The sequence below is a fragment of the Alosa sapidissima genome, chromosome 10 (assembly GCF_018492685.1).
Source record: "Alosa sapidissima isolate fAloSap1 chromosome 10, fAloSap1.pri, whole genome shotgun sequence".
In the NCBI taxonomy this organism is placed as follows: Eukaryota; Metazoa; Chordata; class Actinopteri; order Clupeiformes; family Clupeidae; genus Alosa; species Alosa sapidissima.
In genome coordinates, this window is record NC_055966.1 from 15,464,159 (window position 1) to 15,750,269 (window position 286,111).

The window sequence follows — 286,111 nt, forward strand, 5'->3', positions numbered from 1 at the left end:
ACAGCCCTATACAGGCTAAAGTTACCTTTAGTTTTGTTCTAGCGTTACGTGTTACGTGACGTCTAACTTTAGTGCAGTCTAACGTTCTGACAAGCACACCAATTGCCGACCTTGTTCTTGTCCATCTGGAATAACTCCTAGCTTTGCTGCCTCCATCCTTTCTGTTTTCGTTGTTTAAAACTTGTGATATCCATGATGAGTATTGAGTTAGTGAATTAGCTCAACATTGTGTGCTGATAACCATATATAGATAGCCGAGTAAAAGAAAACAACAAGTAGCCTATTGCGTGCCGTGCGTATTCTCTCTCCTGCTCAAACAAAATGTGTGCACGTTAATTTTGATAACGTGTTCACTAACTTTACGTAATAGAAAATGGTAAATAGCCTGATGGCATGCAGCTAATGGGATACTGTGCATAGTTGGGAAGGTATGGTAGGCCAATTTGGTGTGAATACACACACACAAGGGACATTTTCTCTCGCTGTTGAGTAGCCTGATGGTACGCACAGTGCGTACGGACGTACACCTGCAGGCGCGCCTGCCCAAGATTAATAACCTACCTAAGCCGGCACTCCTGAATTGCTATAACCCCCCCACCCCACACACACACACACACTGATGCAGGCCTGAACCGTAGCTTGGGGGCGTTGAGGCCTTAAAACTGTAGTGGCCACTTCATCTTCCGTGATCTTCCGGTATCTCGTCTACAGCCAAAAAGAGAACGTGAATTCTCCTTACCCCGCATTTTCCTCCTCCCGTGACCTCTCACCTTCCCCCACTGAATGGCTAACATCTTAACCAAGAAACAAATTATTTTATATCTTTCAGTCATGTTCTATACATTTTAGTATGACAAAGTAGCAATCTTTTCCACGTGAATTTGTACAATTATTAACATGAAAATAAAGAATTCCAAAAATACAGTGTCTGTGTATTTAAATGCTTACAAAACAAAAGGAAACTTAACCATGTATTCCCTACAGGGTTACATATACATATATATTTGGGAAATAATCTAAGGAACAATTTAAAACGGTATTTGGAATTGAAGAGCATCATGGCCCAGGACTATGGGGCGCCAAATGTAACATGCCTTATTTCGCGGACAGAATGACTTTCGTGTGACGAAATACATATATTTATTACGAAACCATGTTACATCGTAACGCCTTTTGTCCACGGAATGCACAAATTGGTTTGCATTGTGTCCACGAAACACTGAAGAGAGCACATCATTTCGTGGACGAAATTGACTGGTGGCCTTTTCCTTTCGTGGACATAATGCTGAATGCAGTATTCACTGTCGTAAACGAAATGTTTGGTCAAAAGTAATTCTGTCTACGTAAATACGGAATGCACCTACACGCATCATTCTGTGCATCCTATTTCAATTTCGTCCACATAATTATTGTGTTGTGTTACAGAAGGCATTCCGTCAACGCAATAGTAACTTAACAACTTATGAAATGCATTCAGTGACATACGCTTTCATTCTGTGGACGAAATGCATAAAAGAATCACGAAATCAGTTTTGTGACCTGCTACAATACATTTCGTGAGTCAGCAGTTTACGTAATGAATTATGTGTCACGATAATTTCATTACGTGGACGAAATGCTTTACTGAATCACGACAACAGTTTCATGACCTGCTGCAATACATTTCGTGAGTCAGCAATTTAGGGAATTAATTATGTGTCACGTAATAGTAATTTGGTAACTTACGAAATGCATTCAGTGACATTGTTTGCATTTCGTGGACGAAAGGCTTTTTATAGAATCACAAAATCAGTTTCGTTACTTTGTGACCCAAGAAATTCAACTTCGCATATTTTCAATGACCAGTAGGTGTCACTGTAACACACAGGACGGTGCGTGTAACGCTTTGCAGTGCTTTGTTTTATTTGCTCCATCCATCCGATCCAAATAAAAAATGTGTTCAATAATCCAATTTTCAATTTTTTTAACTGGTCAGCAAATAGATCATTGCTGCTATTTTGTAAATGTGTCATTAGTCACTCAAGATAAAGAAAAAAAACAGAAACTGGATTGGAAACAAAAGTACAATTCAGTTAATATTGGATTTTTGCCTTTTTTTACAGTTTTTGTTGGGCTGAACCACAATCGTAGGGGGGGTGACCTGATACACATTGGCGCGCATGTTGGTGATCACATGTTATCAGCGGATGTAGAGATTGAGGGCTATCAAACACAGTTCACCTTGCATCAAGGTGCCAAGCGATTGATTATGTCAGCTCGAGATCAGAGATCGAGAAGCATCCTAAAACTTATGAGTACGAGTTCTAGGCTTATGTTCTGGGAGGCTTTGGAGACCTACATGAGCATTACCAATGGACTGAAGCCGTAGTAACCCACAGCGGGGTCATCCCTATGTTCCCCGGTCCCATACAAATAGCGGGGAACATAGGACCCGGGGAACATAGATACGCTCCCCCTATAGCAATGTAGGCTATTTGCTGTTGAAATTAATAAATGGATAAACTGATAAATTAGGACTACTGTTGTGTGTTTGTTTAGCCGAAAACTAGTCTTGCGTAAAGTGTTAAATAAGCAGACATGTACCATGTCAAACAGTGCTTGGGGTAGCCTGTATAGCCTAGACCGACGTCGGTGGCAAAGCATTCTGCTTTGGGGAGGTATTTGCTATGATATGGCATGGCCATGGTATTCAAATATAGGCCTACTGTAGATATGTTCAACATAGGCTGAAAGTTATGTTTAACCCAAAAATCGGCGAAGTTTTAGTTATTAATCTCTAAGTAATGAGTCAAAATCACAAACAACTTCAGGCGGCGCTCCATCAAGTTACTATTACGTGACACATAATTAATTCCGTAAACTGCTGACTCACAAAATGTATTGTAGCAGGTCACAAAACTGATTTCGTGATTCTTTTATGCATTTCGTCCACAGAATGAGAGCATATGTCACTGAATGCATTTCGTAAGTTGTTAAGTTACTATTGCGTGGACGGAATGCCTTCTGTAACACAACACAATAATTATGTGGACGAAATTGAAATAGGATGCACAGAATGATGCGTGTAGGTGCATTCCGTATTTACGTAGACAGAATTACTTTTGACCAAACATTTCGTTTACGACAGTGAATACTGCATTCAGCATTATGTCCACGAAAGGAAAAGGCCACCAGTCAATTTCGTCCACGAAATGATGTGCTCTCTTCAGTGTTTCGTGGACACAATGCAAACCAATTTGTGCATTCCGTGGACAAAAGGCGTTACGATGTAACATGGTTTCGTAATGAATATATGTATTTCGTCACACGAAAGTCATTCTGTCCACGAAATAAGGCATGTTACATTTGGCGCCCCATATAGGACTGACTTCTGTTTTGAGAAATGTGTGAGAGGCATTCTATTTCCTCAACCCTATGAGCTATGTTAGCCATCCACTGAAAACACACAGACCTGCCATGAATATGGTTATGGAACATAGGAAGTACAAAAATATAGTCTGAGTTCGGAAGAAGGTGCTACACTTTGGCATTTGAATGCTGTAAAGGCATAAAACTGAAATACATTTTTTTGCCCACACATACTGTGTGAGGGTGGGAGAGAGAGAGAGAGAGAGAGAGAGAGAGAGAGAGCGGGCGAGTGAGTGTGTGCACGTTGGCATTATTGGGTGCATTCATGTATGTTCTGTGTACTTTTGTGTGTAGGTAAGTGTGCATGCTTCCGATTGCAAATTCACACGAGTGACTGAGTTGCTATTTCTCTCTCTCTCTCTCCCTCCCCTCTTTTTTTTCCTCTGTCTGTCCCAGCGCACAGCTCTGATGGCAGATTCTCAGCAGTGCTGATATGATTCGGGCGGTAATGGATTAGCCCTCCCTCCCCACCCCTTCCAAACCTCCCCAACCCTCCCCAACCCCCGTGTGGCGCTTCAGATAAGGCCCTGGGATTCTCCCCCTCGCTCTCCCACTCCTGTCCGCTCCTCTCCTCCGTGGGTCTGGGGTTATCTGCGGCAGGGCCTCACTGAGCCGCAACCTCCGTCAGGCGAGAGCCGGCACTATTTCCAGCCCGTGTCAGGGTGTCAATGACAGCTTCTTTAATGCAGATAAGCCTCTCCTCGCTGTAGCTGTGTTCAAAAGAACGGATGGCCAAAGTCTCTTAGACTCTCACTCTCTGCTTCTCTCTCTCTCTCCTTCTCCACTATTCTCACTCTCTCTTTCTCTCTCTCTCTTGACCACTCAATCTCTCTCTCTATTTCCTACTTCTCTACTTTGTCACTACATGCACTCTTCCATTCTCTTTCTCTCTGCTATTCTCTGCTTCACTATTTCTGCTTCACTTTTCTCTCTCTCTCACCCTCTCTTTCTCTCCTTTCCTGGTCCTGCCTCCTATGCCCATCTTTTACTGTCTGCGCAGGTCCCACTCTCTCTCTCTCTCATCTCTCCTTTTTTTGGGAGGGGGTGTCATGAAAACTATATGGAGAGACAACGTACGTAATGTAATGTATGAGGTTTGTTTGAAGTATCGGCAGGCGAGCGATCATGACATAGGATATAAATCATGCCTGTTTACAAACAAGCATGCATCACGACACATGTTCCGGGCTTTGAAGTGTGTGTAGCCTGTGCTCTGGCGGGGGAGGTACGCGCTGGGTTGTGGATGCTGAAGTGTGTGTCGCAGACGTTGGATTGCAGGTTGTTTTACTGATGATTCAGCTCCAGCCCCAAAGCAACGTCTCTGCGTTTCGGCTCAAGTTGCCTTGCTTTTGTGCGTGGTAATCCCTGAGCTACAGTAGAAGCAGAGTCTACCCAGCCAGGGTGTCCTTCCCAGCAATCAGTTTATTTTACTGCCGCACTCCGAGGCTCGCATGGGATAGTTATGCATGAGAGTGATAGTGCAAATCATTTGCTCCATGACATTCTCTCTCCTTTGACACGCACACACACAGACAGACAACACACCTACACACAGAGAGACACACACAGACACCTAAACACAGACATACACACCTACACACCTACACACACACACACACACAAACACAGACAGACACACACACACACACACAAACACACACATACACATGCTCACATACACACACACACACACAAGCAAACACACACACACACATACACACCCCCTTTTGTATCTCTGTCTCTCTCTCTTTATCTTTCTCTCTTTCTCTCTCTCTCCATCTCTCTGATTTTTTGTTTCTCTACTCTAATTTACTTTTTTTCTCTGACTCCATCACTCATGTGATATATTTAACAACTCCAACTCTATGGAAGAATATTAGACTCAAATGTGTTGTACGTGTGTATCACGTTTTGAAACTGTAGAAATGATCCGTACAAGTCCAAATTACAAATATGCTCTACACTTTTTTAGGGGCAGCCGTGGCCTACTGGTTAGTGCTTCAAACTTGTAACCGGAGGGTTGCCGGTTCGAACCCCGACCAATAGGCACGGCACCTAACCCCTCACTGTTCCCCGAGCGCTGCTGTTGTTGCAGGCAGTTCACTGCGCCGGGATTAGTTTGTGCTTCACCTCACTGTGTGCTTAGTGTGTTTCACTAATTCACAGATTGGGATAAATGCAGAGACCAAATTTCCCTCACGGGATCAAAAGAGTATATATACTTATATACTTACACATCTATTCTACTGGTATGGATCGGTTTTACAGCTACAAATCATCCTACAGTTAAAAATATTTTACCATTACAAAAATATTCTACAATTACAAATCATTATTCTACGCACAAAAAGTTGTCCTACAGTTACAAATCTTTTCTGCAAGTGCACAGACTTTTGCACCATCTTAGGGATGAGAAGTGTCTCATATGTATTGTGTGTGTGTATCAGGATTTGTAACTGTAAAAATGATTTGTGATTTAACAAAAAAATAACATTAACAATTTTAAGTATTACTCATATGTCCTTCACTTACAAATATATTCTACACTAAACCTTCCACAGTTGCTGTCTTTCAATTACGAAGCGATTCTGCCATTACGAATTTTCTGAAAGTATACGAGTACTTTTGAGACGATTCTGGCACTTCCTGTTGAATAGCCAATGGCGATGCTCAGGTTTGGCTAGCCAATCAGGAATCTAAGTTCACTGGCACAGAGCCAGGAGTGTACCAACGTGGGTGGGTTGTGTTGGTGGTGTGTTGTGCTTGCGCTGTGCACGTAAACTCTATGATGGTCTAAACTCTAAAGAGAATCTGTGATGCTGTCATGATGACTGAAACTTCTCTCTTTAGTCCATTGATCTGTAAACTTAGCCTGCTCTCACATCTCAAGCATACAATGACCATCCACATCATATTGTGTTGTTTTCCAGGCGAAATTATGTCCTTTTTTCACCTCCCAATAACTGGCGTACATGCAATGTGGACCTTGGTATAGACTCAAAATAACCTATCTATCAAAAAGTAAACCTAAGCTTAACATACTAACTTCTCTGTCATGACAATCCACAGCACAATGTTTTCCGGAGCAAACGTAGGCCTATGGTCTTAATTTTCTCTCGCAACAGCTGGCCACTCGCAGCACTTGCTAGTTTTCGACACACACGACATGGACGGAAGAAAGCCAGTGACAAGTATAGCCAATTATACTCCGTGATTATCTTCTTTCTTAGCCTACATTCACTGTGTGGCTCATGAATCTGCTTAGAATATGGGACAGTTCACAGAAGGAAGTAGACTCATTTTAATTAACGTCATTTTCAGATAGATCACAAGACTTAAAGCAAATTCCATGTATCGGTGTTGAATTAATCCCATGTAAGCTATATCGTTTTAGATAGATAGATAGATAGATAGATAGATACTTTATTGATCCCTTTATTGATTGAGAAATGCTGGCAAATGAAGTTTTGCCAGCGTTTCTCCCGTGTGCACCATTGTGAGCATAACATCCTCGTTCTTCTGACAGTCGATCCTCTTCAACCCATGTGGGATGGGGTGCGCTACTTCCTGACTCTATGACTGGTTAGTGAACTTAGATTCCTGATTGGCTAGCCAAACCTGAGCATTGCCATTGGCTATTCGACAGGAAGAGCCAGAATCGTCTCAAAAGTACTCGTATACTTTCAGAAAATACTTGTGCGAGAGGCAGAGATTCGTAATGGCAGAATAGCTTCGTAATTAAAAGACAACAACTGTGGAAGGTTTAGTACCTGTGGAATATATTTGTAAGTGAAGGACATATGAGTAATACTTAAAATTGTTCGTGTTATTTTTTTGTTAAATCACAAATCATTTTTACAGTTACAAATCCTGATACACACACACAATACATACGAGACACTTCTCATCCCTAAGATGGTGCAAAAGTCTGTGCACTTGCAGAAAAGATTTGTAACTGTAGGACAACTTTTTGTGCGTAGAATAATGATTTGTAATTGTAGAATATTTTTGTAATGGTAAAATATTTTTAACTGTAGGATGATTTGTAGCTGTAAAACCGATCCGTACCCGTAGAATAAATTTGTAAGTGTAGGGCATATTTGTAATTTTGACAATTGTACAGATAATTTTTACAGTTACAAATAATTTCTCCAGTTTCAAAACGTGATACACACGTACAAAACATTTGAGTCTAATATTCTTCCATACAACTCTAAATAAATAACAGAAATCCTTAAATTCCACATGCAAACATTCTGCATTCTGAAAGGGAGAAATGCAAACTTAAAGCAGAGGAAAATATGCATAGAATTTGTGAGTGTGTGTGTGTACTGTATGTTTGCGCGTGTGTGTATACGTGTGTGTGTGTGCGTGTATGTGTATGTGTACATTTGCATGTGTGTGTGTGTGTGTGTGTGTGTACATGTACATTTGCATGTGTGTGTGTGTGTGTGTATGTGTTTGACACACTGCTGTTTTAGATGACACAAACTGAAACCTGACATGCATTCTGTGACACCTCGCTCATTTCCGCAGTGCTCGTGTCCATTGGACCTTATTGCAGTGTGTAGAATGATCCCCCTGAAAGACATTGTCTTAATCGTTATGTTGTACAACAGATGGATGAACGAATCAGTTTGCCCCTCAAAACTCTCTCCACAGATGGGAAAAGAGGCACACACATACACAAACACATACACAAACACCCACACACATTCAGACATAAACACAGACACATTTACACAGACACACACACACAAAGTCAAACAAACATACAAACAAACACATGCACACAGATCTATTCCTTGTTTCATTTCTACCCACAGACTATCTCCTCATCTTAGTTGCATCAGCGGGCCTCCTCCCGCACCTCTCCTCCTTCTCTGGCCCCACTCATAACACCACAGCAGGCCCGCCACTGGCCCTCCTAGACTGTGTTCAATAGTTTTTCACGGGGAGTGAAAATAGCCAGCGGGCTCCCAAAGCATATTGCAGTAAGAAAAAAACCCTAACCTTTTCAGTTGCCGTGGCAACCGGTGGTGGTGGTGGTGGGGGGGGGGGGGGTGCTGCCCAATTATCTCAAATATTTGGAAGTGAGATGCGGGAGACCTGCTGACTCTGACCTATCAAGAGGGGGAATCATGCAGACAGCCTCTAAAGCCTGTCGCCTGGAGTGGACGGGGTATTTTTAAGCACACAGACCACTCCAGCTGACCACGTGAGTAGAGAGAGAGAGAAAGAGAGACTCTCTAACACTTTTCACTAACAAGTCCTTAGATCAAAGATGTGAAGAGAGAAAATGTGGGGGGGTGAAAGGAGAAGAGAAGTGTGAGCTGCAGAATCTCTTCTCCTCCAACCCTCCCAAGGTTCCTACCCTATACCCAGCCCTCTCTAATGACCCTCCCTGTCTCTCGTGCCTGGGTGTTGGTGCAGGTGTCAGAGCCTGGGCAGCTGGGGCAGTCAGGAGTGTCAGGGGGGCAGCAGGGGGCAGCAAGGTGGTGGGTGGCACGATTACACATACCCTCAGTCCGCAGAGAGTGCAACAGAGAGAACTGAAACTACACATCCCTCACTCATATGGAAACCTGATGCATTATGGGGGGGAAGTCTGAATTAATGGGTTTATTATCTCATTAATTCAGACAAAAAACAAGCCAAAAATGTCCACCTTGGACTGAACATGCAGTTCTGACTCCTCGGAAGCATTGGACCGGAAGTTAGTAACTCTATACTACGTTATCCTAGATGTGTAGCGCAGGTATGTTATCCTAGATGTGCAGCGCAGGTACATTCTGAAAATGTGGGTGCTATGAGAGTTTACTCTCTGCTATTTAGGGGAAATAGCTTGAAAATAATAAGGGAGAAAAAAATCTTTATCTCTAAAAATCCTTAAACACTCTTTATCTCTGTTATGATAGTGAGTGATCGGTCATTAACTATGCTAAACTATGTAAAAGAATCATGTGTGTTTGTTTTGGCTTTGAGTTGGTGAGAAAATACCCTACAAATATTGTCATGTTTGCTGAGATGTTGTGTTTGATTGGTGTTGCAGTATGATTGGTTCTCCATAGAATGCCTTACTTAACTTGTAATCAGCTTAGTGTTAGAGCAGAGCAGATTTTCATCCTGATTGTTATGCTACGCTGTGATGTTTTTTCTGTGTGTGTGTGTGTGTATATGTGTGTATGTGTGTGTACGTGTGTGTGTGTGTGTGTGTGTGTGTGTGTGTATGTGCTTGTGGGTGGATATGTGCACATAGCGGAATGGCACTGATCAGGGTGCACCAAATAGCAGGGAGACGACAAGAACAGAGAGGCTTTTTAATTTCCACATCCACCTTTTTCACTCTCTGTCACACACACACACACACACACAGACACACACACACAAATAAGCATTTGACACGCTTTGAGGAGGCCCCATCCCACCATGGAAGATATAATTAAATGAGGTTGAATGTGAGGGTTCTGCGGCTTCGTTTCGTCTAAATATATCCCATAATGCCGCTTGCGGGGAGCCGGCGGGCCCCGGAGGAGCCAGAGTGACAGACTCACAGGTAAAATAAGCTGCCAGCTCAGCTCACGACCAGGAGCAGATGCGAAAGAACAGGCTTGTTCCTCTTTATTAATGTCCCCCAGCAATTTAGCGCTGAGGACTTCAAATGGCAGCTTGATGTGCATAATAGGGGGAAGAGTGGTCCCTGGAATAGGAGCCGGAGCTGGAGGATTAAGCTTGGCTCCGGGTGATGCCTCGTTGCTCCATTGCTGAAGAGAATCTGTTGCGGATAAGAAAACAGACTAATCTCTGAGTGATTGTAGTGAAGACAATGCACATTTAAAACTTGACAATTATTTATATAGTGAAATTGATGCTGGTTTTTGAGCTGATGTGTATAATTTTTGTATCACACAACATTAGATTATGTTCTTGATTGACACAATGGCTCTGAAACCTAGCATAGACACATTGCTTATTTATAGATCACCTAGCTTGTAAGTCTATTTGGTAAAAATTGCTAGGAAAATTTATCAAAGTCCTTTCTCATTGTTCATTGTGACTATGTGATCACGTACAATAAAATGTAGACCGCATTCGTTATTTCATATATAGAAACTGCCTTTGTGGTTAAAAGTTGGGAGACTGAGCAAGAGAACGACCGATAGGGAAAGAGCAGGAGCAAGGTGATGGATATTGTTGTACCTCTGTTACAGCTAGGCCATTAACTTTTATGTGATCTGCTTTATTTGCCAAATCTAGTGTGCGAAATCAATGAAGCGGCACTAAATTATGTAGGTTTAATATGATACTTCTCTGAAACAGTACATGAATTTCTATTCACCCATGTCCCCTGTGGGGTTCTCCTCCCCCAGCCTCTGCATCAGCTGACTGGGTTTGTCTTTTTCAGCTGGAGAGTACATCAGACAGCCTCAGGTAGCTTGATATAATGAAAAATATTTCAAAGTAAATTCATAATGTGATCTGTGAAGACCTATGCTTGCATGCTGCATCAATAAATATGTTAGCGTTAAAATACTTTATACGTGCTGATGGGTTTTGTTATTTTAACAACTAATGTGCTCTGCATGCAGATGCACTGTGTGTGTGTGTGTGTGCGCGCGCTCTGCATGTAGATATACACTGTGTGTGTGCACTGCAGTCTAAGTAAATAGTACTCTATGTAGATGCAGTGTGTGTGTGTGTGTGCGTGCGTGTGTGTGTACTGCAGTGTACGTAAATAGTAATCTGTAGATGCTCTGTGTGGGTGTGTGTGTGTATGTGTGCGTGTGTATGTGTGCACTGCAGTGTAAGTAAATAGTAGGCCTACTCTATGTCTGTCCCTGTGCTTTGCAAGAATCTTTGTCTAACTGTATAAGAGCATTAGTGCATTTGTGTGTGTAAGTGTGTGTGTGTGTGTGTGTGTGTGTGTGTGTGTCAGCTCAGCTTCATCTCCAGCACTAAAATTACACAAGGCTCTATGATGAAACGCTTTCATGCATGGCGATTGGTTTCCATCACAGGAATAAAAATATCCTGGATGTCTGACGTACGTGAATATGAACTTATCTGCTTCCCTTTTCTTTGTTTCACTGCATTATGCAACAAAGCTCACCTCTCGTCTCTGAAGCGTCGCCTTCCTCTGATGTTGCAATCCTCTGCTGTCGTTCTGCGTGAGGTACAGGCCCAGCTGTCTTGGCCAGTGCATGGCCTGCAGGGGGTTTCAGGGGTACGTGGAGTACGGGGGTCAGGGAGTAAGGGAATGTGTTATCTGTTGTCCAGATGATTTCTTCTCCGGCTCAAAAGCCCTGTAAATCTCTCATTTGTTTTATTCAACGGCTCCGTCTCGGCGCGCACCGCCGCAGCTAACTCTCGCAAGCAGGGGGTGTCAGGGTGTCCGCTGAGGCGCCTCATTACTGGAGCGCGACGGCGCAGAAGGAGGCCGGGCGGTCAGGACGAGCAACAGGGGTTAAGCTGACCCCCTCACAGCAGGGCTGTAACAATCCCTTGTTAGCCTGGGCCCCAGCTCACAGTGCACCCCCCCCCCCCCCCACACACACACACACAAACAGACACACACACACACCAACCCCCTAAGCCATGTTGATGCCCAAACTCTCCCAAAGGCCTCCTTACAAAATCACACCCCTTTGTGTGTCTCATATGCAAACACATTTTATTCTCTATTACTCTCTCCTCCCCTATTATGTGATCTGCTGTCTGTCGTGCCCATGCATCTCAGGTCTTCATCCCCAAAGAAAGAGAGAGAGAGAGAGAAATGAAAGGATAAAAGAAGAAAAGAAAACCTTTTCATGTGTGGGCAACAGCCTGTCGGGTCAGGCAGAGTGGCCATTACATATGTACCATTTCATCAGGCTCCACAGGCCACAGATTGATTGCAGTGCCTCTGCCACTGACACTGTGAGAGGGGAGGAAGAGGAGGAGAAGGAGGAGGAGGTACAGTGGGAGAAGGACGAAGAGGAGGAGGAGGAGGATGTGGAGGGAGGGCAGTTCAGACTCACCTTCTTTACACCTCTACCGCCCCAACACACACACTTTCTGCTCATATAAACACACTTACACACATGCTCACACTTCCTCACACACATGAACACATACACGCCTCCCCCACACACACACACATACACACAAACACATACACACACTCACTCTCTCTCACACACACACACACATTTTCTTCTGCCCACGCTCCCACCTCCCCTCTGGAATAGAGATCAAGATCAAGCAGCACCAGGGGTCCGATGGTGTCTTGGGAGAGGGAACAGTTCATTCATCAAACTGATGTAACTCTAATGAAGTGATAATGCATTAACGCATTCACGGCAACTCCAGTCCGTTATACTGCCAGGGCACGCGGCTCACTCAACATCTCATTACTCTCATCGTGTGTGTGTGTGTGTGTGTGTGTGTGTGTGTGTCGATTCAAATGATCGAGGCAATTGGGTCAGGAGCCATTGTAACACCCTCTGAAACATGGCTTAAAGCAAACATATAACAAACTTGCCCTGAAGTCTAACTGTCAGTTTTTATATTTTAACCTCGACCTTGGCGATAAAGGGAATTTGTTTCCTCTCACTATCATTCACATGTAATTATTTTTTAGCTTGCCTGATGCTAAACGCCAAGTTCACATGAAAGTGTGAAACTCCCTCCCGGGGGAGTCATTCTGTCATGGTCAGCATGAGGGACAAAGTTTTCTTTATGTGTGAGTGATTAGAACTGGGCCTTTCAGCAAAACCTTCAGGGTTCGTACGGGTGCTTGAAATCCTTGAAAATGCTTGAATTTTAATGTTGCGTTTTCAAGGTTTGAAAAGTGCTTGCATTTCGGATAAAGTGCTTGAAAATGCTTAAAATTGTAACTGTATTTCTTTTGACACAAATGGCTATCTGACGGAATAGTTAGCATAGCCTATTAGATGCAGAAAGTCGGAGAGTTTAAAATTAAAACTTCTCTGCCATGGTCCTCGCTTGTGCCTGCACCTCAATCACTGAAATCATTTGAAGTCCTTGAAGTCCTTATTTCTAAATATGAATTACGTCTACTCAGTTGACATACAGTCAATTCTTACTGTAAAAGTAAAAGTTCTTTAAAACTCTAGAGATGAATTCACACAGCAGCAGATCATCAAAACCTTCCCCTAGATCTCTTAACAGGTCAACTTCTACTGTTCAGAATGGCAAACTCATTGCTACTGCATTTTGAATGCAGGAGTCATAATCAGCCAGAAAAGCTGGCTAAGGAAATGTTGTTTTTTACTGTACTTTCCTCTGTTGACAATGATTCCACACCTCCAAAGCCCCCAACTCTCTGCAGATCTATTTGCCTTCTGTTTCTGTTCTGTTTTACTGGGTCCCACTGGCTCTCGCTGTGCGCTCCAATTGGTTTTAAAAAAAATGTGTGAAAAGGCAGCGCATGTGAGTTCTGCAGTGTGAGTTTGTTTGATAGCATTCTCAAACGGGACACCCTTGGTTCAGTCAATAACACAGACCACCGACTGGTCCGAGAATGACTGTCATTTCGGCGTAATGATGCTTTTACGTCGCATCCAATTTCCGACCTGACAATATGGTGCCACATAGGCACTATCAGTGACCTTCAGGAACAGAGCTAATATTATCTTTCATTATATCACTTCAATTTAGAGGAAACATGCCTTACCCAAAGCTGAGATAGCTTAAAATGATTGTGTACTTTGTATAAAGTGGAATCCTGTTGACATCTGATTGTGCTGTTATCATTGATAAATGCTCATACTTCCTTGGCTAATGAAGTAGTTGATGGTTTGATGGAAACTGACTTCTTGAGAAAACGTCTACTACTTAGTGAAATTACATTACTTTGCTATCCTAAGCAACAGGAAGGCATGAAAGCAAAAAAAAGTAGATTTATAAAAAATTAAAATAAGGTAATTCTTTGATGAACATCTATCTGCATCTATGACATTAACATGCTGTCAAAATGCTCTCCTAATGTTTTTTTTATATAATAGAATCATATCATTTGACTGGGCAGCCAGGATATTTCCATTAAATGCTGATATTCACCACAACAATGGTCCACTGTTGGCCCCAGCTGTGGCACAACTGGCTGGGGCACCTGCACCGTACGCTGGCGACCCGGGTTCGATTCCCGCCTCCTGGTCCTTTCCGGATCCCATCCCTGCTCTCTCTCCCATTTGCTTCCCGTCATTCTCCACTGTCACTATCATTAAAGGCCAAAAAATATACTTAATTTTTTTTTTTTTTTTAAACTGGTCCACCGACTACATCAAACATCTGAAGGACATACTGTCTGTTCAAGTGCTGCTGTGCTTTTTCTGACATCCTTTTGCCGACATTACTGACCAATCAAAGGTAGTAGCAGTGGCTAGAGATTGGTTGCGTAAGAGATGTATATAAACCAAAAATGTCAAGCTGGCAGCCTGGATTGTCAATATTCAGTATGAAATCCTCCTCCCTTATATGACTTGTTTTAAACAGTGTCTCTATGTGAATTTCTATTGAGATTCAATTTAAGAATATCTTTGTTCTGGTTGGATACTTAAGGTAAGTGACAAAGACTTGGCTATTTGAGTTGATTTGCTCATCAAAGCTTTCTGAGATTACTGGTTGATAACTAATTGCCACCAGTATATTTGTTGCTAAACTTTGTAGTAAAATTGGAGTCAGATTGGTCAAGAGATTAATTTAATTTAAAACAATCTCATCAGGGCACTGGATAAGAAAGTACACATTAAAGGAACGTGCCGACTCTTTGGGTCTAGCTTATTCACCGTATTCCCTAGAGCTAGATAAGTTGATACATACCCTTCTCATCTCTGTACGTGTAGTTACTTGATTTGACACTCCCACTGCTAGCCTAGCTTAGCACAGAAAACTATGTTTTAATTCAGGGAAATCACTACTCCTTGGGGTTTGAAGAAGTAACACCGGAGCTTTTCATGTGCTGCCTGCAAATCACTCCGCCCAAGTAGCAGTGCTTCTCCGGAATGTGAACATAGTACCAAGAATGTAGAAGCTTACAAAATGGCTGTATCTGATTTGAAATTGCTATTTCTACATGTTATTTATACAAATCACAGCATGTAAATAGGAACATGTTGGAATTCTTTTGTCACTATTGGGAGGTGTAGGCTATTGAAACCGGACACCACTTGTGTTAAGTTAGGCTAGCAGTAGGTGTGTCAGACCAAGTAACTATATGCACGGAGATAAGAAAGGTATGTATCGACTTATCTAACTCTTCTAACTATCTAACTAACGGTGAATAAGCTAAAGTCCCAAAAAGTTGACGTGTAATAAGGACACAGGTCCAGACAGTGTTTTTCCCCTACAGTTCCTTCTAGGGGCTGCTGCTCATAGCGGCTGGCCTGCGAGTTATACAATGGCCCAGCCTTCATCCTCATATAATACAGAGTGGCCAGACGAAGGCCAAGCCCCGCTGAATGGGAACATGATTGGTTCAGTGGGCAGAGAGCAAGGTGTTCTCTGCTGAATGCTGTTTCTGACACACTGTCACCTTCTCACGGATGGGAAGCACAGAGTGCTGCCTCTCAATCATTTGGGAAGCCAAATTTGATGTTCTCTCTCAGCAATCATGCCTGTGTGTGTAAGAGTGTGTGGTGTGTGTGTCTGTGTGTGCGGTGTGTGTGCATGTGGTATGTGTGTGTGTGTCTGTGTGTGCATGTGGTATGTGTGTGTGTGTGTGTGTGTGTGTGGGTATGTGGATGTTGACGTGGCTGTGTGTGAATATGTCACAAGGGTGGCAGAAGGCTTCTCCTCCAGGGCAGATAACCTCTTTGGAACCCCTATTATCCTGCAGCAGGGAAAAGTGTGGGTGTTATCAACCACACCGACTGACAGGTCTCTCTCGCTTTCTACTTTCCTCTCTCTCTCTTTCTGTCCCTCCCTCTCTCTCTCTCTCCTCTCCTGATCAAAGAAGAACAGGAGCTGAACCCCACCTTTGAATATTAATAAATATGTTCTGTACCGCTGTCTCCCCAGTCCAACCGTGATCATTACGATATGCCAGCACCGGGCTCATTAGCACTCAGCACATAATGCTGCAAAACATTGTGTGAGAATACTCTTTGAAGAAGACATTGCTGTCAAAACACCTTTGTGTGGATTGCACACCAGAGGCAAGCTATTTTCTCAGCACAACACTTCTGTTCTCAACATTACTGCATAGATAGTCTCTGTGGTAAAAACTGATCATTTGCAATTGCATGGCTAATTACCATTGTGGGATAAAAAAAATCTGTAACTAACTGAAGCTTCATAAATTAAATGTGTTTAATTTTCTTTTTTTTAGTCTAATGCATATTTTAATTTGTGTTTTCTTTTATTTGTTTGGAGAGTTTAGGGAGAAATGGTGTGCTCTCTGTATTTGAGTGCAACATACATTCTTGTGCATCCAACTTGCTCTCTTCATGAACTGCTATTTAATTAAGATCATGTGTCATCCACACCTCAGATGACTTGTTACACATCTGATTCAGTAGTCTACTCTTGACCTCACACATCACTCCCCCCTCCAGAGATGCATGTGACACTGATGACAGCTATCACCAGGGAGAGTTCTTATAATGGTGTTCTTACTATCAAGCTGATGATGATAATTTCTTAGAAGAAACTTGTAAAGTAAAACTTGAGCTGGAAACTGGGATGAATACTATTATATATACTATCAAAACGATATACTGAACAGTGATATTACATTAGATGAGGTACTTAAAGTGCTAGACAAAGCCAAGGAAAATAAAGCTGTGGGCATTGAAGATCTCCCTAACGAGGTACTGAAGAACCTTAACTTGTGTAATGTCCTACATTGTCTGTGTCACATATGTTTTCAAAATGGTATTATCCCATCTGAGTGGAATAGATCAATTATCAAACCCATCCCGAAATCTATAAAAGATGACCCTAGAGTCCCGTTGAATTATAGAGGGATTAGTTTGATCAGCACAGTTTATAAAATTTACTCAGGAGTCCTTAACAACAGACTTAATACTTTGTTGGAGGTTTATGGAGGGTTGATAGATGAACAGAATGGTTTTAGAAAAAACAGGGCCTGTATTGATCATATTTATGTGTTGTCCTCTGTGGTGAGAGCTCGTTTGGACAAGGGTAAAAGTACTTTTGCCTGCTTTGTTGACTTCAAAAAGGCGTTTGATTGTGTTAACCGAGACCTTTTGCTGTTTAAATTACTTTCATCTGGTATCATGGAAAATTCTATAATGCTATAAAAGCCCTTTGCTTTTAAAGCATTATAGAATTGCTTAATTATATAACCCCATTGCTTGTGTACAAATAAATAATTTAAGAACGGATTGGTTCCCAACGCCTTTTGGGGTGAAGCAGGGGGACTTAACTCTCCCCTTCCTTATTTGCTTTTTATATAAATTATTTAGCTCAAGAAATTAAGCAGACAAAGATTGTTAAGTAAATATGAGGATCAATGGAAACAGGATATATGGAAGAAGCCAAAACTATGTTCAGTTTAAGAATGATTATGTTACAGAACCTTATATTTTCCTTAATAGGAAGGCAGAGGTCCCAATGTGCTCAATTGAGAACTAGTACCTTACCTCTGGGAGTGGAAGTGAGTCGATTTAAAGGTACACCTGAACACTTACGTTTGTGTGAATTCTGTGATCTTCAGGTTGTGGAAGATGAATTTCATTTTGTTTTTTATTGTCCTTTATACTGCGACTTAAGGAACTCTCTTTTTGAATCAATTCAGTTAAAAAAAAACCTGATATAATTTGGAAATATAAAGGGGAGATTTTGTGCTGGCTGTTTGAAAATGATGTTTTTGCTTAGGCAAAATTTATAGAAAAGGCCTGGTATCTGCGGCAAAGTATTTTGTATCCCATATGACAAGTCATCTCTATTTGTATATGTACTTATTTTTAGTGGTTTAGTTATGTTATGTTGGGTTCTGTGTTACGTCACATGGTTATCTGGAGATAACTGTGAAATTATTACTGCAGTGTCTAATAAGCCCATGAGGGCTGGGCACCATGGTGTTTGACACTTAAATAAACAAATCAATCAATCAATCAATCAAAAAAATCAAGCAGAATAGAACCTGACAAATATAGTAAAGCATCAACATCCTCTCACATCACATTGATGCCATTTCAAGAGTTGTTATGGCATGTGTTAATGGAATTGCTAGTGGCATATCAGAATATAATTATTATAGCCCTTAAAGTTTATGGTAACATGGCCTTTGACTTTTTTACACATACATACTCACATACTTGAGCTATTATCTTATGGTTACTGTTAGAAAGCATGCAGCAGCACTAAAGGCTTCCTGGTCTGATGTATATTTGCAATGGCTGACAAACCTTCCTCTTATCATTTTATGGCATGACAATGAGGGAACTAATGAATGCTTTATGCAGTTTCTCGATCGGAGTGCTTTAAGAGTTACAGCTGCAGTGCGGTGGCCCCCATAAGGCAGCGCGTACAGAGCCGGAATGGCAGCATCAGCGAGCGCAACGCAGCGAGGCATAGCTCAGAGCTGTCTACGCGCGGGAGTTGGGGTCGGCCCTCTGTGAAAACCCACCGCTGATGGGGCCGCCACAATGAGTGACATTTGGAAAAATGATCAATACTTAGAGAAGCAGTTGTATTACCATAGAGTTTACAGCCGTGAGATTTATTTTAGCCCAAGGCAAAACTAAGATTAAGGGAGCGCGAGGCTGCCGAGACACCCGCGCTCGTAAAACACCAAGCCATTATCGTCATGCCTTAATGCAGAGCTTAGCATTCCAGACATCAATTTCATTCTGCTGCCGCTCCGCAGCCATTTGGAATTCAGTTACTGTTTCATATTAGGTAGACAGGGGGCAGGGGTAGGGGGGGGGGCCTCCACGGAACGTAAGAGAGGCGCCCCAGCTGTGCGGCAATCGCCATAATAGCTGTAATTTTTGCCCCCGCGAGGGGCACCGGCGCTGCCGTGGGAGGGCATTACGATGAAGAATCGCCGTTTCTTTAACATTTGCTGGCAGTCTGAGGCGCGAGTGAGCTGCTCAGAGAGGGAGTTCAGTAGCAGGGCCGAGCTGAAGACAAACTGGAGAGCCTGAGATGGGACACAGTGTGTGTGTCCATGTGTGTGTGTGTGTGTAGGGGGTTGGATGGGGGAGAAAGATGCCAGGGGAATTCATTTCAGATCTGATTTACTGATTTCAAGCATTTCTTTGATTTAATGGATCAGGGTGGCACTTGCCATCAATTTGTCCTCCTTGATGAGCACGATCAAACGATGAAACTTGAGACATAATTAATTTTCTGCTGCCAGTGTTGCTAACGTGTGTGCTATAAGTGCATAAACATGTGAGTTGTCATGTTAAACACATCTCAAATGAGTAGTGGAGACGAGACGTACAGTATATGTCGAGACTGAGTCATTAAGGGGTCAAGAGATAGATAGATAGATAGATAGATAGATACTTTATTGATCCCCAGGGGAAATTCAAGGTCTCAGCAGCATACAGACAACAAACCCATTCTTAAACAGCAGAAAGAGTAATTAAAGTATATAATATAAAAACACAACTAAGCAATAAGTAGAAGATAAAGAATATGCTAAATATACTAAAATACAAATAATACTAACTAACACTTAATCTAAATCAATTCTAAAAACAGTATCCACATAGTGGTGATTAATCAATCAGAGGCGCTTGCAATGACTGAGGCAAGGACTGAGCCTGTGATTCTCTGTGCATAGTAAGGTAAGGTAAGGTGCTCTGTGTGAATGAGTATCATGGTGATAGTGCAATGGTGATATTGGTCATGGTGATAGTGCAAATTAATAAGTCCAACAGTGCAACAATGCAGAAATAAAGTAAAGTAAAGTCTATATATCTATATATTTAACTATTTTAAGAAAAGGTATAAGTGTGGCCACAGTTCGGCTGTGGCATGGAGGGAGGGGTTATGCATACGTGCTAATGTGCTAATATAGCACAAACATTGAGGCAGAAAGACAGTAGTAAAAGTGGCTAGTGGACAGACAGTATCCAAACATGGAGGGGGGGTGAAGAGGCAGACAGACTATGCAGAGAAGTCTATCTCTCCTCTTCCCTTAAGTGAAGCATTGAACAGTTCAATGGCCCTGGGGACGAAGGACTTTCTCAGTCTGTCTGTTGTGCAAGGCAGTGAGCGAAGTCTCCAGCTGATCAGGCTCTTCTGCTTAACAATAGTGCTGTGGAGTGGGTGACACTCATTGTCCAAGATGTTGATCAGTTTGTTCAGGGTCCTTTTGTCAGATAGTGAAGTGATGCACTCCAGTTCAGCTCCCACTACAGAGCCAGCTTTCCTTACCAGCCTGTCAATTCGCCCCGCATCCTTCTTCCTTGTGCTTCCTCCCTAACATACTACTGCATAGAAGAGGACGCTGGCAACAACAGACTGGTAGAACATCCTGAGGAGCTTGCTGCACACATTGAAGGACCGCAGCCTCCTCAGGAAGTACAGCCTGCTCTGCCCTTTCTTGTAGAGTGCATCAGTGTTGGCTGACCAGTCCAGTTTATTGTCCAGGTGGAGACCCAGATACTTGTAGGTGCTAACCACCTCCACATTGACCCCATCAATGTGGACTGGTAGCAGAGTGGGCTTAGACCGTTGGAAATCCACCACCATCTCCTTGGTCTTTGAAGTGTTGAGTTGACGATGATTGAGTTTGCACCATTGCACAAAGTCCTCCACCAGGCTCCTGTACTCCTCCTCCTGCCCATTCCTGATACACCCCACAATTGCAGTATCATCAGAAAACTTCTGCATGTGGCATGACTCGGTGTTGTAGCAGAAGTCAGATGTGTACAGGGTGAACAGGACTGGAGAGAGCACAGTTCCCTGTGGCGCTCCGGTGCTGCTGAAGAGCGAGTTGAGTTTAAGACCACTGTTTTTTTTTTACTTTTTTTAGAAGTAATGGGTACTCACGGTTATGGATAGAAATGTAGTGGAGTAAAGAGTACAATATTTGCCTCTCAAATGTACTTGAGTAAAGTCATGAGTACTCCCCAAAAATTATACTCGAGTAAAGTACAGATCACTCAAAATTGTACTCAAGTACTGTACTCAAGTAAATGTACTCTGTTACTGTCCGGCTCTGGTCATGTAGTTCTGCTACAGTAAGTGTGCACAGTAGGTGGCTGCATTTTGCATCAGCTGGAGTCTCTTCAGTTACTGTAGTAGTTACTGCATCGGGAGAAGGGAGCTTTCAACATCTGTTTCATGTGAAGCCTAAAAGAGACGTCCTGATGGATGATTAAGATGCTCAACACTTGGGTTGTGCCCCTAAAATGTTTAGGGCTTACAACCATAACTTCTCTTCGCTAGTGGTGTTATTTCATCTGGCTTCCACTGGTTTCATCATCAACATAAGAATGTAAATGCACTCTTTTTTTCTGTCACTCTCATCCACATTTCTCCTTCTCCGACTCCTTTTTGTATCCGATTCCCCCTCTTTCCTCGTCTTTCACACATACTGCCATATTGTTATAAGTTGTTAAAAATACCTTTGAGGGGTATGTCAATATTTACTCTGGATGCCTTCGCATCAAAAATTCTCACATCCTGAGGGTGTTCTTCTGTGGCTATGTAATGCAATTACACGACTGAGTGAATTCATTTGTATCTCCCTCTCACTGTGCAGCTTTCGATTCCAGCAATATTTGTCATTTACTCCAAGTCAGGTATTTCATATTAGCCAAAAGTCAGTTGTAAATTAAATGAATTTCAGAATGAACCAACCACTTGCAAGTACAATAACTGATCCTGCCAGTGTAGCTCTGGCCTAACTCTAATTCATGGGGATAAGCAAACAGAGGGCCCACACTCCAAAACTCTTATTATTTCTCTTCATAGCAGTAGGGTCACAAGCATTTGGGCTAACTGGTCTTCCTCAGTGTAAGTGGTGGATACTAAACCTACGAGCCAAGTAAGCTAAAGCTAATGGTTTCTTCTTGGGTTTATGGATGCTCAAGGAACCCTCACGACCTTCACAAGGTCACAACCTCTAATGTAATCCAGGCTATCAGCACGTACCCCATAGTTCGTACCCCATTTCAGGATTCCTAGAAACCCTAAGATGTTTTCAGCCGCCTCCTCAGGCAAGGAAAGGTTTGAGGGGGAAAAAAGACATGAAATGTAAACATAGTTGAACTACGGCACACATGCATGTCTACATTCCCCAAGATAGATTATTATTAGCAAGGATGATCATTTTCTCCATTTTTCCCCTGGGCAGGGAAATGCGGTGGCAGATTGAGATTTTTATTTGGGGGCTCTTAGCGAAAAGGTCAGCGCGTGCCTCTTAATCAAGCGACCTTTTTGAGGATTTACTGAGCTCAATCAGAGCAGACTCGACCAAACGCTTCCAGATAGCACTCTGGAGTGACTCAGTGACTGAAGACTGGACAGACATGAAAACAGGTTTTATGTTCTTCAGTTTCTGAGAATCAAAAGCCAATTACCTGCATATTCTGTTGGGCAGGCTGTTTACCTAACTTAATACCAAAATCCTCCTTAATTACTGGTAGATACAGGTTTTAGGCCAAGGTCAGGATAGAATGACTTCTTAAGATCTACAGTTGGGGCCTCTTATTAAAGAATCTAGCATGGATTAAGTGTGCAGACAAGTTTCTAGCACCTTTTATTGTGAGTGTGAGGTACTTTGTTTGGAGGTCTACAGTTAAAAATGGAAAATAGGAGAAAAACATTTTGTGTGTAATAATTAAGAAAATGTGCTGTTATACTGCTCACAAACGCGCACAACTACTGCTAGTGTTTTTCCATTAACATGAGGAAAATAGATTTTTTTTAACCCTCTGAACCACTGTGGTCTTGAGAGAAAAAATAAAATTCCATTTCTTAGAGAGGTGCTTCTGGTTTCATTGCTTATTTCATTCAGAGAGTCAAGTGTGACTGAGTTCCTCAGTCTTTATTTACGGTTTGTAGAGAATCGCACTCTGCGAATTCAAACAGCCAATTAATTAGTAAAGAAGCCGAAACCACTGGGCTAAACAGAAATGAATAATTCAGAGACGAGTCCAACAGTGACCCCCATTACCAAGAGTGAAAACTCACACTCACACAGACACACAATAACACTATAAAGAATTTTCATCCCATTACGACAGATCAATATTTTGATAGAGTGTCGGAGAGCAGGGATATGAAAGGAGTGGCTCTTTTGATGTGGTTGTATTCATTAGAGACACTTGTTACATCAGCTCCACACATCAGAAGAGTCCATCCTGCCATCCCTAATGACTGCAATATCCTGCGGCTTGTGGCCTGGTCCATCCTCAAATGGTGGTAGAGGTGGTGGTGGTGAGTGGGCGGGTGTGTGTGTGTGTGTGGGGGGGGGGGGGGGGGTGGTCAAAAAATGTTAAGAGATCTTGCAAATTGCTTTTGTGTGCAAGAGACAATGGAGTCTTGTAGCTATCTATATGATACCTACATGATTGATCCCCTGGAGTTCCTTGTGACCAGCGAAAGCTTTTGTTTTCCCACAGCCTAGACGCATCTGCATCTGAGATACTATATTTGTGGTTTACACTGAAAATTGCCTCGCATTACTTGCTGTGTGATTTTAATGTAGGGGCTTAATGTAAGAAGCAGACATAATGTTGGACCCCATTATGTAGCACTCAAAACAAAGATTTGGACATAGATTACAACTAAAAACTAAACGCAAAATACTGATGAGGTTTCAGACGTATGACCGTAGGGTGCTTCAAATGATCTGGACCACCCTGGTGTGAGTGGGCCAATCAGGCAAGAGACAGGTGCTCTGTATGCAGCTGGCTCAGTACGCTGTCTGCATGGATCACCGTTTCTCTTCTAATATCCCCACTCTTCTCTCTCTTTTAATTTTATACTTACTGAAGCAGATAATAGCCATAATACATTGAAATCATCCATATTCACAAATGGCTCTCAACTCAGCCCCCATAGGCACCTGAACAGCTTAGCAAGGCCACAAGGGGAAGGAAATTGTGCAGATTTTAACCATGTGTGTGTGTGCGTGGAGAATTAATAAAACAGAATTAAACACACACACACACAAACACACAGAGAGAGAGAGAGAATAAGAAATAAAGCAGCAGTGGGAGAGATGAGCACGAGTCCCTTTGAAGATAATAGCCAAACTATCATTTAGACTCTCATTCAGTGGTTGGATGAGGATTCAGACACAGATGTTTTTCCATATCTCTCTTTTTGTTTTGTTTTAAATTTACCAACTCATTTGTAATGCAATGTGAATGCAGTGTAATGCAGTGCAACATTTATGCATTTGACTTCAATTACATTATTACCAAGAGGTACATGTGTCTGTAAACAAAACTATCTTTATAAAATCAGATGTCTCAGTGTTTGTTGCAGCATATTTCTGGTCCAAAGAAATCACATCTGTAACAAAAGGTATACATGAATTTGGCTATTGACTACATTCATGGGACTGTGACATTGTGTCAGTAAACATGTTTTGATTGTTTAGCATCACTCCTTTCCTCTATCTCCTCCTCCTTTCCCTCCATATCTGCATCTGTCTTACTCCAGCTTGGCAGTTGCTGCAAACAGAACGCAGACAGCCGAGATCCAATCTGTCAGCAGATGTGATTTCGAGCCGCAGCGTCTTAATGAAAACTTCAGATGGTAATTAAGAGCCATTGTTTACCTTGCAAGGGCCCGTCCTCTCATGGCTGCCACAGCTCTCTTTATCAACCCAGGGCCCTTCCACTGCCTCTTGCACTCGTTTATTTGTCTTTGTGTCCTTCTTGTTGTCACTTTGTCTTCACTCGTTGCAGGCAGAGGGTCTGAAGTGGCAAGTCCAGCTCGTCAGAATAGCCCAGGATTCACAGCAATGATATCAAGACCTCTCCGCATGTTTGTTGTCCACACCAGATGGAGCACGAGGTAGGTCCAAGACAGAGAGAGAGAGGGCATTTTAACATAGTTTATTTTTAATAGAACTCAGTCCACTAAAAGGGGACCAGGGAATGACCCGCATAGTCCCTTTTAAAAGAACCAAACTCAGTCCACCAAAAGGGGGCCAGAAAGAGGACCAAAACAAAAGGGACTTCGTTCATTTTGTTTTCACATTGTGAGTTCATTTGAAAAAGGACTCAGATCTCTTTCTGGTGCACTTTAGCTCTTTTTTCATGTTCACACTATACCTTCTCTGGGGTTTCAGACATGCTTTGGATTATGGGCTATGTTGTTGCTCTGGGTTAGTTATGTATTTTCATCATCATTCATTATCAGGTTGAAGTAATCATCATAACCCATAATGGTGTTTCATTTTTTTTTCTGAAATATAAATATTAGAATATATTTTCAGAATCAATAGCCTCTTGAACTGTCAGTCAACACGCCAGCCAATCACACTTCTAATTCAGTGGTAAGCCCACCCCACCTAATAACTGTCGCTATGTCCAACTTTAGCTAACGTCCAAAATGACAAGTGAACAGCAGCCCGTTAACCGTCTCTTAGTTTGCAATGAGAGTTAAGAGAAAATAGCCTAGCAGGTCATGAAAAATGGTGAGCAATACAATCCAAAGTTCGCTGATTTGTACATTGTTAGTTACAAATAGCTTGGATGAAAAGATATTCAGCCTAACGATAGCGCTAGAACACACTTGTGTCACACATGCTGGCTCAAGCATATGAAACATAAGGGAGGTCCACGCAAGAGTAACAATAAAGTATATTTATTAAATAATTATAGAAAAGTCAGTATGTGGAAGCTAAAAAGTAAAGTGTCGTGCATAGTGTCTAGGGGTATGAGTACAAGTGTTCGACAGCATAACAAAACATAACATAAGCACTATAACGACGGCCAAGAGGAGTGGGAGTCCCCCTGCATCCTGAGAGCGGGCCCTTTTAACGTCTGGCTCATTAGGACCAATCACAGCACACCTGCACGGCTACAGCCCCCTGCTGGAAGATGGAAATATTTACAGAACAGGGGCGGGGCTGGTGCAGGTCTTACAGGGTCCTGACACCCACCTTGGTGGGACGTCTGCACCAAGAGCAAACATAATCAAACAACACCAATCATTTTAAGCTATGAAATATTTAAAAACATAAGGGCATAGACAACAATAGAAACCAACTACAATCAACACCCATAACACAACCAGACTTAAGCAACCCATCCATCACTAGTCTGTAACATCCCACTACCCTCTCACCGTCGCAGCAATCCGGAAACCGCAAATCAATTAACCAAGGTAATTAAGCGAACACTACCAAATAGCAACCAAATCCGAATTGATTCCGGACGAGATCCCCCACATGCTGGCTCAAGCATATGAAACATTAGGGAGGTCCACGCAAGAGTAACAATAAAGTATATTTATTAAATAATTATAGAAAAGTCAGTATGTGGAAGCTAAAAAGTAAGTGTCGTGCATAGTGTCTAGGGGTATGAGTACAAGTGTTCGACAGCATAACAAAACATAACATAAGCACTATAATGACGGCCAAGAGGAGAGGGAGTCCATCTGCATCCTGAGAGCGGGCCCTTTTAATGTCTGGCTCATCAGGACCAATCACAGCACACCTGTGCACACCTGTACGGCTACAGCCCCCTGCTGGAAGACGGAAATATTTACAGAACAGGGGCGGGGTTGGTGCAGGTCTTACAGGGTCCTGACACTTGTTTGTTTGGTTGTAGCCAATTTAACATTACAAATGTCTGTAGACCTATCCTGATAATAGTTTATTTTAGGCTATAATAAACAACATGCCTTCTGTTTTGGCAATGGCAAGTCAAGTAGTACAAAATAGGCTAGCCTACAATGCAAAATGTAAAGGAGAAGGTGGTGGATTTCTATGACTTAAAGGATGTATAGTTTTTATAAACTTTGATATTACTGCAACTATTATGAGACTTTAAGGCCTGTACCCATCTTAAACAGACCAGACCAGCAGTCAAGGAGTGGGGTGAAGGAGGTCACAGTGACACCTGGCCTCTCATTAGATGGTCGAGAGCGAGAGGATGATGTAATTAGATGATGTAATGGTGGTAACAGCAAGGCCAAGTAACAGGTGGCAAGATAAAAAGCCCTGTTACACCCAACTGGAAAAAAACAGAATCTGGGAAAAACCCAGAAGACAGTTTTGCATATAATTTTATGCATGATGAGACAATGGGTTCCACCAATATTCGTAACCCTGGTGGATGCTGATTGGCCAACAGGTGTCTTTCGAGAGTGGCGAGAGGAGAGGGCCCAAGGTTAAGGAGTATAAAAGATAGGCCGCAGCCACCTGTTAGTCAGATCTCATCGGGGGCGCCAGCTGATGACATCTCACCTCACCCTATTGCTTGACACCTGGTCTGGACATCGTTTAGGCTGGACTATCACTGCAATACAGTGAATAAAGATTCAACAGTCTTCAGAGATCTCCTGTCTGCATTGTCTCTTTCGGACACCTTGTCCCAGAGAGCTAATTAGTAAAGTTAAGTGATAAATTGTTAATTGGATTCGGAAGTGGACCAGTTTTTCCACGACAGAGAACCCAGGGCGATTTGTGTTCACAATGCACAGATAAAGCGAACCGCACCAATCTCCCGAGGTGGTCTCAGTTCGGTTCGCGTTAGAGAAGTCTGAGTTAGTTTGGCGGGTTCACATATGCACAAAAATGCTGAGTCATCGATCTGAGAGAGAACAGTAGGAAAGGAGTAAAGGTTAGAGCTGGTGTGTGTGTGTATCTAGGCTACAGCAGTTTTGGCTTCGATAGGGTGGACAAGATCCATTTCAAGTACTGCACAAAATCCCATTTCCTCTCTGACTTGGTAACCTTTAAAAGACCCACACAAAACCACCTCTAAGGTCGCGCAGTATTAGTACAAACACAACCCCCTGACATCTCTTTTTTCAAAAACATACACATGGGCAGTGGGTAGCCGTGGTCATTTTCCCTCTTTCACAGGGCTACGTTCTATTTTGGAAAAGCGTTTGCATGTCCTGAATTGTGGTGGCCTTTTCCGAGCACGGCAAACAGCGGTGCGACCAGCGAGGGCCGCTGTACATATTTGGAAATGAGAGCCATTCTCCCTGATGAGCTGTAGAGGGTAATGCTCACAGCGCCCGCACTTAAACTGATTTACACACTCTCACACACACGCACCCGCTGCCCCCATGCCCCACACCTGCCCACCTTCAGCCTGATCTCATCCTCATGGTTGTTGGGTTTGCAGATCGAGGGCGCTACTCTCTCTGTCCAAACTACACCTTAGTTTAAAATTAAAGATCTCCTACCTCTCACTCTCTCTCCTTCTCGTGTTCCCGGGGAAGGTTTGTTTTGCTAACGTTTTCCCGTTCTTTTCCTCCCGGGCTTGTTTGTGAGTCTCACAACTGTGTCGGCCTACCCAGTCATCACTTTGGCAGCAATCCCTAACACCTGTTTTATGGGCAGGCTGTGGCGGCAAAAGGTATTAGTCCCCCCCCCCCCCCACCCCATAATGGAAAGAAACGTGAAACAAATCTCGGCAACATGTCTTCAGGCGAGGCATTAATCCGGCCATTTGTGCGGTGCGCGTGCTCTCCTGCTCAATGGGAGGCAGTAACAAGGCTGAGAGGGCCTACGAGGGACCAATTTCCCTGTCTGTTCTGTGGCCAGCGCCATGTCTCACTCTATGTCTTGGAATAAAAAGTGAGTTTAAGTTAATTGACGCTTGTCTTAAAAAGCTAACTCAAACGGATTTTTGGTTAGGTTGGGTGGTGAAAGCCAGACCAATATTTAGTTTGATGTCGCTGTGCACACACAGCATTATAGACCCTTTCAACAATAAAAACAAAAACAATGCTTGAACGTTCTATTTGGGCCCCAATGGTCTTGTGGGGCCAACTATGATGCTGATAATGGAACTCTCTTGAAAGGGTCCATAAAGATAAACAGAGACAAACAAAATGTTGCTAAATAATTAAATTCAGGAAAACATGGTTGTTTCAGAACTGTTTTAAATATCGTATAACATCCGACCAGGCAGTTATTTTGTTAAATGGACACTTCACCCATTTGTACTAAGCACAGTCATGTTTTTGAATGGTCGTGCATCATTCCCTCATTTTCCCCTGAGATGGGAGAAATACGGATTTCAATGTTGCAGTTCCTGCTTTCAATGATGTAAAAATCGTCATTTTGCGTCATTGAAAGCAGGAAGTCCCATATCTTTGTTGAGGGGGTGAGACTAACACTCTTTCTTAATTTTTCCATGGGGTGGGACCCACTCACGCTACAGACCTATTACAGATCAGTGGGTGGGACTTCACTTTCAGAAACTAAAAGATATAACCGCCATTTTTTTAAGCTAAGCTAACAGGCTAGGCTCCTGGTCTGCAGAGAAAGCTGATTACGTAGTAGTAACTACGATGACGGATGATAGTTTTGAAACTGTCATGGCAAAAGGGGATTTTGAAGATATGGTGCACAAATCCGATATCCATCGCTGCTTGTACGAGCCGCAATATTGCAGGGACAGGAGGCCTGCAGCAAGACCTGCCTGTCAGTTAGTAGAGAGTCCGGACTGGCTCGAGCTGGGGCGGACTGGTGGTCCTCTCACAAAATCGGGTTGTCATTTGGCTATGGTGATCATGGAGCTCTGAATGCATCCATGATCGCCATAGCCAAATGAAAATGTAAACATACTGTAGGTCGCACTTTTGGAGCAGGTGCAAGTTCTATCGCATACTGTGGCGTTGGCTGCCTATGTGGTGATTATTAGTTTAGCGTGTACTATATGAAATGAGTGTACGTTATATGACCTGTTTAGTGTACATTATATGACCTGTTTAAAAGGGACGAACTGTTTAGATTTTGAATTACTATGTAACACCTTGTTTGAACTGTTGAACTGGGATTACTTTTGCTATAGTTTCTTTGGTAACCACTAGAGGGCGCTACCTGTTGGGAGAATGTGCTGCTAAGTAAGAGAGGAAGTAGCTGCTTGTTAACATTAATACAGCAGCCGATCTGATTAACAGCAGCACAGTGTTCAGTGTATCATTTCATACACCTATATGTCCCCACTCTTCAGGAGTGCAACACCTAAAACTCAGTTTTTCTCAGTTTACATGCAAACGTGCAACCAACGTTTTCCAAAATCTCCACACTGGCCAGAGTTTTTAGAATAATTTGTTTTCAGAGGCAAATTCTCTGTGTGTAAACGAAGGGCACAAACGAAGGGAAATGTCTCAATTTTTCAAAATAACCATGTGTGAAACAGGGTTAAAGAGACTAAACAAAACAGCATTAGGACACATCAAAATATGGCTAGTGGGCCGTCACATCCTCCCCCTGAAAACCCGGAAACCCCCAGGTTGAGTCAGGTTTGGTTATGGCCAGTGTTGGGAACGTTACTTTAAAAAAGTAATTAGTTATATTTTCTCACTACTTGTTCCAAAAAGTGAAACTGAGATAGTAACTGAATTACTCTATGATAAGAGTAACTCGTTACCAGGGAAAGTAACTACTACTAAAAAAAAAAAGTTGCTATGTCAAAGAATTTTGATTTTTTGAGCAGCCAGTTGAAATGAGTAGAACAGACAGGTGTTTGTAGGCTACATAACCTTCGATATTTATCAGATAGATAGATAGATAGATAGATAGATAGATAGATAGATACTTTATTGATCCCCAAGGGGAAATTCAAGATATTGCACATCGACAGACCTACGGTTGACTTCAGCCTGTGTCATAGGTTTTTGGTGTGAGGCAGAAAGATCTAGCTTTTGCTGCTTGGAGGACTTTGCTCCGAGTCCTTCTTTGCTAGTGGATGGCGAGCTATCATCTGTGGTGGAGGTATCAGTGTTTTTGGCCACTAGCTTTAGATGCGTGTGTGAGATGCTTGATTAAATTAGAGTTGCTTACAACAGATGTCGACAAAGTCTTCGCTCCTGGACATAATGTACAAATTACATGTACGTTCTTGCCTTTGACCACAATGAATTTGAAGTAAGGCTTATATCTCCACCTTGAAAATGCCAACTTTTCATCGAATTGCTCCTGACCTCTGCTGTTTCGTTGAATCTCTATTTTAGCCGTTGTGTGTGTGTGTGTCGCGTGTGCTGGCAACTGTGTAAAGACACTGGCTCTGATTGGCTATCATGAAACATGACTCTGCCTTAGCCAATCATAATCACTTACGTCGTTATTAACCCACCTCCTCACTAGCTGTGAGCCAGGGGTGCGTTCGGATTACACAGTTTATTCAATCAATGCATAGTAACGCACAGCATTTAACGTCCAGTAACGCTAACGGCGTTGTAACAACGGGAAAAGTAATTAATTAGATAACGTTGTTACCTAACGCGGTTCTTTTAAACACCGTTATTCCAAACACTGGTTGTGGCGGATGGGTTCAGCATCCCCAACATTGATATCGCGCTCCAACTCATCAGTCTGCGTAGGCACGTCCAAAAACAACACTTTAAACTCGCCAAGCAAATCAGTAAGCTCTTGACTCTGAGTTGGATTTAGATTTCTATGAACTGATGACATGTTTTGCAGTGTCTCCAATTTGTTTTTTAATGGCCACCACGGGATCCATCATCTGCAAAGCACGCTGCTCGTCACGGTTATAGAATTTTTGGGTTCTCTTCCTCCTGTTGGGGGTCGAGATCACATAATTATCATTTGGACCACAATGCAGGAACTTATAGAGCCCCGCATACTTGGCCTGGAGCGGTGAGCCAATGACCGGAAGAAGCGCGAGTGCTCGATCACGTCACACAAGGTATATATAACAACGTAAGTCTACAGCCATCTAAGACACATTGTTTCTGTTATATAGATCACTAAAAATAGTAATATCAGGAGAATCCTCAATCAGGGGGGTGAAAGTTCATGCTGGCTGGTTCAGAGCACCTCATTATTCTCCTGGACCTCTTGGCCAAGCCCTCTCCCCTCTCATCTTGACCCAGACCTGGCTCTGTACAGCCGTTTCTGAAAGAGCAAAATGCTCCACCAGAACCTCATTAGGCTCCAGACCTGCCTCTGGGCTGAGAGAACACAATGTTGCACCAGAACCTATTTAAGCTCCAGACCCAACTGAGTGTGTGGCCCGTTTCTCAGAGGGCATGGTGGTGCAGCCGGCCTCAGCATGAGAGGAACTCACAGTCGGCAGAGAGGACAGTGTCAGACTGAGGGGAGAGAGGACAGATAGAGCCTTGACCACGCTAAGATCTAAATAAAAGGGAAAAGACCCAAGTGGAGCTTCACACCAGCTATCTTTTAATGTCTTGATACTCTGCATGAGCTTAAAAGCCTCTTACGGTATAGTAAGTTAGTGCGTGTGTTAGAGGACGTACCGAACATAACCATTCAACATTTTACATTTACTAAAACATCCAAACAAAGGTACTGTCATACTGGATACATGTTATTCAAATGTCCTGGAAATGCAACCAAATCATGAGGCAGCTGTTTGGTTGAAACTCCAGCGATCTTCCCACGGGCAGTGGGCATCATAATGCATGTAACGAGAGCAGGTCCTTCATGGAGGCTATCCTCACTAGTGGTGAATGGTATTAATTATGACTGATCTGTCCTGATTCCATCACCCGTATGAATTCATCATGAGAGCGGGCATTTATTATGCAGTCGGTCAGTCAATATCTTTACGGCTATGGCTGCCTAAAAGCTTCTCAGTCATCAGAGGGGCTTGGGCCACAGATCATGAATATATGCACCAGGCCTGTGATGGGCTCCATAAACGAGACAGGGGTAGAGCAGTCTGTAGAGCAGCGACGGCAAAAATGCCGAACAAGAGATCCAATCCATATCTGGGCCTCTCAGCTGACTGGCCCTGGCCCACGAAGTGAAGTCTGAACTGGGGTTTTTAACATACCAAGATAGCAAAATCAGATTGGCAGATAGCGGACCGCTAGTGGTATGCCGCCGGTGGCGTGACACTTGTGGTCCGCTGTTGGACCACCATCTTTTTAAAGAATGCACAGTGAGGTAAAGCACACATTAATCCCGACGCAGTGAGCTGCCTGCTACAGCAGCGCTCGGGGAGCAGTGAGGGGTTAGGTGCCTTGCTCAAGGGCACTTCAGCCGTTCCTACTGGTCGGGGTTCGAACAGACAACCCTCCGGTTACAAGTCCGAAGCCCTAGGCCATGGCTGCCCCGAAGGGTTACTGCTGAACAATGAAATGTTTACACAAAACCATTCCAATTATACAGTTTGAAGATACTTGCCATTGTGTTAAAAAAAATTCTTCATGGGTAGTATGGAGGAGTTCTTCATATTTTTACAGCACTTCACCTCACCTTCAGTGCTGTAAAAACATTAAGAACTCCTCCCTTAGCCAGAGCAGTGTCCCTAACCAGTACCCTCAAACTGCCACCCAAATTGATATCAGACAGTCTCACAACTCTTTAAATCAAATCAATGAGCACTGCTTCTACAGCTCTATATTTACACTCAGTTCAACATCTGAGTGCATCCAAGTGCTCCTTCATTCCCAGAACAGAAACCACATTTTGGTAAAAAAAAAAAATTGATAGTTTTACAGAGACTTTACAAATGGTCCAAATACAAATGACAACTGTGTGTCTCATCTGTGGTACAAGCGCACCTTAGTCTGTAAAATATGTAACATCAAGTGCCACTTCACCTGTCCACAGCAACTTTTCATGGTACTTTCTGAGTAGCAATCTACAAACATAAAAGTTCAAGAAGCTGAAAACAATGCTTTCAGTCTTTCCCAGTTGCTTCGGCGCATTTCTTAGATCAAATAGAAATTCTCAGAACTGTTTTTTGAAACTCCATATCATCGTATCACTTGTGCACATCATTAAGTTTCTGCCCATCTTGATCAAATAGCAATGCTTTAGTACATCCATGTAGTTAGGCTTTTTTGCCAATCTGCAAAAGTTGGTAAATTCTTACCAACTTCGTGTTCCTGTAGGTGTCTAGTAACACCTCCCAATTTATCCATGGCCAAATCATCAGGGAAACGTCTGGAGAGCCAATGAAGTTTGGGGTACCCAGAGGGTCTGGGCGAAAATAATGATTTTTTTTTTTTTTACCAATATTAGCTTTTGGGATGTCTAACTAGGTGTTTTTAGGGGTGCTGAATCTATCCCATCCATTAGTTTTGAGTAGAAATGACTCCAAGTCCATAAAACACCCATAAAAAGTGGTTTTATTAAACAATTATAAAGATTCCTTAATCAGTTTAAAATTTAACAAACCTCATCCAACTCCCCTGCATCTCCCTCAGTCCCCCATTGGTCATGCTGTCTACTGAGGGGTACTGCTTCATGTCAAGTGGAACTCTTGTCAAGTCTCCACAGATTAGATGAATGGCAGTGGAAATTGCGAGCTCTTTTAAGTGCAGCATCATCAATGGTTTGTAAGGGGTTGTTGACCTGTTGACAGTAGTCTCAGAGGATTGCATTTGTAGTGTCCCCTCTTCTCTCATCTGATGTGAAGTAGAGAGATTCCTCATAATGTTCCTGAAGCTTTTTTTTCAGATACAGCCGTCCATATGTGAGACTTTTGTCCTCCGTGGGATCAAGCTCTACCATCTTCATGTGGATCATCATCTCTGAGACTTGTTACACCATGCTCCTGTAACGGAGGCAGACTGAGCTAGCGTGCTAGTTGCCCGTGTAAATCCTCACAGCCCTAACCTTAAGAACGTTTCTAACCGCTGAGTTGGAAGCCTGGGCTTTTAGCTCAGTGGTTAGAGCGTTCGTCTCCCATGCCGGTGTGTGTGTCAGGGTGGCGGGTTCGAGGCCCGTGAGCGGCGAACGAACCGACCTTGTGACACTCCACTACTTCATCCATTTGCACAGTTTCTCAAACAACAACTGTCTCCATCTATAGGCCGTCAGACCTGAGGGGGGAAAATACAACTTTTAATTTAAATGATTAGCTTCTAGTCTTGAAAAAAATATATTACCTCAGAGTTTGTAACTGGGCTCTAGAACTGGGACCTGCACCGAAGATGATACAGTGCCTCTTCAGCTACCAAATCTATTATTCAGGATAGGCGACCAGCAATTTCAACTCCCCAGGCATCTCCTTGTCTCACAGCTGTCTCCATCAAATTCCTTTTCCGTCTGTCCTGGAAGCGATTGTCAGGTGCACCATACAACTTCCAGGCTCTGTCTGGGTTATAGCCACATATATTAGGGATGCACGATATATCGGCGGCCGATATATTATTAGCCGATAATTGAAAAAATGAAAATATTATTATCAGTCCGATAACAGAATTCTGGCCGATAATTTGCGCCAATATTTTTTAAAGTCCTAATTTAGGCCTACGTAAGGTCCGTCTGGCTACACTGAGCTAGCCTACTTGAGCTTGGTTGGCTATACTTTTTCCTCAATATAATGTCAGCGGTGTGAATGTATTTCACCACTCTAACAAAATCTGTGGATATGCGTTCATTTGGGAATCTGTGCATCTCAAAATCCTCTCGTGAATGATCCGCCATTTAACCTTAACAGAGCGGAGCTCAGCCCTATCTAGAGCCGTCTTGTGCTGGTGTGTTTGCACTTTACCGCGCTGGTCGGGGAAACAAATAAACAAACTCGTTAGTGGGACGAGTACATAAGTAGGCCTAGTTCTAAGTTGTGTTTTAGTATTATATTTGCATTACTTTAGCTTGGGTTTTGTATTAATACCTAGAAATATGCTAACCATTCGTGCTTCAGTTCCAGACAGGTCATCATAATAAGTTATTAAAACCTTCGGGGCTAACGCCTTTCATTTCTGCTGCAGCAGGTTGTGCGCAACAGAGTAGACAGATATAAGATACAGTCTGAGGAGTTGCAGCTTTATTCAGTTACCCTAAACCTAAGTTTCCCTCACAAACTCTGATTTGGTCGCTATACTGTAGCTTATTCCAAGCTGAGCCGTTTATGAGCGTTTAGTCCTAAATGAAAACGATTCAAACTCTCTAGCCACTCACTCGCAATTCACTGACGTCAGGTTCACTTAAAGGAGCCACACATACTGTAGGGCTAGGCTACTGTTATTTTGTTGACTGCCGTACTATTGAGGACTATTATGAGTTCTGTCCATCATTTGGTGGTAGGTAAAATTACTGCAATAAAATTATGCTTATTAAATGCTTTCCCCAAATCACTTTTCACAATTTTTTTATCGGTTATATTAGTAATATTATCGGTTATCGTTATCGGCCCTAAAATTCCATATCGGTGCATCTCTAACATATATGATTTACCTTGAAGAGTTTTACTTTGAAAAAAAGAAAGACCTTACCAGGGTATTTTTCCAGCATTCCAACATTGATGCCCTTATTGCAGAGGACACAAACATCACAGTAGACCAGGTGTGCTGGTGGGGTTTGGGATGTGGAGCTGCCAGCACTTGAAGTACTTGGCCCAGACAGTAGGCTACCCTGCGTCTTTTCATCCTGTCTGATCGTTGGTCCTGCGCATCTTGTCCTATGGATGGATGAAAGAGAATTTTGTGAAGTTTTTATTCATGCCATAAAATGTATTGGATTGAAATGATTAATTGAAAGGATTGATTGACAGAAAGTGGCAACAACATTCACTGAATAAATCAAAAAAATTCCCAATGGATACACATACACTTTTCGAATGTTGGTACAGCTCAGTTCTGCAATCCAAATGGTACTTCAGCTTGAGGTCATCTCCATCTTTCCAGTCCTCATGTAGTCTGTTGATCAGCATTGCATCATCTACAATCTCAAAATAAGATAATAGCTGCTGATAACCTTTGTGAGTGACTTTTTAGAGTTTTTGCATCTCAGTCCAATGAAAAATGACCATTTGTAGTTCAATGAAATTTGTCTTGTCTATGTGCTTATTGTAGGCTAGGTCTTAGGATCTTGGGAGGAATGAATACAATTAATTTTTATTCAATAAATTTAGTCTTTTCACAGTTTTTCTGATGATGAAAGAAATGACAGACATAGCAAAAAAGAAGGCTACGTTTGAGAACTAGATTTTGCATTTTGTTGTCCAATCTGCAATGATTGATTGAAATCACACAGTGATTTGACTACAGATGTGTTTGAAGGCTATATTTGCTTTTGCTGTATGTTTTAAATGTCTTGAGAGTAAAAGCCTTTTATAAGCAAAATGTGTCATTTTGGCCAGAGTGCTTTTGTTCACGGGATGTCAGAGTAGACACAAGCATTAAAGCGATCAAGAAAAACTGTAATATTAGCTAACTTAAACTGCATGCTAGCTAGCAACATTCATTTTAGGCAGTAACAAAGAGATAAAATGATGTAGGGGCCTATACATACTGTAGCGATCTCACCCTCAGACAAGATTCACCTTTGACCAGGACGTCCATTTTTAGGAACAGGAAAACTCAAACACAATCAGACATACTAGGATAACTACATAGGGCAACACAGGGGTTGTCTCAGCCGCACATGTAACACTGTCACGGTTCAGACAGACGACCAGAGGACCACAATTGCGTCACACCAGAAAGTTTATTAAACTTCAGGGAAAAGGGAAGTAGGGAGTGAGTGAAGGCTCCAGGGGTTATTCCAGGGGAATAACAGGGATACAGGGGTTCCGTCCAATGTGCTGTGACTGTCCCCCCCAGTGGCACCGATGCGTCCTATGACGCCGGTGGTGGGTGGTCCGGAAGTCCTGGGGGGGGAACACAGACACAACAGGGCGGATGAAACGAGGCAGAAGTACAGTTCAAGGGAGATCCAAATTCGTAGTAGCAAGGCAGAAGGCTGGTCAGAGTTACCGGGATCGAAGAGTAGTCAGGAGTCGTTACGGCAGAAAGCAGGTCTGGTTTTCTGGGGCAGAAGAGAATCCAAGATTCAGGCAGGTCCGGGGTCACAAAACAAGCGTGAGCCAGAAGCGCGAGCAAACAGGTTCCGGGTGTGAGCTTTGCAGACGATCTGACAAAGGAGAGCTGAAAGACAGGGCTTTAAATACTGGGAGAGGTTAGTGGGTAATGCAGCGCAGCTGGCAGAGTAATTAGAGCAGAGCAGAGCAGGGACAGGTGGAGCTAGTTAGGCTGAGTAGAGAGAGAGTGGTGAGCAGAGTGGAAGATAATGGAAACCACTTAAGGTGGTAACCCGGTGGAGTGAGAGGGCTCATGACAAACACACAATAAGGGTTTACCACACACATCAACACGAGGATAAACACATGAGGTACAACCAAAAAGACTAACACGCTAACAAATACACAACATGGTAAACGTAACTACAACTATTATAACCGACATTACACATTATAGCATTCACTCGCACTGCATTCTGGGAGACACTCATTCAACGTTAAACTTCTACATCCACCGACGCTACAATACATTTATAGTCATCTAAACTTGAGACAGCAAAAGGATGTACAGTACTTACCATGCCAGAAAGTAACTTGAAACAAAGAATTTTGAGCAAGATGCACACTTTTGCAGGTAATCCATTATGCGGTGCTGTTTGCACTATTTTTTTGAGATACACTAACCTGTTGTGCAAATGTTAAAGGGATATTACACCATTTGGGGAATTACACTCATTTTCCACCTCCCCTTCAGATAAACTATTTATTTTTACCTTTCTCCAGTTCATCCAGCCATTCTCTGAGTCTGGCAATACCATTTTTAGCTCCAGCCTAGCATAGATCATTGAATCGGATTAGTCCATTAGCCTCTCGCCTGCTAGCATCACGTTTAAAAGTGACTAAGACTTCCAGTAATTTTCCTATTTAAAACTTGTCTCCTCTCAAGTTAGAAAGTGTAATAACACCAACGGAAAATTAAACGTGGCGATTTTCTAGGCTGATTTGACATGGAACTACAGTATACTCTCATTCCAGCGTAATAATCAAGGAACACCATGGGTGCAGCAGCACAATGACATCATGCAGCACCTGAAAATAGTCCCTGTAGGCTAACTTCCAGCAACAAGGTTGAGCTTCAGCAGACGAATTGGTTAGTGACTGAATTATTATTCCTGAATGAGAGTATAGTTCCATGTTAAATCAGCCTAGAAAATTGCCATGTTTCATTTTCCATCAGTCTTATTACATTTTCTAACTTGAGAAGAGACAAGTTTGTCTGTTCTGTGTTGCTATTTGCAAGTTTGGATCTAATGCACATTTGGACAAAGTACTGTATTGCCTATTTGGTAAAGAAAACAATACAAAAGGTGTTTACTATAGGTCTATTTCGATGAAAAATGACAAGTTGTAGTTCAATGAAATTTGTCTAGGTGTTTACTGTTAGCCTGACATTGTCATACGCAAATTCTGTCAGAATATGAGTCTGAAACTGCTCCATTGGGACGCAATTATGGGGCATGTTTCAACCAATACAAGGGGGAATGCCTCTGCACTCAATTGGATAGACCTAACCAATCAGAGCAATGAAATAGCTTACCGTGAGATGTAGGAAGAACACACAAACCATCCTTCTTCTCCACAAATGCCTTAACATTTTTCTGGTCTTTTGTAAAAGTTTTTGTGCCATCAATATCTCCTACAACACTCATTAGCGAAATCTAAGAGATACGTAGTGGGGTAGTCTATTAGGAAAAAACTGACAGCCTAGCCCAGGGGTCGGCAACCTGTGGCTCTTTGATCCCTCTGATGCGGCTCAGCTTTTGAAAATAATTAATGAGTATTTAATTAAAATGTATTTTATTTTAGTTCGTTCATTTTCAAAATGTAATATTCTATCTGAGTAATTTATATAACTTTCCACCTCACTTGACTCCGTAACCGTAGCCTGCATAATATTGTTACATTCGTGGTTCGTTACCATGTTAATATCAAACAAAATCACAGATTTTCCTCCATTTCAGTCAACGAGAACACTTTAAATGTTATCGTTGATGTGTGCGCTTGCTGTAGGCTAGATAAGGAAAATGTCAAAAAGGAAACGTCAGCGACCACAGCTTGCGACCGCGTACACAAGCGGGCTGAAATGGGAAAGTTTCCATCCGAAGACTGATTCTGAAAACGCAAAATGAACTGCCTGTTATATATCGCACACTGCAACGAGTTAGTATTGCTGTGTTAACCCTATTCCACTTGCATGTGGAAAATCTTTCTCACATATGAAAAATAGAAAGACAAACCTGCACTCACGTTTAAGGGCAATTCCGCGCAAAACTGTCACATCCATAACGCCAGCACAATGCCATGGTATTTGGTTGGCGTTATGGATATATGACAGTTTTGCGTGGAGTTGCCCTTAAATGATGACAGCCTCAATTCTTGCATGAAACTTCACCTCACTGAATATGAGCCAGCCAGACTCCAAGGCCATCACCAAATCTAATCTCTGGTAGGCCTAATGTTCAACTTCGCCAATGACATGTCAACGAAAATTGAGTGTTGTGTTGTTAACTATGATGTTACTTTCCATACCAAAGGACACTGGGGAAATAGGGGGTGGTGTTTAGCATACATGGGAAGCCTAAAGGTCTATACTTCTGTCATTCTACTTTACAGTTTAAGTTACTTGCACATTACTTTTAAAACTAGTAGAAAATGTATTTAAAAACGGAGTGTCTATTTACACCCCTGGTACGAAGAGCCTTGGCCACACAGCTGAGCTATTCACACCCTGTGACAACAACAAAAAAACGTTGCTCACTTACACAAAAAAATTTTTCAATATTCAATATTTTGTCATGTTCACAATGACAAAATATTGTGAATATGACAGGCCTATAAACTATAAGTTTACCTGCAAACGCAATATACTTGTGGAAGAAGATAGTGCAGTGGTCACAGACAAGGGTTAGCATGTGGGAGACCCGGCTTTGATTCAAGTGTGATGCTTTTTGGCAGAGTGAGTGTGCATGTGTACCAACGTCTCTGGAGAGAAGGCGCGCAATTTGAACAAGAAATCGGTTCTCAAACGGAAGTTGTGATTGCAACAATTAGCTAGTTCATGCACCAGGGTGTAAATAGCATACAGTACTATATACACCAGGGTACGAATAGCATCCACTTCTAACTATACATTGATGCAAACAGCATACCTTATTCAGAGTGTCTATTACACAGCTGAGCTATTCACACCCTGTTACGTACGTTTTTACTATTATTACATTGATCAATATGCCAGAATAAATGCACAGGGGTACAAATAGCATACACTGATATATGCACCAGACGGGGTATTAATAGAACACATTGCTGTGTGCACCGGGGTACGAATAGAGTTCACTTCTAATTGCACCAGGGTACAAATAGCCTTACCTTACCCATTAAAAAATCCTCTGTTGAATGAAAGTAACTGTATGTTAAATATCCAAACTTTTTCTTGTAACCGTCTTTATGTGGCTCTTCTGAGATAAAAAAAAATACATTTGGTAAAAGTAGCTCTACAGGCAAAAAAGGTTGCCGACCCCTGGCCTAGTTTATATCCCCTCCATTTTTAAAAATAATTCCGTTGCACACTGATATGCTACAAACATGTTAATAAACAGTGGGGAAAGGCTGTTGCAAATCCCTCGAACAGGTGGTCAATCAGAGATTTCAAACGAACGAGGGAACAACATGTCACAATGCAACACGCTGTTTTCCCTTGATGAAAGTGAAACCATGAGTTTTCCCACATCTCAGCTCTGGCCAAAGTTTTCAGAAATTATTTTCAGTGATAAAACCTTATTGAAATAATATGCATTTTCCATGTGGGGTCTTAGAAGCCATCTGTCTCCTCCGTTTTTGTTAAACATAATCAACCTAAGCGTGCTCAGATGACATGATAGACGAGGTGCTGTTGCTCACCTGTCCATCATCGTTAAGCCCGATTTAGATAGATACAATAGATACTTTATTGATCCCCAGGGGAAATTCAAGGAATTTTGATTCGATTTGATTGGTCCGCACAGCTCTGGTGCGAGCATAGTTGCTCCACAATGGAGCCATGCCAGACTGAACTTCCCGACCTCAAACAAAGCATGACTAAGTTCGGCTGGCACCCAGGCTAGTTTACTGTAGGTCTTACATGTCAATGACAGTTACATCTTAGGAGGAATGAATAAATAATTTTTATTCAGTACATTTTGTCATTTCACAGTTTTTTCTGATACCAGAAAAATGAGAAAGAAGTGGAGCAGATGTAACAGAGGTCGTAATTCGTCCGCCGCTCACGGCCCTCGAACCCGCCACCTCAACCCACATCGGCATGGGAGTCGAACGCTCTAACCACTGAGCTAAAAGCCCAGGCTTCCAACTCAGCGGTTAGAAGCGTTCTTAAGGTTAGGGGTGTGAGGATTTACACAGGCAACTAGCTAGTTCTATGCTAGCTCAGTTCGCCTCCATTACACTCACCTCCCTATATCCTCACTCCCATGATCCGGGTCACGGCACCACTGTAACAGAGGTTGTAATTTGTCCACCGCTCACGGCCTTCGAACCCGCACACCTCAACATACACCGGCATGGGAGTCGAACGCTCTAACCACTGAGCTAAAAGCCCAGGGTTCCAACTCAGCGGTTAGAAGCGTTCTAAGCGGGTAGAAGGGTGTGAGGATTTATACGGGCAACTAGCATGCTAGCTCAGTTTGCCTTCGTTACACAGACATAGCAAATTTTGCATTTTGTTTGTTCAGTGCATAATGATTGATTGAATTCATACAGTGATTTGACGACAGGATGTGTTGTTTGAAGGCAAGATTTGCTTTTGCTGCATGTTTTAAGTGTTTTGAGAGAGTGAACAGCCTTTTGTAAGCAAAATGTGTCATTTTGGCCAGAGTGCTTTTGTTCAGACACGGGTGTTAACGTGATGTCAGAGTTGACACAAGCATCAAAACGATCGAGAAAAACTGTAAAGTAGTAAGCACCAGAGACACTGCATGTAGTTGTCCATCACTCGCTCCAATAGGGAAATAGATCCATAAATGTATGTAGAAATGGGACAGTCTGACATCACTGCAAGATGATCTACAGATGCCTCTGGTGCTCCTGCGTCCTGAGTCCATTGCTCTGCCCTGATCAATGCTTTCACATTGACCGCAAAAACTCAACACCTCTGACATGGCCATCAAGAAGTGCCATGGGCAACTTGTTCATTTTGTGTGGTCAATAACGTAAAAGGTTGTTTTATGGAGCTACGGTAGTATTGATTGGGCACACTTACAGGTGTTTTTGCCTCAAGGCTATGCAACGAGGGAGGATTTGCTGTTTGCAAATGATGATGGAGAAGAGTTTAAACAGAAGTTAATTTTGCTAACACGAAATGGCACATAAAGATGCCAAAGAGTTCCACTGTGACAAATGGCACTGAGAGAATTTAGTGTGTTTTGTAAAGGGGGTTGTGTGTTGTAAACGCTGTTTTGAGTGTTTCTCGTGGGTCTTGCAGATTGTATGCACATGTGCTGAAGATGAAGTCTGCTATATTTATGCTTGGCACAAGCAGAAAATGAAGTGCATGTCACACACACATGTGCACACACATGCACACACATACCAAAACCACACACACGTACACACACAACCCCCTGAGCCTTCTGCCTCCAGCAGCAGTGCAGCAGGCCAGCGGGGTGGAAAATTGCATCTTGTCATTTAATTTCCAAAAAAAAAATCTTTGTTTTCTCAGGATTAATCTCTCTGCTTTGCTCCACTTAAGATAAAAGCTCAGCAAAATGAACCAGGCTGTGTCTGTATCCGCAATCTGTTGGGACAACTTTGAGAACTCACACAAAGATGAATAAAGATCAGATGCTTTTTTTTTTTCTCTCTCTCTCAGTCTATCTCTCTTTCTCTCTCTCTCTCCTCTGTGTTAGCAGTTTACTCTGCATAAGCCATAAATTACCACTGCTAAAGCATCTGTGAGCATCTGAAAGATGCATCATTATTAGGAGCCAAATAGCCTCGTTTGACTTCGAAAGTGGCCATTTTCGCCGGCGTACTATGCAAAGTTTTCATCAACCTGTCAGCATGCTTTGTTAAGTCAATTATGCACAGATTTCCGTTAATTGAGAATCTAACAATATAACATTTATCCTGAGCTAAAGTCTGGAGGATAAATAATGTGGATACAAGTGTTTGTCATTAGAGGACTGTTGCTCCACACAAGCCAACCTCCTGTACTTAATAAGTCCCGCTGTACACTGACACCCACTTATTACTGGCTTTCAATCAGGCCAAAAAGCATTAAATGTTCTGCATGGCACCTGTGGTATACAGTATGCACACTATACTCATCATACATTTACCGGTATGCATACGCATGGCACATTAAGTGGAGCATTGATTGTCCCTGGTAGGTTATCATCTTTAAAAGGTTTCAAGCTGTCCCCCCATGATATCTACAGTATAGAAAAATATCCTATTCACTTTCAATTAATGTACACACAACCGCATACAAGAAAATACCCATGATCCTCTCTTACCAGCTCTGGGGGCAGACTGGTCCTGTTTCCAGTGTCCAGAGGAACCCAGGGGTCAAGGCCCTACTCAACTGAGGGAAGAGGGCGAGGATGCCACTGTCTGCTCGATGGTTGTCTGCTCCAATACCAGGCCCTCCCTAATTAAAGGAATGGATTTTATCAAACCTGATCCCTTCAGATAGCTAAAGGGGAGAGGAGAGGGGAGGGTGGGTTGAACCTGCCCCAGAGATCGATGCCTTTACAAGAGCATTGGACAGGCTTACAAAGACATGTCCTTAATGAAAACACAAATAAATTGGGGAGCGGGGAGAAATCGCTAGGATGGGAAACATGGCGGCCCGGAGCTCATAGCTTAAGCCAGCGCTGGTGCGGAGATTAGGGGTTACACTTATTAACCTTTCCAGAATGGTCCGGCTAGCTGTGGCGTTATTGATGACCCGGGTTATGAAGTCACAATGATTTCTGGGGAAAGTTAAAATGAAAGGTTAAACTATTCACATTAATTGCTCTCCTCGAGGTCGTTTATCGACAGCTCCGTAAGCTTCTCAAGCTGAAGGGGGCTTAGAGAGAGAGAGAGAGAGTGTATGTGTGTGTGGGGGGGGTGAAAGGCATGGGGGGGGGGGAATAGCGCAGGGGAGGGGCATTTGATGTTCCTGGAGAGTTATGAACAAACGGTTGTTTGATATCACTCAGGAGGCTGAGAGGAGCCCATGAATAGCACAGGAAACGAAGCCCAGTCGCAGCCATCAGTCCCCTCAGAGGAACCGGCGTTCCCATGAATAAAAAGCAGGCGGAGGGGAGGGGGGTCTTCAGAGTACCGTGCTATACACATTTGCACATAAAATACCCTGGGAGCTTAGGAGTACAGCCCCGCGGGCTCACAGACTGGAGCCCTGGCCACCGGCTACCTGCTTGTCTTTCTAAGAAATGGAGCCCGACCATAGACCTCATGCGTAAGGATGTCATAGTGGTGTGGAGAACACTGAGTGAGACAGCGATATGGGGTGGATGAGGGGTGAAGAGAGGAACTGTGAGTTAAAGGATTATATGGTAAATGGCAGAAACTGGAGTGAACAGGAGATAGATAGATAGATAGATAGATAGATACTGCCTGAGAGGAAAACATTTTGGAAGCACCAACAATAGCATAGTTGGCACTTAAAGCAAAAAGCTTGCCACCATAGATAGATAGATATATAGCACAGGAAGTGTATGGACAGAATGTTTTAAAACATCATAGAAGGTGAGACATTGCGGAAGTCACCTATTGGGTTAAATGCAGAGACCAAATTTCCCTCATGGGATCAAAAAAGTATATATACTTATACTTAGGTGTGTGTGTGTGTGTGTGTTCATGTGTGTGTGTGTGTTTGTGTGTGAGTGTGTGTGCGTGCATGTGTGTGCAAGAGAGAGGAAGCAATATTCGGTGTCCCAGTGTGCTGAACGTGACCTCTAGTGGTGTTCCCTCATAAAGATAATGGTGATTGAGGCGGAGGGTGGCAGGGGAAGAGGGAGAGGAGCATCGCCAGAGGCAGCCGAGGGGTTGAGGGGTGGAGGCTGATTTGTCACTGGATCGTTTATGCGCCTGGCTGCACACAGTGTTCAGGAGCACACAGAGTTCATGTCGGCTAACCAAACAGCAGGGCTCCTCAAACAACCCCATCACTAACAAAAGGGGAAAATGTACTTATGGATGGCAGTTATTAAGATGGCTACAGAAACATCAGGTAATACAAGACGCAGAGGTACACATAGAAGTAGTCGATAGCCTAATACACCACTTATATTTGCCACCTTTATGTCTGTATTCCAATGTAACCTTATAATACCTTCTTGTACCTTCTCAAGGTGGCCTTTACGGTGGGTCATCTGTTCAGGACGTCTTGTTGTTTGGGGAGAATTTCTTCTATAGATGCAGTGCTGCACCCATTCAGCTATTCCTGTTTTTCTTTATAGTCCATGAGATTGGCTTGTTTGTGTCTGCAGATTCATACGTAGCACCTCACCGCTTTATCTTGGTGCCTCTATCTGTTCCCTCACTCAGCATTCTGTGTTCGCACACACGGGGGTTTCTTATTCAAAGCCCCAGTCTGTTTACCCACAGAAATATGACATTGTTTGATTCACAAGCAATTTCCTTTCTGTTCTCGGCAAGGGCGTGTACTCTAACGCCACCCACCCCCCACCCCCGGTTCAATCCTCTCCCTCTGTGTCTCTCCCGCTTCATGTTGGACTTAATCCGCAGCTTGATTACCAACAAGTGCGTGTTTATCCTGTAGCCTATACCTTTGCTCAAGCCATCAAAACATGTCTACATGGCTCCAGCACTTCTCATCTTGTTATCCTTTCACTGTAAACGCCTAAAGGTGTACAGTACTTGCAACATTAAAACAAGAAACCAACCAGGAAGACTCAAGTCATGCATACTTGGGGGTTAAAGTCTGAACATTATGATCACTGAGTGTGAAAGTATTAGTTGAAGTATAGCTGGTGTGTGTGTTCACCAGAGAAGGTACCCCAGAATAAATTTTAAAGCTTTGACTTAAACAGTTTAAGTGCCAACAGATAGTTGGCACTTAAAGCAAAAAGCTTGCCACCATAATAACTGGTGTGTGTTTTTTTTGTTGTTGTTTTTTTCATAATTTGTGATGTCTTGCTGTGAAAGCGTTTCAGTGGCAGTTCTAGCTTGTAAGACCTTCCCGACCTGTAGGCTGCCAAGTTCACAAACAAGAATGCCTTCTCCAACCAGATAAAATGACTCACTTAGTCACGTCATTGATGTGATGTGCAAATCTGATCGAGCAGATCACCATCAACATCTCCATAAGTCTTTATTTGGGGAAATTGGGGCTTTGAAATGTATATTATTGAAATTATTAATTTCATATTTCAGCAGTACATTAACAGTGCAATTAACAGTATCGTTTTGAGTTCATGAACATGGCCTTAGGCTAATTATCATTCAAAGGAAAGAAAGAAAATTAAATCATAGGATGGACTCAAAACATGAGGCAAAAAGTACATCTCTGTTTAAAAACTATTTTGGCTGCATGGCTCTCCGCAAAATTATGTCTCCTATACTAACCAAGATTTTCAACATAATTCAACTCAGTGAAAACACAGTCTACATTGCTGTGACTAAAGTTCTTTCGTCTACTTGCCAAAGGCATATTCAATGTTGACCCCACACCACCCCATACCAACCCCACCCCACCACACCTCCCCTCTCCCTCCTTCCCTCCCTTCGGCCCCAACAATAGAAAGCCATTAGTGCTGATTTATATTAGTAATAAAAGCGGCGTTGGAGGGGCTAATGTCAGGGTACCCCAGCGGGACACAGGGCTGAGGACTAAGGCATGGGGAGAAGGCCACTCATTAGGTCTGTCAAATCAAATCAAGCCTGGCCAGTGTGGGCGGGTTGCACCAGCCTAATGGAGATTAAAAGCTCTGTCCATCAGCACATGCTAGACACCATCATCCACCACCACTACCACCGCACCATCACAGCTGCTGTTGTCACCGCGGTGTACCAAAGCTTACCTGACTCTCGCGCTCAGCAGAAAGCGCTAACAGTGCCAATACGCTGTTCCACATCAAAGCACTGGCCTGACGAGGCCAGCGTTTGAGTTTAATTATGGGGTGTGGCGTTCCAAACGCTTGCATGTAAACCTACATGTACAGTAGGCACAGTGTGGCAGGTTCCCATGTGCAGTTCACTTCTTGGAAGCCTTTATGGAATATTATCAAAAGACACAACAGGGTGTGTATAATGGATGAAATTCAATAAGGAAAAGAAAAACTGGAATAAAAGAAAATGAAACAGAAGTGCTGAACTTAATCAAGAGCTAAAATGAAAAGTGCTGTGCAAAGCTTGATCAAAGCGACATGAAAACAATTTAAACACACACTCACACACGCTCACGCACAAACACACACACACTCACACTCTCACTCACACACGCACACACACACATATAGAAAAAAGAATTCACTAAATCAAAGAGTTATTTCACAAACACACACACACATGCACATGATGGGGAGCATTAAAAAAGCTAGAAAACCTCATCAGAGATATACTGCTATACCTGCTGTGTTATGCTGATACCTCATGTTGGCCAATTTGCTCCAAACATTCTTACATATATTTTTGCTCTTTGATTTTTACAAGATAACAAAAATTCGATTTTTTTCTGACCCCCTCTTGACCGATTTGCACTAATCAAGAAAAGTTCTCAAGCGTAAATAAATCTTTAGCCTGATCATTTTGACAAGTTGCCGAATAATGACTCCCCAAAAAAACACATAATGAAGTAATTGCTGTTTAAACGGCATGGTGAAGATGTCAGTGCGAAGAGAGCATGTATGAGCATGCAATCATTAGGATGCTCTCTCACAGCAGGGTCCTATTGGAGAATAATCAGGCTCATTGCCCTAATGATACTCTTGATTTCCGGGGCACCCTAGCAGCGTGTAATCACCCTGTTTGCGTCTGTCTGCTTTTGACTGTTTCTCTGACTCCAATCAGCTCAGGGCTCTGAGGGTTGCGATGGCTGGATCGGGCCCACACCCGGCCCACTTTAGGCCCAGAGTTCACTTCTCTCAGGAGGATGAGTGAGAGGACAGAGTCTCGTTGCTGACAGCTTTACAAAGCAACTTTTACGAAGGAAATAACAAAGCAAAGGAAGGAGTCCTCTTTGATTTACTCATTTATTGGTCTGTATTCTACTATCCACCTCATGTTGACTAAACTGAAGTCGTCATCCCTCACTTGGCATTTATCTGACGGTAGCGTAGAGGACAACGATGGCACTTTAATTACCCAGGTGTGGCACACATCAATCACACGTCCTGGAGACCTTGCAAGGAGCTTGCGGCGGGGCGGGGGGTGGGGTGGGGGGTGCAGATGAGGAAAAATCCGTTTGACCTGTCCGAGACAGAATTAATTATCCAATTACTCGAGTGCTACTGACTGCGCTGGCTAGATAACTTCAGAGCTATTTACAACTGACTGCCTTGCCGAGATAACAAAAGGCCCATTTGCCTCATAATCACCTCGCCACCGCCACAAACGATCGTCCAGCAAAATCTCATCAGCGTTTTTTTAAGCTCACACGCAAGAAGGAGAGAGAGAGAGACACAGTTGAGTCAGTTAGTGATTTCGTTTTTCTGGGAGCTTCAAAAAAGTTTCCCTCAGCAGAAAAAGAAAGAATGAGGTGAGCAGACAAGCTAGTGCAAGTTCAGCACCACACTCCACATATCAGACACAATGAATAAAACATGCCACCAGCACACTCACAAAACTGTGTCCATGAAGGTGACACCTTGGGGGGGGGGGGTAGTTTCATTCAGCAGGAGAGTTGTATTGAGAGTGTGCAAGAAATGCTTACATGTCATCTTAGAATAACTTGCCCTGCTTGACCACAAAGAAACAACAGTAACCGAAGTACTTTAAAATACCAGTAGCATCAGGCCAATCCATGGTCACCCTGATGTCCAGCCATCCCGTCACTGAAACACTAGTAGTCTGCTGGCTCCGGAGACAGCCTGGAGGTACCTCGGGCCTCTTTGAGCCCAAACACACAGAACAGTGGTGATGTTTTAATCCCTCAGCACAGACAGAGACAGACACAGCACCGGAACCCCAAGGACAAGGCAGCAATGGGAGTTATCTATCATCGCTGGGTAATAATCTCCATGTATCAAAAACGCTTCAAACGACACGGTCACACTGCTCAGGACAATATGTCTCTCCCTCTGTTTGCCGAAGCTAAGCACATTTCTTCGTGAGGAGAAGAAAGAGTGTGTGTGTGTGTGTGTGTGTGTACAGCACATATCTCTTCCTTATCACAGCAGAGGCAGCTATGCGGGACTGCTGCAGTCGGTTATCCATAACACAAGAGGGCTCAATTCCTTTCTTTGATATGTTGATGCCTCCCTGTTTTCACGCTTCTCTCCTTCCCTCTCTCCCCTTTCCTCTCGTCTTTGTGTTGACATCTTGGATTCCTTGAGCCCTGTGAAGCTATGGCAAGGCATAGTCTCCAACAACTAATGACTAAGAGGCACTTTAAAAGCAATATTATTCTGACTTTCTCACATAACCAAAGTCATTTCCAGCGCTCTCGAGACAAACTAATTTCTTCAGAAAAAGAAGCCACTTCGTGTCCTAAATCTACCTTAATTGTGTGGCGTGTAAACGTGTGTAACAGAACGAGCAGAACTCTCCTGTTCTCCGAGCTATGGTTATCTGTTCATCCTCATCTTTTCTCCTTGATGCTGCTCCAGCGGTGCAGATGGACACATGACCCACCCCGCTTAGATTCTCTGCACTGTGCGAAATGACCGCCGAGACGGAGATGGAATTGGAATGCTGCTATGGATTCTATTAGGAGTGGAATCATCGCTCACCAGGGAGTGCATTTCATAGCACACCAGGGGCCCTCGTGCAGCACTCCGGGCTGAACACTCTGCCGTGCTGAGGACCAGTGGCTTGGCAAAGAGATGGCACTTTTTTTTTAAAGCTGTGTCGCGAAGGAAGAGGGCACTGTTTTGCATAATAGCATAAGCTTTTATCTGCCAAAAACTCATGTGATTCTCTGCCAGGGAATAAGAAGCCTTTTAAAGTCCTTTAATAGCACTTTCCTAAAAAATGGATGTACAAAGTCTATCATTTCTGAATAATATTAGCATTTAGGAATCTATTGCGATCTTTGTGGATGTGGCTGTGAGCTTCATTTTCATTCTCCGTGCTAAAAGGAAGATGTTGAGGGAGCATTCATACCAGACCAATAAAGCACATCAAAAACCCATCTCCATCTACAAACGTGGGCTTTCAAAACCAAAGGCCAAAAGGGCAGAAGTTGCCAGAGATATGGAGACACTCTTTGAGTCAGAGAGATGGCCTGGCCCCGATCGATAAGTCAGCCGGGCTGAATAAAGCCGCCACTAAAGAAGGCTAAACCACGCGGCCACGTACGGTCAGCCTGTTCAGGGCAGCCCGTGACCTAGCGCACATCAGGCCTTCAGAACCCACCAACATCAGAGCCAAGGTCAACCAGGGGGGAGCAGCGTCGGAGATGTGAACACGTCGAGTGTGAGGGCTGCGATCTCCCATGCCCTACTGAGCCAGGAGAGCCATGATGTGTATTCATGAGAAGACGGAGGGAGAGGGAGAAGGAGGAAGGGAGATAAAAATGCAAAAGAATTACACACACAGACACACAATCACTACTCGTAGATATGTTCAAATCCTGTCTAAATAAGGGCATAAAAATGCATTGTACACCATACATACATACCAATACACACACCCACCTACACACACACACACACACACACACACACACATACAATAAAGGGACTCACCTAAAATGCAGATTTAACTGAATATGTGCAAGAGATCCAAGAGGTCTCTATGAGCCACACACATACACACAAAGACCAGTCTCTCTCTTTCAAGTCAAGTCAAGTCAAGTCAGTTTTATTTGTATAGCCCACACACACACACGCACACGCACACACACACACACACGCACATGCACACACACACACTCACCTCAGATATCTGTCCCACCGGCCCCTTCACAGCTCTGACCCTGCCCTCTGGTCACAGGGCTGGACTCCATCCCTTTCCACTGGAAGCCTAAGAACCACAAAGCCAAAGGTGCTGTGATACCACCAAGCAGAGCACACTGCATGCGCTCCAGCATAGCCCACTCAAATCCTACAGAAAGTACAGCCTGTTCCAATTTATGATTCAGTTTTATCAGTAGTGTTTTTCTTTTACTATTTTACATTCAAAAACAGCATTATTAGTCAAATGAATGCTGAGGAGATCATCTTTTTAGGTAAAAACTAAAAGCTGGACTGAGAAAAGTGACTAAATTTACAAAATTAGTGTGTATTTTTGTTTCTTTTTCCATTAGTCTGTAAAGACACTCTAATTTTGAGGAAAGTGGGCTTGGCAATATCAAAGAGCCCCAGCAATGTAGAGAAACTAACAGACTTTGAAAATTAGGTGGTTCATCCAGAGTTTAATGGTAAATTTGGTAATTGCAGACAGAAATACTCAAGACACTAAATAGGCAGCCATTGCTGTTTTTTGGTTTTGTTTTGAAAGCGGCAGTCTCCATTGAGCAAGGTCATCGAGTGTGATCGAGCGGAGATGCAAAATGATGACGTTAACAGCTGATGAAGATGATGAGAGCCTCGGAGGAGGAAGACAGAGGAGAGGGGAGGTCAGCCAGGTGTGGTCACCTGCCCTGGGCGCTAGCGAAGCTCAATCCGTAATCCTCTTCCTTAGAAGGACACCACAGTCCCACCACACATGAGCCTGCTGGCATGGACAATTGCAAAAGGTATACGCTTATAGAAAACACTTGCAATTGCAATTTTTTCCGTAGTTTTTGCTGTTAGTCACTACCTGTAGGGGTTGGTGTGGTTCTTACCATAGCTTCAGAGCTGTGTGAGGTCACCTGTGTTTAAAGTGACCGTAACCACAGCAATTTCAGGACATGGGCAGAAGATAATGCGGCCAAACACTCGCGCAAGCGTGTCAGAAGCAATTCATGCAAGGGGGACGTCCCCTGCATATTCAACAGCTGGTGGAAACCACACAATAGGGCTCGGCTCTGCGCACCCACTCACACACACACACATAAACACACACACACACACAAATCCACTCATTCACTCGCTCACACACACAAACACACACACACACACACCATACAATGACATAGTCAGACACATACCCACTTAAACACACACACACACACTATAACCATCTCCATCCATCGGATCTCTGAAAGCACCCCCTCCTTCCTTCACGAGCCCCCCACCGCCCCCTCCACCCACAGACACACTCACACACACTTACACACACACACACACACACACCCTCTCTCTGAAAGGCTCCTGCTGGCTGCGTGGCGAGTGAGCTAACGAGCAGGAGCAGCCCCTGTAACGAGGGTGCCAGAGCGTATTAGGCCTGTCGGCCAATCACAGTAAGCATCTGTGAAAGCAGCCGTCTGCCACCGATGGAACGCGGCACCGAGGTGGGAAGCCAGCCGGATCGCCAGGGTGGTGGTTGGGTTACAGTCGGGGGAAGGGGGGGGGGGTGTAGAGAGAAAGAGAATGAGGAGAGAGAGAGAGAGATGTGAGGCAGTTGCATGGAGGCATCAGGACATAGCAGTGTTGTCAACGGAGGGGGGTGGGGGACAGAGTCTCCTGCACACCACAGGTATCTGCAACCCACTCTTTTGAAGTCGTGAACTGCAGTCCGAGACCACTCACTCATGTCAGATTAAGAGTCAGGATTACTGCTTCTGCTTGCTCCATCATCACGGCTGATACCAGATCACTTTGTTATTTTATTTTAAAAGCCCGAAGCTACTAATGTTAGATTGCCTGATCCTGAATCAGTAATGACAAGAAGAATAAGCATGAGGAGTAATGTTCTCCCGTAGTGAATTCTGCACCTGTCCAAAAGCTCCTCTTTCGTCACATACACACACCTCCGTTTGACTTTCAGCGCTAATTGAATCAAGCTGGCGACCGGAACAAGGTGATGTATGCAGCAGCAATTCATTCCTGCAAGTGACAATTGTGCTGGCAACAGCAATAATTGCAAAGCTTGGCAGTGGATCTGGCCATGCTGATTGGTGATGTCATGACAAAATTCTCTCGTTGCTAAGAATACACTTTGTTTCACCTTGTTTACACCCTGCAGCACCCAATGGCAAAATCTCTATCGCTGTTGTCTGAACAGTAGATGGACTGTTTGAATGAGCACATTGTCATGTTTTAGTGTGGACAGTCACATGTGCTGCTGAAGTCTACCTTAACTTACTGAAGTGTACCATGCTATGGCATGTTGTTGAACTGAATGTTTGGAGAAAGCGAGGGTGGGAGGGGGGTGACTCAGAGAGAGTGAGGGAAAGAGAGAGAGAGAGAGAGAGATGAAGCTGAATCATTATGCTACAGGTGCAAGGTTAAATGTGGCTGTGTGCATGTTGTCTGTTTGTGTGTTCATGTGTATTTTGTGTGTGTGTGTGTGTGTGTGTGTGCTTCACTACTGCACGGCCATCGATTTAGTAGATTGTGGGAACAGTCTGTTCTTTTATTTTGCTCAGTGCCCTTCTCTCCATTCCTCTCTCCTTTCTTCTCCTCTCCTCTCTGAGAACCTGCGTCATCTCTCAGCCCTTGATCAGCCGTTCACTTAGAGGATCAAGGATTTTTGCAAACAAAACTTTTCCCAACCTGAAAAAAACATTTTTTAGCAGCAAGCTCAAACATCAAAGCCACTCAAATACATACTCAACCTTCCTATGTGAAAGGAAATGTGTCAATTATGGCGATTTTGGCATGCTTCGATATGTTAATATTATGAACATTCTACACACACACACACACAGGAGATACAATTAGTCAGTGTTCCAGTGATCATTCAATCAAACAGTGTTGGTTTGACAACTTCATGGCCATTGACACAAGAGTGTATACTGTAGCTCTGGAAGAAATGGGCATATTTGTGATATGAACACACACACTTACACACACACCTTTAAAAGGTCCATATAAATCATGGTTCACAGGTCAAAAATCGCAATCTCCAGCAGTGGTAGCACATGTGTAATTGCTTCTCTAACTTGTGTATGTGTGTGTCACAGATGGTGTGAGTCCAAGCGAGCATGTCCATAAAAAAAAAAAAGAGATTGACCATGAACGAGCAAATGGGTGTGTGAATGTAAATCAGAGTCTGATCTGTACAGCGGGCCTCCTGGGACGGCTTGGGGACCCTGGAGCCATCACTCGTCAGGGTAATGACACATTCTCGACACAGATGAAGCCAGTAGCGTGGAGGGGGCGGGGGGGGGGCACCGCCACAAGGCTGGAATGGATTTTCGAGCGGGAGTGGAAATATGTGTGACTCGCTGGGTCACGTGTGTATGAAAGCGCTTCTGAAGCGCAGACAGTAGCTGTAATTATGCCCAAGGGTTTGCATAGACACAAAAAACATTGAGGAGCCTGATTTGGGTCTGGTTTCATCTTTCTCTTTAGTTTCTTCTCCTCCAGGCGTTTCTGTCTCTCAATTGAAGACACACATACACACATTGTCTGTCTCTCTCTCTCACTCTCTCTTACACTTACACACACACACAGCACACATTCCTGCCTCTGCTGCTCTTTGTCTTGGCGGTGGCTGTCATGGCGACATCTGCTAACTTCACATGAGCTCCCTTCTGTGCCCAGGGCCGGATTCACGCCGGGCGCATTTTGTTCTGGATGCTGCGTTGCCATGGGAGAACAGGCTGTAATTTGGCTCGCCGACGTTGCCATAGCAATCAGGTGATGCTACGTGTGAGAGAGTGTTGCCATGGAGAGAGATGGAGGCCGTGGCTGGCTGGCTGACGGGCGGGTGGATGGAAGATGTTGGTGTAAGCGCTAAGTGGGATCTTGGCCCAGGTTGGGGGCACATGGTTAGCGGAGGGCGATGAGCACTTGAGGTGAGAGGTCATGTGGGGTCAAATGTTGTCGGGGGAGAGTAAGCCAGATGCAAGCCCCCATGAACAAGCAAACCACCTGCAGGAAACGCATATGGTCAGCTGGGAATCATATGCTCCTCACACTGAGCATAATGCTGTGTGTGTGTGTGTGTGTGTGTGTGTGTGTAAAAACATAAATACATACAAAATGTCTCAAAAAAACATGCACACAATTGCTAAAATACATCTTTAATGTTTCAGTAATCCTCTTGACAAAAAAAATCTATAAAGGTTCATATACAATAAACATGGGCATTGGTTTACAAAGGCAAATCAGCAGTACTATCTGAAACAATACTGATAAATTATACAAAATACAAACAGATGTATAATTATATATATACATTTCAAATATCATAACAAGGTCAAAATGGATATGGATCCTTACATTCAAAGCATATACGTATAATTCCCTTTAAAAAAAATACATCAGCATAGGATATTGCAAGAGGAGTGGCATTAAAGATTTGTTTTGGCACTGCCGATCAACTTCTGACCATCAAGCCATAAATACAAGTATGCATTTTTCTTTTTACATCCATACCATAATAAAAGACAAAGACAGAATTAAATAATAAGATTACATGATGAACCTCTGGGGAGTGAGGTATCCTATGACGGCTAAAAAATATATAATTGTCTGAGAAACTGAAGCAGATTGATGAGTCGACACAGCCAGAGACTCTGAACCATTAATCAAGATCAGGCCCTCCGCGGAGACTGGCGGCTCACCCTGCAGAGCACACAGCAACCACGACACCACCCAGCCCTCGGATGATTATGTCACATTGCGCACACACACACACACACACACACACACACACACACACACACACACACAGCCGATGCTGCCCCGTGTGGGAGCTCAGCTTGGAATCAAATCTGGCCCTGATATTCTCCTCCATCAGACACTATTTTCTGAGATCTCTACTAACAGTTTTAGGAAACTTAAAACTAATGTCACTTGAATTTAGCAGCTTGACAAGGTGGCTAAGAGAGGGCTAAATACTGACTTATTCCCTACACAGACACACACACACACACACATCTCCGCACACACACACACACACACCTTTCACATCCTTCCCTCACACTCTTTTCACATACAAACACACAGCATACAAATTTATTGAAAACAAATTGTGTCCTGTGATCATAATATATCCGTGCGGCAGTGCTGATCGATTGGCCAATAGGCTCTTATGTCTGCATTATTACTCTTAGGCAGCCTATGATACTGTTTCCCACACACACACACAACCTGAGACAATGCCATAGAAGGGGCTCTGGGGATATCAGAGAAGGAGAGCAGAGAAAATATCCCTGTGATGGAGTGTATATACTCGCTCTCTCTCTCTCTCACACACACACACTCACTCTAAGGACTGATCTCCACTTTCTCTCGCAGAAACTTGCACTTCACTCTCTTGAATACAAGCGGACATACATTCACAAACAATATATTGTCTGTGTGTCACACACACATACACACACACACACACACACACACACACACACACACTCCCCCAGATGCGGCAGCAGTTGTAAGGTCCATCCTTATGCCATGGTGTAGCCGTAGCTGCCGCAGTGCAGGGCCACCAGCAGCCGGTCGCGCAGCACTTCCTTGCTGGGGTATTCTGGAAGTTTCAGCATGTTGATGCTGTGGACATCACAGGAGGAGCAGCGGTCAGAGAAAGACAAGTGCACTGCATACACACATGGGTCGTGTGTGTGTACGTGTCATTAGAGGATGCATTTGCGGAACATTCTCAAACTCTCAACGCATGTAACTCATCCGAGCCACTTTCACTCGCTCCTCCTCATTGTAGAACGTTGACAGAATATTCCACTGACGGGTGGACTTGGAAACATTCTGAGAGCGGTTCTGCGGTTCTGCGGTTCTGCGTTCTGCGTGCCTATATGTTCCCTCTGAGTGGAGCCATACTGCCCTCTAGTGTTTGTCCTTTATTCAGCATTGTGTGTGTATACATGTTTGTGTGTGCATGAAAGAGCGGATGTGTGTGGTGCCTGTGTTTCTATTGTGTCTGTCTAGGACAACCATTATCTATATGTGTGTTGGAATACAAGTGGATTTGAGTATTAATAATTTATCCAGGTGAGTATCTCTGCATTCGTTTGTGTGTGTGTGTGTGTGTGTGTGTCTGTGTGTGTGTCTGTGTCTGTGTGTGTGTGTGTGTGTGTGCACGCACGCAGGCATCAACAGAGCTCACCAGGTGCTAGAGGTAGGCAGGAGATTCTGGGTGTAGGGCACAGCAGCGATGGTGAACTTCTGTAAACCGCTCCCTCCCATGAGATATGCAAAGCCTCCATGGGGAACCCTGGAGCTGAGAGGCAGCACAGAAAAGAGGGAGAGGGGGAGAGAGAGAGAGAAAATAGGAAAATAAATGATTGATGTCTAACATGGTGGTGGTGAATACAAATAGTGTGGTGATTCAGAGTGAGATTCTCTGAGAAGAGCTATTACGTCTATAAGCATATGACACAGACAGACAGAAGACGGAGAAAAGACTGTTTACCTGCCAGTCACAAACTGCAGCAGGAGCACTCTCTCTTCCTGGGTGAAGTTTTCCACCGCCTCCCAAAACCACTGCAAGGACAGACACCACGTCAAACCACGCAAGACCACCAAAAAGCCGCATAAACACATCCCACAGAGTTCCCCATGTCAACAGTGTCAAATAAACAATGCATGATTACTGTGAGTATCTAACTAAGAGATGACTACACGGATAAACATAAGCAGATCGAGGGACCAAAGTTCATGTCCATGATGAATTTCCACTCAGTTAAAAGATTGCCATTCATTTCCATTGGGCGACAGCTACTAAAACAAACACTGAGTAAGGACAACACCAGGAGTAGGATCCCAGAGTGCCTGAGCTGATGGTTTGATATAGTAACAAAATGGAGTAGCTTTTCATTAAAAAAAGTTAGGTATCACCATACATGTGCTGGCATGTGTCTAAGATTCAGTGGTGGAATGTAACGAAGTACAAATACTTCGTTACTGTACTTAAGTAAATTTTCCACGTATTTGTACTTTACTTAAGTAAAATTTATAGTGCATACTTTTGACTTTTACTTCGTTACATTTTACAGCAATTATCTGTACTTTTACTCCGCTACATTTCTACAACACCATCGTTCCTTTTTACGATACATTTAATGATCAGTTTTTTTTTTTCTCTCTGACAAACACGTTTGTTTTACCGGGGGGTTGCTACCAAAGATTCTGGAGCGCTACGTGCATTCTTAGAAACATAAGCTTCTAGTCTAGACCAGGCAAAGCGTGAGCTTGTAGCCATCTGCATTCGGTAGGCTATATTCACCAGACCCATGGCTACACTGTACATGCAACTGTGTTCTGTGCCTTTCTCTGTCTGTTATCTGCAGCGTTAGGGCCTCCTCTCCGATGAGATTGCTATCCGCGGATCAGCGAAGTTACAGGCTATGCCCATGCTTCTGTCACACGTCTTATCATTTGCGGCACAAATGAATGGTAGACTATTAATGAACCGGTGGCCGGAAAAAACGTAACATTTTCCAGATTAGGAAATATTCCTTAATTGTGTGTGATTAAATAAAGATGCATAGCCTACAATTGGGGGGTAGTAACGTGAGCGCTCATTCAATGTCTATGCGTCTGCGCAAGTGAAACTGAACTTAATCATAAAGACACCTTTCTCAGCAACTTTTCTGTTCAATCAGCATAATTGGCATTACGATCCACCCGACGTTTCCCTTGTCTACCCCGTTAAACTTCAGGCTCTCGTGTTTTGCTGAATGATATTACTCAGCAGATCACCCTAGTAGATAACCAGAATTACAGTCTCTAGAATTGTAGGTCAGAATGTAAACTGGGCCACAGATGGTAAGCACAATTGCATTAACTTAAAACTATCTAGTCGAGTATAACCTAAAACTAGCTTAATTAAAATGCCACAGCCCATACTGATTTTTCCTTTTAGAATATAGATATTAAGAGAATAAATCATTATGCAAATACTTTTACTTTTAATACTTAAAGTACATTTAAAAGCAGGTACTTTTTACTTTTACTTAAGTAGGGTTGTCATTGTGGTACTTTTACTTTTACTAAAGTAAATATTTCTCTGTGTATTTGTACTTTTACTTAAGTACTGAGGTTCAGTACTTCCTCCACCACTGCTAAGATTAGACTAAAGCCCACACACAAGAATGCTGGGTCCTGTTAGGCATCATTACATAACATTATGTTACATTTGGCTTACACTTTTTAGCCAAAGCGACTTACAACACGATAAACAGTTTAAAACTTTATAAAGCAATTCTCCCAACAATTCTAAAAGCAATTTAAAACATTTTAAAGGTGCTCTAAGCGATGCCACACGTTTTTAGGCTAAAACATTTTATGTCACTTACTGCAAACATCACCTAACCAACAGCCCAGGCTCCAAAAACGGCAACAACCAGGGCAAATCTAGCCCATAAAAACATAACATAAAAACTGTTCCAGCAAATCACAGAAGAGATGCGCGTTTAGGAGAGTTTCAATTGCACGGGAGCAGCACAGGAGGAAGGGGGAGGAAGTAGCGAGCTAGCTCTCTGTTTTGTTTGAAAGTCAACAGAAGTGACGTTGCCCAGCATTGCTTAGAGCACCTTTAAAAGGTAGAGTACAATAAGAAAAGTGCATCGGTGAGTGCTGTTTTTAACAGTTAAGTGTCAGTTCTTGTCAGGTGATAAGAGCTAGAATTAAGAGGGCTAGTTGTATGTGGTGCTACGAGAGGAGATATTCTCTGAAAAGCAGGGTCTTCAGGAGTTTTTTGAAGATGGATGTCCCTTGTCTAGTAGGAACTGGTAGCGCATTCCACCAGATGTGTCTAAGATTAGACTAAACCCCACACACAGAAATGCTGGGTCCAGTTAGGGATCACCAGACATATGCTTGGCACGTTTCTAAGAACGCTCTCTGGTGCAGGCGGAGCAGGTGGAGCGGACATGGGAGGCGGCCGCTGACTGGGCTCTGGGGTGAGCGGAGGCAGAGACGGCTGCTGACGCAGGTCGGTCAGACAGCCAGGAGGCAGTTCCACTGACTCACTCACTCACCTGGATAACAGGCTCTTGCAGGTCATAGCCACTGGTGTACTCCGTGTTCCTGGTCCAGTCCATTACATCGATCTCTGGCATCCCGGAGAGAAGCAGCTCCTACACACGCGCACACGCGCACACACACACACACACACACACACACACACACACACACACACACACACACACACACACACACACACACACACACACACACACACACACACACACACACACACACACACACACACACACACACACACACACACACACATCCATCGAGAAGTTACAGAGGAAACACAGGCTTGCTGTAAACACTCAAGATCTCCATACATGAGGAGTCACACAGTCTCTGTTTAGTACATGTAGTCCGTATGGAAATCAAGGGGAAAAGGATCAGGGATCAGGAGCAAAAATGGAATGAGTACAAAGGCCTCAAAAGGGCATCTGAATGGTGTCAGGACTAATGGCTCTATCCATTTGTATCGTACTGCCCGAGTTGTACGCGCGAACGTGACGTAATTGCCTGGCTTGTACCACTTTAGCGTTCCAGTTTGTCTTTGTAAGAAAGAACATGGACGCCACCAGGGCAGCAGCTGTCTCGGTAGTGCATTTGGTGACCGGATTAAAGCAGTAATGTAATCAAGTGTGTACGAGCATTAAATCGACCAACATAGTACAAATACAAAGAAAATACATCTCAACTTCAGCAATTACGGGCGCAGCCATCTTTGTTTGTCAACTTGTACGTTAAGCTTGGTGCACTCTCAGGAGCCCGAGGTGGACTGTTGAAATAACGACCAAAAGGGGGGGTGTTTTAGTGAAATTTCGTGAGATAGCTGGGAGATTTACACTTTCCAACTCGGGCGGGGGATTTCCGATACAAATGGATAGAGCCATAAGAACTAGAGAGAGAGATAGAAAGAGAGAGCAGAGAAAAAGAGACATAGAGTGTGTGAGAGGGATGGACTGCAGAGAAAGAGGCAAGGCAAAGCTAGTTTATTTATATAGCGTATTTCATACAGAGAGACAATTCAATGTGCTTTACATAAACAAAAACAAACAAAAGCATAAAGTACATAATTAAATGTCATGAGAGTGTGTGAGAGGAAGGGATCAAGGAGAGAGGGAGAGAGACAGGGAGAGAGAGAGAGAGATGGACAGGCAGAAATAGAGAGAGAGCAGCACTGACCAGTTCATACTCATCGAACAGCTGAACGAGGGAGGGGGGGATGAAGGTGTGGAAGCCCTGTAGGAAGGCGTTGATCTGGGGCTGGATGGCTCGGGTCATCCTCAGCTCTGTCACCAGCTGGACATACTCCGCCTTGCCCAGGGAAAGCATGCACACACACACGCACACACACACACGTGCACACGCACGCACACACATACACGTGCAACAGTAAAAAAAAAGCCATTTCTCTCTCACTCTCACACACACACACACACACACACACTGCAGGCACTGACAAGCGAGAAAGTGAGCAGAGAGCTAAATCCCAGCCTAAACAGAGGCCACCAGCTTGTGCCTTAGGAAACACTGCCCTCTACTGCTTAAGTGTAATAACACAACACAGCTCCTCACTTCTGGCTATTTCCAAGAGGGCTGCACAGAAGGCCAGATTTCAGAATCAGCTGGGTAGTGCTTAATAAAACTCCCACAAATCTGTAACACAGCTTTTACTGCCTGCCAAGATGCTAACCAAAACATGGTCCAAGGCTGTATTTATCAAATACCCATAAATATGTGAAACATAATTTGACCAGCCAGTTCCATGGAATCTAATAGGGAGGGGCCTTAAAAAGACTATAAAAAAATAATTGTTCCATCCACAAACACTGTGGCTACACATTTTGGAAAAACAACTTTGATCCAACAAGTCAACAACTCGACAACAACAACAGAAAGTCGAAAACCTCCCTCCGCCAGGAAATAAAACAAACAGCATAACCGATTAATCAGTTCTCTGGTTTAGATGGCACTCTCCTGAGCTTAGGAGTTCTGACTGGGCCACCAACCTTGTTGTCCTGGGTGACCTGGATGGTGGTGCCGCCTGGTTTGAGCGGCACCTCCTCCATGGCCCCGAACACATCCGTCTCTACAGAGAAGGTCAGCTCCAGGCCCAGGTCACTGATGTCGTTGTCCAGGATCCACTGGAGGTTCTTGCCGTACTCCGGGTCGATGGAGGACACGTCCTGGTAGTTCACTGGGATGCCTGTGGAAGATGAGTGATTTAAGTTAAGTTGAAGTGTGCATGTCTGTGCTGTGTTTATGTATGTGTATGTGTGTGTGTGTGTGTGTGTGTGTGTGTGTGTGTGTGTGTGTGTGTGTGTAGGGTACATTGGTGGGCAACATATTGCATGTGCATATGTCTCTAAGTGTGTGTGTGTGTACCTAGTATGTGCTTGTAGAAGGAACGTGTAAAGTAGATGTTGACTAGTTGACGGTGGTAGAGAGCCAGACCCAAAATCTGACCAGCGAAACGGAAGTAGTTAAGATGGTCTGGATTCACAGAGGAGTTACTGTTGGGCTGAAATGTTGTCCCTGAAATATACAAGTATAAGCATAAGTGCACACACACACACACACACACAGAGAGAGAGGTAGGGGAAGAGGGGGGGGGGAGAGAGAGGGTGAAAGAGAGAGAGAGAGAGAGAGAGAGATAGAGAGAGAGACGGAGAGCACAAGAGAATACACATTGTCACATTGTCATGTTGTGTCACATTGGGGTAATTCCTTTGTTCCTAGGATTCTATGTCCCGCAGGTGTAAAGGGTCCAAAGTACAGTTCTATTTTCCACAGTTCTATTTAAGAGCTCTCTCAGGGTTTTAAAAATGACCACACATCATGGACGCCCATGCTTACTTACTTCCTGACTGAAATGGAATTGAATGAAATCTTCAGTGATCTTAAGAGCCGCCAAGAAGTCAATTGTCAAGTCAAGTTCAAGAATCGCACATTCAAGTCAATGGAAAGATTTAGAATCAAGGGTACACCACTTGAACACCCAACAAAACTCAATAACACACACACACACACACGCACACACACACGCACGCACACACACACACACGCGCACAAACACGCGCACACACACACACACTTCAGACAAACTCACAATGCGACTTTTTCAACCAAATATGAAAACATTTTCAACAGCTACTTCTGTTTGTTATGTTGTTTCTCACCATCTGCAGACTGGGTGAAGAGGGCATAGTCTGGATTGATGATCTCATTGGACAGAATATCAAACCACTCCCGCACCACGCCCTGGCCCTGAACAACAAACAGAAAACACACAGACATTTAACACACGTCTACATACACACACACACACACACACACACACACACACACACACACACACACACATTTAACACACGTCTACACACACACACACACGTCTACACACACACACATTTAACACACGTCTACACACACACACACACACAGACACGCACACACACACACACACACATTTAACACACGTCTACACACACACACACACACACACATTTAACACACATCTACACACACATTTAACACACATCTACACACACACACAGGTCTATGCAAACACACATGTGCACACATGCGCGCGCACACACGCGCACACACACACGCATGCACATATATTTGTGAAACACACTAAACCCAAATGGCAATATACTGAATACGTAAGAGAATAGCAATCACAAAAGAGAGCTAAAGGCTATTAAAACCTGAGGCTGTGCAGACTGAAGGCCACACCACTAGTGCACACAAGTGCCGATTGAACACAAAGGTTTCAAAGAGAAACATACACACGGACACACACACACACGCACATGTAGACACACACACACACACACACACACCCCTAAAGTGCTGTCCTGAAACACTACTGGCGCAGACATAAAAAGCTTTTAGGCAGTGAGAGTGGCGAACAGCGGGCGGGCGACGAGCTGAGTGCCACCATGAGCGCTAATGCCCCATAAACACACCCACCATTCCCTCCTCGCCATGGAAACGCACGGCGATGCCCTGCTTCAGTTTCTCGTTGTTGGACTTGAACACCACCTCACAGCTGCTGCGGAAGATGGATTCTGGGAGGAGAGAGTAATGGGAGAAAGAAATGGATGGGAGGAAGAGAGGGATGGGAGGAGAGAGGGATGAGAGGAGAAGAGGGGTGGGAGGAGAGAGGGATGAGAGGAGAAGAGGGGTGGGAGGAAGAGGGGTGGGAGGAGAGAGGGGTGGGAGGAGGAGAGAGAGGCAGTTTTGCTTTTCTTATCTGTATGATCATTTGGATTGTGGCACGATTCTGCGAAAACAGAAATACAAACAATGGGGCCAACAGGTGCAATTATGACAAACATCATTACCAAATGCGATGATAAGACGATAAACATTCAAAGAGGAGACCATGCAAATTAGAACAGGTGCATAACTTCAAGCGTAGGAATAAAACATCTCAAAGCATTTAAAAGCTTGACGAGAGTGTGTCTTAGAGGAGTACGTCTTAGATGGCACACCTGCTCTGAAAAAGACAGCAGTGTGAAGTGCCTGCAGTTCAGTAACCAGAGGGTATTTCTGCAGGGCTTAGCCTCCTATAGGACACAACCAGAGGGATACCTCTATGCACTGCATCACATGCATGCACTGCATGCACGGCATTGGGGCAGTCGTGGCCTACTGGTTAGGGCTTCGGGCTTGTAACTGGAGGGTTGCCGGTTCGATCCCCGACCAGTAGGAAAGGCTGAAGTGCCCTTGAGCAAGGTACCTAACCCCTCACTGCTCCCCGAGCGCTGCTGTAGCAAGGCAGCTCACTGCTCTGGGTTAGTGTGTGCTTCACCTCACTGTGTGTTTTGTGTATTCACTAATTCACGGATGGGATAAATGCAGAGACCAAATTCCTTGTATAAGCAAGTATACTTGGCCAAGAAACCTGATTTACATTTACATTTTTTTACACATACCAATGAAAGATTGAAAAAATGAAATGGTGACTGTGGGACTATCTGCAGTACTGTTAAGAACTCTTAACAGTCTTAAGAACCCATGACTGTGTGTTGGTGTGTGTGTGTGTGTGTGTGTATTTCTGTGTGTGTGTCTGTGTGTTAGTGTGTGTGTGTGTACTAGCTTCAGATGAGTCTCCCAAAACACAGTTGAGTAATGACATTACTGAATAATGAGTAACTTGAAATTATGCATGCATTCCCATAAGCACGAGTTGCGTAGTATTTTAAAGCAACACCAAAGAGTTTTTTCTACCTTAAAATAATGTTTCCAAAATCGTTTCAGTGGTTCATCAACTCGTAACAGGGTGCACGGCACTTCTGCATTCGCTTCGCGGCCCTCTATCAGCTATAACTGCACTATGTAAGTTTACCAGATCGGGTAGCGGATCTGTAGTTCAATGGAATGAGACATAAGAAACTACAAATGTGACTTGCATCTGATGTCGCAATACATCATACTTTCATAAAATCATGCAACATATTCTACCTTGTCTGTGGACATTGTTATTTCCAAAGCCAGTGCTGGATAAACAAATAGTGCGTGCGACAGAGGAAAAGTTCTTTGGTGTTGCTTTAAACATTTAAAGTAAAGTATATTTATGCATGTAAACTTCAAATATTACATCACAATGTATTTTCTTGCAACCAGGCAACAGATGAACATCTACTTCTTGCCATTTTGACGGGCAGACGGTTCAGGCTAAAGCCTTGCGCTCCTGGCTCAGGGGTCCTACCTCTGTGAATCAGCAGGATGTCGTTCTCGTTGACTGGCCGGTGCACCATGTCCGAGTCCGGCTGTCCAGCCAGCAGGTGCTCATAGAACCACTCGCAGCGGTCCTTAAAGGGCTGCCAGGGAGAAGCCCAGAGAGAGAGCATCAGTCACATGTGATTCAGTACAGCCAGGCCTGTGGTACCTGGTTCTGCATCTCTGCTTGAGCTGGAGGTGGAGATCTACTAACTGTCTGACTTCTTAGGGCGTACTCACACTGGGCATGGTTCACTTGTACCGTGCCGGAGTACGGTTCTCTCCCATTCTTGGTCCACACTCTGCACACTATCAAACTGTACCCAGGCACGGTTGAGCTGCTGTGCTCTAGAATCTTTGCATAAGCGCGATCAGAAACCCAACCGTACCGTGCCCGAGTCCACCTCCTCAAGCAAACCCAGGCATGGATAAACGTACCGTGCCCGGGTGCCGGGTACAGTACGGAGCGATCACACTGGTCAAACGAATCGGACTTTGGGGTGCAAACGTACTCGGGTACGGCACAGATGCCATAGTGTGCAAGTACGCACTTAAACTCCTCAGTACAAAAGGTGAATTACCGGCTGATAGCTGAGCTGAAAACAAAGAGAGTGAGAGAGAGAGAGAGAGAGAGAGGAGAGCTGGAGACAGAAAGAGTGATACAGAGATAAAGAGAGAAGATAGAAAGAGACAATGCAAGTGAGAGAGGGAGGGGGGTAGACAGAAAAATAGAGAGAAGAAGGGAAAGAGAGCGAGAAGGGGTAGGGAAGGGGAGGAGGAGTGGGGGAGACAGCGGGAGAGATAGAAGTGATATGGCAGCCGGCAGCCATTTGCATAATACTTGAATGGCTTTGTTCTTGAAGGAAGGAGGGAGAAGAACACGTGGGGAAGAATTTAATCTGCGCAAGAGGAACCCTTTTTCCCCAGGGGTGGAATGGAGTGTTGGGGGGGGGGGGGGGGGGTAGCTGGGCGACGCACACAGAAAGGCAGATCAGAAGATGGAATCGGCAGCAGGTTAAAAAAACGATCTGTAATTAAAACTGCGCCGCATTCCCAGGCGGACCGTAATCCGAAGCTAACGAGGCTCGGAGTGCAGGCAGCGCGAGGATGAATGGGAGGGAGAGAGAGAGAGGGAGAGGGAGAGGGAGAGAGAGAGAGAGAGAGAGAGAGAGGGACTCGGGCCATAGTGCCGAGGCAGCGCTGAGCACTGGAAGCGGGGACTCGTCAAATTTATGCGGCCATATAAACGGGACTTAAGACAAGTGTTGTCAGCGGCGTAACGGGCCCCTGTTAAGAGCTGGCGGCTGCCGGGCACGGGCATTTCAAAGTCACTTCAGCACGAGACCTCAGTGACGATGCTCATACATACACACACGCACACACACACACACACACACACACACACACACAGACACAGACACACACACCAGTGTGACAAAGAGCTGCTTCAGGATAGTGAGCGTTATTTATAGAGGGTTGGAGGAGAGAGAGAGAGATACAGACAGAGAGAGGGTATGAGAGAAAAAGACAGGAGAGTCTGACAGAGACCTGATGTAAACCTGGCTCAGGGTGGTGAAGAGGCAAAGAGTGTGTGCGTGCGAGAGCGCGTGTGTGTGTGTGCACGTGTATGCAACAGTAAGTGTGTTGATGTAGAGGTGTGTGGGTGTGTGTATTTGTGAGAGAGAGAGAGTTAGAAAGAGAGAGATAATGAGTGTGAGAGAAAGAGAAAGAGAGAGAACAGGAGTGTTTGTGTGTGTGTGTGTATGTGTGTGTGCGCGCACATGTGTCTAACACCTTACCTGGCCTTTGATGATGTGCATGAAGCGGGACATGAGCTCTGGACATTCTAACAGGAAGTGGAAATGGTTAAAAATGATCTTGGGATTCCTACAAAAGGAAACAGTTTTGAAAAATGGGCTGCCAAAATGAAGTGAGACTGTTTCTGAGCAAATCACACATTAAAGCAGCTTTTCATCTCACATCACTTAGACACTGTGAGCTTACCTGGTTACAAAACACTTCAAAACCTCATCATGTCGACACACAAACTCTATGAAGCGTGGCGAGGTCATCCTGAGACAAACACACACACACACACACACACACACACAATACAAAACAACAAGGAGAGGAGAGGACAGATTATTATTTCACTGAAAAGGTAGGAGGAAAACAACCAGGAAAGAAAGGCTGTACAGAGACACCTCAGCCAACGGCCACTGTGTCATTCTCCTTCTAATCCTAAGCACTTTTCAAATGGGAGAGCAACTATGTTTTTGAGGTCCTCATGAAAAACAAGCCTGAGAAATAGAAAAGAGAGAGTGAGAGAGAGAGACAGAGAGAGACAGAGAGAGGGATGGAGGCCAAGAGAAAGACATCCAACTTCAACTTGCCAATATGAGCCATTCTACTCCTTGTTAATTAAGTATTGGTTTAATGATCTAATTACACATAATTGGAAGGTTTCGAGGGTGTCTTACGAAGAAGAAAACGAGCAGGCATTACGAGCTTGTTTGTCTGCCCTGGTCCTGTTGTGGGGTTGGGGGGGGTATTTTGGCGTGGATGCCCAGATCAGGACCGCGAGCTCAGTCGGACCTGGGCCACATGCGTTCCTATACCAGACCCCATCGCAATTCAATCTGATTTAGTTCATATAGTGCCTATAGACCCTTTCAACAAGAAAAACAAAAACAATGCTTGAACGTTCTATTTTGTTCCCAATCTACTTCCGCTTCATTAAGATAACATATGGAATGTTAAAACGGAAGCCTTGTGGGAACAACTATGATGCTGATAATGGAACTCTCTAGAAACTGCCTATAACAACTGAAATGGTCTCTAGAGATCCCAGAGCCACAGCCTGCTGTTGTGCATACACTGAAAACCAGACTGGAGGCAGCTCCCCACAGCATGGCAAGAGGCAAGTTCTTATTTGCCTGACGAAGATCGAAACGTTGCCTTTTAAGAATAAATAAAGTATTTCTTGGAGCCCATATACAGTGTGCAGACCATCTCCTCTCTCTAAGAGGCAATGTTAGCCTCTCTTTCCCTGTGGCGAAACCCACACAAAGGCAACGTGGGGGGGGGGGGGGCATGGGGGGTGTTCTAATAATCCTTTCTGGGCAGATTTGTAGTTTTCCTTGATAAAGTAAAAAACAGCATCAAGCTGTTCTCGGAGTAGTTCTAATCCTCTGCAACAATAGAATGCAACACAGTGCTTTTGTGGAGAAAGCAACACTATGCATGATGCCAAGTCTACCTCGGCAACACAGAACAACACCAGGCATGATGCCAGGAGGACCTCAGCTACACCACATATAATACCAGGACTACCTTGGCAACACCACGCATGATGCCAGGAATACCTCGGCTACACAGGGCAACACCACACATGATGCCAGGACTAACAGGGCAATACCACTCATGATGCCAGAACTAGGTCAGCTACACCAAGCATGACGCCAGGACTACCTTGGCTACACAAGGCTACACCACGCATGATGCCAGGACTACCTCGGCTACACAGGGCAACACCACGCATGATGTCAGGACTACCTATTATGAAAGGGATTAGCATTATTGTCTTGATACCAGTTGTGACTGTGTGGCTGTGAAACGAACAGATATGATGATATCACAGTGTGTGAGTGACAGGGAACATGACGATTTAATCTGACTAGCCTTTGACCCGACCTTGAACTTGGTTTACTGTGATCATGCTCTGTCAGCCTGTCTGTTCCGGAGTGTTCTGTATGTATTATTCAGGGGAATCAGGTGTGTGATTGAGGAGGGTCAGGAGGGTCAGAGTGAGGTCAGAGGTCGCGATGCTCACCCTTGGGGCATCTGACAGGAGCAGCACATGTAGAAGGCCTGGATGACGGCGCTGAGGCGGTTGGCCGTCATGGCGATGACATCCTGGCCGTCTGCGCACATGTCCGCCGCCTTCACTCCCACCGACTCGGCGTCCAGCGACGGGGGGAGGGACGTCAGCGCAGGTGATTCAGCCGTTTCCACGGCGACGGAGGGTGGTGGGGAGAAAGCTGGGGAGGAGGACATGAGGGAAGGGGAGGCAGAGGGGTAGGAGGAGGAGGAGGAGGGGAGGAAAGGGGGGGGGGAGGGGCGAGGCTCGACCTCGTGCTGCTTCCTCAGGAGGGAGGCGATGTCGCTACCAGACGTGCCGGACGAGGAAGAAGGGTCACGCTGCGTCCGCTCCAGCTCGGTGGAGATGAGCACTAGCCACTCGTCCAGAGAGTGCCACAGCAACTCCAGGGGCTGTAAGAGAGAGAGGGGGAGAGAGAGAGAGAGAGAGAGAGAGACAGAGGGAGGAAGAGAGAGAGGGAGGAAGAGGGATAGAGAGATGAAGAGGGAAAGAGAGACAGAGGAAGAGAGGGAGGTTGAGAAAAGAGGAACAGAGGTGACAGGTGGGATGAAAAGAGGAGGAGAGAGAGAGAGAAGGGATAATACAATAGACACATGTAAAATAGAACATTTATAAGTCATATAGAAAATATATAAAGATGCATGATGCAAAATAGAGATGAAGCCAGAGGAGGTATGTAGGTGGGATGTGTGATGAGAAAGAAAGAAAGAAAGAAAGAAAGAAAGAACAAAAGAAAGAAAGAAAGAAAGAAAGAACAAGAGTTGGTAGAAGGGAGTGAGACTTTAAAAAATCCCTCTTTTGACCTTGTGGCTAACTCCATGCCCCAGATGGCCGGTGAGGGCTGTGGAGCGTTGTGGACCATTGTGGAGACCGGGACATGCTCAGCTGGCGCTTCCCTCCCCAGGGCTTAGGGCTCCACGCCAGCCCCAAATCCCACCTTTCACCAGCAGCCCCGCCACTCCACCTCAAATGATTAGCCGTTCTAGCTCACAGCACCGGCACACGGGGGGCATTCTTCACCGGTATTACTGTGTGTGTGTGTGTGTGTGTGTGTGTGTGTGTGTCAGACTACGCATGTCTCTGTGACACATATAGATATTTAAAGAGATTACTTCTGAAAGGCAAAACGCCACATTCTTCCTATTTTCTGGGATGTTATCCTCAATAGTATGTCACTGTGCAAATCTACACCACGCAGGTCAGAGCTTCTCTTTCATTTCTCCACTTTTTCATCTTTTCGTGAGTGGTCTCAGATCAGCTGAGCCGCACCTAAATGTGCATGTTTCATATCCACTCCTCATATCCATTACTCGAAGACTGTATGTGTCCACACAGATGTGTATTAAGGTCTGCGGTCCCCCACTGCTAAAGAGAAGGGGAGGGAGGGAAAGTGCATACATAGTATCTATGTATCTCTCAGGCTCATAAATAGGAGATGGCCGGCTATCCTCTAACACCCCCTGGTGGACACGCTAAGCAAAGGACAAGCACAGCCCCCTTTACTGACCCAGAGCCAGGAGAGGAATGAGGACTGCTGTGTGCTACTGAAGGCCTAGTGCATGGGTTTCTTTGCAGGTTTCAATGTCAAAGCGATTAAGCATTTATATATAAATCCACAGGGGCATGGATAAGTAGAGAACAGATGATTGACCTCCACTGAGTGGAACCGAGTAGAGATTCTGAAGCGGTTCTAGTCAGATTCTTTGTCTGTGGTAGGCTACCATATATTAGAGCCTTGAGTTTTTACAGTTTTTACGATTGTTTACACACTAAAATAAAAACTTCCACGCAATTTGCAAAATTCTACTCCAAGGAGCAAAACACCTCATCACCTTTGCACAGCATTACTCACAATGTCTGCTTCACCCTTTTTGCAAAACATTACACAGAGTGAACTCTACACACATTTTCACACCTTAGACACAGATTTGGTCTGTGAGGTTACTTCCTTGTCATTACAAAGCCCCGGATTGCCAATGAGCACACTAATGAACAAACTGGAAAACCACATCCACCAGGTGTGGAAGCACACATGTGCTAATTTGAAAACGCAGCACTCAGGTGTACTATAAAAGCAGCTTTTACAGTAGTTTTTCTTCAGAGTCAAAGTGTATGTACTTCATGTAGTTCATGTAGTAATTTGTATTTGTCTACAGATTTTATTTGTTTCTTTGATTTCATTGTTGGTTGATTACTGAAATACTGTAAGTATTGAAATAAATACTTGAAATATTCAGTCTGTAGCATCAGTGTTGTGCAGTGCTTGGTAAGGGCCTGTCCACACGGAGACGCTTTTTAGGTTAAACGCAGAGGTTTTGCTTCGTCTTGGCCGAGCGTTATAGTAGGCCTATATGTGGACATTCCCCCTATATCTCAAACTAATCATGAAGAATGTTGTGGGTTTGTCACTATTTTTTGTCATCTAAATGATCCCTTACATAACAATGTCTGGCCAAAAATCTAGCACATGCTATTTCCTAACATTAGTTTTTTTACAAATGTGTTTTTTATTTATCACAGCAGTGTGAAACTGGCTGCAATAGTGTCTGATCATTGAGGACTGTGTTAGTTAAATGAAAACTAATAGCATTTTCACAAATATGTGTATATGTTTTGACTGAAGTGTGTATGTTTTGACTAAAGTGTGTCATTTTGCAAACAATCTAGGAATTATGCAAATTAAGTGTGGTGTTTGAATAATTGTGATTATATTTTTTTAAAAAAAGAACCCGTTTTTCAAAATTGCATGTAAACAATTGAAAAAAACTGTAAAGCTCTGAGATAATGGGTGTATGTGTGTGCAGGTGTGTCTGTGTGTTTTCTTTTGAATTTGTGTCTGTGTGTGTGTGTGTGTGTGGGGGGGGGGTCATTGACAAATAAGGCTTTTGAAAACATGTTTTCAAAATAACCTTTAAAAATTGACAGAATGCATTGTTTTGAAGTCGGAAGACTGTGTTTAAACAAGTCTTAACGGTTGTGCAACATTTACAGGTATTTTAGTACATTTTTAGACTGTATTTGCAATTTCAACACCCAAAAAATGTCAGGCAGCGCAACCAAAAAGTTTCTAAAAAAAAGCCCACACTTTTTACCTAAAAGTAACTTGAATACTTGAGGACCAGATAACTTGAAAACTTGAATGAATACTTAATGCTTGTTATGTGTGTGTGTGTGTGTGTGTGTGTGTGTGTGTGTGTGTGTGTGTGTGTGTGTGTGTGTGTGTGAGTGTGTTTGCATGTATGTGGTGTGTGTATGTGTGCACGTGTGTGCATGTGTGTGTGGTGCGTGTGTGTGTGTGTCTGCATGTGTGTGTGCCTGCATGTGTGTGTGCCTGCATGTGTGTGTGCCTGCATGTGTGTGTGCCTGCATGTGTGTGTGTCTGCATGTGTGTGTGTCTGCATGTGTGTGTGTCTGCATGTGTGTGTGCATGTGTGTAGAACAGCGCAGCAGTAAAGAGCGGAAGGGGTAAAGCGTCGGGCGATGTGTGTTTGTTTACTCTGATGGCGTCCGCCCTCCACATTTGAACGCTCTGGTGCCTGCTGACCTTGAAGACCTGGCTGCGGGGTGTCTTGTTGCCGTTGTAGCCCATGTCGTTGCCGTTGCTGGGCGAGGATGGGCCAAGGCGGAACACGTGACAGAAGATGCGGACGATGCGTAGAAGGCTCTTCATCTGAGCTTCGTAGCTACTGGACAAACTTTTAAGGGGATATTAAGGGAAGATGTTGAAGAGAGAGAAGGATATTGTCAGAACTAGACATGTTATATGCGTGTTATGTGCATATTTGTGTGTGTGAGGGTGCATTATTATTGCCTGTTTGTTTGGCTACCACTGCAAACTCTGAAATTGTTTGTGTGTGTATTAAGGGAGGTGAGTTTGTGTGTGAGGAAGCAGTGTGAGGTATGTGTGTGTGTGTGAAAGAGAGAGGGAGAGAGAGAGGGAGAGAGAGAGAGAGAGAGAGAGAGAGAGAGAGAGAGAGAGTGAGAGTGAGAGTGAGTGTGTGTGTGTGTGTGTACCTGAGAAGCTTGTGTCCATTGGTGGTGGCAACCTCAGCCAGACTGGTAAGAATGCGCTGGTAATGAGAGTCACTCTGCTGCGAGACGTGTTCCAGAACCTGCCTGAGCTGCACACACAAACAACAAACAACAAAAACACATAAACACACAATTAATATTCATGATAATACACAGTCCTCCTGCCCTGAAACACATGTACAGTGCAACTGGAAAGTTTTCAGGTTTTCCACATTTTGTTATGTTTCAGATTCATCTTAAAATTGATTCAATTCATTTTTTTTCTCATCAATCTACACACAATACTCCAACACTCCACACAAAAACAGGTGTTTGGAGTGTTTTGTAAAAAAAAAAAAAGACTGAAATATTCCATTAACAAGATACTTGTAATTGAGCTATTGTGCATCCTACTTCTATCAATGGTCCTTGAGATGCTTCTACAACTTGATTGGAGTCCACCTGTGCCTAAATTAAAGGGTCTGAATACTTATGTAAATTAAATATTTCAGTCTTTTTTTTTTTATACATTTACAAAAGACTCCAAACACCTGCTTTTGTTGGGCATTGTGTGCAGATTGATGAGGGAAAAAAATAATTGAATCCAGTTTAAGATGAGTCTGAAACAAAGCAAAATGTGGAAAACTTAAAATGGTCGGAAAACTTTCCAGTTGCACTATATGCATGCACAAATACACTAAAAAAAGCAACCCTGTAATTTTGGTGTTTAATTTTAGCAGAATGTTTAGCAGAAGAAGAGGGGCGTACCATGCTCTCTTTGAGCTCGTCGTTCTGAGTCATCTGGATAAGGGTCTGGAAGAGCCTGCCGTGGTGCTGAATGAGAATCTCACAGGTCTCTCCATAGCCACCCTACAGGAGGGAACGCGAAGGACAACACAAATGGAACTGTGGGACTGCAGATTTGAGTATTCAGAGTATTTATGTGCAGTGTGTGTGTGTGTGTGTGTGTGTGTGTGTGTGTGTGTGTGGTGTATTAGGAGGATATGACAAGGTTTTATAAAATAAACAAACAGCAATGAAAGCGCAATAATTTGTCATCATTCTTCCACAACGCAATGTAGTTCTTTGCTGACAAGGGTTGCCAAGCAACAAATAGAAGCAGCAGCACAGTTTTGGTATGCTGCAGTTAGATGTAATGGCCATCACAGGTGTATGACAGCAAAGTATATTACAACCGCTTCCAATGCAGCTTATCATGGGCTGGAACCACTTGTTTAATATTAGAGCTTTTACTTTAATACATTAATCATTTAGACTCCAGGGGATCAGGTGTAAAGAAATATCCTGCCATGTGTGTGTGTGTGTGTGTGTGTGTGTGTCCATACGCATCTAACCTGCACACACAGGTCCAGTGGCGTGACCCCATTCTTGTCTGCTAGATACTTGGCCCCTCTGGAGAGCAGAATCTGGGCAGTGTCCCTCTGGCCGTGACTGCTCAAGAGAAGAGAGGAAACGCATGGCAGACAAAGACTCAGTTACGGTTACGATTAACACCTCAGCCACACAACACCGCAACTATGGCATCAATATGTGCAGCATAGGAATCCATATTTGCAAGGCTCTGAAACATAAACTGCCTTCATCTCCTTTAGACAGCTGGCTGAAATGACCCTCACACACTGATCTTCTCTAGACTACTACTAGACTACACCTGAGCTGGACCTGAGCTGGACCTCATCTGGCCCTCATCTGGTCCTGAACTGGTTCTCATCTGAGCTGGTCATCATATGGCCCTGAGCTGGTCCTCATATAGCCCTGATCTGGTTCTCATAATGGCCCTGATCTGGTTCTCATATGGCCCTAAGCTGTTCCTCATCTGGTCCTCATATGGTCCTGATCTGTCTCATTCCTTATGAAAAGGCCGCATCCTCTGCATGAAGGTTGATGATGGTAGCTGCAGGTAGCTGGTGGGGGCATGATGGTGACCAATTACCTGCAAGCAAAGTAGAGCGGCGTCGCTCCAGAGACATTGGGCCTGTTGATGTCTGCACCACTGTCCAGCAAGCAAAGCACGGTCTACAAAAGAGACAGGCAAAAGAGGGTCATCATCAGCATCATCAAAAACTTCAGCTTACACTCAAATCCATCTTTCCATTAACAGCAGACTGTGAAAATTAGCCTCTAATGTTTTCACTTCAATTTGGCTCACTTTAGTACCCATCCATTACGGTGACATAACTTAATTTACACACAGCAAACTGATTAACCTCAGCTACCAAAACAATGGCGTTATTCCTTTTTTTATCATTTTTCAAGAACCAAAACATTCCTGGCCATTGCCTACTGCATATAGCTTTGTATGTAGCTACATTGGTTTGGTGAGATCTACAGTCCTGTGTCCGGTTCCTGTGATGAGGAAGCGTGTCTGTTGAAAGAGGATGGTGTGATTACTTACCGTCTTGTGTCCGTTCTGGCAGGCCACGTGCAGAGCGGTCTGGCCCATGGCGTCCTCCACGTCCACGTTGGTAACGTGCTGCACCAGGTCGTGCAGTAACTCAGTGCGGCCATTCACAGCCAGCCAATGGATCTGGTGCAGGATGGTGAGAAGTGCAACACAGAGGGAAACATTATGCCCATAGGTTTGGGGGAAACTGCCATGTATTTGCGGTCATTATTATGGTTTTGTCATCACTGGTTATATGCAATTTAAAGCAACAAACAACTGCCGTAATCCATGAAAGCTATAGTAGGCATTAGTCACAGCTCTATGAGTTCGCCTCCGTTACACAAGGATAAAACTCACAGCTGTCAGTCCCTCATTGTTGCAAATGTTGACATCTGCATTGTATTCCAGCAGCCTTCCCATACATTTCTTCTGTCTGAGGGGGAAAACAGATGACATGACTGACAAAATGGGGAATCTCTACAGGACAGGAACGGCAGCGGCCGTATACAGGACAGGGCCGAAATCACATTCTATATCAAAACTGTTTGAATGAGTCAAAATGTAGCTTAAGCCCCGTTCACATGCAGCGATTTGCTCCTTGCTCATCACTTAAAAAGTTGAAATTATTTTAACTTAGACGTGCAACATTTCAAGTCGCCAGTGGTTATTTTGCCTGAAATCACTGAATTACACTTACGTTACACGGTGTCTTGTCACTAGTTGCCGTATATGTCAATGGGACTTAATGGAACTAATCATTGTACCATTTTGTCCTTCAAATTTGCCAAACGTTGGACCTTTGCTGTGGCTTTATGTCTCGTGAAATTGCAAATTCCACCAAACCTAGACCTGGTTCTTACACCAGAACTAATCTGGTTAAGAGCAACCTTTTGGTTACATGACTTGGCTTGATTTCAACATCACTTGGAATGCACTTTAGGTAACAGTCTCTGCCAGATCAATACATGTGAATACACTGTAATGGATAAAGAGGTCTGTAGGTGGCAGTGCTTGGCCATGTCTAGTGGAATAATAAAAGGCAAAGGGCCCCATCATGACAGTCAAAAGCGCATAGTCACTCGTCAAAAGCTTATTCAAATTTAGTAGGATGTCCATTCCACATTGCGAGGGGTTTTGTTATCAAACGTCGAGCGCATGGCGCAACAAGGAGTTCCTAGGTTTCCCCTCACTGCTCCCCGAGCACCGCTGTTGTTGCAGGCAGCTCATTGCGCCGGGATTAGTGTGTGCTTCACCTCACTGTGTGTTCACTGTGTGCTGAGTGTGTTTCACTCATTCACAGATTGGGATAAATGCAGAGACCAAATTTCCCTCACAGGATCAAAAGAGTATATATACTTACTTATACTTATACTTATAAGCATGGCTGTTAGGATATGTTGTAGATGCAAGACCTAACAACTTTTTTCACATGCCTGCTCTAGTTACAAAAAAAAACGTCTTCTACTGACCAATCTGAGGACTCCCACAACTTTGACAGCACCCTTTCCTTCTTCGAGCAACACAATACTATCACCTTCAGTGTTTCCCACAGAATTAAATTCTATTTGTGGTGGTAGGTTTGCAGAATTAACTTGAATGCAACAGTTTTTAACAAATTAGCGCAGCGTGGTTATAATGCTAACCAGATTTAAGCACAATTTAGCACAACCTGGAAAATCATTGTGTGGTGGTCAATGTTGATACTGGGCCGCCACAAATAAGTCAATGTATGGGAAACACTGACCTTTCCCAGTGTTTGAATGTCATTACTTCGCTTTCTTTTGTGGTCAGCTCATGGACACTGTATGTATAGAAATATGTATGAGAATGACCACCCCCCCCTGGCCTATAATAATGTGTGTAAAATTCATCATAATCAGTAACCATATGTTGATGTGCCTTGGCGCTTTCGTTTTACTTTTGGTGTGTCTTAGCACCCAAAAAGGTTGAGAATGTCTGGCTTAAAAGCAAAACTGTCTGACTAAATTACTGAATGTGAGTATCCCTGAGAGCTTACCCATTCCTGGCAGCCAGATGGAGGGGGGTGCAGCCAGATATGTCCTGATAGTTTGGATTGGCACCTCTCTTCAGCAGCAGAACCAGACACTCCACTGATCCACAACTGCCAAAGAAAAACACACAGGATAATACAACCCTAAGCACAACCCCAATCCCCCACAAGCACTCCTGCTCATAAGCAACACCAAAATAATTTACGGGGACACTGTGGGGGCTATTAATTAATTAAAATTGTTACTTTTACATTGTCATACCTGCCCAGGGACTACAGGTGGAAATTAGCAATTGTTGCTATAACCTGGCCAAGCACATATTATCCTGTATCACAAGATTAATGTTTATTTGTGCATTGTCCCCGTTTTAAATAAATACATTTCCAATTCCAATTAATATCACTTCTAGTGGTTTTGGGTACTGTTGTGTAAATTTCATCTGCTAAATAAAGGAATGATAATGAAGGGATCACTTCAGGAATAAAGAAAGAAAGAGAACATAATCCACATGACCATTTCCCACCCAAGTCTGATGATGTCACCATTAAGAAATGAGCAGAGACAAACCAACAACAACAGAGTACGTTGTGGAATATTTTTCTTGACAATCCTCTGTTTACTAAGCCAGACCATTAGAAGACATGAAAGCCTTGGTGGATTGTGAACAATCAAAAAGCTTACTTGGCAGCAATATGAAGGAGACTTCTCTTCACCCGACCAAAGGCATAGTTGACATCAAACTTAGAATTCAAGAGTAGTTCAGCTACTGATCTTAGTAATGAAATTAGAAAGAATTCAGAGTGAACTTTTGAGAACCAGGTTTTCACAGATGGTTATTATTAAACATAGAGGCAAACATAAATAAATGAAGTATGTCACCAGCCCTATGCTTTGTCAAACAATACTTTTGTTTGACAAAGACAAAAGTATTGTTTGTTTTTTGTTTTTCACACTGACAGATCTGGGAGATATTCCATGATTTAGCGACTAACCGCATCTGGTAACTCAGAGTAAGCAACAGAACTAATCATGGGAAAGCTCTACTATGGCCTCATTATCCAATGAAAACAAAGCATTCGGACTCTTCTCTAGGGATGTTCACTAGGCTACTCTGAGTCAACGTACCTGGCTTAGTCACTTAAACCACACGCTTGGAATACACCCCGTTTCCTTTTTCAGCTAGTGGTATTATAACACCCAACATGACATCAAAAACATTACTGACTGAGAATGAGGAGGTAGACTGTTATGATCTTATCACAGCTGGACAGCACACTTCTTTTCTTTTCAACATACCTGTGTTGGTCAGCCATCACCATGGGCATGAGTGTGTATACTGCTGTCTCATTGTCTGTTATTATGACACAAGACGACCAAGAGGTTAGGGCTGTACCTCACTGTTACGCACGGCTGTAAACAACTTCGACTTCAAAGATATACAGATAACTTGTCATTCCCCTACATTTCCTTGGCTTTCTCAAGTGAAACAGCTTGAACATTATTTTAAGCCACTTTAAGCTTGAAAATGAACAATACAATCTGGATGTGATCCTAAATAAAAAATGCATCTTAAACACATTTCAGAGGTATTCATTCCTCTTCGCGCATAATATGTGGTCATTGACAACTAGGCCTGATTGGTTACTGTAAGTAAACATTTATGTTAGGACAATCGCTAAGCTATATTTAGATAGTCATCTTGTAATCAGGAAAATATTTTCAGGGTGTCTCAACGACACAACATTTGCTCGTATGCCCGCCTATCATTTAACATCACATTATGGAATAATTCAATTACGCAGCCATTTGAGAAAAAAAGAGATTTGAGCTCGCTTGGTCTCTTTTACCTTCCGGGAGTTCCACAGTCCTGGCGCGGCGTAGAGAACGCGTCAGCCGATTCAGCTGTACATTTAACTGCTCCATCGCCCGTTCCATCATATGTGTACAAAATACTCGGATGAAAAGAGGAAATTGAGCATCGAGCACCCCTGCTCTCACTGAACCGAGTTGTCTTGGGTCCCCGTGTCATCCATCTAGCTGGCGGCTAGGGAATGTATTCGGAGTCCAGTGTTCAACCGCAGGACGCCAGCCTGCCCTATGATTCATTCAGCATTATTTCCTCGTTCTCCTTCCTGTTTTTACGAAATCCCTTGCGCGTAGACACAGAGGAAGTCTGGGAATAGTAGTTTTCGGTGCCTCGACAGGATATTTGTAGGAGATGTACAACATAAACCTATTTATCATATCAGCCTACTGGCACAAACTTATGCTATATAAAATTAATATGTAGCAAAACCTTAAATTGATAATCATCCGAAAATTCCCTAAATTGTGAATAACCTACAGTATTTCATGTTCGTTTCCAAAAAGATATATTACATTTTTACATATATATTCACATATTTACATTTCTTTTGATATTTGGTATGGGCAACAGCAGCCAGCTCCAGTTTTATCTGCAGTAGGAATGTTCCTCCACTACCTCTAATGCCCACCAGCCTTGTCCAACAAATACCCTATTGTTCATTAGCCTACTTTTACTGTGTTGAGCCTCTTATATTTGTTATTTTGAAATACCCCCTGGCCCACAAACAATAGGTCTATGTCCAACAACCGTATGTGCATTTAGAAGAAAAAATACGATGCTGTGTCGTTTTATATGTATTTAAATAGTGACAGATAGATTAAACACATTAAAGCAGAGTAGTGTCTGCAATCTTGGCCCTCCTGCTCCTGTGTCTGGGTGGCACTCAACTCTGCAAACATCAAACAAGGGTAGAATAACACATGGACATGTAGGGATGACGAAAACGTTTAAAACATAGACATTTGTCTATGTACAGTATATTAAAAAGACATGTCTATACTCCTATTGACATGTCCCCTTTTTAACAGATAACAAATAGGATTATACATATGTATGTCACAGAGTAAATCATGATACAGTACTATCACAATACATGCCCATGATAATGTTAGTATTATGTGCAGTGATTATGTGATACTTAAATTCATTGCAAGATGTATGTAGTTATTCACTTGTAGTGCAAAATGCAGACATCTTTGGACATGGAGGTGAAGAGTGGAAATTCTATTGAAAACCAGAATGCTTAAGTGTCTTGAGTTTTAAAAACAAAACATCAGTATTTGGTTTTGTCACAATTAACATGTACTGCCAGCATAGGACTAGGCCTAAGATATCTACTTAAGATACATCACTGTGTCAACTTTCTGTCCCACTCCTAAAAATAGATATTATTATATTGTATCAGAAATTGTATCAACTTCCTCACTTCCTCACAAATTGTATCAACTTCCTCACTTCGTCCAAATTTATTGCTGGTCCCTGCACTGCTGCACTGTTGGTCTTTGCACTATGGCGCACACCTCATAAAGCACCTTACACTGCATACTGAAACACAGGGTCTGTCACTGCAAGTGCCTCATGCTTATACATCCTTAGTACATTCATGTGGATTCTTGATTTAGTATCTTTTACTGTCCTTATTAGTAGCCTAATGTGGATTTGTTATTTGTTTGTCATCCTGTCTATGTTGTAGTGTATGTTGTGTGTGATGTCTTGAGCTACTGGGACCATGAATTTTCCCCTGGGGATCAATTAAGTATCTATCTATCTATCTATCTATCTATCTATCTATCTATCTATCTATCTATCTGTCTATCTACTTGTCCACTGCATAACAGTACTATAGCACTATAGTTGTGTTCCTGTCTTGTGTCATTGTCCATGATATTATAATTGTGCTTATGTCCTGAACATGGCTTATCTGGAGGTATCATCAGAGGTTGTATGTGAATGTCATGCACATTTTACCTGAATTATCCAAATAAAATCAGTTCATGCAGTGATAACAGTTGACAACAGCATTGATTGACAATCATGTTTTGTCAAATACATGAGACATTTTAATATAATATGATTATATCTCATCTTCTGATAACTTACTGTATCACTATAACGCTGCCCTTACAATATCACATAAAAGGCACCAAAGTAGCCTCCTTCTGAGAACCAACAGAAATGACCTTGGCAGAGCTAGTGATCTCACCTTAAGGGAAATGGCTATAACAGTATTATGACCTAACAGTGTAAATAGAAGTAGATGTGCATCTAGATTTAACTCCAATCTAACAGCTAACATCGCAGAAAAACTGTAAATAGTAGATAGTGGTCTGGTCTCGAACAGAGTTCTTCTCTCTCTCTCTCTCTCTCTCTCTCTCAATTCAATTCAAATATGCTTTATTGGCACGACAAATCAAATGATGCATTGCCAAAGCGTTCAAAGGAATAATAATAATTACAAAAAAGTAAACAAACAAACAAACAAACTCTCTCTCTCTCTCGACTGCCTCTTTCATCTTGGGCTTGGTCTTGACTTGGACTTAAACGTCTTATATAGCATTATACAGCATCGCCTCTAGATGGCAGAGTGGTCTTACAAGTTGGAAAAATCATCAAGTAGACTTCGTTTACGAAAGGATCACACCTGTATAGCTTTATCTGTTGATTGTGATTATATATCTGTTATATATATATGTGGCTTTAAGTTTGAATGTAATCGTTTTCATGATTGGTATGGTTATTCCATGGGGGGGGGGGGGGGACGTTTTAGGTTAATGCAAAATCGAATGAGGATAGTTCTCCAGAAAAGAGCCGCCAGCCACCTTCCCCTCGATAGCCTACAACTATTAAGTTGCAAATCTCTCACATCCACTGTGCGCCAAGCACAAACAGAATCGACACATTTCATATGCATAGAGTATGAGTAACATAGAGTATGAAACAGAAAGACAGTGGTGTTGGAACAAAATGAGAGGGAAAACCCTTCAACATTGTTCCAATTTGGCGCTGTTTAACGGAGCGACCAATCGTTCGCATTGTGTTGCAAAGAGCAGGTGAGGCTGCGTGGATGCGAGAGGACCGCGCCGTTATGGCTATAGCCTCGCGCAAGGCAAGCAGCAGCATTCTTCAACAGAAGAACGCAACCATCGACTGTCCTTCTTCGTCAAAATTGTGATTCATAACTGTAACACAACAGTGTGATGAGATTGTTTTCCTGTTGGCAATGGGGACTGTTTGGTAAGCAACAATCGTGTCGTCTATGTGTCCCCTATAACCGCGAGCATTTATCCCTCCTCTGGTGAGCATGTTCCAGCTTGCTGTACACTGAGCTTTGTGGAAAAAAGGATGTCTTCGGGCTGTTGTGAAATCCTCATCATTTAACATTTACTCTACAGATGTGCAATATGGTGGTTCTTCCATGCTCTTCCGGGTTCATACGTAGGTTGCAGCATGGTTTCTTTGGCTGGAATCCAACAGGGTGTTCATTCATGAGCTCTCTAGCAGGTTCATGTGCAATTTTGCGATTTATAGGCTATAACACTATATGTAGCACTACAACTATATGTAGACGAGTGAAAAGTAAAGAGTAAGTGGTTTTCACTCGATTGAAAGATAGTCCTTTCTGACAGCATATGACAGAATATTCATAGCCATCTCTGATCAGTGGTTGCCAAATATGAACGCGAGGGGGCGTACAATGGTGTAAAAATTGATATCCCACACAAGTTGTTCTCCGCTGGGTACAATTCATAGTTTCCTTCATGCAGACTAAAGCCATGTCAAGCTGAATTATTTGTGTTAAGTTTTGTGTAGCGTTCTCTAGTAAGACAGTTTTTTTTTTTTAAACGCGTAAGCTTTGCGTGTTTACCTTTTTAAATGTAATTATTAGGTTCACATTTGGCAATGGTTAGACCACAAACTTTGTAGCAAAAGAGAAAAATACTCTATTCTCTTTCTATAAAGGACATACATGTCGTACAGCCTGGTACAAGAAGCATGTCTATTTTTATACGTCCTGTGGGCAATGTGACTACCAGGGTTTTAGTGTCAATGTGTGTAAGAGAGGTCACCAGGTCGTGTTGCATTGATATTAAATCAGATAGGGTAGGCTATTAAATATTAATCAAGCCGGGGGCGTTGGAGTTGCAGTGCTAAAGACCCATGTGTCTCCGTATGCTCCCCCTCTCTATTGTTTTGCAGGTTACTGATGGGAGCATGACAACACAGAAGCTCACCTCGGCAGTCCCAGGTCAGTGCGTGCTGGACTGACATTTAGGCTAGCAACCTATTTGCTTTGCTCATATAGCTTGAGTTTATTTGCAAGTTTTTTGTTTGGTGATATTCATGTCAGTCATGTGCTGTGGTGTATGTAACAGTGCCACACCAACGAGAAGTTAGATCAGGCTGCAATTTTTGAGGAAGCTATTTATGGTTTCAACGTGCGATTGTCATGAATGATTTGTCCTTTTTTCGCCTGTGTGCAAATTAGTGTTTATAGGATGCGTGAGAATGTGCTGTCTTTCAGCGACTGGCACAGACATTCGGGAGTTTTTCATAGAAAGATCAGTGCACTTCAGTATACTGGTCAGGCTGCGCCCCAAGAGCGACTTCTCTGACGTAGGTATAGCAGTTGGTGATGTCAACAGCGTAGCTCACAACCAAAGACCAGCGCATAATTCTTTGCTAAGAACTATGTCCTGGTGTCCTATTTAGAAATTGTCTGAGTTTCAGTTTTTTCCGCGCCTGCCAGTTTGCTTTTTATGTTAAATAACATTATGAAATTTAAAAATGTAGCATATCCACATTTGGATTCTTTCGACAAGTCTCTGAATCTGTTTTGTCCTATGCATTCTATTATATGAGCAAATTCAAACGCCTATCCCGTTGGCAAGGTTATTTCCTTAAACCTAGGAGCCTAGGTCAATGTTTGCAAAATAATAGTTTGTTTAGACCTACTTTTATGAGTAATTTTAGTAAGTGTTGTTTTTAGCCTTGATAAATAGTATCATTTTTGAATGTTTTTAGATTTTTCTGCCAAAAAATCTATCCCGACACAATGGTTATACGAATTAAAAATATAAAAACAGTATTTCGCTGTAAAAAAATGTTCTTGCAAATCCATGGACTATCAGATGTAGCTAATTCAATTAAAGTCAATTCAAAGCTTATGAGGGGGTTTATATATTTTTATCACTTAAATGGTATATTCCCAAACCTTTAATGAATGCACTCTGTTGCAAAAAAATCGTGAGAATGTTGTCTATTGCGAATGAAAGTTAAAATAGGCTACTCAAGATAACCAATGTGTAATTTAAGATATATAGAATCTTGAAACAAGCACATTTGAGACAGTAGCCCGAGAAGATGATGTGGAACAAATTTGAATTAAATAACTTTATTTACCTTTAAGACTGGTTTTGAAATAAATCAAACAGATTGGAGTGCAAGAACATGCCTTGCCCTGATGAAAGTTCTCTTTGAATGAGCAGTCGCCAGCTAACGAAAGCCAGAACAATGCTCTAAACTTTCCTCCCTGCCCCCACTCACAGATATTTGAGTTGAAGAAAAGCTAAATGTTCCTCCTCCTAGGATGTCTCTTCTGTTACACGTATGTTATATGTCACACAAAATTGTGAAGATTGTAGATTGTATTGTAGCAGACTATGTTACCCTTGAGGTCTTCTTGAACCACTTTCCAACACAAACAGGACACGTACTTCAGGGAATGTTGTCCAGACAGAATGTAACTAAATGTGTATTTCAATGCTAGAAGCAAAAGAAGTCCTGAAAACGAGGTAATTTTGACCTCTTCCTTGAACCCGATGAACTAAAGAGAATGTTCTAATCTTGGGTGGCCTTGGATAACCCAAGTCATCACCAAGCTCCGCCTGCGTGGCAGGACGTGATTTTTCACAAGTCACGCATTCTTCAATTAATGGATGACCATGGCAGACTCATGAATTATGTCTTTCGGAAGTAATAATATGACACGCAGATACAAACATTGTATTACCATAAAAGATTGTTTACACGAAGCAGACTGTGCTTCAAGTTGTGACAAACACTCCTAACATTCTAATTAAAGTTATGTCGAGTTATTTTACTGTCTGTTTAACAACCATGGGTCTCTGTCATGCCTGCAAGATTATGTTAGTTTGCTTTCCTGGATTTTAGAAGCCTGTTAACATTGAACATGTTATGTAAATGAAATGGAATAAATTGGTGGGATGAATGGCATGGTATGGATGATGGTGAAACTATGCGACCCTTGAACCAGATTGAAAAAAAAAAAACATCATGGTAAAAGGTTGGGGGCAGGGCCACACAGAGGAACTCAACAGGGTGGGTTTGTGTGAATAGGACAGTGGATTCTGCTGGTTAAAATGAGTTATCTTGAAAATAGTTGTTTGTTATTTTTCAGTTTCTCTTAGATACATAGCCTACGACTGACTTGAAAAGCCCCCTTGTTGGGGAGCTTTATTGGCTTTTTAAATACGTTCAGTATAAATAAAGTTTGAATAGTTGAAATTGTTGAAGTTAAAATTTTTCCAGCGTTTTGAGCATGTATGATGATGCCGCTCCGAATTTTGACCTTAGAGGTTGTATTTGCTGACGTGACCTGTTCTCTGGCTTTGTTGAAATAACCTATTGGACATTTACGGTTGAAGACGGCAAAGGAATGTCAGGACTCAGAACTTCTGCTCCAGTTGCTGGCATGTTTTTGGTTTCTTTTTACCGGTTTCATTCTTGTCTCAGGGGTCCTTCCTATTACACGCCCTTTCAAGATCAAATGGAAGGACCATCACGAATGCGACGGCTGGTTGTTTAACATTATTGTCAAAAATGGTCAAACCAAGCACCTTTAGGTTAGCCTATATCTTCAGGCGCCAAAGACAACATGAATAGCTTAAATGATCGAGAGACTGTTAATCACAATTAACAATTTGTCTTGAAAGGGCAAGGCACAGCTGTGAATTCATAACACTAATTTAAATTGTGGTTTAGGGATGGCACATAATAGGCTATTTAGTTTGAATGTGAAATGTATAAAGTAAGACCACCAAATATTATCAATTACTTTGTAATGTATTTGAAATTCTATCTCAGCATTTGAATTTTTTTTAATACATTCACCTAAAATATCACTGTATTTGTGAATAAAGCAATCCATGTTTTAAGCATGCTGATACGGTCTGCTGTTGGAAATATTTACGCCAGAGGTTTAGGCTACCTGTTGACATAGGCCACAATATTGCGTAATTTCTGAAAAATACCTCAATATCAGTAATGTAGCCTAATGAAACAACTTACTGTAGACGAATTAAAAATGTTTTCAGGCTTGTTATATAAATACATTTTCCTTGTCAGTGTCATACTTGTGCCTGATGTAAAGAATTATTGAAAGTTGATTAACCTAGCCTTTTAGTTTAATACTCTGTCGTTGTCAGCATTGAGTTGTCTTGATGAATTTAGTAAATTTTCTGAATCGACTCTGAGGTGGGTTCGTTCAACGACGATTGGTTGACTCTGTTCCCACTTTCTTGACTGTCCCCTCCCTCTTTCGGCCACGATTCGAACAGAAATTAGTCGCGAGAAAGCATGTAATTGACAATGTCACGTGTGAACCGCCGCTATAGCGCTAACAGAAGACAAGGAGGTGGGAGACCAAGAACAGGGGAGGAAGGAACGCAAGACCATGCAAGCTAAATTATGGTTGTTCAAAATCGGAATGTTGGATTAATGCAGAGGAGCAGACGATTTTCAAGACAAAGTTTCCATCTCCGAAGTTTGGCACGGAGGTTCGGCGGAGAAACATGGCCGAAGGTTATCCAATATTCTGTATCTGTTCAGACCGTCTCTGAAGGCTTCCCTCCGAACCTGGTTTTTGAAAGGGGAGGAGGTCTGTGGCAAAAGAAAGTAGTTGCCACTGTTTGAAATTTCGTGTATTCAAGGCACTTGTTTTAATGCATATACAATGCGATTGTGTAACTTGTAGCGGGCTGCACGGGCTAAATGTACACACCTGCCTTTTTTTTAGTTAAACAGAGGGGACATCATTTTTCAGATTTTCTGGGCTGCAGCATGCGTTTAGCATGAGTATCTGGGATGGTGCTGTGCATAGGGGATAACTAACCGGCTGTATATTTCATATACATTAAAATGTTCTCAAATGTACAGTCAGTGTAGGCTGCACTAAAGCTTTTCGTGTAATGATGGCAACTCGTGAATGTTGTAGCCTATAGCCACAGAGCTAATGGTCGATAGGCGAGTCACTTTAGTATATAGCCTACTGAGCTTCGGGAAACGTGTAATTTACATTTTCTTCCTTAATTCTTCGAAGGTGGTGAGGGCAAAGGCGACGGAGAACCTGGGACTCTGTCCGAGCCGGAAGACGGTAGACAAGCCCACTGTATGCGCGGAGCAGGCCACTGCAAGTGGTTCAACGTGCGGATGGGCTTCGGATTTATATCGATGACCAGTCGTGGAGGATATCCTGTTGATCCTCCCCTGGATGTATTTGTACACCAAGTAAGTTGTTTTGTATCAACATAAGCACAGTGCCAGTTCCATCATACGAACACATCCGCTGTAGCGCACTGGATGCAAAGCTTTTGGTGAGAGGCTACAGCGTTGCTCAAGTGGTCGGGGTGTAGCAACATTTGTAACAATAGTTTGGGTTGGCAATCCGGTTAATGCGTCTTTTGCACATATTTGTTTCACTTAGTGAGATTTGCACATGTTTGTTTCACTTAGGCTAGTGAGATGGCGTGAATTTGACTGAATCGTGCCTTATGATCACGAAAAGATACACTTAGCTCTATACTTTAGTGTTGTTTTGTTGCGTTTGTTTATTGTTTTACTTCAGACTATTTGAGCCCAGTGTAGGTAAGAATGTATGCATTATACATTTACAAATGTCAAGTTTCAAATGTGTCGCTGTAATTAGTGTTGCATAGCCCACAGGCCTACTTCAAGTGTGAAGTTGTTTTGTATTTAGCTTCTTACGAAGGAACATGTGCGCCTCACATTGGTACCGATATGACTCAAAAGTGCAGTCCTAGCGTGTTTTAACCGCTTGAAAATGTTTAGGCCTATAGCCTACGTTTTGTCGTCAGCCATGTGTGGACATCCCAGATAGGTCATTGTAGCAGTGCAAGGCTCTTGTTCGGGACTTGTTGCTTGTTCTAGCAACTCAAGACGAGTCCTGATACATTTATATCCGTTTCTGTTTGCGAACGTGTTGTCCACAAACAGGCCCACATAGGTTATAAAGGCCTGCTAAAGTAGGCCTAATGTGTACACTAGTAGGGCAATTCCACGCAAAACTGTCACATCCATAACATGTGATAGACATGCCATAGACAATTGTCATATTGTCTTTTCTTTGCATTATCACTATATGCTCCCACCAATAGCCAGGTGATTGATAATTGTTTAATTCCAGTCATTAGCCTATGTTAGTAGTTGCCAGAATATAGGTCTACTGCCAGATTTTAATCATGATTAAAGACAGCTGAGATTAGTTGTATTGGGTTTGTTTTTTTTATCAGGGCTGCAGTTTTTTTAGATTACATTATGTGCTTACATAATTGCAAAAGGGTTCTCCAATGTTTTCTCAGTTAGCCTTTTAAAATTATATCAGATTAGTAAACAGAATGTGCCTTTGGAACATTGGATGAATGGTTGATGTTGGGCAATGTAGATATTGCATTAAAATCAGCCATTTCTTTTTCAACAGTCAAGAACCCTTTTGCAATTACCTTCCCCTTGGGTGACCCTTCCAGTTGCATTGCACAGGTTTATTTCAGCATCTGTGGAAAGGGCCACCATATGTGGATCGAGGGTGTTGACCCCTCTGATCAAGCGTTTGGACACCTCACTTGGGAGACCTTGGGGTGTGTGTGTTAGCGCACAAGTCTGTGAATTGTAAGTGGAGATGAGCGTGAGCCGATGGTAATCTTTACATGGGAGACTCGGTCCCTATTTTGCCTCCTTGACGCACGCTCTGTTGAATCCAAGGCCAGTTGGCTAATGCTGCATTCCTGATGGTCTGCCTCCATCTAGCCTGGTGCCCATGCCCATGTCGAGTGTGCAGCCAGAGTACCATCCATCCGTGCTTACATGTTGTCCAGCATGGAAGCATGAAGCTCTGCTTTTAGTGTTTTTAGAATCACACTGGCTGATCAGGAAAGATTTTTTTTGTGGGGTGGCCATGTTGTGGTCGTATGTCCAGAGGGAGTGGGGGAAGGGGCCACTTGGGGGGCTATTCTTTAGGTGATACTCCAGAGACAAAAGCAAAGAGGCACTGGCCTCACTCACTGAAAGTTGTTGGCTGTCTGTTGATCACTGTCTATTGGCTTCACTGGGAATTCACCGTTTTTAGTAGGGATCGACCGATATGGTTTTTTCAGGGCTGATACCGATATCAATTATTACCAAAACAGGAGGCCGATAACCGATATGTAAAACCGATATTTCAGTTGTCAAAAAGGGGGGTAGATAGTAGCCTAGGCTATGGCGATATGCTGAAAAGCTAACTTTTCTTTCTTCTTTTGATTCACAATTGTATCAACTTGCATCACAAGTGTAAATCCTGTGTATCATGTTAATCCAAGATTAACAAAGAGGATGCTTTGCCATTGTGTGTGTGAGTGCACGAGAGAGGGAAAGGGAGAGGAAGAGGTGCATGTGTGATGGCAAGTGTTACGGTTGAATAGTTTAACAAACCAGTTTTAAAATAGTTCTTAGGCTATTTAAGCATGCAATTTGTGTCCATATGTAGGCTATAAGCTACACTTCTGTGAGCCTAAAAGGCACGTAATAGCCAGCTCAGGACGCGATTTAATTCAGGTCGGATTAAATTACGGCAACTACACTTTTAGACGTTCGCTATCGCATAATTTAGGACTTGTCTACTATGTAGGCCTAAGGGATAACGTCCGCCGAGGTGTCCCGTTATTAACAATCAATGGACGAGGCGGATGCAAAGAACTCCCGACGCGCAGCACCCGAGTTTGTAGGCCAACTAGTAAACGGTAGGCTATATCACTAACGTGCATCAATCGGGAATTCGCTAAATGAAGGAGGTGGGTGCTTTAGGCTACTTATTGATCCGGATAGCTTACAAAGACAATAGCTTACAAAGTGGTGTTTTTGTAACTTCACTGTAGATGATTGTGATTCACATTGCAACTTCAGCAATGTAAGGTAGGCCTACCTTCCTTACCTTCGAAAAATAGCTCCGTACAGCTGAAGCCCAGTCTACAATATGCCTCAGTGAGAATTCTAAACTTTCTCTGTGTTCAGTCTTTGATCCTGATTGGCTGCATTCGTGCTAACTAACAAATCAGACGGTGTAGTGGGCGGGACAATGCTCTCGACCACAGAGTAGCAAATGCAGGGAGTGAGAGACGCTTTACAAACAAAGTAGCGCGTTTCATTCTTTATCCATTTCAGTATTGGCTTATCGGTGGAAAAAATGACGATACCAATTATTATAAAAATGCTAAATATCGGCCCTAATAATCGGCCCGGCCGATAATTGGTCGATCCCTAGTTTTTAGATTTAAACTGTGTGTGTGTTGGTTTTCCCCCATAAGGCCAGGCCAAGGCCAAGTTTAGGGCTTTTGTTGGTGCATGGCGACGTTAAAGTGGGCCTCTAGTAAGATTAACCATCAGGCCATTTCACCGTTTGGCATGCTGGCTCCACCCTTCCCAGCTAATGCCGGGCTTTGTTTCTCTTGCTCCTGGGCTTTTTTCCCTTTCCTTCAGAAAAAGGAGGAGAGAAAGGGGAAAATACCTAGTGCTCACATCACATGACTTCCTCCTGTGAGTCATCCATAGATGCTTGGAATGGGTTCTATAGTAAGCTGCAGACATGCATATGACCTGAAGGACTACTAGTGAATGCTACTGGGTTGTGTAGCATATTGCAGTGAGTATTACTACAGACATCTAAAGGACTGTTTTTTACTGATCTGGTTTGTTTACTGACATCATCTTTGTTTTTAAAAGTACTTCCACGTCTTAAGTATTAATCTCATCAAAATCCTCAAAAATCCTCATGGGTTTTCATCTGAGTCTTTTCATTCCTTCTTGCATCTTCAGTTTTTGTTTGTTGTTGTTTGCACTGCCATTATATTATTTTATTTGAAGTCACACATGTTCTAATTTGCAAGTTCGTTCAGCATTCATTTTAATAAAAGACATCTGAGACTAACATCTATAGACACATTTTCCCTGAGCACACCAAGCACATTCCTTTTAGAGGCTTGACACATTTGTTTTTTTTATAAGCAGCCATTTTTCAAAATGCTGTAATGTTTGCTGCTGGAGATCTACAAAAATAGAAGCCTTTCTTAACATGGATGTGTTGCGATGAGATCTGTGATGTATGGTAATTTATGTGTTTTTGTATTTGCATGTCATAAACTTGCAAAGAAAGACAAGGGATAGCAAGGGGACACAGACATTTTTTCTACAGTATGTGCACAATATACTCCTAATAATAATGTCTAAGTAATGTACTATACAAATTGTTAAACAGTTGAGTGTAAAAAAATCTGGCGGAAGGCTTAACATTTTCCTTAACAACCTTGATTTTTTTTATCAAGCGTTTGGTTATGTGCTTGTTGCATGAAAGAACAGGAGTCTTTCATTTATTCATGTGCGGTCATTCTACAGACTGAAAATGAAGTACTACGACAGTAATAATATTCAGAATAAATGTAGAGTTTATTCAGATTGTTAAAGCCTTTATTTTCTCTGTTTTTAAGAGCCTCCTTGTCTTTCTCTGGAATGAATAACAAATGTCTTGTCATAGAGGAAATGAATATGCTCCAAAATATTCCATTAGTTGTTTGCTTTAAAGATTAGTACATTTCTCCTATTTCAACAAAGGCTCTGGGCTTCCCCTGTTTCTCCCCTCTTTTCCATTGAAACCTCTGTCTCCTCCCCTCGCACCCCCACCCAACCCAAATCGGGCAAAATGGCCGCTTATATCACACAACCACTAGCCCATGGCTTGAAGGTTCAGCAGCAGAGCTCACCAGAGGCTAGCCAGGACTGAGAAGAGCAGTCTGGCCATCTCAGAGACCCCAACTTCCTCATTCTGGGCGCTGAACAACTGCTTTAGATTATTCGTTATGAACCACAAGGAAGTAGGATTTTGAATAAAAGCTGTAAAATAACATTTTTTCACAGTGAAGTGGCATGTGTTTTGATGTACAAATAATTATAGAAATAATTTCAGGTTTAACATTAAGCATGAAAACTGTCTCACACAATAGATTTTTGGATGTTTTATTTATTTAGATCGAAATACTAGCCTTCTATCAATAGTAAACCTTTACCTCATTAACAAATTTGCTAGAGATAAACTAATATTGAATGTATCAATGTTGTGTATTTTTAATGCATCAGATAATTAGTCTATGCACTTAAATGCTCTTGACATGGCAGCTGCTGTATTGCTGTATTCACTTTTTCATCTTCCTCTGAGTCCTCAGCACGCAGTTATATTCCTTGAGCTAATTTAATCCCATCACCCAGAGCACACTGAAAACAGCTATGCCCACCACTCCCTCCAAATCAAACACGCACAGCTGCAATTGTAGTCACACAAGGTTGTTGCATGTGGCCCCCTCTCAGTGTAGCTCCAGGATCCAGGCATTTAGCCTGTGGGTTTGGCACGCAGGCTGAATTAAGTCTAGGGCTTTTATGAAAGAATATGTCTCTGATGTGGATGAGAGTGAAGCTGGAGCTGAACTAAGGCTGCGTCCATACTATCCACGGGTTTTAAAACCAAAACAGTGTAGTGTGGAAGTAGCCTTAGAGACAGGGTTTTATAGAAAGAATACCGTTTTGGTGTGAGCAAGAGAGAAGTTGAATAGCTGCCTCTTTAGGAAATTTATTTATATATATATATATATATATATATATATAATATATAAACGTCACCAAAACGCATTTATACTTGCGCTTGCCGACGCGCCACCGACTCTTCTCACCGACCACTGAAGAAGCAAAAAACGTAAACAAGAGGACCAGCTAACAGTGTCAAGAAAGGTCTGATCAGTAGAGCTACTTTGGTTAAAAATAAACCTCTTCATTACCTTTTGCTCGAACCTACCATGTCCCTGGTTCTAGTTCATAATTCCCCTGTGCTGCTACTCTGGCTGGTAACTTCGTTCACTTGTCCAGCTGACGATTAAAACTCCACGACTGTTTAGGCTGCACAGCAGCCATTCACCTGTGCACTGGGGACTTTGTTTACTGGAGTACAGTGACATTGGGGGCATTTGCGATATCCAAGGGGGTTGGCGGCACAAACATTTCATCTCGCAGGTAATGAATTGATGCATAATGTTATCCGCAAGTAGTTGACACAGCTAACAACCAAAAACCCAGCTGTTCTAACATTAGCTTACCAGCTAAGGCTCTAGGCTACATACATGCTGCTAACTGCTGATAACTTTGCCTGTTTAAAGAGTTTTGTCTCCGCGATTGGCTTTGTTGTGATATGAACGAACTAGTTAATTTGCATGCATGCATATTGCGCTGCGGTGTTGATGATGCAAACCTATAGTTAACACCGAGCCGAACGGTCATTCGGCCGCATTTATTTGCGCTACAACAATCTACAGTAGTTTGTTCCGATTCACGTGCAAGTAGCCTACAGAGGAGAGGAGCTGTGTGTGTGTGTGTGTGTGCGTGCGCGCGCGCGCATGGAGAGCACAGGACAAGGAGAAGCCGTGTCAGTGCCACTACATGTAGACCTATTTGTTAACTAACGAAAGAAGGTCATATCTACATGAAGTAGAAACGAATCAGAATCATTAAATGTTTACAAGGCTGGAAGTTCAACAAATATAGGTCTACTAATGTGATTAAAGTAGTTAAATAAAAATGCATCAATCTTATTCTATGACCTAATGCCATCATAACATAGGCCTGGGCTCCAGGAAAGAACAGTTTATGTTTAACTTATCTAATTTTGTGTTGGTCATACTATAGAATAATATATTGCTTGTCTTTGTTGAATAAGACAGAAGGAAAAGATCTTAAAAATAATCGCATATTGCATCGCAATCGCAATATTGGTGAGAAAAATCGCAATTAGATTTTTTTCCAAAATCGTTCACCCCTACTTAATAATATGCATCTTAATCTTAAATTGTATCTTGATTACTGTTAATATAGTATCCATTTGAGTTCAAATGAGATTTTAAGCCAATGTATGAAATGAAATAGAATGGTCAAGTTCCAGTATTGCTTTGACATTACATTTATTTTGCAGCAATATACCAGAAAATACATTTATTTAGTTTAATTAAGACAACAAATCGGTTTTAAATAAGTTTACTGAAGATAATGAACCTTTCAAAACAATAGAAATATCTAAGATACTATTCAGACCTTTGTAATTTTACTGTAAATAAATATCTAGCAGTTTTAATAACCTCTTCCCTCACAACTGTTTGTACTTGTACTCTGCACAATGACTAAGGTTGAATCTAATTTAATCTAATCTAAAACTGGAAAGAAAAACATAATTTCCTCTGTAATGGAACTAGATTTCCATTTGGAAAAGTCTAGTCTTGTTTATTAGAAAACAAAGAATTATAACAAAGGGAAAAGCCCTTGTGAAGAATATTGTAGACTATACTCAAGTCCCCATAAATCTCATTAAGTGCAGTTGTCATACAGAAGCATTATTGGTATGATCGACTAATAGAGAGAGAAATGGATAAAGAGAGAGAGAGAAGGAAAGATAGATGTGTTTTATGATTGTACGAATATAAGCAATGTTTGCATCTATCTCTATACTCCAGTACAGTCTGTAACATAAAAGAATTGTCTGACAGAACAGCGTCCAACATCAGCTGTGTTTGCCATGCCTCTCTGAGGCTTCAGTCCCCTGGGCACAAGGATGCCCCACCGGAAAACGAGTGGCCGCTCTACTCTGCACAACATCAACAGGAGGGAAAGAGGAGCACTGTGCACGTGGGTGTGCTGGGGTTAGCACCAGAATGGAATAAAGCTGTCTTATTATGGCCATTGGGGGGGGTTAAAATGTGTACACGGCTGGCTATTTATAAACCTGCAAGACTAAGAGCATCTTCGCCGTTCTCCCGAGTCTCTACTTTCTCCTTCTCCTCCTCTGTCATTGTGTAGGCATTCAGTCAGGTTTCATAGGCTAACATACTGGGTTTTTTTTCTGTCAACAAACTTGTTGTTTTTTTTAGATAGTGAAAGTCAGCCTTTTTGGTGGCAAACAAATGTAGAAAATGGTTTTCTGAACACTGGTACATTACATGGATGCTGCCTCTTATACGGAGAGTAGCCTTACAAAAATGTCCAGACCAAATGTGTGTTTCACTCCATTCTTTGTTGTGGTGATGAGTTTGTTTATTCTAGCCTTTAGATGTATTTGTTTTGTTAAATATTAATCCTCTTTTGTTAAAAACAAGTATTTCCTCTTTTCAGAAATAAACAGAAAGGAATGTGAAGCTAATTTCTAATGTCCTCATTGTTTTCTCCTCTCGTTTAAATCTTTCACCTTTCTACCTGTCTATCTATCCATCTCTCCTTGTGTATATATGTACCACTATCTGTCTGTCACCGGTCTGCTTTTGTCAGAGCAAGCTGCACATGGAGGGCTTCCGCAGCCTGAAGGAGGGGGAGGCCGTGGAGTTCACCTTCAAGAAGTCCTCCAAGGGCCTGGAGTCCGTGCAGGTCACGGGGCCAGGAGGAGCACCCTGTGTGGGCAGCGAGAGGAGACCCAAAGGGAAGATCGTGCTGTACAAACGGAAGCCAAAGGGAGATCGGTGAGCAAGCTATTACTAAAGCTTCCCTTTGGGTGTGTGTGTGTGTGTGTGCGTGCGTGTGCGCGTGCGTGCACAGGCTACTATAGGGCTGCAACTAACAATTATTGTCATAGTTGATTTAATCTGAATCTTTTTAGTTTGAATAGTTGTTTGATCTGTAAAATGGTGAAAATCTATATATCAGGGTTTCCCCAAAGCCCAGGTTCATGTCCTCAAATGCCTTGATTTGTCCACATACCAAATATATTTAGTTTGCTTTTTTCCTTAAAATAAATGACACAAAATGATTAATCAAGCACCAAAATAGTTGGCGATTCATTTATTATTTGACAATTAAAAGTGCGGTCAGCAATCGTATGCAATTTCAAGCCCGTCACACATTTTTTGTCACATTCAGCAATTATCTCTCATGATTTGCTAGCTGTCCAATCCATTACTACACTGTTAAAAAACACTGTTCTCTGTAGTCAATCCAGGCTCTGAAAACTGCACATCAAGTAGGGACGGCTTGTCCCCTACACAAAAACAAAACCTTGTGTGGAGTTTCTCTGGGAATGCTGAAGTGAGGGGTGAGCTACCTCTCCTGGTGTTTCATTTGGCCCTTGGTTAAAATATAATGCATGTTGTTTTGGACAAAAGCTAACAAATGTGAATATAAACATCAAGATAAACAAACGTGACTTCCTGCACAATCGCAGACTGCATCTTTAATCAAATCGAATTAAACCAGGATTGAAGGGACCACCGGAACAGAATGAGAGATGAGAATGGCAATATACAAATTGTTGCTGTTATTGACCCGCAATTTTCTGGCTATTAGCCATACAAAATTATACAACCACATTACCCACATTACAGCGTTTTGTGTAATTTTCTAAAACCTGTGGATGATACTCAGGACATATCATGTTGAGATTGTTCCTCGTGCGATGTTTCTTAATGCGTTACAGTGTTGGTGATCGCATTTCTTCATAACGTTTTCTAACTGCTGTACCAAAATGACTGGCTCTTTTGAGATGGAAGTGCAGTGTGTGTGTGTGTGTGTGTGTGTGTGTGTGTGTGTGTGTGTGTGTGTGTGTGCTGGCAGTAACATTCAGAGGATGTGCGGAGATGGATGTAGCTCTTGGTATTTCATTTCTGCATCTGTTCTTGTTCAATGCCACGATGCTTGTTTTACCCAGCTTTTTTGATGGTCAGGTAGCCACACGGTGTGTGTGTGTGTGTGTGTGCAAAAATTTGCATTGCAGAGAATGTGTGGACATGGCAACAGCGCTCAGACTCTTCCACACATTAGGGTTGATGCTGGTTGCCATGGTTTTCTTGCAACATTGTTCGAGCCAGCTCTCTCAGCCCAAACCCCCCATTGGCAAATTGCTGCTATTTCAGGGGGCTTTTTCGGAGGCGCTGGTGCACAGGTCTCAGCTGTTGCTGTTTTTATTTTAGCACCATCCCCACAGCATTGGTCTGCACCTATGCAGGATGGGTTAATGGCGGAAATAGAGAGATAATCCAGATGGTAGAATGATTGCAGCCCATCCCAACACATTGCTGCAAGTGCAAGGTGTTTCTGTGTGTAGCAAAAAATTTACCCATTAAATTGTCTTCCTTTTCCTGGTCCCAGACAATTATGGTTAATTGCAGTGTCAGAATCACTGTCAATTATATATAGTTTACCAAGATTAGTGTCAGGCTGTGAGGTGGAATTTCAATCAGAAGCGTGTTTGGATGTCTAGCTTTTGTTCTGTTTCCTTGTTGTCGTGTAGTAGCCTATAGAAGGCTGATGCACCAATGGCAGCTTTTCCTGCAGCCTGTCCATGATGGTAAAAGGAAACAGTTTGTGTGTTCCTTCTGGGTGAGCAGGTGGTGAAGGTGTCTTACCTACATTGAACTCCCTTGTCTTGCTACATTGAACTCCACCTTGATTTATGGCTTGCCGTCACACTCTCTCTCTATCACAATGTTGAATTGCTTTACAGATTAAATGAACCTGAAGAGATACCTTGTATAATAAAGCCATAATAACATGTAGCATCTTGCCATGCGGTTGATGTGAGATTCTGCAGATCAGTTCTTAAAAATATAGATTAGATCAAGCACATTGTGAACATTCTAATGCACGGATGTGGGCGTTTTGCTACAGTTGAAGACTTAAGGAAGTGGTATGCACATTTGCACGCATTGACGCACGTTCAAGGCACGGCATGCGACATTCCCTCGCATGCCACCTTGATGATGCAATTCTCGTCACGCACCCAACTAGGGATCGACCGATATGGATTTTTTAGTATCGATACCGATTTTTTTCCATCAGCCTTAGCCGATGACCGATACAGGCTGCCGATTTTCTTGAGCCGATATTTGGAGCCGATACTGCTTTTATTTTGCTCCCTCAATTTACATCATACAAATGACACATACTTACACAAATGATGATAACAAATGTTATAAGTCTCAATTTAAAAAAGGAACATTTGTTGAACTTATGGATGGGTGCACAGGATATGGTTAACTGTGCAAAATTCTTTCATCAACATCTTACAACACAGCCTTGATGATGCATTGCTTGCTGACATATTATAAGACATAATTCAGGTCATCACAAAATGTCCTTTGTCAACACATTTAAATAATTTAAGAAAACAATAAGCCTGAAAAGTAGCTATTGAAATAAAGTGCTTGATGTGTAATTTAAGACTGCATGGTTTAAAATGTTCTATGTCTATATTTTTCTAAAAAAAGCTGGCAGATTTGTCAACCACAGAACATAAATCAGCAGAGGAAAATGACGTGGTGTCAGATGTTTCTGTTCTAAACGGCATCAACGTCAAAAGCTATAAAAACATATCTCTCAAAGTTTTAAAATCTCTCCTTCAGGTAACGCAGCACTTTCATAACGCTGTGATGCGTGTGTCCCATTGAGTGAGACAGACCAGACGCACAGACAAACTTCTGTTTGGTAGCTGACGAACCACCATTGAAATGGATTGATAATGATAACATTAGCAAACGGCTCTATACAAGTAAGGCATACACGGTATGTCTGGTACATGATAAACGTTAACACGAATTAATATTCAACTACATATAACACGTCTCTCATTATTGAAGCTCTGATATCACTGCGATGGCAACTCCGCCCCGCTCGAAGGGAGAGGGGGAGGGAGACGCACACACCACACGCGTCCAAAACTCAGCCAGGTGGTCGCTGAATAAAACTCCCTTATATCTCAGAACAACGTCGGCATTACTTAAAGGGGTGGTTCAGGATTTTGGACATAAGACTTTATTTCCAAGTAAGCAAGTGTGATATTTATCAGTGGAGACCGTTTTCAGCACGTTTCATCCAGTCCTTCTAATGGCAGAGTTCGCAGGTGCTAGGCTAGCGCAAGTCAACGGTATGTGCTAGCCTGCCACTAAAGACAGTCTTACCCACTCCAAAGTACACCTGAGGCAAATTCCAGACAATCGATGTAAATGTCTGTGTTGATAGAATAGTGTAAGAAATACAACTACCCTTGCATCGCGTTGCAATAGTTATACTTTGGTCCCTAAAGTTGTTAGTAGTCATTTTGCAACTCAGCGGCGGACTGATATTACCAAGGCTACTACTAGGTATCCCCATTGGAATGCGCTTTACTGTTTACTTTTCGGCGCAGTACTACTAACCGGAGCCAGTATAATTCCGCCGCTGCTAAGAAACTAGTCCCTCAAAATGTAATGCGATCGTTGAAATGCAAGGATAGAATAACGTTAGAAATAACACTGTCAATACAGACATTTACATCGATAGTCTGGCGTTATAATTTATTTGCCTCGGGTGTACTTTGGAGTGGGTAAGACTGTCTTTAGTGGCAGGCTAGCACATACCGTTGACTTGCGCTAGCCTAGCACCTGCGAACTCTGCAATTAGAAGGACTGGATGAAACGTGTTGAAAACGATCTCCACTGATAAATATCACACTTGCTTACTTGGAAATGAGGTCCTATGTCCAAAATCCTGAACCACCCCTTTAATCATATGATTTACCAGTGTTCGTAACGGCTACCACTACCGCATGCATAGGGAGCCTACAACTTAGCTAAGCTATTTGCAGCTTTGCAAGCTATTTGCAGCTCCCTAAATACAATGGCAAGCAGTTTTATAGAAGAGGGACACACGCCACACGCGTCCAATACTCAGCTAGGTGGTCGCTGAATAAAACTCCCACAAATACCACGGAATAACGTTGGCATTACTTAATCATATGACCAGTGTTTGTAACAGCTAGCCTACCGCAACCGCATGCATATAGATAGCCTACAACTTAGCTATTTGCAGCTCCCTAAATACAATGGCAAGCAGTTTTATAAACAAATCGGTAATGGCTGCTATCCAAGAAGTTACTGCTGTGCCTGGTGGGTGGAGACACTGTACGTATGCTCTGAGGGGGTGGGAATATTCAAATATTTCGGCTTGTGACGTGTGAAGCCTTGGCGATTTTGAACAGCTCACCCAGAGGCTGAAGGCGGGATCAATTCTGAAACCTGTATCTCACTCAAAACAGCATGGATGGTTTTTCTTCCAAGTTTGTATGCGTGTGGAAGCACCAGAGACATACAATAACACCCCAAATCCCAGAAAAAGTGATTTTTGCATAATATGGGCACTTTAAGCATTAAATAAAGTAGGCTATCATTCGCGTTTTCCATTTGGACCCACAAACTTGCTTCCACCTTCAAAGTGTATGGCAATATTTCAGCGAAGTCAAACAGTTAAGATGCTTTGAAAGTTAACTAAAAGTTTAAAGTTAAAAGCTTAAAGTTTACTGTTGTCTTAAAGAGCAGGCCGGCACTCTGCTCAGTGGGGGAGGGGCAGTCTGCACGTGAATTGCAGCGTCTCCAGCAACACAGAGCTGCCTGTGGATGCCTGTATGTAAATAATGCGGGGGAAAAACTATTGGCGAACGCAGCCTTATCGGCCGATTTTTCGATACACTTAAAAAACGTAAATATCGGCCCGATATATCGGCCGGCCGATATATCGGTCGATCCCTACACCCAACTAAGAGACTAAAAGACTATACCAGGCTTATTAGTTAGAGCTATACTTTTAAACTAAATTTAAGATGTTTATTTGCTACCCATACATCAGAAGACTTGGACAAGATTTGGGGAAGATTCTTGAAAGATTGTGTTTTAACTAATGTCCCCCATTCAAGCTTTACTTAAAAGACTAGTCTTTCAAGAATCTTTCCCAAATCTTGTGACAGTCTTCTGGTATAAGGATGGCATAAGGCATTTTTATAATTTAAGGCCTAGAATGTCTATAATTGTAGAAGGGCAGACATTAAATTTGATCCGGAGCATGATTTTTTTTTTTTTTTTTTTTTTTTTTTTTTTTTTAATTAAAGTGTCAGACCTGCCAACCTGTATGCATTTTGACACGGTCAATGGTCTCTGGTGCATAGTAGCTTGCCAATGAGCTTTTAGTCTGCGGAAAAGAGTTCAACTAATCATGCTGGCTTGCTGGCTTCAACTAATCATAACAAAGGATTCATTCCCCTTGTCTTCATCCACTTACAGATTTTGGCAAGTGGGAATCATTGCCCTGTTCACATTTGGCAGTACCTCCATGGCACACATTCTACCATAACACTGCATTGCTTTCAGTTATGGACACATAATTATGCACACGGCATCCCAGTGTCCGTTCCCTGCCTGGAATCAGAAATCTGATGGATATACTTTGTATTGCCACCCTTACGCACATACAGACCAAGAAAAACAGTCAGTCATTCTGTGTCAAATAACTGGATCCTTTAATTTACCTTGCAGATGAATAGAGGAACTATCCAACTCTATCCATCTCCTATCCAGCTATAGTTATGGTTTTTATGACCGCCGCGCAGCGAAGCGGCATTCATATAGGTTTAGTCAGATTTTCTTTTTTCTTTTTTTCTTTTTTTTTTTTTCCCGCATGTCCAAATTTCCGTCAAGGATTCCCGGGACACAGTAAAAATCAGGTGTTGTAATCGCAGGGATCTGTGACCTAACATAGTCAAAACTGCACAAAATTGGAAGTGTAGGATCATTATGACACCCTCTGAATGCACACCAAGTTTCGTGGAATTCCGTTAATGGGGGGCCACACAATAAATTAATTTATGTTACTATACACCAACTGGCCTGTAGGTGGCCGGAGACAGTTTTCTCATCATATCTCGAGAACCGTAGGGTCTAGGAGGTCCACCTTTTTTTTGTATGTTGTTCTTAAGGGGGCATGTCAACCCATCCCATTACCACTTATTTCATGTATAGCGCCACCTAGTTAAAATTTAAAAAGCAAAAAATTAGGTGTTTTCATCACAATATCTCTGGCTGACATGGTCAAAACTGCACGAAATTGAAAGTGTAGGATCATTATGACACCTTCCGAATGCATGCCAAGTTTTGTGAACTTTCGTTCATGGGGGGCCTTACAATAAAATGATTTATGTGTACATTTAGTGACCGTACACCAACAAGGATTCCTGGGACACTGAAAGACCGGGGTACACGAAACTTGGTGGGCATGTAACCCCACATGGATAGCATGGAACCATCGTTTTTCGTTTTGATCTGTAGCTACCCCGCTGGACTGGACCCCCTGAAAGGAGGGTAGGGCAGACACAGTTTTCTGTGAATATCTTGAGAACCGTAGGGCCTAGGATGAACAATGTTTTCTTTATGTTTGCCTCCAGGGGTCATGTTAACCCATTCCATGTGCACACATGTGCATAAACAGATACACACGCACACACTTAAATTCACAGTAATCATACGTATGACACATACTCACACAGTAGACATATGTACGCATGCATGCACATGCACAAACACACATACGCAGACAAACACACACACACATAAACATAAACGTGTGCACGCACACATGCACACAATTCAAGAATTTCTCAGAATTATGAACAGGCAAGATGGGGGTGGGGTTGTATAAAATGAATTTTACATGTGAAATCTATGAACTAATCATGTTTTGGTACTTGTTGTCTAGCAGATACCAGTGAGAATTGAGTGTGGATAATGCAATTTAGTGAGACAGTTAGAATCATATAGGCCTTTCAGCGTGATTTATTTTTGTGGAAAAAATGTGCTGAACTGGGCGGCGGTCATATTTTGTACCGCTCTGCTAGTTATTATTATGGGATTATCTAGTTGTTATGGGATTTGGCAGATGCCTTTGTCCAAAGCGACACACAAATACAAAAACAACATAATATTTAAAATTGAACAGGGAATAGATTAGAATGTTGGTCAAACTATAATAAGGAGAATGGCAATAATAAACAACAATGGCAATAATAAACAACAATGTCAATTCAATTCAATCAATAGCCTAATAAAATAAGCAATGAAAATGAGGGAAAAAGCAATAATAAACAATAATGTCCATTCAATCAATAATATAAAAAACAATGACCTGGTAAGACTACATTAAGGAGATTATCAATAATAAACAATAATGCCAAATTAATCAACAGCCTAATGAAAATAAAACAATATTATACAAACCATAACGCATAAGAAGCGCTTACAGGTGCCATGTGTGTAATGTCCGCCAAAAAATCAATCCATACTCCACATTCCATAAAAGATGGGGGCAGTATACCTCCAGAAAGTGAGTTGGTCTACCCTAGAGTAATAACCGAGAAACGTGTATTGCAGTTTGGCTGGCGGTTATGTTGCCCGCATACCGCCTCCCATGGCCGAAACTGGTATTATCACACCTGTTGGGCTGTGGCTAGTAATTTAGCATGCTAATTCAGGTTGATATCTCTGCAGCACTATACCTTGTCATTTTTTTAATGACATCATCTCCCTTATTTCTTCTCATTCTTTTGATGTGTGTAGCTCATTTTTTAGATATTTTTACCTCAATTCCTACACATGGCACCTTTAAACAGCTAAGTGCATGTTGAACAGGAATGTCTTTAGACCCCTATTAAATGACCCAAAACTACCACAGGAATGGAGAGCACTGGGCAACTCATTCCACCAACATGGAACCATTGAGGAATAGAGTCTTGAATGAGACCTAGTGTGTATGACCGGTCGACATAACAGACGCTCATCAGAAGACCGCAGTGGGCGGTTGTTTCATAACTGTATACTGTATGCTCATACCCTGGCAAAATTTGAAAAACTGGCCAGTCTTATTATTATTATTATTATTATTATTATTATTATTATTATTATTATTATTATTATTATTATTATGGAAAAGAGGGCAGATCATGCAGAAAGTCTTTCTTTTATCCATGGATAGTGGCCAGGTAAAGCCATTTATTACCACACAGTGTGTGTGCCCTTTTTATATATGATAATGACGACTAAAATCATCCAAATGTTTAGATACACCTAAGTATTTGGTTTAATATTATACACAAGCTGACACACCCAGGTTTCATTGGCTATATAGAGGTTTCCACCCCATGACATGTTTGATTGTAGTTAGTGGGTGTGTATACTGTGTAAGTAGTCAGTGAGTTTCAAAGCTCTTGTGAGACCTCTGCACATCTCACCCAGGGCTGCACTGACTTTGCTGGCTACTGAGGAAAACAATGGGGGGGAAACAAAGGAGATGTCAAAAGATTTGAAAGAAAAGAGAATTGACTGTATAAATCAGCAAAAGGATATAACAAGATATCCATTATCCAATGTTTTGGAAATGCCAGTAAGTAGTCTGATAAAGAAGTGGAGAATTAGTATTTCGTATAATCCCAACCCACAACCAGGCAGGCCAACAAATATTTCAGGAAGATGCCAAGAAAATATTTTGAGACTCAAAGAAAAGCCCTCCCGGCTGGAATACTAGCTTTACAGCAAGAAAGTGGTTCCACTTTTTCAAGACCCACAGTAAAGAGACACTCGAACTAAAATGGGCTGCACAGTCTGGTTGCCAGCAAAAAAAAACATTATTGTGCCAGTGGCATAAAACAGCACCTAGACACGCCTCATAACTTGTGGAACAAAGTTATTTGGAGTGAAGAGAATTAGAACTTTATGATAACAGCAAACAATATGTTTGGAGAGGAGTCAACAAGGCCTACATTGATTACAAAAAGTGCATCATCCCTGCTGTAAAGCACTGAGGTGGATCTCCGATGTTTTTGTGTAATGTCAGCTACAAATTCACAGGAGGACAATTTGCACTCGTTAGCATGAAGGCTGCACATCAGAGTTTTCAACATGACCGTGATTCGAATCACATGGTCAAGTCGACCCTTCAGTGGCTACAGCAGAATCTGAAGGTTCTGGAGTGTCCATCGCTCTTCTGACCTCAACATCATTAAGCCACTTTCGGGAGATCTCAAACGTGCAGTTTATGCAAGACAGCCAAAGAGTTTATTTGACCTGTAGGCATTTTGTCAAGAAGTATGAGTATCTTCACCATCTAAGAAAATAAAGGTACTCATCCACAACTATCCTCAAGGACTTGGTATGTTTACTTTTGAAGAGGAATCTAATCGGTCATCATCATTATGTTCTTCATTGCTATGTTTTGTTTAATGATTATACTTTTCTCTGATGCATTATGGTATAATCTGAATCGCATTCAAATAAATATGGTGTTTTGCCTGATCACTTGTGTTTTCTTAAAATAATGGTACACATTTTGCAAGGGTATGTAAACATGAGCACAACTCTTAACCATCTATCCATCCAAATGATCTAAAATCCTGGGTAAACCTTTATTACGGTCCAGTGTGCATGAGGGGTAGGCGGTAAGACGGGCGACTGCGGATGAAGCTCAAATTCCAGTGTCCCTGCCCCCACCCTCACATGGTCTAATTGAAGATGCCACCGAGAGGGACCCCCTGCAAGCCTCTCGCTCAACCATGCAGAAAAGTTTGTTTCCCTCAATAACAGCTGACGAAAATGCAGCGCGACAGTAACCCCAGACAAAATAGTAGTGTAACTTGTCATCGTAGCATTTAAACTGATGCGAAAAACTAGCTTTGTAGCCTTTTCGTTAAGGCTCAAACTTACTAAAGCTATTAGCTATTATATATACAGGTCTCCTTACACAGTGTATGCCTTTGGAGGCTGAATTCATGTTTTTGAAAAATGTAATCGTTATTAGAAGGCACATTGACAAGAAATACTAAATAATAGTAATAATTACTAAAAATAATAAATAACAGACAATTGCTGGCCAGAGATGACTCAAATATCTGTATTCAGAAGGGATTCAAGTCAACATATAATTCATTGTATGACCTTGAAACGTAGCTTGCTGCTTCTTAAACAACTGTTTACTATCCCTGAATATGTGCACACTTTCATTGTTATTTACATTATTATTGTTATTGCATAATGAATGTTGTCCATCTATTGTGACGTCAATATGCATCCAAACCTGCTGTTCATATGGTGTATGTACAACTTTGCCATTCACTAAATAACTGAATGCCGAGGGATCACATTTAGCAGATAGAAATGCATCACACATATTAAATCATTAAATATTTATGACCAATATTGCCCAATAAAAGACACATTATATTGTCATTCTCAGATGCTATAACTGTGGAGGTCTGGACCACCATGCCAAAGAGTGCAGTCTCCCACCCCAGCCAAAGAAGTGCCACTACTGCCAGAGCGTGTCACACATGGTGGCCCAGTGCCCCCACCGGGCATCCATGCCTGCTGCTGCTGCTGCTGCTGCTGCTGCCACCACAAGCACTCAGGGAAGAGCCGGCACTGACCTCCACACCTCCGGGCCCCTGGCCAGCGCCCACCAGTCTTCACAGGAGGCCTCCCCCAGCAGCAAGTCCTCCAGCTCACCTGAGGAGGGCCTGCCCAGGACCTCCACCGCAGCAGCCCACAGGAGGAGGAGGAGGTGCTGAGGAGAGGGTTGCTCCTGGCCTAACTTAAACACACACACAGACGCAAACACACATACGCACGCACACACACACACACACACATGTGTATGCACACACTCACCTACATGTACACTCACACACACATACACAACAATCCCATCCACATACATGAAGGTGCTATCTGTTCTGCCTTCTGCCCATAGATCATAGCCCACTACACATCTACCTCCCAGTGATTCCACAGTTTGTCATGAATATCCAACAATGACAATAATACTCACACTGCTACTGCTGTCTCACTCATACTACAAGCATATCAGACTATATGAATGTTCCTGGAGACCTCAAGGCAAAGTGATTTGTCATGACAAACAAGCAACAAACCAACAGGATCCAAGTAGAAGTGTGGATGTTGTTAGTTGACCGCATCTTGCCTGAACTTTTACCTGAGCTGTTGTGTTGCTTACTCGGATTTCGCCAAGTGATTTCCTTATTGTTTATACCAGCGTACCCGTTACGGGTGCATGGGCAGAATCTCAGTGGTTAACGAAAAACAAACAGAGATCTTAAAATCATCCTCACAGTTTGCCTGAAGCACTCTTAATCGACGCGTGAGACAATCAGCGCAGAGGCTAGGCAGAAACCAAAGGACGACGACTCTGGCGACAATTTCACCCCCTCGGAGAGCACAGGATGCACCAAGAGGTCTTGTGCAGTCCGGTCATAAGACACTGGAAACCAATACCTCCTGACTCAGCCCAAGTGCGCCCCAGAATGTATCGCTCTGTCGTCAGCCAAGCACCGACTCGACTGGAACAAGCCGCCCTGCTCTACTTACCCATCCTGCACCAACCCAAGCAAATGCCCACACTGTTACCATGGATCCAGTCCATGCGGAGTCTCCTGCCCTAGCTGACTAACACATGCGTCATGCACAGTGTGTGTGTGTGTGTGTGTGTGTGTGTGTGTGTGTGTGTGTGTGTGTAGCTAGCTGGCAAATTAGTCAGCATATCAAATGTACCAGCACAAGCTGGAAACAGGATCGAAGCATCTGTCATGATGGACCAAGTGCTGGAGGGCTTTGACACTCTCTAACCTGAAGGGGTGACAGTTGTAGGCCAAGCAGAGTGGGTGACTCAGTCTCTTGTCAGTTAGACATTTACGACCGTTTAAAGACCAATGAATTCACATGGAGTCCATGAAGGGTATTCTTAAACTGCGGAAATGGCCAAACTCAAATCAAAGCTGACCAAGCAGCAAAATGTTTTTCTTATAGTTGTTCTCTCTCTCTCTCTCTCTCTCTCTCTCTCTCTCTCTCTCTCTCTCTCTCTCTCTCTCTCTCTCTCTCTCTCTCTCTCTCTCTCTCTCTCTCTCTCTCTCTCTCTCTCTCAGATAGATAGATAGATAGATAGATAGATATATAATATAATATGACAGTGGCGCTTTTGAATTTGAGTGTGTGTGTTGTAGCCAGCCCATGTGCAACACAGTCGTACGCTTGCACAAACATAAGTCAATCCCTGTGTGTGGTAGCGGTCACTGCATCTGGTGAACTGCTCTCCACAAGACCTTCTCAGGAGGAACAACTACTCTCAGGGAGTTACCAAAAGTGTAGTCCTATTTTTGGCCATTGTCTGCAAACATGTTTTGTCGTGTGTAATATATAGTCATATATATATGTATGCAAACAGATTTTATTTCAGATGTATTCTTTTTTGTTAGTAACTACCTCTGAACTTATATCACACTTTCACTATCAGTCAAAAGTTTGGAGACACTTAGAAATTTCCATTCCACTCTATTATAGACAGAATACCAGCTGAGCTCATTTGCATTGTTTTTTTACTCAGGGCAGATTACATTATATGTTTACATAATTGCAAAAGGGTTCTCCAATGTTTTCTCAGTTAGCCTTTTTAAATGATATCAGTTCAGTAAACAGAATGTGCCTTTGCATCATTGGATGAATAGTTGCTGTTAATGGGCAATGTAGATATTGCACTAAAGATCAGCCATTTCTTTCTAAAACAGTCAAGAACCCTTTTGCAATTATGTAAGCACATAATGTATTCTGAAAACTGCTGCCCTGGTTAAAAAAAACAATGCAAATGATCTTAGCTCGTATTCTGTCTTTAATGGAGTGGAATGGAAATTTCTAAGTGTCTCCAAACTTTTGACTGGTAGTGTATATCAAAAGAGTATATATACTTATACATATATATATATATTCATACACATTCTGTTTACTGAACTGAACACTACTGGACACAGAGAACTACAGAACAAAAAAAAAAAAAAAAAAAATATATATATATATATATATATTTTTTTTTTTTTTTTTTTTTTTTTTTTTTTGTTCTGTAGTTCTCTGTGTCCAGTAGTGTTTTCTAAATACAGAAACAAAGTGTTAAAATCTCTATGTTGAGGTGATGTCACCCTCCGGTGGACAAACAGGGTAACATCCTAAATTGTAACTGACCTTTGGATGAATTATGCCTGGACTCCATTGGCCCATAATCAGTCCAGGACTGCATCCATTGGGGTTAGATATATTATGGGTTGTTGAAGGCTATATATATTTTTTTTTTTTTTTCTTTCTTTCTTTTTTCTGTTTACAACAAATACCTACCTCAGATTTTCTGCTTAACTCAAATGGGTGAAAAGAGTTTTTGGACTCCTCTTACCCAAAACAAACACGTTCAGACAAGCACTGTGTACCGCGTGTGTGGTAGGACTTAACTTGACCCCTGCTTCACAAAACTAGCGTAACCATGGCATAGTCTTGCTGTGGCAGATGTCATAGGCCAACATAAAAATGTCTAACAATGAGTGTCCAGTTTACCCAGAATCGGTAATTGTCATGGCCGTATCATCTAATGACCGCTTAATAACATGAGACCTTAAGCTGTGGTGACGTATGTGAATGCTGTCATAACCACTGCCAAAAAGGGTTACATGGCATTATCAAATCACTGGATGTCATGATGTGTACGATGTTTGCCATAGCAAGTGTATGGCATGGCTATGTCAGTCTTGTTACCCCACTTCACAATTCCCACAACCTCTACTGACTCAGTGACATACTGAATGGACTAAAGCTAAAGCTTTATATTAAGGTTCTGTTTAGGAGAAATCAATAAATGTCGTGAAACACATATAAAGTGTTAGTGGCAATACATCTAAATGTTGGTATATAGCATTATATGTTTGGTTTATGTGAGCAAACTATTGTAATAGCTCTGATTGTATGGCCCTGGGTCTAAAGACATATTTCATTAGTTAACATCCCCAAACCACATGTACAAGCACATAATGTCATGGATTGTTTTGTGTAGCTCATGTTGTGCTCATATGGATGAATGCCTGTAGGCAATGGAAGCTTGGGGTAAAGACCTTCGAATTACTTTAAGGACAGTACTTGACATTCCTTTGAAAGGCAGCTTTGGCGTGGTATCTTGTGGGAATGGTACGCCTGGGAAATAATAGTTAGCTGATTTCTGTAAGGCTTTCTGGGACTTCTCAAGGACCTCAATACCCTGTGTCCTCAAGAGTGCAAGACGCACCAAAGTGTGCTTACTATACAGATCACTGTAGTGGATTGTTTAAGAAATTTACCTATATTAGTCATGCTGTCTGCTCTAGTCCTTTTTTTATTGTATAATATTGCATTGTATCCTGGTGTTAACCCTGTTTCTTCTCCCTCATATTACATGGTCATGATCTCAGGCTTTGTTTACACAAAGGCGCAAAATGGCCCCGAGCAAAGTAGGACTATGTTTTCTGTGTCTTGTGAATCCTCTTATTACTCTGTTAAAGATTGTAACTTCTGATGTAATCATTAGTTGTCCGACATAATTAGGAAGGCATTTTTCATACTGCCACTGCCATTTAAAGAATAGCACTGACAGAAAGTAATTATATTCGCTTTAAAACATGAAATTATTTTTTTTATTGGCATGGAGTATCAATCAATGGAATTGCATTGCACTTACTTGGGTCTCGAGAAAACTTGACTTCGCTGATGTTATTGCCTGGGATCTCTCATTTGAAACTGTAACATGCTCTTATGTGAATGTCTTTTTGTTGTTGACTGAGAAGCCTTTAGTTGTCCAGCAGTTATCTATGCTGTTGTGTCTCAAGATCCAATATCCAGCACAGACTGGCTTGTCAAAGGAAGCACTGATTTGCTTTTGTACTATTTTTTAATCAATTAAATATTATATCCTCAGTTAAAGTGTGCTGCGTCGTCATATTTCTATGTGCATGGGAATTGGCAATCAGAATCTAGTCAGAATCTTTGTCTACATGACTTATTCATACTGCTGCTATTTATATTTCTGCAGTTGAACTCAGCGGTTAAAATGGAGCGTCACAGTACACCCATCTTAATGGAGTAGAAAAATTCACTAGGCCTACTGAATATTTCTCTTTGGTTCTTTAGTCAGGCCTGAAGAACCGATGTTTGGTTCTCTAGCGGACCGTCTGAGTGTTCCGGTGCCTGGACAGGATCACCGTGCTTGAAGTTCAGAAATTGGACCACAGAGTGACTCTGAATGCCTGCGGGATTCCCAAATTAATTTAATAATTCAATAATTGTCAGGCATTTTGCTATTTTGCTTTTTTCTCCCAGCTTTGTATTCTTTAATGTGTTTCCATGGTGCTGCAACATTACAAAAAAACATGACAAACCTGTGACAAACGTATTGAGTGATTCATATGCACATCTATTGAATGTATTTCACATTGAGCACCACAGTGAGGACAGTTCATGTGAATTGAGTGCACACACACACAGTTTTTATTTTTTTTTAAATGAGATTGGAAAAGGAACTAATTGCTTGCAGACAGCCTGAAACCGCATTCCCAGGATGTTTCATTAATTTGCTTAAACATGTTATATGCCAAGAGCAGTGATGACACTGAGCAGGTTCACCAGACATAGACTTACAGTAAAAGTCTGCTCAGTCTAATCAGAGTGTCATTAAAATCCAAGCCCAAAAACATAGAACACAAGACAGGCTTTAGTTCAAACCAAGTTCATTTTGATGACCAAAAGCAATATTTTATTTGCATCTTGTGCTGCATTTGCCATTGCCAACTTGATTTATACTGTGTAGGAAAGCTAGAATTTGCCATACACTGCAAACACAGACACATATCTACAAATGTTTGGTGCATATAAGATGTAAATGTACTGTAAATATATTCTCCATTAGTGGTCACTGCCTTTAGCAGGTAATGTAAATTCAGGTTTCATCTACAGTTAACCCAAAGGTCAATCAAGCAAATCCACAGTAGTGAATCTGTGTAGTGGGGCACAGTACATGGCTATGTAATATACATGGCTAACAGCTCTAACCTTACGAAGTAGTGCAACGCTGTGGTCAGCTCACTGACCACTGCTAGACAGAGGGGGTGTGGTGGATCAACATGAGATCCTGACCAGACTCATACTCAGCTGCCACCTCAGTTGACCATCCTGTACAACAACTAGAGCAAAGCACCAAACATCTTCAAATCATGGATTTGACTCGGCAACACACACACACACGCGTACAGTGCACACACACATGCACACACACTAATGAGAGTGTACAAGTGTGCTGTATAAGTATGTCCTAAATGGATGAATGTACAAATGGAAATGGAGCCCCCTCCCCCCCCCCCAAAAAAAAAAAAAAAAAACACAGCACTGTCCTGAAAGGACAAGTACTCACATCTTCACACATAACAGCTAAAGAAATAAGAAACCATTTGTGTGTCCTCCGTCAGCATAAAGCACTTTCCCACACATGCTGGTTTTAAGAGGGTGAGCGATCTCTGATGTTCCTGCTCAGGCTGAGAAGAGGTGGGGTTGGTGGGGGGGTATCCTTATGACATCACTACTCATCACGCCTCCTGGTGGGAGGTACTGGGGACACGGTCTGTTCTGGAGGGGGAGTCAGACTCAAACACGTCGTCGTCCTCCATGGCTTCCTCAATAGGCTTCATCGCGGTGGCTTTCGGCATTGGAGATTTCTCTGAAAGAATGGAAGAACAGAAAGGAAAAAGCGGAATCCTTAGCATACACTTTTGTTAACACAAGTTAAAAAAGAAAAAGTATATTCTAAAGCACGAGCAAGAGGCATGCTTCATTTCTATCTCCTGGGTGTTGAGAGCCATTCATCCCTCTTTGGAGGTGCTTTGGAAAACAGATTCATTGACACTCGTGATGCAGTAGACATCAGGGCACACTGTTACAGACAGACAGGTTGCTTAAGAAACTACGTTTGTCACCTGCAGGTTTATGAGATATGAGTGCTTGCGGACCACTTCTGTTTTTCACTTCTGTATTATGTATGGGATGTAGCCCTATTTTTAATACTCAAAATGTATCAAATGAAATAAAGAACTAGGTGATATCGGTTGTAATGTGAAAATGCAACACTGGAAAATCGAACACCTGCAGTGTGTTTAAGGTGTGAATGGATAGTCTGCCGCACTGTCCAATCAAGCTGTTAATGGTGAGTTTTATTCAGACACTGGATTACACATAACGTGGCCACACATTTACACCAAACAGTGTAGGACAGTTAGGGTTTAGATTGCACTGAGGGGTTGTCATCGGCAGCTGTGGTTATAAGTGCAAGCCTTACATTATTTGTCGCACTGCCATGTCATTCCTCATGGTCACTGACCGTGTCTCTTATTGACCTCAGAGACCATGAGAAGCCATGGCAGTTCATGACAAGTCTTAATAACCACCGGCAGAGAGGAAGGTTACAGGGGATATAGTTTGTTTGTTAAATTTAGGGTTTTAAAAACAAGATCTTATAGGGGGGTGGGTTGAATGGGGGATGCTGATAGGTTGACAGAAAGAGAAAGCATCTTACACCCCCATCAGGGTTTAGGCACGATCTGAGGGGCTGGGCAGAGTCGCGGCTGGAGGGGGAACAGGAGGAGGACACAGTGTCAGAGAAACACTACAACACACACACACACACGCACACACACACATACACACACATATGTATACACACAAACACACACTGCTCGGAGAAACATTAGAACACCCACTTCTCAGAGTAACACTACAACACTCACTGCTCAGAGTAACACTACAACACCCACTGCTCAGAGTAACACCCACTGCTCAGAGAAACACTTACTGCTCAGAGAAACACTACAACACCCACTGCTCAGAGTTACACCCACTGCTCAGAGTAACACTACAACACCCACTGCTCAGAGTTACACCCACTGCTCAGAGTAACACTACAACACCCACTGCTCAAAGTAACACTACAACACCCACTGCTCAGAGTAACACCCACTGCTCAGGGTAACACTACAACACCCACTGCTCTGAGTAACACCACTGCTCAGAGTAACACTACAACACCCACTGCTCTGAGGAACACCCACTGCTCAGAGTAACACCCACTGCTCAGAGTAACACTACAACACCCACTGCTCAGAGTTACACCCACTGCTCAGAGTAACACTACAACACCCACTGCTCTGAGTCCAGTGTGCACAGCATATACAACAGCCTATACATTTGTCCTGTCTGATTTAGTCTAAGTTAATAACACTGCACAACATGAGCACCATTTGACTGTGCCGATGTTGGCATCATATTTATTTTGCAAAACATTCATACAGGGAACATATATGTTAGGACAATATTTACTTAGCATCATGTTCATACCAAGAATATATGATAGCCACCAATACAGTGACTGGTAAAATAATAAAGTGATTAATATTGACTATGCACTGAATGTAGTTGTCCATGAAAATATATTTTGTATTATTCTTGTGCAACAAAACACAGCTTTTATTAGTCATAAATAATTATATCAGAGAATTACATCATTATAACAGTAAGTAGACATTATTGGCTAACACATGTTCCCAAACTAGATGGTTTTCCTGGGGTGATTCTTGAATGAACTTAAAATGATCTGCTACATTACTATACACAAAGTACCACCTTTAGTTAGAGAAGAGATGTGCTTTTGATGTTGAAAGGCCCAAGTGACTGATTGAAAACATGTTAGAGGCACCCTTAACAAGATTTGCTCTCGGGGTCCCCCTCTGGTTGAGAAGCGCAATAATAAACAAACTAAATATGTATCTTTTGCAACAAAGTGTTCTGTTAAAGAAGGTGGCAATTCAGTACTCATCTGGTACTTATCCATTAGGTATTTTCCAATGAGCAGATACCCAGAAGACAGGTATCGTTGAAATACGCAAGCCAGCCTCTCTGAACTGTGGCACTCTTGGAGAAATATTACATACAGATAATAGGTGAAAAAGTGCAGTCAACTCCATGACCACTAGTGTTAAATGTTAGTCTAAACTAAACATCGTCATGGTTTAAAGTGAGGTGCTGAGCAGGTGTGAGAGGAAGGTGAGATTGTGGGGACTGAAGAGGTGAGATTTTGTGAGGACTGAGGAGGTGAGATTGTGGGGACTGAGGAGGTGAGATTGTGAGGACTGGGTACTGAGGTGGTGAGATTTTGTGAGGACTGGGGAGGTGAGATGGTGGGCTGATGAGGACTGATGTGAAGCAGGTGTGAGGAGGCGAGGACAGATGAGGACTGATGAGATGAGCAAATATGAGGAGGTAACATTGGAAGGACTGAGGAGGTGAAATTATGGGGACTAAGGAGGACTGATGTGTAGCAGGAGGTGAGGAGGTGAGAGTGAGACTCACGTAGTGAAGAGCCGGCGGAGCCTCCTCTCAGGATCTGGTGCAGGACGTCATCGGTGTCACCAGTGCTGGCCATGCTGTTCCTCATCTGGGTCATGGACAGCTGGGAGCACAGGCTAGGCTGCCGGTCCATCTTCTTCACCGCCTGCCAGTCAATCATCATCATCAGTATCATAATCATAATCATCATCATCATCATCATCAACAACATCCATATCTTCTTCTTCTTCTTCTTCTTCTTCTTCTTTTGCTGCTTCTTCTGCTTCTTGATCATCCTTGCATTATCACCCCCTTTCCACAGTCATCACCATCATTATCATAATCATCAGTGTATTTGTCAATGGAGAACACAACATAATATTTGATAGCAATTTCATTTTTCTGGTCATTTATTAAAAGGGTCAGACCTACCTTGTCACTAAGTGTGGGGTCATTCAGTGAGTAGAGTTTGTTTGTTATGTCCTTGCCGATAAGGTATCTGAACACCTCGTTCAGGAAGGAGTCGGACTCGAGGAAGTAAGTGAGCCTCTCTCTCGACCAGCACAGGAACTTGCAGTTCTCCTCAGCCATAATGGTCACCTGCAGACCAACAGGATACTGGTAGCAACTGATAGCAACAGTGGAAATATTAGCAGAGCTCTCTTTGCTCTTTTTTACACAGTTACTCGTACCAGTTTGAGATCAGAGGCCGTGGTTTGGCGCTGTAACCGCACAAAACAAGGACACTCATTTTTCCATTCCAATATTCAAATTCACAATCCTCATAGTGGTAATGCTCAGACAGATACAGTAGTAGACTAGCATTATTCCCCAGACTAGAGTAAGAAGCCCTACTAAAACAACACTAATAGGACAGTAGTATGCAGCACTTATTTGGTCTTCTCTGTGGTTACCTGGAACCGCTCTCCTCTGTGCATCTGGGTGGACCGGAACTCAGGGGAGTCGATGAAGGCATTGGTGTAAATGTTGTGGAGGAAATGACCACGATAGGTCACCTTCATTCTGTCTCAGACACACACACACACACACACACAGTCAGATATACATACATGCATACGTACAAACACAAATACAGCCACACAGACACAAAAGTACAGACAATGACACATACATTTAAATTAGATCCATATAAGCTTATCCACTGTAGATTCCACATATTATGCACATACAACGGTACATTCAGTATACTGTTATTGTTGTTATTATTGAATACTTATTGCATCTAGGTGACATGTGATTTCTATTTGACAAGTTTCTGAAAGAAAACACATTTCAGACACACCAAGCTGTCCAAGTCCAAGAAAACCCACTGCACATTGAACACACAGCAGTGACGCAGATGCCTGACGAAGTCATCAGGTGAACTGACAAATAATAATTAACAACTTACAATTAACAATTAACAAATAGTAATTAACAACCCACATACTTTCCCTTGAGGAGGATGCTGAGGCGTTCATCCACGGACGTCTTGTCCTCAGCTGCGTACACCTGCCCCTTCTTTAGGGTCTGGATGGTGCAGAACTGTCCCGTCAGTCTCTGGAACAGAGCCTCCCGCACATGCAGTGGCTCGAACATGCGCTTGTACACAGACCTCAGCTCCCTATCAATCTTAATCTGGGAGGAACAGAGAAGAGGCACATGAACTCTCTCACTGGCAGCTGCTGGGGGGGGATGCTTGTTCTAAGTAAGCAGGAGAGTGTTGCTGAGAGTTGAACTGATTTGAACAATACAAGTGGAAATGGCAGTTTCAATCTGAGAATGCACTTAGAAATACAGGCAAATACATCTTGTTCTTGCATTAAAATACAGTTGACAGGCCTTGAGGAAAGAACTCAGTAGCCAGTCCCTGTGCAATTGTAGCAGGGGCATTTTCATAGAATAGCCTCAAAAGAGTGAAATGTTGTTTGCAAAACAACCTCAGTGTTAAAACAGAATAATTTCAGTGGTGTGAGGTTGCACTGCATTAGATACTGTTGGGCTGCATGATTTGGGGACAATATTGTGTTTTTTTCTGACATATATTGTGATCGTGATTTGATTTGTGAGTCAAGCTTCAGATTCATATTCCAAATTTCACTTTGAGTTGGGCCACTTCTGATGAGCATGTGAGCATGTTTAATGCATGAGAAGCACTCCTGTTAGATGAGCTTCACTTTTTGTATTTTTTGTAGAATTGCAAGCTGCCCAATTAACTTGCAGAAGTGCATTTGCTCCCCCTGATGGGAGAACAGTGTTCACAAGGTGAAGCCAACAGGGAGGAGCATTCTGCACACAGGGAAACTACTGGTCCCATTCTATCATCCTGCTAAGCAGCACACTATAGACAGTCACCTATAGCTGCTGGGAGGCATCTTAAAAAATCTTCTTGCCAAGTCTAAATTTGGGCTGAGTCATATCCCTGTCTGTGCCTCTGAGGACAGGCTGTTGTCTCTTAACAAGGGGAGGCTTGCGTAACAGGGACACTGGGAGGGGGTGGAATAAAAGGTTCTCTTTTACTGGGGTAGACGGTCCTGTTTAACATCCAGCTCTGAGTCTGACCCAAAATCCCATTTAGATCCATTGATAGCTGAGGCAGCCCCCATGCAACTATTTCTCTGATTCCTCAGAGGAGTTTTTCATAGAACACACAGTGAGGCTGTTTAGTCCAGGATGTCTGAGTACTACCTTTTTTGGTTTGGTTTGGAAGGCGTCATTTCTTATCATGGTTTGAATTGAAATGAGAGAAAGTGCTGGGTTTTTTCTTCTTCAAACATTTTCAGCACAAAATGTGCAATCTAGTCTACATCTACTGTCAGTTGGTCTACAGAGAGGGCAGACGCCATCATGACAAGGGTCCTGAGCTACATTATAAATGCTTCTTTAATTCTGAGAGCAGATATGCTTGTTTTTTTTTTATCCTAATGTCATCCTAGTCATTTTTGGGAAACAGGAAACATGCGAGATCCCCTATCCATCAGCTAAAATATGCTAGTCATGGTATAACTAGAAATAATCTTATCTCGATTCAATTAAATGTTCCACCTTCTGCACTAAGAAAGCCTGGTTGGAAAAAATGGATATGGACGCTTCAATGTTAGATCTCCAAGCAATAAGTCCTTTGTTATTAATGCGCTCATTTCTGAACTTAAACTTGACTGCATGTTTTTGACTGAAACTTAAGTTAAAAGTAGCAGTCCCTCTGTCCTCATTGAGACATCCCCCAATGCTATAGTTTTGAACACTCTACCAGGAATGGAAAAAAGGTGGTGGGACTGCCTCTATATTTTCCGATGCCCTAAATTGTAGAAATATTACTCTTGGTGACTTCCACTCCTTTGGACATCATGCTCTACTCCTGCAATCCCAACCTCTTGTGCTTGGGGTACAAGTCTTTCCTTCTAAAGAAAAGTAACCTGGATCCTTAGTGCTAAATAAATCTTCCTGGCGAAAGATCTTAGTGTGCTCCTAGATCCTGACTTAAATTTTGAATCTCACATCAGTAACATCACTAAAAATGCGTTTTACCACCTTAGAAAATGTTGCAACCGTTTCTTTCTCAGACAGACATTGAGAGACTTATGCATGCTTTTATGACTAGCGGGTTAGATCACTCTTTAGATCACTGTAACGCTCCTCAGTATGTGCACTAACCAAAACCAAAAGGAGAGTGCACATCCACAGTGCACTAACCAAAAGAAGAGTGCACATCCACAGTGCACTAACCAAAACCAAAAGGAGAGTGAACATCCACAGTGCACTAACCAAAAGGAGAGTGCACATCCACAGTGCACTAACTAAAACCAAAAGGAGAGTGCACATCCACAGTGCACTAACCAAAACCAAAAGGAGAGTGCACATCCACAGTGCACTAACCAAAAGGAGAGTGCACATCCACAGTGCACTAACCAAAACCAAAACGAGAGTGCACATCCACAGTGCACTAACTAAAACGAGAGTGCACATCCACAGTGCACTAACCAAAACCAAAAGGAGAGTGCACATCCACACTGGTCTCCTAGTCATTCCCGAGGTGAGAACAAAGAAATATTTGGAGGCAGCATTTAGTGTCTAGGTCCCTGCCTCTGGAACCCCCTACCACAGGAACTTAGAACATTCTTGTGTCAATCTGTTAATGTTTTCAAGAAAAATCTCAATACATAGCTCTTTAACCTAGAATTCCCCTGATATACTCCTACCTGCCCTCTTAATCCCTTGTTATTTCAATTACTGATATGAGCTTATTACTAACAAAATTATTATCATTCTATATGGTTCCATGTAGGAATGCTTGCACATGTATATATGAGTGCATTCTGTATGGTATGTTACCTTGGTATGGTATGTTACTTCCATATGTGTATGTACAGTATATGTTTGTATGATAATTGTATAGTCTTTGCTTTGCTTTGTTCCCCCGGCATTTGATTGATTAATTAGATATCACTAGATGTCATTATTTTGTCATGAGTGCAGCTTGGAACAGCTTCTTAGTTCATCTTCAAAGCTAACACCCCAGCCACACTCTGAACAGAAGGGACAGAAAGAGAAGAGAGACTAGTACAAACTCACAGGTCTGCGTTTGTACATGAGGAAGAAAAAGTGCATGAAGTTGACCACGAGGAAGACTATGTTCCAGCCCATAATGTCCAAGGTGCATCGGTAGAGCGTTGCCCAGGCGATGAAGAAACTACACCCTGGGGAAGGGAAGGGAAGCAAGCAGACGATAAACGTCAGGTTGATATTCAGCACCCTACTAGCAACATCCTCCTGCCTCAATGCAATCTAATTAATGAAATCATCAGTTCCAGCTCATTCAGAGCAGGGAATGAGAACAGAGGGTCAAACTCTAGTCTGAACAACATTTGAAATAAAGGATGTAATTATTCAATTTGTCCTACACTGTACAGTGATGTATTGAGTAACAGTATGTACAATGCAGCAGCCACATTAGTGCATTATACTTTCATTGGCCCAAAGTCAGGGTTACGAGTAATGATTCAGGTTATGTGAATAGTAATTCAGTGTGTTGTGACAAGTGCAGCACACTTATCATTTCTGTGTTCAAATTATATATTTACTGATTAATCTGTTTTCTTTTCTTTTTCTGGTTAGTTAATTGAATTTTCTCTTGAATTTCCCCTTGGGGATCAATAAAGTATCTATCTATCTCTATCTATCTATCGAATTTGTGTTTAATTGTAGTAGTAATCTTGTGTGTGGGAAAAGTCTCTAATAAGTAGTTACAAGTTGTATCTTCAACTACCAACTAATGGTCACTCCAGACATATCAGTGTAGTGTCATTTGTTGAAGTTCCCTTGTCTGTACTTGGATGAAGCAAAAGACTTGCGGGTATCTCCCACCAAGCTGTCAACAGATCAAGTTGGCACCATGACCATGAGCAAATGAACACACAAGCCGATAACCGACAGAGGGCAGTACACACATACCTGCCATTAACAGAAGTCTCAGGAAAATCATGTGCAGTCCAAGAGTAGTCGGGATAACCAGACCTGCGAGCAGACACAGGTTTCCCAGGTGGAACAGCAGGTGATGGGCTTCCTCCCATTGCTGACATGACGTTATGTTTGACTGTGATGCGTCTAACTGTGGCACATCCGAAAACAACGGAGCCAAGGTCGTGTAGAAGTCTGTGGTTAAGTCTGGTGTGGTCGACATCCTGTACTGCACTCACCAGGTAGGCTGCTGGAGAGAAAATTGGCAGTGGTTGGGAGAAGCCAACGACGAGTTGTCTGAGTTGGGAACAGTTGAATACACTTGCCGGCCCCATCAGTGTATTGAGTTCATTGAATAGGCTGAACACCATGAACTAGCCTATGTCTGTGCGCACCTAACAATTATAGACTGGCTTTTCATCATGTTAGTGACTAAGGCATTGGCTACTAAATAATTTATCAGAATCGGTTTAAACATTTCAGATATACGCTCGCTATAGCATTTCACCACACAGAAATAACGGCGATGAATCAATCAATAACAGGGCAGCCTACCCCGACTGACTGAATCAATTGCACGAACATAAACTTCATATTGAGTCTGAATGGTGTCATTCTCATTGATTCACTTTTAAAACAGAAAACGTAGAAAACAGAAAGGTAATTCTCCAAAACTATTGTAAGTCTATGAGGTGTGATGTCATAAATAGACTGACATTGGGCTAGTAACCTATGTCTTATCACATTGCGTTTTCTGTTATCAATAGCCAAAGCGTATAGGCCTATAACAGACTGTTGTAGCAGTTAACACAATGAAGTTTGTTTACATGCGAAAATAATCTGATAGCAACGGAAGGCGTACGAATAAAATGCTTAATATTACAACGTCGTAACTTAAGTTTAAACAGAGTGTGAAGGCAACTTACCACACCAATAGCGTGAGAAGTCGATGGAAATTCCGTGTATGCCTGTCGTGATTTGGGGGCAAGAAAAACAATGGTCGCCTATCGTGTAGCTATAAATGTAAGTCAGTGAGAAGTGGGGGACTGCACAGTGTGAGTAGCGCATTCCATGGGGCTGACAGGCATTGACTAAAATGGGCAAGAAGCGAGGGGACAGCAGACAACACCGCCTCTCCTCTGCGCGCATGTATTGAGAGGTCCTACCACTAGATTGCGCAAAATCACCAAAACGTAAACCACCGAAACGAACTCGCTGTGCGCCACACATAATAATAAATAATGGGGGGAGAAAATGCACACTTCCATAGGCTTTACTGTGTTTCTTTATTACAGTTGTACACTTTGTTCAATCTTGTTTGCCCAATCCCCCCCCCCCCCCCCCCCTCCCACACACACACACTTTTACATGTACATACTTTTACATTTACAATAGCAACCTACGCTTGTTCTCGTCTGTCAAATCCATACATTGTATAAATTAGGTCAAAACGGACCAGACATGAACTCGGTATATTTTTTAACACATTGCAAATCTGGATGGTTTATTTAGTTATTTTTTTCGAACCCGACAAAATCTGGTCACTCTGGATGCCCCTGTCCGTAGCATGTAGTCTGGGATGCCGTCTCTGACTCCCTCATTTGGCTACTGTCTCCAATTGTTGTCGGAATGGTGTAGTGCGCGCTGCCGGATCAGCACCGCGGCCAGCGACATAGAGACGAGGGTATCCGGACCTCGTCACCACAGCTGGATGAAAGTCGTCTGGTCTCCCGTTGCCTACTTTTAGCTGTTGAATGCTCGAATAAGACCATGCTTTGTGGAGAGGTGGTATCTCTACAAAAAATAATGTAATAAAATGTCATGCACAATCCTGATTATATCGGCTTGGCTGTTTTAAGGCTGCGGTTTTTGGCACAGGTATGGTGAGAACATCAGGCTACTTCTCACATCAGCAATAATCACTCACAACAATATATGCCAACAGGGTAGTAGGGCTTTGTCCAGCAGCCTTATTTTGTGTTCGACTGAAGTAACATGTGTGCCCTTGTTTTGAACAGATTATATGCCGGTGCGGTACAGTTTTTACAATTGCATTTGGCGCAATCAAGACAATGCAGTGTGCAATATAATCTCATCAAAACAAGAAACGTAGAACTGTCCTCATTGGAGGATCACGGGACACTTTCATTGGGCATGGTCCCTTTACTCTTTTCCGGGACTTGGGCCGGGGCATCTGTCTTTTCTAATTCTGGCACGGGCACGTGACAGAAACTTGGTAACCGGAGATCATATCGGAACCCGTGGCTGTCGAATGCTTTGTCGTTAAGCGAGTAGAGCTTATCTGCTATATCATTCCGAACAAGCAGCGCAAAGATCTTCGCAATGTACCGATGTTTGGCAAAGAGGAGATACAGTTTCTTCCGTCTCCAGGCCACATACTTGCAGCAGTTGTCGGCTCGCAGCGTCACCTAGAACCATAAATAAAGTTTGTTCTGCGTTACCAGTGAACATGCGTAAACACACATGTTTATCTGTAAAATTTCGCCTACCTGAAACACTCCCTCCTCGGAAGGTCTGAGGGAATCCCACTCGGGTGAATCAAGGAACTGGAAGGGGTAGATGTAGTGTAGAAACTCTCCGTTTACCGTCACCCGAATCCTGGAAAAGATTAATGGTTACATGATATTCTGTCCCGTTACTAAACATACCACGTTGCGTCGTAGGCTAAGACTGAAATAGATTTCTCAATTGGTTACGCACCTGCCGGACAACAGAACGGATAGTTTGTCGATGGCAGTTTTACCCTCCATAGCAAAATAATGGTCCTTTTCAATAGTATGAATATCCCCTTCACAACAAGATACGATTTTGCCATACTGAGTGAGCGACACGCCCAGTTTCTTGAACATAAAGTTGTACAAATCCTGGAACTCCTTGTCGAATGTGACATTCCGAAGGCGATACGAAACATGCACAAGTTGAGCCACAGACACCACAAACAGAGCAAACGTCCAGGAGAACGTGTCCGTCGTGCAGACGTCCGACCATGCCCAGATTGTGGAGCAAAAGAATCCAAACATCAGAAAGGTAAACATATACAACAGTCCATAGAAACCGCTTCCTCCCATGAAACCCAGAAATAATAAAATGTGGGCCAGATGAAATATGGATCCTTCTGGATTTTCTCTCCATTTGGAACACACGGTCCAAGTCAAGTTACTCTGGACGTCATGAATAGACGACTCCATGATGATTCACTTTGTAATTAGCCGGAGGGTTTAGAAAATTAAAACAGAGTTTTTAACTGTTCTCACATAGTTCGTCAAAATGTCAGTGAACAGATTAAAATAAACTTGAAGAGCATTTATATCCCACCCGAAAAGGTACGAACTGTCAGTTTTGATTCTTATCTCCTCTTGGGATCGGATATGTTGGGTTGGCGAACGCGTCCTCAAGGTCCCAGTGTCCGACCACACACGTGTGACAGTCAGAGAGAACCCCTACCCTATCACCGATTCCAGGGACACATGAAAAATACGACTTCATCAGACGTGTCCGGTATGGTTACTCTAGAAAGATTGCAAGACACTGCGCCTCTCATCCCAGATAAATCAGGCACAGTAGTCAGAAGCTATCCCACCATACTGCATGTAGGTGACAGGATATGGCTTAAGAAATACAGGAAACGCTAGAGGTGCATACATGTATTATATTACTAGCATTAATAAATGGTCTTCAATTTCACATTTTGATTTTGATAACAAGAGAATGAGTAAGCTCTTACCCCTTCAAGGTTATCACAAGATTCGAGTGGTTTATAGTGGTTTGACACCCTTTGTCTCCCAGAGTGTGACACATGCACCAGAGGCCTTGGCCACTGATGAATAATCCTGACAATTTGAGGATGACGCACAGACATGGAGTGCTTGTAAGAGAAGCCTTTAAAGCTTTTAGAGCTTCAGAGCTAAGGATGCAGAGTTTCTCTGCACCCCTAAAGGTGTCAAGGTGAGAGGAACGAACAGACAGACCCGGATGGTGTAATGAAGAAAAACAACATTAGCAGTGGAGGTAAAAAGGGGTAGCATGTGTTTCACACCTCCACCTGTTTCTTCCTCCGGAGGACATGACTGTGCCTGTGTCCTCTGGCAGAGAGTGGTGGTCTTGCTGGTCCAAAATAGCAGACACAGCCCCCTGACACATCTACCTGCCAGGTGAAGGTGACCTTGACACACTGAAGGGACTCAGGGAGTACTCCACCGGAGTGAGAGATTGAGGACAAATGTTTCCACACTTGCCTTGGGGGTCCAGCGCAGAGCCAGAAAGCGTGAAAATAAGATCCACCACATTCTTTTGAGTTGTACCGCAGGTCCAGGGCTGGGAGTTTTTCTGCCTTTCTTTTTTTCCCCCCAGTAGCCTCTCAGGTTTATATTTTTTTGAGGGTGACTTGCATCATTGTTGCAAGACAGGCTGTCAGTCTTGGTCCTGCAGGCACCACATAAAGTGGAGCTGTGTAAAAAAAAAAAAAAAAAGTAGATCTGAGGAGGTGAACCAGTGGTACCCTGTCTCTCTTCACATGAATCCACAGAAGACATTGGACACGCTCCAACGGACCGTAGGTTTCTCTAGCCCTCCTGTTGTGTTCGTTTTCTGTTCCCTAGTTTTGTGTTTCCGATTAAAAATGGCCGCTGCATTATGACTTGTTATAATTCCATAGTAACACATATATTATCATCTAATGTTGTGATCAACTTATGTTCTATTGGATATTACCAGTTTTGAACTTCCATTTGCTAATTATGGCCTGCAGGCCTCATAGACCTGAGCTCATGCAAGTCAGAAAGGGGAAGATTCTACTGGGGAAAGGTTCCAGTGGGGGCTGCATAAAAGCAAAGAGGGAAGGGGGGGGGGGGGGGGGGGTGGTGAATGTGTGAATTTACAGAAGCACAGATACAGTCCATCTGACCAACAGATATGTTCCTGGACTCAATTTTATACCCTGACCTTTTTCTCACCCATTAATTTCTAATGGCCGGTCATTTTTGACCGGGAACACAATGGGTGTTCTAAAGTTAAATAAAACACTGAAATTGTTATGAAAATTATCAACATTTGCTTTGTGTGTTCAGATGCCCTGTGTTAACAAAGTCATGGAGCTTCATGATAGTCAGAATAAATTAACAACTATTTTGAGAGAAAAGAATTGTCAATCGGACAAATTTGACCGCAAACACAACAGGAGGGCTAGCACATCCTCATAAACAAAACATTAAAGATTATCTCCTTTCCAGCACTTTCCAAAAAAAAAGCTTATACTTTAGCCATTTGTGTAGCTCTCTTACACAGTGTCTAGATGTTCTGCTACAATCTTTTCCTTCCTGAAATAGTTCTTCAAGGCTCCTTTGACCATTAAAGACCATTAAAGGGCTCCTGTGACTGTTACTATGTGACTACTGAATAATATGCCATAGGTTCCAGGTAGAACTTTGAAATGTTCTATGAGGAGAATAACCAAATCCTGTTATGTGCAAACATAAATCGGATAATCAGATACCTCAGCTAAGTCATGAAATTTAGAAACAACTATATCCTCAAATGACTTGGTGTCAAAGTTTGTTGATGAACTGCAGTGTTAGTAACTGCTGCAAAGACTATATGACTACTATTTATGCCACAGCTGCTGGAAATCCAACAGCTAAATATAGAGCTGGGTCTGTAGAAGTCATTTCCATTTGTGTGTTAATAAAATCCAATAATTTGACAGCAGTAGGGAAATGTAGAAAGCATCTGTGCAACCTATTTGCATATTTTATCTTTAATTTGTCCTTGTATAATACATCCAGTTAAGGTTATTAAATCTGGACCTCTGTTACCAGTATTGAACCATATGTTTGTGTGTGTGTGTGTGTGTGTGTGTGTGTGTGTGTGTGTGTTGTGTGTGTCAGGAGGGTGCAGAGATGCCCCTTTGCCAGATGGGAAACAGTGTTCCTCATTAATCAATGTATTGTGTTTGGGGGTCACAAATGACCTTTACTGGAGTGAGGAAAGAGAGAGGGGGGGGGGGGTCTTGCCATCCCTTCATCCTGAAGCTTCAAGACAGAAGGAGTAAAAAGGAAGAGCTCATCTCCTCCATGGACATCTACATGCTAGAGTGCTAGGCTGACAAGGTTTCTAGATCTAGCAATTGACCATTATGAACATTGTTCTTGTCTAGGTGTAACTGATCTAGATATCAGGATGCCCGACCCCATTAGGATTCTAGAATGTTGAATATAATGGTGAAATGTGTAACACATTGGCTCGAGATACTGTATGTAGTGAAGTTCACCCACATCAACAAAAACAATGTGTTAACTGACTGAAATTATGTGCAGCTTTAAACTATACTATTCAGGAATCAGACGTGCCCGGTATGGTTACTCTAGAAAGATTGCGAGACACTGCGCCTCTCATCACGGATAAATCAGGCACAGTAGTCAGAAGCTATCCCACCATACGGCATATAGGTGATAGGATATGGCATAAGAAATACAGGAAACACTAGAGGTGCATAAATAAATGTCTTATAGCATTAACCTTTAAACACTGTTCGTTGCTACCCCCTTAATTTACTGTTCTCGGTCAAATTTGACCGTACAGTTTTAATTGCTCTTATTTTAACATAAATTAAAAATGTACACTATAACAATAGTAATAATAATATTTTTTATGTATATATTTTTAAGATTTGTTGCCTCAATGGATGTTGGTATGGTAGTCAGGGCACATACTCAACCATAGCGCTGGCATTTTGTAAAACTTCATGAAGCACACTCATGCACTTCACACAAACAGGTGCCCCTCTTCCATCCTTCCATCCACTGTTCATCACAGCCACAGGGTGCCTCACTAATGCATCGCCTTTCCATGGGGGCCCTCATACAGGGGTCAACCTGACCTAAGGGTCCCTCATACAGCTCTTACTTTGAGCACACTTCCGTTAGCATCACAGCAAGCCCTTTCACACCTGGCATTATATAGCAACAGGAGAAAGCAGTCACCCCACCTGGCCTCAAACCCCAGTACAACACCTGCACTCTGATTTTATTTGTAGAGCGCTTTATCATTTCTTTAATAATTTTTGACCATAAACAAAAAAAGTGTGACCAAGTTGAATAAATCACTCAAAATTCAAATGCCTTTTGTGAAGGATATCATAAGGTCTTGAGGCAATCTGATGAAAAATGGCATATTTATGGTACAGGGAATGTGTAAATCGGTCATTTTTGACCAGAACAGTGTTAGAAGGTTAATAAATGATCTTCCATTTCACATCCCAACACACAACACATGCAAGAGAATGATTGAGCTCTTACCCCTTCAAGGTTATCACAAGATTCGAGTGGTTTATAGAGGTTTGGCACCCTTTCCCCACAGATACATCAACAGTTTCATGTGAAGTGGCTTTATAAGCTCATGTGTGATTAAAGAGGAAAGAAGCCTCACGGGGCCTACAACAACAATGAGCTAGCACTTCATAATCAACTCCTTACCACACACCTGCTCCCGCAGCTGCTTATGGCCTCTCTCCTTAAGGGGAACCAAGGGAGGGTGCCAACGATGTCTCTGATTAAAGACAACCTGAGTGGGTCGGGAGAGAATCATTGTCACTGGCTGTTCCCCTCATCCCGTGTGTACACAGTGGAGATGCCCGCACACTGTTTCTATAAGCTCCCAGAGTGGTTTAACACAACGTTTTGACCAGAGGTCTTCGTCAGGTATTTTTCAATTGTTGGCTAAGCCTTATACCCAGCACCTGTTTAGATTTTGCAGATGTGCGTGCACTCCACTCTCTGACCACAGTGGAGATGCCCCCATATCCACGAGCATATTGATGAGGACAGCCTCTCCACCTTGCTGCACTCCCACTGACAGAGGAAGCAGCAGCCTGTTCAGGTGGAGTTGAGGACAGGCGGGGACAAGGGACTGAGTGTGCGTGTGTGTTGTAAACGTGTGGGACGAGGGACTGAGTGTGTGTGTGTGTGTGTGTGTGTATGTTTTGTAGACAGAAGGTTTGATGTATGGTATGAGTGATCTGGGTCTTGCTGAAACCACAATATACAAAGCATCATTCTCAGAGAAGGATATATTTCTGTGGTAGATATACATAGTAGTATATTATGCCCTCTGATGACAATGATGGAGTGCTAGATAAGTGGGTAGTGTTTTTAACCATACCGCAACACAGTCAGATTTAGGTCTTTTTGACACAATTAGGACAGTAGCCTGAATTGTTATGGTAATGTGTGGATCTAGCTATGAGTATATTACTTGTCTGTGTGTGAGACACCAGAGGCTGTCTATGAATGATGGAATCATTGGCTATCTATGAATGGGTGTATCATTCATCTTGAGACAGTCCAGACCCAAAGGCCAGGCAGCCTAAGCATGGCACACAAACTCATTAAAAGGGTGCACTGACTGACAGCCATAATCTCCAGCAGACAGACCTGAATGGAGTGGGAAAAGTATGGTGGGAATGTCTCAGACCTAGAGTTATACAAGGAATTTCTTTACAAAACACTCAAAAGGTAAGGCCAAAAAAAATGTCATTCAGCATGCATGTATTCACCAAGCACATGGCACAAGAGACTGTGAGGGAAGACAGAGAGCTCCACACGTACATCCATCCTCATTTTCTCTGAGTTGCAGAAGCTCAGATAATGAGAATATCAACCATCCATACCTTCCGTCTGCACTCCCAACGGTCACCTGTGTGTCTGTCAAAGCCGAGGGCCAGAGTAGCACGCAGCTCTGCAGGCAGGGACACAGGGGAAAAGAGTGTCTGGCCATGTGCCAGAGCGACCTTTCCTTATCTCTCCGCCTGCCTGGGGAATGGGCATAGAAAGCAGGACCAGTCTCTGCTCATACCACACACATATTGAGAGTTGACGAGATGGGCCATTTCTGTCAGACGGATCTATGTAAGAGACTTGGAGACACGTTTTTTGCTGCTCAGATGTCTAGGTTTTTGCCGTTTTTCTTCTGGAATAATATGGTGCGCAGAACACATTAAAGCAAAGGCACCGTGTGAGTGTAGGCTACCCATATTAATGCTTTCTCAGGCTTTAGAAACAACCTGAAGAGCCTCCTTAACAACCACAAGGGCTCCCATTGTGTGGGATTATTAGCTGTTTAAATATCTGTCGCCAGGCAGAAAGAGCAAAGACTCCGGTCTTCTGCAGCCTCTCCATGCTTCTGCCCCCACCTTCAAGTGGGACACAGATCACACCCCCCGTCCACACCACTCTGATCTCAGACGTTCGCTTCAGTCAAGCTGATGACGAACGCTTTAATGAAGCAGGGAATCAAAGACACACACACAGACACATGTCCGTCCAGAGGGTTCAGTGGGTTTAGTCACAGTCACTGTTTCAATTAAGAGTGCAGGGGGGGGGGGGGGGCAGAGTGAGGTCGGTCAGCCATGTGTGTCTCTGGCAGCCCTCATCACTCTATGCTCAGCTATATTTCAACAGGCTTGTATGGGGATCAAGACCAGAGCCCCTTATGCACTGACGCAGGGGCCGATGCACAAACACCTGCATCAGTACATAAGGGACTTGTGGCTGAAAACAGACTGATTCAATTTATTTACGTTCCTGAACGCTCAAGCCAGGGACAATACCAGACAGCATGCCTAATAAAAACATACATGCAATTCCTATATAATATAATCCCATATATTCAATTATTTTGATAACACAAGACATACTTCAGCGCGCCGAGATGTCTCTAGTCCTGCAGTTGCATAGTGTGCCACCTTGTGGCCAAAGTTCAAACCTACACTTCACTTTCACTAAAGGAAACTTTCATTATTGAGTACAGCTATGACATATTACTACAATAGGTAAAAAATGTGCCGCACACTCTGGCTCTATATGACAAGTCTTTACTCAACTATGTTTCGGCCTATCACCTTATACACTTGTCATATGGAGCCAGAGTGTGCGGCACTTTTTTACCATTTGAACTTATTGCCAGTGGCTAGCACCTCCCTAAAAACAGTTGTGCGTTACTAATACTTTTCATATTACTACAATAGACCTCTGAAGTTCGCCTACAAAAAAGCTACTATCTTTGCACATATAAGGCAATCCGGTATCTTGCGATTTTTGCTATGGGAAAATAACATGGGGATTTTTAATTATTGTAGGCCTACCTGTAAAACTCTTGCGGGATGAGGAAAATTGAAATGCAGATGTTTGGCTCTCTTTTGTCCTCTGCCTTCAAGTGTGTACTTTGAGTGTGATCTTCGGTACGTTACAAACACCTGGATCTACTTATATGGGCTAAGATGGCAGCTTTGGTTCCTTTTTGTAGGCGAACTTCAGAGGTCTACATAACAGTAGGCTTCGGTATAATGATAAGCAAATTGAGTATTTGCTCACTGGTTACATCCCAATGTCAGGGTGTAATGTAATATAACTATCTTTTTACTTTCAGTGTTTAGGGAAACATTCTCATTTGAGTAATTTGGAAGTTTATTTATATTTCAGTAGGATTTTTCAGTTATCATAATGGTGGAAAATTTATTTTTATTATCATTATTATTATAAAACACTGACCAAAGTCTTAAGCAATAGATACATAAAAGAATACAGTATGGGCAAATAAGCATGGCATCACGGACTTATATGCAGTTAAAGATATTGTCCATGATTATAGTAAAACGCTGTTGACATTTGAGCTTAACAGCCAATCAAATGATACCCCTCTCCTCCATGCCCTAGAAGTACTGTTTTGATTGGCTGGTATAATGAATGGCCACATTTACAGAAGCAGATTGGACTTGAATCTTCATCTTCATCACCCTCAGCACTGCTCATCATTACCAGTCCAGTCAGGTAACATCCTGAGCTGATGAAGGGACAAGAAAGTTGTGTTCCAAAAGGGGAAAAGACCACAAGAAGAGACTACAGTCGTTATATATGACAGGACAAAATATGTCTTACAACAAGTCACTCTTTTAACATTGTTTTAAATGTTACACATTCTTTCACAGTAATTACAAAGCTCTTGCCATGATTACCATTTAGATGATTTACCTTTACCAGTAGATGCAGTCTTGCAGTAAGAAAACGAATAAGAAAATGAATAAGAAAAACAAATGATGCACTTCTTATCCTCAGTACCCTGCCACTCTCCCACACAAACATACAAGTTAATCCTCGACAATGACAATTAGGCTACTTAAAGTTGAGTTTGCATAATAATGGTGCACTTCACTTGGCCATGTTGCCACTTAAGCGATTGTAACTAAGGAAACAGCCATCTTAAAAACCTTTTTGGTTGGCCTTTGGGTTGTAAAACATTTGATTTCATATTGTGTCTGTTTTGGCAACTTCCTCTCTTGTAAACTCCAGGGCTATTCACTTCTCCTCAGAACGGTACTTACTGATACAATGTAAGGACCATCACTAATGGTACCGATCCAGCACGACACGACATACGCATGGGGTCGCGCTGCCTCCCCTCGTTCAGTCGTGTGTGGGCGTTTCGTTTAAAATGTCAGTTACCAGCTCATATTCAGTTCGTTTTAACGTATCTTAAGTGTTTTTGCACAAATGGACCACAATTTTAGGCATGTACTTAACAGTATACAACACATTAATAGCCTAAACAAACTATGCAAGCCATTTCAAAATCTTGCTTTATTTAAACTACTCAATGCAATCTCAAATCCTCACCAGAAACACCAACAGTCAATATATTCATCCAAATCCTAGTTTCGTTTGTTTTATGGACTACTAGGTGGCCGTGGAAGAGATAGTTAAAACATTATTTGTCTTGTAAGATGGATTCATTTGCATTAAGATGGGCATCGCCCAGCTTTTTGACACGCGACATATTTTCAAATGCAGCGCTGCCTTCCCGGAATGCTTTGCGGGCGTGTTAAAGTCGCTTGACGTCACCCATAGGACTAGAGTGGAATGCGACACGACAAAATGTAGTGAAGTGCTAGTGGATCTGCACCATAACACACACACACACACACACACACATCACCCCCTCTGTATGGTCCTTCACTATAAAATACACTCTCTCTCTCTCTCTCTCTGTCTTTTTCATACACACGCATGCACACCTACACACACTCTCTCTCTCTCTCTCTCTATCTCTACTCATAGCCTGACATGTCTCCCGTTGCATGTGCTATGTATCTGCATGGCTGTGTGCTTTATTTGGAGGCCTGCCAGATGATGATGGCCAGTATGGTCAGGGCCAGGGCCAGGATGATGGCCAGGATGCACTTCCTCTTCCGGGACTTTCTCTGCAACACACACACACACACACAAGAAAAAGGCATTCACCGCGTCTCTACTGAGAACCTATGAGGGAGAACTCACACACACATGTGGTCAAGTTAACGGAATGGAACATGGCCTACACAGGCTCCAAAAAAAAATCATGCAGCCGTAGATTTGGTGGCAATGATTGGCAGAGAATGATTCCCGAGATGCTTAATACAATTAAGTGATTATAATGTAGGACTGATATCAGAAGACTGTTACTGTAGTTTATTTGGGCTATTCCTTGGGTTTCATAGACATGATTTAAATTCATCAGTTATTGCAAACTGCAGTTTAAAGTATTGTTGACATTTGTGAACTTTTTAAGAATCTTCCTGATTTTCTGAATTTGTCATTTCAAAAAGTGTTACCTCTGTATTCAATAAATCTAGCACACAGAATTGTGCAACTTTGAATTAGACAACTACAATGTAGTGTAATGTAATGTATTGTAATGTAATGTATTGTTTTGTGCTGTTGTTGATCCATCTGGAGGCCCCCTCCTCACCTGGTAATAAGCAGCCCGCTGCAGCTGTTCAGCCCCTCTGTCCACATGTGTCTCTGCACTCTCCACATTCGCCTCAATGCTGTCTGTGACACACAACCACACCACAGGTAAGAACATGCCAAAACAGACAGACAGACACACACACACACACACACCAGTTGTGCTGTCCTTACCTATCATCTCCCCCTGGTCATGGATCATTACTGCCAGGTCTTTGAAAATCTGGTTCACGTCCATTATGTCTGACTGAAAACAACAAAACAAATCAGGTCATGATTTTTACAAACATTAACTTGTCATGTCAAAAATCTTAAAATTCAAAGTAAATCCAGGAGGAAGAGGGTCTTCCTGATAGGCCCAGACAACATTTACATGTATTTATTCATCAGACCCTTCTCCAAAGTTACTTAATGTACACATATACAGCATGTGTATGACCTGTGCATGTGTATGCCCTGGGTATCAAGCCCATAATCATGATGTTGGTAGCAGTATGTTATGTTATATGTTAGACAACCGGTTCCAGGGACGCAAGAATGGGACCAAATACATCTGGGCCAAAACGGTCCCTCACCTCTAGCTGTCTGATGTTGGTCTCTTTTTCTCTGATGCCCTCTAGATCCTCCTCTGTGATGGGCATCTCCTCCGCCTGGGTCTGAATAAGACTCCTCTCCTCATTGCTGTACAAATAATAGCATTAAAACACAAAACAATTACAAATGAGGCTACCTTGCAGTGTTTTTTTTTTTTTTTTTTTTTTTTAAAACGTCATTATATTAGCTATGGGTAATAAATAAAATAATATTTTTCTGGAGAGACCTGAACAACATAATATTATAGACCTATTATCTTTTTCGCTAATGTTACTGAATTTAATTAAGCTATTACCAATAATCAAGTGAGGGAATGGTATGTCAGAAAATGAGAGAATCTTGAGTTAGCCAACCTTTCAAAAGTCACAAGTTGCTCATCTGGTTTTCGAAGCCCATCCTCCTCCTGTTAAAAAACATACAATAAATACTAAGCTGGTCTAAATGATGTGCACATTAGTTAATATATCAAATGTAGCTAATGTATCTTATGTATTTTTCCTGACATACTTATAAACTCCACTGAGGCACATTTCCTGCAAATGCACAAACATCCCTCTGACTGACATGGTGGTGGATCTCTGCAGTGTTTCTGCTCGGCTTTGACATGTGAATGTCGTGCATCAGACCTTGGGGTGGGGGGGGGGGGGGGCTGTCTGTGGCTGATGCTGTGGTGTGACTTACCGTCAGGAGGGTCCCAGCGCGGGCTCTGGCCACTGACTCCCTCTCCTTCTCAGCAGCACGACGCTGCACCACCTGGAAGTTGTTGAGGGCTGCTGAGAAGTCGTTCATCAGACGGTCCTTTTGGATCTTCTGCTGACGCTGTGGGACAGAGAGCAGGATGAACATGAACATATACGCCAGATTACATAATTCTCACAGATGTCAATTAATAATATGCCCCAACACCTTTGATGATGGCTAATTTTGACGCCACCATTTCTAACAACTGAAAATAAAATGTAAAAACTACAATGAAAGCCTCTCAAACAATGTACTTAATCAGATAAAAAGAAAATTATTTTAGTTGTGTATTTTTTCATTAAGTGTTAGTGTTTCAAACGCAACGCTGCTTGCAAGAAAACCAATATCATGTGATTCAGCTGCCACATAAAGTTGTTTCAAAACCTCGTTCTGACAGCAAATATTTAACAGTATAAAAGGACTACGAAAGCATCGTTCACCTGCTCTGAAGGTGAGTGGGGAGGAGGAAGAGATCCCAGTTCCTTCAGGTGTCTGTTAGTCTCCTTAGCCAGCTGATTTGTGTAGTGTTGCACCTGCTGACTGCACCAGCACAAAATTAAGAGTCCATCAAAACGTACGAGACAGAAACATCACTGGTACTGGTATCACACCACTCCTTAAAGGTATACGGTCACACCGGTGTGACGGGAATGTTGGGAATATGAACGTTCTAAAGAATATCTGGGTCTAGAACCTTCAATTGTTGCAGAACTGAATCTTATGTTAGAATGTTCAAAAACCCACATCTTTAAGGGTTAATGCATCAGAGATCAGAGACGATGGGACATATCCAATTAGCCAGGCCCCGCCCACCTAGGTCTTTTTTTCAGGAGATCTAGTCTGGAACATCATAGTTCCTAACTGTTTCCCTCAGATAAGAAAAATGTCAGGTCAATCAGCGACAAGAGAGGAAGACGAAATCGAAACTTATTGTAATAAACAGAAGCAGCAACACCTGCAAACGTCAAAAAATGCAGTTGATAAAATGCAGAAGTTTATTCACAGCAAAGGTAGACCTACATACATTGTTTCCTGACTCTTGATGCTGTTTATTGTCAGTTTGTAAAGTTTAGCGAAGTAGGAAGTAACGTTAGGAATCTCTGATAAATGTGATTGGTAAGGCTGGACCAATGATTTCAAAGTTAATGCCCGTCGCAATGCAAGTGTTAGAAACGTTTGTCGACTCTATTCACTTTGTGAATGAGTTTGGATATTTCCAGGCTAATATCCAATACCCAGTGTTTCCAATACATTTACTTATCTGTGGCGGCCGACCATAATATCAACATTGACCACCACACAATGATTTTCCAGGTTGTACTAAATTGTGCCTAAGTCTAGTTAGCATCATAACCAAGCTGCGCTAATTTGTTAAAAACTGTTAATTCTGCAAACCTACCACCACAAATAAAATTTAATTCTGTGGGAAACACTGAATACCCAATACATTACACATTGCAACTTTTTTGCCAAGCTTGGTAGGTAGGTTTGGTGCGTCTGCCACCAACGTGACAAGCAGTGTATGCTTTGACACTTTCACATGAGCATCAGATAAATCCCCATTCGCTTTCAGCCAATCAAATGATGTCTAAACTGGTTGTCCTGGAAATGTACACTTTATGAGGATACATCAGAATGAATACGACTTCATAACATGAATGAGTTGGCTAAAATATTGGTAGGGACAATTTTGTCATCCCAAAATATTGGTAGGGACGTGTCCCTAATGGTCCCTATGCAAACCTATGCCCTTGTCCAGGATCGTTGGATGGATAATGGAGCTTTGCATCAGAAGCATCAAACTGCAGGCTATACCCTAAACAGCAGAGTTCAAAGTGGCTTGTTTAAGAGCATATCCCGTGTACTCCCTCACTCACAGCCTTTCCTGGAGCTCAGGTGTGTCCTGTCTCGTCCCCAACTGGTACAGCATGGTTTTCATCTGCCCAGCTGTGAGAAAAACAAGCAGCACCAGATGCAGCCTCAGTTAAGAGTTCAGAGGACTGTTACAATAGGTACTCACTATAATTTGAACTATACTTTAGCCTACATTCCCGTTAATAGAAAGAGTGGGGTTTGGTTCATTTCCAATAACATGGTGAATATATCCCTAATGTAGCCTATAGTGTATGACCACATGACATGTGACATAGGCTAGTGTGAGGAGGTGGAAGGCTTGGGGTGGAAGCACTGGCCAATTTGTAAGTCATCTGATGACGTTCTTCATTGCATGAATCTCAGGTAATGATAAGGCCAAAATGACTTCCAGACCAGGCCTGATTTTGTTAAGGGTGCAATGTCACTCACTGTTCTGGGTGATTTTCTGGATGTTGGTGCTGCATGTCTGAATGAGGTTGTTGAAATCCCGCGGCTGCGAGCGGTAGCTGTCTGCCCTCCCGTATGACATAATTGCGGCCACGTCAGACAGCCACTATAATTCTAAAGAAGCTGGGCAGCTTTTGCAGAACGGGTGGTCAGATATCTATGGGAAAACAGTCAGAAATGTCACAATTAAGCACATCAACGATCACAAACACCCACAACACACATGGGACGATGATGTTCTAAAAATAGACAGTTTACTCTGCCAATTGGCCTGATCTGACCTAACGACGACTCGCTATTATGACTTGTTTACTGTTTGTGTCAGTATGAACAGTGGTCGGCTACAAGAGGCTTCAGAGTAGCCTAACTAAACAAAACAAACGTCTAAGCTGTGGTCTAAACGGCCATAAATAGGCTGGTGTTTTTTCAGGGGGTGCTATAAGCCTTGCTGCAGACTTCCGAGAAAACATTAGTGATGCCGATACAACCGTAAATGATATGTTTCAAATAGCATATGGAACTAGGAGGTCCTAAGGGTGGCATTGGAGGCTACTACAATATGGCAGGTGGCCTTTATTCCACTGTTTGGTCAAGCCTGAGAAAGTCAGGATGTTTTTTTTCTAGGAGGCCTACTCACCAAGATTGTTGACAATATTTAACATGACAGAAAGGTAGCCTATGCTTTGACGACATGCTACAAATTACACAAAAACATTCTAACGAAACGCTCAGTAAATAGCCTATGCTTCATCGTGTGTTGCGCGCCGATAGCATCCCAGGTCTCCTTTACCGCTACAGCATCAACTCGCATCAGTTTCTGGGTGTTTCTGCTGTGACAGATATTAACACGGGCATCCGCCAACCTACATATACGCTTTCGTTAAATTGAATGTAAATATCTTACTGTGGGTAGCCTACTTGACGGAGAGACCACGGTCTTCTGTTTCACCTAGTTTGTATTATAAAAGAGCGTTCTAAAAACCCAGCCCTAGACCGCTACGTCACACGCTGATGACACTAATCCGCACGCATGCAGGAATATTATCTTTTCAAAAAGACAATCTTTTTTTGCTCAGACAAGTTTTCACATAGGCTGGTATTTTAACTCACGTTTTCCGTATATTTATAAGTCGTCTGTGGAATGGAATAGCATATTCACAAATAGACGGGATAATGAGTTTAGCCTTAATTTACGACACCAGTGAAAACAAACTTGGTCATGTCTTATTTTTTCAACTTCATAAGTTGTCTTTAAATATTTAATCGTCAGAAATAAATGCAGCCTACAATGTGACAGAATTCCGAACGGTATGGCTATGGAAACTAGCGATCTGGCGAGCCTGAGATGAGCTGATTGGAGACCAGTAGGGCATGGTGTCGGTCTCATGACTTTCATAGGACTCGTTATAATGGGTTCGAAATGCTGAGCTTCCCTCACATGATGCTGGCATGGCGTGGAGTGGGGGCGGTGGAGAAGGCACTGACAGAATCACTTGGCTTTAGTGAGAGGAGATCTGCAATTTTGTTCAAGGTGGATTTGTCACAAATGCATAACTTAGTAGGTTATTGGTTGAATAAATGTCTTTCTTTTGTTTTATAAAGCTGGCTCATATCAAACTAAATAGCTAACTCAGCTAACTATATGCAATTCAGTGCTGAAAATATGCAGGCAAATCCACAAGCTAACAAGGGTATGTCTTTTGTCAATCTTGTAGTCTTGAGTGTCAAGTTGCTATCATAATAAACTCTCTGTTTATGACACTAGTTACTCTGTATGCATTAGGGTGTTAATGAATAATGACCACATAACATGTACCTTTCCAAAAATGTATTCCTTAGTTTTTGCAAAATCAGTTCAGTTCAACACACACTGCTCTTGTACAAAAAGAATGCCTAGGTTTGGGTGAGTTTAGCTAATGACTAGTAAGGTTGGATGAGGTTGAATCCCAATAACAACCTGAAATTAAATATGTGGCGAGTTTGCAAATGATTATCCACACAGTGTTTCCCCCTTCCTCTTCTGAAGGAGAAGAGAATTAGGTACTTGAAATTCCATTTTAAGATTCCAGACCTAATTCTTCATAAATTCCCCTTGGCATGTCAAATATCTGAGGGCTTATTTTGTCTAACTCATTCCCATTTGAAACTGAGCCATGATAAAGTACACAGCTGTACAGTTGCCATGACTGCTTAGGGGTCATGTGGAACAACTGTGACTTGTTTCATTCGGAACACTGCTGCCCTTAACCATCTATTAAAACATAAATAAGACTGTCCTTCAAACTGTCAAGAAGTTCAGAGCACGGGATTGCACATTGGTTGAGTAAATCCTCTCCATTCCAAACCAGCAGTAAGAAGAATCCTCTGTTCCAGTACTGAGCATTACTCAAAGGAAGTAGATGACACTCTAAATACACTCTCTTATCAGACATTTCTCTTTTCGTCAAGCAAAGCTGTTATTCAACAATATTTCACAGTAAAAGGACATTTCTAAAAAAAAAAAAAAATGTGTGGAGGTCAACTAATGTGGAAAGGAGGGTGCCCATTCCATGTTCAGCTTGTGTCCAAGAAACAGCCAGGAGGACGCACTGCCCACTTGAGTCAACAGGTAAGGTAACACCTGCCTGCCTGTCTGGCATGGATGCATACGTCCCTCTGCTCTAAATTCTGAGCTGTGAATCAGTCAGAATGAACTGTAACAAAGGTTTCAGTCAAATGCCGGGAGTTGATTCCTGGTACTCTACTGGGCTGTGGTGGGATCTGGGGAATCCAGTGTGGGCCAGTGGCAGTCTATAAGGGCGTCATACAGCTCCTCACTCTCCTCAATAAACAGCCTATTGGCCTCAGCTACATCTAGCTCCTCTGCAGGGTCTGTAGAGGACAAACATTTCCAGGAATGGTCACAAGGGGGCAGCATCCAACCAAATCATGCAACTAGTCATCAGTGAAAGGAATGAGTTACAGTACAGTACTGTATTACTGCTACAGTCAAATGAGAACTAGGTCACAGTCATCTATTCAAGTACTTGTGCATACAGGAAACTTAATATTTACTAGCCTCACCTTCAAGACAGTCAAGATCTTGAAAAACTTCCTCATAGGTCTGTAATAGACATAAAGTTGGTTATTAAAGCATGAGCCTGAGACAGTGTTGAATTTAAAAAGTTTCTCTTCGGAAACGTCTAATGTCATGCAGATATCCTGAAGTAAAACAACCTACCTGATTACTGCAGTCATACTGACTGTAGTCGTACCCATCATAACTTCCTATGCTCTGATAACCCCAATTTGAATAGTAATCTGGGTATTGCTGGTAGTACTGGTTTTGGTCGTAGGAGTAAGGCTGAGAGTACCTGTTGTCAGTGTAGCCCCCTCGGCTCCTACAGTGGAAGAAAAGCAGAGCAGTGTCACCACGTTGCTCAAAAGTAGCCAATGAAAGAGAAAAGTGCCAGAGACAAGACGTACCCTTACACAACAATGACAGATGACACACTGACTCTCATGGAATAGCCCTTCATTGTAGCCCTGCTGCTACGTGTCTGACGGCAAAATGGAGATTTATTTTACGAATTTCTGTTGGTTGCTGAAATCCACATGTGTGAAATACCCAAAAGAGCATGAGTGATGCTGTGCGTCTTGTGATAGATACCTTCCGTTTCAGATAGAAACATTGCCCAGTATCAGTATTTTGAGTCAGCCCTCTTCACTGTAAGAAAAGACTGATTGTGAAAGAGAACTGATTTGTTTGTTTAGCTGGGAGATGTGTAATGGGAATGTGCTCCCAACAGCAAATAGCTCCCAGCATATTCCCCAAGTACCTCATCTCTCCTTGCTTCCCATATGTAGCGTGATTTAGCTTGAACTTCCTTGGCTGTGAGGAAAACAAGGTGAGACAAGGTGTGTGAGACAAGGAATGCTTTAATAAAATAAAAGGTAGCAACTGATGGTTTGAGTGAATTCCAAAAGGGTAGCTTTATACTTCCATAGGGTGCTACAACACTTTATTTACTTAACCAGAGCGTTTCTATTACAACGTTTACAAACAATAACTCAACAGATTATGTTGTTGTGTTATTAGAGTTATTACCGGTGTTGCTCCGGGAATAGACTTTCCGTTGATCTTACGGAGACACCTTTCGGCCGTCGCTTCATCTGACAGTTCCACGAAGCAGTAGCCCGCCGCACCCCTACTCATTCGAGAAGAGTGTTTAGGATACTCTAGGCTAGCCTACATTAAAAAAAAATTAATGTATAGGCCTATATTGTGGAGGGGACCAAATAATCCCATAACACTGATCCATTAATGACCCCATAAATGTTGCCTAAAGCAGTGTTTCTCAAAGTGTGGTCCGGGGACCACTGGTGGTCCGCAAGCTATCCCAAGTGGTCCGCGGGCAGACGTGGTAAAACATAATATAGATGAGTTGTTTGCAATATTGAACCAACTTGTATGTAAATCCAAACAGCTCTGCAACTGCCTATGTAAGCTATGCCAATTTAAATCATATAAATCCTCTGACACAATAAGTAAGGTGCAAAGACAATTAGCAAGGTGGTTCAGTGAGTAGGCCTATTGTGTCTATTAGCTAGGTGGTCCGTGATGTTTTTTTTACTGGTTAAGTGGTCCTTGGTCTGAAAAAGTTTGAGAAACACTGGCCTAAAGCATGCGAAGCCTGTCTAACATGCTTACCAGTTCATTTTGTTGCGGATGATCCTCACACCAATAGCCAATTCTCCCATTGTGGCAAAAGCACGAGTAATGAATTTCTCGTCCATATAGGGCTCAAGCTAGATAGAGAACACTGAATGAGAACTGACCTCAAGAGCATGACAGGCGAGGCAGCCAGCCTACAAGAAAACTTCCATGATGGGATAGCTAGTCCTTGCTAGGTACCTTGGCTAACGTACAAAGAAATTGCTGAAACAAATGCGCGATAACACAAACATAACCCGTTTACCCAATTAACACGTGTTACCCATATCACAAAACATTACCTTTCCTATAAACAGTAAGTATCTTAATTTAATTAGCTTATCCTTGCTTGAAGTTTGGCAGTTTCTGCTAACAGGCCAACTATCAAGCAAACGAACCTACTAACAAACCAAGTTAACGATATCGAGTATGTGTTTCTGCTCTGAACCAATGTCAACATAACTATCATACAAATACTTACATTTCCCATCCACAAACACGTCATTCTTATCAATAAATTTACTTCACAGATGCTAGCGAACAGCAGCTGAGTGTATTCCGCAACAATATGGCCACCCGCTATAATTTTATCAAAATAAAAGCCGAAACGTTCCACTTTTTGAAATACAGATTTGAAATAATTATCTTTACAGCTGAAAAGAAAACTGCGTAACGTCGCTTAGAGCACCTTTAAAGACAAGTGAATGTGGAAAATACAATACTTTGTCCAAACCAAAGTTTTTATATATATATATATATATATATTTATATATATATATATATATATATAGCGTGTTGTTGTTCCAAACACGCCCCCAAACGTGCAAAAAACAAACAGAGCGGGGGAATACAGTATAGGCCTACATTTTATAGGCTATGCTATTATTTTTAGGCTATTTGAGTTTACTATAGCCTAAACTGATCATTTGAATGTTAATGTAGCCTAATGTTTAGACATTGATGCCACTGTAAGCCATTTTGGGCAAAATAATCTGCTAATATAAGCATAAAACATATTAAGTAGGCCTACTTTTGAGATAAAAAAAAAAGGTAATTTGTTTTTCTATAGAAATTCTGGAAAATCTTTGAATCTTGAATTTCCCCTGGGGATCAATAAAGTATCTATCTATCTATCTATCTATATAGCCTATCTATCTATCTATCTATCTATCTATGAAAACTGCATTCCTATCTATGCATTTCACATCTAGTCATTCCACCTGCTTGAGAGAGAGGTGTGAAATAAATGCAAATATATTTTGCCAACACTAATCAATAATGAAAACAACAAATTGCCTTCTGAAATAGGGGTCAGAGTCCTACTATTTTCTTAGGTAGAGATAAAGGCTACTTTAAATTTTGTAGAAGCTAAGCCAAGAAAATACTTCTTTCTTGATGTTTTTCTTGATAGAAAAAACATAAAAGTTGTAGTGCTAAACTAGGCCTACTTACCCTATGTCTTATAAATTCTAGCATTTTATTGGCTGATTATACTGTTATGACAAAACGAACGCGACTTAAGTATTCACGAAGTGGTTTACGGTCATTTCTTTCGTAAACGTAATCAACGCACAGAGTCGCAAGTTTGAAGTGTACGTCCAGAGCCCGATTAGACATTCTCTGGTACGTCTTAAAAGAGGGGTGGGATCAATACAGTAATTGCAATATGATGACAATAGACACTATGTCAGTTGTGCGTTCGTAAATAAAACAGAAATATGATTTGGAATTCAGTGTGTACAGCGACTTTAGTCCAAAGGGACTGGTCTCTTTAGATTTTGAGCAACGCAGTTTTTTCAGTGGACGGTGCGTGTAACGTGAGGCTTGGCTTGACACGGTCGGTCCACCCACCAACACCATCTAGGCCAGATACACAGGTAAGTCCCGAATCAAGTTGCTAACTCTGGTTAGCTGGCTGGCAAAGGATTTAAAAAGTACAACATCAGCGAGTCTCGAGGAATTTGACAGTGTCGTCAACAGATGCACTGTCTGCGGTAGGTGCACCATGTGTGACATAACAGTCTGTTATGGCTAACATAAACAAGGTTAGCCTCCTAGCATACAAGCCAACAACAACATCCTCTGTTATTAGCTAGCGAAGCTTGATAGCTAACATAAAGCCAGGAGCCTACCTACCTGATGAACTAATATCGTGAAATAATTTAGCAAGTTCCACTGGCACAGCCAGCAAACTCTGCTAACAGGTCTGTGGTCGCGAATGTTCTTCATCGCAGGCACTGGCAATGCTATTTGACCTCGAGTTCCCATTCTCAGTTTCAAGGAACCAACTTTGTATGCTTGATAATAGTGACTAAATTACCCAGTTTTCAGAGAGGCAGAGCAAGCCCAATATGGACCATTTCAGCCAATGTTAATGCCAACGTTTCGTGTTCAAGTAAGACTAAGATTAAAATCGATTACATGTGGGTATTGTTTAGCTAAGTTAGAAAGCCAGCCTTACAAACTTTCCTATTGTTGTTGTCAGGTGAAGGTGGGTATTGGTTGGTGGGAATTGTTTTGCTAAGTTAACCAGCTCTGTTACACTTGCAATTTTGTTGTTGTTAGTTGTAGGTGGGTAACGTTGTTAAGATGGAAAAAATCCCTCACCTTTCAGTAACGCTATCTTTACTTGGCAGTTATCTTAAGCAGGTATAACGTACTGTCGACACTACCTGAACAGTTGTTCACAAAGGAGCCAAAGTGATCATGAATTGCAGAATAAATAGGCTGTTGACGCCCCTTAAATCCTGTGCAGTCGTGTTCACGACCAGTGACCATTATGTGGTTGAGTGTAAGCAGCAACAATTTTGAGAAAGGAATGTATGACAAAAATATGTTATCATGGATCATGAAGAATTTAGAGGTCATAGAGCATTCCTATTAATCATGTAGAGTATTCAAACAAAACCACGTTGCCCGGTGGATCATTGTCTCTGTTTGAATGAAAATCCACTGCTCTCTATTCTTATAAAAACAGCCTGTATGTTGTTTTGGAACCTTCCAGAAATTCTTTACCACACAGATGCCAGGTGATTGCTGACGCTTGATCCCAGTTTTCCCCCCAGCCGCCCCATCCCAAGGCTGAGCTCTATGATTTGCGGAGAGACCATGTCTGCCGTCAACATCACCAGCGACCTCCTGCACAGGCAGATCAGGGTAAGCTGTGACACATTTATTCAGCCATATAGAAGGGCGATTTAATCCTAACAAATAGTGTTTTGAGGGTACCAGATATTGCCAGAAAGAGACGCATAATAAAGACTTTAAGGCATTACCCATTATCAAAATAGTGTTGCACGATGCACCAATACTAGAAAGGTATTGCGATACCCTGAAATTGAAAAAAAAAATATGATACCACATTTTGTTGGTGTGCCAATACTATACAAATGGTGTTTTAATCAGGTTTTAATAAAAGCTGTATTTGCTATCAGTTTAAAAAGACTTATAAGATCCATGTTCTGTCACCTAGGCCTATTCTATGACTTCTATTACTGATGTTTAAGGTTTTTTGCTGTGGCACTGTTTTAATATTGGTATTGCGATACTAAGACATGGTATTGTATCAAAGTCATAATTTTGGTATCGTGACAACATTAAATGAAATTCATTCTCTCCACCATGTAGCTGATGCAAATACAAAAGAGACACATTTTAAATACATTCTTGACTACTTCATGTGCAAATATTTAGAATTCTGATAGATAGATAGATAGATAGATAGATAGATAGATAGATAGATACTTTATTGATCCCCAAGGGGAAATTCAAGTTCAAATTCTGAGCAGTGTTTAAGCTGTGTTGCCTAAACGCAGTGATTCTTCTGCAGGAAAAGAGGGCGTTGGGCTTCCAGAGGCATTATCATGTGACTGATCCCTTCATCAATAGACTGGGTCTGGAAGCAGAGCTGCAGGTACAGACATGAATGTGGACAGACCTGATTGGGAGAGACAAAGAATTTGAGAGAGAATCTAATTTGAGTACCTTGTCCATCAGTATAAACATTTTCTTTCTTGCCATAGCCTATTGGTATGAAAAGTTCATTAGTTCTCTAAAAAGTCATCGCTGTGTGTTTGTGTCTCACCAGGGCCACTCTGGTTGTGTGAATTGCCTGGAATGGAATGAAAATGGAGAGTAAGTCCAGCTGTATTCTTCTAAATATATACTTGCAATATGTCTTGACAATTTCTTTGTTTGAGTTTCTTTAGTTTGAGTCTTTTGTGTGAAATGCCTCTTAAAGTATCTTTAAAATGCTGAAAAATATGTTGTACATGAGGAAATTTTTATTTTACACATTGAAGAGTAATAAATGATACCTGATGCATTAATCTCCTTTACTATAGTCTGTTAGCATCTGGCTCAGATGACCAGCATGCCATAGTCTGGGACCCTTTCAGACACAAGAAGCTGATCACCATGCACACTGGCCATGCAGCTAACATCTTCTCTGTGAAGGTAGCTATCAACAGACACTGTTGCTATTGCCAAAGAGTCTCTTGTTTTCCCACACAATATATGAAGGAAATTATAATGGACCACTTTTTTCAATAATTATTTGTAATTTTATTATTTTTTTAGGATAACAATTCTTAGTTATTAGTTAAAGTTTGGGCATCAAGTTATCAAATCCTCTGATTTAATTCTGGCTTGCTTAGAGCAGTGATGCATTTCTCTGCTATGCATGCATTCCATTTAGAAAGGATTTGATATTTGTCCTCAGCTTGTCTTTCACAGGGTCTACTAGACTCTCATTGTTATCTCATGATGCCTACAGGATGGATCGCAGTCATGCAGGAATGTGTCTTAATGTTTCCATTGTTTCTCTGTGTAGTTCCTGCCTCACTCAGGCGACCGCATCCTAGTGACCGGTGCGGCCGACACCAAAGTGCACGTGCACGACCTGACGGTCAAGGAGACCACCCACATGTTTTCTGACCACACCAACCGCGTGAAGCGCATCGCTACGGCACCCATGTGGCCGAACACCTTCTGGAGCGCAGCCGAGGACGGCGTCATCAGGTAGCCTCTTTTCACTGTGAAGTTGTTTTTGCCGTTTTCACTGTGACAACGGTGTCCTCAGGAGACGTGCTGGACAGTTCACCTGTAAACACGCCTCGGGCGGTACCTCAATCATTCCCGGTCCCCTTGTCCTTTCCTTAATGTGTCCCCAGGAGGCGGCCTTTAACAACCTTGGGACTTGGTGCCTGGTGTGGCGTGTTTTGCTAAGGCTTACTGATGGGGTACAGATGTTTCGCTGGCTGCGGGCTATGTTAGCCCATCAGGGGGGCAGGCAGTGACCGATGTGGGGAGGGTGTGTGTGCAAGTCCAAGGCAGTCCCAGGGATTGCCTGTCCACAGCAGTGCACCCAGCGGTGTATAATTCTTCACACGTAGAGGACACGTAGAGGACACGTAGTCCTTCAGATAGAAATGTCTGTGTAAAAAGAATAAACAGAACAGTACAGTGAGTTTGTCATCTGGAAATGATCCTACACATATATAAATATTTTAAAGAGGCTGATCAAACCACTTATGGACACCCTTACTCAACATTTTAAAATAAAAGTATTGTTACTAAAGACCATTTAGAAAACAAAGGATAACGTTTGGATAGCTGATCTTTGCTCAGCCTTGCTCACTCTAGAATCCTGTAAAGCATATTTTCTGTTCAAAGGTTAATCTTAGTCCAGGATTCCATAGCTTTCAGAGAACTGGAACTTGACTGTCCAAGACATGCAGTAGAAGGGGATCACTTGCACTTCAGCCTGGTTGGTGCTCACGGAACAGGACGTAGAAGTCAATAAGGAGACCCAAGGTCTATCTAGGGCCAAGGAGCAGGAACGGAGCACACAAAGCTTTAAGTGATTTTTAATTAGTGCAAAGCAACTAACATTTCGACGCCCATGTGTCTTCCTCAGAGTCAAACAGTTAATGGCAACGATGTACAGATGTCCAAGACATGCATTAACCCCTGTTTCCCAAGCCAGTTTAAAATGATCAGACGTCTTCAGACCCTTTTCTTGAAAAAGAGAAACATCCCAGTATATTTATACCATACTTAAGTTACTATCCTCTGCTTTATTCCTCTCTTCCCTCCTACAGGCAGTACGACTTGCGAGAGAGCAGTAAGCGTTCTGAAGTACTCATCGACCTAACGGAGTACTGCGGCCAGCTGGTAGAAGCCAAGTGCCTAGCGGTGAACCCGCGTGACAACAATTACCTGGCCGTAGGAGCCAATGGGCCCTTCGTACGTCTCTATGACATCCGTATGATTCACAATCACAGGTGAACGTAAGAACGCAGTTAGAGCATCTTCCGTCTGGGCCCGCTGTGTTGCTGATGCTGAGAACAGAATATTGCCATAGCGGTCCATGAGGATTTATTGGAATTGTTCTTTCTAAATAAGCCAAAGCACTATGAATTGGTTATGCATGCTGCTCATGCATACTCTGAAACAATTTGTAGTGCATCAGATTTATACTACACATTTTATGGACATTAGAGATTTATATAGACCTTCATTGTGTGAGTTGTGTAAAAATCATTCGATACAATGTCCTTGATTATGTACACCTGTATAGTTTGATATAGAAATCAATCATTTGTCATAAAATACTCAAAATAGTTTATTGTGTAAGAATACATCATCAAAGAATAGTAGAACACAAATGCCAGGATCTAGACTCTTTCATTACTATGATTGTCAAGAAAGCTCACTGAGGTGCTTCTGGTAAATTTGTGAAGACATTTACTAAGGGTTTTAGAGAGTGCAGGTTTATTGAAACCTTGTACAATTTTGAAATGGCACAGTTGTAATACTTGTTTTCTAGCCAGTGGTCACAACATTATCCCATCCATTTTGCACCTTCACTCCTGTTCTTCCTGTTTCCCTCAACATACAGGAAGTCCATGACCCAGAACCCCACTGATGGTGTGCATACGTTTTGTGAGAGGCGGAAGCCTATTCCCGACGGAGCCGGACAGTATTATGTGGCAGGTGAGACACTCGCCCTCTCTGAGGGACTGCCTGGCCATGATGCCAATATATCATCCACTGTTTGAACAAAGATTGAGGCAAAGTTTGTGCATGTGTATGTGAAATTGTTAATTGGTATTGTGTAATTCACTACAGTAAGGTTCCACATAGAATTGTGTTTTGGTTTTGAAAAGGCTAGTTGTGGAGATGATGATGATGGCATGAGTTCTGTGGTGGATTGTGAAATAATGCATAGTGCAGGTATCTAGGGACCTACCACTGTGTGGCGCCCGTGAGGCACACCTGTTTATGTATGTATCTTACACTGTGCACTGTCCACCACTACTGTAACTCTCCTCATTACTTCCTGTGGTTGTCACTTGATTAATTCCTCTTGTTGTCACTTAAACGCTACACCATCACCCTCTATTCATTCTGCTCTGTATTTAAAGGGAGTGTTTATTGTTATTATCAGGTCTCATTTTTGTACTGTAGCTTTAATGTCAAGCATCAGCTAAATTAGTAAATGTACATGTGTTTGTTTGTGTATTTATTTATTCACTGTTTGCAGGTCACCTTCCCGTGAAGCTGCCGGACTACAATAACCGTCTGAGAGTGTTAGTGGCCACTTACGTGACGTTCAGTCCTGATGGCACTGAGCTGCTGGTTAACATGGGAGGAGAACAAGTAAGCCAGCTCAGATTAATAGACACACAAACAAATCATTACTCTCCCTTTCAACTTTTAACCAAGGTTATATGCCCCACACTATATTGCTTATGTAGTGTATGTAATGTGTATCTATACATTATATGATATCATGTAACATGTAGTTGGGTTTTGGAGTGGTTAAGTGGTACTCTGACAATGTTCCATGATGTTTCCAGGTATACCTATTTGACCTGATGTTCAAACAGAGGCCATACACTTTCCTGCTACCCAAAAAGTGCCAATCATCATCTGGTAAGTGTGTGTGTGTGTGTGTGTGTGTGTGTGTGTGTGTGTGTGTGTGTGTGTGTGTGTGTGTGTGTATTTAGTGTCACTTTTCGAAATGTCCCCACAGAGGTGCAAAATGGCAAGACAACCAACGGAGTGACCAATGGCATCCACCTGCCAGCAAGTCGCCTCCGGTTCTCTGACAGCAAGAACAGGTAATGAACACTTTTTTTTTTTTTTTTTTTTTTTCACCAGCGAGGCTTTCTGCACTGCCTAGTTGGTTTGGCATACAAAACATTGCATCATCCAAGTAACCTCAGTGGTTGAGAATTGCATTTAAGATATGGATAATTACATAATTAATGCAATCAACAAGAGACATTTGATATGACACTTAACAAAGTATGATCGTAATTCACTGTATTGCTTTCCTCTCAACCCCTACAAACTCCAAATCCCAAAACATCTTTCTGACTTTTCTGCTTTCTCCCTTTTCGTCATCTTGTGTCCCTCTCTCCTCCTCTCTCCTTTCTGTCCTTCTGTCTTCTTTGTCTCTCCTTCTGTCTCCCTCTCCCCATATCTCTCTCTCCTTCTATCTCCCTCTCTCAATGTTTCCTTCTCTCTTTTTATTTCCTCCCCTCTCTCCCCTTTTTGTCCTACTCTCATCTGTCCCTCACTCCTTCCTGCAGAGGCTCCTCTGAGCTGCCCCCTCACCTGGAGCGGATAAAGCAGCAAGCAAACGATGCGTTCGCCCGTCAGCAGTGGACTCAGGCCATCCAGCTGTACAGCCTCGGCATCCACGAGGCCAGCCGCAACGCCATGCTCTATGGCAACCGTGCCGCAGCCTACATGAAGAGGAAGTGGTAAGCCTTGTGGTTGCCACGGCACTGTTCCAGCCAGCATGTGATTCAGACATTAATTCTCAATGGGAAAATTCTGTTATTATTGTCTGCTATTGTTGTATGATTTTCTACTAACTGATGCTATGTGTACTGGTATATGGTTGACTGACGGGCTGATTAAAAACCTGTTTGTGCATGTTTCGTGGAAGGCACGTACATTCCTTTGACTGGCATCATGGAGAGGGCAGCATTTCTGAAACATCACTCACTATCACTAAAGCACATGATTTGTGCCCTGTCTGAAGCTGCCACTTGTAGTGCTCCCACTGTCACCATGTCACAGATATGGACGATGTATGAAAATAGTTACTGTTATCATCTTGGCCACAAATCACATCAGTTTACAGTCTTCAGAACCATGTAAACACAAACATTGATCCAAAAAAGTAAAACCTAATCCTGACCATCAGCAGCTACTCTTATTCCTCACCTATGATTTGAACTCTACCTTTCGTCATGCTTGTTCACGTTCTACATGTGAACTGCCCACGTTTGCGCTACCTTATTATTGCCTAATTCTTGTCATGGTGAGGAATTCTACCGGTATACCATGGACTATACTAGAGGTTGACCGTTGTGGGTTTTTCTATGGCCGATGCCGATCTTTAAAAATCAGGGTCAGCCGATGCCCGATAAATGCCACCGATTTTTTTTGGGCCGATAGTTGGCCATTTTCCCCCCTCTATTTGTTTTATTAAGAATGATAAGATGATAAGATCTCAAGCTTTTCCATTTTCACAAGGGGCAGAGTGCATCACACGTGTTCCATAGCAACAACAAAACTGGCCCGAAAATGCACATGCTTGTTAATCGGCTTAATATATTTGGATAGCGGCTGATGCCGATTACTTAAACAATACTAATAATCGTCCCGATTAATTGGTCTACCTCTTGACTATACCATATGGCACATCCCTATTATCTAAGCTGCTTTCTGATCCATGCAGGGATGGAGACCACTACGATGCCCTGCGGGACTGCCTGAAGGCCCTGTCCCTGAACCCCAGCCACCTGAAGGCCCACTTCCGGCTGGCCCGCTGCCTCTTCGAGCTCAAGTATGTGGCCGAGGCCCTGGAGTGCCTGGACGACTTCAAGGGCAAGTTTCCTGAGCAGGCGCACAGCAGCGCCTGTGACGCCCTCGACAAGGACATCAAGGCTGCCCTCTTTGCCAAGACGGACTCATGTGAGTCATGCACAGTCTAAATCATTGTGTTAACATGCAGCACCTTAAACTCACTTTGCGAATAGTAGTCAAATCTTAAATTCTAATCTTTCAATTTTAGGTTTGTTTTCTTATAGATATCTACATGTTGAATATTTATTGTATATTAAAAGAAATGTTTATGTATTCAATATGAATCAAGCGGAAGACAAGAAGGGGAACAGCTCAATACGTTTCCACAACTTCAGCCGGAAGGAGTCCATCCTGGAAGACGAGATCGTGCTACGAGAGCGCAGCTTTGACTATAAGCACCGCTACTGTGGCCACTGCAACACCACCACGGACATCAAAGAGGCCAACTTCTTCGGCAGGTCAGTTTGACCCCTGGCTTAACAGCAGCAACCCTGTCTTATGCAGTTTGAAGGCTGAAGCATTACTCTGCTTCCGTCTGCTTCTATACATTATTCCTTGTATGCAGTTTTCCATAGTCATACACAAAGTTGTGGGCTATTGGATTGCATTCTGAATGTTTTGTTCGTTTTTGCATTTCTGGAGACACCATTAATATAATGTTTCTCTCTCTCTCTCGGCGTGTCCCAACCTCCCTCCAGTAAAGGGCAGTATATTGTGAGTGGGTCGGACGACGGCTCCTTCTTCATCTGGGAGAAGGAGACGACCAACCTTGTGCGCATCCTGCAGGGGGACGAGTCGATAGTGAACTGCCTGCAGCCCCACCCCAGCTACTGTTTCCTGGCCACCAGTGGCATCGACCCTGTGGTGCGGCTCTGGAACCCCAGGCCAGAGGTACATACAAGAATCTCTCATATTAACTGTAAAATCATTGCATTTTGTTGTTTTATGTATTTTGACCAATGGCCAGTGTTTTCACCACATGTCCCTGGTTCACCATGGTTGCTCTCATCTCTATTTTAAATGCCTTTCACTTCTTAATTTACACAAATGTTATGATGTTTCAATGTTTGAGTTCAGGATTGTGTCGTCAGTTGTGGGAATTACGGTAATGGCGGCTACTGTACAGATGACCTCTTTTTTTCGCCACTGACAGGTTCAACATGTAATCACAAATGTTGGCCAACATGGAAAGGATCTCTACGGATATATAACTATGCCTGTTTTACCTGTTGGATGTAAAGCAACTTAATGAGTGTTTGTACGGGCCGTAGTAAGTTACAGCTTCGTTACATCAGTAGGCAAACTCAATGTTACACAGCCCACAGAACAGAAGCCAATCTACAGCATTTAATGTTTTTTATTTTATTTAAGTAACACTCCATTGCCTTCTTTTACATCTCGTCGTTGTGTAGAAGTTCACATTTGCTCAGATCAGTCACTTTTTTTTAAGAAAACACAAAAAAGTTAACCAAAAATGTAATGATAATATTGATGATATGATATTTTTAAAAAAAATAATTTTAGTCAATTTGCCATTATGTTCGGATGGTGACAATTTGTTTTCTCATCTCCTCTTGACGCTGTGACTTCCTTTAGCATACTGGTAACATGACGTAGGCACCTGAACTCTATTACGAATTGCACTTGAACCACTTTTACTCAATGGCATTATATTATGAGGTGTTTGATTCTAACCCATTGACTCATGTGAGTCATTATTCAGTAGAGAAAGGTGTTGTTTAATGTGTTGAGTAAGGGATAATGTATAGAACGCCGGTCATTATTCGGAAAATTAGTCCCGACAGGGCGAACCGGACCCTGACGCGCAGCCGTATAATAATCAATGTTATTTCGGTCCTGCTAGAAAGTTAGTCATGATTGTGCTGATTGTGATGACTTATTTATGATCAAAAAAGTCAGTGAGGAGAGCATAACTCCGTTCCTATGTTTTGTGTTACATGTACATGTCTCATTGTTGTCCCCAGTCAGAGCGGGAGAATGGGCGCGTGGTGGAAGACATGGAGGGGGCGGCACAGGCCAACCAGCGGCGCATGAATGCCGACCCGCTGGAGGTGATGCTGCTGAACATGGGCTACCGCATCACGGGCCTGAGCAGCCGCGGGCCTGAGGGCTCCGACGATGAGGACAGCTCCGAGGGACAGGTGCAATGTCGGCCCAGCTAGGACTAGCGCCACCCGCCCCCCCCTCCGGGGGCAGCCCCCCTGCCGTCGCCGCACCGTCAGGGTTCCCAAACGGAGAGCAAAGAAAAGACACAAACCCCACACCTGTTCCCACGGCCAGCCCGACACACACCTCCTTCTCACCGCCAGCACGGAGAAGGGATGCTACGTCAGACGAGACGACCAGCCGCCCCGAAGCCACCTGCGCTCGGACTTGTCCTGCGCCATGCCCACACCCTTGCTTCATGTTTGTGCGCGTGTGCTTTGTGTAAAAACAAACAAACAAAAATGCAAAGCTAATATAGCAACAGTGAAGCAGCACCTCCACCTTAGATGTTCTTGTGGCTGTTTTTGTTTTGGATTTGATATTGTTTGCTCATATGCACCCCACCCCCTCCTTTTTCTTAAATGAGGAAAGAGCGAGTGGCACCTCTAGCTGTGGTGCAGCTTCACCCACTCTCCTATCTGCCTGGCCCACCCTCCTATCTGCCTGGCCCATATTGTGGGGGAGACTGGCCTTGGGGTATGGTGAAGTTTTGTAGGGGGGGGGGGGGGGGTTAATGGTGAGGATCACCTTTTGGAGGTAGGGGTGGGGATGCGGCGGCGGCGGCGGGTTGTGCGGCGTGTCTTGGTGCTGTCGGGTCAGCCTGCTGCTAACTCCATGCTGCTATCCGAGATCTCCCTGTTGCCACGGCAACGAGGTCACTCTATGGAGAGGCCGCACCTCTCTAGAGTCCACCTCCTCTCCCCACTGCACACCGCCATCAGAGAAGACACTTTAACAAACTTGGCACACCCTCACCTCTGTAGCAAACTACATTCACTAGAGTAGGAATGTGCCGAGGCCACATCTCTCATACTTTACTATTTTGGTTGGCACATGGAGGGAGGGATGGGTTCAAAGCTTTGTTCCAAAGTCAGTTTTCTGTAGTGATGGTTGGGGTCTGTGGTCAGAGGCGCTTTGATTGCATAGTTTCTTAACCGACATGGCATTTTGAAATTCAGGTGTGGCTCCATGCCAGCAGATGGAGAGGGCACACTTGGTGTGATTTCAGTTTCAAGCTGGGCATCGTCATATGCTGAAATGGTGATGCTATGGCTGTGAAGGACTGTTAGGAAAAGGACTATGAGCCTAACTTCATTCAAATTTCAGATTATTTTTGGTTTGTCCTCCTTTTGTTTTTGAAGAAAAAAAGAAAGATTTTTCAGTGTTACCAGTAGTATATAACCTGGATTTTCATTTGTTCAGACATTTGTGAAGTGTTGACAGAGTAAGAGTGAGTTTCAGAGGAAAGAGCCTCTGCCTGTTATAAAAACCCTGTCAATGCCCTGGGTTCAGTGTTTCAGATGTTTTGTCCGTTGTGAACAAGTTTAACTGGAGTTGAGCGCTTCTCATTGATATGGAAAAAAACATGCAAGTACAAAGGTATGCAAAAAAGTGTAATTTTTACAGGATTGATATAAATCACTGACTGTTACCTTCTGAGAGGGCTTTCTTTTCATGAAGAATGTTGGTGAAAATGATCATATCTCTGCAAATAGTGTGAGACAAAATGAAAATGGTCAAGGTGAAGCCTTGAATTAATTTATGGAATTGATAAGGAAATTGCTAAATGAGAGATTATTCTGTATTTGTTAGTTCTGTCAGACTTATTTTGTAACAACACAAAAATGAAATTGATGAATTACAAAACTGACTTTTTGTACTCACAAATCCAACCTACACAACTGCACAAACACACAGGAAAAGTAAGCTGTTTACAGCGTCTGTGATGACTCTTACACCTCCTGTGCATTTAACAGCTTCAAATATTTTCAGGGGTGATTTTATCTGTCTTGTTTTTTGTTTGCTCTTTGAAACTTTTTTGTTGTTAGAAAACAGTTGACCATTGCTGTCGTATCCCCACAGTATGCAGGCAAGCTGTTTGTTTGGAGATCTTTAAAGGCTGCCGCTTATAACCAGCCAGAAGTTTACCTCTGAAACATTCTCCTCTATCTCAGCAAAGCCCTAGATTTAGAAATCAGCAATGAAGACAAAATGGAAAAAAACTGTTGAACTAAAAACATTTAGTAAAAATAAGGCATCCATCTATATTTCTTCAATAAGATTTCTTTTTTTTTTTTGTTCAACTTTTCATTTCCTTTTGACAGTTGTCACTCAGTTTGCAGCAAGAGAGGAATAATAATAAAAACTGATATATTGTTGAACAGTACTATTTTGAGTGTTGCATCTTCTTTTTGTCATTGTACTCAAATTGTATACCAACAAAATTGAATAGTTTACCACAACTAAGAATATCATTACACTTCTCACCCTTACGGCAACACCACAGTAATCCCATAGCCTGGTCTCAATGCGTTTGCTGTTCCGCAGGAAAGAAACCCAAATATAGTTGGAAGGTTCTGTAATTTTGTGTTGAAGTGCCCCCTTACAACCACACCATCCCAGTCGTGATCTCAGTTCCTTGACCAGAGATTAGTCTTCCTCTTAAGTGATGACACATGCAAAGGTGCGCTTCTTGTTGCACCCCCCCAAGCTGGATGGATGACCTGGAGTTGGTGAGGAAGCATGGCTGCCCCGACATTCCCCTGCCTGCGCACGGCGCGTGATGATGAACACGGTGTACCCATATGGCTCCTTCACCATTTCTCACCGCACCAGGAGCTTCTGCTGAATAGCTTGTTTTTCACGCTGTGTGTGATGCATCGCCCTTCACTGTGCGCCAGAGGAGGGGAGGGGAGCGTGTGGCAGCCCCCTCAGCTGGCCCACATACAACAGAGAACTAAACACAAAATAATACAACAGAGAACTAAACACAACTTCCGACTTGCCTGGCCAATTGGACTGCAGTGTGCCGGGTTTGCACTCAGCACTGTAACCACTGCTAGTAAACAGTCACTTTCTGTCTCTCTATCTCAACCCCTCCGATTTCTGTGTAGCCTATGTATGTGTATGAGAGCGTGTGCAGATCTGCTTCTCCCTGGAGCATCCATTTTTTCTTGACCCCCACTCCATCTCAGCCCTCTACCCACTCATGCCGAGGACTGGCACTCTGCCCGGATCCTCCACCTGTGCCCCTGTTTCCATGTGTCTGACAGCTGTGGTGGAAACGAGCCATGCCTCACCTTGGACCAAACGTCAGCAATGATGAATCAAAGCAGCAGCATGGAATCCAAGAACGCAAAAGGGGCAGTAGAAGAGGCAACACAGGATAGAAACACAGGCAAGTGTTGCAAACAGAACAGGTTAAAGATGGGTCAGTGTTAATAGCATTTTATCCTAATTCGAATCAGAGCAGTGTGGCCAGCCTAAAGTTTAAATATTTGTGTTTTGGTTTTTTAGACCTATGCTGTTGTTTTAAATAAAACAGCCATGGTATTTCAATACATTAAACTCAAAATTCTTTGTCAAATCTTGACCAAAAATATTGTATGTCAATGCCTGAGTGTGTATAAACTGGAATTCTTGACAGCATACAGACACTTAAATATATTTATATACTATACTAAAGCTGTATACTAAATCTTATTTATATTGCATCCTATTGTATCGTTACAAGTATAGATTAGTATAGATTACTGTCAAAAGAGCCTACATTCATTCATTGAGAGTAGCTAAAGCCTCAACTCAGTCATCAGTTTTGATTTTACTAGACACACCGTTGACACAGTGAACTGTGACATCTTGCTTTCTACGTTGTTTGAACTGGGAATTCCGGGAAAAGCACTTAGTTGGTTTGAATCATATCTCCAAGGACATTCATTCAGTCAGTGTGCCTTCGCAGGGACAGTGTCAAAATGTTATGGCCTCACCACTGCTGTACCTCAGGGATCAATATTTTCTATTGCACCACTGCCTCAGGTGAGCTCAATTGCTCCCATGGGTTCTCTTATCACTGTTATGTGGATTAACTGAACTGTTCTTATCCCCCCCCTGCTGATCCCAGAGGGAAAAAAATGTTAAAATGAGATATCTTCTCTTTCTCAATTGTTTATCCTAGACAATAATGAGATCACAGTGATATAAAAATGAGATTATTGCGTTTGTCTCCTGCTTCTCAGATTTGACTTTAATCTACAAATGAGATCTCAGCAATATTTGAAATAATGCTCAGTGTTGTCCAATTTATACATCTCATACTTTACTCAGGCTGATCCACCAGAGAGCTCTCTCTGTAAACTCAGACAATTCTCATTTCAGATCTATTTGGTAAATCTCAGATTAGGCTCCGTCAGCTCTGTAAAAGAGGTCTCTACACAAGCTTGAACCGTTCTCATTCTAGTCGTCTCAGTTTAGTCCTTTTTGATTTACAAAAGAGATCTCAACAAAGGCTTAAACAATACTCAGACTTGCTTAATTTATGCATCTCATATTTTACTCAGGCTTGAACAAGGCACCTACTGTAACACCTCACTGCTCCCCGAGCGCCACTTAGCAAGGCAGCTAACTGCTCCGGGTTAGAGTGTGCTTCACCTCACTGTGTGTTCACTGTGTGCTCTGTGTGTTCACCGATGGGATAAATGCATAAAAAATGCCCAAATTACTTTTTTGAAATCAGGACTCAGAACTAAACTATTTTCAGATGCCTATTTTTTCCACACTGAATAGGCTTAGTCCAACCAAAACAAGGTTTTGCCTAGTGTTAAGATGGATAGGGGTTAATCCTAGCCTGACAATACAGTTTACTCACTAAGGGAATTCAACAAACTTGTTTAAGCTCAAGTATATCAATAACATCTGTTTTTTCAATGGGGCAACATATAGCAAACGTGAGTGGTAGCTATCACATCCCCCATTCTCCACTTGCACAACTTCAGTACTTCCAGAAATTAGACATGCTTCTCTATTTCCTCTCTTACACTATTGGATGCAAGTGATTAATCAGGTGTGGCTGATCATTGTGCTGCAATCAGAATTCCCACAGTGATGAAAGCAGATGTTTGCATTTTGGAGTGACTAACAAACAGTGTTGTCTTTTTTCTGCTTCTCTCCCTCCTCCCTGTGGTTGGTTCCACCACCAGGATAAATTATGCATATTGACCAGCCTGCGCTTTCATGGACCATTGTACACAGTATTGTGCACTTTGAAGCAAGTTCAGTTTGTTTATGTTATTGTTTATTAGCTTATTTGTCCATGTTGTATGATTTATAGATAGATAGACTTCAATTGTTGTTGTGCAGTTGGTCCGTACAACAAAATTTGCCTGTGCAGCTTCTAAAAACAATACTCACATAGGCTACACACTCACACAAAAAATAAATAAGAATACACATTATAAAAAGAACATATCAAGGCATTAACATGGCCCCACTGCTTGACGTTCATTTTAAAGTGCAACTGTTTTGCTTTGTTTTATCAAAATAAATGTTTCTGTGGCGCAGCAGGCTACAGCGCCCGTACCATATACGGGTCCGAGTGCCCACGGGGACCTAGGTTCGAATCCGACCTGCGGTCATTTCCCGATCCCACCCCATCTCTCTCTCCCACTTGCTTCCTGTCTCACTCTCCACTGTCCTGTCCAGATAAAGGCCAAAAAAATAAATAAATGTATAGTATATATATATATATACATATATATACTTTTTTGATCCCGTGAGGGAAATTTGGTCTCTGCATTTAACCCAATCGGTGAATTAGTGAAACAAAAACAGCACACAGTGAGGTGAAGCACACACTAATCCCGGCGCAGTGAGCTGCCTGCTTCAACGGCGGCGCTCGGGGAGCAGTGAGGGGTTAGGTGCCTTGCTCAAGGGCACTTCAGCTGCAGCCCACTGGCGGGGCTCGAACCGGCAACCCTCCAGTTACAAGTCCAGAGCGCTAACCAGTGGGCCACGGCTGCCCAAATGTTTCTCATTGCAATGTCTCCTCATTTGCTCTATTATTTCTCCTAAGGAGAAACAAGTTGTAAGTGAGACTACACTGAAACATAGAGACCTCCCCTATTTCTCCTGCTTCTCAAACTAACATCTCTTATGTGACTTATACTTGTATCATTGATATGTCTCATCTTTTGCTTGTTTTATTTCTCCTTAAGCAAAATTAGGAGAAATAACTATGACAAATACTTAAATTATCCTTAAAAGAGAATCACCATTTTGTCTCCTGAGCAACAGAAGGGATACAAATGAGAAACAAAATTTTCCTCTCCACTATATGGTCAATCTTTCTTATTTGTCTAATTAGTGCATTTATGAGTTATAGCTCGTTTTTTTATTATTAGACTATAGGCCATGGCTCTTTTACTGTGGAATATGTATTATTATTTATTAAGTTATGCTTAAATTATTATTATTAGTAGTAGTAGTAGTAGTAGTAGTATTGGTTAGTTTAGGCCTGTTGTCATTTTTAAGTTATTGCAGATTATAGCCTAATGTTGTGAGTCGTTTTGGATAAAATGTGTCTGCTAGTCTGCAAAATAGGCTACCATAAGCAGAACCATAATAACCATCACTGTCCGGGAGAGATCGCAAAGGTGTAGCCATATACAGAACAGAAACAAAATCGAAACGAAAATACTCATCAGTTGGAGTTCATTGCTGTAGGTAGATCCATATGTTCTATTGGTTTAAGCTTGCGCAGTTTCGCTGGTGCATTGACTTCCGCGGTTGGAGTGAATACGTCATCAGTTGACAGATTGTGATGGCGGATGTGGCTGAAGTAGACGCCATGAAGAATTTCAACGGAGGTTTCGAAAAAATAGATAAAGAAATGAGCCGTTATCCGTATTGTATTGTTTGGACACCAATTCCAGTCCTAACGTGAGTAGTTGTTCGAGGTGAACCTGTCCATACCGTGTCACGGTAATGCTACATTAAACGTCACAAGCGGAATGCATGCATGGCAGTCGATATGAAACCAACATTCAATGCTAGAAAATGACATTATGGCGGTCAAAGAAAGCAGAAAGCAGCAACTGCAATAAACTCAAATGTTGGCGCTAAATCTCTCTGCTAACTCTAAAATGTAGGCCTAGAGAAGCAGTGAATTCTGCACTCCTCAAACGTTCGTTATCTCATCCACTTCCAGAATGTAGCATTCCTGGGATAGACTCAGCTCTGATATGGTAGACTACATGAATGAATGAAATAATAATCCTGCCGAGAGGGGATTAGTGAAGTCTAATGTCATATTGTTTAGCCACAGACCTATTTGGCAAAACGCAACCCAGTGACAGAGTCGTTATTGTGATAACGTCAGTTACAGCAGTTTCTACTCACCAACGTTGAAGCCTAGGCCTAACTTTACAGTTCTTACCTACATTTTTGGTGGATAGTAATATATCCATTCTGTCATTGCAAAGCAATTAGTTGTGTTATGATGTGTCAGTGTTTTGAGTAATGAGCTGTAGTCTGGCCTGACTGACCAGTTGCCTTTTGTCTGTAGATGGTTCCTGCCTTTCATTGGTCACATGGGGATCTGCACTTCCAGTGGGATCATTCGAGATTTTGCAGGACCTTATTTTGTTTCTGTGAGTAAAGTGATACACTGTGAGGAGTAACATGATTATTATGACGTGTGAAGCGTCAGTAAATAAGTGTAAAATGGTTGCATGTTTAATCATATCACATCATTGCTGTGATTAAGTTTCTTTTTTTCTTTTTTCTGTATTCAGGAAGACAACATGGCCTTTGGGAGACCAACAAAGTATGTTATGTGGCTTAGTTGTAACACTGCTGTGCAGTAGTACAGAACAGGACAGGAGGATACAATTGCTTGTGTTCTCATGCTTTGATCATGTGTGTCTGTACTGTAGGTACTGGAAGCTGGACATCAACAAGGTGTACAGTGGAGGCGCCAATGCCTGGGACATGGCAGTGCACGACGCCTCAGAGGAGTACAAACACAGAATGGTAGCTACAGCTCAGCTGTGTCCTTTTTATTACCAGTAAACAAGGCATTTTTCAACAAATAAACATAATGAATAAAAAAAAACATGGTCACTACTCACTACTGTAAACTACAAGTTGATAAATTATTTAGAAAATGCAAAACACTGGTGGAAACAAGATAATATAGTTTTGCACAAATACAAGTAGAGCATAATCTAAGTATATTTGTGATGCTTTGTTCACAGCACAACCTGTGTTGTGACAACTGCCATTCCCATGTGGCCATGGCCCTAAATTTAATGCGCTACAACAACAGCTCATCTTGGAACATGGTCAAGCTCTGTTTGCTCACGCTCATCCACAGCAAACATGTCAGGTGAGTAGAGATGCACAACAGGAATGCATGCCACTGTCCTGCCTATGTAGACCTTTGTGATATGTAGACAATAAACAACCCCACAATAAACAGAGTCTAGCTGCCACGTACTGTAAAACACACTTAATTTCAAGGAACTGGCCGCTACTGTCACGTGTGTGTGTTCTCCAAGCGATCACGTCTTTGAGTCCACCAGCTGGTGATGGGGTAGGTGGTGGTGGTGGTGGTGGTGGGGGGGTTCAGGCTGCCCTTTGCCTGAGAAGCGGAGAGGTAATTTATCACTGCTGTGTGCAGGGTCCCCCCGTGCTGCGCACTACGCCAGGACTGTGTGCTGGAGGCCTGTTGGATTTGTGGTAGAGGACAGGATGATACAACGGGTAGGGGAGGGTCGTGGTGGTGGGGGTGCAGACATGGAGGGTGACTTCTGCTAAACCCATGGGATGAACCCCCCTCTCTGCCCCTCTGGGGGAGTGGGGGTGTGAGGTCCTTTCCATGCTGTCGATGCCCTTGACTGCTGATAAATGTGTTTTTGTTTCAGCTGCGGAACATGTCATTTTGGAGTGTAGGGCAGGGTTGTTTTTATAAGCCTCTCCCTCTCTTTTTTCTCCACATCTGTTTTCACTCTCCTCTCTCCCCATGTGTATGTCTACCTCCTTCTGTCCTTCAGCTTTGTGGGGTTCCTGAAGACTTGGCTGCCCTTCCTGATGCTGACCGGAGTGGTCGTCACCATCGCCTTGGCTTTCAACCTGCGGTAACTGAGACACAGGAAGCTGGCGTGGGGACGGAATCACACGCACAACGGAATTTGGGACTGCTTCAGAGAAGCAAGAACACAGGACTTGTACAGTAATAACAGGCCGATAGGCAGAATGATCACTGATTGTGAATCCACAATGCTTCCATTTGTACTCTTCTTTATGCTGGATCTCTGCTGTTGTAGACTGTACGTTGATGATTGACTGAGTGCCACTGTCTCCTGCACTCTGGAGAACACTACTGAGCATTTCAGATGTGGATGCGAGGCACCCCGACTGTATCCACAATTCCACAGTGGCCATTCCACGTGCGCTTGTTCAGGGTTGGTAAAATACTGGCTTTTCAGACAGCCAGAAATGCTGTAATCTGTGTATTATATCCACAAGCACTTATGGTTAAATGCAATTCCATCTTTTCATATTTGAGCAGTAGTTGTTATTGGTGCCCATTCGCCCTTGGTTTAATCAGGACCTCCACTGGCTTCAATTCTCAGTCTTTTCATTCATTTTAGGTTCATGGAAAGCACTACAGGGACTTTTTAAAAGAGATTGTATTTTGTTTATTCATGTTTTTTACTGACTTGGTACATAAGGATGCATGATTGAAAGCCTTGTTTTACTGTGATGTTAACGCTATGCTGTATATAAGGATGAAAATAAACAATAATATGATATGTAAAATTAAGTAATTCAATCAGTGAATACAACTAATGTTAATAGTCTAATCCTATGATCAGACTATACATCTGGTCTGGACTATTTGTAGCGTCTTTTTTACAGACAGAAACCCCTTCCCCTTTAAGAGAGATGACCCCAGGAGATGTTCGTCACCTGCCCCTTATTAGTTCTGTGAGGCGGTGCTGTATAACTCTGCATAGCACACATACAGCAGTGCACCTGTGTGTTGTCTGAGCGACAGCTTTGCGCGGACTCGCTTTCCCCTCGCAAGGGCAGTGTAACACTGTCCCGTTACTTTTGGCAAATAGAGAACGTGTGGGCGTAGGCTACGTAAAATAAAGAAACGGATAATGATACATGTTGGTATAAATCTACAGGGGATCTTTATGGTACCATGAACAGGCGGTACACTTCACTAGAAAAGAACTGACAGCAGTTTGCAGCAGTTGAACGGAGCAGACAACAAACTTGGGAGTTGCAAAATGCGCAGCTGTGTAACTATTTTCTCTGTGGTCGTCGGAGCGCTCTCATTTTCCACTGCGTGTCCGTCTGGTTGCCAGTGTTTGGAAGCCTCCACAACAGTTCAGTGTGTTTCAATGGACCTCCGGGCAGTGCCCGGCGGCATCCCGGGATATACCAATCATTTAGTCATTACAGGGAATTTGATTCCAAGGATCGGATACGAGTCTTTTCAGTGGCTGGACAATGTCACCAATTTGATTTTAAGCAACAATAGGTAAGTATCGATGTTAACGTAATAGATGCAAATTTATTTTCCTGATAAAAGAGAATGTGGGCTTGCATGTTTGCTTTGTGTTAACCACAAAAAACCCACTCAGAACATGCCACTGGGAACTTGACAAAATGTGTTCTCCAAGTTCCCAGTGGCATGTTCTGTGTTTTTTTTTTTTTTTTTTTTTTTTTTTTTTGTAGTTTGCTAATCAGTAAGGCTGACTGCTTTGTGCTCAGCATCAGTGATCTGTATTTTGTATTGTATAGAACACTGAACAACAGCCATTCTTTCCTTTTTCCCCACAGTATCACCGAGATAGCATCCCACACATTCTCCTCTCTGACCATGCTACGCTCTCTGGACCTGAATGACAACCAGCTCACCCTTATTCATCCTGAGGCTTTCATGGTGCCGGGCAGTCCTCTAGAAGAGCTCAACCTCAGCAACTCTCTCTTCAATCACAATTCACTCACTGACCTTATTACTGCGCTCAGGTGGGGCGGCTTGAGGAGCCTCCGTCGCCTCGACCTCTCCGGCAATAGTCTGCTCCTGCTTCCCCCAGGGATGTTCTCTCCTCTCCCTAACTTGAGACAGCTGCGTCTGGACAACAACTCTCTGGTTGCCGTTTACAACGGTACATTCTCTGGTGTGGAGCTGCTGGAGGAGTTGGACCTTACTGGCAACCGCTTCACAGCGTTCAGCGCCGAGGGGCTTCACGAACTGGAGAGGCTCGACAGGGCTCGGCTGCTGTTGGGGTACAATCCATACCGGTGCGTATGTGAGACGGAAGAGTTCGCAAACTGGGTAAACAATTCGAAAGTCCGAGTTGGAGACCCAGAGAAATTGCGCTGCGCCTCTCCCGGACAACTGCGGCACGTCGCAGTGCAAGTGCTCAGCACGAAGGTCCTCCACTGCAATCAGAGGGATGGGATGATGGTGGAAGAGGTGGACGGCCTCAGCCTACAGACATCCTACTTACTCCTGGGGTTGGTCTGTGGATTTGTGGGTATGGTCTTTTGCTTCGTCGTCTTCCTCAACCGCAGGGGCATCGAGAAGTGGGTCGTGGAAATGCGAGACGCATGCCAGGACATGATGGAGGGTTACCAGTATCGATATGAGATCGACTCAGACCCCAGGATCAGGCAAATTGGCACTAATGGCAAACTAGAGCAAACGAACAAACTCGAAGCTGGTCGCCAGATACCTAACAAGACTTCTTTGTCTCAAATTCCCGCTGACATTGCAATTTAGGCAAACGCGTTTTTTTGTGATAGACTCCTCCACACGTTCGTCCTGGATGGGATGTCTTTGTGTGACATAGCCTACTATACATAAAACCGTGATCAGTGCGAATGACCAAGGTTCCAGCTTTCTTTGTGAGATTAATGAAACTTTCAAGCAATAGGCCTAATATTGCTCTTCAAAAGATGCTCAGAACTGCCAGTTGATAAATTACCAGCCACTGCACTTGATTGCCACTTTCATTCAGCCATAAACAGGAAACCTGTCTAAAAAACACAGTTGTTAAAACTCAATATTGTACACCCATTGACTTTCCATATGATGTAAAGTATATCTAAATATCGAGCCATATAATTCTTCTTACACTCATTTACACATTTAACCGCATGTACTGTTGTGCCCCGTCACCTATGCATGTGTGTGTCTATGCTCCCTCCCTCCCACTCCAGCCTATTGTGCACTTGTCCTCATTCCCCAAATGGCTTGGCTCACATGGTGTAGTAGGCAGGATGATGAAGTGCCAACGAGGGAGAAAATGAAGCAGGCTGAAGAAGTGCATTAACCTGACTCTTGCCAGATGAATTTCACTCCACCTAGCTCCACTCATCCATCTGGAACCGATTCATTGGAATGTTGTTTTTAGAAGGCTGGGCCTAATCAAAAAATGCTTGCATATGATTGAATAAGCACTTGTCCGTCATCTATTGACGTGCTACTTCAACCACTCATATCAAAGCCAACCCGTGACGCTGATAACAGTCTCACAGTCGCTTCTACGCTATGTCACATCTATGAAACTCCCGCCCTGCGTCCTGATTGGCTGTACCATAAAGTCGGTTGCAGAAATCACTCTCAATGGAAGAGGTCCCAGATGGATGTGAGTGAAGCTAGGCGGAGCTAAGCGGAACGAAATTCATCTGGCGAGAGTCAGGTTAGAAGTGCATGGAATCTGCTGAGTAGTGACCCTTTTCACACCCTTGCATGTGCATGCCTCTGCCTGTAACATTCTAAATACATATTTACATGTAGTTTTGTGGACACTCAAAGGAGTGTGTCTTAGTGTGGTACAGTGCAAACTAGAGAGTATATTATCATAAGAGAATATTTTCATAAGCAGGTGCGACTGGGTTGACCTTAAGAACCGTTGAAACAGGCAAACCCAAAGCAAAAATTCCAGGACTGTGGGTCTTGTAATAATGGAGCAAACATGGGATATTTAAACCAGATATGTAGTTTTTAAAACTTAAGACGGAAAACACGGTAGCATTCTGCTATTCTCAGGTATATTTAATACGTCATCATTAAACATCTTTGCATATAGTTTGTGCACTGGTAAAAACTTTCCTTCATGTTATTCTCAAAACTTGCTGCTACGTTTTCATTTCTGCCCACATACAGTTCATTATGTTATGGGTTCAACAGCTATCTGTGTTGTTTCCACCAAAGCTTTTATTGTTTTGTAATGCAACAGTTTTGGTCCCACGTTGTTACATGTTTGTTTGTCATCATACATAAAATAAAGAATCATGGTGTATAAATTGTGGCCTCCTCTCCTGAACACTTTAAAAAAGATTTTAAGGCCACTTTAATTATCACTAGCATACTGGTACATCTGAATTGTGTTTTTTGGCACAGTATGTCAATTTCCATGTAGCAAGCCCTGTAGTGATTTTGTGTTAGGGCTTCCTGTAGTCTTTGTTTGACCACACATCTGCCTATGACCTTGGGATTATTACCTTCATGCTCTATCAGTTGGTCATACACCGCAGGAACAAGCAAAACATGACGTCCAACTTTTACTCAGAGGAAATGGACACATGATAGGACATTCGTCTCCTACGAAGTACATTCCTCACAGACAAATTGATAAAAGGTCAATCTACTTACAATAGACCAATCTCAAACTCCGCTGCAGACAAAATAGTCCACCTTTGTGATGGTGTTGGGGAGCTTTAAGGGCAACACATATTTCCCTGAAACAAATTGGTGGCTAACAGTGGGCGGCAGTGTGACCTCTGCAAAGTCAGCACTAAAAATATATGAGATGTATTGAGTAGCAGCTGAATTGGGGTGGTTGTATAGAAGCTGAATTGGGGGTGGTTGTATTGAGTTGTATTGAGTAGAAGCTGAATTGGGGGTGGTTGTTGCTTGGTCCCTCCTTGCACCTTGCAAGTCCCTATACGAAAGTCATAAGCAATAGATCTAAAAAGCTGCAGTGATTTTTTTTTTTTTAAACATGCATAGACTCTTATCTGAATTGTAACCATGGCTATAAGTGTAAACATTTGTGTGTAATCCTTTTAACTTTTTTACATTTAGGAATAAGTCTGTCAAGGTAGGCCTATGTGTTTCATAGCTTTATTATTTTTGAAAAGATGTGTGGGCTACTGTATTTATACACCCTTGATTTAAAACTTGATCAAATAAAGCTGACAAATTCCTGACCTTGTCAGCTATCACTTCATGTCATGAATATCCACACAATTGTCCAATTGCACACCTTAATCACCACTATGTGGATACTGTTTTTAGAATTGATTTAGATTAAGTGTTAGTTAGTATCATTTGTATTTTAGTATATTTAGCATGTTCTTTATCTTCTATTGTCCTTATTGCTTAGTTGTGTTTTTATATTATATACTTTTAATTACTTTTGCTGCTGCTGTTAGTGAATGTGTGTGTGTTGTATGTATGCTACTGAGACCTTGAATTTCCCCTGGGGATCAATAAAGTATCTATCTATCTATCTACCTTTTGCTTTTGCTGAGAGTGGTATATAGACGAGCTGAGAATCTTGTATGGTATTGTATGTGTCTTGCATGTCTTACCAGAAAGGTCTGATTATTTGTGTGGCATTATAGTAATTTGGCATTCTTCTGCAGCCACGACAGACCAGCCAACTATATAACCTGTGACGCTGATGTTTGAAAGTGCATGCACACCCTGAAATTATTTTTGGTTATTATGTTGTCTTCGAAATTATAGCCACGATTGTTCGAAATGGTTGTCCTGTGAAGTTAAAACATAAATCAACTATTTCAGTAGATGCAATATTGTGGATTATTCAGTATTCTCATATTTATTGATTTTGCAATCCAACGGATTGGCAGCGGGATTTGCAATTGCCCACCCAACCATGCACCCATATTTGTTACACGTGTGACGTCACTGCTTACCTGTGAGTGGGTGTACGATTTACCTGTAGCCGCAGGTAGAGTAGGCTTCGGGAGGGAGCGGGAGCGTAACACTGTGGAATTTACCGAGACAGATCTAGCCCAAGCTGGGCGGTGGATTGTGTTTTGTCTGATTGTCTACGGTTTGTGTTTGATTTTAAAAAGTAGGCCTACCTGTAGGCTATAGACACTCTTAATGCTGTTTAATATTGTTGGGTCTGGGAAGTCAGCGACTAATTCACTTCCGTGAAAGAAGACGCGGAGGGAAACAACAACAGAAGACAAGAGAACTTGCTCTTATGTGGTAAGTTTCAATTTAAAAAAAAAAATCCACGGCTTGTGCCGTGTCGTGTGAAACTCTTATCGAGCTCGTTTTTCTTGTCTACTCCGCTTTAGGACCTGATGATCAAAGTTAGCCTACGCGACAAACTTAACCAACTTAATGTCAAGTCAGACAAGTTTGATTGTAGGTCAGAAAACATAGCGAAGGCCTTTGAGCAATGTTCGACCCATTTCAAAACAACCAGCAAGTGCAGCTGAATTTGGAGTGTTTTTTTAGGCCTGCCTTGAGTTCAGCCTATTAAACGAGAACCGCGGTGAGCAGCACGCCTGTTGTCATCTGTGAACTATTTGGCCAGAAATGTACGAGTCAGCGCAAACCTGTCTACAATCCAGCCATATCAACCAGTGTCCTTTTGGCCTTTACCCTACATGATCCTACCCAACTTTCATGCAATATGGAGGCATTCCCTTTTTGTAGCCCAGTGCCTGTAGGCTGTATTGTTTCATGAACCCAATGTCATAAATATTTACTATGGACAAACAATGAGCTTTGGATTCCAGACCTGATTTGTTTTGTATTAGATTTGGATGCTCCTTAAATTGTTGCATGCCTCAAGAAACTGATTTTTGGTCACTATTTCCTGTATTTGTGTGATGTGTCACTCATACATGAACGCTGTAAAACTCAAAACTCAGTCATAACACTGAGAGCATTGTTCACAGGAGTGAAGCTGTAAGAGCCCTTGCTTCTCTTCTCTCTTGTCTTAATACACCTATGTTTAAATTGTAGCCAGAATATTTTAAAATGGTAACATATTCATGTCTTATATTCATCAGTTTAGCAATCACTTTTAAACATGGTGACTTGTACCACAGAGATACACATCATAAGCTGTGGATGGATACAGACGATGTAGAAATGTAGGCATAGTTAGGCACGGATACATACAAACACACAGAGGCTCTGATGCTGCACACTCCTCACTAAAGTTATTTGTGGTTGAATATAATTTCCCTATCTAAAGTAACCAGTCAGATATGTCTCGTGTTAGTCCCCTAGCTGTGTTCAACTCATAATTTGAGTAATCTTCCTCTTAATCTGGTGTACTCTGTTTAGGCTCTGTTCACAAAGTCACAGACAGCATCTCTCCTAATATTTCACATGCACATAGACTCCCCTGGCTGAGCAAGGCACTGCTAAAAGTGTCAAATTACAGTAAAATCAAAGAGATTGGTTATTGCAGTTGCAGAGTGTGGCTTTCATCCTGTGCTTTAAAGCATTTGTGCATCTATGCACCCACTTTTCAGCGGCATCTTCCAGGTTTCTATTGTAGATTTTAGCACATTTCTTACTACCTCAAACTCGTAGTTCATTTAAATTGGGCCAAGTTCAGTTTTTGTGCAAGATATGCCAATTATGTCCTCATCAGGTGTATTTTCAAATGGATGCTGTCTTTGTTTAGATCAAGCCTAAAAACATACTGCAGGGTTGCGTACTCTTTCTTTTTAACGGATTTCAGTTGGTCTTCTTGTCTAGGATATCCATTTAGTTTGTTTCAGGGTGCATTAGGGGATCTCAATAGTTTCGTTGAGGTATTAGTTTAGTGTTAGTCCTGGCTGTGATGCTTGAGGATTTGCATTCTTATGGAGGAGACTGTTTCGATACTTGGCGATTTACATGATAATAGATTAGTGGGTTTCAGTTAAATTTTCAACTGATCTCTGGGCGTTCTCCAAAACAGTCTCTTCTGATTTTGCTGGGCAAATGGCGTGAAAATAACCCCCCACCCCCTGCTCTTTGTTCTTCTCTCCAGGCCCTGGATGTGGTGAGGCATGCCTGGCCACAGCATGGGGGCCAATCACAAGCCCCCCTCCCACCACACGTCACGCACCAGGGCCGAAAGCTACGGGCACAGCCGTAGCTGCTCGCGTGACAGTGGCACCAGCCAGGACTCTCCTCGCGAGCACCACAGCAACAACAACCTCCTCAGCAGCAGCAGTGGCGGCGGCAGCAGCAACCACCACTACAGCAAGCACAAAAACCACAGTCACCATCACAACCACAACCACAGTCACGGTCACCACCATCGCAGCCAGAGCGAGGGCCGCAAGACCCACTCGCGCCACACCAACGGGCGCGGCTCGGAGACCATTGGCTTCATCCCAGGGTCGGCGGATGCGGCGCAGGGTGTCCCGCCCGCCTGTGGCTCCTGCGCCTCTCTGGGCTGGAGTGGCTGCAAGGCGCTCATCTGCTGCATCCTCACCTGTGGCTTCTACGGCACGCGTGAGCCCTGCCTGCCCGTCCACAACGAGAGCTCCACGGACAACCCGCCGGCCAAGTCCAGCGAGGCCGAGATCCAACCGCTGGGAAACGGCATGGCCTTGACCAACCCCACCTGCGGCGTGCCCCTGGAGGCCCGTAAGCCTGAACGCGAGCTGCCCAACTCGGACAGCTTTCGCTACAAGGACGTGCGCATCGCTGGCAAGAAGGTGCACTACCAGCCGGGGCCCGCCAAGCGAAATAACTCCGCAGCGAAGAGTGGCGGGCAGAAGGAGCGAACCTCCAGCATCTACTCCAGAGAGGACCTGGACCTGGACGACATCGACGACAGCAAGGCGGACATCGACTCGCTCATCACCAAGAAGCTGCTGGACCTGTACAAGCTCCACCAGATTGAGCAGCTGGCCAAGTGCACCTCCGACTCGTCCTTCTCACGCAAGACCAATGAGATCAGCGACCTCATCTACAGCATCGCTCAGGATTACAACTTGGAGGAGCAGGAGGCCGAGTGCCGTCTGGTGCACGGGGTCATCCGCATCAGCACCCGCAAGGGCAAGAACAAGAACTCTTATGGCAGGAACAAAGACTCCAGTTCCCAGGATGCACTGCTGCACCTAAACGGACAAAGGGATGGCACCCTGCCCGACAGTGGCCACGAAACCATGACCCTCACCTTCAGCAGTTGTAAGATACATGATCCCATATCTGCTTAAATCTTTTTCTACACATCTTACAACATAAAGCTTGTATCTTAATAAGTGTGATCAAATACATTCCAGTCACTTTCCAGTTTCTTTTGTTTCTACTAATTAACTGAGCATATGCCAAATTAAGCATGTAATTACTTCCTGTTGAAAAGTTGTATTCCGACCGCTTGTCACCTTTCTGGTAGTTAGTAGTACTTCAGTGCAGGATATTAGCTTCTACATGGCTCTAGCCAATAAAGAAAGGCATATCTTAAAAGGTGCAGTCAGCGATTGCATGCCATTTCAAGCCCATAACATTTATTTGTCACATTCAGCAAACATCTCCTCATGATCCACAAGCTGCCCATCCAACACTAGTACACAGTAAAGAAAACGGTATGAGTAGGTAGCCCAGGCTCTGAAAATGGGAAACAAAAACAAATTGGGAACAGCCTGTCCCCCAAACAAAAACTAAACACTGTGTTATTGAAAGGAGGGATAAGTTACCTCTCTGGTGTTTTTTATTTGGTCCATAGAATGTACATAGAATGTCCATAGAACAGAGAATGTATGTTGTTTTGGACGAAAGTGTATGCTAAGAAATTGAAACATAAACATAGACAATGCGCACTCGCTGACTGCACTTTAAATGTCAATAACATATGTCCTGTGTGGTGTTTGTAATTATCCTCATTCATTGTTCTACTACTTTTATTGTTTGTAGTTGAACCTGAAGTGAAAGTGTCCGACCTGACACCATCAGATGAACTCGCGCGCAGAATGAGGGTCCACAGTGGGCGAAGTAAGTATCCATTCAAATCATTTTCATTCGAAAAAGTGAAATTAAGTTTTAAACGTGAAATAAACTCTTAACATGGTTTGAAAAACTTCAACGGAAGTATTAGAAGAGACGTGTTTTTTTTTGTTTTTTTAACCTCTAGTTACTTAAGCACTTTCTGAATTACCTAGGTAGTCACACCTGTGTTCATTCCCCACATTCTCCCCATTTCCTGCTAGTCCCTCGGGCTCTCAGCCTCCCTTCCTCCCTAACAACCGATGTCCCACATACATGTTTGCTCTGTGCTCCAGCAACCTCCTTCATTACCCGGCCCAGTGGGTTAGTGTCCCAGTCTCTCTTGGGACATGTAAGGGGGTGTGTGCTATTAACCACCATATGACAGTATGGTCATTACATCTGGTTGAGGGGGCATTGATCAAATGGAGTTAGGCATTAGCCACTGCTGCAAATTAAGTCATGACGCCGGCGAGCACGGTAGCGCTCTTCATCAATGCCCCAGTGTGGAAGCGCCAGCTGCAGGTGTTCTCTCACCTTCTCTCTGCTCTCCACTGGCATTCCTGGCTTTGATCCCTCTCTTTCACGGGAGAATACCTGCGCATTCTTCTCCTTTTTCTCCCCGAGAACAACAGCCTTGTGGCCCTGAGCGGCCATTGTGCCTCCACCCCCCTCGCAGCCCCCATCTTTGTATGTCGCACTAAGACCGTTTCTTTGGCTGTGGTGTATGTGGTCTCGTCTTTCAGCAGTTCACCTGGAGCACTTCGTCTCTCTCCAAAACCAATGCCCCTGAGTGGACAGTGTTCATTCTCCACCCCTACTCAGATGACTCTCATATTTATTGTGCAATCAATTGATGTTCTTGAATTACACCTCAATGATGCCCCAAAGACTCTCTTATGCTTCACAGCTATATCCAGGAATATTGGAAGTTTTTTTTTAACTATCATGGAGTGGTATTGTGATCAGGTGTTTAGTTTTAAAAGCTTGGAAATGTCTCAAAAGTGCCTTGTTAACTGAACCATGAGGCACTTTCACTAGCTCATGCACGAGATCATGCATTCATTGATAAATGTATTATTTGTATGGCTTATTTTTTGCAAGCTAAATGTATTTAATGTATGATGTTTTAATGGGGATAATTGATGTTTGTTATTATATTTTGACGATTCGGCATGATTATTTTTGACTTTGTTCGTCAAACATGCCATGGTGTTTAAAGGGCATCTCATGCTAGAGCATGGGGCTACTTGCTGTTTTAGGTGCTTGTGCCCAAAGTGCATACCACAGATGGCTAAACAGGCCATCCGTCTTTGCTTTGTCTCCTCACACAGCCTACTCATCCAGTTCAGCCACTGTTTACTCCCCCACCTCCCACGACACATACTTCTCCGGGTCTCCCCTGCTGCATTCGCCCTAAACCAGTGCGACTCCGTCCTCTGACGCTCCCAGGCCTTTCAGCGGGAGTGGAAAACACTGCCTCACCTGTGCATGTCTGCCCCCCTCCGTCACCTGCCCGCTTCACTCTCCCTTTTGGACCACATGGTCCGCATTTGTCATGTCTTTGTTTGTTTGTTTGTTTGTTGGTGGTCTTGCTCGCCGCTGCTAGAAGATGTTAAATGTCTGTGATATTGGTGGTTGCCTGACTGCCGTAACTGAGGAGACTTGCCCTGAAGCAATGGACTAGAAGCTTTGGCCTCGTTGCCCTCCTCTCTCAGATCAACCAAACCTGAGTGCCACCGCCATTTCTAAACTTTACTTGGAGACATTCTGGAAGAACTGGATGAACTTTCTCCTGTTTTATTGTGTCTGTTTTTGCTTTTGTATCCAATAACTTTGTTTACTTTTACTTTGGTATTGTAGTAAATATCATGACAGACTATGTGCCATAATAGCTGAGGTTTTTTTTTTTTTTTTTTTTTTTTTTTAGTTTTTTTTAGTTTTTTTTATTTCGTGCCATCTAATATCAGTGATTATAATACAGGAAGGTGCTGTCATTTATGCCCTGCTTAGACTCCTGTTCCTCTAAATTGTTTGTGTTTGTGTGTGCATGTGCGCGTGCATGTACATGCTGCATTTTTACATGCCTCTGTCCCATATGTACATAGGTGTTACAGCCTTCCAGTTATCGTTGCTTCTTTAGATGTGTAGGCATCTCTTGTATAATTGCAAGCCTATTTCTCTGGGAAACATGGACACTTTGAAAAAAAAGGCAATTCATAGTTTTATTTTTTATCAAATAAAGGGGATATCCCTTATGATGTGTACTCCTATTTTTTGTGCTCCTAGGGTCTGTTAGTCAGCCATCACTAAGTTGTGCTCATTGTCATAGAGTATAGGATCATAAAAGCATTTGACATGACTACAAATAGGACTGATGAAATGGGGGATGTGTTCTATTTATTGAATATGGCTAGTTACTAATATTTTTGGTCATTGCGACTTCTCTGTGGTAGATGCTTTGCCCTATTTGGAAAATGACAACATAATGAGAGAACATTAGTGGGCACATTCAACTAAGGTGCTAACGTGAACAAAATGCACATCTTGTCAACCTCAACACGGGCAAAGGGCCAACATATCATTTGAAACATGTCAGCATTCTTGTCCACTGTCCTGCTTTTTCCATTCTGTCATAACAACCAATCTGTGCTTGAATGTGACCTCAATGGGGGGGGGGGGTCCAAGTGCACACGGAGACCCGGCTTCCAATCCGACCCGCGGTCATTTCCCAATCTCCTCCTATCTCTCTCTTCCACTCACTTCCTGTCAATCTCCACTATCCTGAATAAAGATAGAAAGCCCATATATATGGGCTTTTATGAGTTTTGTTTTTTTTCAATAGGTTTTTCGTCCGTCTTGTAAGTGTTGACATCTTGCTGTGCTAGAATGTAATGGTGTCAGCCTCCTCCCATTCCCAACCCCAGGTCATAGCGTGGTGAACTCGTTTGGCTGGTTTGACTCAAGAAAGGAAATTAAATCTCTGTTTTCTGAGCAAGCGAGAGGTTCGTTGCTATTTCAGAGAAAGAAAAAGTATCCAGTGGCACAAAACACCTTTGTTCAGTCTTTCAGGATTCTGTTTTACGGGACCTGTGCACAGGTTTCCCACTTAATCACAGCAGATGAACTCACACAAAAGTCCCATCAAAATCATGTGACATCATGTGAAATGTTTGAGTGGTTTTAGCCTAGCTTTGGGTGACTGACGTTTAAAGTGCTTATCAGTGTTTTTTTTTTCCGATTCCCAGCCGTTTTGTTCAGCTCCAGCGATTTGGTCTTTCTAGAAGGCCTACTGTCTGACATTGGAAATAAATCCCTGTTTCACAGCAAGCCCGATGCCTCCAGGGCCAGGGGATTTTAGGATTAGCAGGATGGTGGAGACATGATTGATGAAGTTTTTCTCCTTTTGTCCTGTAACAAACAACTTGTAGCACAACATTTTCAGTGGACCACAAGGGGGTGATAGAGTTTCTGTTATCAATTGTTACAGGGAAGGTAGTCTGGAAGACAATCAGATATCTTGGCTGTTTGTTGCTGAATGGTCTGCTTACTATTTATTTACTATACTATATCTGGCAAATTTTCAACAAGCTATCATTACTGCAACTGAAGTAATTTAGTGACAAGCAGAACTTGATTTAATGGAGTTGATCTACCTCACCTTGTGCTCATAGGGAGGTGCAACTGTTCTGCTTGCTGGTCTCCTAAACAAAGCTTGCCTTGTAGCATTTGCAAGTTTGTGCTTGTTCTGAGAAAAGAGGCGCTCATGAGTTGTACTTGGAACCCATATGCCTGCGGTCCTGATTTTCCAGGCAAAGCATGTAGTGTTTCCAGTTGAACAAAAAAATATTGTTGTTGCCAACATCATTACAGTGGCACTCTAAAAACCTGTCATGCCACCCTTTTCATATCTTAAAGAATTAATGCTTATGCTTTGTGTGTGTGTGTGTGTGTGCGTGCGTGCGTGCGTGTGTGCGTGCGTGCGTGAGTGCGTGCGGAGACAGAGAGAGTAAGACGTTGTAATTGTAAGTCCCTGTCCGTCAAATAACCTGCTTGACAAAGCCCTAAAGGATCGTATGACCTAGGTGTGGGGGAAGCTTGTTTTTCAGCTGTTGCATTTTGAGCAGGACTCAGGAGGAGCTGAGTGATGCAATTTGTGCAAGTCGTCTGGAGGTCACGTCAGGAAGCCCCCTCGCTGAGTCGGACGGTCGGCAGCCGGCAGGTTGTTCAACCCGCACCGACACCACGTGGGGGGAGGTGGAGGGGCCAATCACCCTGAATAATCACCGCCGGCGCAAGTGGTGCCACACACCCGCTGATTCTACATTGACAAAGCCCTTTCAAAGTCCACCTGGGTGCCGCTGATGTCATGTCTGACACACTGAGGGTTGCCCGTGGATCAGGAGTCATAAGGTTTCATTCTGGGGATATCATTATGAAATACATCTGAATGTCTTTTGGGCTTTTACTTCAATCTTTTAGGCCTATCACCTGATGTATCTAAATAATGACTATATAATTCCATTGAATTGACCCATAGACAAATTTGGAATTGTTAAGGAATGCTTTGGGTGGTGGGTCTGCCTAAATGGTAGTTTGAGTTGTTGAAATGCTCTTGGAAAAACCCTAATTTTCTATTCATTTAGTGATAGTTCTTTTTTATTATTTTTTCCCCCCATGAAATATTTCCATGTGTGTGTCGTGAATTATTATTTGTACACATTATCAGGAAAATTATGTTCATAGCTATTTGAAATATTAGTTACGCTTATTTGGTCTTGCCAGTTTGCCAAAACACACACTAAAGATTACAATAAAAAAATATAGTTTATTCCAAAACAATTTGGATACTGGAATCTCACATAGGCTATTTACACTTCATGCACAGTTGGAACACCAATGTCTTCCTAACTAGTTCAAGTTCCATATTGATGAAAATCTCTGTGGGACAATGCTGAACATAAAAAAGCATGTAACTTGTAAAATGTTTACATGTAACCTGGTAAAATTCCTGTTTGTCCGGTGACTGTAAACAATTTTAAATATGTATTTGTAGATGTTACGGGTTAAGCAAATTCAACTTTCTTTTACTAAAGAAAAGTCCTGTCTGTGCATCCAACATGCCTTCAAGTAAAGCACACAAAATAACAGTGCTCATTGTTGTGTCTCAGAAAATTGAGACATTTGTTACAAAAGAAAACAAAATGCTCTTGTAAGAAAGAAAAGAAACAAAGCAGCTATTTGCTGAAAAGCATTTCAGTTAACAGTTCTAGAAGGTCTGTCTGGCCAATCACGGGCCTGAAGAAGAGTTCTGTGATGAGGCTGGGGGTGATGGCGTTCAGAGAGGAGGCCGTCAAGAGGATGCGAGCGAAGCGTCCCCTGTCGTTGGGATGAAGTGGAAGAAGGACTTCTCTTAATGCGTGCTGGGCCTGCTGTTGTAAGCCCTCAATGAACAGGGTGGCTTTCAGGTCAGGAACATCTGTTTTAAGAGACAACCAAAAGACCAGTCAGTCAAGAAAAAAAGACAGCCATACTTGTATACAGGATTGCATTTACTTCTAGTTGGGACAGTATGTCATCAACTCATTAAATTCGTTTTGATAGTATTTAGATCTGAGTGAGCTGACAATCAGTGAATGAGTGTGGAATGAGGATACATACCAGGATTAAATATCATGGTGCCTTTCAGGTAAGCATACTCCTTTGGACTCAGATCGAGACTCCAGAATTTCTTCAGGCAGGACTTGAGCGTGTTAACCCCAGCCAGAGGGGGCTGCTCCATCTGCATGCTTGTGTTTTCGTGACAGTTGAGCAGGATTCGTTTCAGCATGCTGGCCGCGGGGGTATCTGTAACTTCGAAGCTCACCCTCTCTTGAGCCAAACCAAGAATGAACAATGGCGCCCAGCAACTCCGGAGGAGTGCAAGTTGATCCTTTGGTGGAAGCTGATGGAAAGCTGGCAAACTCTTCATGAAGTTGATTGTTTTGACTAGCACGTCCGAGGCCGTTTTACAAGTCTCGCCGGGTGTTTTCAAACACACTGTCCTTCGCATCTCGCAGTGACATCTGCGCGGCGCAAATGTGTAGTTCAGGTTGTTGTCAACAGGCTCATTATCCGTCCGGCTGAGGATGTTAAAAAGAATAGCATTTGGCTGTATGTTGTCCTCTGTGCAATAGCACTCGTACTCCATTCCTTTGAAGCGAAAAATAACAAAAACTCTGCATCAAATACTTAGCAAACAACGTAGCCTACACCACCGACCGTTTTGGTCAAGGGGGAATTCTCTTTGTTGGACTGGCAGTTACGCACCTGCTTCTAACTGTCGTTTTCCAATACACCAGGCCAATTTATAGTCGTGAGTTGTGAACATTGACCTCAAATAGTAATCTCACTCTCAGAAAAACAACTCGTTGTTTAACCATTGATTTCGTTCAAGAGTGATAAGAGTTTCTCAATGAATGCCCATTGCCAGATGGTCTTGCTCCAGGGCGGGGGTGAGGTTAGTTCTATATCTTCCTCTTGGTCATCCCCGCAGGCAGTACCAAGCTACCAAGGCCTGTGACTATAATTAAATTGATACAGTGACTACAGCCAGGCGGGAAGCCAAAACAAACAAAGTCCTGGGTCAACGAACTCATCTAATCTTTCCGAGATGGTGCCTGTTGACACTACTCAGAAATAATGAGCTATTGATAGTTTTGTTAGTTCTATAGCCTTAGCCTCACATTTAGTCATGGAATTTAAGTAGGCCTAGATCCATAAAGTAATGTGTCTAAGTAAATTACAAATTTGTTTAGAATATAGTACTTTTTAATTACGCCAACTATTCTAGTCAGCCAATTAGCCTACATAAATGATACACTGTGGTGGTTTAGTTATGTCACCTAATTGTGTTGTTGCCCCAATCATAAATCCAAACCATGGCTGACATCTCAAACCTATTCAGTGCTATGAAGCATCATGTTTTTGAAGACAAGACATGAAGACATAGACTCCACTGCTTTGCTAAGTGGACCTGAACAAGTTCTGTACATGGTTAAACATGCGGTTAGCTCTCAATAGAAGTAATTAAATGCAAAGTGCCATAGTTTGATTTTCATCAAAACATGTTAAATAAATATAATACAAGGTTGAGTCTTCATATACAATACAAGATTGAGCCTTAAAAGTAGCCTACAGGGTCTATTTACAATGTCTATTAACAATTTACACATTTTGATCTATGTTAGAATGGGAAAACAGACTAGCCTGGCTAGCGCCACCACTTCTCAATGAGACGTGGTCTGGGAACCAAACGTTCATTTTCTCGTATTTGAAAAAAATGCCCAGATCCGTTTATTGGGTGTCTATCAAATGCGTCTGTGCATAGCTCATCTTCGTCTTGCTTCCCCCCCCCCCCCCCTGTTCTGTGATTGGTTCCCTATCTCAGGCGAAAATTTGCTCCATGGTCTCCAGGCTGCCTTAGCAGCGTGAATCAAATCGCGCGCAAGGCAGCATGGGAACACCCAGGCTAAAAACAGACACTACTCATATGAGATTATTCTTTTCTATGTGAAAAATAGAAAAGAATAATGAACTGATAAATGCTTGCATTGATTCATCAAGGTATTAAATAACTTGTTTTTCCCATTTTTATGATCACACATATGGTGCCCTGGTTTCTTATCTTTTCTGTGCCTAGCACAGAGGCTTGAATCTGATAAGCAAATGGCTTTATTGGACTGGAAGAGACCTGCAAGTAGCAGGCTTGATTTATCTTTATATAGAAGAAGGTATCATGCTAAAATAACAGTCATATACACTTTCACAATCAAAGAGTATGGGAAGATGCTGTGTCAATGTATTTTTTTTATTATTTAGGCTACCGTATTTATTTATTTTATTTTGTAATCACATGCTTATTCCATCCTTGAAATTAGGACTCATTTTGTCATACAATGTGTGGTATAAAATTACAGCTTTAGCTTTACGGATCCAGGATAGCATGCATTGAAGTTGAACTTTGCGTCATGCTGTGAAATAGGCTTGATTGTTGATTGGCCAATGTGGGAAATCCCCTATATAGTTTTCAAACTACCCCATTGTGGGGAAGATTTTTTTCCGAGGACCACAATCATAATCATAACAAATGAGCATATGCCATTTGTATTCTCTGAAGTGGCCAGGTTCAGGGCTGGCTAGGCAGGGGCCATGGTGGGCTAAGCCCACCCAAGCATTGTGTCTTGCCCACCCAAACAAAGTCAGGTTTTTTTCAGTTGTGCTTCTGCACAGCGTGCAGCCTCAAACCCAGTTTGGATGTAGATGAGTTGGTGTTGAGTGTAATGGTAGCTAGCTGGTACATAGCCGTGCATTATAGGCCTATATATGTGTGTTCGGTAAACCCCCCTCCTGACAGGAAAACTCTGGCCATTTTTCACATAGATCTCTGTTTCTCAAAATCACTGAGTACCCTATGTCGGTACTGATTTTAAAAATGCCCCCAGAGGCTGTAACCCTATTACCTCAACCTATTCTTGTATATTCTATATTCTGATATAGTTTTTTATATTACCTTGGCTACATTATACATTATTCTCTTATATGTCCATACTTATTTTATGCTGGTCTCTAGACTTTATTCTTGCACTGTTGGACTTACTTATTTTCACCATCACCATGACACTCACTCTCATAGAGCACCTTACAATGCACACTGAATTACAGGCTCAGTCTCTTATTTTAGTATCATGTTTATCTTCTACTGTCTCTATTGTACAGTGGAGCTTTTTATATGTACAGTATATTACTTTTTTTTACTGTAAGTGCATGTTGTGTGTGATGTCTGTACTGAGACCTTGAATTTCCCCTTGGGGATCAATAAAGTATTTATGTATCTATCTATCTATCTAGAGTGAAGCACTGTAGCTGCCTGGCTGCTAGCTGTTGGTAGGGATGGGGATGTATTTTAAAATAAAATATAAATTACCCTAATTTTAAGTGTATCAAAATAAACTACAAAATGCATTAGCGACACCATATATCAAAATAAAATACTGTATTTTTGTATTTTGAAAGTACTCAAAATGTCTTTAAAGTGAGCATGATATCACTTTGTAAACCTTCCATATCTGTCTAGTTAATCTATTCCCTCATCATACTGACTCTGATTAAGTGTACAGTGTTTGAGAGCAACAGCTTTTCTCTGCCTACGAGATATGCCATAACCTGCAAACAGTCAGCAGGACAACTATGCCTGTTACATAGTTTAAATACTGTATCAGAGATGCACATTAAAAAAGTCACAACTGAACGTGTCAAGCAGTACAAAGTCTCTGACATTGTCAATGCATGCCCAGATTAATGTTGCCGGCCAACCACAGAATCGGTTCCATGTGTTCCGATTGGATGATTAAAGTTCTCAAGAAACTGATCATTAAAGTTCTCAAGAAACTTGAGGTTGGTATGAGAGGGAGTGTATTGTGTGTGTGAGCAACCTTCAAGTTACTCATTCTGCACTGGATCATCTTCCTTAATCTCAATATTATGATCATAATTAGTCTGGGTAAATTAGCACCAGTCAGAGGCTACATTCATTGTTTTGCACTTTTATGATGTCATCACATCACCAAAAGTAGGCTATTGGTTTTACCAAAAATATTCAGCAGTATTTTTAAACTACAAAATGGTAAATGGATGGCATTTATATATCGCGTTTCGACTCCTCAGAGCACTCAAAGCGCTTTACAATGTCATACCTCACATTCACCCATCGATGACTGAGACTGCCATGCAAGGCGCCAACCTGCTCATTGGGAGCACTGGGGTTAAGTGTCTTGCTCAAGGACACTTCGACAAGGTCAGGAGGAGTTGGGCTTGAACTGACAACCTTCCAGCTGCTGGACGACTCCTCTACCTCCTGAGCCACTGCCGCCCCATTGATGCTGAAAATACAAAGACCCCCAGACCCCACTTTGAGATCCACTGTCCTGCCCAAGGAATGTAACGCCTCCCTTGTGTATATTTGCGATTCCTCAAAAATGTCCATTCACTCAGCATGATCACAGAGAATTATTCACATGTTTAGCTTAAGCACTTAATTTCAAACCAATCCAAACTGTTGTAGGACAAATTGTAAGATGTAAGGCTAATCAAGAATGAAATGTGTTGAATATTTTCTGATCTGACATATATAATTATGAAATAGTCTTGTGTCATATAGGGCTATGCAATTTCTAATAAAAGACACATAACCAGTAAAACTGTAAAACTTTTAAATGTTTTTTCTTGACAAACTTTAATTTGCCTTATACATTAAAATTGATTATGTTATGAATGAATCCTTATGAAATGTAAGCACATTTATTGCACATTAGAAAGTATCTGACTCATTTTTCCTTGTTTCTTGTCTGAAACATTACCTCATTGTTCTTCCTGTCCACCTGTTCAAATTGCTGTGGGAGCTCAAGGTCATCCAGTCATAAACAGGGCAAACAGAGTAATCCTATAGGACATTAGTGTAATAGGAAATGACCCAGTCATAGATGAATCAAGGTCTCATTTGTTCACAGTTTTAGTCACCTCTATAAAGCGGTGACAGATTTCAGGACATTTCAGAACGTAAATTAAGCTTTAATTCCAATGAGCATGCCCATTTTGATTTATTTAATACCAATTGAGTGTCCCCTTATTAGTGCTAAATGGGTACCAAGTATTTTGCAAATGGACAAATAGGGGACTTCCATATGACTTTAAGAGAGAAAGAGAGGTATTGATGAAGTTAGGCAGGGAGTTTGATCAGAACATGGACAATAATGATCAATCAGGAGACCTGTCTATGGTCTACCATGTATTAGAAGGCTCAGTGGATGTTACTTTCATGGAAGGTTCTGGGTTATGAGTGAATCTGATAAGGGCGGAGGTTTTATTGAGTAAGGAGAAGTCTGAGACAGACACCGAGGACAGCTGCTTATCAAGCAGTCGATAATAAAAATAAAAACCTGGCCTTCATGCTGCGCAGATGACAGGGTTCACTTGTGGTTAACTGCAGAGAAAATACCCCAAGGGAAGCCTGTCTTGCACATGTTACTCCTTAAACTATTGTATTTTTCTTCGTTGTAGAACTCTCTCTCATATTTTGTATTTCAGAGGATTTTTTTTTTGGTCGAGGCATGAACACAAATTTTTTTTTTCTTCAATGCTAATTTGTTTTGCTCTATATCACTTTGTGTTTGTAAGACCACTCCCTTTCCAAATACTTCAGTTTACGGTAACGTTTTCCACAGTTGAGTTATCTAAGCCTGTGTAGCTCCTGGGTGTCACTGACCTGCACAACAGTCACCCGGCATACTGTACTGTTCACACTGGATTCCTCAGACGTAGCTCTGGCTGACCTTGACCCAATAGGCCAGTGTAACAGAGGACACAGGGGTTACTCTAATGCCATGTTGTCACTCTATTAGCTCCCTCCCAATCTAAACCATGACCAGAGAGCTTTCACAAGTTCCTCAGTAGTATCTACAGACCCTGGTGTTGTAATAAGTTTTGAGATATGAACTGATGTAAAGATATATCTTAGTACTCTTTTTGACATACCAGCCATTACTTTCTTTTTTTATAATAATGATCTAATATTATATGATCTAATAATGATTTGATAATTATTTGATAATAATTTTAATGCTTCTCCCCAATTCATATCTCTTGACACTCCAGAATTGACACTCCCGAAAGTTTTCATTTCAAAATGCCATGGCCAGGGCATATTTCACAAGAATCATTTCAAAGAACTCACTGTCAGAAATCCATGATAAGAGTTTGTAAGGCATGTCAAATGACAGAGGTACTGTATAGCCTCCACAAGTTACTTTTATATGCTGTTTATTACAGTCAATCTGAAAGTTATGTGGAGATAAATGACAGTTGAGAGTCTTTTTCAGGTTGGTGAACTCTTGTAACCTGTTTTCATAAAAGAATATGATGTCTGGACAATGGTTTAATTGTTTTAGGTTTAGAGCTAGTGTGTGAGTTTAGGGAACAAAGGACAAGGTTTCTTAATTTGCCATTTAAGGATACATTGTTGTGCTGTAAGCTCATTCAACTTCATGCAGCACTGCGCAGATTTGGCTGAATGTGATGCATGCTGGACATCACACAATGCATGTTTGCATTGTACAAAAGTCCAGCATGCGTCACATTCAACCAAATCTGTGCAATGCTGCATAAAGTCCAATGAACCTCGTAACAAGTGGTATTCTGCTCTTTCAAATGGCCCAATAGTTCCCATAGGATCCCTAATTATGCGGGTGTCAGTCATAGACTATAGGCCTATAAATATGGTCTGTTCATGCCATCTGGGAATATTAGGGACAGCCCCCATGATTGTGTTGTTAATCACATTAGATATCAAGGCTGTTAAAAACACTGTGCTTGAATTCAAGCATGGGGCGAGATTTGGAAGTGTGCAAGTAGGCCTATATAATATTAGATCTTCAAAAATGTCTGAAAATGCCTAACCTATGTGTGGTGCTACCAACTGATATTTTTCTAGTGTGATCTGAGCCTATGTTATTTCACACAATGTAGTTCTAATTCATTTTCATCAACTAGTAGTTCTAGCCTATTAGATTATATACAGGGGAGAACCCTAATTCATAAAATCGGACTAAATTCATCCTGTTCTTCAGTGCCTCAAACACTATTGGTTCAGAAAACCGGAAGTTAAATAACATTTACTCTATGACGATTCAAGAACGTAAACAAGTATGGCGGATTGTGCAGAGCCTGTCTACTTTGCCGTTACAAACATCCCAGTGAAATTTAGATCCGCTGACCTCCGAAACTACTTCAGTCAATTTATCGAAAGTGGCGGATTCATTTGTTTTCACTACCGTCATCGACCAGAGATCCAAAAAGAGACCGCAAGTTCCGTCAATGAACGGAAAACTCAAGAGTCCGAGACAGAAGCGACACCACAGATCATTAACAACGAGGATGATGAGAATAGCCCGACGGAAGATCCCCAAAGTGCGGCCAAAGACGTGAAAAATGTGAAATTTTGTTGTTGTGTGGTGTCAGTACACGCCAAGGACACACACCGGTTCCTTAAAATGTACTCAGGAAACCAGTGGATCGATTCAAAGGGAAACTGGCTTGCAAAGTGTTGTGTCATTAGAAGAGTACGAGTTTCGCCTCAGAGTGGTGAGTGTCTGATTCGGACGTTATTCGTGGTGTGGTTACATTGTTACACTTTAAATGTGGAGAGCAACAGCTAAGTACTTGGTAAATCTGTATCATGTGAATCAGATGAAACGCTCTAACTTTGCATCTGCATTTTAATACAACTAGACAAGTTTCATCAGAAATAATTGTAGCCTACAATGGAATGCGCTGTCAGACCTAGCGGTATCATATGTGTGTACATGTGTGTAGCAGAGGCCAGGAGTTACTCAATACAAGCGAACCACAATCTACACTGCAACCTTCAAACAATCCAATAATCAAATTATTACTGTTAACATAGTCCTGTTGCTTGATGCCCCATGCTGATGATTCATGGGGCAACTTTTTGAGCGATGTTGCTAGGCAATGTTTCGCATTATTGTGGTTCTGGCATGTTCCCATTAATATTGGACAACAATTTATTTTCTGGAGAACTTTAATCATCAGTAGGCATATTGTCATGATCATCCAATTAGAATAAATGGAACTGGTTAAATGATTGCCCAGCAACATTGCTCGTTGCCCCATGTATCATCACCTTAAGTTTACCAACGTGACTGAAGCATCAGTATTCTCTTTGACCTTAGGTGATGACACCTTTCCATATAAGACAAAGGCGGAGCAGCGGCGCCGAGTGGCCCTGAGCGAAAACTTTACCGAAGCCGACTTGAAGGCGATGCCTGAGCTTAACCCTCCCTCCCTGATGCCTGCCGGTAATGTGGGCACACCAGTCAGCGTCTTTCTACAGCTCATCCAGTCCTGTCGTCTGCCGCCGCGCCTCATCCGCAAGCTTGGCCTCATCTTCCCCAAGACGGGCTCCAGCCGACGCTACGGCAACGTGCCCTACCACTACCAGGGCTCCGGTGAGATGATCTCCAGCCCCACGGAAGAGAGCGTGTTCACGGCGAGAGGTCACGAGATCTGTGGCCCTGGGAAAGTGCCTCTTCCTCTGGTTGGAGGCGGGGCTCCTCAGGGTTCCATGAGCACCCTGCAGAGAGAGGAGGAACCTGAGCCAGAGGAGGAAGAGGAGGATGCTGCTCAGTCTGATGCTGATGATGTGAGTGGCTTCCAGGACTAAAAAGTCCCTACATTAGAATGGATATGCATCTTATGCATCTTAAAATGTTGCATAGTGCTCACTACAGATAGCCAAGTCCTTACATTTGAATGGCTATGCATCTTATCAACTTTATCGGTGCCAACTTGGCTATGGTTGGTCTTTTTACATGCCTGTCTTGTGAACACTAGTGTTAGGCCCAAACTTTTCACCGCACCTTCAGTACTAAAAATGCAGTATCTTACATGGGGTGTTTAATTCTCCTCATAATATTCATAATGTTAAAACCACTAGATATATAGACTCTTAACTTGGATAGTCCATCCACAGAGACCAACAGATCATCTGTGAAGATTCAAGTTCAGTATGTAAAATTGTTGTTGAACAATTACTGAACATCACTGTAACCAAATCCAACCCCTAACCTTAACCTTAAGCATTAATTGTTGTTAACAGTGTCAACAGATAGTTTGATTATAAGATGATCATCTGTATCAGCAATACTTCTATGTCTGTGCATCACGTCTACCGAAGTGTACTTCTATACAAGGATGAAGCAGACACAGAATATTCAAGGATTTAGAGTTCTACCAACTTCTTTGTATGGTACAATGTGTATATAAATCTGTGTGTGTGCGCGTGTGTGTGTGCATGGTGCAGGACGATGACCGCTGTGAGGAGTGGGAAAGGCACGAGGCTCTGCATGAGGATGTGACCAGTCAGGAGCGCAGCAAGGAGAGGCTGTACGAGGAGGAGATTGAGCTCAAGTGGGAGAAGGGAGGATCCGGCCTGGTCTTCTACACAGACGCCCAGTACTGGCAGGAGGAGGAGGGAGGTAGGCTCCTGCTACTGTATATCTGTTTGGTTACTCTCTCACCATGTGAATATGGTCAGTGTATGCAGAGTAAATATCGCCCACAAAGGAAACCTCATTTATTAGATAGATACATACATACATGCATACATACATACATTATTGATCCCCAAGGGGAAATTCAAGGTCTCAGTAGCATACAGACATCACACACAACATGCACTTACAGCAGAAAAAGTAAATATAAGTATATACATGTATACAAAAAAAGGTTCAAACACCTCTGGGCTATAGCCCCATGGCTAGCTCGCTTTCTAGCATATGTGTTCAAGTGTGGGAATTTATGTCATACAAGTTGAAGTTCAATTTCATGTACTCATAAGAAGAATTATAAGTAATGTAATTATTGTGCTCAAGAGCCAGCTCAACTTTAAAGAATTAATTAAAAGTATTTTGTATAAAAAGGTATATTGTATGTGTGTATAGAAGTGTTAGAATAACCTGTATTTGGAAATATCTTTTTATGCTCAGTTTACTTTGTTAGTATACATCATAGTATGAAAGAAATCATGAGTGACAATGACATCAGATGAAATACCGATAAATGGGCAGTAATTTTCCAGTGCTATGAGCAAGGTTTATAGTGTGAACACTCGGTATCATGTTTCAATACACTTTAGGTCAATATCACACCGGAATTCTCCTTTAAGGTAGACTCCCTGGAGCTGTAACAGATACGGTGCCAATTTCCAGTGTTTTATTAAATAAGGCAACCACAATCTTGGTGTTAACAACATAATATTGGCTGATTATAATCGCTTGTGCCATATTTAGCTCTCAGGATGCCATGTTATCTTGGGAGTCACCTTGCCATGGACTTTGCTTTGAAGTACTAAAACATTTCCCCCCTTTTTTAGATTTTGATGAGCAAACTGCAGATGACTGGGATGTAGACATGAGCGTTTACTACGACAAAGGTAATGCAGAATATGTTGAAATACATTTCGGGTGACAACTCTATAGAAATGAAATCATCTCTGAACGACCATTTCGCTGGTAAATTATTTTTTCTCTGTCCACAGATGGAGGAGATATGGACTCGCGGGATTATGTGCAAATGCGTCGGGAAAGGAGGTTAAGAGAGGGGCTGAGAGAAGAGTCCTGCTCCCAGCATCACATTGGAAGCTTTGAGAAGTTTACCAAGGTGAGAAGTGCCAACCCATGGTGCTTAAAGCGATGGTTCGGAGTAATTTCACCCTAGGGTCCTTTGCACTTGCCGGATGGTACTATACCGCTGCGTCGACGTTACTTCCGTGATTTGGGAAAAGCCCGTAAAAGTCCTGGCAGGACGCGATTACATCAACGTTTTTTGGTATATCCAGTTTTTAATATTTTTTTTTTAGCTCCGTTGTGGTATTTATACAAATTAGCTATATGTAATTACATTATGCCCTGTTTGCCCATGTTAACAAACAATTTCAAAAAACTTGTAATACATTTTTTGTTTGTCTTGATGTAAGTAATCAACTCAGTAATTGTCAAGGTGATATGTGAAGGTTAATTTTTTCCCCTATTCGCGTGAGAAAAATACTGAATAGGCGCATAAATAGGGTATATTTAGGTCTTTTTCTAAACTTTCCCCTATTGAGATTCTTCGGGGCTTTTTTTCCCTTACTCAGGACATATTGAGGATACAAAATCAGTTAAGTTTGCTTCTGTTGCAATTTGTTCAACCTTTTTTCATAAAATGACTGGACTATAAAGTGCACTCTTAAAACGAATGTGTTGAAAATAACACAACTTGTTTTTGACACATCTCTATGTCCAGATAGAGACAACATATTTGTTTTAAGAGTGCTTCAAAACCCCAGTGAAATGCTCACGAGAGGCAGCTTTGTTGTCATTGTTGCATCCTGGTGTTCAGGATCTATGGTTGAGCAGTTATGTTGTTGTTTTGTTTAGCATTCATTGGGTACAAACGGTACGGTGATAAATCACAGCTCCGCCGCCTGCAGTTGGTTCAGAACTCAGTCGCCCGACTCTTCATCTGCTACCACATTGATTTTAAACTTCTACTAACAGTTCCCTCCATGGTCTGGCCCCCACGTTCCTGTCTGATCTTCTCCACCACCACATCCCCTCCAGAGCACTACGGTCAGCTGACCAACTGCTGTTGGAAGTGCCCAGAACCAGGCTAAAAGCCAAGGGGGACAGAGCCTTTGCAGTAGCAGCCCCCGGTCTCTGGAACTGCCTCCCCCTCCACATCCGCGCAGCCCAGTCTCTGAATATTTTTAAGTCCTTTTTAAAGACCCTTGTCACTTGCCTTTGATTAGTGTCTCTTTTTTTAAGTGCCAGTGCATAGTGTCCCCTGGTTACCTTTTAAATGTTCTCTTTTTGCATTATTTTAACTCCTACAGTCATTGTCTTGTAGGCCTTTTTTTTTTTTTTTTTTGCGCTTAAGCACTTTATTGTGAAACACTTTGGTGTGGCTCAGCCGTCTGTAAATGTGCTATAGAAATACAAATTGACTTGACTTGACTTGACTAGAACACCTAAAAGGCAAGTGAGACACCTACTGGAAAGCCAGGAGTAATGCTACCGTATGATTTTATCTAAGCACCCACCTCTAGTCAGTCTTATGTGTCTTGATCTGAGCATTATTACATTAGAATAGCAAGCAAAGACAACATGTACTTGCAAATTAATTAACTTTGCTAAACAAAGACAGACTGTGTCCTTTGCAATCCATTGATTATCAAATAAGTGACGCGTGTGTATTTTTATTTATATTTTATCACAGGGGGTGGGGAGACGTGTGATGGAGAAACAGGGCTGGAGAGAAGGCGATCGGTTGGGCCATAGTCAGGTTGGCTTGGCTGACGCTCTGGAAAATGAGGGACAGCATCCAAACTGCAAGCGTGGCTTTGGGTAAGAACAGCATTGATGTTTGCGCTGTCCTTAACTGATTTTATCATTTAATTTATTGAATGTTTAAAGAAATCTAACTATCTTTTTTAATCAATCTTTCTTTATAGTTACCATGGAGAAAAACTGAACTCTTTTGTTAAAAAACCTAGAAGAGATTTTCACATTTCCACGGTGTATGATAAGCCCCTAGACATCGATAAGGGCGACAGTCTCTTGAGGCGCCAGCCGACCTCCAGCATGAAGTACAAAGGATGGCAACCAGGGGGCAGCATTGGACCAAGTAGATGACTATGTTAAACGGATTTTAGTGAAAAAATGTTGTTGGAAGACATTTCTTTCACTTTTGTGCATTTACTGTATCAGTAAATTGTTTTAGAATCTTATTATGATATGATAGTGTCTTAATGTAATTATGTGCTGGTTTTTTTTACTATTAAAATGTCTTAATACATGAAATTCAAAGTCAAGAGTATTGCAAGGAACACAAAACTATTGCGCGGTAATGCAAAAATAATGCAAAAAATAAATTCCCACCTCGTAAAAAAAATCTTTATCATGATCTTTATCATTACCTTAATCGTCCTAATTTGACTTGGGTAGCCTAACTAACGCTACACACATGCATCGTGTTACAGAAACAAATGTCTAGTAAGCTAGCCAAATTGGTTGGTTACATTATTATCAGTAAAATGTTTCAGAAAAATGTTTTAGAATCTTATTATGATATGATGGTGTCAATGTAATTATGTGCTGTTTTTTTTTTTACTATTAAAATGTCTTAATACATGAAATTCAAAGTCAAGAGTATTGCAAGGAACACAAAACTATTGCGTGGTAATGCAAAAAATAAATTCCCACCTCGTAAAAAAAATCTTTATCATGATCCTTTGGGGATCACTTGAATGTCCCTAAAGGGAAATTTATTTTGGAGATGGGAATTTTTATTTTTTTGAGCTCCTATTGAGTTCCCTCGCAATAGTTTTGCATTCCCTCAAAATGTTTTTGCGTTCACTCACAACAAACTTTGGGTTCCTTCATAAAGTAAGAAGTGTTTTGAGGGAATAGAAAACTCTTGCATGGGAATGCAAAACGTATTGTGAGGGAATGCAAAATGTATTGCGAGGGAATACAAAGCTATTTAGAGGAAAGACAAAAGGCAAGACAAGTTTACTATATAGTGCATCTCATACACAGGGATAAATCAGTGTGCTTTATGTAAAAAGGCAAAGAATAATAGTAAATAAAAGCAGAAATGGACAATAGTTAAAACATACTTTATAAAGTAAAGCACAATAAATATAATAATTAAAAACATGAAGTACACGGTAGAATAATTAAAGAGAGATTCAAAATGTGTTACTCGAGTGATCCTTAGTCAAACATCCAGTGAACAGCAGCACTCTTTAAAAACAGATTCTTGAAAGCAGCCCCGATTGTGTGGGCACATACCTTTAGGGCCCAACATGCCTGAATAGAGGCAAATATCCAGAGTTAGAGCTTAAATAAATAATAAATAGAGCAGACTGTGCTTGTTCTGTCTCAGTAGAATGACAGGAGGTCTACTTCACAGAATCACCCTTTGTCCAACTAAGGACGGGGCCAGTACTAAAATGAACAGCAGCAGCCTACTCACCCAAAGAGTGCTCTGTCAACTAGTGCATCTGATGAACAAGAAGTACATTTAACTATCAGAAAGTATCTGAACACAGTTTGGTCTTAAGTCTAGATCTACAGTTGGGGCACTTTTGATGTCATTCGAAAGTTTAAATGCCCTTCGGCGGCTCTATAGCAAAGATCCTTAGATCCATAGACCTATGTGAAAATATCATAGCCCCCGAAACCTGTAATTTGACAAGGTTAGGAATATTTAACCGGAAGTAAGACATTTTCCGGGTCAGGGTGTTCAACAACAAGGGAAGTCCGAGCGAACCGGGGAATTAGCATAGACAGTAAAATAAATAGTTTCCGTGTTTGAGGATATGTGATAATCTTTCGCGTGTCAAGGATCAATGGGTTTATAATGTCTCTTCGGAGCTGTTCGTCCTCTTGTTAACATTACCTTAATCGTCCTAATTTGACTTGGGTAGCCTAACTAACGCTACACACATGCATCGTGTAACAGAAACAAATGTCTAGTAAGCTAGCCAAATTGGTTGGTTAAATTATTAATCAGTGCTGTTTCTTAATATATTTAATGTAACGTCAACGTCAGTTCACCTTCAGACTGACACATCGACTGTCCATCATGAACACTCCATCACAAAATGCTCGTCCAGCGCCATCCCTACACTTCGGCCAGGTGGTGATCGGACCCCCTGGTTCGGGTAAAACAACTTATTGCCGAGGAATGCAGGAGTTCCTGACATGTCTTGGTCGCAAAGTGGTAGTGGTGAATTTAGATCCAGCCAACGAGGGCTTGCCGTACCAATGCGATGTGGACATTTCAGAACTAGTAACACTTGATGATGTGATGGAGGGCTTGAAATTGGGGCCAAACGGAGGCCTTATATATTGCATGGAATACTTAGAGACAAATTTCGACTGGCTTGAGGCCAGGTTGAAGCAGCACCATGACAGCTATTTTCTTTTCGATTGCCCTGGACAAGTAGAACTATACACACACCACAATGCGTTGAAGAACGTCTTTTCTCAGCTATCCAGATGGAACTTCAGGGTGGGTAGCTCTACTGAAAATGTACCAGTTCTGAAAATTATGCTGTGGGCCTATTTTGTCATCTGACCTGTTCTATCTCCTTTTCCAGTTGACAGCAGTGCACCTAGTGGATTCTCATTACTGTGCAGACCCAGCAAAGTTCATATCTGTGCTTTGTACATCCCTGTCGACTATGCTACACGTGGAACTTCCCCATGTCAATATCCTCTCCAAGATGGACCTGATTGAGCAGTATGGAAAGTTAGGTGAGCTTTGGATCATAAGACAATGTAGGATTTTTATCAGCTCTATTTTCTCCTGTTGTCATTTAGAGCTCCTTCGTTTTTGTATGTTAGTGGTTTCACTTGCTATAAATGTTTCATTCCATTTATTCATGTAGCAGACGCTTATATCCAAAGCAACTTATTATGTCAGTTATATAATGAGGGCCATTGTCCCCCAGAGCAGAGGTGAAGTGCCTTTCTCAAGGGCACAACGGTGGAAGCCGGGACTTGAACACACATCGTTTCAGGCTACTGCATGCTAGTCCAGCTCCTTAGCCACTAAGCTACTGTTTCATGTATTCCATCATTCACATCATGACATCCATGGATGCAGAACTAACTGAAATGTAATCTTGCATTTCCTTTGCTAGCTTTCAACCTAGACTTCTACACAGAAGTGATGGACTTGTCCTACCTGCTGGATCATCTGGCAGCAGATCCATTCTTTAAGAAGTTTCTCCATCTGAATGAGAAGCTGGCAGAGGTGATTCAGGACTACAGTCTAGTGTCCTTTGTGCCCCTCAATGTGCAGGTGAGACCTTGTACAATGCAGCTGTTTCATTAAGTATCCATGCAGTATGTATTTCAGAACATGTCTCACTTGATGTCTCAGCTATGTATGTATGTGGGTGGTGTGTGTGGACTAGTCAAGGAGTGTTTTGAGAGACTAGCATCCGTATCTGTTCAACTATGTCAAACACACTGAGGGTGTTAAATTAAGTACCGGTATGTGCACTCTTAGTCATACATTTTTTTTATAGTTTTCTTCTTGCCAGAGTGATCTGTCATATCCTGGAAGGGTTTTGCATATTTCTGTTCTGTTTTATGGTAAATGGACTGCATTTATGTAGCGCTTTAATCAACTCCTCCGAGCACCCAAAGTGCTTTACAATGTCATGCCTCACATTTACCCATTCACACACACACTCATACACCGATGGTGGAGGCTGCCATGCAAGGCGCCAACCTGTTCATTGGGAGCACTGGGGTTAAGTTTCTTGCTCAAGGGCACTTCGACAGGATCAGGAGGAGTTGGGCTCGAACTGGCAACCTTCCAGTTGCTGTACGACGACTCTACTTCCTGAGCCACTGTCGCCTGTTTTAGTGTATAATATTTGGCATTCTCTCCCCTGTCTCTGTCCAGGACCGTGAGAGTATGGTCCAGGTTTTGCGCACAGTGGACAAAGCCAATGGCTACTGCTTTGGGGACCTGGAGGAGAGGAACCTTCAGGCCATGATGTCCGCAGCAGTGGGAGCAGACTTTCAGTTTGATGCGTATCCTTTCATATAATTTTGTTGTTTTTCTTTTCTTTTCATTGTGCATATGTTTTGTGTGCACACATGTATCGGAACTGCCCCTATTACCGTCGGTCCCGTATATCCGCTGTCTTGCGTGTATGTGTCACTTAATATCCATTTCTATACAAACCAAGACGGTGGATTCCTAAAGAAACGCAAGCACCCACACTATAGGTGTATCTAAATTAGCTATGTACCAAAAATGACATTTTACCGTGACTCGAAGAGCTGTAAACAGTGTTGTAAGGCTCCGTGTACACATCCGCTTGGAGCTCCAGTGGAATTTTAATTTCATGACGAGAATTCTCGGTCTAATCATGTGCCGTTGAAACGGCGTAAATAGGCAACCCATCAGGCCAGCACTATAACTCTGGGCGTGGTAATCAAAATCGGATATTTCAGGCAGTAAATGCTCCCGTTAACAACCAAACCAGATTTTGTTAAAATCTACACACCTATGGCTACTGAAAAATGTAAGGTTCATTTAGCAAATGTTATTTTGAAGTGTTAAAAGACATTGTTGTTTTAGAATTTCCGAACAAAAGTGGTGATAATTGGTGTGTGTGCAAACTGTGTGTGTGTGTGAAGAGGTTTAACCCAATAGTGCACATTTAAGAGAGCATCATTTAAGTGCCAGACCAGGTTATAGTCCGTCATTGTAGTCCCCTGCACTCTAGTCCCCTGCTGTGAACAAAAGCTATATAAATGTGCATGGCTAGCAAGAGCCTGCCAACACCAAGCTGACCTGTGATTGTAAAAAGTGACAGGAATGCTTTATTTCCAGCATACACGTTGGTCATGCTTGATGCTATGTTACATAAACGTCACGTCTGTGCTACTGGCATTGTCTGAAAGCACACACGGGGACAGCATACTTTGATCTCTGTGTAAAATGCGTTTGTACCAGCGTCACAGGTATTTTGCCTTAACCTTCCTCACCAGAGCACTTGGGGTTCAGGAGCGCTACGTAGAGTCCAACGAGAAGACCGTGGCAGAGGAGGTCATGGATCTCTGAGATCATGCTAGCAGTTGAACTGCCCGAAGTAGTGCCTTAATGCCTCTGCACGTGAAAGGATGAGGTGGCCTGCTGGGTTGCCACAGATCAAAGTCAAGTAGCATCTTCTCCCATTCACCACTAGTTTGAGGTTTGGACAAAACAGCTGCTAGCGGTACTGACAGATGGCTATCACAGCCTATCAACATTTTGTTGCTGAAATAGCATAAAGATATGGGATGGAAGAAGGGAGGGGAGAATGAGAGTAATGTTTTGCTCCATAAAGTTTTGATTGCCAAGGCGATTTGTAGACACTCCCTGCATCTCCTACAGCCTGGAATTTGTGATACATTCATCTGATAGATGTGATCAACAAATATTCAATTAAAATAATTTATTTTTTTAATAATAATGCTTTGTTATTTGTCAGATGACTGGTGTACTTGGCAAGTGGGAGGAATGGAAAGAGACAGAAATATAGAGAGCCAAATTTAGTGCAGAACTAATAATCTGTCTGGTAAGACTCAGTGTCTGTGTGGGTTCTTATTTCTTTCCAGCAACCGTTTTGTTTGTCTGCCTTCCCCAAAGCCTGGGGTTGCTATGGGGGCCGTCCGTGTGCTCGGCTGCGGTCACCTCGCACCAGGGTCTGAAAATGTGCTCATTAATGAAGCAGCCAGGGATCAGAGCGAGAGGAGGAGAAGGAGGGCGGTCAAGGGAGCGGGGGGTGTCTGGTGGGCGAACAAACACTGCCGCCATCTTCACTGACCTCGCTGTGCTCTGGTAGACCTGGGGATGCAGAGGCCAACTAGTGTAAGAGGCTTCAGTGTAGTGGAGTCTTTTATATAATGGCCTTTCATTGGTTATGGGCATGTGACTGATTAAATGCAGCCTCATCATAAGCCATTGATTAGACATAATGTCCAAAAAGAAAAGTTTGTAGTATTACAGGCAGTTGTGTGCAAATGCCCCCAATGTGTGCGTCATAAGGGGCCAGGAGTTAGTTTCTACCACCCACATCCACCCCGCCCTCAACAAATGAGGGTAAACTTTATCCATTTGTGCTTGTATATGCACTTATTAACCTCTGCTAACAAACAACAGCACAGACCATCACACAATGGCAGCTGATCCTGGGGTGAGGCAGAGAATTTGGAAACTGATGCACTGTGACTGGTGTGGTCTAAGCCAACCCTATACAAGGTTTCTGCAGGGTCTAAACAGTTTAAAAAAGTTGTAAATTCAATAATTAAATTACTGTTAAAACATGAAGGCCTTAAAACGTCTTAAATACATTATAATACTACACCACTAGGTCTTTAATACGCTTAGGTAGGTCTTATGGAAGGTTGTTGTGGAACTAATAACTGATTTTTAAAAAGCATTGCAGCTGTTATAGAAGTTCAGAGAACAAATTTGTTTACTTTACTAAAAGAAAATGCCAGTATGGGTGTAAATAATTAAATTTCATTTATAATGAATTAATTTAAAATGGACAAAACACAAAACAGTTAAATATATGAAAATCTTTTTACCTCATGGAAATAAATGGAACCTACAGAAAATGTATTAGCTCTTTTGAGGCATTGTACCTGTTATGAGTCGCTTTGGATGCTTCTACAACTTGATTAGAGTCCACCTGTGCCTAAATTAATTAATTGGCTATTATTAAGAAAGGCACACAACTGTTTATAAAAGATCTTGCAGTTGATGGTGTATGTCAGAGTGAAAAGCAAGCCATGATGTTGAGAGAATTGTCCGTACACTTGCGAGGCAGGATTGTGTTGTGGCACAGATCTGGGGGTAGATACAAAAAATATCTGCAGCATTGAAAGTGCTTAAGACTCCCACAAGCATGGTAGCGTCCATCATTCTCATGGAAATGTTTGGAATAACCAATATTTTTCGTAGATCAGGCCACTCAGCCAAACTGAGTAATCCAGGATGAAGGGCCTTGGTCAGACAGGTAACCAAAGACCCACTGGTCACTATGAATGAGATTTCAGAGTTCAGTGCTGCAGAAATGTACTTGTATCCTTCCCCAGATCTCTGCCTTGACACAATCCTGTCCTGTCACACATGTCTACGGACAATTCTCTCAACCTCGTGGCTTGCTTTTTGGGGAGTATTAGAGTATTGTGTGTAGATTAATGAGGAAAAAATGAATTGAATCCAGTCTGAAACATAACAAAATCTGGAAAACTTCAAAGGTTCTGAAAACTTTCCGGTTGCACTGTAAATGTTAATGTAAGAGCTGCGCTGAGAGCTGAGATCTAAGCTTTTTAAGTTGCTGATTTCTGGGAGTCATAAGCAGGAAGCCCTGGGAAACCCTCTGTAGAATTAGATGGGAGCTTCTAAGACAGGACTTCAGATGTGTTTAAGAGAGCTTTGTACGCCAAGTTATACTTTTCCTCCCCAACTGTTTGGAGAGGGCTATCTCACAGGCTCTCCCACCTTCCTGTGACATTGTTGGATGTAGAGGTTTATGGTGAAGGAGCCCCAGTGGACGTGCAGGCCTTTAGCTCCATGGGCTCTGCAGCAGAGTCGGTAGTTGGGCTGAGATATGTCATAGCTTTCTATACCGTTGATTTAAGTGTTGCAGTATTTAGACATCTCTATGTATTTATATTGGATCTTTGTTTCGCATTTCCACTGGTATTGATGGTTTCTCTAATGCTGCGACATGAATTCACACAGCTGCAATAATCAGTAATAACCCATACCACCTTCGGTTTCATCTTTCAGGAGTAAAAGATTCAGGAGTAGGCCTATTAGCTGATATATTACATTTTTTGGAATATTTGTTATTTACTCAAAACAATTTTCTTGAGATGTGAAAAAATGTTTAATTTATTTTTTTTACAATAACATAAATAAAAGTCACAAGTATTGGGTCTTGAACAAAAAGAGTATGTATATGTACATTATTTTGAGTTTCCAGCACATTGCATTTTAAGGCACATATATCAAATAAGGTGCCATGACATTTGATTTGGACAGAACATGAGACACTTCTTTCATCACAGACACAGAAAAGGAATAATTATATACAACAAACCAATTCAAGTTGGACATAAGCAAACTTTCTGCTGTCAAACACTTTATATAGGTAATATAGAACATTCAAATCATGGAAAGAAGTCATGGAATACAATTATTAAAAATAAATAGACATCCAGTGTTACGGTCATTAGCATTATTATTATTATTATTAGTTATATCCCAGTTCCACAGACATCCCAATAAGAATGGTTGGATCTTATTTATATATATTTATTTTGTTCCATTTAAACATTTAGTTATGCCAGCAAATGGTTACCAATTCAGTTAGGAGCAACATATAACCTGTGGTCCTTCAACCCTTCTTATGGAATGTCTATTCTGTTTTTCACTCAGTCAGTTTGGCTTCCTCTGAGAGAAGCCATGCAGGTCGGCTGGCCAGAGAGAGAGAGAGGACGTGTCCGTCTACAACACTGACCCTCAGTAACTCTGGGCCACCGGCGTTGTCCACGAGGCCGTGAGGCGGGCGATGGAGCTCTCAAACTGAGCCTCGCCGCCTCCACCCACCTCGCCGAGCCCTGTGTCGTACATGGGCGAGGAAGAGGAAGGGGTCATAGAGGAAGAGCTCAGGCTGGTGTAGGAGACAGGGGAGCTGCGCAGGAACTGGGACGTCAGGCCCCCGGTCAAGGAGCCCGATGGAGGGCTGGCCGAGGTCAGAGGGGCCCCCGTCACCGACCACAGGCCAGGGTACTGACTGAGAAAAGGGACAGAACAAGGGAAATCTTTACAAATAGTTCTTAACTGTGGGACTAGCTAATCACCACTACAGTTAAGGTGGAGTGGGTACACAGATTTGGTAACTGATTTGCAATCCCTCTAAAGCCTTTAGGATGCACCAACAAACAGTCTAATCAAATATAACTTATGTTAAAGACAGGCAAGTCTTGCTCTCAAGATTGTTCTCTGTGTGTGTGTGTGTGTGTGTGTGTGTGTGTGTGTGTGTGTGAGTGTGTGTTTACCTGGGACTGGTGGTGCCATTAGATGTGTGTGGCAGAGAGCCCATGCTACTGGGGCTAGGGATCTGTAAGGAAGACCAGCTCTCGGAGCCTGCTAGCCCGGCTGAGGTGTTGTCCATATAGGCGTCTGACAAAAACAATAGAAGACAAACAGGTGAAGATTGCATAAACACTCAATGCATGTTGTGTATTTGTAGCGTCAGTCTATCTGTAGGCTACCTACACTCTTAAAGCGAATATGTTGAAAACAATACAACTTGTGTCCAGACGTCCAGAAGTTTGTGTTGTTTCCAACACATTTGTTTTAAGAGTATGATTTTCATTTACTATGATCTCAAATTACAAATCAGCCCTCTATTGAGACTTATTGGTCCGCCTCATATTAATAAAGACATCCTAACCGAAACAACAAGACCCACAATCTTCATTTCATGGTTGAACAATGCTTGATAATAATTCAAGAAACAGCTCACAGCAGAGGAAAGGCCAGACAGGCAGGAGAGTGAAAGTGTGTTGTGTAAGACTGACTGTAACTGCACTTACTGGCATTGGGGCTGCGGTGAGGGTAATGTATCGGGTATGGGGAGGACCTATGACCCCTCAGAGAAGAGTATCTCTCACAGTAGGAGCCTGACGACAGGCTGTGGCCCCCACTGAACTGGGATGGGTTAGTGCTTGTGCACATGGAAGTACTGTTGGGCAGAAACCAGCTGCCAACTGCAAATGAGGAACATTGTAATTCATTAATTAATTCATTTGTTTGTTAATTTAGTTATTGAATCCTACTTTAAAGCTCAATGTGCTTCAAAGTAGGAGAAAGAGGCAACAGTAACCAAACTGAGAAAGAGACCAAACATTAATGTCTACTTACTCTGAGCATAACCAGATTGCTGAGTTCCAGTAGGATGATCGACTATGTCTTTATGATCACTCCTGTAAATGACATGGGCCTTGCAATGAGAAAATACAGTTCGCAAAATAGCTTAAGCACGTAGGCCTACATCTCAGTACCAAGAGAATGCAGCATCTGTTAAACTGGACTAATTTAAAACGGCTTGTCTTTGTCGAACAGTTGTTTACCTTTCTTTGGCGTCTAGGAATGCTTTGGCAAATGGGTTGTGTTTTATCTTCAGCGCTGTGATCTGAAAATAAAAAAAAGTTAGAGACTATAGCCTATTATTTCTATAATGATGTGGATATTCTGAGATGTAATTGAAAGTGGTTACATTTTTGGCTAACCTCTTCATTTTGGTATGCAGTGACAGCAATAAATTGCGTCTCTGGGAAGGACTGACTGCTTATCATTTTTTGAACACCACCGACTTTCACGATGTGAATACGGGGCTCATATTTGTGCAGAGAGTTCAGCATTATCTGTAAAGATATATAATAATTTTATAACACCAACAACAACATAATTAACAGAAATAATGATAAGCTAATAAACTTTCTTTTTTCAGCCCAAAAAGATTTTTGACTGGCTGACTGTCTTACCTGTCCACCGCCATTCAATTTATTGGAGAGTTTCACTTTACTGAAAGAGACCGGGGCCTTCATCCAGTGCGCTCCAAAATTGGGTGAGTCCGGGTGAATGTAGACGCAACTGGGACTCTGTGGTTCGGGTTTACCGCCTGCAACCCATTCCCCATTTACGTACTTCCAACGATTATTGTCTGCAGCCACGAAGTCCAAAAGTACAGAGTACATGGCATTAGGGTCCAATCCAGCAATATTCACCCGTAGCACTGGGAACATCCGTCTTTGAATGGGGAAAAAATCAAATAAATGGGAAATTCAAATTTAGATTCAAAGACAAGAGTTTTTTTCCAGCACAAATAGGCTTAGGCTAGTTATCTGACATTTAATTTGTTTTCCAGAATTAAAAATGACGTCCCCAATTTCCTCCACGTTCTTTTTATGTGCCTTGTTCTATTGAAGACATGGGCTATAACAGGCAACACTACAGGTTATAACATTTCTTCTTTTTAAAAAGTCTGTTAACGATAACTTGTTCATGTTGAATCACCTACCTCCCCGTTTTCGTGACGATCATCTCATTGGTGAGCTCTTTAAACTTTGTCCAGAGTTCACAATCATCCAAACTGAGTTTGATATCCCTTTCCGTAACATCCCCTTTCTCACTGCCCTTCTGAAATTCGTTCTCAACGGCAGTCAACAGATGTTCCAAACGTTGATCAGTAGCGGAGCTCATCTTTTCGTGGCTGTGTGGTGAGAAATAATCTGATTGACACCCGGCTAGGACCCTGGGCCTCCATAAGGTAACCTTAACAGAGATGGGCGTACCTTAAAACTCAGAGGCCAATGTTAAGAAATGGGAGGGGGCTTGCGTTAAGCCCCACCCATTTATCCAAAAGCTCACATGCATTTAAAAATTTGACCTCTGAATGTGATGCGGGCCTATAGGCAACATAGCCTTATATAGGCTAGGCTAAGCTTTTACATTTAGGCTAGCCTATTCAAACTGAACCACACATAGCCACAACAACAATAGCCTATAGGCCTGTTATTTAAAAAAAAAAAAAAAAACTATTTCACAAATCACTGAAGGAACATCAGATGTTCAATTTAACCAAAATAGTCATGGGAGTTGTGGCTAGTCTGCTAGCCACGCTCATGTTTTTCTTCTTTTGTTTTCCTTTTCTTTTTTTGAAATTGACGATGCCTCAGAAGGAAACATTACGGATTTCCTATCATCTTGTTTAAAACTAGGTGGATAACCTCAAAGGCCAGTGCGTAAAGGGAGATTAAAGACGCCATGGTCACTGCGCTTATCTAGTGCTGTAGCCTTTGAACTTCCAGTGGCGATTGCTTTACCTTTGTGTCTGCCCGCTCTGGTGACAATAGTGAGGTGAGAAGGCCATTATAATCCTTAAAATCAGGAGATTGGGCACTTTTGCGCGGATACAGGCATCATCCTAATTGCGATTCTCATAAAAGACGCCACTAGGCTACTGTGATTCTAAATATCGAGTTTATAAATAGATTGGCTCTTTGACTAATGTATATATATTGCAATGCCAGGCTGGACTCAGGAAATACAACGCCCAGCGTAACTGGACTACATATACCCTACATTAGACTATGTTACATTTTTATTCAGAATTTTCCTGGAAAAGTAATGGCATCATTCTCAGAGAATGTTTCCTTTAAATTTTACTCCATTTAACTTCTGACTTGACATTAATGAAGGAACATATCTATCATCCCGTTTCAATTGCTCAGAGTATCAAGATGTAGTAGACAATAGGCCCAGGTTAAAGTAGGGTTGTTATTTATGAATGAAACTGTTTTCATTTTTCTCTGCCATCTTTCTGGACAGAGGTATACAATAAGAATTATGACACACTCTTTACAGCCTTTAAACAGTGTGGTGAAGAATAGAATAGAATAGAAGAAGAATAGATCTTTATTGTCACAGGTACAACGCAATTTAAAGTGCTCTCCAGTCAGTGCATCATTCATTGGGTCTATATATATATATATATATATATATAAATACATTTTTAAAAATAATAAATAATTTAAGAGCTAGTGTTACCTAAAAAATAAATAGAAACATATAACATCATTAGCAGCATAGACACACACAGTCATACACACCCAGTAATTGCATAATAAAGTATGAACACACAGTCATTGCAATAAAACAGTATGAACATTCATCTGCAGGCATACTATCTGTCATTCATTGTTTCATCTTTTGGGTGGTTATTGCAGTTGGATAAAAAACTGTGTTTGAGTCTATTTGTCCTTGCTTTAATTGATCTCTACCGTCAGACAGACAAATAAACACCAAACTAAAAATAATTGTAAAATTAACTATATGGATGGGCCCATTGATATCTACCTAACCTTTCAGTCAGTTTTGGTTTCAACTATCCTTTGATCTTTTGAAAACCTGAAAAGAACAGTATCACATTATTATTACAAAATTAAATGAATTAAGTTGTTTCCACCCATGAAACGTGACCGTGCACACATGTACCAATTCTCTAAATCCTGCCTTTCTCCTTCCTCTCTCAGAATCTCCTTCTTGCCATCAGTGGTAAGATACGCTGCACACTGTGGTCTCTGCAGCAGTGGCATACAAGCACCTGGGTGTGAAATATGACAGAGCCCTGGCAGTTCACAAAGAGCCAGTTATAAGATGTTACATATTTTCCAGAGGACAGGCTTGGTTGAAACAGGGTAAACAAAGGCCAGGACGAGTAGGCCAAGACGGAGCGAGAGCAAGGCATGAATCAGACTGGAGGATATAGGGAGGGATGCTCCATTAGATAGATAGTCACAAAACAAACAGGACTGATCCAGGACGCCTTGAGCGGATGGCGGGAGATGAGTAGGCCTAGGGAAAGGAAACATGACCTGGCAGACATGTGAGCGAGAGGGTGGATGACCGAGAGTTGGAGGTTGTTGACTGGTTTGATGCGGCCAGATGAATACTGGCATCATGCATGTCCACTTGGTGGCAGGTCTTAGTTTGGGACCGATACAATTGAAACCATCTTTTTTACGACAGTAATGGTTTACAGACATAGTGTATCCTTCAGTTAGTCCAGGCAAAGGTATGAAGGTCCACGTACCCCTCTCTAAACACCCATGGAATAATGCTTATGAATGGGGCTCATTGACCTCTATTTTCTGATATGAAACCCATTATTATACTATGCAGTCTCTTGACTTGTTGCTTTTATAAGCCCAGGAGAGTTTTATATTTGTTTGTCCTGTTCAGACTTAAACAGGTGTTCACACTGTAACAGAAGTTGAGTTTTCACATGTTCATAGTTTTATTTAGGAAATTGTTAGTTGTGTTCAAATAATATGATTATAAACTGGCACATTAATTATGACCGTCAAAAATCTGGTTAAGGAGTAGCCTATATACCACTTTTAAATCACATTTTATAGTGGTATATCATTACACCATTTTCTCATTAGGTATACCAACTGAATCTTTACATGAAGAGTTTGGTTCCAAAACGCTATACATTTGTTCCATTCCATTTGTTAAAATATTAAGTCATGTTATTTAATTGTGTATTTCAGGTAATATCAATAAAATTGCAGTAAGAAAACAATTTAACAAAAGACACAGACACACACACTCACATACACACACACACACACACACACACACACACACACACACACACACACACACACACACACACACAGACAGACAGAGACACACTCACACCTACACACATGCACACTCTCCTTGTAGATAATTGCTGTCTTCCAGTTCTCTCACAAATGTGTATTTGAGGCTCATTGGAAGTACTTCGTTCTCTCACATCACACTTCTATTTTAAATCCAGTAACTTTTAACTTTCCTTTTAAGGTTGTTTCAGCTTTAGGTGAGATGCAAAGTGTCCTCTTTGAGGGTCTTTAACATCTTCAAAGAGACAAAGATGAAATGTTGGCTTATTTAAGGAAACATTGATGTGTCCTTTTTGTATTGGCTTTCTAGTGTTTAAAGAAACCATAGCTACTAACAGATATCACGCTATGGTCAAATTGCTTTAAATTTATTTAAAATTGCAATGTTAAAATCAAAAGGCTGTACTTTTGTTGATTTTTAGTTATTAAACTTATTTCTTTTCCCTCATCTTGAATGTGTGTTGCAGTTTATTGATCTAGAACCATTCAAATCTGGTATTGTATCAGTGCCCTATGAGGAAGATTCCCCTTATTTCTAAGAGTTTGGTTTTACTGGACTCAGAGGTAGGGTTTCTGTTCCTCTGGGATTTTGGGTGGATTTATGTGGATGAGGTCAGCACTCACCTGGGTGTGAAAAGGCTGAGTTATAGGGCCGGTTCCCAGCTCCCAGCTGAACAACCAAACATGCCTCTCTCTAGGACACCTCAGCCCCACAAACAACGACACACAGCAGCACATCCTCACAAGGACCTCCTCATGCTGTTTCATGGAAATACTGCAAAAGGTTATTCCATCAAGAAGGGTCACACATTGATTTTTGAGATTCTCAGCTGGTGTGACCAGACCACCCTTGTGCAAATGAATTAAAATTAAATGTAAAGGAGACAGGGTCCACCCTCACAAGACATGTTACACTTAAATGGGATTTTAAAGGGGAAAGGAATAAGTTCTTCCTCCATCCTCAGATGGCTGCAAACTTATTTCAAGTAATTGGCTCAAGGAGGGATACTGTGACCATCTGTACTCTTGTTTACTCTGTTGTCTACAGCAACAACTTCTTTGCAACAACCTTGTCCAACCATTGTTATTCCAAGTGCATACCTTACCTAATAGATAAACATAATGATCACCTTACTTTTTTATTTATTTCAACAGTTTTAAACTGAGTTATGTTATCTTCTTTGGAGTGTTTTTTTATCATGGTTTTACAACAAATACCATCTGTATTTTGTAAATCACTCATTGAGTGGGAGTGTGAATCAAAGCTGCAATGCAACACTAGTGAGTCTCGTGGTTCACCCACTGAACTTGGCTGGACTTGAGCGTCTGGGACGGTCGTCTGTGGGAGAGTGCTCTCTTTGACCGTGCTGGTCTTTGTAGGGGGCACTAAGGTGGTTTGTGAGTCAGTAAAATCCAGGGAGCTAAATGGGTCTCACAGGAAACTGTTTGCGCTACGACAATCCACCTGCATGTGTGGCCATTGTCTCGGCTTCTCTCTGTCACTTCATTACCATTTCCATAAGAAAGGGCAGAGTGATAGCCCCCATTTACCATCACTCCACTTTCCCTTCATCTCACCACCGTACACTGTATTTATCTTTCCTTCCCCTCTCTCTCTCTCTCTCTCTCTCTCTCTCTCTCTCTCTCTCTCTCTGTGTGTCAGTCTCTCTCTCTTCCCCCACACTCACACCTACCCAAGATGTAATGTGCAATATTCTAGCATTTTGGCACATGATGGCCAGTTTATAGTGTTTTGGAGAGATGACCCATGATCAGCAGTTGCTTTTGTGCATAACTGTTTTCCTTCATGTTTTTGTTGAAAGTGTAACTTTCTACTGTTTGCATAGTGTTGTTAATGATGAAAATAGCCAATCAACACATATCTGACATGGGTTATAACATAGCTTCTCATTACTAATTGTTCGTTCAAAATTCAAGTGTGGCGTATTTGCTATAAAATCCTTGAAAATTGTTCTCTGATCAAAATAAAATAAATATATAAATAAATAAATCCATGAGCATGTTCATGAAGAGTGCAAGCTGGAGACATAGATAAAGGTCAAATATCTTAAACATTTACACATGAATATATTTCCGCTCTCCATCTACCACTTGCAAACTACTGGCACACTTCTTGCATGCAATGTCACACATACTGTATTCAGCAGTTAACACTAACACACCTGCCCATTGTTAATGCCTTCAAAGAGTATCAAATGCACATTCACTCAAGACACCATATTCCATTTAATCTCTATGCACAATGTATTTTCTACAGGTATGTTGACATGATTTCTGGTAGACCTGATTCATTTACAAGATGTATCTTTCCAAGATATAGGGTTTATTGATTTATTCTTGTTAGGTATTCTCCTATCAATATATCATATCAATAAACAATAAGGGTTTACTTCTAACTGCATGGCTCATTATTTTAATAAAGGTACAACCCTTGATCATTTTTGGTCAAATTCATATGGTCAGTTGGCATCCCATGCAAGTTCAAAAACTGCTATTTGTGGACAGTCCAGCTATATAAATAGAAAATAAAGAAAATGTTACTGGCCATGGGGTATAATTTGGCTGTTGAGCCCGAACATATCAGCAACCTTCCCTGCACTTGCCTCTAACAATTTCTCGGGCTGAAAAAAAAAAAAAGTCCAGTGGAGGGCACTATTGAACTACCTTTACACTAGCCAAAATCAGACATGGGATGAAATCCATAAATGCACAACATTCTGCAAGGAAATTGTGTTGGCTACAGAGGATTTTACATATGATGGCTGAAACATTACAGAACAAATTCACTTGTTTGTTTCCAAGCAGCATTTGTAATAGGCCTAAATCCCAATTAGAAAGATCAATATGGTTCCACTGATTGTCATTATGAGTCCATAATCAACACATAACACAAATGACCCTTGCTTCTAGAGATAGTTTCTGATTACACATAAATCAAAAGACTCATCCAAAGCAATTCATTATAACTTTATCCTACAGGCATTTCCACTAGGCCCTAACTAAAGAGAACTTAGGAAGTCATGGCAAGTGGGCAGACGTGCTTTAAGTGAGACGTGGACTCCCCCTACAGGCATGAAGATTTCCACGGATGTTTTGCTGGTCCATTTCTCAGGGTTGACACAAATAGGCTAATTGTGTATAGGCCTACACATCAGCTCATTAATGTTTGGGGAGTTGAGAATTCGATTACAATGTATCCAATCGGGTGAAGATGGATAGGCTAGTTCGTGTGAAAGCCTGTCTTATGCTGGGCTATGTCAATTATCTTATGATTCGGCTACAAATAACAGACATACAAATGAAGCTGCCTCGACTATCTATGTCTTGTGAAGGGGGTGGGTGGGTAGGGGGTAGCGTAGGCTATTCAGTTTTATCACGATTAAATGCCATCTTTGTGTAGTCGTGTTATGTGTTTATATGCACTAAAACACATGTTCAAATATTTACATTCGACGGATTGTTAAAGAAGTTTAAGGTAGGTCTCTAAGGGAAATATTTTACAGATAGTGCTTCTCAAATGAAACTTTGAGAACACCTCCTCATCCCAATCACAGTTGTACATCATAGCAGGGAGTTGGCAGGAACAGCAACGGCCCTCTCACACGCGGAGCAACACAGGAATGCATTGTACGTGTGAGGGAGAGATGACAGCTATGCAATATAGTGCACAAGATTTTCCATTTCAGAGACGTTTTCATGTCGTCTCCAAAACAGAATAATGTAAAAATCTATTTAAGTATATATAAACATTGTCACACGATTTCAGCACTAGTTTGTAGAATGTATGGTTGATTTGAGGAACTAATCACCTTCACACACTTATGTGAACTGTGGAAGGATCTGTAACGTTGAGTATGTGTGCTTCGCCTCTTAGCGCACTGGCCACAGTATATCCAAAACAAGAAATGGATCAACTAGAACACTGGATTTATAATGTCCAAATATTAAATTATTTTGAAATGTCTTTATATTAGTATTATTGTAGACGAAATGAAAGCAATTCAATTACAAAAAAGGTTATGTTTAATGTTCATTTAAACACAGCCAAACGTAGGTAGCCTAACTAAGGTAGAATATGCTAGGCCTACAGATAACACATTTTCCATAGATAGGCCTTATGCTTAAATGTGGAACAGTAGGCTACATTTAAAACTTATGTGGAATGAATAATCAATTGACGTGTTACTGCATTTGTTATTTTTCAGTTGTTGTATACAATGTTATATACTCATTCATTGTGTAGTCTATTTAAGTGTATTATTAGCTGTTTAAGATACAATATTAATTATTGTTAGTGGATGTTGTGTCATGTTTACAGTCTTTTGTTCTCTTGTATTCTTTGTCACATCACAAGACACATTTGCTTAATAATATGGATGATGTGGATAGATCATTTTAGTCGCTTTCTTGAACATTGTCGGAAGAATTTCCGGGGTATGATGGTGAAACGCTACACATACATTGCGGGTTAATTAGCCTTCAATTCTTTCATCCTTAGGCACCCAACAAAACAAAATAATTCAGTGGTTTTACTTATTTAATTCCACGTGTAATGTATGATGCCTGATCCACTCCCCTGAGCTCTTTTGATCCAGTCCAGAGATTAGGTCTCTCCTTCGGGTAAAAACAGAAGTCTGGCAGGCAGAGCAGAGCAGAGCATGCAATGTTAAATCTGCTTCTGCATAAGAGGCCTTGTGTGCAGCTCCCTCCCTACCCTTGCACACAGCTTTGCAGTTTCTCCCTCATCCTCCCTCTCTGATCACAGTTGAAGTAGCACAACAATTCTTCCCCCCTCATATTCTTTCCTCTATTTTACTCCATATTTTTGTTGTAGGGCGGATCATATACTTAAACTCAAGGACTTTTCAAGGCCTTATAGATCCCCTGAGAGGAGGAGCGACCGTTCGATCCTCTCAACTCTTTCTTTCAAGGGTCTTCTCTGCCCATATATCCTGCAACAGATGTCTACCAAGCCTCACATTTGTACCGCGCATCATTCGTTTCTTTCCCCCTCAATTCTTTACTTTTACATTTTTATTGAAAATTTGAGGTGTGGCTTTGAATCTGTCTTTTACAACATTTCCAGACATTAAAAGATAATACAATATATAAAGGCTAATACCTTCCTTACAGAAAGGTAAATAATTGTCTTTTGCTGTATATATTCAAAACAGTAATGGTGCTCTGTTCTCTGTTCATCAAAATAAATGGCTGATCATAGTCTTTGTGTTTCAGCACACTATACTGTGATGGATGACCCCCCCCCCTTTCTAAAGTCACTGAGAGAAAGGGAGATAGGGAAAGAGTGAACAAGCGGACATTCCAAAGTGGACTTAGTATTTCCTTTTAATAAAGTTCTTCGTGAGTATGCATTTCTTTGTCAGGAGGCATTAGAGTGTGAACGCAGTGTTGGGGCTCCCACACGTGCATGTTTTTAAGAGCATGCATGTGCATACATGAGTGTGTGTGTGTGTGTGTGTGAGTGTGTGTGTGTGAGAGAGAGAGAGAGAGAGAGAGAGAGAGAGAGAGAGTGCATGTGTACATGAGAATAGGCATTCTCCTGCTGTGAGAATAGTTTCCCAGAGTGGTACTTCCTTCCTCATCACACTCCGGAGCGTGGGCCACGCATGTGTCCCAGCTGCCCAGCAACCCCACTGCTGGAGGCCCAGTATCCCTGCGTCGCGTCTGGGCTCATTACTCTCTGCATTCCCATGTGGGGGTGTGTCTGGGAGAGAGGGATTGAATGGATGTGATTTAAGGGTGTGACTCCAGAGCGCCACTTCCTTAGGATGTCTCTTGTGTTTCTTGAGTGCATGTGTGTGTGTGTGTTTGTGTGTGTATGTCTGTGTGTGTGTATGGCCCTTTTGGCACATTGAACCTTATGATGGGGGTGTGTCTGTATACACGTGGAAGAGAAGAAACTTTGAAATGGCTTTCTGTGTTTTGCACTATGAGTAAGGGGGCTCACATCTCTCTCTCTCTCTCACTCCCTCTCTCTCTCTCTCTCACGCACGCGCGCACACACACACACACACACACACACACACACACACACACACACACACACACACACACACACACACACACACACACACACACACACACACACACTTTTGAGACAGCTTTTGAGTTACTGAGCTCTCTGGCCTGAACAGTGGGTATTTTGGAATACTAAAAAACACTAAAGCTGATTTTATATTGAAAGTTTATATTTTCTTGTAAAACTTCCCTGAAGGCAGTTATGGGATGGAATTGAGATCATGTTTTGGTTTGCCTGACCTACACTAACTTCTTCACGGCAACACAGCAAATGACCATATAAAAATATGGTCCACTTCCCCATGTCAGATTATTATATGTGCAGATTGCACGGCATTCATCTTTCACTGATCCTGAACAACATGCAACTTAACCTTTCCTGATGTGCACATCATAGTACACAAGCAATTCTAAATAACATACTGTACTTACATGATTTATATTAAATGATGATTTGTTGATCATTTATATTAAATGATGATTTATATTAAAATGAGAATGTTATTAAGGCAATGGATGAAATGTAATGCATTCTCTTTTGGTCAGATCAGACTTACGTCTGCAAAGTAAGAATGTGGACTATGCTGTTCTGATGTGACTTCTTAGATATTATATCTATTATAGCCCTGGGTTGAAAGATTATTCCTGGAATGCATCTTTTGAGAAATACTGTCAAATTAGGAGGTGAAATTGACTGACTCATCGTGTGGTCTGTCAGAAGAAAATAACTCCACAATGTCTCCTGAGAAAATAGCTATTATTCACATTTTTACATGTTCCTTTCCCATTGCTCATTTGATTCCCAGGTCAAGCTACACTCTATACTTCCCCATATAAGTCTTCCTTTTAACAAGAAATGCTGAAACATACCTAAATGATTGTGTCAAATGACAGCTTTTCCCCCATTTGAAATGTACAATATGTTTAATAGTGGCACATGTAAAGTTCCAATTGTGTAAATACAGACAGTTTCCTCATACAGTTAATCTAAAACAATGGCAGATTGAAGAGCTTTGAGGTAAGTATAAAATGGCTCTGCTGAAAAGGATTTGACTAAATAAAAAACCCTCATGCACAAAATACAATGGCTAACAGTAACCAAAAACACTTGAGTCCAGCCTTTAAATAAACCCTAAACTATAAGTGTTTAATGTTATACAGGAATCTCTAGAGTGAACAGAGTGAGGTCTAGGCTGCCCAGCGTAGAACTGTGCTCAGAGCTGGCGGCTCTGCATTGCATTAAGGCTGCTGCGCTGCCTGCACGCCCATCCCCCACACTCAGAAACCAGAGTTGTGCTGCTTTTGAAACCAGCGAGGCTGCTGCCTGAGAGAGTCAGAGAGGGAGAGGGAGAGAGTGAGAGGGAGTGCGAGAGGGGGTGGGGAGAGACAGAGCCAGAGGGAGGGGGGCCACTGAAGGTGCCTTATTCTTCAGTTGTAAAATAATTCAGTCACCCTCTCGTATGCTTTCAAATCTCCATATGTATATTTCATACACCAGCCTGCTTTGGGCATTTGTGGATTTTCAGCCATCAGACAGGGTTAAAGTGGGTTGTTTGGGCAAGAATAATGTATTCTACTGTGTAGCAGTTCGCTGGTTTATCTGATTTTCCTCTCTCCCCTCTATTTTTTTTTCGTTTCACTTCCTGCTTGTACTGGCTCAGCCCACTAGCCCTCCCTTTTCTTTCACTCTCTCACTCTCCCATACCTCTCAGGCTGCTGTAGCCTAGCCTACCATGCTTTCCCTCTCACACTACAATCTTACTGCTGCTGGCAGCCTCCAAACCAACACTTATTTCAAGGCACATAGGCATTGTGATGTATTCCACAATACTGCTATTTAATTGGGCCACAAAGAAAAAGCAAATACATCTTAATGTTGAATAGGCCTACACCACAAGTATAACATTGTCCCATTAAAAAAGAAAATAGGCTACTATTTCATTTGTGACATGTTGAAATTAAGTCTACCATCTTAGACAAAAATAAACAAATCAATAGCCTAGTTAGACACATCCCTTTGAAGTGTGCTGCTAATTTTGGTCAAAAACTGCTCCCTCATCTGAACTGAAAAATACAGTTTATTCTCAGCTCTATGACACAACTATTTTGATTTCCATACACTACTACATTCATATTATAATATATTACTGTAATACACCAATGAAAGCAGCAATTTCACACGTTATTGTTACGCAATGTCAAGTCCCCCCACTAAGTCCGTTCCGTCGTCTAACGAAAATCCAGTCCGTGTTTTACGTGTGTCAATGTACCTCAGTAAAATGGCTGTATCTCGCTGAGCCTCGTGCTGATCTGATCCATTCCTCGGCTGTAGTCTAGTTCTGTAATAGAACCCCCCACAAATTTGTCGGTAAATTCATTTCTGGGATTTGAAATTACGTGACCAAGTGCTCTCAACACGGAACCTGAGTGGAAGCCGGATTCAGTCCGGTGCACGGGGTGGGAATGAGTCAGGACACGGATAAATTGTGGTAAACTATTGTATTTACATTCAATGTTTAGCGTTTGATTGTGACTGACTCGCCGAGAGGGAGAGGGGTATCATGGCCGCTCAGGTCGCCAGCGCTACCACTCTCAACACCAGCCCGCCCTCCGAACTGAAAAAACCGGATCGAGACCCAAAGGAGGAGTCGGTACCGGGAGAGAAGCAGCAGGAAAATAAGGAAGCGGGATTAGAGAGTGGATCTCCGGGCCGGGGGGAACTGCAGGACGGGGCCGATGTGGGAAATGCAGGGGGAGGAGGAGAGTCGGAGATGAAGAACGGTAACGGGAATCCGTCTCGGGTAAATAATAATCAGAATGATTCCGCGGGAGCCGACGGGAATAATCATCCCGGGATGGTACACCATCACGCATCCGCTTTTCCGCCACCTTCATATGGTTACAGTCCGCACTACGGCCGGGCCCCTTTTCATCAACATGGCGGACAACAAAGCCCTGGCATGGCAGCTGCAGCGGGGCCAGCCGCGCTGTCGAGCAACTTGATGGACCCATATCAGCCCAACTCTCATGATCACAGCTTTCCCAATCACCAGTTCAACAACTACAGCCCATTCCCGAACCGAACCCCCTATCCCGGTCAAGGATACGCAATGAACTCCCCGCGAAACACTCAAGCTCAGGCGGCAGGGGGGCAGGCAGCCAAGCAACAGACAGCGGGAGGATCTGCTATGGCTGCATCATACAATAACCCGAGATATAACATGGGAAATCCGCAGCCCACTGCCACCCCAACTCTCAACCAACTTCTAACCTCCCCAAGCTCAACGAGGGGCTACCCAAACTACCCACCAAGCGATTATAACAACCAGGAAGGGGGTAATAAGGGACCAACAGATTTGGGCAGTAGCGGCCAGTATGGTGGGGGCCATCCGGGTTGGCAACAAAGGACACATCACCCGCCACCCATGAGCCCGGGAAGTACAGGGCAACCACTGGGTAGAAACCAGGTAAACTTTAATTTTCAGTACATTTTTCTCGAGCTTATTTTTCGTTGGTTTGGTCCTAATGTAGTGCATAACGTAATGGCCTAGGCATTGTCTATCTAAGACGCTCTAAAATGGCTGCCTCCCTGTTTTTTTTAATACACCACCTCATTTAACAGTATTTATTTCACAAGAATAACGTTCCTTCCCAATGACGAAGTTGCATATAATATTGGTGCTTTGTTAAACGTATATCAACGATTAGTTTTGAGTGAATGAAAGTCGCCATAAGGACATTAAACGTCAGATAAGGCGTATTTAGCCAACTTGTTTTTCACGAAGGCGGCTTAAATACAATTAAATTGTTATTCACTACATATACACAGTTGGGGATATGTTTGTCTTCGTGTCTATCAACTGAAACACTAGCTTACTGATGAAAATATGGTTTGTGGAAAGTTTAAAGGTGTTGGTTAAAACGGTGCTTAAACTCTAAGCTAACCTGGGTGCTCATTTGCAAGGCCTGAAAACCTTAGCTTGCTAGCTTTCCTTGCTAACTGTCTCGATCACGAGACATTTGTATGGTTGACCAGAAAGGTCTACAAAATATGTGTAGACGTCGCAGTTTCTTGTCTGGTAGCAACCTATTTGTACAGAAAGAGAAACGATTAAACGGCGGATAACAGGTTTCTACGACTTCATTTGGCACGCGTCAAAGCGTTATACAGCTTGTAAACATTAGGCAAGTGATTTCAGTAAGTGCAGATTGGTTTGCTCTGGGATTTGAATTGTGGAGGTAAAATCCTTCTGTCAAAGCCAGGAGACAGTTGGTCTTGGGTTGACATGCTAGCTGTGATCTGATTGGTTCCCCATCCTGTGCTCTTAGCCATTTATAATTGCATATGATGTAACGCAGTAACAATTCCTGATTAGTGCCTTTATATACTCCTGACACATATGAAGGGTGACTGCGTTCCCCCTTCTTTTTACCATTTCATGATGCTGATAGATTTTATGACCTTATGTCCATTAGTCAGTCTCCCCTAACATGCTTAAATGGCAACTGATTGCTAAAAAATAGCAGACCCCCCCCCCCCCCCCCCCCCAAGGAAAGAGAAAACATTGTGTAATTTTATACCAAACACTGTAGAAGGCTTCATTTTGGCCCTAATGTTTTGACACACGCTGATTATTTCACATACCTTTTCAAGGATGCATACCTGTGCAATAGGTATGCTGAAACAAATTAGCCAAACATGTATGCCATAATTGACATTTACATGGGCAAGCTGCTGTTCCTTATTTGAGTACCTGCAAGGGTGGTAACATTTTCAGAAAGGATTGTGGGGGAACTGATAAGTCAACAGTGCACTGCTTCAGATTATGATTTCATAGTATTCAGTTTTGCAGTGAACTTTCACTTTGGCTAGATTCCGTCTTCTTATTCCTGTCTTATACACTTAGCCTTAAATAGGTCTACATTCAAAGTCTAGCCTAGTGTTTCAAATAACGTATGTCGTTACAAAAGTATGAAACATGCAGATGTGTTTTGGCTGTTGTGGCTTAGTTGGTACACTGCTTGTATCATGCCTGATTTCTTGAAGTGTGTGTGTGTTAAGTGTGTTTTTGAGAATTCAGTGTGCTTGCAGGTCATGCTGTAATTTTCATATCTAGGTTGACCAGATACAGAAGAATATTTTGTGTTTGTGTCAACATGGAGAACTTTTATGTTATGAATCAAGTAACATAATGTTATGGACTAAGTAGCAGATTTAGTTGAAAGTTTCAAAAGCTTTTTTCCTCCTAGCTAGTTGTGAATGTGGCAAGTCTCACGCCAGTCTTTTAAGTAATGTTATGAACACCACTCCTAGTTATGCTCCAGAAATGTAGATTCTTGTTACAAGAAATGTGTAGTCATCCTAGTAGCTGGTTGAACTGAAGTGCAGACGACAGAAATGGTTGATGTGGAAGAAAGTTGTGTGGAAGAACATCTTGCCATCTGCATTAGTCAACAAAACAGAAATGGAAATTAAATTAAGTAAACACCATAGACAACAGAGAGTTCAGCGAGAATATGTCATGTAATTAAGCACACAAGTGAAGTACACTGTGTATTTTACATAATGCTGCGTATCACAGGCGGGATGTTTGGGTCCAGAGCAGAGAACAGTCCCAGTTTAGTCAGGTGAGTTTGTGTGTGCACATGTGTGCCTGTCTGTTGGGCTATGGTCCCCAGTTACAATCTGTTAGGTATAGCTTAGTTGGCCTGCACACACTAGAAGGACTCGGAGACTAGGCTAACTCAGCATTTTAAAGAAAGTAAACATGTGTATTAAAGCGCTCAGCTATTGGGTCTATTACCTGCTCCCACTCTCCCAGTACCATATTCTGGATCATGCACCCCAAATGTTTGTTGAAATGTAAGTGCTTCCCCATCTGCCTTTCCTACAACTGCTGCTTTCTGGTAGAACATGTGGCCTGATCACAAATTGAGTGGCAGGGTGGTTACCTTGTTGGTGTTTGATATAGTACTTCTAGGTTATATTACCTTTTAGTTTTGTGTGCAAATTCAGATTGCACTGTAACTGTAACGGCACTTTTAATGCATTGTCTCTAGCTAGGTCATGGATGTTGTAAAGAAAATACATGAAACAATTAGTTTGATTCTCAAATTGCTATCTTGTAGGTTTTCAGATGGTATACATTGTGAATATTTATATAAGTGTTTCAGCCACAACTACAAACTTTTGGAAATTAAAACTTTCAAAAAATCCATTGTATCTGATGGTATGTTACTTGTATATTAGGCCTACTTCAATTGTAAAAGAAAGGACTTTGGCTATATTGTAAAGTAGGTTAAATAAATTGTATTATGGAAGGTTAAAACGACACACACAGGTAAACATTATACACACATGTGGCTTTGAATGGGTTTACAGACTACAGAGAGGTCTGTGAAATTTTAGATTTTAGTCATATGCATGTTATCTGCAACATGGAACAGACCATACTGTAGAAATGATGATTTATTCAGGTTTTATGTATTGACTCTGTTATGCACTTGTGAGTTGGGGCCCATAAACAGTAGGCTCTACAATTTCAGAGTCCGCAGAAATCCCAGGGCATCTTGTTAAATTTTCTCTGTGCTCCATGCTGGTCTTAAATGTTTTCCATTGAGCTGGCCTTCTGATTGTGGAAGATCTGCATCCTGTTGCAACACAGGCTAACCTTTTTTCCCAGGTAACAGCAGCTGTTGAGATCTCAGAGTTCTCTGGTGAGCCTTCACATAGAAACTCACATTTTCAAAATGAATTTGGTTGTAACAGTTCAGCTCTCTTGGTCTGTAAGACCATTCTTCGGCCTTTGGGTTGGAATACCCTTTAGTGTTTCATATTGAGATCAAAGGAGAATGTGTGTCTAGTCTGCTTGGTTGCTGTATGTGTGTGTGTCCTGGATGTCAGAGCCCTCCTATAAGATTGTGTTTTCTGGGAAGGTGAGGTCCCAGCCCACCAGAGGGCCAGATGGCGGCTGACAGAAGAGACCCGTCCTTGGGGTGCTTGTCCTCACCGCTCCCTCCACTTCCACCGGTTCCCTAGCACTCGTGCTCTTGACGGGCTGTCTGAACCAGAGCCTTTTTCTAGTGTGAAAAGAACCCTTTAGTAATCAACAAAAAGAGCAGGGTCCTCACAGTCCAGCCTGGAAGCTTTTTACCACACACTGAAGGCACTGCAGGTTCCAGACTAGTGATTGTCTTAATCTTCTCAAGGCACCCTGGTTTCCTTTCGAGTTGCATAGAAAGCAAAGAAGACTGACACTTGTGACCTGTATGGTTTTGCAAATAGGTCTGCTAAAAGATTGTGCTCATAGATGCACAAGTAACAGTGAAGCTTGATGAGGCAGGACCTCAAATCAGCCAATTTAGCCTGCTCACATGTTTGTGTTGCGTTACAGGTGGATCTTACTACATGCTGCACAAAGTAAAAAATGTCCCGTTCATTTTGGCAATTAGATATTTGTGAGGCTGCAATAGTCGTTCTAAGCCCCTAACGGCACGATTTAATGTTTGTAGTTAGCATCAGTGTAGAAAACAATGTTGCCAATTATTGTGTTGTCTTGGTTGGTATTTTCTTAAAGCTGCAGTTGTCAAGGGCTTGTGGACAATGAGGACTGCAGCTTGACCAGCTCCTTTGCATTGTTCATAGCTTCTGTACCTGTTTGAGTTTTGCACAACAGTACAGCCATACAATCTTCCATGGGCGTAAGGGAGCACGTCACGTTGATTTGGCTGAGATGAGCTGAGACGGCTTTCTCCTTGGACTTGGTGTGCTCCAAATCGCAACTCACTGAATACCGTACAACAGCTACAGCTTGATAATGGATATGTTTATAATTTTCAGTTTAACGCTAGATAGTAAACTGAAGATGGTATTTTATTTGTGCATATTTATCAGTTAACAGGAGTTTGAGTGTGATGTGTTTTGGGTTTGATGGGTAGATCGCATGCACACGTGTGTGTGTGTGTGTGTGTGTTAGAATCAGCCTGTTACAGTTGTATACTAGTAGTTACAAGGTGTGTGTGTGTGTGTACAGGCAATATTGCAGTGCTGATATTTCAATTCAGGAATGCTGTGTGGTTCTATAGGGAAAGCAAGTGACCTGGAAACATTGGTAGCAACTAGGAGATGTTTTGAAAGGTGACAGTTGTACACTGTAAGAAGGTGGGTGACAGGATTTGGAGTTCTTACGTAGTTGTAGTTAGTAAGTGAAAATGTGTAGGCCTATGGAACACATTTGTTCAGTGTATGCTATTAGTGAGAGAGGCTATAGATAGATAGAGATCGAGAGAGGCTGGTGTAGATGGATATGTACAAGCACTCAATCGGACAGTGTGTCTGTTTGGCTGATGAGTCCAGAGCAGCAGCTCACCACATCAGGTCCACCGCTACTAGACTACCTCCCTCCCACCCACATCCACCCCTTCCACGTCCCCAGCCGCCCCCACGGCCAATCAGACGCCGATGCCGGCGGCATCTCCCCTGCCAACAGATCCTTCACTTTATCTTATGCAGATTAGCCATGTGCCTGCCCTTATTTATTTCATTTCATTATGTGCAAGTTGCCAAATGTCACGGAAGGCTCGTTCTCACCCCCCCCCCCCCCTTCCTCCCCTCCCAGCCTCTCTGCACGCATTCCAAAGAAAACAACAAAAAAGGGATTTGACTTCTCGCTCACACACACACATTTGTCCTCTCTGCCTCTTTTATTCATTCTTTCTTTCCCCCTCCTTCCATCATCCCTCTTCCCCACTACAGACGGATCTGTTCTTCTCCCACATGGTTTAGGCTATATATTTAGAGCTGGGATTAAACACGTACATTTGAAGTGATCATAGTGAGAATTCAATTTGATTGGGCCCATTTATTTCGATAGCTCATTCTCCTCTTGGCTGTGATATGTCAAGTATAGCGCTGAGCCAGATTTTTTACTTTTTAACCAAACCAGTGTTTGTTCACTGTCTGCAACTTTATGTTAAATGGCACTTTCGTTTTTCTGTAGCGTTCCATTTAGGTGTGTGTTAGGGCCTGGTGATCGGGTAGCAATGGAAACAAACCAGTCTCTAAGGAAGGTCTATCTGAGGACCTCCATATCTCCCCTCTTGGATATGGAGAAAATGGAACATTACCTACATAACCAGCCATCTGTAGAACTGAGCAGAGAATCAGGTGTGTGTGTGTTGTGTGTGTGTGTGTGTGTGTGTGTGTGTGTGTGTGTGTGTGTGTGTGTGTGCTACCCTTGATTGGACTCTTTCCATGCACAGGGGGCCAAGGTTCTAAAAATAGCCGACTACCCATGATACACACACACACCAAGTCTGCATAATTATGATCATAATCATAATCACGATTGCATTGGTCAATAGTGAGGCCTTGATTTTAAAAAAAGAAAGAAAATAACCAATAAACTTTAAAAATACCGGTAACTGACTACTCAGTTGTGGGATTGTTTTCAGCTGCGTGCCTGTGGTGCTTGTGAATAATTTTACTTCATTATTCCAGTTTTATATGATTTAAATCCTCTTTAGTGAAGTTGGGTACTATCCGTTTAGCTTTTTGTGTTGAAAAGAGAAGCTGCCTACTGGATAGTAGGACTGTGCTTTTGATATTTATATCGTATTGCCACTGCCGGCAAATATCAAAATTTTTTAGCCATTAAGCTGTGCAAAAATGTCTATACAACTGACTATTTCAGTATTTTTTTTATTACAGTAATTTCCTGTGTATTATCCGCATTGTCTATATAAGCCGCAGGAAAGTGTCTTATGCAAGTTAAAAGAAACGAAACCATATTAATACCATATTAACTGGCCCTGTGTATTAACCTCATAGCTGAAGAAATTTTGCAAAACCAATGTATAAACCGCGGCTAATAGTTGGGAAATTATGGTATTTGTCTGCTAAATTATCAGTATAATGTGATCTACATATTATACTGCCCAGGTGGTACACAGCAAATTGCGTTTCCAGCTTTATTTTTATATTTTCAGTAAAAAGTAGTGCAATATTTATTGTATTGTATTGTATTGCAATATATTGTGATGTATCATATGTAAGGGTGGTCTGTTCACAGAAATTAATGCATTAATTTCTGTGAACAGACCACCGTGGAGTCCATTATCCCGCTTATTCCACTGTTGCCACTTGCGTTGTGTTCATTTCCTGTTACAAATTAAACGTTTTAATCGCTAAAACTGTCTTGTGTGTAGAACTAAGATTCTAATGAACTTTAGCTTTGAAACATCGCTATTTTACTTAGCCTGCTGTCATCCATCTAGGTAAAAGCCACCTCCGTCATATGCTACAATGTTGCTATGTTCTGAACATCTGCATTTTACAGCTCGGATGCAACGTGACCGCTCATTTAAACTTCACAACGAGTTTGGCGAATTAATATACAAGTGTGATACGGCCAAAAAAATATATCTACTTATATATTACACATAGGTGTGCAGTTAATTCTGCAAACCAACCACCACAAATGGAATTCAATTCTGTGGGAATCACTGAAATAACATACGGTTAATGGTCGTTCTAAATTACGTAGGACAATGGGAAATTCAACCAAGCAGTGAAATAAGGTATCGTATCAACTCGTGACCCAGGTATCGTGATGCGTATCGTATTGGGAGGTCCATGCCAATACACAGCCCTATTCGATAGTGCTATGTCACTATCCAGTAGGGCTGTGTATTGGCATGGATCCACAATAGTAGTGCCTAGTGGTGTGTGAGTTTGATCAGGAGCTAACTCAGTCTGGCGGCAGGATGATTGGGTTTGTTTAAGATACTGTTATGCCTTTTGTAAATATCTTGGATAAAGATTTAGATTATTATTTAGAAGATAAAGATTTCCTGTATTTGTAGTAGCTGATCAGTGTGGTGGAAAATGTCCCTCAAGTGTTAAGAGTTTTTGTGCCATGTTGACTCTGAAACCCTGAAATCATTGAAGTGGGAGTTGGGGTGAAATATTAATATATTTTAAATTGAAATCAACGAATACATTTAGTAAATAGTGAAGCTGGCTATTAATTGTGCCTCTCACAACTCTGGTTATTTAAGAATATTTTGATAATTCCTGTGACAACACAATGAACACGTACCAACGTCTTAAAAGCACTATGGGCAGCTGTACAATGAATGTATAATTAAAAAGTAGCCCAAGAAATAATATTTGTAGATGTATTGTATTGTGAATATTGAACTGAAGCTTGAATTTCAAAAATGTATCATAAATCCAAGTGCAACGTGAGAGCAGAAAAATCACAATTAGATATTTTCCCCCAAATCTTTCAGTCCTTGTTGGAGAGTTTGATTGCCCACAGGTTTGCCCACAGGTTTGACAGGACTGGCATGCCTGTGTTTTAATGGTCCTGTTAAATGTCTGTTCCCCTCCGGAAAGAGATGTACTGGAAGCGATTGCCTATTGGGCTGGACCTTGGGCTGGAGTCTTGTGATGCTGATTTGAAAGCTGCAGTTTGCGCTTTACGCCTTTTGTCCTCTAGCTGCCCATTCAGTATTTGCCTTAAAAACGTGGGTGTTTGTATGCACTGCTGTTCATGGCGGTGGTAGCGTAGTGGTTAAGGAGCTGGGCTAGCGTGCAGTTGCCTGAAAGTTGCGGGTTCAATTCCCGTCTTCCACTGTTGTGCCCTTGAGCAAGGCACTTAACCCCAAGTTGCTCCGGGGACAATGTAATCCCTTGTAATATAGCTGACATATGTAAGTCACTTTGGACAACAGTGTCTGCTAAATGAGTAAATGTAAATGTAATGCAGTCCCATCTCTTGCGTTCCTTCTACAGTGGCTCAGACGGAGCCATCAACAATCCCAGCCAATCAGCACAGGGCTTCAGGAGCATAGAAGGGCCAGGTGTAATATGCTAGGGTTCTGTGCTCAAATATCAACAACCTTTCTTGAAATGAAAACCCAGTTCAAAACTGCATCTTTAAAAGATGAGTTCATGAGGTAGGCTAGGCGACGTGTGCCTTTGACTTGGGTGTCTGTCTACTTTAATGCCTTTTCTGGTGGTGTGATGAAGGCCTCTAAAATTCTCTTTGATGTTGATTGCTTGAGGAGATTTAGGAGCAAGAAATAGACCTATTTGCAAAACATACCTTTGCAGGCAATAGCTGTGTGTCTAAACCTATATTTTGACTGTGCAGCGATTGCATGGCTAAGGGTGTTTTCAGTGTATAGGTCCTACTGGATCAGGTAAATGGAATCAGGGAGACCTGTTTAAGAACATAATGCATGTGTTGTAATTGGCATAGCCATTGTGTCCTAGTGTCCATGGCTAGATGTGCGATTGTCGTTGTACATGATTGGTAGGTAAAATGGCACCTTCCAGGTTTAAAACAATTCAGTTTCATGCAATTGAAAAGGACAAGTAGGCTATAGGGGGTGCAACTTGGCGTTCTTGGACATTTTCAGAGCTTATCTTCTCTCCGCGGAAACCTGTGTAAAGATTTGGATCAGAAGGCAGAGTGCTAGAGAAGGCTACTACCTTCAGTCAAGGCGGTGCATACCTCCTCTCACCACTCACTCACTCACTCACTCACTCACACACACACACACACACACACACACACACACACACACACACACACTCTGCCTTCCTCTTTCCTTCCTTCCTCTGAAGAGTTGTCCACCAGGCGTAGGACCTCTCCCTCTGTGGCTGGTGTCATTCATTCAGTGCCAAGATTGCCTCCTTTTAAAAAAAATAAAAAAAGAGAGGGAGAGCGCAGAAAAAACTCAGGAAAAGCTGGCTTGGCCCTGGCTCAAACGGGAGCGCAGCTGGGATGTGTTAAATATTCGGCAGACTGCCCTCTGTTTGAGATGAGTTATATATAGCCGTGGTCGACTTCCTTAACTAAGGCTGTCTAAGGTAACGTGCAGGTTAATGAGCGTGGGAAAAACACATGCAGTGTTTTTTTTTTTTTTCTTTTTTTTTTTCTCCCTTTGGTCTTGTGCCACCTTTTCTTTTCTGTCTTTCCGAGGTGGATAACTGCCATTTGGGGTTGCTCCTCTCAGAGCCTCTTTTCCACTATGATGGAACTTATATCCAGGCCTCACAAACAAATGTTGTAATATTTCACAAATGTTTCACACATGCTGTAACTTTTTTGTGTGCTTTTCTCCAACAAGACCAAGGCCCAGTTTAGGGCCTTTGCCACCTTTTTAGCATCCAATCCTTTCCAGGTCCTTTTTTGCGAATGAATAATTATGTGGGTGGAGTTTGCATAGAGGATGTTACTTGGTCAAACACTGGCTTAACAGAATAATTGGCAGTTTCTGCCATGGATGGTTGCATGCATCCAGGGTCCGGTCTGGATGCACAGAATCAAGTCACACCAGTGCAGAAAACAGGAACCTCGCAAAAGCTGTCGGGACTGATGAGGGGACCAAGCATTATTTGTTTGGAGACTGTGGTTGGAGAGTTTGTGTTGTGAACTTGTCAATTGTATGTGTTTACAGCTTTGCTGAGTGCAGCTCATACTTGCACAGACACGGGTGAGAAACAGCAACCAAATAAATAAACTAGTACTCGGATATTGACCTACTTTAGAAATTGTGTTTTCCGTGTGCAACGTCAAAAAAGTTTGTTTCTGATGGCCGTGACACCTTTCTTGTGACCTGATTATTTTGATTAATCTTTTTATTTTGTGTTTTTTGAATAGTCTCTGGTCTGCACTTGGCCCTCAAACCTGTAGCATTTGTAAGCTACACATCAAGCCAGCGCTGGCCAGAAATGTGATGGCAAGCCTCTCAGCGTGTACTTCTAATGTGTTGACACCCTCGATGTGCCTGCTCCTTGAGTTCTTCAGACCTTTTGATTTGTTAAATGCAGAGGCATCGTATCTTGGCAATGATTAGTGAAATAAAATGCAATAAAAAATGCTTAGTGAAATGAGAAGAAATAAGTGCTGCTTTCATGCACATGTTGTAGGATTAGATGATTTTGTATGCCAGGGGACATCACTCATATTGTGCATATAGTTTAGAATCTGGAACGGGTATGTGAAGGTGCTAGTTTTAACGTTCAATGGTGACTTGATACCTCGAAGCATCTTGGCTGTCAGACTGATCATATTCTGGAAGGCTTTACACCTCTGACCTCTGATAAAAACATATTGCATGCAAATGGGGGAGAAGCCTTTATGTGTGGTTTAGGAGAGAAACACTTGCAAACCTGTAGGGCTGAAAGATGAATCAAGTTTTTAATCAAAATCACTATTTGAACAAATAAAATTAGCAAGTCGCCTAGGGTGCAATTAATTGTGTAGCTCACGACTGATTATTTGTGTTTACCAGAAGTGATGTACCAAAGCAAATAAAGGTACTAGGCAAAATCTATCATCGAGCAGTTGCTACCTCCTGAGGCAACAACACAAACATGTAGCAATATTTGAAAATGCTCCAAAAGCAGCAGTACGATGAATGTGCTGCAAACAAAGACTTGCAAACAAAGAAGTGTAAGCAAACAACTATTAGAGACAGTTTTTAATTTGTTATATAGTGCATATTGAACTGAAGCTTGACTTTCAAAAAATTATATTGCCAATCAAATTGGTATTTTTCTTGAATAGTCCAGCCAAGTTGAAGTTTAACCGTTTCTTGTCTTCTCTCTCTCCCCCTCTCTCCCTACCCTCTAATTTTCTCTCTCCTCCCTCTTTGCCTCTCGCTCTCTTGCTCTCGCTCCTCTCTCTCTCTCTCCCCCTCTCTTCGCTACCTGACCTCCTTATGACAGCCACCAGGCTCCATGGAGCAGATGAAGATGAGGGGTCAGCCGTATGGCGCAGGCAGCCCCTACTCCCAGCAGCCCCACCAGGGCCCCCCTCCGGGCGCCCAGCAGGGAGGACCCTACCCTGGACAGAGCTACGGCCCACCAGGGCCTCAGCGCTACACCATGGGCATGCAGGGACGCATGCAGTATGGACAGCAGGTCTGTAAGCACTGGTTTAAATGTGCTGTTTTGTTTCTTTGTTCATTCCCTAATGTCTAGAGTCTATACCAAGACCGATTCAGAACGAGGGCCCCTCTCTGTTCTAGGTCTGCATCATTTATCCATGCAGCTTCTAGTGTTGCACGGTGTACCGATACTAGAAAGGTATCACGATGCCTTCATGCAAAAAAACGATGTTTTTAGAATCGATACTTACTTTATTAAAATAATAGCGTTCGGTGTCTGTGTGGAGTGCTCCCACTCTCCATGCTCCTTGCACACATGTAGGCAAGTGGGCGCGTCAAGCAGGCAGCGCTGAGTGAGTGAGTGCGCAGCCAACGTCAACAGAAGTTCTTTGCTGACAGTCCTCGACTTGTGGATAAAAAAAAAAAAAAAAATGGTCGAAGTGAAATCTGGATCTATTTCAGATACATTGCTGATAGTGAAGGCAAGCCAACAGGTACACAGAGGCCCATCTGTAAAATTTGTTTCAAAGTCATTCAAAAGCAAGTAGGCTACGCAAACTTGGCTAAGCACCTCTCAGGCATATCCCAACATTTTTAAAGAGACCAAAGAACGACTGGTTAACGAATAGGCTAGAAAACAACACTACATGATTAGTGCCAAATTCATCTCCTCAGTTTTAAACTAGGCTCACAGCCTAAGTGAAACAAGTGTGTTTTTATCGTGACAACACTGGCAGCTTCAGGGAATCTCTGATAATACCCGAAGTCATAATTTTGGTACCGTGACAACACTAGCAGCTTCAGGAAATCTCTGAAAACCCAAGTGCTTCTTTAGTTTAGCACAGTGGCTCTTTTGGCATGGCTCCCCATTCTTGCGTCCTAACTACTGCCTGTTGCTTCTGTGCAGATGGCCACTTATGGCCAACAGGGACCAGGCGGATATGGAGGGCAGGGCCAACAGGGACCAGGCGGTTACGGAGGACCGGGCCAACAGCCCTACTACAGCCAGCAGGGCCAGCATCCCCACGGGGGTCAGCAGCCGTCTCCGTACCCCCAGCCCCCTCCCACGCAGCCGGGCGCTCAGGGCCCCTACCCCCAGCAGCCGCACCCTTCCCAGCCGCCCTCAGCGCATGGCCCGGGTGGACCCCCCTACCCACAACCCCACATGCCTCCCCACGCCCAGGGCCCCATGGGGGGAGGGCCCTCGCAGGGACCCCCTCAGTCCCAGCCGCCGTACGCCCAGCAGACTCAGCAGGCGCAACAAGCTCAGCAGGCGCATCAGGCGCAGCAGGCGCAGCAAGCGCAGCAGGCGCAGCAGGCGCAGCAGGCGCAGCAAGCTCAGCAGCAGCCACCCCAGGCCAGTCAGTCCCCGTACCCGTCGCAGCAGCAGCAGCCTCCGAGCCAGCCGCAGTCACAGGCGAGCTCCCAGGCTCCGCCTGCCTCACAGACCCAGGCCAGCTACCCTCCCCAGCAGGGCCCTGTCCCGCCCTCGTCCCAGCAGACACCAGCCCAGACCTCCACGGCCTCTTCCCAGCAGGCCCCGGGCCATGGGCAGTCTGGGCCCTACTCCCAGAATGCTCAGCAGCAGCCTCAGCAGCAGCCTCCGCAGCAGCGGCAACCTCCACCAGAGCAGCAGCAACAACAACAACAACAACAACAACAACAACAACAACAACAACAACAACAACAACAGCAGCAGCAGCAGTCGCCTTATCAGCGATTTCCCCCTCCACCTCCTCAGGTAGTCATCAGTTTTAGTGCATTTTATGTATATGTGCATGCAAGAGATAGGTGTGTATATGGGAGGAGTATTGTTTGTATTGTTTATACTAATTATCTGCTTTGCAGTTTAAAGACAATCGTGGGAGCAGTTTAGTATGTGTTGGCTAAGTTGATAATAAGTCCCAATGTCTCTCATTGAATCTACCTTTATTTTCAAAGCATCTGCATGTTGGTCGACAGCACAATTGATTAATATCAATTATTAATATGTTTTGAGGTCAATAATATTAGTGTTTGTGTGTTGGTGGAAGATATGCATATATATATATATATATATATATATATATATATATATATATATATATATATATATATATATATCTCTATCTATCTATCTATCTTTCCCTTCTACTCATCTGGTTATTCTTCCTTCTCTACAGAGTTGGATTTATGCATTTGTGTTTGTCACTGTGGTGTGCTTTCAGAGTTCCTGACACATTCTCTCCCCTTTCTTCTCCTTCTCCTCCCCCTCTTCCTCCTTCCCCTCTTTCTCCTCCATCATCTTCCTCATCCTCCTCTTCCTCATAGCAGGAGCTCTCCCAGGAGTCCTTCAGCTCCCAGTCCAGTGCCCCGGCCTCCAACCAGCCGCTGGCCTCCAGCAAGAGCGCCTCCGAGGATGCTGGGATGCAGGGACGGCCGTCCAGCCTCCCCGTGAGTTACGCACACGCCTCCATTTTTCCTTTTCCTCTTTCTCATCCTCTCCTCGCCCTTCTTCTTAACTCTCATGCACTCAGACCCGCTCACTGCTGTCCTGCATCTGCTATCCTATCTCCTGTGGTCTCTCTCTAGACCCCCCTGGTCCACTCTCTCTTGTATTCAATTAAAGCCATCCCTGTGTGTCAGCACCCGCCGGTGAATTTGTGCACTGGCGGGTGAATTTGGTCAACTTACCAGCCACTGTAGCGGGTAAGAGAGAGCTAGCATACCACAAATATGGAGTCAAAAATGAAAAATTAAGAAAGTGTCTTGTGGGATCATGTAATGTTATCAGTAACCTAGAAGAGTAAATCGCGCTGATTTGAAGTTACCCTTATGATACCAGTGAGCAACAGTCTCCCCGTAGCATGGCGCAGTGCTTTACTTTTTGACACTATAATAGGCACTCAAAGTGCGTCCAAATTCACCTATTTTTCTCTGTTGAATTTCTCGAGAGGTATTCATCAAACAGAAGAGCCTTCTCTCAGCTTTTAAACTGTGCTAGTTAGCCGCTATTTGCTGTGATAAACGGTTCACGAGAATAACTTAAAGAAATTTCAAGAAATGTAATCATTATTCTCTGTGCCCATCTCCACATCCATTTGCCTTGGTGGAATATCTCAAAAACTCTTCATGCAACACATAACAAACCATATATCAGAATAAACAGCAGACCTTACCGAACACAGAGGTTTAATGCATTCCCGTGTATAATTAGCAGTTCCAGGGTAATCCGGTTTTGAAATGAATTGTAGCAAATTTCATTTGTCTCCAACTTTGGCCTTTAAACATTTCTTAAAACTGGGCTGTGCTTACATTGCCCAGATATCTGTAAATATTAGAAATAGAGAATATATAGCTCATGGTTAAGAGTTTGTCAATGTATTCTTAATGATTTATTTTCACAACATGCTAAGCATGCATGTATTTACAACATTTTCTTACAACTGAACTGTGCTTAAATTGGTCAATGCATGATTTCATAACTGAATATAGCCTAGATATCTGTAAATATTAAAATCAAATGATGTAGGCTACACAGTATAGTTAGATCAAGTTGGATAGCTCCATAACTCACGCCAAAGGATTGTCTTAAAGGAGCCACACCACTTTTATGACACCATATGAATGCTGTTCTGTTGACCTTTTAGTTTTGTTGCTACTGTGCATGGAGGACAGGCCAGTTTTGAGTTCTGTCCAACATTGGTGGTAGGTTTAGAGAAAAATTCAGCACATTTTTAATCGTGTCGCAATAATGCCGATAACCGTGATCATTTAGGTTACTATAATCATGATATCACATTTTCATACCGTATCTTTAGTGGCTGGTGAAAAAGTTGAGAGGTTGGTAGATTTTGGAATCTACCAGCCACAGTGGCAGGCCCCCAGTGTGTGCTGGGTTGGCAACTGTTATTTCAGCAAGTGGCGGCCCCACCACTCACATTATATTATATTATATTATATTATATTATATTATATTATATTATATTATTTTATTTATTATGTCTGCATGTTGTGTCATTTTGTTGTTTCTGATCAAACCCTGGTTGTGAAATGTTCTGATTGGTGGTACATGAGAGAAGCTAGAAAGATAATGTTGGACTTAATATTGAAAAGTCAGAAAGTAATTTGACTTGGAAATATTCAAAGTTCATGAAATTGGTGCATTGTGCCGTCAAGCTTCAGGAAGAGGTTGAGATATAAGCCCAGCTCTCAAGAGCTGTGGGCTCTGATTGGTAGTCACCACAGTGGGTGGAGTGGAGGCATGCAAGCAACCAATCGGAAACCAAAGGACTGACGTCAGGCATTCTGAACGGTGGAATAAGAATTTTGAAGGAGTAGGTGAACATTTTGGGGAGGAGGAAGCCCTGCTGAAATAGATGTTCATATTATGCCAGGCTTTGTTGAATTTCGCTTTCCTGAACAAACTGTTGTTCAAGCCTGTGACTTAGAGAGCCCATTTAGAGCCCAAATGGTATCTTGTTGTTGCTTTAGAAAGTGATGTTAATTGATTGTAATAAATGAAAGGAAAGGGCCAGTTTGAATGGTACTGCTGTTTTTTGTCTTATTTGCTTAATCTATTTGTTTGGCTTTTCCATATAACAATGTGGAGTTTTAGAGAGCACCAACGCATTCTTAGACTTGGACTTAAATGTAGGATTGCTTAAGCGGTAAATTAGAGAGTAAACATGAAGGTTGGCCACACCCTGGCATCATTCTGACGGGGGGGTTTAGGTGATTTATGACTGAAACAGGCTCTAGGTTTGATGGGAGCGGGATGGTTGTGGGATGGGAGGGGATGCTAATAAGATTTTCTTTTGTAGAAATGACTGCAGCCAGGGAGCCTGGGTTCTGCTGTCCTGTGTGTGCATGTGTGAGTGTTTTTTTTTTTTTACATGCCTTGAGCTCAGCTGTGTGTGTGTTGACAGATGGGGCAGTCGTGCCTGCTGAATCAGCACACGTGCGGCTCAACCACTGTAGCCATGGCAACGAGAGAGACGCTTTTTTTCCCCCTTTTTTTTCCTGGATGAGATAAATAAGGACGGGAGCCTGAGGGGGGGGTGTGTGTGTGTCTCCGTCTCTCTGTGTGTGCGTAAAACGACCCAGCGGGAAGTGTGTCAAGCAGTTTCCCAGAGAGGGAGGGAGAGTGAGTGATTGTATGAGTTTATGTGAGTGAGTGAAAGTGCTTGGTTAGAAAGAAAAGTGACTGGATTGTGTTGGTCCTGAGGAAGCCAGGCTAGCTGACTCCTCAGAGAGGCAGGCCTTTTGCCAAATACTCCCCTCTACTTCAGAAATGTTACTATTAGCAGTTATTATTAGTGATAGTATTTTGTTTTGCTCTGGGCTGCTTTGAAGAGATAACACCCCACCCAACATGAGTATGTGTGCTGAGGGTCAGGATCCATTTCAAATCCACCTGGTATTTAGGCCTAAATGAATGATACTCTGATTTGAAGGATTTATGTTGTGATATGGATTTTATGCAGTTTTATTATCATTTTTGACCCCTATTTCAACATTTTTACCCCTTTCCCACATTTTTACATAGTTTCTTGAGGTCCTAATAGAACATCTGTGTCATACGTGTCATACATACAAAATACCTAAAGGAAGAAGCACCACAACATTTGTGTTCAACCCTGTCTGAAGAGCCCTGCTCAAAGTGCCCTGTTTGTGTGCCATTTACTTTACGAACACCAGCATATTGCACAATGGCATTGCTTCAGCATTTTGGTAACAACAGGTCCCAAGCTTGCGGAATAAAAGCACGCTCGTTCTTCAGTCGTGAGTGGGGACGTGGTCCAGAAAATTGAAGTGGTTTTATTCAACAAGCTTCCCTAGACAACATGAAAGGAAGAGTTTTGAACAGCTCATTCTCGTCTCACTGAATCACATGTTTCCAAACCAAGGCAGCCCATAAACAAACAACTGGGTTTTGTTACTTCTGTGTTTTTGCATCAGTCGCCACTTGTGTGTCGTCTCTGTTCTTTGCCCTGTTGTGCGTAGTGTGGTTTTATAGTAGAGCTTTGCATGCCGACTCTGCTGAGAGACAGCGGAGAGAGGGCGAGACCGAGCAGACAGTTGTTTTTAATGTGCAGCGTGCTAAAGCACCATCTGGCATCACATTGATTAGTTGTCAATATTTATCTGTCTTGCCTCGACTGTCTTCTGGCTCCTCTGTACTCTGAATGGAACCTCATTGGGACTAGTGCTGTGTCCTTTGGGAATAGGGCTCTGAATGGAACCTCATTGGGACTAGTGCTGTGTTCTTAGTGAATGGAACCTCATTGGGACTAGTGCTGTGTTCTTAGTGAATGGAACCTCATTGGGACTAGTGCTGTGTCCTTAGTGAATGGAACCTCATTGGGACTAGTGCTGTGTCCTTAGTAAATGGAACCTCATTGGGACTAGTGCTGTGTTCTTAGTGAATGGAACCTCATTGGGACTAGTGCTGTGTTCTTAGTGAATTGAACCTCATTGGGACTAGTGCTGTGTCCTTTGGGAAGTGAGCCTGGAGAGGAATAGTAGTACACATGACATCCTGAAATCATAGCAACATTGAATTTTGAGTCAAACATGTTAAGAGGAAGGGAATCAAATCACAGGAGCTTTAATTACTTATTTATTTTGTGATATTTGATCATTCAATGTTCTAAAGCAACACTATATCTATGGGGTTAAAAAAACAAGTCTTAACTGGGCTGTTAGGCTAATAGTCCTTGCAAGGTTTTCATTTTTTTTTTTTTTTTTTATCTTGGAAATGGCACTAGTTCCATGATGTTCTAAGTAAATTGTATACAAAAATTGTCTAAACCTGTGAGTGTTTTGGACTGAATGTTACATCTTCCACTTTGTAATCAACACTGGTCTGAATGTTACATCTTCCACTTTGTAATCAACACTGGTCTGAATGTTACATCTTCCACTTTGTAATCAACACTGGTCTGAGGTGTTCTCTCCATCGCTCCACTCTTCCTTTTTATTCTCCATTATTTCCTTACTCTCCCTCCTTCCCCCTTTCTTTCCATGTCCCCCTCACCCTCCTCAGTTTACGGTTTCTCCCACACTGAGCAGGATCACCTTTGCCACATCATGTCATCTGTTGGGTGAAATGAACCTGTGTCTAATCCCAGCTGTCCCTCTCCGTTTGCTGCAGGATCTGTCGGGGTCCATTGACGACCTGCCCACGGGCGCAGAGAGCGCGCTCAGTCCCGGCGTGAGCACCTCGGGCGTGTCGAGCAGCCAGGGCGAGCAGAGCAACCCGGCGCAGTCGCCCTTCTCCCCCCACACCTCGCCACACCTGCCGGGCATCCGAGGGCCCTCACCCTCCCCTGTGGGCTCGCCAGCCAGCGCCACCGCCTCCCGCTCGGGGCCGCTCTCCCCCGCAACCATGCCAGGTAGGACTGGCCAGTCCACACACACACACACACACACACACAATCTGTTTTGGTGCACCTCTCTTCCACTGAAGTGAGTTATATTGGTACAAAGACAAAGCAGCCTATTTGTTTGTATAATGGGGTATTATAGCTGCAATGAGGCTCACACACGCACACACACAAACACACATTCTGATCTTTGCTTAAAGGTTGTATCTGCGATTTCAGGGCCAAAAAAGGCCCAAACATAAATGATCATCATTCATCTTTCCTAACGATCCGCTAGCTGCCTGCCACATAAGCAGGCTGTCAAAAAACGCGTCTCTGTAGGCAGCCTAGGCTCTGAGATCTGTACACAAAAACAATTGCTCCCAACATGTGTTGGCAACCACTCAAAGGCAAAATAAAGTGTTCCAACCAATAACCGACGAGTTGCACGTTTAGGAGAGTTTCAATTGCACGGGAGGGAGGGGGAGGGAGTGGCGAGCTAGCTCTCTGTTTTGTTTCAACATCAACAGAAGTGACGTTACCCCGCAATCACTGATACAACCTTTAATACCTTCCCTTCACTTTCTCTTCCCTTCCCCTAACTGTGGGTTCAGTTGTGAGTCTGTATTTCCCGAAAGAGCCTCTCATACAAATCTCTCTGTAGATGCCGTCCTATTTTGTCTTATCCAAGCAATGAAATGTGTGGACTGTCTAATGTACAGAGAAAAGACCTTATATAGTGTGGACTATTAGTGTAGAGTGCTAATACAGCAATGCGTTCTCTAGTCCAGCTGTAGAAATGTTTGTTTGGTTTGTGATTAGGGGGGGATGACATGATGTTCTTGTGATGAGGGGGATGACATGATGTTCTTACGTCATTGCTTCACAGGAAACCAGATGCCCCCACGACCCCCCAGTGTGCAGTCGGACGGGATCCTGCATCCCTCCATGAACCAGTCTGCCATGGCCCAGGAGAGAGGTGATTGACCACCCTAGACACTCTAATGGCGGCAATGCTCGCTAGTGTTATTGTAGTTTAACAGTTGCCCATATTACAGCCACTGACGAGTGCAGAGCAGGTGCAGAACCATTTTTGGCCAAATAATACCTTATTGGTGCTGTGCAGAATCCATCACTGAAGATTCCATTTCTTCATGGTGTTCCTCAACTATGCCTAGAATACTCTTCTGTGTATAAAGTGTATTATATACATCAGAGCTCATTTTGACCTTTGTGTGTCAGTGAAGAACAAGATTGTTTAAATTTTCGGTCTGTTTTTGACTTGTCTGACGACCTCTCCTCCCTCTAGGTTTCCTGCAGAGGAACCCTCAGATGCCCTACGGTTCGCCCCAGTCGGGCTCCGCCTTATCGCCCCGACAGTCCTCGGGAGCCCAGATGCATCCTGGGATGGGGCCCTATCAGCAGAACAACTCCATGGGGAACTTTGGGCCTCAGGGTGGCCAGTATGGCCCTCAAGGTAGGACCCTGTGCTTGACCTCAGTGAGCGCAGATGTTGGCCTGTTTGTGCCTCTTTTCTGCTGTGAAATGGGATCCAGTGGAAGACACAGTTATGATGGAGATTTTTGTGAAGAAATTGGTGCACCTTATTTGTAATCTAACAGATAGCAATATGGTGTTTTTTTTTGGGTTCTCCCTGAAAAGACAGGCATTTTGGTTAGAACTTAAACAAGCTCTCACAGATATACTTGTGACCAATATCATAGATGAGAAACGGGTCCCAGATTTAATTGATTTTTCTCTGGTGACTAAAGGCTTTGGGACTTAACAGGAAGAGCCAACTCAAGCTAGAAATCAAGACCGAAGAAATCAAGATGTTCAAGTTCAGCTAATCACGGTGTAGCTTCTGCTCTAGCTGTATGAGATTTGTGGGACTCTTTTATCATTTAGTTATGTTTAGCATGCTCTCTATTAAGTCAAATATCTCATACTTTATTAGATGGTTTCAGTAGCCCAGTTATAGTGATGGAAGGCTAGTTTATAAGTAGACTAATGAATAGAAGTCATTGACACGATCTAAAGCCTTGTTTGGTGTTGAGTAGGGGGATGTGAGGTTGACTGTGAAGCTGTTCTGCCCTGAGGAGACTGTGCCAGTTAGAGCTACTGGAGAGAGGGATTTCGTTATAGTTGATGCAGCCTCGAAATCCGTTTTCATGGATAATTATAGCGGAATTATATAAGTCTGGAGAAATGAGAAACCGTCTTGTGTTGTGTTTTACACCAAGGACAAGTTTTCTGTCCACAATTCTGTTGGACTGTGGGCTATTTGGGGTGAAAGTGCAACTTTTTGATTTTCTGCGAAACAAGCGGCCCTCCAGACAGCTTCTCAGCCCTCCTGTCTGAGCCAGGGCCCAGTAGATTGCACTGCAGCTATTTTTAGTCTCGGAGAAAAGACGGTGCTGACGTAGCCAGGCTCACATCAGCCTGCCTGCTTTCTTGCCTTGCCTAGCCTGCTGCTGGGTCTGCTCGCTGTGGGAGAGCCAGAGCTAGTGCTAGCCTCTGCTTGTTTCCTTGCTTGCTCACTCGCTCACCCACCCACCAACCCAAGAGCCTGCAAAGAGAAGCCAGATAGACGCCCGCATCGGGCAGTGAGTCTACAGGCCGTCCCCGTCACAGGCTCAGAAGTGCTAAAGGCCTAGTCACTCTTAGATGAAATCAAGACGTGTTCATCTACGTGGCCAAAGTAGAGTTTACCATATTTTTAAAGAACTGTGACAAATGTTAAGTATGATAATGACATGTTCTACATCCAGAATGGGCTAAATGATTGTGATGTGATGGATAAGGAGGGCTGTCTCTTGGATTTGGATTTCACGGCTTTCTGAGGAGTAAATGTTTTAAGGTTGAATTTGGAAACGAGACCTAATTTATTCACTCCTAACCAGATTTTTTTAGTTCCTTTTTTGTGTTTTGATGACGTCATCTGCTTTGATACAATTTATGTAGCCTTGTTGTCTGTACTATGTTGTGGCATCAATGATAGGCTTCCGGTCTTTCCTATCATCACAGGTTACCCCCGGCAACCTGGATATGGTGGCATGCCCAATGCCAACTACCCTGGTGGCCCTGGCATGGGTGGATCAATGAACCCCATGCCAGGCCAAGGAGGAGGTCCTCCCTATGGAGGTATGCCCCCTGGAAGGATGCCACCGGGGCAGATGGGTGTCCGACCCCCCTATGGACCTAACATGGGCCCCAACATGGGCAACATGCCCCCTCAGGTGGGCTCTGGAATGTGCCCGCCTCCGGGCCTCAACAGGAAGCCACCTGATGCAGCCGCAGCAGCAGCAGCTGCTGCTGCCATGCAGCATGGCGCCACCAACTCCATACACAACAGGTACAGTACAAATACCAACTGACTCCATACACAACAGGTACAGTACACATTTATAATGCCAACTGACTCCGTACACAACAGGTACAGTACACATTTATGATATCAACCAACTCGTACGTATACAACAGTATAGTACAGTACAATCTATAACTTAACTTTATATACAACAGTATAGTACAAACCATAACCTAGCTCTTTATACAACAGGAAGAGCATGTATTTAAAGATATAACGTAACTCCATACACATGATACAGATTGGCTGCAGTCTTATTCGCATTAGATATAGAGCCCATTGGTCATGTGAACATTCACCTCAAATACAGCTTATTTTAATAAAAGAACCATCTCCATACTAATGATGTACACCACGTACTGTGTATACCCCATCGCTCACCAATCTGCTCATTTGTCAGTCAAGTCTGTTAACCATATAGTGTGTTTTCCAACACCCATTAGAACCTGAGGTGCATTCAGATTGTTTGCAAGTTCACGCTTGTGAATGGTCTGAGGAGGTAATACCCTGCAATCATACATGGACTTTGGATGAAGAGTTACTGTTAAAATTAAACGATTTGGAATGTTGGAAATAATAAATAATAACGATTTGGAACACAAATACTTTCAAATTTAGCAGTTCAGACAAAACATGTTCGGCACCTCTATTCAAAGAACTTGAATGCACCTCAGCGTTCTCTTTTGCAGGTGTATTTAGTGCTATTCTTGCGTCTCGCAGGTGTTTGCTGTCCTTTGGAGGAACTATGCTGGAGAGAGGGTAGACCAGGGCCAGGCATGCATGAAGCACACACAGGCAGGAGCAGAGCAGAACAGCACTGAACTGTATTGAAGTGAATTGTATTTGCGCACCATTTAAGTGTTGAGAGCAACTTGAGAAAGGATGGAGCTCCCTTATAGCACTCAGACTCCTGTTCTCCGAGCAGTTATATTTACAGAATTCTGATGGTGTGTTGTGTCCTCAGGTGAACTTGTAATAAGTAATGGCTAGGAAGTTAAAAGTTTCAGTAATATGCACTGAGCGTGATTAAAACCTGAGATTAGGTAGTTCAGCCTGAAGTCCCAGAGTCGAAAGATGGTTTATTATGATTGGTGTCTTCTCTCGCAGGCTGCCTGGTTACCCCAACATGTCGCCGGGCATGATGGGAAGTGGTCCTCCCTATGGCCCCTCCATGAACAGCATGCCAGGCATGATGAACGCCCAGGGCCCCCCTTTCCCCATGGGCGGGAACATGGCCAATAACAGCAGTGGTAAGATCCGCATTTGTGACTTGAGTCAGACGGCATAACGTTGGAAATAACAGCACGATTACCTCGAGACATGCACGTTGTATCCTTAAGACGTCTTTTAGAGAAATACACCTGTCCATGATTTCGGTCTTCACCATCTTGATCATGTTGGTAGCCATCAGTGGTCTTTTTTTGCATAAAGTAAAGATTGAATTTGAGATGTAACCATAATTTTCTGAAGGTACAGGCAGAACAGTGAGCTCTGCTGTGCTGGGCGTGACTTCATTTCTCTCTGTCTGTCTCCAGGAATGGCTCCCAGCCCGGAGTTTGGCCTTGATGGAAAAATGAACCAGGCCCAGAAGATGAACAACAAGGTGGAAGGAACCCCCAAGACAGAGACCAAGTCCAAGGTTGGTGCTTTCATGACAAGTCAGCACAACCAGTTATGTTAGACATGCCATAGATATTAAACCTTCTGTAGCAATGTAGTACATTTACTATAAGGCGATCCACGTACTAGGGCATCAATTCATAGCTCCATAGTTGTAAATACTGAGAGATGTTTGCATATACTTGGCCCTGATCTCCATCTTGTGTCCTCGCATTCCCTGGGACATGCCCGTTGTCTTAGAAGTCCAGCTCATCGACGACGACCAACGAGAAGATCACGTGTCTGTACGAGATGGGCCCTGAACCGGAGAGGAAAATGTGGGTGGACCGCTACCTAGCCTTCATCGAGGAGAAGGCCATGGGCATGAACAACCTGCCCGCCGTAGGCCGCAAGCCCCTCGACCTCTTCCGTCTCTACATCTCTGTAAAGGAGATTGGAGGCCTCACACAGGTTCGGGGACCATTCTGGAACACTCAATTCTCTTTGAACTTTCCACCGTTTGTAGGAAGGAGAGTGACAACTTTTCAAATTTTTACCAGGATGTGTCAGGAATCCATTGATGCATGGAGCATCAAGTTTTTGAAGCACTGCTAGTTGTATAATTTGAAAAGTACACCTTCAATATTGATATTGTGACAAATTGTGATTGCTGTTGAATTTCTCTCTTGGTTATTCAGCTCTCCCCTCACACCTTTTTTTTCTTCTCGTCACAGGTAAACAAGAACAAGAAGTGGCGTGAGCTGGCCACCAACCTGAACGTGGGTACCTCCAGCAGTGCTGCCAGCTCGCTGAAGAAGCAGTATATCCAGTGTCTGTATGCCTTCGAGTGCAAGATTGAGCGCGGAGAGGAACCGCCGCCAGAGTTCTTCAACACCGACAGCAAGAAGAACCAGGCAAAGGTCCAGCCGCCCTCGCCTGGTGAGTGACGTCTGCCCGCTAAGATTTCTGTGTGTGTGTGTGTGTGTGTGTGTGTGTGTGTGTGCGCGCGCGCACCAGAGATGTTCAAGTAATTTTTTGGAAGTCTAAGTCGAGTCTCAAGTCTTTGAGCTCGAGTCCAAGTCAAGTCTCAAGTCTCTGGCCATCTAATCTGTCCCTAACACTATTATACTATTGTTAAACTATTGTGAAATATTATGAATTCAAAGCATGTCCTGTAGCTACCATCCAAATGTACAGTACAGTATCAAAATCAGTTGTAGGATAACGTTTTGGGGTCTACTGCAATGCAATCTGAAGAAACACAACTTAAGATCTCTGTTTCAATAAAAAAACAAATCAATAGTGTTTTGCTTGTCACTTATAAAATCTGCATGATACAGCTGGCATGTGTAGTGTTCTGGGGGGGATATGGCCCTACACTAATACTGCAACGTTTCTATATTTTTTTCTGAAGTAAAATGTGGGCAGCCAAGAGTGGACGTTAACTTGTGACAGGACAAATATCACTCATACTGGAGCTAGCTTAATTTTGTTTACATCCTGAACTTACATTGGGTCTCATTTTTCACCAGGTCAGAGCTAGGGGATGTGTTCAGTAGCAGAAGATTAGACTATACAATGTCCTAAGTCTGTCACATCATATGGCCAACTATAAAGATGCAATCTCCCTGTTTCCAAGGATTAGCACTACACTTTGCGATGCAGCTTGTTACCTGTAACGATATAGACTCTTTCACATTAGTCAGTGACCAACCTATCTGGGTGTGTTTTGAGATGCCTGATGAAATTGGACATTGTTGAACTGGCATAATTTATCCTGGTGCTACACACCTTGCATGTAGCTGTTCGCTTATTTTCACTATGCACGGTTATTGTAACGGAAAGTAATGATAAAATGCTCAACTCCGGGAGGACTTGTTGTCACCATGGTCAATGCATTTTTGACCTGTGAGTGGGCGCACATAGCGCATGCGATGCGTTGCATTATGGCAAAGGGGACATGCAGCTCGTCATACGTTTCCTAAAGTATTTGCACCAATAAAATACAATAGAAGTACCTCAATACATTTAGATAAAAAAAGAAACCATTGCATAAAATACAGGTTGTTCACTAGTCTCGAAGCTCGAGTCCGAGTCAAGTATGAAGTCTTTTGAGGTGCAGTCGCAAGTTAAGTCTGAAGTCACTGTTTTTGCGACTTAATTACGACTCGAGTCTGAGTCTGCGCGCTTGTGTCAGTCCCATGCAAGGGGTTGCTTGTACCTCTCAACTTTGTATGAAATTTGAAACCTGTGTCGTTACAAAGCCGCACAAGACATTTAGTCATATTTGGAAGGCTGAGTGACTTGTATCTGTGTGTGTGTGTGTGTGTGTGTGTGTGTGTGTGTGTGTGTGCATGTGCATGTTCTTTGTCCCGCTCTGCTAACTCTCTTCTCTTCCTTGTGTTGTAGCCGGCTCTGGATCCCTGCAGGGTCCCCAGACCCCCCAGTCCACCAGCAGCTCCATGGCGGAGTCGGGGGACCTGAAGCCCCCCACCCCGGCCTCCACCCCCCACACCCAGATGCCACCTATGCCTGGCGGCAGGTGTGTCACTTGGACCTCTAGTCCATCTTCTTGGGTTTCAGAAATCACTTATGTAGCGCAAACTCTTCCATTATGGTATTTTTTGAGTATCAGAGCTGTAAAACAGGAATTAATCATGCTGTGTATGTCAATTTGCAATATTCTCTCAAGATTGTTGTGTTTAGTGGAGTTAACTTGAGGTTTTTTGAAGTAACTGAAAGCAGGGATGTGTGTTTTTTTTCTCTACCGAAATTTGTTTACCGTTCCACAGTATGGTAACCATAATCCCAGGCTGCAATTCCACTATATTCATGGATGCAATTTTTAAGTTGTGCAGAAGGGTAGCTAGCATCAGCAGCCACACTGTTCTAGCTGTGTGTGTGTGTGTGTGTGTGTGTGTGTTCTGGGTGATGTCTTACCCCTGCTGTCTCGTAGGAGCAGTGTGAACCTTCAGGACCCATTCGCTGATGGCAGTGACCCAGCCTTCTCCAGGAGGAACGCCATGACGCCCAACTCGGGCTACCAGCCTGGCATGGGCACCCCTGAGATGGCCAGCCGCATGGGGCCCTACGAGCCCAACAAGGACCCCTTCGGTGGCATGCGAAAAGGTAATGCAGCAGCAGCAACACCACAAAGTCAATCGTGGATATCAGGGTAGATGGAGCTGCTGTTCTTAACTGAATGGGAAATAATTGGGAAGCACAGCATCAATCACTTGCAGGGTATCAGCACCATGATTGCAGTCATTAAGTCCATGTATATCATCAGTGGCCCTCTTTAAATAGATAAATGGAATTGAATTACCAGTCACGGCGCTCCTTCAGGCGTTTTCCCCTGATGCTAAAGTTTGTGTGTTTTCCTCCAGTGGGAGAGCAGTTTATTCCCTCTGGCCAAGGCCCTAACAGCGGTATTGGGGAATCCTACAACCGCGGCCCTCCAGGTCCCTTGGGCAGCATGCCCCCTATGGGGCAGAGGCAGCAGTACCCCTACGGCCCGGGCTACGACAGAAGGTAAGACCCCTGACCTGCTCTCAGGCCAAACTGGCTGCATAGTGTCATAAATAGATTCAATGCGTACTATTAAAACTCTTGTCAGGGAAAATGTGCAGTAAAGTGTCTGTCTCTGAAGCATCATTATGAAGGTCAAGACTGTTATTATTTTGCACAAGATAGTGAAGTGTTGAGTATCTGATCCATATAATCACAATAATTTATTTATGGTAAGTGGCAGAGTAAATTGTAGGGACCATTTGAAACCCTCGATCGTGACGTGTTTATTCACTCTGATGGGAAAAAAAAGCAGTTCTAAATGAGGTTGAGACTGATGGCTCGAAAAGTCTCCCCAAATGTCACTGGATAGGAATGACCGGTTACATTCGCTAGGCCAGCGTAAAAAGTACTGTGCTGTAAATACAACTTAGTGTGAGCTGATGGCCAATAGGTAGAAATAAATAGTAGACACTTTTGCCAGGTGGGACCATAATAAAACGGTGATGACATGTTTAAACACTTTGGATGGCCCCAGTGTGGAAGGGGTGGCAGATCTAGGCCTTGAAAAATGGAACCATTAAAGAACAATTGTGAGCAAGTTAACGATCGCATCAGAAATCCATTAGGTCGTAATTGGAAAATGTCCCTCCTCACAATGCCTGAGATGAAGATGGCAAATCAAGGGTCCACATTTTATTGCCGACAGGCTGTAAAGGAGGGAGAAGGGGGAACCAATTGAATTGACCAGGTGCTAGTGGGAATAGCAGCCAGCGGTTCTCAATAGCTGTTTTTCCCATTCAGCTCATTTGCATGTTCTGTGTGCATTCATGAGAATTCGGATCTGCATCTGCATGCGTTTTTAGTCCTATGTGTTATGTGTGTTAAAAAATGATCTGATCTAGGGAAGAGTTTTGATCAGCTGTGGGATCAAACGTTTACGGAAACACGCAGGTATAAATGCAACAAATGCTAAAATATGCAAATTAATTATTTCCATCAACTTTAATTGTGTCAAACCATATGCAAATCGAGAGTTAATACACCCTTCAACCAAACAAATTGAATTTCACAACACATTAGAAGATTGAATGCGTTTTGCAAGTCTTTCCAATAGGCTATGTGCACGAAAAGCTCTCTGTGCGCTCGTTACTTTCCGGTGGAGCCAGGGGGGTGGTTCCAAGTGTGTGGTTAAGTGACAAACCTGGGTAAGTTAACTCCGAGTAAGTGGTAAACCTCCTACAACAAGAGCCCTATGGCATTGTTTTGTTAGGAGAATGAAGCCATGAAGCTCTTCTATTAGAAGGTTTACCACTTACTATTAACTTATCCAGGTTTGTCACTAAACCACGTACTTGGAATACCTCCCAGGTGTGTTTGAACTTGCTGCTGTTGTTAATGTAATTTGTGTCTACACGGACCCGGTTGAGTGTTGTACTAGGGAATCCGCATTGTTACGATAAATAAGGATTTATGTGTGTGATCAAATTGTTATTATTGGGCAAACAAGATATTCAGTGTCGGAGTGACAGAATACAACAGAAGATGTCGTTGCAACAAGCTATATGTCTGATGCATCTCTCACATGAATACGTACATTTGATTTGATCCATCCAACAGTAAAGTTCATTCATGGAAATGCTATTCTGTGTGTTTCCAATCCAGTGTACATGCTCTTAATCAAGAGTTGTTAGCAGCTGAGCTTTTTTGAAACCTCAAATTGTCAGGACCACTTTAGCAGAGACATGATAAAATCTCCCTGTGACCTGAGACTTTACTCCTCCATTCTTCCTGAAATGAATACATTTCCTTCTTGACTTTCCACAAAGAATTTCCTATTAAATTGCTAAAATCCGCATACAATTTGGATGGTGACCCAGCAATTGTCTGTCTAGCCCCTTTACTTCACAACTCCTTAGATCTACAGAAGGACTGGATTGGTCTAAGCAGTGTGCTAGCAAGGCTGGTTGAATCAAACGGCAGCCATGTTGTTAGGTCCAGACCAGGGCTGCTCTTCACCAAACCATCCCCAGATAGAGATTAATCGTATCTTTAAATGTCAAGCAAACAATAAATGCTACACGAACACCTCAATTCAGAGAAATTTGATGTGTTTCTGAATGTTCTAGAAGGATTTTCAGTAGCTGGGGAGGGGGGAGGGGTGTACTGAACTGAGCTGACTTACTATGCATTACACATAGTACATGATGTGCTGACCCCAGTGTGCGTGTTATCCCTCAGGGCTGAATCAGGTATGGGCCCAGAAGGCAGTTTGGGCCCAGGGGGGCCGCAGCCAAACATGATGCCTTCCAGCACTGACACAGGGATGTACTCGCCAAACCGCTTCCCTCCCCAACAACAGCGGTATGTCGAGAGGCCACTCTATAAACCCTCCAAACTCTTGAATATTGAATTTAATTGCACCGGTGAAACTGTGTGAGGATGTCTTGTTTTCCCTGTGGTGGTGCAAGCATGGTTGTGCTGATTGCTGTGAACTGGCTGTGAAGGCTGTTTTCTGAGGTGGGTGGTTCTCTCTTCTCTATTGCAGACACGATTCCTATGGAAATCAGTATCCTGGACAAGTGGCTCCCCCTGGTGGACCTTACCCCAGTCAGCAGCCAGGAATGTACCCTCAGCAACAGCCGGTGAGTTGCTGCTGTACAGTGTTCCAATTGGAAATGGTATATTAATGGAAATATGATGGAAATTAATATGACTGCAGGCTCAGTTGTAATAGTTTATAGAAAAATTGGGTACAGGGTTAAATGTAGCATGTGTGCTGTTAGTTTTAATGATGGAACAGAAATGATAACAATACCAAGCAGCTGAGTAACTTAGCCAACACTTTAACACATTTTACAAATTCATCCATAATTCATTCATTCATAATAACTTTTTTGTTGTTAAATGAAGTCCTCAACACTACTCGACTGTCATTTTGCATTTTTTTTTGCATCGTTTCTCTACGGATTCCAGTTTGAACGACATGTTTGGTTGCAAAGGTGTGCAGCGACATGCAACAGATGGTTCTCTCTCATTTGATGGGCGTGTCAGACGTGCTGTCCTATCAGCATGGACAAGTATACAAAACCCTCGTACTAAAAAAGGCAGTGTGCACAGTGTATCGATCAACAGTTATTTATAGATAAAGGATAAGAATGAAAAGCTGAAAAGGAAATGAAACGTGTATTTAAATTGGTCTCAGAATGTTTTTTTTGTTTTTTTTAAATAAAATAAAAACAATGGCCTTCTCAGCTATGCTACCACAAACAACAGAGCATTCAATGTAGCAAGTTTTCTGTTGAATCAAACACTTTGGAATGTTTTATCCATTTTGAACTTAACCCAGGGTAAAGGGGATGGATTAAATTATTGTTTAACTTGATTTGTTTTTCTTGCTGTGGCGGGCCCAAAAATAAATGTCGAAGCACAAACACTGAAGAAATAGACTAAATAGGTGATTGCATTTGAGAGTTATAAGAATTATGTTTATATATTGCTCCTCTTTTGCAGAACTACAAGCGACCGGTAGAAGGTGGTTACCCACCAGCGAAGCGTCATGAGGGAGAGATGTACAGTGGCCCCTTCACTGCTCAGCAACAGCAGCAGCAGCAGCAACAACAACAACAACAACAACAACAACAGCAGCAGCAACAACAGCAGCAGCAGCAGCAACAACAACAACAACAGCAACAACAGCAGCAGCAACAGCAGCAGCAACAACAACAGAGACAGCAGCAGCAGCAGCAACAACAGCAGCAACCGCAACAGGAGCAGCAGTCCTCTACCCCCTCTGCAACGCCTAGCGGCCCAGGCCCTGTCCCTGTCCAGCAGGAGATGTTCAACCAGTACAGCGGAGGCTACCCAGGCCCAGAGCGACGTGCCCCGGGCCCTGGGCCCCAGGGCCAGTTCCCGTACCCATTTGGGCGCGAGCGCATGCAGCCGGGCTCTGGTCCCAGTGCCCAGGGCTCCATGCCCTCACAGATGATGGGCAGCCCCATGCAGTCTGGCCCTGAGGGCCCCCAGGCGGGCATATGGCAGGGCCGCGGCGAGGTGGGCTTCCCCAACTTCCCTAACCGGCAGGGCCCCGGTGGCCCTCAACAGGGTCCCGGCTTCCACCCCGGTATGAACCGCTCAGAGGAAATGATGTCGTCGGAACAGCAACGCATGAACCATGAGGGCCCATGGCCCGGCCAGATGGGTCCCAGGCAGCCCCCTTTCGGGGCGGGGGGAGCCGGTCCGCCCATGGGGCGGTCCATGCAGTCCAACTACCAATCCCCGCAGTCCATGCAGAACCACATTCCACAGGTGTCCAGCCCCACGCCCATGCCCAGGCCCATGGAAAGCCGGACCTCGCCCAGCAAGTCGCCCTACATGCAGGGCGGCATCAAGATGCACAAGGCGGGCGCGCCTGTGCCAGCTTCACACATCGTGCCGCAGCCCGTGCAGCCCCCCCTCATGAGGCGGGACATGCCTTTCCCACCAGGTTCCATCGAAGCTACTCAGCCTGTGCTCAAACCACGAAGGAGGCTCACCATGAAGGACATTGGTAAGTGCTGGAACACTCCAGAATGTATGAATGTGGTGTGTACCCTCTATGGGTAGGGTGTACATGTTATATGAAATTGCAGTTAAGGTTGCCATAGTTTTACTTCTAGTATGGGTGACTTTATTACATTAAGTTTGGAGATTTTCTGTAGAATTTGATAATGCCACATGGGATTTATTGGGAGTTTAAAATGGAATTGTTTTCATTAGATAATATAGAATATTTAATGATTGAAGTATTTAAGCACTGAGACTCATGGCTCATGGAGTTGGAGCCCTTGCTGTTAGTATTCTACCTCTGTTAGCCCAGGTCAGTTTCATTTGATATGGTCTCCACCCTGCTCAGGCACACCAGAGGCATGGAGAATAATGATGTCGCTGAAGTCAGGTCTACTGGCTGAGAGCACTTGGGCTTTAGACACCATCAACATCCTGCTGTATGATGACAACAGTATTTCCACTTTCAACCTCTGCCAGGTAAGCTTCATTCCTTGGATGACCTGTGGTTATGCAGCCATACTGCTTTTGTGTTAACATGGATGGCCAAGAGCATATGGCTCTCTCAAGCCTTAGCATGCACCAACAACTGCAGATAGAGGGTGAATGTGTATTCCCTAAGACAAAAGAGAAAGTGGAGAAAGTGACCAAACTGTTTTGTCCCACAGCTTCCGGGTTTCCTGGAGCTGATTGTGGAGTATTTCCGGCGCTGCCTGATCGAGATCTTCGGCATTCTGAGGGAGTACGAGGTGGGTGATCCTGGGCAGCGGACGCTGCTGGACCCCAATGCCTTGACCAAGGAGGAGAACGGCCTGGAGGCCGAAGACAACCTGCCCGAGGACATGGAGGAGGGAGGAGAGGACGAAGACGAGGATGAGGAGGAGGAGGAAGAGCAGCAGGCCCAGTCAGACACGCCTCAGGTCAAGCAGGAGGAGAAGGAGATGCCGGTGGACGAAGAGGGGACTAGCAAGAGTGACGAGAGCAAGGGCAAAGAGAACGCTGGAACCTCCTCCAAGGAAGGGTCATCTGAGACGCCGTCGTCCACGGACCCTGTGGCTCCTCAGGAGAAGCCCAAGCAGGCCAGCAAGTTTGACAAGCTGCCCCTGAAGGTGGTGCGCAAGAAGGACCCGTTTGTGGTGGACTGCTCAGCGCGGCTTGGCCGGGTGACGGAGTTTGACAGCGGCCTGGTCCACTGGAGCGTGGGCGGGGGAGACATCACAGAGCACATCCAGACCCACTTCGAGAGCCGGCACGACCCCCTGCAGCCTCGCCAGCAGCCTGCCGGCTCGATCCAGACCTCGAGCAGGAGGAAAGCGTCCGCAAAGGACAAAGACAAGGACACGTCGACCGCCTCCACTTCCAGGGAGGACAAGAGCACTGAGGAGGAGGGGAAGGCTTCGCAACCTTCGTCATCGTCATCTTCCTCCTCATCGAAGACGACGGCGTTAACGAGCAGCACTTCAGAGGCCAGGAAGGACGCAGACACTTCCGCCGAGACGTCGCCACAGCAGAAAGAGGGGACCGAGAGGATAACCGATTCGGCCGACGCCACCACGGGGAGCAACGGCGGTGTCCTGACCGAGCCCATCATCCCGCAGCGCGTGACCACCATCCTGGAGGACGAGCCGCACAGCAAGGACGAGGCTCCACTCAGCACGCTGGCCCACTGGCAGGACTCGCTGGCGCGCCGCTGCGTCTGCGTGTCCAACATCGTGCGCAGTCTCTCCTTCGTGCCGGGCAACGACCAGGAGATGTCCAAGCACCCGGGCCTGCTGCTGCTGCTGGGCCGCCTGGTGCTGCTGCACCACTGGCACCCCGAGCGCAAGCAGGCGCCGCTCACCTACGAGAAGGAGGAGGAGGCCGACGAGAGTGTGGGCAACGACGCCGACGAGTGGTGGTGGGACTGCCTGGAGTTGCTCCGCGAGAACTGCCTGGTGACGCTGGCGAACATCTCGGGCCAGCTGGACCTGTCCGTCTACACGGAGAGCATCTGCCTGCCACTGCTCGACGGCCTGCTCCACTGGGCCGTGTGCCCGTCGGCCGAGGCGCAGGACCCCTTCCCTACGCTGGGTGCCAACGCGGCGCTCTCGCCGCAGAGACTGGTCCTGGAGACCCTCAGCAAGCTGAGCATCCAGGACAACAACGTGGACCTGATCCTGGCCACGCCGCCGTACAGCCGCCTGGAGAAGCTCTACGGCAACCTGGTGCGCCTGGTGGGCGAGCGCAAGGTGCCCGTGTGCCGTGAGATGGCGGTTGTGCTGCTGGCCAACCTGGCGCAGGGCGACAGCATGGCGGCGCGCGCCATCGCCGTGCAGAAGGCCAGCGTGGGCAACCTGCTGGGCTTCCTGGAGGACAGCCTGGCTGCCACGCAGTTCCAGCAGAGCCAGGGCTCGCTCATGCACATGCAGGCCCCCTTCGAGCCCACCAGCGTGGACATGATGCGGCGGGCGGCCCGCGCCCTGCACGCCCTGGCCAAGGTGGAGGAGAACCACTCGGAGTTCACGCTGTACGAGTCGCGGCTCTTGGACCTGTCTGTGTCGCCGCTCATGAACTCGGTGGTGTCCCATGTCATCTGTGATGTACTGTTTTTGATTGGCCAGTCATGACAGCCGGGGGGAGCGGTGGCTCCACCTCCTCCTCCTGGTTTGTCATTCCCCGCCCTTCCACCCCTCTACACTTTCCCCACTTCCTGGTCCTACCCTTAAGGCCCACCCCATCCTCTTCTCCTCCCATGGTGCACTGGTGCTGTGTAAAAAAACGAGTGAGGGGAATGGAAAATACTGGGGAAAACGTGTTATTTTTTCCTTCCTTTTTTTCCTTTGCTTTTTTTTAATTTATGCAAATCTTCAGATCCCTCGGCCCCTTCCTTTACTGACCTGAGATTCCATGTCTCATTTTGCTGCGTCCCGATGAAAGACATGATGTCAAAGTAGCTGTGGATCATGAACTGCTGTGGTAACTGACACAGGCTGAACTGTTTGACGCCAACCAAGACGACACGGACCCCTGGTTTATCTGTTGCTGCCCTGAGGGGGTTTTGTGGGGGGCTGGGTGGGAATACTCTTATTGTTATTTTTAATAAAAAAAATAAAATAAATAAACTAAATAAATAGTTGGCAGAACACAAAACCACAAAAAAAAACCAACAAACTACAAAAAAAACTGTAACCAAAGTTGCTGTCTCGTTTACAGTGAATTTGGGAAAGGGGGTGTGAACTTGGCCCAGCCTCTTTGGGGAGGGGGTGGGGGGTGGGGCACCTCTGGTTCATATTTGGAGTCTGAGCAGACTGAGAGAGATGCAGCAGTGATGTGTCGTCTGAAATGGCTGCTCCTCTCACGCAACCACAACGTCCTTCTCATCGGACAAGAGCAGACGTCATAGAGAGGGGAGGTCCAGGCAGTAGATTGTAGTCATTTTTTTGTACAGTGCTTATTACAGCTGTACCCTTTCTGTAACACTGTTTCACATTGAGATGATGATGATAATGATGATGACTATGATGATGATGATAATAATGATGATGATGACTCGATGATAGGTTTTAAAAGTGGGGGAAAAAACAAGTTTTTAATGGTGAAGAGAAGAAAAAAGCTTAAAGGCTTTTCCCCCAAAGGATCGAGACCCTACAACACCCTTACCTCCTCTCTAAAAAAAAAAAACCCTTGATTGTATGAATTGACCCTTATAAAAAAGAAATCACCTCTTAGGACTGGTTTTCAACTTAAGATGCAGCGTAGGCTGTGGTGTAAATAAGATGTTGTACATTACACTTTCTCTCTCTCTCTTCCCACTCCCCTTCTCTCTGGCTCTCTTTCTCTTGCTCTTTGTCACATTCTTATGCTACTTCTCACTGTTTTTATCTATGAAGAATGGACATCCACACTTGAGTTGGGTTCATTGCATCAGAAACTCTGTAGGTATGTTAACAGACCCCCCCTCCGGCTTCTCACCACGGCTCCTTCTTAGAACAGCAGACACAGCTGAAATATTTTAATTTCATCTTGTGGTACAACAAAATAAACTCTAGATGAAGAAACACAGAAATTTGAGATTTTTTTTCTCTCTCTCTCTATCTCCAGTGATATGGATTCTGCATATTTGTATTTCAGACTATGTAGCTAAAAACTTAATGTAAATTCCTTTTCCCCCCCTTTTTGGCTCAATGAATATCATTTATTCAGTATGAAATCTTTATACTATATGTTCCATGTGGTAAGAATAAATGTACATTAAATCTTCGTAAGATGTTTGTGATTGTTTTATTTATTTTTTTGCCACTGGCTAAGTGTTTCAACCCAGAGTGGAGTATTTTTCTATTACTTTCAATTAACCAGCTCCCTTCACATTTCATACTTAATGGAAGAATTATCTTGCCTTAATTCATTTCCCTAATCTTCTGATGCACTTCGTTTGGTATCTGAGGTATTTTGAAAATGTGAGGTGTGGCAGTTGACCACGGATGATGCTGCAGTTTCCTCTCTTTACATCAGTTATGTTAGAGATCAAATAAAAGGAACATATCACACACTTTGGGTGAAATACCATGACCAAATCAGTACTCAACAAGTGGTTAGAGCATGGCAGAGAACTGTTGGTGTTGATACAGAAGCATTTTTGCTCTTGAGGTCAGAATTGCAGAGAATGCCAAAGGGAACAGCAGGAACAGGTCAATTGAACATAGGGTTATGCTGATGAGCATGGGCCAGTCTAATGTGCCCAACACTGGATATGTTGACCATCCAGCTCCCTCTACTGGCCCAGGAGGAACATGCAGAGTAGCTTTCTCGCAGATTATGGTAAAATGGTAATTGACTTTAAGAGCATGCAGCATGTAATTGGTTGGTGCTTGGAATTAATGATTCTAGAATGAATATATTGGGGAATATATCGGGTAAAACAAAAAATAAGGTAAAGCGGCCCTGATTACTGGAAACATTTCTGTTCTATAAGAGGCTAGACTTTTATTTTGATCTTCACCGTTTAGCTGACCCGGAAGAGTAACAAAAAGGCAATCGCGGATGTTTTGAGTAGACCGTGGTCAAATAACTTGAAATACATGCGCGAATAATAGTTTGAAACATTGTAGGCTTATTTATGGTGTAACGTTAAATGGAAATGTGTCAATGGATAGTCATAAAATATGTAGCCTATCTTGCCACCCTACGGCACTGTCTTTAGTTTAACAGGAAGCTCAACGAATATAATTCTACTTCATCGTAAGGGTAGGCTAGTATAGTTTGTAGTGTTTTCAGAAGAAAGTGGACAATTGACTGAATCATCAAATTATGTGGGATGGATAAGGTCTCTTTACCTATTTACACCCATTATTAAACGAGTTTGAAATGTAACAAATGACTATGGGCATGCCCTGTATTCTGCGATTCGCCGTCACAACCAGACTGCTGTCTCTGCTACTGCAGGTAAGTAAAGCTCAGTTAAGTCTGGAAAATAGAGAACTAACATCATGTATAATATGTGGGGGAGGAATCAATTGAATGGCCATGTCTTTGTTGTGCCGTCCCTGTACAAAATGCTCTGCTTGCCGATTACCCAGAAGTGATCTACACACCAAAGATTGTAAGCAGCCCTCTCGTTTATACGGCTGTGGTTTGTGTGGGAAGAGATCGCCATCTTGTGGCGTCTTATGGATCTACAGTATATCTGTAGCTATTTGACGTTTGTGAGAATTTGACATTTCTGTTTTACTGTTTTAAACAATGTAAAACGTTTTTTCAAACAATTTTTTTTATCTTTGTTTAGGCATTACTGAATACTGCCATACCAGATCATAAAGCAGATGCTTTCAGTCCTCCTCCAGCAGAAAATCCTCTCTTTCTGGACCCCATCACCGAAGTGCTGTTTGGGGGCCTGGGACGCTGGGATGCCCAGCACTTCCTCTTCATAGCAGAGCGTGGCTACGTGTTTGAGCACAACTTTGCATTCTTCCCCCTTCTCCCGATGGTCCTGCGATGTGTTGCTGCTGGTTTGCTCTGGCCCCTGAGTGCCTGGCTGACGCTGCATGGGAGGCTGTTGCTGGCCGTAGTCCTGGTGAACAGTGCACTGTTTGTCCTGAGCGCGGTTGCTCTGTATGGCCTCAGCCGCTTGGTTCTCCAAGACCGCCGCCTGAGTCTACTGTCTGCACTCCTCTACTGCCTGACACCTGCAAATGTCTTTCTCATGGCCGCCTATGCGGAAAGCCTCTTTGCTGCACTCACGTTCGGCGGCCTGTGGCTACTGGAGCGGGGGTCAACCATTAAAGGGTGCCTAGTGCTTGGGCTGGCCACTGGTGCGCGGTCGAATGGCTTGGTGAATGCTGGCTTTCTGCTGTACTTGCCCTTGCAGAGAGCACTGTGTCAGGTCCAAAAGCTTAGCAGGGAGACCATGGTGAAGGCAAGGTGTCTGCGCTATGCATGGATTGCCGTTCACTACACGGTCACTGCTGCTGTTGGTGTTTTTGTCATCATTCTGCCTTTTGGTGTCTTTCAGTACTATGGGTATAAAATGTTTTGTGAGCAGCCATCATCAACCCAGGAACCAATATCTCCTATTCTGCTGACCCTTGCCCAGGTCAAAGGCTACAGGGTACCTGATGCAGCCTCTCCTGTGCCTCCCTGGTGCTTGAAACCTCTGCCTCTTCTCTACTCATACATTCAGGATGCCTACTGGGATGTGGGATTTCTGAGATATTTCCAGTTCAAACAGATACCCAATTTCTTATTAGCCCTACCAATAGTTACTCTAGGCTCACTGGCCGCCTATGTATACGTCAGGGCTGACCGAGAGTATTGCTTGTGGCTAGGCCTCTTCAACAGACATGCCAAGGAGAAAGAGGAGAAGCCACCCTCTGGATTTTTCAGCAGGAAGGTTTATGTTTACGTCGTCCACGCCACGGTGCTGTTGGTGTCTGGCTTCTTTTGCATGCATGTACAGGTGAGCATCTCACTTGCTGTATGTCTCTCTCTCTCTCTCTCTCTCTCTCTCTCTCTCTCTCTCTCTCTCTCTCTCTCTCTCTCTCTCTCTCTCTCTCTCTCTCTCATGCTCGCTTTCTCTCTCTCTTTTATTACAAAAGTGAAAGACATTTAATCAGACTTGCCTACAGGTGAACATAATTGATTCATGGGTGAATGAAATGTAGCCATCTCTATAGAATTCTGATATGAGTTGAATACAGTATAAACTGATGTAAACTTTATACTGTCATGCTATTGATTGACTGCTACTATACTTTTCCCACAGGTTCTTACTCGTTTTCTTGGATCCTCTTCTCCTGTAACGTACTGGATTACTGCTCATTTACTTGTATCCCAAGAACCTTTGCTGATGGAGGACCACAGTTCAGCTTCTGTGAAAGACAAGAAAGAACAGATGCCTATGAATCATTCATTGTTTGGTGTAGTATGGACAAGGCTGCATCAAAATCCTATTACTGAGTTATTGAATCAGTGGGGAGCCTGCTCATTCCAAACCCATTGCATTTTGGGATACTTTCTGTCCTACTGGGTGATTGGCCTTGTTTTACACTGTAACTTTTTGCCATGGACCTAAAAACGTTGCCACACTGAATATAAAACACTTAACCAGATGTAGGCTATGGTTTAATGCCACTTTATACGTGTATAATGCAATAAAGAAGAAAAGGTCAGCGAGAAAGTTTTTTTTGTATACTGGTGTCAGAGGTTTATTTATTTTGCAATGTTCTTGTTTATTAAAACACTACTATTAATTGACGCCAGGCCTATATATTGACTTTTTGTTCTCAACGATTGTGCAAACAGAGCCTTGTTCTTGGATGGGGCGGCTGCGGCAGAAGCCCTTTCACTACCGTTCAACAATTTCACATGAAAAATCTGCTTGCGTCTGCTTGCAATCCATAAATATCCTTTATCTGTTGTGACGGACTATTTTGCCGTCCTGTGATTGTATTATGTTGAAATCATAGTCTATGGTTGAAATGAAACAAACAAAGATCCGCTTTAACCCTCTCTGAAACAAATGTATTATCTCCGCGCTCTAGAATTTTGTTCAGTCCACGAACTTATTTTTACATTGCGTTGCCATGACACCAAGGTGCAGGCTTGGATTTTGAAAACATGATAGTAGATAAGCTAAACAGTGTTGTGACCAGTGTCATATTTTTGTGACCGGTGAACTTTATCCTATTCTAGCAAAGCTAAAGGTTTGACAAGTCATTGCCAATTGCCATCGCTTAACTTTACAACAATTATAGCTAACGTTAAATTAGACAGATTTAATAGAGATGCGACAAATGGTTCTACAGTTAAATGCGACATAACAGAGTAGCCTAGTGCTAGTCTACCTCTGAATTCTGTAATTTTAAAGGAAATGGACCACAACGAATCATCTTACTCACCACGTCGTTGTATTGAGCACAAGTCTCCCGATAACTGTGGACAGCCAGATATTTTCTACACCACCCGTCTATGTAAAAAGGTAAGTCAAAGAATGCTTTGAAAACATTCGGGCCTTTGCCTAACATTTGGCAAATTTAGAATGTTGCTAGGCCTGACTAAATGGACAATTTCTATGCAGTTTCAAACAGACAGTAGGCTATGCCTAAAACAGGCATACTGTACATGGGCCCAGTTGTCCAAAAAGTTTTATCTGGATCAGAATGATCCTAATTTGGAAAATCCCATAGCTGATTCAGGTACAAACTTGTCAATATTACAAAATCTGGATAACCAGAGAAATGGGACTACATATTAAAATGTATCACATATCATAATTTTGGCCATGTAAGGAATAACAGGTAGGATGGGTGGCATGGGGTTGCTTTAATGGTTCTATCTAAAGAGACAGAAACAGATTCTCTGTTGTGTGCAACTGGAAGAGTGTAAAAAAATGAATAATTTTTTTTTAATAACAACTTATTTTCAGCTTACCCATCCGAGGGGAGACTTCGATCTCACAGATCCCTATGGCTACAAATTAAGCGCTGCCTACAACTGCCTCCATGATCCAAACCTAAAAACCTACTTGTACCGTAAAGATATTCATAAGCATCTCTTGAAGGATGGATTCATTACTAAAGACAACAAAGTAAGAACACCAGTCAATATATAAAATTTGTCATGAACTATTATGTTGTTGATTTATTATGACTTGTTGTCATTTCTTTTATTTGTGAGGTCACATGCAGTTTGAAAGAGTACAACACATACAAGAAATACCTAACAGATCTACAGAGGGAAATGGACCATAGGTTTAAGATGGAGCAGGTTATTTTGTGTTGAGAACACTAGTGTATTAAGTGGACCTATATTGTTCAGATAAATGTATACTCAATAGAAAGGTAAAACGATGTAAAACTTTCAGAGAGAGCTGGTGCGCAAGATACTCATCCTACAGCAGGAGGGCAGGATCTCCTCAGACGTGTCTGTGCCTGACTTCATTGAATGGTTGGTCTTCCATGGTCAGGACTGCATGCAAAATGACATGGATAGGTGAGGCTGAGCTTGGGTTGAAACTTTTCTTTGATGATGACAAGAGAAACGTAGTATTTACTCACTGCATTTGGATACACTTGCAGGCCTGGACCTGGACCAGGACCAAAGAAGTCACAGAGTTGCGGCAGTAATGTTTTGAAGCTACCGAAATTGAAGACACAAAGCAAGTCACTTACCTTGTCTCACTACAGTGACACCGGAAGTTACTTGTCAGGGAAGGTAATAGATTTTCTGGAAGCTTTTGGTGTTAAAAAAGTAGTTGTTCAATCATATATGGAAATTCTCAGTATTTATTATAAATGAAAAGTAAAATAGATCAAGCAGGGACACTGGTTGTTTCTGTTGTATGTAATTGTTACTGTGATAATTGTTGTGATTTATGTTTGTAAAAAACATAAGTTGCTAAGTTTTAAAAGGTAAATTTGCTCTGGTGTTTCCATGAGATCTGCACTCGCCAGCAGCAGATCCTCAAGGAGGTGGAGGAGGACGTGCAGAGAGAGCTGAGGCTGGAACGACGCAGGAAGGAGGCCCAGCATCAGCGACAACAGCGGGTGCTGCCCTCACAAGTACTTTAGGCATCAGAGTTTCCAGCTCACTCCTCTACATAATGTTTGCAGCTCACACCCAAAAGTACATGTCAGTTAAACCAGACACAACTCTGGCCAGCCACCTGTAAAGGCATAACAAAGTAAAATCCTGTTTTTACTGACTCCAATCTCAGATTTACATGAACTAGATTTAAGATTTCAGATTTTCTAGCTACGTATGGCCTTTACGTAACTTAACTATACTTTGGTTTGAACTGGCTTTGATTATTCACAATTTCGCAGAGAAATAAATGGCATCAACCTGATCTAGCTGTTCAAGGCAGAGGACTGAGTGGTGCTTTAACCAACATCGGAATTGTATCCCTGAAAGAGGGTAAGGATATAGAATCAGAAATAAAAACCCAGAATCTAAATTCACAAATGATTCATATATGTAGTAGTTATAATATAACTATAACAATATTTTCTATTTTTCAAGCGGCAGGTGGGGATAGCTTGATGATTAGGCGGCCAACACTTAAAAAACTGGCTTCACTGACACACACAGAGAAGATGTCAAACCATGTAAGCTGGTATGAAACTGAATCATATTCACAGTTATTGTCCATGCATTTCTCAAACTGACATGTGTTTATGAAATGTAATTTAGGCTGCTTGCCCTAAAGCTACTGTGACACCAATAGGAGATACTGAGAAAGATACTCCTAGACTCAAACCCAGAGACTTTTCTGGTAAGTGCTGAATTCTTGATCACAGCTTTCCTGTAGTTCTCACAGTTCATCAAATAAGAATATGATTGTTTTTTTGTTTTTATCATGTACAGGTGGTAAAGGTGGTGATTACGGCTACTTGATATTCACCACATTAAGAGCAGGTATCCTCTTTGCATGTATTCCTTTTCAGATAACAGGAAGATTTCGGTCATGGCACCACCAAAGCATGTTCCTCTGGAGACCAATGTTTCATCCAACCCTGGAGGCATTGGTGGAGATTCACGTGATATTGTCACTGTTTCACAACTCAGGTTAAATTTTGCAGACCACTTACAACTGTGAACTACTACTACAACTACTGTATAATCCAATTATGGACCACACAGTCACTGCAATAGTCCTATTTTATCACAAGTTAAATTGGGTTATGTTGTTTCTTTTGCATGCTATGTTGTTATCATTAAGTAGAAATGTATTTTTCAGTGAACAGAAGCAGACTGAAGAAAAAGATGAAATATCTGTAAGTACATTGCAGGCAAACTGAACAATGATTGTAGATAATGTTATTCATAGTGTAATATAGACATGCATTTAGTTTGAGCACTTTATTTAAGTATGGGGAATGTTTTTCTCTGTCTTTTCAATACAGAATCTCATGAAGGAAAACCCTCAAGTAATTACAGATATCGTCACCACAGTGAGGAATGATATGATAGGTGCCATCATCCCAGCCATGCTGCAGTTTATAAATGAGCGTTCACCAGACAAACAAAGCTCCTCTGAGGACACACCAACTGCTCATAATAACCATATCGGTCATGTTGAGGACACCAAACCAGTTGATGGCAGTTTGCAGAATGCCCGTTGTGCATCAGTTCTGATGTCCCCTCAGTCCTCCACTCATTACAGTCAAAAGCTTAAAGAGCCAGACAGTAATAAGATTGAATCACTCCCTGGTGACGAATTTGGCTCACTAAATACCGACCTGTTTAAAAAAGCTGAAAGGGTCATCTGGAAAACAGTGCATGAAGTGATGAAAACTATGATGTCCTCCTCTGTGGATAAAGTTGAGCCTAAGTCTCAGTATACTGCCAATGAGGAGTATTGCCATGATTTGAAATCAACAACCTCCAGCACACATGAAGGATTTTATGATGGTGACAAAGCACTGCCATACAAACAGTCTGTTTCACTGGTGAACCTTCAAACACAGAGGGAGTCTGTGGCCTGTGCAGAGCAGATGTTCATGGATCCAACTGCCAAAAAAACACAGCAGGGAGATGATGGTTGGAACCAGGTCAAAGCCCAGCTCACCAAGCCAAGGCTTTTCTTTAGTGAACACAACTCCTCCGACTCCACACAGAAGAACCTAATCTACTCACAGTTTGTGGAGGACATTCTAGTGAGAGTGTATTCCCTTTTTCCCGATGAAAGCGTAGAAGCTGATTCACAGATAGAAACAACCAGCTCACCATCTTCCTCTTCATCATTATCACCATCATCCAGGATGCAGAATGAACGTCCCCCTCTGCAGGCTGAAAAATCCAGTAGCGCACCGGTGTACAGTGTGTCTGCCGAAGGGGAACACCATGCAGCTCAGAGAAATGCTAGTGCCAGGCCAAAACTCCAAGTCGGACAGACCATTAGACTGTTGTCTGCTAGACCAGTGTCCCCAGCAGATGAAGTGACAGCTGTTGAGACAGAACAGTATGCTGATGAAATGGTCATGGACATTATGGATCAGCTCAAATATGAAGCAGAACAACAGTCCAGAGAAAGTAAACACTCTGAGACGCCAGACTCATTCACTTCGTCTGAAGAATCTGTAGTGATGAGGCAGGACATTGATTTCCCACAGGTCACAGAACTGAATCCCCCATCTTTTTGGACACCAAAAACACAACACCATGAAGCAGTAGAGATTTCTCACCAAATCTTCCTCAGTATCAAAAGTAAACTTGATCAAGGACATTCTGACACTGAGACTGTTTCTAAAACCATGGAAAAAGCTGTTCTTTGTGAATTTGTTGATTTGGCCCTGAAGAAGCTGAGCACCATGTGTGAACCAAAGTATTCCATATGTAAGATTGTTGAAATGTCAGAACACTTTCTAGGGCGTGAGTCATCTCAACCTCAGAAACCGCATGCTTCAGAGAAAGCTTTAGAGATCATGGAAAATGTTAAGATGGAGTTTGAAAAAACAGCTCATCAGCATGTTAAAGCTGTCCTTGAAAAAGGTGTCCTTAGTGATTTTAACTCTTGCAATGTCCATCGCTGTCAATGTACTTCCAGAGAAAATCTGCCTTCATGCCAGAGTTGCTTGAGAGCCATGGGCGACAACCAGACTGAGCTTTCAACCTTAGCTAGTGATATTGTCTTTATTTTGTGGGAGAAGTTGATTGAAACATCTGGTTGTGATACATCTGCTTGGTCTTCTAACAGTGAAACAAAACTGATTAACTTAATCAAAGCAATATCTGAAATATCATCTCTCAACACTAGTGCGACCCATGCAGGTTCAACTACACTAAAGGCTGAATTTGCCATGGATGGAATTAACCATGCTGTTCAGACCAAGGTGAGGCAGTTTCTTGCTCACCAGTCTAAAGGTGGCCAAAGGGCTACGGACAAGGCAGCCATAGTAGACAGACCTGTAGATGCCATCATGAATTGCTTCAGAACACCAGACAACAGTTGTGGGCAAGAGGTTCATGATAGTGTATCTTCCACAACCTCAGAAAGTGCATTTCAACACAGTACAGGACACAACTCCAAACAGACGTACACCACTTCTCAGCTCATATGCTCTTCGAGTCCCATCATCAGCAGTTCAGGGCATGAAAACTTCTCTGAAGCTTTTTCAAAATCAGCCATGTCACTTTTGAGAGACACTTATGGAGAGCAAACAACAGACATGAAGATAAAGAAAGACACCAACATATCCATTGCAGATCCCACCTTTGAAGGTTTGGTAATACAGCCACATGCTAACAACAGAGCTCTGATTGTACAGAGAGTTGTTGTGGAAGAACTATCTCAATGTCAGGCAGGTTCCCTGGAGAGTGAGAGGAACCATCAAAGGTCCACTCAAACTCCACCAACTATAAAGCCACCAGAGGTTGTTTGTCCAGGTTTGTCAGAACAGGTAGACGTTGTGGGCACGGAAAATTTGAAAATTCATGTTAGTCCGATCACTCAGACCAACAACCTAGCCAGACCCTCTCCTGCTGTGTTATACCTTTTCAAGCCCACTTATGAGAAGGTTATTTTCAAAGTGTTAATCAAATGCATGTTGGGTTCAGAATTGATCACAAAGCAGAGAGTGCTGTCTTATGAAACACGGATGCTTCAGGACAGGAGGACTCAGAGTGCAGAGTCTGTGAAGGAACGGGTAAAGAACACACAGAGACACAGGATGTTGGAAGCCACACATGCTTTTGGGTCACTCCAGGAAGCTGATTCTGCCATGACAACTAAGTCTGTGAAAGGCCGTCGACCACACAGCGCTGCATCAGACTCCAGAGGTAAGTCTGTCATGTACAGCAGGCTGCAACGGTTAATTTGTCACAAGCATGTATGAGGGGTGGGAATCACAGAGTAACTCATGATATACTATCACAATTCATTGAACTGTGGTGTCAGTTTCACAAAAGTTGACAAATTAAATGAAACAATGTTTAACAAAGCTCAAGTTCCTTTCAAGTGCCTCTTAAATTAAGATTGCTGTAATTCCTGTCCGTACATTTTAAAAGCCTATTTTGATGGCGTCTTCTGTCAGTCATAGTGTCATTTCATGACCATTACTACTGTAACAAGAGCCCTGGACATGAGGATGGAGGGCAATGGTGCTCTGGAAAACTACAATGAGTAGGCAAATATTGCCTGTACTAAGTCAAATAAATTAGATTTAACTGTTCAAATGCAAAGATAACATAGTATACCGTATCATTTTTGTCCCAGCTCTTGAATTTATGCGGTGTATGATACTAAACTAAAGCTGTAGCCACTGAAGTAGAGATGTTACCGTGTACCATATTAGGGAGTGTGTGATGAAATGACTGACGATATTGAATAGAATGTGAAGTATTGGGAAGAGTACAGTACAGTGTTATGGATATAAACAACAACAACAACTACAACAAAACCAAACAAATAAGAAAGACACTGGAAATCATATAAACTAGATGTACCGCAGAGCGGTACAAAATATGACCGCCGCCCAGTCCAGCACATTTTTTCACAAAAATAAATCACGCTGAAAGGCCTATATGATTCTAACTGTCTCACTAAATTGCATTATCCACACTCAATTCAGTACCAAAGTACCAAAACATGATTAGTTCATAGATTTCACCCCAACCCCACCCCCATCTTGCCTGTTCATAATTCTGAGAAATTCTTGAATTGTGTGCATGTGTGCGTGTACACGTTTATGTTTATGTGTGTGGGTGTGTGTGTGTGTGTGTGTGTGTGTGCGTGCTTGTGTGTTTGCCTGCGTATGTGTGTTTGTGCATGTGCATGCATGCGTACATATGTCTACTGTGTGAGTATGTGTCATACGTATGATTACTGTGAATGTATGTGTGTGCGTGTGTATCTGTTTATGCACATGTGTGCACATGGAATGGGTTAACATGACCCCTGGAGGCAAACATACGGAAAAAATTGGTCATCCTAGGCCCTACGGTTCTCAAGATATTCACAGAAAACTGTGTCTGCCCTACCCTCCTTTCGGGGGGGGGGTCCAGTACAGCGGGGGGGCTACAGATCAAAACGAAAAACGATGGTTCCATGCTATCCATGTGGGGTTACATGCCCACCAAGTTTCGTCTACCCCGGTCTTTCAGTGTCCCGGGAATCCTTGACGGAAATTTGGACATGCGAAAAAGAAAAGAAAAAAAAAAGGAAAAGAAATCTGACTAAACCTATATGTTCGCCACTTCGCTGCGTGGCGGTCATAATTATGTTTATGTTTCTTAGCACATGCTTTTGTACATAGTGACTTAAAAATAACAATAACCATTCCATTAGCATTAAAATGAATAGTTTACAGGAAAGTCAAATATATGACACAAATATTAAAATAAAAATAGCAAATCATAATAACTATAACCATAAACATACACAAACCATAACTCCATAAAGAATATTAATTAATTGCAAAGTAAAAGATGAGTTTTTGAACGCTTTCCAAAAATCCCCAAACTATTGCTAAAACGGATACTACCTCACTGTAAATATATGAGAGTGAGGAAAGCAGGGTGTTTTTAGATTTCACTTTGAGAAAATGTGTAGGAAAAGTGAGGAGGAATTGCATTTAAGCATTGTGGCCAAATAAAGATATATTTTAGAATGAACAATTAATAGAATGGCCAGACACCAGCCAGTTTGACATCACTGTGCCCCCATTATTGCATCATGTACACATAAAGAGACTCAAAGAGAATGTATCTGCTACATGGAGGCAAGCCTCTGTGATCCAAGGTAGGGCATAGTTTGTGGAAAATTGAAATGTGTTTAGAATAGTTTATATCTATTGATTATTATATAAATTATTCAATAAATAATCATAATAACATATTACAAATGAATAATAAACTTTCCCATTTTAATCCATACTATATGCATTCTATTTGTTCAGTTGCCCATTATATCCTTAAATAGATTTCTTAAGTTGAGGTTTGTATTGTTTCATCTCGATGGACAAAAACATAAAATATTTAAGGTATCTGTTATGTTGAACAAGATGAACCAAATAAACTCTCAGATAATACACAATATGAGTTTGTAGTTTAAACTGCTATTTATGACTTGAAATATCAGTGCAATGCAGCACAGTGAAAAGCAGTAAATACCTGTACGATCCATTAAAAATCCTTTCCCATTTTCTTCTGCAGAAGTGAAACAAACTTCTAGATCCAGGGGTAGCACTGCACTTAATGGATTGTCCTTAAGCCAGGACCATCATAGCCAGAGCAAACTCTGGAGAGCTCAGACACAGACCACTTCTGCATCAAGAGCATCCTTGAATCACCCAGATATGTTTTGGAAAAACTTTCAAAAAGCTCAGACAACCTTGAATCCGGTCACTGATGGCTCTGGTAAAGGGCCCAGTGCTGTAAAGGCCAATGCTCTTCGACAGCAAGGGAATGCAGACAAAGTCAAATGCCCTTTGTCACCCCAAAGCACTGACAGGCCCACCCCACCACTGTTAGCAGAAGCTATCAAGGACATTGTGGCTAACTTGTTGGTCAACATCTATTTTGATAGACCTGATACTCCTAGTGGTGCTTCCAGTCCTATTTCTGATCCAGCTTCACTAAATCTTCTTGACAGTGTGCTTCTGCAGATAGAGCGATATCATCAACTGGATGAAGTGGGTGCTGATCAGCTCTCCTCCTTACACATTGACACACAGCAGGTTGCCAGGTCTGTCTATCGAGACTTGGTCAATTACAGTGGCAGCTGTGAAAATTTGCATTGTGCCATTTCTGCCTGTGAGGATCGCATAGTGGAAAGGATTGCAAGCTCACTGGTCAAATTATTGTCCAGGAGTATCCAGAACACAGATCACCTCAGTCGTGATAACTTGAGCAGCACAGCCTCCACTCGACTGTGCTCCTTAGCCTCTACTCGCTTTAGCTCTGCAGCATCCTGGATTACTGAGGAAGCAGGCACAATTTCTGGGGACATTACACTTAGATCTGTAGATCTAATAGAGCAATCAAGTTCATGTTCCTTAGAAATGGCAGAAAATCTAATGGATGCAGTTATGGTTGAGCTCTACACTGACCCAGAAATGTTTGGCACCCCACAGCCAGACAACCTGAACTGGCCCCAGCTCTCTCTGGCTGAACTTAATCAAGCAGCAACAGAGGTCTACAAACAGATGTTGGAACAATGTGGCTCAGTGGAGAACCTTCAAAGTGCTCTGAGGTCCAGGGAGAAAGAAGTGGTCACCAAAATGGCTGTCGCAATCGCATCTCAAACCTACAGGCTAATCTCTTTGAATGAATCAAGTGACACTCCTTTACCGGATCAGACCTCTCATCTCAATGATTCCTTATCCATAGGCAGTTCTCCACAGCAGTCTGGCCAGTGTTTTATTTTTTACCAGACAGTATGGGACATCATCTCAACACTTTTGCTTGAACTGTGTAAAAAAAAAAAACACACACAGCATCTCACCCCAAAACTCTTTCTTAGGTCACTGAACACACTCTCAGAGTGTCCCGGAGTGAAAATAATTAATGATAAAAAACAGTGTGACATCTCCAACGATTACAATGTTGTTGCACGGATTGCGCTTGGGGCACGAATAAAACTCAGTGAACATCCTGACTACTGGAGTATCCTGGAGACTTTGTTGACTGCCAAAGATGAGGCTGCAGCTGGGAGAGTTGTGACCACTATTGTTGAAGAAATATTGAAATTTGCATCACATCCATTTGATGTCATCCCAGTTCTAGAAAACCAGCATACCTCAGATGTTTGTAGTCTGCGTGCTGGCATGCCATGTTCAGCTTCAGACAACCCAAGCAGAGATATGACTCCAGTATCACCTGATAGTGTAACCAAGGGGACACCTTGCCAGTCAAGCACAGTTGGCTCAAAGAAAGTGACGTTCTGGCCTTTTGCACAAGTTGATTACCACAGTAAATCACAAGCTCCACCCAAAATGGGGTCTGAGATCACACCACACCCAGCGAGTCACTTGAGAGGCAGAAGAGTGATAAGTGTTAAAGTAAAGAAGGTAAGGTAATATGATTTAGCTCTTATATTCATATTGATTACAACCATTTGAATATTGAACCTATTTGTCTTTGTGCCCCTAAAGCATTCTAAGAAAGGTAGACCTGCAAGACCAAGGAGGCAGAAAAATAATGTGGATAACGAGCAGACAAGTAAACAAATATTATTTAGTTCAATCTCTGATTTTTTGTTCCATGAAAAACCTGTAATTTAAACCTGTAGCCCACATAAAAACATTGTTAACCTGTATGGGCATCTTATTTGTAAGTCTGGTTAATTCTAGGCTGTATATGACTAAAAGATAATGACTACATTTAAGTCTGCATGTCATGAGCACAGTACTGTTCTGATTGATGAGTACTCTGACGAAATCTGAGAAAATATTATAACTATATATCTTTTGTTCTCAGACAAGGAAACACAGGTGAAGAGTCTTGGATCGTTCCTCTCAAAATTCTTTCACTAGAAAACCGTGGTGTATCGTAACAGCCAAACTGAACACGAGACTTCAATAAAGTTCAGCAGCAGCAGCAGTTGCCTTTCCAGTTTCCAGTTTGTTAGAAAGAAATCCCTAGACAATGTTATTTAGTAAATCACCAGCATTATAGGCCATGGACCAGAGGGGACTACCTTGCACCATTTTTTGAAGGTGAATATGTTTAATTGGGCAGGTGCGTTCGATCTTTCAGCGATACGCAGATCTGGATGAACCTGAGCGTTTAGCCAGATCTGCGCAGCGCTGATTTTATGGAACGTGCACGCTGATTTGACGATATTAGACCAGGAAGCCATGGAATTTTCTTCCTACAGATACAGCTCTTGTTGTAACCTCTCTGTATACTTTTAAAGTTTACAATACTTTGGTTTGTCTGTAGAAACCCTCACCACTAGCCTAGAAATCTAGACGCACCCTAGCGGCAGCAAAGGGCTAGTCTAGCAACTCTCCGTTGGCTTGTGAGCTCGAAAAATTAAACTTCTATCAGGCCAATCAAATCGTATATAGAGTCGTTAGGCGGGCTTAACATAATGATTGATGGCCGAGTTGCAACGATTTGGCTTGAATTCCCTGCTACTTGAAAACAAATAAGATGGATGTTGCTGTTTGCGAACAGTGTGACACGAGTTAAGCTTTTATTAAGTTGGCAAAAGTTTGAACTAGCCAACTAGTTCCGCTGGTGGGAAACGCATGGGACTCATAGCGCTGTCCTATTGCGTGCAGAGGGAATTTGAAAGACAACCGATTATCCCGCCCCTCGGACTGAGCACTGCGAACGGTGAGTGCCCAGACCCTACATTTTAATGTGGATCTGGCTCGTCAGGCTACCTCACCACACTACCACAGAAGTATTTTGAGCATTGTTAGTGGTCTAAAGAGTTCTAGAGAAGTAACACCTTGCCCTGTTAGCATCATTGTAAGCCCATTTAGTGATCTATAGGTCTTGCTTAAAACGCCACCAATTAACGTAATTTTGCTCTCAATCAAAAGTTTGAAGTTGTTAACTACCGTAAATAGACCCTAAGTTGTTTTTTTACTCCGAAGTTATACTTTAAAGGGATATGTCACCATTTGGGCAATATGCTCATTTTCCACCTCCCCTCGAGTTAAACACTTGAGTTTTACCTTTTAGGGACAAGTTTTAAATAGGAAAATTACCGGAAATGTTAAGTGTGATGCTAGCGGGCTAGATGCTAATGGTCTAATCCGATTCAATCATCTATGCTAGGCTGGAGCTAAAAGTGGTATCACCAGAACCAGAGAACGACTGGATGAACTGGAGAAAGGTAAAACTTGATTGTTTAACTCGAGGGAGGGTGGAAAATGAGCATATTTTCCCAAATGGTGGCGTATCCCTTTAAGTCAAAGACTGGTTGCAGTTCAATATCTGGCCACACTTTAACATTGTTTTAGGGGGTCACTTCTGAGCTTCTGTCAGTGCAGTTTCATAGTCAAGAATGTAATGCAGTGTCACAGGGGCATGTTTTGCCCTGAATTGTCCAATTTTCTTCATTGCTTAATCAAATCAATTTGTTTTTCATTGCTTTACTTATGCGTATTAATATTGTATGAATATGTATTTTATTATTCCTTTATATGTGTTCAACTTAAAATGTATGGGAACACATTCTGTTGCACAATTTGATATCAACAATATGGTTTCCATTTAAATGTGTCCCCATTCCTGAAAAACAAAAAAAAGATTGTTCTGAAGAATGTGCCAATTAGTCCCATAGGGGCATATGTGATAAAGGCCTATGTGATGTAGGGAAATGGAAAAACAGCTAAAACTAATTAATTTCTATAAAAACATATAGCCAACACCAATGATGTGACAAATCTCTGGCACATGGCCTATTAGTGGTAGAACCAGATGGGTCGCTGTTTCAATCACATGTTGCGGTGTATGTTTGCGGTATAGTAGCCTACCTCCACCAGTGTTGTGTTTGTACATGTCATTACTAGCCAGTCAGTCGGTTGGAATGTCGGAGCTGCCAAAAGACATGACTTCACCTCAAGCAGCTAAATACCTGACTAGCTACAATTTCAGGTCCTTGTATTTAATCTACGAGAAGGACACACGTGCAGCGGTCTGATTGATAACGCGAGAGAATACGAAAGAAACACAGCTGAAAGATGAAAGCCTCCAAGAGCTAACGTTGTATTAAGGTGGTTGTTAGCTGCTACTCGGGTAACGTTACGCCTGTTATTATCCAGAAGCCATAAGTACTAGCGCCTCTATTTTCTCGCTAGCCTCGCTGTAAAACCAACGGTGAATGTCTCAGGCATAACGAATTGAACACCTAATTTCACCCGACCTTAAGCTGAAGAAAATCAGTACGCTAACGTTAGTTAAATCATGTTTGTTTTGCGGTTGGGATGGAGTCTGAACCTTGATTGTTTGTGTATTGATAGCAGTCAAGCTCTCTTCGTTAACGTTATTACCCATTTTGCTGTGAATATAATGCATGGATAGAAGTGACAGTTTTGCATTCGATGTTTTTTTCCAGTTTACTGACTGGCTAGTCTAACGTTACAGACTTTGCAATATTGGTTGGTCATCTATCATCTTTAGTGAGCTTGAAATCAGTCGGCTTGCTGGCTACATGTAACTTAGCGGTATATGTGAGGCAAGGTTAGCCTCAACGCTGTCTAAATGATCCTGCAATGTCCCCAGTTAGTTAGCAAAGCAGCTAGCAGTAGATCTAGCTAGTAGCTTTCGGCTATATTAGCTTGGAAAAGTAACGTTAGCTGAAGGTATGTAAGGTTAGCAACCGGTAGTTGTAGTTCGTCATTACGGTATATTTTCCCCTCTCTCATGATCAAGTAGGTCAATAGCCTACAGGCTAATTGTCGTCAAACTTATTAGAGGGATGTAGTTACATTGTTTATTTATATTTGAAGGATAATGTTAGCTATATAGCATCTTGTTTGTTAACGTCAACACAAGCTAACGGTGGCTAGTTTGGTTCATAGCAAGTTCATACATGTCAGTGTACCTATTTGCCACATTGTGTTACTAAGAAACCAAGTCAGGCACGGAGTTGAACTTTTCTCAAACCATGAAAAACTGTGAATACCAACAAATTGACCCACGAACACTGACTACACCTACGGCAACACCTACGTCAACACTACCGCTTGCTAGTAAAAATGTCCAGCGACAGCGGAGAAGGTGGGAAGTGTTCCCCGGGAGGAATCGCTTCTTTTGTGACGGACGGATTATTGTTGCCCGGCAAAATGGTGTACTGCCATTGACTCTTGGCCTTATCTTCATCACCAGTGGCCTATTTTTTATATTTGAGTAAGTAACGTCTTCTTCAACTGTTTGCTACATTATAGCGTTATGACAATCATGTTTTGCTACTATTTGCCAGTGTGGCTTTTGAAGACACAATGTATCTATCGGGAGTGAATGAGTGTGTTTGAGCATATCTCTTTGCTACTGTCTACCGTTTACGTGTGTTTGCTGGCTTTGCATCATGTATACTTAGCAATGCTTAGATCCCTTTTTCTGTATGATTTTCACTGTCTTGGCACAACTAGGAAAGCTGGTAATGTTAACCTTATTGTCTGTTCCCTGTTCTCAGCTGCCCCTTTCTGGTGGCCCACCTGACTGTATGCATCCCAGTAATAGCTGGGGTGTTGTTTGTGTTCGTGGTCTTCTCTCTCTTGCACACCAGCTTTACAGACCCTGGCATATTGCCGAGGGCCTTGCCAGATGAGGCTGCCGACATTGAGAGGCAGATAGGTAAGAGCCTTAACTTGGTGGTAATAGTGGTGGCAGGGGGTCAGGGACTGGTGCACCATCTGTGGCCCTAAAGTTTGACAGCTGGACTCTGTATGGGCCAATATGTTCAGGTCTTGACCAGCTCATTGTCATCATGTTGTGCTCAATACAGTATTTTTGTGGAAATGCTGTGGTAGATATTGCACATCTTTTGGCAAAGTGGTAGTTAAGGTTCTTGGATGGACTGGTTCTCATTGTATGTCTCGTGTGTGTGTGTGTGTGTGTGTGTTCCTCCCTAATGAAGACAACTCAGGCTCCTCCACCTACCGCCCCCCTCCCCGCACAAAGGAGATCCTTATCAATGACCAGGTGGTTAAGCTTAAATACTGCTTTACCTGCAAAATGTTCCGGCCTCCGCGCACATCACACTGCAGCCTGTGCGACAACTGCGTGGGTAAGAGCACAGTCCCTCACTCGCCATGGCAACAGCAATGCTAATCTCTCCTAATCTGTGTCTAGCACAACTCCAATTCATAGAGATTGAGAGAATGACACTATTACAGTAGACTCTTGGTAACAGATACGTGCTTAACTGTGCTAATCCTTCAGCCTTCATTCTGTGGAAAACATTTTTTTACTACTATGCTAATAAAAATCTTATTTTCCAAGTGAAATGTGAGCATATGGTCTGATAGTCATTTGTTCTTAAAAAGAGATTTACTTATAGCAGGAAAAAGCAGATATGTCCTAGGGCAGTACAAGTATAGACATACAGTTTGTATGCAAGTGTCATCCTTTAGTTTACAGACATTGAAGGAGCATGAAAAATACTAATTTATCAAAGCATCATTTTTAAAATAATACTTTTTGCACTTCTTGAGTTTACATTTGAAACTTGGTTACAGGGCACAAAACATATGTCAAAGTCATATAAAAATGTCTGACACTGTATGCAGACCTTATTCATTGGTCGGTATGTAATTTGTACCAGACAAAGAAAGTGGTCGGACCAGAACCACAATAAACCTCAGCTTTGTATAGCTTCCTTGGGGACTAAGCTTGAGTACCATCCTCCAGAGGCTTTGCTTTGTTACATGTCTTGCCTGTGGTTTTGTATGACGTTAACAGAGAGGTTTGACCATCACTGCCCCTGGGTTGGGAACTGTGTGGGTAAGCGGAACTACCGCTTTTTCTACACCTTCATAGTGTCGCTGTCTTTCCTGACCTCCTTCATATTTGGCTGCGTGATCACCCATCTCACATTGCGTAAGTATGCTCTGAGTCACTGCATCACACCTTTGTTTTGACTCTTGCTGTGCTGATACACACACACACACACACACACACCCACACACACACACACATACGCGCATATACATGTATGCAGTCACGCTCAGAGCTGTGCACGCAGGTAAAGCACATTTAGTGTAGTGCTGTTACTGTTTTGAGCACCTGCACAGCTTAGCACAGTAGGTGACTGTAATCCATAAAAGCCTGTTTTCAATGTCGAAAAACACTAATGCAGTTCATGTTGTATTTTTCAAATGTGTTTTCTGTCCTGCTGCGCATACATCTACAGTGAATTTACACAGTGATTCCTGACAACCGCAAATTTTTTTTTTTGGCTTTTTTTATGTGACAGGATAGTGGAGAATGACAGGAAGTGAGTGGGAGAGAAAGTCAGGGTGGGATCCGGAAAGGACCACTGGGCAGGAATTGAACCAGTTGCGCCACGGCTAGGGCCAACAACCGCAAATTAAATATTCCGGTGACCTCTCTGAGGGACCACTGTTTCCAGAGCTTGTTGTCTGACCTAAATGTCCTGTCACCTCAGGTGCTGATAGGTAACAGCCTGTTGTTGCTGTACCTGGTATTAGGTATGCTAGGGTGAGCGAGACCGCACATGTTTCCAGTCAGCATGGAACAGTACTTCATTGTGTTCAGGAGTGTTTCTTTTTCCATTTGGTATGTGTATATAGTTTCAGGGAGTGTAAGGAAATGTGTAATTTGGTTTTGTACAAGTGTAATGCAAGAATAAATATTTTCAATCTTAGGACCTGGGTCAATATTTGTCTGGCCTCCTGCCAGTAGGCATTGTTTCCAGTGTAGAGATTAGGTTGATTTTGAAACCATTGCACCAATGAGCATTGACTACAGTGGGGGATTACTATACTTCCTACTTCAACACTAACATTGCAAGCAATACATTTACGCTTTTACAATCATGTAACATTTTTGGTGGATGTCATAGATGTAATCCATGTTTTGTGCATTATAACTGATGTGGCACTTAAAGTGAATCATTGACGGGTGGCTTTTCCTTTTCCTTCTAGGAGCCCAGGGAGGCAACGGCATCCTCAACGCAGTTCAGCAGAGTCCTGCCAGATATCCTTCATCTTTGGTCCCTTTTCTCTCTCTCTCTCTCTCTCTCTCTCTCTCTCTCTCTCTCTCTCTCTCTCTCACACAGACACACACATCTCTCTCCCGCCAGCAACAGAGTGCAGCTCATTCAGCTGTCTACGTCTCTCCTCTGCTCCTCTGCGTCTCCTTCTCCACTCCATCTTAATTCCACTCCCCTCTAATTGGATCAGGCAACTGGCTAAGAGCTAGCAGTCATGACGCTGCCCATGTTGACTGCTGACAGGAGGCAGATTGTTGTCTGTGACCTGCAGGTGTTCCTCTGTCGTAATGTTGCTGTAATGACCCCCACCCCCTACCACACCACCCAGACGTCAGTGCAATGTGGTTTTGACTGTTTGCCTGTGTAAAGGTTAAATGCATTGCTGGGCATTGCTGGGTTAAATGCATTGCTGGGTCTTTTAGGCGGTTAAAGGAGCCATGCCATACACGTTTCAGTTATTTTATTAACTGGTACCTCTAAAGTCTATACGGTTTTTGATTGTTAAAATTGCCTTGGCTTGTTTTTCCTCATGATTCATGCTCTGAAAACCTTATGGGGAAAAAAAGACTAGAATGATTTTGCAGCTGAGAGCAATGTGATGTAGAAACTGTGCTTTTCTAAATTTCCCTTCAATTCTATGTCTTTTTCCTTTTTATGGCCATTATAGGCATGGAAATGAACAGTCAAATCTGAAAATCCCGGCACGTCCCCTAGTCACATCGACATCTTATTTGAAAGCCCAGAAAAAATGGTTTCTTGCGCCATGACACAAAATGCAATTTATTTTCTCCTTCAGAGCATTTTTGCCTGTTTTTTATGCTCTCATGATGGCAAAGTTTAAATAATGTTAGTTTAATATGAATCTTTTCATATGAACATACTTAGCTATTAATTTAGGCATAGATGCTAATGATTTCTTCATTTGAACCTTAACTTTTTGCACTATTGTGGAGCTGGTGGTGTGCTTCTTCTCCATATGGTCTGTTTTGGGCCTGTCAGGCTTCCATACTTACTTGGTAGCCTCAAACCTAACCACCAATGAAGATGTGAGTATTGTTTAAATAACGGCCCTTTCCGAAACTAGTTACTATACCCTTTCCCTAGCCACCAGCACTCTGTTTGCGGTTTCACGTGGAGGGTCTGCCATTTTAAGGGCCATCTGAAACCAAATATTATTAAGTGGTAGTGTGTCACACTGATGGTGACTTGTCGAAGGTGTGCGTCAACTAATGCAGCACATCATGGAGGGCACTTAGTACAATTTTGAGTACACCTGTAAACAAATCCATGGTTACGTCAGATCCTGTTTTCCGCTAGGGAGAGGGAAGATTGTCCCTAATCTGATCTGCCGTATTTCTACCCTATGCCCTAATCATTCCCACTCGAGGCCACTCCATAACTGTGGGACAAGTGGGTAGGGACTGGTTTTGGAAAGGGCCTCTTACTACCTTCAGTGGTGAAACAGACTGAATAAGTTGTCTTGATAACCTGTATAGCAGCTCACAAAAATCACAAAAAATCCGAATGTTTTGTTTAAGTGCCTTAAGTGAAATTTAGGCCATTTGCTTTGCTCAACTCTTTTTTTTTTTTTTTACCTACAGATCAAAGGGTCGTGGTCGAGCAAAAGAGGTGTAGAGGACTATAAGAACCCATACAGTTACAACAACATTTTCACCAACTGCTGTGTGGTGCTTTGTGGACCTATGCCACCCAGGTAAGGACTGGTTAGTAGTAGTAGTTTTGAAGCACTTGAACTGGATTACATTTACAGCTCATTGCTCCCACCGTTTGGTTGTGTAATTGTGTTGTTCACTGATCCCTTTTGGCAACAGAGTTCTACTCAAACTTGTCTGGGGAAAATAAATCAATATACACTTGTACTTGACAGAATGAACTAAGCCTGATCAACAATATATTTGTTTATTTATGACCTGGTAGACGGCTCTTAATGACAGCCTATATTACCTTCTGTTTTAGTCCATGTTGAATGTGACCCAACTCAAGTAATGTAGTGGTGTACTGTAGTGTTGAACGGTGTACCGATACTCCAAAAGTATCGCAATACCCTGAAATTAAAAATGTCACAATACCTAATTTTATTAGTATTGATACTTTTAAGAATGACCGTGTGTGCAAGGCATGCTTCTAGCGCCTCATCTCCTAGCCTGTGGCTGTGCGTCTTTTCTCCTCACACAAGTATGCACAGCTGTCCTGCCATATACAGCGAGACATGGCTGCTAGTTTAAGTGATGCTATGGTAACACATAATAATAATAGGCTAATATTTATATATAAGTTGAATTGCTTACTTGATCTCTCAAGTTTATGTTGCTAACCTACCTAGGCTATGTGTTTTAGGTAATTTAGGTCTACTATTGGGTTTAATGTAATTTAGAAATGGGCTACGCAACCTTGGCAAACTGGAGAGCTCCTTGCTAACTATGCCTCTATTGGTGTAGTGCTCACTAAAATCATCAATCTAAAATCACCTACACACTACCAATGTGCACTCAATTAGCCCTACACACCACATTAAAGATATGCCTAAGTATAATAGTTTGAAAATCAATATGAAGTATTCAAATTACTCATTTTTTAGCTACTAGTAATTATGCAGATTATAAAATACTATACATTATTAACAAAATATGCACTTTATATAATTCCAAGATATATGACCAAAACAAATGACATAGGCCATCATTTTTGTGTGTTTGTGTGGAGAGAGCCAAGCAGAATCTAGGATGGCCACTGGTGTGAATGATCACACTATATTCAATATTACTGATGACGTACCCCAATCAAATACCTACAAGTATCAAGTATCCCCAAATCAAATACCTTTTTTTAAAAAGTATCGGAAGAAGTATCGCAATTCTTGACTTTGTATTGGTATCGAAACAATAATTTTGGTATTGTGACAACACTTATGTACTGTATCAGGTTGAGTTATGTCCCCATATGGGTCCTATGTGCTATATGTCCTCATATGGGTCCTGTGTTCTATACTGTATGTCCTCATGTGGGTCCTGTGTGCTATATGTCCTCATATGGGTCCTGTGTGCTATACTGTATGTCCTCATATGGGTCCTGTGTGCTATACTGTATGTCCTCATATGGGTACTATGTGCTATATGTCCTCATGTGGGTCCTATGTGCTATATCTCCTCATGTGGGTTATATGTTCTATACTGTATGTCCTCATATGGGTCCTATGTGCTATATGTCCTCATGTGGGTCCTATGTGCTATATGTCCTCATGTGGGTCCTATGTGCTATATGTCCTCATATGGGTTCTATGTGCTATACTGTATGTCCTCATATGGGTCCTATGTGCTATGCTGTATGTCCTCATGTTTGTCCTCGTGGGTCCTGTGTGCTTTCCAGTTTGATAGACAGAAGAGGTTTCCTGCCTCCAGAGGACATTCCACCCATCATTACCACAGAGCAGGAGCTGCCTCCCTTCCTGGCCAAGAACGACACAAACATGGTAGGAGCGCCATCTAGAGATACTAAAGATAGCGGCTGGATATCGATATACCCTAGGCCAAAAAGCAACTCTAAGCCAAAAAAGCTTGAGCCCTCTGAAATATTCCTGCCATGCTAACTGTGGATGGACCTTGGCGGAGTGTTTTGCATGACTGACCTGTCTGACCTCTCTCCCCACAAGATCACAAAGGACAGTTTATGTCACCACCAAAATAAAAAAAATAAAGGAGCAGACTAATCAAGAGTTCCCAACATTTGTGAATAAATATGGCAAAGAAACACATAGCTGTCTGGCTGTGTTCACAGGTTTAAGCTGTATGATCTAGTAACCTCAGATTGTATACAGTTTTCTATATAATATGACTTGTGTGTAACAGGGTGTGATGTACCTAATCCATGTAAAAAGCACAACAGTATCAGTGAGTGGATTCCCTTTCTGAGCTCTCTTTTTAAGTGTGTTCTGCACTCATGGCTAGTGTTGTGTTGTGCTGTATAATCCTGCCCCCACAGGAGGAGACCTGCCAGGACTTTGCTGTGTCCTGCACCGGCTGATGGGAAGCATGCCCCCTCCGCTGGGCAAGGGGGAGGGGGGCAGCGGGGATGGTAAGGGGTGAGTGAGGAGATAACAGGGCATCGCGATGCCCGCCCAAATGCCCGCCTGCCCACTCTCCTGGCTCTGCATGCCGGTCTGGTGCTCCATTCCTTCCTCACTGCGTGCTCTGCTGCTCTCTCACGCGCTGTCTGCCCGTCTTCCTTGATCACTCTGCCACTCGTCATGATTAATGTCTCATGTTTCCTCAGCACGTTAGAAGCTTGCTAAAATGCCAAACTCTTAGTGGGCTGTAGGCCATCTCTACCGAAACAGACAGGGTCCTTGAAGCATTTTACTTACAACCCTGCAGATTCAGTATGCTATTACGATGTAGAAGAGGTAGTTTATATGAACGCTGAAATTCCTATGTTTAAATACGTTCATACATTGACTTTTTAAAAAAAGTGGAATTAGAATTTGACATTTATTGACATAATTATATTATTCCTTTTAGATTCTATAAATAAGTAATAAGTCATCATAGCCATCCTGTATTTTTTTCCCCCCTGTATTTTGTGACCTTGAAAAAACTAATCTTCTTATATTCCTACATGTTCTCCACAACTAGAGTTGTGGTTATCCATGGTGGTGTCTATTTCTTGTTCATGTGTAGTTTTTTTTTTTTTTTTTTAATTAAAATCTTAAGCTCATTCCTCTCATCCCGTCCAGCTGGCTTTGTGAGTGCACCGCCTCACCCAGACTCACCCCTGCCCAATCTGCACTGTCTTCACTCAGCTAACCAACTTTCTCATCTCACCTAGCCACTCACCAACTACTCACTCACTCCCTCAATGCGTGTTTACTCACTCACTCCCTCAATGCGTGTTTACTCACTCACTCCCTCAATGCGTGTTTACTCACTCACTCCCTCTTTGCCTTTGTGTGTTTTTCTCTTTCCTTTTCCTCTCTCAACACCCCCCCCCCCCCCCCCCCCCCCCCCTCTCAACATCTCTGCTGCACAGTGCACGCAAGGCACCAAGGAGCTGCTCGAGACGGTGGCTCACTCCCCCATGTTTCAGAGCCAGTGCTCGCCCGGCACACCCAAAACGGTCCCGCTGAGCCCCAGCCAGCAGGACACGCGTCCGCTCACCATCATCTCCAGTCCACAGGGCACCCGGGCCCCTTCGCCACCCACCACCGGCTGTTCCGGACGCCAGGCCCCGGAGACGCACCCCTGCCCTTCCTCGCGAGGCTTCCGCCGGCCTACCCTGCGCGCCCCCAACCCTGGCTTCCTGCTGGGTAGCCCGTCGTACCTGCACCCGCACAGCGCCCTAATCTTCAGCGACTCCCCAGAGCTTGGCTTCCTGCCTCTGCCATAGAGTCTCCATGCACCAGACAGACGCATGCTGTACCCTACTAACACTGAACATTGCGTATGTAGGTGCAACCCTCGAATGCTTGGTCACCAACCCTGCCTTTGGCGACTGTGGGCATGGAATACGTCATGTCCAACCCTGGACACGAGGACCACAGGGGTTTTTCTTCCCCAAAGCGGCAGACTCTTAACATGTGGGTACTACACCGAACATTTTGTTACTCCTTTAAACCCCTGAGCTCTGAAGTATGGTATGTCCAAGCATGCTGTCCGCCACAGATAGGCGTGCTGTTCAGAAAGCCATTGTAGATGAACTGTTGCATTGGCACATTGTCCTGGATGCCAGCTCACAGGGCATTGACCCCATAGGACCGCTGATAGCATCAAGCCATGGTTATCGGCATGATTACTGTCTTTAGTTGTTGTTGTTATTATTGTTTATTATTATTATTATTATTATTATTATTATTATTAGTAGTAGTAGTAGTAGTAGTAGTAGTAGTAGTAGTAGTAGTAGTAGTAGTAATATTATTTTAAAACTCAGGATTCTTGTGAGACGCCATATATCCTTAATCCCCATCCCTAGAATTCTTAGTAAGGAAAGTGATGGGAAGCGAGTGTGTTTCCACAAGCCTCAACTCCACACCAAACTAAAGCACAAAACCGCAAACAAAACTAAACATGTTTCATGCACTTTTCCCAGCCTAATACATCTCATCCACCGAGACCTCCTAAAGTCCCAGAGCCTCAAAGTAAGGCTGGGCTCCCTGAAGCAGCCTTTGCACCATCGCAGGTCAGCCTATGCCTCTGCCTCAAGCATCCCACTAAAATGATTTTCACTGTGGAGAGTATACTTGATAGGATGGGCCTGATGGGATAGTGCACCAAAGGGACGTGGGGATCCTGTGGCAGAAAAAGAGATATGAAAGTCCAACGGCAGGGGATTGACTGTTTGTGTCTCTTTTGTTGCCCTGCGGCTCTTTCTCCATCTACCCACCCTTGCTCTATTGTTAGATCTCTCTGTCTGAGTTGCTCCGAGTTGGTGAGGTCAGGACAGGGGCACTTGAGCAAATCATTTCACTCCTTGTTTGTGGACCTCTGTTCTCTGTGGGTCTATAAATGTCAGGTGAAGGCATACTGACTCTTTTCCTTTCATGTGTTGGGCTAATAAGAATGCTGTTGGTGTTTGTGAGTACGACAAATTTGTACTTTTCTAGGTCAGGGATATACACGTAGGTTTCCTGCTGTTTCTTTTTGTCAAACAAATAATGCCCACCACACTGTGGACAGATGTGTATTTCATTTTTAATATGCTTTTTCAGAATTATGTTACTGTCTATGTGAGTATTACCACAGGAAAATAGGATATGTTAAGCAACGATTGAACCTGTATGAAATGTAGAGTTGTCTGTTTAACAGTACATTTGTAATGCAGAATTGAAACTGGAACGTTGGCCTTCTGTTATTATGTTAATACTGATGAAGATGATTTTTGTAATGTATCTGATGACCTGATGAGTTTACTGTAACCCAGCACACAACACCACACCTCTGGCCACCACTGTCAGTTCGTTAATCTATTACCCTCTCTGCAAACAGAGGCCTGTGTCACCCAGTCCCCCACAGTCTGGTCCCACTCTGGGTCAAAATTACTTTTTGGACGAGGAAGACTTGCCACTGCCAACATGTATTTGCTGCCTAGTTTTTATGGGTCAGTAAATAGATTTAAACCAGAATGACTGAGGAGTCTTTCTGTCTGCTTTATGCTCATGCAAAATGCTGCTGATGTGACATAGGTGTGCGTGAAACCGCTATTCTGTCCTCTGTTTACTTTAAAAAATGTAATTATCTCAATTTTAGGCCTTAAATGACGTCCTGATATTGCTTAGTAGGTCTTCAATTACATTTAGGTCTTAAATATGGACGTTCATTTACTTGAAGCGCTTCATTTTATTTATTTATCTTTTTTTTTTTGAGAAATGTCTTGGCGCCTTTCATAGTTGGTTCCATCTGTTGCAGTTCCTTCTTAAGGATCAAGGTATTCTTATGCTGCAGAAAAACCACAACTACTAAGTTAAATGTAATTCTGGGACTCAGATTTTCCTTACTTTTTCGTGCTTCATGTACAAGCGGGGAAAATAAGTATTGAACACGTCAACATTTTTTTCAGTAAGTATACTTCTAATGAGGCTGTTTGCATGACATTTTTGCATGAAGCTGGGTTAGTATATATTGATAGGCTATAAAAAGGTTTTTCATTACCAAGGTGTCACACAAGAAACATTTTATGAAGGCTAAAAGCAAAGAGCTCTCCCAAGACCTTTCAAAACATTTTAATGGAACTGGTGCATTTCAAAACCTCAGAATCATCCGGTAAGCAGTATTGGAGCCGCTATCTGCAGCTGGAAGGAATATCACTGCACTGACTTCCAATTGAACAGTTTTGGAAGTTAACTAAAGATCAGGATTCACAAGAGGGACCCCTGGAATCTTCAATATTAAAATACTATCTGTTTAAAAGAATGGGCCAAAATCACACCTGAATACTGCGACTGATTAGTTTTGTTAAACAGGAAATGCCTTGAAGCTGTCATTAGAAATGAAGGCTTATCCACAAAGTATTTAAGAAATTTCAGTAGGTGTGTTCAATATTTTTTTTCCTGTGTCATTCCACTTTATTACACATAACTTTACTTATGGACTTCAATGTTTGGATTTTTTTTATATGGGTGGATTATCTGAGTTAATACTAATGTCTGGTGAAAATTTAATGCAAATAACCTCATTGGAAGTATACTTACTGAAACAAATTTTGACGTGTTCAATACTTATTTCCCCTGCTGTAGGTCTTAATAAGAGGATCTACTAATTTGATGGTATTGAGCTTTGAATATGTTAGCTGTAAAAATGTAGCTGTTCTCCATCCACTATAATGCTAGGAGCTGACCACCCTTTGGCAAATTACCAAAGTGTATTACAGAGGGAGGAAATTAAGAACCATTGCTACTTGTGATGTCTGTAGCTGATGTGTGAGAAGTGGCTTACACAAGTCGTGCCATATTTTATTGGGGCTATCACATTCTCTTTCGTGAATGTTCTAGAAATGAAATCTGAGACCACCACAAACAGACAAGCCTTGCTGTGAGATTTATTTTAACTGACCTTTGCCTCTGCCAAGTAATCTCACACCCTTTTGCCATTCATCATCATAGACTCTCATTTTTGATTCAGTACCTATTTATGGCACCAGGAGGCGCACTCTGCTTCCCAATCACCAGCTTGCACTGCCTTGGTGCCTGGAAATTTTCCAGGACACAAGTGAAGAGAATGCAGTTCAAGATGGGCCACCCTGACTTATCCACTTATATTCACCATACCATTGTACAATACACATGAGGGAGAGATAAAAACTAATATTGATATATACAGTAAGCAACAGTGGCTTGTTTGATAACTGTACTGCTGTCAAACCCATAAAGCAAGCATGTGGAAGGACAATCCATTCCATATCCATTCCATTTGTGGTCATAGAGAATCACTGTACAGTTTGAGACAAACAATGTTAATTGGAGTCCCCCTTCTTATAATGTGGACCTGAGAAGGAAATGTGAAGGTGATGTAGTTGAGTCCATGTGGCCCTATAAAGTATGTTTATTCAAAGGTACTGAGGAGTGGTTTCATGTAGAGGGGGTTGTATATGCCACTTCTCCTCTGTGTAGAGAACAGCCAGATGCCTTTCACATGGCACCCGTACTGTGGTTGAGCCATTCACTGTTTCCCAGAACTTCTGAGTTTAATTTCACCAAAACCCCTGCCGCTCCAAAGCTATTGTGTTAGCGAGCGTATGACAGCATTTCTAAATAGGTAATGTCAGGGTTGCCCATGGTTTCCCTTCACGCACTACTGTAAATTACCCTTGTCTGTGGCACTGACAGTTAGCAGATGGAAATCGTGAGCAAGTGTCTGGGTGGCTTGTGTGCGTGGCTTTGCAAGAGGAACAAGCTGTAAAGGACGGGGGGGGGGGGGGGACTTTGTGTGTCTCTGCTGGGCTTACTAGGTTACCTGTATCTTGACCCTTGCATGAAATGTGAGAGGAGCACTAGGGCCTTGGTGACCTTCATTATTTAGTGTCATAAATAAGGGTTTCTTTTGGTCGTTAGGACCTCTGATCTGCGTTTGGATGCTTGGTGCTCTGACCTGTGACTCATTTAACATGACCTCCTTTTGGTTGGAGAAGGCTCTGTCTCTGGTTAAATCTGTGTTGTATTGATGAAACGATGGCAGTATTGGTGGTATCCGGTGCTTATACTTGCAGTAACAACACTTTATGGCAACATTATGTTGGTGTTGTGAGATTTATGCGGGGGGGGGGGGGGTTAAGTTAAAAATAGACTCCTTGTACATTTTTGTTTCATTCAGTTCGTTTCACATTATTCGGTTTGAAAGAAGTGGTATTGGTGCTTCCCTAGTTGTATATAGAGCAACTACTGTAGGAACATACATTTGATGGCTGCTCCCACAGTTAGGAAAGTTATCTGATTTATTGTGAGTTTAGGTCATGATAACAGTGTTGCTGTCACCAGTTGGTAACTGTAATTAACGTCCCTCGACTGAGTTTGAACCTGGCTTGTGATTTAGTGCACGACAGAGTGGAAGAACAAAGGAAAGTTGGGTTTTGCAATCAGCTCTTATCTCTCACAGCCTGTCTGAGCCTCAAGGAAACCCTTCTTCTCCAACCCCAGTGATAACCTCCATTTCTTACCTCCAAACGAATGCTTTGCAGTCCTTTGCAAGGAGGGAGGAAGAAAGAAATGAACAAAGAAAGAAAGGACAAGGTAGTGAGCTGATAAGTTTAATGAAGTGAGAGGAGACCTACAAAGGGTTCTGCTGTTGGTGCTTGTTAAAGGGTAACTATGCAGTTTGTTTATCTTAATTTACCTTAACTTCACAGCTTCGGAGTCATTGGAATGGTTATGAGAGTTTTTCTGGGGCGAATGGTGGCGTCTCACTTCCCCCTAGTGTATGTGAGCAGAAAAAAACACCCTTGCAACTTTGGGCCGACGGCCCACCGGACTCAAAGACAGAATCTCTCGCAGCCTCGCGATGTAACAAATTGCTTTACCGCACTATACACATACACGCCAGGCACTGGCTATGGACATTCAACATGGCAGAGCCAACGAAAAAGCAGCAGAAAGTGAGTAAAACGTTGTTGGAGGAACAAGGAAAGAGGAAACGCAAACTGACCGATTGAGAGTAAAATATATACTGTAAAGCTGTAGGGGGAGCTCTGCAGAGAAACCTGCGAGCAAAAAGCGAGACAACAGCGAAGAAATTGCCAAAACTGCATAGATTCCTTTTAGGTGAGAAAGATGTTTTGGGAACCTTATGTTGTTTCACACTCACTAAACCCTTATACAAGCTATTTCAGGCTGTCTGAGTCTTGTCATACAACATTCGGATGAGTCAATGAAATTAAAGGTGCTCTAAGCGATGCTGGGTAACGTCACTTCTATTGACATTCAAAAACAGAGAGCCAGCTGGCTACTTCCTCCCCCTCCCTCCCGTGCAATTGAAACTCTCTTAAACGAGCATCTTGTCTGTGATTTGCTGGAACAGTTTGTTATGTTTTTATGGGCTAGGTTTGCCCAGGTTGTTTTTGTTGTCGTTTTTGGAGCCTGGGCTGTCCACAGAGATTGCATTTTTTTACAGTGGAACATAGGCAGCTAGTGGATGGTGAGGTGATGTTTGCTGTAAGTGACAAAAAATGTGTTAGCCTAAAAAACGCGTGGCATTGCTTAGAGCACCTTTAAGGTTGGTTCTACTTTCTTTTCTGCCCTATCCAGAAAATCTTATCTGCTTCCCATAGGGCATGTGTTGGCTTCTTATATACTTGTTCCCGAATGGTTTAACCGTGATAAGGGTTGGGGTTATTATGAAATTTTACATAAACCCTCTGTAAACATTTGTCCACTCATGTAATTCACTCCAAATGCATTCCAAGGCCTTGTCTCACCTATATGTTGATACCAGACACCTTTCAATGGAAGCTGTAATACTTGTGACAGCATAGTTTCATCAGACCAATGTACAGTCCTCCTGGATTGTACACAGGGATGTAGTAGAGGCTAAACGCAAGTAAACACAGTTTATCCACCTCTGAAATTTCAGAAATAGAGTTTATCCACCTCTTATTAGTTTATCCACCTCTCAAAATAGTTTATTCACCAATTGCAACTTATAACATTCAAAAATCACACTCTATTATCCACATTCACAATATGTACACTCATCAACACTTTAGGAACCATTTAATACCACTGGTATTATTATAAACATTGGATAATAACCTCCACCATCATCAAACATGTTCTGAATGCCTTTTTCAGATACCGCATGGCGCAGTCCACCTCACCAAGATCACAGAATTCATAGTTTACCTCTCTTATTTTACCACTACATCCCTGATTGTACACGATAAGAACAAAGTTCCCTCCTCAGTACATGCAAGAGAATGAGAAACAGTACAGGGAGAACAAGTATTCATTAGTGGTTAAGAGAAGAAATGAGAAAGGGTGCAAGGAAAGCAAGAATTCGTTAGTGGTAAAGATTTCATTTGAATAAAAATGTGTTTGCCG

At 42.7% G+C, this 286,111-nt stretch overlaps 17 protein-coding genes and 1 long non-coding RNA gene across 43 annotated transcripts; 11 read left to right on the forward strand and 7 right to left on the reverse strand.

Moving 5' to 3' along the window:
- Positions 1-56,525: 56,525 nt before the first annotated feature.
- On the reverse strand, positions 56,526-81,587 carry hace1 (HECT domain and ankyrin repeat containing E3 ubiquitin protein ligase 1). Of its 4 annotated transcripts, XR_006034637.1 has the most exons (25): positions 81,332-81,587; positions 80,781-80,835; positions 80,166-80,255; positions 79,490-79,594; positions 77,830-77,905; positions 77,482-77,613; positions 77,020-77,102; positions 76,421-76,517; positions 75,834-75,935; positions 75,069-75,175; positions 74,551-74,749; positions 71,007-71,446; positions 69,179-69,247; positions 68,974-69,061; positions 67,164-67,275; positions 65,420-65,517; positions 64,621-64,708; positions 63,827-63,976; positions 63,451-63,647; positions 62,624-62,755; positions 61,450-61,548; positions 58,881-58,951; positions 58,575-58,688; positions 57,592-58,003; positions 56,526-57,415 (listed from the first exon to the last, which is right to left on the reverse strand). XR_006034637.1 is itself a non-coding variant. In XM_042107276.1 (24 exons), exons 1-24 carry the CDS (start codon positions 81,420-81,422, stop codon positions 57,901-57,903), a joined length of 2,850 nt encoding a protein of 949 aa, XP_041963210.1. In that variant the 5' UTR covers positions 81,423-81,587; the 3' UTR covers positions 56,526-57,900. The 4 variants fall into 4 exon arrangements, 3 of the variants coding, with proteins under 3 accessions (XP_041963210.1, XP_041963209.1, XP_041963211.1); XM_042107276.1 differs by having other exon boundaries at positions 56,526-58,003; positions 74,599-74,749; XM_042107275.1 differs by having other exon boundaries at positions 56,526-58,003.
- Positions 81,588-88,974: 7,387 nt separating this feature from the next.
- On the forward strand, positions 88,975-110,349 carry LOC121721073 (protein lin-28 homolog A-like). The gene is made up of 4 exons (XM_042107662.1): positions 88,975-89,172; positions 89,690-89,877; positions 97,990-98,177; positions 108,733-110,349. The coding sequence occupies exons 1-4, from the start codon at positions 89,163-89,165 to the stop codon at positions 109,061-109,063; spliced, it is 717 nt and encodes a 238-aa protein (XP_041963596.1). The 5' UTR covers positions 88,975-89,162; the 3' UTR covers positions 109,064-110,349.
- A 3,713-nt stretch (positions 110,350-114,062) lies between these two features.
- bves (blood vessel epicardial substance) lies at positions 114,063-124,242 on the reverse strand. 3 transcript variants are annotated; one of them, XM_042107658.1, is made up of 9 exons: positions 124,103-124,242; positions 123,171-123,426; positions 122,292-122,416; positions 119,170-119,357; positions 118,634-118,742; positions 118,152-118,319; positions 117,744-117,885; positions 115,915-115,963; positions 114,976-115,062 (listed from the first exon to the last, which is right to left on the reverse strand). In XM_042107658.1, the coding sequence occupies exons 2-8, from the start codon at positions 123,397-123,399 to the stop codon at positions 115,929-115,931; spliced, it is 996 nt and encodes a 331-aa protein (XP_041963592.1). In that variant the 5' UTR covers positions 123,400-123,426; positions 124,103-124,242; the 3' UTR covers positions 114,976-115,062; positions 115,915-115,928. The 3 variants fall into 3 exon arrangements, with proteins under 3 accessions (XP_041963590.1, XP_041963591.1, XP_041963592.1); XM_042107656.1 differs by lacking the exon at positions 115,915-115,963 and having other exon boundaries at positions 114,063-115,062; XM_042107657.1 differs by lacking the exon at positions 115,915-115,963 and having other exon boundaries at positions 114,063-115,062; positions 123,171-123,423; positions 124,103-124,241.
- A 185-nt stretch (positions 124,243-124,427) lies between these two features.
- On the reverse strand, positions 124,428-126,846 carry popdc3 (popeye domain containing 3). Of its 2 annotated transcripts, XM_042107661.1 has the most exons (4): positions 125,898-126,846; positions 125,687-125,795; positions 125,526-125,605; positions 124,428-124,970 (listed from the first exon to the last, which is right to left on the reverse strand). In XM_042107661.1, exons 1-4 carry the CDS (start codon positions 126,383-126,385, stop codon positions 124,829-124,831), a joined length of 819 nt encoding a protein of 272 aa, XP_041963595.1. In that variant the 5' UTR covers positions 126,386-126,846; the 3' UTR covers positions 124,428-124,828. The 2 variants fall into 2 exon arrangements, with proteins under 2 accessions (XP_041963595.1, XP_041963594.1); XM_042107660.1 differs by having other exon boundaries at positions 124,428-125,605; positions 125,898-126,837.
- A 6,836-nt stretch (positions 126,847-133,682) lies between these two features.
- LOC121720416 lies at positions 133,683-134,792 on the reverse strand. Its single transcript, XR_006034542.1, has 2 exons — positions 134,219-134,792; positions 133,683-134,030 (listed from the first exon to the last, which is right to left on the reverse strand). It is a non-coding gene; the product is annotated as an uncharacterized LOC121720416 (long non-coding RNA).
- A 26-nt stretch (positions 134,793-134,818) lies between these two features.
- On the reverse strand, positions 134,819-146,929 carry stx12l (syntaxin 12, like). 11 transcript variants are annotated; one of them, XM_042106485.1, is made up of 15 exons: positions 143,715-143,802; positions 143,446-143,498; positions 143,277-143,333; positions 143,093-143,166; positions 142,848-143,007; positions 142,691-142,730; positions 139,610-139,784; positions 139,183-139,252; positions 137,746-137,845; positions 137,246-137,383; positions 136,918-136,967; positions 136,546-136,651; positions 136,145-136,217; positions 135,972-136,054; positions 134,820-135,444 (listed from the first exon to the last, which is right to left on the reverse strand). In XM_042106485.1, exons 7-15 carry the CDS (start codon positions 139,707-139,709, stop codon positions 135,352-135,354), a joined length of 813 nt encoding a protein of 270 aa, XP_041962419.1. In that variant the 5' UTR covers positions 139,710-139,784; positions 142,691-142,730; positions 142,848-143,007; positions 143,093-143,166; positions 143,277-143,333; positions 143,446-143,498; positions 143,715-143,802; the 3' UTR covers positions 134,820-135,351. The 11 variants fall into 11 exon arrangements, with proteins under 11 accessions (XP_041962429.1, XP_041962419.1, XP_041962423.1 ...); XM_042106489.1 differs by lacking the exon at positions 143,715-143,802 and having other exon boundaries at positions 143,099-143,166; positions 143,446-143,503; XM_042106491.1 differs by lacking the exon at positions 143,093-143,166 and having other exon boundaries at positions 143,277-143,498; positions 143,715-143,811.
- wdtc1 (WD and tetratricopeptide repeats 1) lies at positions 145,809-158,601 on the forward strand. Of its 2 annotated transcripts, none has more exons than XM_042106482.1 (16): positions 145,809-146,197; positions 147,325-147,476; positions 148,150-148,233; positions 148,408-148,454; positions 148,664-148,775; positions 149,152-149,339; positions 150,422-150,604; positions 151,222-151,316; positions 151,867-151,982; positions 152,183-152,258; positions 152,359-152,446; positions 152,921-153,094; positions 154,081-154,316; positions 154,498-154,666; positions 154,907-155,099; positions 156,194-158,601. In XM_042106482.1, exons 2-16 carry the CDS (start codon positions 147,411-147,413, stop codon positions 156,389-156,391), a joined length of 2,025 nt encoding a protein of 674 aa, XP_041962416.1. In that variant the 5' UTR covers positions 145,809-146,197; positions 147,325-147,410; the 3' UTR covers positions 156,392-158,601. The 2 variants fall into 2 exon arrangements, with proteins under 2 accessions (XP_041962416.1, XP_041962417.1); XM_042106483.1 differs by having other exon boundaries at positions 146,185-146,314.
- A 4,388-nt stretch (positions 158,602-162,989) lies between these two features.
- Positions 162,990-166,035, forward strand: tmem222a (transmembrane protein 222a). The gene is made up of 6 exons (XM_042107625.1): positions 162,990-163,148; positions 163,774-163,858; positions 164,003-164,034; positions 164,144-164,240; positions 164,465-164,595; positions 165,263-166,035. The coding sequence occupies exons 1-6, from the start codon at positions 163,030-163,032 to the stop codon at positions 165,348-165,350; spliced, it is 552 nt and encodes a 183-aa protein (XP_041963559.1). The 5' UTR covers positions 162,990-163,029; the 3' UTR covers positions 165,351-166,035.
- Positions 166,036-166,101: 66 nt separating this feature from the next.
- tpbgl (trophoblast glycoprotein-like) lies at positions 166,102-168,714 on the forward strand. The gene is made up of 2 exons (XM_042107624.1): positions 166,102-166,764; positions 167,067-168,714. Exons 1-2 carry the CDS (start codon positions 166,511-166,513, stop codon positions 168,010-168,012), a joined length of 1,200 nt encoding a protein of 399 aa, XP_041963558.1. The 5' UTR covers positions 166,102-166,510; the 3' UTR covers positions 168,013-168,714.
- Positions 168,715-171,201: 2,487 nt separating this feature from the next.
- kdf1a (keratinocyte differentiation factor 1a) lies at positions 171,202-177,476 on the forward strand. 3 transcript variants are annotated; one of them, XR_006034732.1, is made up of 5 exons: positions 171,202-171,486; positions 173,272-174,423; positions 175,150-175,227; positions 176,553-177,118; positions 177,149-177,476. XR_006034732.1 is itself a non-coding variant. In XM_042107623.1 (4 exons), the coding sequence occupies exons 2-4, from the start codon at positions 173,292-173,294 to the stop codon at positions 176,636-176,638; spliced, it is 1,296 nt and encodes a 431-aa protein (XP_041963557.1). In that variant the 5' UTR covers positions 171,203-171,480; positions 173,273-173,291; the 3' UTR covers positions 176,639-177,476. The 3 variants fall into 3 exon arrangements, 1 of the variants encoding a protein (XP_041963557.1); XR_006034731.1 differs by having other exon boundaries at positions 171,203-171,480; positions 173,273-174,423; XM_042107623.1 differs by having other exon boundaries at positions 171,203-171,480; positions 173,273-174,423; positions 176,553-177,476.
- A 2,550-nt stretch (positions 177,477-180,026) lies between these two features.
- Positions 180,027-182,452, reverse strand: nr0b2a (nuclear receptor subfamily 0, group B, member 2a). The gene is made up of 2 exons (XM_042107009.1): positions 180,880-182,452; positions 180,027-180,697 (listed from the first exon to the last, which is right to left on the reverse strand). The coding sequence occupies exons 1-2, from the start codon at positions 181,406-181,408 to the stop codon at positions 180,456-180,458; spliced, it is 771 nt and encodes a 256-aa protein (XP_041962943.1). The 5' UTR covers positions 181,409-182,452; the 3' UTR covers positions 180,027-180,455.
- A 5,443-nt stretch (positions 182,453-187,895) lies between these two features.
- gpatch3 (G patch domain containing 3) lies at positions 187,896-193,670 on the forward strand. Its single transcript, XM_042107723.1, has 7 exons — positions 187,896-188,394; positions 189,003-189,472; positions 190,133-190,307; positions 191,204-191,263; positions 191,369-191,490; positions 193,087-193,214; positions 193,322-193,670. The coding sequence occupies exons 1-7, from the start codon at positions 187,959-187,961 to the stop codon at positions 193,500-193,502; spliced, it is 1,572 nt and encodes a 523-aa protein (XP_041963657.1). The 5' UTR covers positions 187,896-187,958; the 3' UTR covers positions 193,503-193,670.
- A 1,431-nt stretch (positions 193,671-195,101) lies between these two features.
- gpn2 (GPN-loop GTPase 2) lies at positions 195,102-198,856 on the forward strand. Its single transcript, XM_042107724.1, has 5 exons — positions 195,102-195,888; positions 195,977-196,133; positions 196,523-196,683; positions 197,296-197,426; positions 198,393-198,856. The coding sequence occupies exons 1-5, from the start codon at positions 195,460-195,462 to the stop codon at positions 198,463-198,465; spliced, it is 951 nt and encodes a 316-aa protein (XP_041963658.1). The 5' UTR covers positions 195,102-195,459; the 3' UTR covers positions 198,466-198,856.
- A 3,065-nt stretch (positions 198,857-201,921) lies between these two features.
- LOC121720741 (T-box transcription factor T-A-like) lies at positions 201,922-204,739 on the reverse strand. The gene is made up of 8 exons (XM_042107135.1): positions 204,488-204,739; positions 203,952-204,216; positions 203,697-203,831; positions 203,538-203,599; positions 203,329-203,390; positions 203,001-203,174; positions 202,461-202,584; positions 201,922-202,195 (listed from the first exon to the last, which is right to left on the reverse strand). Exons 1-8 carry the CDS (start codon positions 204,667-204,669, stop codon positions 201,922-201,924), a joined length of 1,278 nt encoding a protein of 425 aa, XP_041963069.1. The 5' UTR covers positions 204,670-204,739.
- Positions 204,740-215,941: 11,202 nt separating this feature from the next.
- Positions 215,942-253,208, forward strand: arid1aa (AT rich interactive domain 1Aa (SWI-like)). Of its 4 annotated transcripts, none has more exons than XM_042108256.1 (20): positions 215,942-217,165; positions 228,442-228,636; positions 229,510-230,343; positions 230,913-231,035; positions 235,738-235,978; positions 236,838-236,927; positions 237,258-237,425; positions 238,976-239,303; positions 240,426-240,568; positions 240,854-240,957; positions 241,179-241,388; positions 241,652-241,856; positions 243,327-243,459; positions 243,874-244,046; positions 244,304-244,448; positions 246,666-246,788; positions 246,973-247,069; positions 247,938-248,973; positions 249,319-249,449; positions 249,638-253,208. In XM_042108256.1, exons 1-20 carry the CDS (start codon positions 216,260-216,262, stop codon positions 251,573-251,575), a joined length of 7,323 nt encoding a protein of 2,440 aa, XP_041964190.1. In that variant the 5' UTR covers positions 215,942-216,259; the 3' UTR covers positions 251,576-253,208. The 4 variants fall into 4 exon arrangements, with proteins under 4 accessions (XP_041964190.1, XP_041964193.1, XP_041964191.1 ...); XM_042108259.1 differs by having other exon boundaries at positions 243,880-244,046; XM_042108257.1 differs by having other exon boundaries at positions 241,182-241,388.
- A 730-nt stretch (positions 253,209-253,938) lies between these two features.
- Positions 253,939-256,698, forward strand: pigv (phosphatidylinositol glycan anchor biosynthesis, class V). The gene is made up of 3 exons (XM_042108261.1): positions 253,939-254,390; positions 254,731-255,900; positions 256,207-256,698. Exons 1-3 carry the CDS (start codon positions 254,322-254,324, stop codon positions 256,513-256,515), a joined length of 1,548 nt encoding a protein of 515 aa, XP_041964195.1. The 5' UTR covers positions 253,939-254,321; the 3' UTR covers positions 256,516-256,698.
- Positions 256,699-265,086: 8,388 nt separating this feature from the next.
- On the forward strand, positions 265,087-267,983 carry LOC121721379. The gene is made up of 4 exons (XM_042108260.1): positions 265,087-265,182; positions 265,596-267,451; positions 267,536-267,602; positions 267,861-267,983. The coding sequence occupies exons 2-4, from the start codon at positions 265,739-265,741 to the stop codon at positions 267,914-267,916; spliced, it is 1,836 nt and encodes a 611-aa protein (XP_041964194.1). The 5' UTR covers positions 265,087-265,182; positions 265,596-265,738; the 3' UTR covers positions 267,917-267,983.
- Positions 267,984-269,809: 1,826 nt separating this feature from the next.
- Positions 269,810-281,209, forward strand: zdhhc18a (zinc finger DHHC-type palmitoyltransferase 18a). 4 transcript variants are annotated; one of them, XR_006034814.1, is made up of 10 exons: positions 269,812-271,250; positions 271,537-271,697; positions 271,981-272,130; positions 272,805-272,942; positions 274,010-274,061; positions 275,021-275,123; positions 275,679-275,791; positions 277,465-277,567; positions 278,077-278,169; positions 279,121-279,253. XR_006034814.1 is itself a non-coding variant. In XM_042108262.1 (9 exons), exons 1-9 carry the CDS (start codon positions 271,009-271,011, stop codon positions 279,475-279,477), a joined length of 1,419 nt encoding a protein of 472 aa, XP_041964196.1. In that variant the 5' UTR covers positions 269,810-271,008; the 3' UTR covers positions 279,478-281,209. The 4 variants fall into 4 exon arrangements, 2 of the variants coding, with proteins under 2 accessions (XP_041964196.1, XP_041964197.1); XR_006034813.1 differs by having other exon boundaries at positions 278,077-278,176; positions 279,121-279,249; XM_042108262.1 differs by lacking the exon at positions 278,077-278,169 and having other exon boundaries at positions 269,810-271,250; positions 279,121-281,209.
- The last annotated feature ends 4,902 nt before the right edge of the window (positions 281,210-286,111 follow it).

Bases quoted from the DNA above. Each gene is read 5' to 3' on its own strand.
- pigv (XM_042108261.1), top strand. From the start codon at position 254,322: ATGACTATGGGCATGCCCTGTATTCTGCGATTCGCCGTCACAACCAGA. The intron at 254,391-254,730 runs GTAAGTAAAGCT...ATCTTTGTTTAG, and splicing joins TGCTGTCTCTGCTACTGCAG to GCATTACTGAATACTGCCAT. The intron at 255,901-256,206 runs GTGAGCATCTCA...CTTTTCCCACAG, and splicing joins TCTTTTGCATGCATGTACAG to GTTCTTACTCGTTTTCTTGG.
- arid1aa (XM_042108256.1), top strand. From the start codon at position 216,260: ATGGCCGCTCAGGTCGCCAGCGCTACCACTCTCAACACCAGCCCGCCC. The intron at 230,344-230,912 runs GTAGTCATCAGT...TCTTCCTCATAG, and splicing joins TTCCCCCTCCACCTCCTCAG to CAGGAGCTCTCCCAGGAGTC. The intron at 248,974-249,318 runs GTAAGTGCTGGA...CACCCTGCTCAG, and splicing joins GCTCACCATGAAGGACATTG to GCACACCAGAGGCATGGAGA.
- tpbgl (XM_042107624.1), top strand. From the start codon at position 166,511: ATGCGCAGCTGTGTAACTATTTTCTCTGTGGTCGTCGGAGCGCTCTCA. The intron at 166,765-167,066 runs GTAAGTATCGAT...TTTTCCCCACAG, and splicing joins TTGATTTTAAGCAACAATAG to TATCACCGAGATAGCATCCC.
- bves (XM_042107656.1), bottom strand. From the start codon at position 123,399: ATGTCGACCACACCAGACTTAACCACAGACTTCTACACGACCTTGGCT. The intron at 118,743-119,169 runs GTATGTGGGTTG...TGTCTGAGACAG, and splicing joins AGCATCCTCCTCAAGGGAAA to AATGAAGGTGACCTATCGTG. The intron at 117,886-118,151 runs GTAGGTCTGACC...ATTGACTGGCAG, and splicing joins ACCCCACACTTAGTGACAAG to GCGGTGAAGAAGATGGACCG.
- nr0b2a (XM_042107009.1), bottom strand. From the start codon at position 181,408: ATGGAGTACGAGTGCTATTGCACAGAGGACAACATACAGCCAAATGCT. The intron at 180,698-180,879 runs GTATGTATCCTC...CTCTTAAAACAG, and splicing joins CACCATGATATTTAATCCTG to ATGTTCCTGACCTGAAAGCC.
- LOC121721379 (XM_042108260.1), top strand. From the start codon at position 265,739: ATGTTTTGGAAAAACTTTCAAAAAGCTCAGACAACCTTGAATCCGGTC. The intron at 267,452-267,535 runs GTAAGGTAATAT...GTGCCCCTAAAG, and splicing joins TAAGTGTTAAAGTAAAGAAG to CATTCTAAGAAAGGTAGACC. The intron at 267,603-267,860 runs GTAAACAAATAT...TTTTGTTCTCAG, and splicing joins TGTGGATAACGAGCAGACAA to ACAAGGAAACACAGGTGAAG.
- LOC121721073 (XM_042107662.1), top strand. The intron at 89,878-97,989 runs GTAAGTTGTTTT...TGCTTTTGTCAG, and splicing joins TGGATGTATTTGTACACCAA to AGCAAGCTGCACATGGAGGG. The intron at 98,178-108,732 runs GTGAGCAAGCTA...TGTCATTCTCAG, and splicing joins CGGAAGCCAAAGGGAGATCG to ATGCTATAACTGTGGAGGTC.
- hace1 (XM_042107275.1), bottom strand. From the start codon at position 81,422: ATGATGGAACGGGCGATGGAGCAGTTAAATGTACAGCTGAATCGGCTG. The intron at 80,256-80,780 runs GTATGTTGAAAA...TTCATTACTAAG, and splicing joins GTGATGGCTGACCAACACAG to ATCAGTAGCTGAACTACTCT. The intron at 61,549-62,623 runs GTCAGTGCTGCT...GCGCGTGTGTAG, and splicing joins TGTTCGATGAGTATGAACTG to GAGCTGCTTCTCTCCGGGAT.
- stx12l (XM_042106491.1), bottom strand. From the start codon at position 139,709: ATGTCATACGGGAGGGCAGACAGCTACCGCTCGCAGCCGCGGGATTTC. The intron at 136,652-136,917 runs GTTGGCTAACTC...TTATTTGTACAG, and splicing joins CAACTTGTGACTTTTGAAAG to CAATGAGGAGAGGAGTCTTA. The intron at 136,218-136,545 runs GTGAGGGACCGT...TGTTGTTTTCAG, and splicing joins CCAACATCAGACAGCTAGAG to TCAGACATAATGGACGTGAA.
- LOC121720741 (XM_042107135.1), bottom strand. From the start codon at position 204,669: ATGAGCTCCGCTACTGATCAACGTTTGGAACATCTGTTGACTGCCGTT. The intron at 203,832-203,951 runs GTAAGACAGTCA...ATATCTTTACAG, and splicing joins AATTGAATGGCGGTGGACAG to ATAATGCTGAACTCTCTGCA. The intron at 202,196-202,460 runs GTAAACACACAC...CCCTTTTCTCAG, and splicing joins AATGGCACCACCAGTCCCAG to TCAGTACCCTGGCCTGTGGT.
- wdtc1 (XM_042106482.1), top strand. From the start codon at position 147,411: ATGATTTGCGGAGAGACCATGTCTGCCGTCAACATCACCAGCGACCTC. The intron at 151,317-151,866 runs GTGAGACACTCG...CACTGTTTGCAG, and splicing joins CGGACAGTATTATGTGGCAG to GTCACCTTCCCGTGAAGCTG. The intron at 154,667-154,906 runs GTCAGTTTGACC...ACCTCCCTCCAG, and splicing joins GAGGCCAACTTCTTCGGCAG to TAAAGGGCAGTATATTGTGA.
- kdf1a (XM_042107623.1), top strand. From the start codon at position 173,292: ATGCCTGGCCACAGCATGGGGGCCAATCACAAGCCCCCCTCCCACCAC. The intron at 174,424-175,149 runs GTAAGATACATG...TATTGTTTGTAG, and splicing joins GACCCTCACCTTCAGCAGTT to TTGAACCTGAAGTGAAAGTG. The intron at 175,228-176,552 runs GTAAGTATCCAT...CTCCTCACACAG, and splicing joins GAGGGTCCACAGTGGGCGAA to CCTACTCATCCAGTTCAGCC.
- zdhhc18a (XM_042108262.1), top strand. From the start codon at position 271,009: ATGAAAAACTGTGAATACCAACAAATTGACCCACGAACACTGACTACA. The intron at 271,251-271,536 runs GTAAGTAACGTC...CCCTGTTCTCAG, and splicing joins GGCCTATTTTTTATATTTGA to CTGCCCCTTTCTGGTGGCCC. The intron at 275,124-275,678 runs GTGAGTATTGTT...TTTTACCTACAG, and splicing joins ACCTAACCACCAATGAAGAT to ATCAAAGGGTCGTGGTCGAG.
- gpn2 (XM_042107724.1), top strand. From the start codon at position 195,460: ATGAACACTCCATCACAAAATGCTCGTCCAGCGCCATCCCTACACTTC. The intron at 195,889-195,976 runs GTGGGTAGCTCT...CTCCTTTTCCAG, and splicing joins TATCCAGATGGAACTTCAGG to TTGACAGCAGTGCACCTAGT. The intron at 196,134-196,522 runs GTGAGCTTTGGA...TTCCTTTGCTAG, and splicing joins TGAGCAGTATGGAAAGTTAG to CTTTCAACCTAGACTTCTAC.
- gpatch3 (XM_042107723.1), top strand. From the start codon at position 187,959: ATGGCGGATTGTGCAGAGCCTGTCTACTTTGCCGTTACAAACATCCCA. The intron at 190,308-191,203 runs GTAGGCTCCTGC...CCCCTTTTTTAG, and splicing joins CTGGCAGGAGGAGGAGGGAG to ATTTTGATGAGCAAACTGCA. The intron at 193,215-193,321 runs GTAAGAACAGCA...CTTTCTTTATAG, and splicing joins AACTGCAAGCGTGGCTTTGG to TTACCATGGAGAAAAACTGA.
- tmem222a (XM_042107625.1), top strand. From the start codon at position 163,030: ATGGCGGATGTGGCTGAAGTAGACGCCATGAAGAATTTCAACGGAGGT. The intron at 163,859-164,002 runs GTGAGTAAAGTG...TTCTGTATTCAG, and splicing joins CAGGACCTTATTTTGTTTCT to GAAGACAACATGGCCTTTGG. The intron at 164,241-164,464 runs GTAGCTACAGCT...CTTTGTTCACAG, and splicing joins AGGAGTACAAACACAGAATG to CACAACCTGTGTTGTGACAA.
- popdc3 (XM_042107660.1), bottom strand. From the start codon at position 126,385: ATGGAGTCGTCTATTCATGACGTCCAGAGTAACTTGACTTGGACCGTG. The intron at 125,796-125,897 runs GTGCGTAACCAA...AATCTTTTCCAG, and splicing joins TCCGTTCTGTTGTCCGGCAG to GATTCGGGTGACGGTAAACG. The intron at 125,606-125,686 runs GTAGGCGAAATT...TTATGGTTCTAG, and splicing joins CCGAGGAGGGAGTGTTTCAG to GTGACGCTGCGAGCCGACAA.